This window comes from Giraffa tippelskirchi, chromosome 4, assembly GCF_054371585.1.
Source record: "Giraffa tippelskirchi isolate mGirTip1 chromosome 4, T2T-mGirTip1v1.2.pri, whole genome shotgun sequence".
NCBI classification, from domain to species: domain Eukaryota; kingdom Metazoa; phylum Chordata; class Mammalia; order Artiodactyla; family Giraffidae; genus Giraffa; species Giraffa tippelskirchi.
Window position 1 is genome coordinate 32,717,561 of NC_137278.1, and position 245,911 is coordinate 32,963,471.

Here is a 245,911-nt window from a genome sequence, read left to right on the forward strand (position 1 = left end):
GACATTAGATACAAAAAGAGGGCGAGAGAGGGGGTTGGACTAGGCCTTCCCCAACCACCACTGGTCACTTATTTTCTTGACTACCATTTTGGAGCACCATAGCCTACTCTTCACATTGGAACCCTTGGCTGTTGGAACCATGGACTCACAAAATCACATTTCAAAGGACTGTACAAGGCCAATGTGTCTTTGAGGAGTTCTCAAGCTGCTCTCTGGCTCCATTGAGAGCCCACTGTGCCTTCAAACCCTTCCATCTGCATCAAGGCTAACTCGGGCAGAGATTGGGGGGTTATCTGATCAAACACTTTCACACTAAAGAATGAATGAAATTATTGCTACCAGTACTATGGGGTCATGGGTGCATGCTAAGTCACTTCTTCAGTCATGCCTGACTCTTTGTGACCCTATGGACTGTAGCCCATCAGGCTTCTCTGTCCATGGGATTCTCCAGGCAAGAATACTGGAGTGGGTTGCCATGCCCTCCTCCAGGGAATCTTCCCGAACCAGGGATCAAACCCGCGTCTCCTGTCTCCTGCATTGGCAGACAGGTTCTTTACCACCAGCGCCACCTGGGAAGCCCACTGTGGGGTCGCTTGTACTTATTTCTTAGCCTCCAAAATAAAGCCTTAATGAAGGAATTTTAGGTAGAATGGGGAAACAGTTGGCTGCAGGGGAACTTTCACAGCTCTCCTGCAAATAAGGCACCCCATGACCTAAAGAAACGCCCAGAGCACTACAGTTAATGATGAAGTGATCTGTGAGTAAAAGTTCTACTGGGGCTTCTGAGCTAGATGGAAACACCATTGTCTGATTTGTGAAGGATGCTGAGTTGCTGGGATGGTACTGAGCCAAAATGTCTGTTTCCCCATAACATGGGAGCACACCAGAATGTGATTAAATACCAAAAATCCCTTGTGTAAGTGTTTGAATGAAAAATGGCATGGCCGCACATTTGGCAGACCATGTGCATGGTATCAGGCAGTTCATAGAGGAAAAAAACAAGATACAGGAAGACACTGGTCTCCTTTGTATGGAGTTGTGGAAAAACAAAAGACCACAGACTCAAACTTTAAAATAAGGCTTGGTCCTTTATAAGAATCTGCACTTGAGGAAACCTGAGCCAGCCAGCAGTCAAGCAACAGTCACCCTCAAATTCTTAACTCCAATTACAGGTTGACTTTTAGACACAGGTACAACCTAACACTAAGAATTGCCTTGCAGTTAGTGAAGGAGGAAGAGTCTCATGACACCTGAGGCAAAGAAGAAACCTCACAATTCACGGGGAGGGTAGACCTCATTGTCCTAAGTTAATAAAAGGCTATTTGATAGTTGCTAACAACACATTTGAAAGGGTTCTTAGTGCTTTTCCAGTAAAACATTAAAGGATCTAACATTTGTTGATACTTGATACATCTTACAAAGATGGAAGCTGAGTTCTTCACTTGCTTCCCTTCATATATTTACAAACCACACATTTATACCTAGAGGGATCTTGTCCAGATTTGCCCAAACAATCCTGTTTTAAGTCTGTTGCCCCCAGAATAATTCTTAACAGCGCCCTCCTTCACTTTCAAATATGTCTTGGTTTGGACAATAAATTGTGTGGTCACCTTACATATACCTATACATTAGGCTATTAAAATGCTTGTCATGAGTCAAATGTTTTTCCATCACCAAAAGATGGGGGACAGGGCAAGGAAAATGGGTCCTTTTTCATGAGTGAGGACTAGGGTTTTCTATGACAAGCCCTGAGGCTCCACACAGCCTTGGAGACCTTATGAGACCTCAGTGGCTATGGGTATAGCAGAGGGTGAAGGTTTGGGGCCACCTTCCTAAGCTTTTCAGTTTAGCTTATAGAATTTATTATTCCATTAAAGGCTGTAAGCCTACCAAATTTTATCATTTACTTTCAAGGGGGCTTTGATTCAATTCATAAACTTAAATACTTTACAATATTTTAAACTACATTTAAAATTCTACTTCCTTTCTAAGTACTTTTCCCAAGTATTAAATGATTATTACCAATTTAATATACTGATAAATATAGTGAGCTTAGAGGTTTATTAGGTATTTCTCTGCCAAGCATAAACATAGTAAGATTTCAACATAACTCATAAGTTTTAAGTTACACATTTTAAGTTAGTTCTGGGGCGCTCACTCTAATAAACCAAAATTTCCCTTACAAATACATAAACTACCAAATATGTGCAGATCCTCTCTTTTCTTGTTATTGAAGTATAGTTGATTTACAATGCTGTTTTAGTTTCAGGTGCACAGCACAATGATATATGAGTATCCAGACATCATCAAGACATTTCTAATGAACGGAACTAATGCTTCAAGAGTTAGCAAGAGAAAGGCACTAGCTGTGCAGAAAGAATTGGACATTGAATGTCCGTCACCTGGTTTGTCAACAAAATGCTAGAAGATGGAAGATCATGGAGTATGTTTTCTAACTTTTGAGGGAAAATAATTTCCAACCTAGAATTCTGCACCCAGTAAATCTGTCAACCAAGTATCTGTGAAAAGTCATTTTCAGTTCAGTTCAGTTCAGTTGCTCAGTCGTGTCTGACTCTTTGTGACCCTATGGACTGCAGCATGCCAGGCCTCCCTGTCCATCACCAACTCCCAGAGTTTACTCAAACTCATGTCCATTGAGTTAGTGATGCCATCCAACCATCTCACCCTCTGTTGCCCCCTTCTCCTGCCTTCGATCTTTCCCAGCATCAGAGTCTTTTCAAATGAGTCAGCTCTTCACATCACTTGGCCAAAGTATTGGAGTTTCAGCTTCAACATCAGTCCTTCCAATGAACACCCAGGATCGATCTCTTTTAGGATGGACTGGTTGGGTCTCCTTGCAGTCCAAGGGACTCTCAAGAGTCTTCTCCAACACTGCAGTTCAAAAGCATCAATTCTTCGGCGCTCAGCTTTCTTTATAGTCCAACTCTCACATCCATACATGACCACTGGAAAAACTACAGCCTTGACTAGACGGACCTTTGTTGGCAAAGTAATGTCTCTGCTTTTTAATATGCTGTCTGCTGCTGCTGCTGCTGCTAAGTTGCGTCAGTCGTGTCCAACTCTGTGCGACCCCATAGATAGCAGCCCACCAGGCTCCGCCATCCCTGGGATTCTCCAGGCAAGAATACTGGAGTGGGTTGCCACTTCCTCTTCCAGTGCATGAAAGTGAAAAGTGAAAGTGAAGTAGCTCAGTCGTGTCTGACTTCGAGACTTCATGGGCTGCAGCCTACCAGGCTCCGCCATCCATGTGGTTTCCCAGGCAAGAGTACTGGAGTTGGGTGCCATTGCCTTCTCCGAATATGCTGTCTAGGTTGGCCATAACTTTCCTTTCAAGAAGTACGAGTCTTTTAATTTCATGGCTGCAATCACCATCTGCAGTGATTTTGGAGCTGAAAAAAATAAAGTCTACCACGGTTTCCACTGTTTCTGCATCTATTTGCCATGAAGAGATGGGACCGGATGCCATGATCTTAGTTTTCTGAATGTTGAGCTTTAAGCCAACTTTTTCACTCTCCTCTTTCACTTTCATCAAGAGGCTCTTTAGTTCTTCTTCACTTTCTGCCTTAAGGGTGGTGTCATCTGCATATCTGAGGTTATTGATATTTCTTCCAGCAGTCTTGATTCCAGCTTGTGCTTCATCCAGCCCAGCATTTCTCATGATGTACTCTGCATATAAGCTAAATAAGTAGGGTGATAATATATAGCCTTGACATATTCCTTTTCCTATTTGGAACCAGCCTGTTGTTCCATGTCCAGTTCTAACTGTTGCTTCCTGACCTGCATACAGGTTTCTCAAGAGGCAGGTCAGGTGGTCTGGTATTCCCCTCTCTTTCAGAATTTTCCACAGTTGATTGTGATCCACACAGTCAAAGGCTTTGGCATAGTCAATAAAGCAGAAACAGATGTTTTTCTGGAACTCTCTTCGTTTTTGATGATCCAGCAGATGTTGGCAATTTGATCTCTGGTTTCTCTGCCTCTTCTAAAACCAGCTTGAACATCTGGAAGTTCATGGTTCACGAATTGTTGAAGCCTGGCTTGGAGAATTTTGAGCATTACTTTGTTAGTGTGTGAGATGAGTGCAGTTGTGCAGTAGTTTGAGCATTCTTTGGCATTGCCTTTCTTAGGCATTTTCAGACATGCAGGATTGAAAAATCTCACCATCTTTGTACCCTTTTTTTAGGAATCTATTTGAGAGTGTGTCCCAACATACTAGACTGCAAAAAAAAAAAAAAAAAAAAAAAGGAAAGACATGGGATAAAGGGAATAGGAGATTCAGCATAAGTAAGAGGATCAGGAATGGTGTAGAGGGAAACCCCTGGAAGAGAGCTGGGCAGCAGCCTGGAGGACAGTTGGTCCTGAGGAAGCAGTCCTGAGGAAATCCTGATCAGGAAGCTAGAAAAGCCATTGGAGAGACTTCCCTGGTGGTCCAGTGGCTAAGCCTACATGCTCCCAAGGCAGGAGGCCCAGGGTTTGATGACTGGCCAGGGAACTATATCCGACATGCCACAACCAAGATCCAGTGCAGCCAAATAAAATAAATAAATATTTTTTTTAAAAGAAAAGCCATTTGGTTCTTTATTTGCTCTTTTGTAATAATATGCTATAAATATTTAGCTGAAAGAGGTTCTCAAAACAACCAGATATATTGCCTTACTCTTGATAAAAGAGAACTGAAGAAGGAAAGATGATTTGCAAAAATGAATGAATCATGGATTCTCTGAGTTTAGGGATTCTTTACACACATCTAATTTAACCTCTGCAGAAATTTCTACCACATCTATGACAGATCATCTAGCCAAGGAACCAGGACATTTAGTCCAGGGACAGAGACCTACCTTCCCCAGGCATCCTCTCCTAGTCCCCCAGAGCTCTGTTTGTTCAGTATGACTTCCTTAAATGAAACTGAATTCTGTCTCTTGGCAACTCATGCCTTTTGCCCTAGCTCTTGCCTCTGGAGGCACAAAGAACAAATAGCCACCTCATTCATGTACCAGCTCTTTCTCTATGTGCACTTCAGCATGTGCTCCACCCTGCTCATGCACTCGTGTTTCCTCTAAGCCGGTAGTTCTCCAACTTCAGCTTTGCATCAAAATCACCTAAATGGGGACTTCCCTGGAGGTTCAGAGGCTAAGACTCCATGTTCCCAAAGCAGGAGGCCCAGGTTTGATCCTTGGTGGGGAAATTAGATCCCTCATGTTGCACCTAAGAGTTCGCATGCTGAAATAAAGGTCTAAGATCCCATGTGCCACAATTAAGACCCAGCACAGACAGATAAATAATTTTTTAAAACTAATCAAATTTTTAAAAAAGAATCACCTGGAGGACTTATTTAAATGCAGCCCACTGGACCCCACCCCCACAGCTTCTGACTCAGTAGGTCTGCTGTGGGGACAAAGAATTTGTCTTATAAGACCAAGACTCCCTGGAGACTGCAAGGAGGCAGAGGGCCCTGGAGAAGTGCAGCCCTAAGAAATTATCTCCTTTGGAGAGTGAGTGCCTTCAGTTCCCGGGTGGCCAGAGCAGCAGCCATACACTGAAAATGCCAGGAAGATATTTCTTACCCTGCCCCTTGCCACTGCTGGACTGACCTCCTCTTCTATCCTGTCTCTGCCTTGTTTGGCCTTTCTCTGCTTCCCAAGGTTCTGGGTCCAAGAGATGGCCCCTGGCCACAGTACTACCCATAAAGGCCTCCAGGTGGCGCTTTAAGCTTATCAGTGCCTGCTTCTTTGGTTTAAAGTGCCAAGGCTGGCCTAACGTAATACGCAGAGAATGTCTGTACATCATGCAAAATGCTGGGCTGGATGAAGTACAAGCTGGAATCAAGATTGCCAGGAAAAATATCAACAACCTCAGATATGCAGATGATACCACTCTAATGGTAGAAAGTGAAGAGGAGCTAAAGAGACTCTTGATGAGGGTGAAAGAGGAGAGTGAAAAAGCTGGCTTAAAACTCAACATTCAAAAAGCTAAGATCATGGCATTTCGTCCCATCACTTCATAGCAAATAGAAGGGGGAAAAGTACAAGCAGTGACAGATTTTATTTTCTTGGGCTCCAAAATCACTGCAGATGGTGACAGCTATTGGTCCTTGGAAGGAAAGCTATGACAAAACTAGACAGCGTATTAAAAAGCAGAGATATCACTTTGCTGACAAAGGTCCATATAGTCAAAGCTGTGGTTTTTCCAGTAGTCAAGTAGAGGTGTGAGAGTTGGATTATAAAGAAGGCTGAGCATCGAAGAATTGATACTTTTGAATTGTGGTGCTGAAGAAGACTCTTAAGAGTCCCTTGGACTGCAGGGAGAACAAACCAGTCATTCCTAAAGGAAATGAACCCTGAATATTCATTGGAAGTACTGATGATGAAGCTGAAGCTCCAATACTTTAGCCACCTGATGCGAAGAGCCAACTTATTGGAAAAGACCCTGATGCTGGGAAAGACAGAAGGAGAAAGGAGAAGGGAGCAGAAGAGGATGAGATGGTTGGATAGCATTACCAATTCAATGGACATGAATTTGAGCTCTGGGAGATAATGAAAGACAGGAGAGCCTGGATTGCTGCAGTCTATGGGGTCTCAAAGAGTCGGACATGACCTAGCAGCTGAACAACAACAAGAGACCTAAGAAAGGCCAATATGTCCACGTCACAGTGGCCTCAACCCCAGCGCCCAGAGCAGCCCAGGACTAGGTCAACCTTGAGTGTGAGTGAGGGGCCACAGCAGCCCTTCTGCTATCAGGAGAACCCCTGGGGAAGTTGTCCCTTTCAAAACCAATCTCAAGGTTTAGGTTAAAGTTGCAAGATTTAACAAGCAAAAATACAGGATGCTCAGTTAAATCTGAATTTCAGATAGCAAATCATTTTTAGAAATTTTGCGTATAGATATGTCTCAAATAGTGTCTGTGGCATACTTATACTGAAAAATTATTTGTTGTTTGTCTGAAATTCAAATTTAACTAGGCATCTTATATTCATCTGGCAAGACTAGGTTTACTTTCATGAGTTTTAGATTTTTTATGTAATGCAAGCTTATGGAGTATCTGCCAGGCATGTGTTAGATACAAAAATGAATCAAGTGCAGCTTCTGCATTTAGAGATTAATTTGAGGAAAATATATATTGATAAATAATTATAGTACAGTAGGCTTAGGAAGCATAGGATAATAGACGCTTGGATTTTGGTGCTGGCTTTAGTTCAAGCTGTGCTTCTGATGTTCACTAGCTGTATGATCTTAGGCAAGTTAGTTAACTTCTCTGGGTCTCTATTGTTTATTGTAAAAATAGAAATGATACCAACCTCAGGGGATGACCAGGGCAGTTATAGGAAATGGTACACATCTCATGCCTGGCTATAGTAGCAGCTAAATAAATGTTAATTTCCCCTTTATAAAAAAGAAATGCTGTGTGAGAGAGAGAGAGACAAATAAAAGTACCAGCAAAGAGCTTTACTTGTTTTGGAAAGTTCTTTCAAAGAATATAACACTTCTTTTTTTTTTTGGCTGCGCTGAGTCTTCGTTGCTGCGTGCAGGCTTTCTTTAGCTGCGGTGAACAGGGGCTACTCTCTAGTTGCGGTGCACGGACTTCTCATTGCGGTGGCTTCTTCTGTTGCAGATCGAGGTCTCTAGGGTGTGCGGGCTTCAGTAGATGTGGCACATGGGCTTAGTTGCTCGGAAGCACGTGGAATCCTGCCAGACCAGGGATCAAACTGGTATCCCCTGTATTGGCAGGCAGATTTTCAACCACTGGACTACCAGGGAAGTCCATACTTCACTTTTTATATAAAAATAATAACAGATACTGTTTACTGAATGCCCACAACATGGCAAGCACTGTACCAAGCACCTGATAAACAAGATCCCATCTAATCCTTATGTTAAGTCTCTGAGGTTTTTACTGTTATTATCCCTATTTTATAGATGAAGAAACTGAGTTAAATAGCTTGCTGTAGAGTTAGTGAGTGATAGATTTAGTTTCTCATCAACTCAAGTCCTTGTAGCTTCCAAAGCATGCCCTAATCTCTGTCTAACGCTGCCTTTCCATGACTCGGCCTTTGACATTTGAGGAGGGTATCTCTACAAGGAGAAGCCCTATTTGTGTCCATCGAGCTGCAGAAACAGTGGATGCAGATGCAAATGCTGGGGCAGACAAAAGAGCGAGTCCTGGGAGACACATGCAGTTCTATGTTCATTGCAGCACTATTTACAATAGCCAGGACATGGAAGCAATCTATTAATAAATGTCCATCAACAGAGGAATGGATAAAGAAAATGTAACACATACGTGTATATATACACACATATATGTATATGTGTGTATATATATATATATATACACACATATGGAATAGGAAATGGCAACCCACTCCACTATTCTTGCCTGGACAATTCCATCGACAGAGGACACTGGTGGGTTATAGTCCAAGGGACTGCAAAGAGTCAGACACAACTGAGTGCGCACACACACACACATTACTCAGCCATAGAAAAGAATGAAATAATGCCATTTGCAGCTATATGGATGGACCTAGAGATTATCGTACTGAGTGAAGTAAGTCAGACAGAGAAAGAGAAATATCATATGATATTGGTTATACGTGGAATCTAAAATATGACACAAATGAACTTATCTACAACACAGAAATAGAGTTACAGATAGAGACAACAAACTTATTGTAACCAGGGGTAAGTGAGGGAAGGGATAAATTGGGAGATTGGGATTGACATATACACATTACTACATACAAAACAGATAACTAATAAGGATCTACTGTATAGCATAGGGTACTCTACTCAATATTCTGTAGTGGTCTATATGGGAAAAGAATGGTCTATATGGGAAAAGAGTGGATATATGCATATGTATAACTGATTCACTTTGCTGTACACTTGAAAGTAACACAACGTTGTGAATCAACTACACTCCAATAAAAGAAAATTAAGAAAAACTGTTGGGGCCTGGAGGCCACCTCAAACTCATCCAAGTTAATCCAAGCCTTTATCACCCACCTGATCATCATGGTGGCATTTTCCACAAAAGCAGGGTGACATCTTGCAATCTAAGCCACTGGTCTAAAGGTGCTGTTTATTCTGGATACAGTGGGTCATTAATGTTCACAAGAGGTTTGTCTTAAGACCTTTGAAAATTCTAAATTTGTATATTTGACCTTATACGATGTAATAGGATATAACTGAGGGGGAGAATCAAATGAACTCTTGAACCGAATAAGAGTTTGGTTACTATTGATAGTTACCAATTATTGGGTATTTACTGTGTTTTGAGTACTGCCGAGCATTTTTCATATGTTATCTCATTTAACCATCACAACTACAGGTGAGAAAAACCATGGCCCAAGGTCATATCAAAAAGGAATTATTGGACCCAAGGCTTGTGCACCTCCAGCAGGGAGAAGGGTTAGATTTGCTCTCTAGATAAGGTCACAAGGTCACCTGCTTCAAGTCTTGTGATTAAAATTCATTCCTTAACAAAATTACACATTGCTTCCACAAGCCCCTTGTACATTTTAAAGCCATGTTAAGGGTTTCCTATATCTGGGCCTCAGTCCTATTTGAATGCCCTATTCCACTTTTGTGTGCTAAGTCGCTTCAGTCATGTCCGACTCTTTGCGACCCCATGGACTGTAGCCCACCAAGCTCCTCTGTCCCTGGGATTCTCCAGGCAAGAATACTGGAGTGGGTTGCCATTTCCTTCTCCAGGGGATCTTCCTGACCCAGAGATCAGAACCGCATCTCTTAACATCTCCTGCATTGGCAGGTGGGTTCTTTACCACTAGAGCCACCTAGGGAGTGAAAGTGAAAGTGGCTTAGTCGTGTCGTACTCTTTGTGACCCCATGGACTGTATAGTATACCTGGGAAGTATCAGAAGAAAAATGAACACTGTTGGTAACAGAGACCGGCATCACAGCTCCTCTCTGCTCCTACCTCACAACCAGGGCAGACCTGCAAGTGCCAATCTAAAATCTAGCTCCCCCACCAGCCAGAGTCAACCCACTCTCTCTGACTCCCTCCACCACCTGGCTTCCCCAGTCACCCTGGTCAAAGTACAAAAGGTCAAGTTGTTTTTCACTTGCTTGGCTGTTTTCAGTTCCATGTGAAGTGCTGAGAATACAAAGGTAAATAAGATATGGTCTCTGAGAGTGAGGACCTCCAGCAAGGAGATTGGTGAACAAGCATAATAACATAAGGTGATGAGGGGCCATGACAAAGAAAGTACCTGGTACCAAAAAGAACATATCAGTTGTCTGGAGGAGGTCCCTGACAGTGTCACAGAGGAGATGACACTACAGCTGGTCTTGGAGAATGAGTGGGACTTCACAGAATGAAGGGAAAGGGAGATTCCAAGTAGGATGACCCCCATAACACTGGCTTGGCTGTGAAACAGAATTGCTTTCTTGAACAACTACAAGTCCTTGCTCTTTGGGGCTGACATGTATGGGGGAAAGTAATGAGGTTGAGGGCACCAGAGGAGTGGAAAATGAAGTGGAAATGGTTAGTAGGGGCCAGATTATAATAGCGCTTCTCTACCATGTGAAAAAGTCTGAACTTTTATCTTTCAAGCCAGTGTTTCTCAAACTTTCCACTAACATACCCCATAAGGCAGTATGGAGAGCTCAGGCTTAGAGGTGTCTTGAGTTCAAACTCTCTTTAAACATCTTATCTTTAAAAGTATGTGATTCTTGCATTCTACTTCATCATATGTCTGTTTTTAAAATATTTTAAAATGTTGTCCCAAATCTGTAAATAAAATTTAAGCTTGAGGAAGACATAACTATGCTACAGCTCCTCGTTCTGTTTCTTTACAAGACTCCCCCATGCCCAGGAGTTGCTTCAGCCAGTTTGAGGAGGGCAGCCATAGGGATTTATGCAGAGGAGTTATGTTGGTAAGATTTCTCTTCTAGAAAGAGACTTCTAGCAGGGTGTTGAGGATGGAGCGAGGTGGGAGACACTAGAGGCATAAAGACCAGGTGGAGGCTCTGCAGTAACCCAAGTAAGAGATGGTAAAGGTGATGGAGATAATAATGGGAACAGAAATGAGAGTCATTTTTAAATGAAATCAGGGATGCCCTTGTACTTCAGAAGTTAAGACTTCATACTTCCATTGCAGGGGCGCAAGTTCGATACCTGGTCTGAAACTAAGATCCTACATGCAGTGCAGTGCAGCCAAAAAAGAATACACACACAAACACACACACATGTATATATATACCTGTGAAAGTGCTGCACTCAATATGTCAGCAAATTTGGAAAACTCAGCAGTGGCCACAAGACTAGAAAAGGTCAGTTTTCATTCCAATCCCAAAGAAAGGCAATGCCAAAGGATGCTCAAACTACCACACGATTGCACTCATCTCACACGCTAGTAAAGTAATGCTCAAAATTCTCCAAGCCAGGCTTCAGCAATACATGAACCATGAATTTCCAGATGTTCAAGCTGAGTTTAGAAAAGGCAGAGGAACCAGAGATCAAATTGCCAACATCCACTGGATCATCGAAAACACAAGAGAGTTCCAGAAAAACATCTGCTTCTGCTTTATTGACTATGCCAAAGCCTTTGACTGTGTGGATCACAATAAACTGAGGAAAATTCTGAAAGAGATGGGAATACCAGACCATCTGACCTGCCTCTTGAGAAATCTGTATGCAGGTCAGGAAGCAACAGTTAAAACTGGACATGGAACAACAGACTGGTTCCAAATAGGAAAAGGAGTACGTCAAGGCTGTATATTGTCACCCTGCTTATTTAACTTATATGCAGAGTACATCATGAGAAATGCTGGGCTGGAGGAAGCACAAGCTGGAATCAAGATTGCCAGGAGAAATATCAATAACCTCAGATATGCAGATGACACCACCCTTATGGAAGAAAGTGAAGAAGAACTAAAGAGCCTCTTGATGAAAGTGAAAGAGGAGAGTGAAAAAGTTGGCTTAAAGCTCAACATTCAGAAAACTAATATCATGGCATCCAGTCCCATCTCTTCATGGCAAATAGATGGAGAAACAGTGGAAACAGTGGCTGACTTTCTTTTGGGGGGCTCCAAAATCACTGCAGATGGTGATTGCAGCCATGAAATTAAAAGACTCTTATTCCTCGGAAGGAAAGTTATGACCAACCTAGACAGCACATTAAAAAGCAGAGACAATACTTGGTCAACAAAAGTCTGTCTAGTCAAGGCTATGGTTTTTCCAGTAGTCATGTATGGATGTGAGAGTTGGACTATAAAGAAAGCCGAGCACAGAATTGATGCTTTTGAACTGTGGTGTTGGAGAAGACTCTTGAGAGTCCCTTGGACTGCAAGGAGATCCAACCAGTCCATCCTAAAGGAGATCAGTCCTGGGTATTCATTGGAAGGACCGATGTTGAAGCTGAAACTCCAATACTTTGGCCACCTGATGCTAAGAGCTGACTCATTGGAAAAGACCCTGTTGCTGCGGAAGATTGAAGGCAGGAGGAGAAGGGGATGACAGAGGATGAAATGGTTGGATGGCATCACCGACTCAATGGACATGAGTTTGAGTAAACTCCGGGAGTTGCGATGGATAGGGAGGCCTAGCATGCTGCAGTCCATGGGGTCGCAAAGAATTGGACACAACTGAGCGACTGAACTGAACTGATATGTACATATATATAATAGAATTAATAATATTGCAAAATGGTTCTGGTGTAAGGAGTTGGGGAGAAGATGTGGGTTAAGACCACCCTCGGGTTTTTCTTGGATAGTGATCTCATTAACAATAATAGGGAATATAGGAAAGTTGGGTTTTTGAGGGAGGAAGGGTAAAGGAGAGTAACTTAAGCCCACTGAGTTTGAGATGCCTGTGGGACGCAGGGTTGGAGGTGTCTAGAAGGTAGTTACATATACAATTCTCACAGCTGGAGGAGCTGATAGGGATGGAGATACAAATTCAGAAGTCATGGGAATAGCTGAAGCCACTCAGGAAGTATGTATAGAGGAAGGAGAAAGGGAAATGAGATGGGAATTCCAAGGATGGTTAAGGGCAGATTTAGGGAGCAAGGAAGAATGGAAAAAGAAAAGAAATGTCAAAAAGTCAAGAGGACTCATGATGCCCTGGTGAATGGCCAATTCCAGGGCTGAGGGAGGGAAAGTACAAGATGAGCCTGGAACATCTTGTGCCCGAAAGCAAGGGAATGTTCAAAGAATGCTGGAGACAAATCCAAAGGATACAGGAGCCAACTTGAAGTTTCTTCCATTAGACAAATCTATGACAAATTCAACATCAAAACACATAAGAAGAAAGGATTGTAATCCACCAGGGGAAACAAGTCCCTGTCAACACTGATATAAATAAATAAATGGAAAAGGGTTTAAGCCCTAAACCAGAAACTGGCAACACGTGTCCATTGGATTTCAGAATCGCTGGGAACTAATAACTGCTGTGTGTGCCATCTGTTTTTCTCCTTTTTGAAATGATAATGTCCATAGCAATTATCCTATGTCTGTGCCACTAGTGTATGCTGGGGACATTAAGGCAGATGATGTTTCTCCTTACTTCACAGGTTTTCAGATCAAGGGGACTGGTACTCAAGGAGTGATACCAAGAACTGTACCTGAAGAGCCATACCCACACTGAGCCCTGAGTTAGATGATGAGACCCTGGACTTCAAGTTGGTGCTGTCATGGAATGAGACATAGGGGTCTTGAGGCAAGCGATGAGTGTATTTTGCATTGAGCGGGGTGTTAATTCTTGTCATCAGATGGTAGGGTGTGGCAGATTGCATTCTCCAAAGATGATTCAACAATATCTCTCATCCACATGCTCTTATTATGTGACTTGGACATTGTTTCCATTGAGAGGTAGGGTTTATGTTCCCTTTCTTTATTATTAGATAGATATAGTAGAAGTGATGTCTGAGGCTAGGTTATAAAAAGGGATGCAGCTTTTCTCTCACTATAGTATTCACCCTTGAAACCTATAGCTACCAAATGTGTAGTGAGAAAGCCGGCTCCGAGACAATATGGAGAGGGTTGTCTAGCCAGCCCCCGATGTTTAAGTTCCAGCCGCCATCTGGACTGTAACCACATGAGAAACCCTGAGCCAGAACCACCCCACTGAGCCCTTCCTGAATTCCCATCCCACACAAACAGATAATGAAACGGTTGTTGTTTTAAACTGCTAAATTAAAGTGATTTGTTTTTCAGCAATAGATAACTGGCACATTGTAAAAATGTGGAGAATCTGGTTGAAGGGTATACAGAAATTGTAGAATGGCCCTTTATCCCTTGTGTGATGAATGGGTGGGGTTACTAGAATCACAGTCTCTTCTCAGGATTACTCAGGGTCCTCTATACCACCCAAGTCCACACCTACAACCATAGAGATGAGCTGGAACTTCAGAATGGAGAAACAAAATAGACTGAGTCTGAAAATTTCCCCTTTGTCTTTGTGGCACCCAGACACCCTATAGATACAGGTAGGAACAGCTTCAAGTCTGCAACTCTGTGGCTAGGAAAAAGTTTTCTCTTTCTAGGACATTTTCCTGTCCTAATGCCCTGATTTGTCCTGGGAATTACCCTCTACAAGAAACCCTCTCCTTTCTGAGAATTGCCTTGGATGGGCGGAGACAGTCTTGACTCAGCATATGTTGTGTCTCTCTCTTTTACTACTCACTTTGTAGTCAGCTGCCTTCTCCTTCTCCCCTGAGAAAATGGACTTAGTCAGAGTGCTTTGACACTCACAGTCCTGGGGTGGAATCTCTGGGAGTTATACAGGGAGACTCGGAAAAGAATGCTTGCCTATGAATTGTTACTTCTGAGTCATTCAAAGAGAATGCAGCATGTCAACAAGCCCGGCAGAATCCAATGATGTTCACCAAGAGTGCTCAATTTCAGCCGGGTTAGGAATGGCAGAATATTAATGCATAAAGAGCTTGCACTGATTATAGAGGGTGATGAGAGTCATTGAGGAGGTCAGTACCGTGTGAGAAAAGTTATTTAGTGGAAACATTAGGGAGAGTGTAGAAGGGAGACCAGCTACAGGTGAGAAGTCAGGAAATAGAGAATGCCACAGTTTCAATTAATAGATGACTAGAGTTTTGGCACAAAGATGGAGAGCGAAGGGAGTAAGAGAGGAGTGTAATAGTAGCAGTAGAACTTAAAGATTGAATATGCGTAGGACTTCCCTGGTTGTCCAGTGGTTAAGATTCTGCCCTTTCACTGGAGGGGGCATGGGTTTGATTCCTAGTTAGGTAAGTTCTGCATGCTGCACAGTGTGGCCAAAACAAAAAAAAGACTAAATATGTGTAAAGATAAGGAAAATGTTGATGGAGACTCTGAGGCATTTCAGTTCAGTTCAGTCGCTCAGTCGTGTGACTCTTTGCGACCCCATGAACCGCAGTACGCCAGGCCTCCCTGTCCATCACCAACTCCCTGAGTCCACCCAAACCCATGTCCATCGAGTTGGTGATGCCATCCAGCCATCTCATCCTCTGCCATCCCCTTCTCCTCCTGCCCTCAATCTTTTCCAGCATCAGGGTCTTTTCCAATGAGTCAGCTCTTTGCATCAGGTGGCCACAGTATTGGAGTTTCAGCTGGTCAGAGAAAGTAAGAAAGAATTTTTTTTTAAGGTTTATAATCCTTTGATTCCTTTCACCCATTTATTTGGGGTCAAAGAAAATCTTTGAAGAAACTTTGAATAAAACCTTTGTCTTTACTTGATCCAATTCCATAAACACTTACTGTTTGTTTCACATTCAGTGCTAGATGCTGAGGGAGCAGGTGAATAAGACAGAATTCCTGCTCACAAGGGGCACATAGTCTGATTGAAGAGACACATGCAAATGAAGGTCAACACTTATAGTGTGTAATGAAAGGAGGTATTACAAAATGGGTACAGAGGTGACCTTAAGATACCCATGGGTGTCAGGGCTGAGGGAGGGAGACCCAGAAGTAATTTGCACAAAGAGAACCAAGCTGAGGAAATCACAAACAGGTGAGCATAGGGAGCCTGGGGCAGAGCACTGGAGGACAAGGATAGTAGGTGTGGACAGGAAGAAGGATTTAGAAGAACTGGAGAGATCCATAAAAACTGACCTAGAACAGGGAATTCAGAAACACCAATGAATATATCAAAGAGGAAGCTAGTTATGAGGGGGTAGAATCTAAGCCAGCTAGTAGGCAAGATGAAGAAACAGGAGTCATTTTTACAAATACATTGGGAGAGAGACAATAAGCTTGGTAAAAAAAACAAAAACAAACCTTGTATAGACGATTTTGTTAGCTCCATAAAAGTATTGACTTTCTGGTAAGAGACGGAAAGGAATGTTTAACACAAGTAAAGGAAAATTGAATTTGGATATTAGAGTAACACACTGCTATTGAAAAGCATAAACCAAGAGAGGAAAGAAAACCCAGCCTTAGCGCTCTCGTGTCGCTGAAAAAGAAGAAATATTCTCTTTCTCCTTTGCAGTAGCCGTGAGACAGATAAGAATCCGTCATCTGGCTACTATGGAATCACGTTTAAGTGCTTGTTCCTTCTGTCCTCAGTTAGGGAGGAGGAATTGTTACCCTGTTGCTAAGGAAAAAGGAAGGGGCTGTTCCCAGTTGCCATGGTGACAAGGTGAGCGCGTTCCCTCGATTCCGCCGTAAATTTATGAGACGGTGGCCTCTCCTTGTTGCTGTGGCAACTTAGAAGGACTGTTCTCGTCTCCCTCCACCCCCCCACCCCACCTCCCGTCGCCGTTGCTAAGACAAGGTGGAGGTACGGGCTCGCCTTCCCGCGCCAACCAGTTGCCTTGGAGACGGCGGGTGCCCTGGCCCCGCCCCGCTCGGACTGACAGCGGTGGCCGCATCGCGCCTGCGCAGTGCTCTCTTCCCCCGCAGTCTCTGTGCGTTGAAGCCGGAGACCGCGGCGGCCTCTACTAGGACCCTCCACCCCGGAGCCGCCGGCCGGAGCCGCAGCCTCAGCCGCAGCGCCCCCTCCCCAACCGCCTGCCCCCCTCCCCCGCCGCCTCTGCCGGAGCCACCTCGCGCACTGTGAGTCCGGGCCGAGGCGACCGACGCCGCGGGGCTGAGTCAGCGGGAGGCCCGGGCCCGGGCTGGGGGAGGGGAACCGAGCTGCCCCCTTCGCCTCCCGAACCGCGCCCCCGCGCCCCCCAACCGCATCTCCCCCACGCCCGCGCCTCCCTTCCTCCATCCCCCTCTCCCGGGCTCCCCGCGGCCTCGGCGGTCAGGCCTCCCCTTTTCTCCCTCCAGACCCACCTGGGGGGTTCTTCCCCACGAGATGCGGCGCTACCGCACCTCCGCTCTGGACAGATCCCCCCCACAAAAAAACTGCCTCCCGTTCGCCCTTGTCCCTTCTCCTTACTCCTCTTGGGCCTGACATCTCCGGCCTCCCCGGTTTTCCCCAGTGATATGCCAGAAAAAGAGTGACAAGGGAGAGAGCGAGGGCAGACTTGGGGGAGGGGACGTTGTGCCTGCCCAAACCTCGGGGCCTCAGGTATCCTACCCACACGCTCCTGCCCCGGCTGGCGTCGGGAGGCAGGCAGGTCTGGACAGTTCTCACTGGCTGCCGAGAGCGTGTGGGGCTTTCCGGCCCCATCACCGTGATCAGCTACTGTTCAGTGAACACCCGCCGGTGCACGGTGGCCTTCCAGTGGGCTGAGCTCTGGCTTTGGCGGGCGCGGTGGAGAGGGACTGGAGGGAGGGGGGAGAAAGGTTGCGTTTGGGAGCTGAAGTTCCTGCGCTTCCAGTGTGGTGTTGTGAATAAGCATCTTGCAGTACTCTTTAAAATGCTTTCCCCCACCTCACCAGCCCCCTCGCCCCCGCAGTACAACCCGGTGTAATAATGGGAGGTTTGGAAACAGGCCTGATATCCATAGCAAGTGCTTACTGTTTGTTTGTTGAAGGGTTGTAGCAGCACTTGATCTTTGATACCTGTAACTTCCAAGGGGTAACCAACTGGGTGAGTGTGAGTTTTCAGGTAACATGTGCAGAGCCGACAAGGGGGAAGAGAACTGAGGTTTCTCACTGGTATAGGTCTGAGGCTTGCACCCCCTGCTTGCTGCAGCTGTGAGTCTCTCTGGGGGCTGTCAACTGATAGGGGTTCTAGCATATTTGAACAATTCCCCGGGGTTATGTTTGCTACCCATCCACCTGCCCATCGTGCATTCCCTGATCTTGGAACAGAGGAGGAGCCCAGATTGTTTTCTTTTTCTAGGAGAAATAAGGCTGAAGTCGGAGTTGGTGCCCATAGCCAAAAGCTCTTAATCAACGTGCCTCAACTTGAAGGCTCCTAACTACTGTGTGTACCTCATTGCCAACTTCCTTTGATTCTTTTTTTTTTTTTTTTGGCTTTCAGATTTCAGTGTACTGTCAGAAACTATGTGTAAATATCAGCAAGTTAAATTGTAGAAGCAGCTCAGGTTTTATTGACTTTAGGCTCAAAAAGCGTAGATGGTTCGGTTCTAAAAATCATACCAAAGGACACACAGATGTGGAGTTTCTGGCTTGCAAACAGTGAGGAATAACAATTTAGCTCCTTGACTTTGCTCAATCATGGCCTATTGGCAGCCTCCTCAGAGCCACTCCCCACCCCCATGCCCATTAGATTAGTTTACAGTAGCAAGGACGGCTGTCGCCCTAGTTTTAAACATAGAGATGAAGTTCAGGAAGACTACTGCCCCCATGCAGCAGTGCAGTTTCTTCTGTTTCAAATGCCAGTCTGGGGTTTGGCGGGATGCACCTGCCTGTGGGCCGATGGGAACCATGGAGCCTGAGCGTTACATTCCTTCTGTGTGGTCCTCTCTCTGTCGCATAGCTCACCGAAATACCCGGGCAGGGCCGGAGCAGACAGCTGTGCTGGAGAGCTGCTCCTCCTGGGTTGAGTGTATTTTGGGAATCAGCGATATTTACTGGGGTGGAGGGTGGTGAACTAAGAAGCAAGAAAATGTGTCAAGGCTAGATAGATCAGGAGGGTGTGAGTAAAATGTTCCCTTTGCAGTTTGCTGTGGGATAGGACATTTTCAGAGCATCCCAGTGGTTTTTATATGGGTTAATTTGCCTTTGAAATCCATACCAGCATTTTATGAGATAATGATGGAATGCCTTTTAAATTGCTGCTGTTGGTAAACTAATACCTGTGTCTTATATGTTGCCTATTCAGTTGTCACTGAGTGTAATTGTTAGGATCAAGGAGAGGGACATGATTTGAACCAAATTAAACCTAAGTCTATGTGATCTGTGTTGTAGTTTTACAGCACTACATTTCCTTGATTCTAAGACATACTGGCAGTTTACCAGCAGCTTTTAGGTAAATTCATTTAACACTACCAGATCAAAATATATATGTTGAATTTAAGGTGCATCCTAATTTCAGGAACATTAAAATAGCCGGGAAGTGGCAAGACTTGAAGGAGGGATTTGCATGTCTTAGAACTGAGAATGATATTTAAAATATTCTTGGGTACGTGATAGTCCTGAGAATGCATGCATTGTGAGGAAGGATTTCCTTAAGTCCTTTCTGTAAGCCCACCTACTTTTTGAAATTATGTGTGTAAGATGATTGACTGGAGTTAGGCATGGCAGTTAGCTGTTGAACAGAGGAAAGTTCCTATATAGGAATCTAATGCAAGGCCTTCATATAGTGTCCTCCAGAAGCTGAGCCAACTAGCTGGCAGCAAACATCTTATGAGCTATACCTTAAATAGCCAAGTAAAATCTCTCAGAAGCTGAATAGAAAGTGTAATTTTTCTTAGCCAGAATCATCTGATTTGTTTACAGACACATTTGTAAAGATCCTAAGCAACATGCCCTCCTCCCATAGGACATTAGAAGTAGAGAGGACTTCAGATGATTCAGTATTCTCATTTCCAGATTTGACATGGGACACCAAGAGTTAGTGACTTGCCCAAAGTCACCCAACTAATGTAGAAAGTATGTGAAAACACTTTGTCAACTGTATACAGCATGCAAATTAATATTAGTAGTTATTAGTGGCTGAGTCAGGACTAGCACCCAGATTGCCAGTCTAGGGCTATTCTTCAATGCCATGTTACCTCATCCCTCATTTTTAATATTCCAGAGGGTTTTAATAAAAGTAATTTAGTAGTCTATAATTAGCCCTGTTGACAAGGGCTTGTTTTATTGTCTGAGATGCTGCAGAGCCAGGTGAAATTGAGTGTCACACTGTCTAATTAAGTATTTATTCTGGCCACCTTAAAAATAATCAGTTTTCCTCACGCATTTCCACTTCAAGAAAGTTTTTCCTCCCTTAAGTTTGCATCATTTAACATAAAGCAGATGCAAAGGTGGGTATCTGAAGTCGGCTCAGCTTCTTATCCATGAGGCTACTGCTGTATTCCAGGAAACGAGGTGGAGGGGGCTGAAAGGGGGCAGAGGGGAGGCACAAACTGGATTATCTTCCAGCTCCAGAATGTAACCTTCTGTGGTTCCTGGAAGCCGTAGAAATTTCTAGTCCCTGGCTTCCCTAGTGGCTCAGTGGTAAAGAACCCACCTCCCAATGCAGGAGATTCTGGTTTGATCCCTGGGTCGGGAAGATCCTCTAGAGAAGGAAATGGCAACTCACTCCAGTATTCTTGCCTGGAAAATCCCATGGACAGAGGAGCCTGGCAGGCTACAGTCCATGAGGTCACAAAGAGTTGGACATGATTTAGTGATTAAACACCATTCTTGAGAAAAGGAGATGGTCTCGCCTCTGGAAGCAGACAAACCTGAGTTCAAGTCCCAGGTCCACCACTTCCTGGCTGTGTGGCCTTGGGTGAGTTACAGAACCTGAGTGCCAGTGTTCTTACCTGCAAGCCTGAGATGATAACCATCTGTTTTATAGGGTGGTTGTGAGGATTAAATGAAGGGAAGTATGTAGAGTACCTGCTTAGTAAAGGATAGCAACCATCTGTATTACTAAAGTATAAAATAAAAAATAATGGTTTCAAAATTTTATCAGGACCCAAGTCCATCTTGGACCCTCAGTTGAGCAACCCCCATCTCCCAGCAGCCCTTTTGGTGTGTTTGACATGCACAGAGGGCTTTATCCTGTGAAGACCTGGCACTTGCAGTGTTATTTCAACTGCCAAAATAGCAGTATATGAACTGCCCCTTTGTCTCCATGTATTCAGCTGACCTGGTTATCTGAAAGGCTGGCAGGGTGGGAGCAATTGAGGAGGAGAGCACAGACTTGGTGTGTTTGTGTGTGTTGTGGGGGCGGTTAGTCCTCCGCTGGGGAGGCCAGTCTGGGGAGGGATCTTAATTTGAAATGGAAAAGCTGCTGAGCTGTCCCTCATGAGTACAGCTCACAGTGGCCTTCATTCAGTTCCTCTGCTCTTAGAGGCGTTGCTTTCATCAGTCTCTGTGCTCTGATCAGCTCTGCATCTGGGAGACATGGAGAGCCAGGGAGAGGAGCAATCCATCTTCGGAGGGAAACCTCCTTGCTAGTGAGGAGAGTAGAGAGGTCATTTGGGGTGGCACCAGTTCCAGGTAGAGTCGACCACATAATTAGGGAGCCAGGACAAGTCCTTCAGGTGGAGCACAAATGAACTTAAATTCCTAAAAAATCTCATTTGGAAAGAAAATACTCCTAAATAGGCATGTAAAGACTGAAAATTTAAACACAATAGTTTTTACCTCCAGAAAGTGGAATTTGAGAGTGAAGGAGTGAAAAGGAGACTCAAGGGAGAACTTCTCCTTTTTTCATATATAATTCTATCTATATGTGAATTCTCCTTTTTTCATGTATAATTCTATATGTGAATTGTTATAAGAAGCAGGTATGCTTTTGTATTGAGGGTGGGAGGAGAAAGGGGTGACAGAGGATGAGATGGTTGGGTGGCATCACCAACTCAATGGACGTGAGTTTGAGCAAACTGGGAGATAGTGGAGGATAGGGAAGGAAGCCTGGCATACTGCAGTCCATGGGGTTTCAAAGAGTCAGACACGACTTAGTGATTGAACAATGAACAACAAAATGCTTTTGTGATTTAATGAAGACCAATAGGGTTGGTAGTGGTTGTTTTCCAGTAATCACATTTTGGTGTACAAGAAGCAGATGCCTTTACTTGGAGCCGGCACTGCTTGGGGCAGATAGGGTTAGATTTCTTCCTTCCAACAGGCTGAGCTGCTTGTACCAAACCAGGGTCAGAAAGATCCACTGGAGAAGGGATAGGCTACCCACTCCAGTGTTCTTGGGCTTCCCTGGTGGCTCAGCTGGTAAAAAATCCGCCTGCAATGCAGGAAACCTGGGTTCAGTCCTTGAGTTGGGAAGATCCCCTGGAGAAGGGAAAGGCTACCTACTCCAGTATTCCATCCTGGGGAATTCCATGGACTGTATAGTCCATGGGGTCGCAGAGAGTCAGACATGACTGAGCGACTTTCACTTTCAGACTTGTAGGTGAACTCAGAACCTTCCAACTGCTTCCTGGCATCCCAGTTTTCATCACTGACCTCCTACCTCACTGCCTTTTCCTAGTCTTTTCATTCCCTTCTTGAGAATGATCCCTTCCTTCTCTTGAATGGTTGACGTAATCATTGCTATTCTAATATGCTAATTTAACTTTCAACTATTGATGAAAATGGCATCTGACTAGATGACCTTTATGAAAAATCCATGCCCCTTATATCCAGAGAAAAACATGATCTGAAAGCATGCTGCTGCTGCTGCTAAGTCACTTCAGTCGTGTCCGACTCTGTGCGACCCCATAGACGGAAGCCCACCAGGCTCCCCCATCCCTGGGAGTCTCCAGGCAAGAACACTGGAGTGGGTTGCCATTTCCTTCTCCAACATGAAAGTGAAAAGTGAAAGTGAAGTCGCTCAGTTGTGTCCGACTCTTAGCGACCCCATGGACTACAGCCTACCAGGCTCCTCCATCCATGGGATTTTCCAGGCAAGAATACTGGAGTGGGTTGCCATTGCATTCTCCGGATCTGAAAGGATACATGTACCCCAATGTTCACTGCAGCACTGTTTACAATAGCCAAGACATGGAAGCTACCTAAATGTCCATCAACAGAGGAATGGATAAAGATGTGGTACATTTCTACAATGGAATATTACTCAGTTATTAAAAAGAATGAAATAATACCACTTGCCACAATATGGATGGACCTAGAGATTGTCATACTGAGTGAAGTGAGTCAGATAGAGAAGGAGAAGTATTGTATGACATCTTTTATATGTGGAATCTAAAAACTGATACAAATGAACTTACTTACAAAACAGAAAGAGACTCACAGACTTAATATCTTTAACTTATGGTTGCCTATACACACTGCTATATTTAAAACAGACAACCAACAAGGACCTACTGCATAACACATGGAATTCTGCGCAATGTTACATGGCAGCCTGGATGGCAGGGGAGTTTGGAAGAGGATGGATACGTGTATATGTACGGCTGAGTCCCCTTGCTGTTCACCTGAAGCTATCACAACCTTGTTAATCAGCTATACCTCAATACAAAATAAAGTTTTTTTTTTTTAATTTTAAAAAAGGAAAATCCATGCCGCTTACTTAGCGTCAAGAGGGCTTGAAGTATAAAGGTGTGCCACTGAAATCCTGACGCCCTCTTTTACGGTAGCTGCATTTCAGATCAGATCTGGCCAATAGAGTACAACTTTCCACAGGAGTTTTTTAACCGCTTCTCCTAGGAATCACTGATAACTGACAGAATTATTAAATATTGTTGAGCTTTAATTTTCTCATAAGTTTCAGTCCTGTTTTCTAGCCAGATTTTCTGTTTATTATAGGAAGATGACACACCTATCATCAGACACGTGCTTTGACTTGCTTAACTCAGAGCTAGCATGGGTTGTGCTGAGTAATCCACATTCCATCACCCAACCTTCCCTTTGGCCAAGAGTACTGATTTGTGTGACAGTTGGCCAAGGATGGTTTTTCCACTGTGTAGAGTTGACTGGCCAATACTGGCCTCAGTCTAATATTTTGTTCTTACTAGCATCATGCCCTACCAACTTTGTTAAATGGGCGTAACATAACACTGGTGTTTTGAGCTTTGGACATGTCATTTGCCTGAAGTAAATAAAGATTTGGTCTATCTAAATGTTTTGACTCAATGTAAAATGATTTTTTTTTCCTGAAACTATTTCCTGTATATAGGAGATACATACCAGTTGTGTGATATGTTTAAAATAACTGAGCAAGAGCATGTCTTCAGATCTGCCCTGTCATTTTGACAGTATGTATCAAAAGCCTTAAAAGGAACATACGTTTAGATCAGAAATTGCTGTTCTAGGAATATTGAGAAAATCAGAGTTGTATATAAAAGTACCTATACAATGATTTTTATTAATGCAACATTATTCATTATAATCATTATTAACAATATCAAATAGTTAAAACAACCAAAAAGATCAACAATTAGGCATTTGGTCAGTTCACCCAGATAGAATACTTCACAGGCATTAAAAATCTCCTGGAATATTTATTGATATCAGATACTTTTGATATAATCAATGAAAAAAGGATGCAAAATTGTGTGTCCAGAATGATACCAATTTTACTTTAAAGGCTATGAAAAGGTAGTAGAAGGGCGTATGCCAAAACTATCAGTGATTATCTTTAAGTAACAGGAATACTTTTTTTCTGAGTGCTTTTCAGTGTTTTCCAAACTTTTCTGCATTAAGTATAACATTAAGCTATAACTTTTATACAAAATTTTTAAACCAATGATGTATAGATTCCATGTAGTAGAGCAATCTCTAAGAAAACCCTAAGGTATTTAATTTTTTACTGTTTTGTTTCACTGTGGTTGTGATTAAAGATAAACACTTCTCAAAGGTGTTCCTTTAGATGCTGCTTCATTCCTTCTTTGAGAGAGAGCGTGCCGGGAGTATGACTGTGTGGGTGTGTGACTTAAAACACAGCCTAGAAACTCCCAAGTCCAACCACCCAAATGAAATAGTTCCTCGTGACTCAAATAAGATGTAAAAAAAAAAAAAATTATAAAAAGATAATGTCTTACAAGATAGTCTTCTTTGCCTCTTAACTTTTGCTGTTTAAGCGTATCAGGTTTCAGTAAAACCCTGTACGGCACAGGGCTCCATTTGCGGGGGGCTTTTTCTCCCCAAACCTTTGCAGATTCTCTGGTGTTGCGGTTCCCCCATGGCTCAGGCGCCTGATTTGAGGCTTTCTCTCTTGCAAGAGTTAAACATGACTTAGCGACTAAATCACCACCACCACCACTCTTGTTTTGGTGGTTGTGTACCTATCTGAACTACCTGTTTTGAAAGACTGTGCCCAGGCCTCTGGCAGCCTCCTCTCTCCCTTTGCCCTTGGCCATATTCTGTTCTGCCATGGCCCTTTTTCTTCCAAGCGTGGAAAAGTTTGGGTGCCCGCCAGTGGCCACCTGACGACAGAAGCCATCAAGGGGATGGGCTGGGCAAGTCCCTGGAGCTGCTGTCCTCTTGCTCATTTTCCCATCCACACACAGACTGTGCATCGTCTAAATGGCCCATCCAGTGGGCCGATTGCTGTCCTCCACCCGCGGTGGTGTCTGCTCACCTCTGAGCACTGGGGAGCCTGGACGTAGACTTGAGGAACCATGTGACCTGTCACACAGTTCAGACTGTACTGTGACATAAAATGTTTTCTTAAGCAAGATCTGCTTCTTCCAAGTGGTTCTGACGCCCAAAACACCTGCCCCAGACGGGTGGAGGCCTGTCCTGCCCTAAGGAATTGTTAATGAGCAAGTCTTTGGGTATGGCTCGCTGGAGACGCTCCACAACCTAGAGAGAGTGATTGAGGAAGAAGCATTCATCTTCTCTTGAGGGTGTTATTGTCCTGGTCACCTTGTAATTTAAATGTTGTTTCCTAACTGGTAAGAAATGAAATCTTAGCTCCTCTGAGTCAGCAGGATCTTAGCTGAACTAATGTGTGTTGTGCCATGTGAAAGGGGCAGGCTTTGAACCACTGGATGAAATTAAATATCCCTTCCTGTATGAGGAGTATCTCCATTTAGGGAAATACGTACTGTGTAACTAGACCTTTCTGCAGCACCAGACTCTTGGCAGATGGCCATCAGCCCCTTCTCCCGTCCCTGTAGATTATTGCCACTTATCAGGGACTCAGGTTTAGTCTCTGATCTGTTCTGATTTTAGATGGTAGAGTTCACAGCTGAAAGCTCCCAGTTTGGGCATCCTATTAACACCTTTAAGTGACAGGACCACTGCTAAGTGCAGAGACGTGTTATGCTGGCCCTAAAATAGCAAGGTGCAGTGTTTTGAGACTTGATAAGACTTGTATTCCCCAGGAGGTATAGTTTCCAGGTTTATAGGTTATTCATATAAATTTGCATATTGTCATCTCAAGGGCTTATTCTAAGTGTACTCTCAACAAGTATACTTTCTGTTTTGCATTCTGAGTCATTATGGGGTGTAAAAGAAATGAGATTTGGCCCCTGTCCATGAGAGACTGCAGTCTGGTTTGGAAGATAAGGTGGATGTGTGGAATGACCAGTGTGCATGACAACACTGGACATCGGTAATACATCTGTGCTGCTTTGTTGGGTAAGACACGGTCTTTGCCCTTAAGGAACTCAGCTAACATTCTGGCGCGAGAATTGGACACAAATTTATATAGATCACTATAACACCAGGGGATGGAAACTCCAGCAGTGATGGGAAGGGGAGCTTTGGCAAGAGTAACCCTGAGCCTACAAGAGCCCTGGAAGGCTTCAGAGAGGGAGGCGCATCACCGCTGATGGGCGGGGTTGACAGAGGGTCCCGCCCACCGGAGGACAGATGAGTAAGAGAGTTCAGGCAAAAGAAATGAAAAGAACAAAGCGTTGTGTTAGTCACTAGCACTATAGAGTCTAAACTCAAAAAGGACTCTGAGAGGAAAACAATCATTGTGAACCAGAGAAATGGAAAAGACTTCACAGAGGAAGCAGAACCTGAGCTCGTCTTGAAGATGAGCAGGACACCAGAGAGGGCCTTCCGCGAGGTAAGGGGCCGTGTCCTGGAAGGACTGGCTGGCTGAGGAGCATAAGTAGGTCACCCTTATCAGATTGAGTCTGAGAATTTGGACAACATTGGTAACAGTCAGAAATTAGGAAGTTGGAGAGACGGTTTGAAGATAAGTTTTGGCTTAGGCACAGAAAGCTAAAGGTGACAATTGGTGACATCCAAGTGGAGTGATCCCAAAAGTCCAGAAACTGAGGGTGAGATTGGACGGAGCCATGGGTGTGAGAGTCAACAACACAGAAGCACCGGCTTCCCTGAAAAGGAGGGGAGGGGCGTCTCTCCAGGGTTCTTGGGTACAGACCACAAAGACCAGAGCTCCTGGTAGTACAGAGCTCCTGGTAGTAAGCTTTGAGAATTGTCCATAATGAGGGAAAAAGTGAAGCACTGTGGGAAGTAGGAGGCTTCAGCAGCAAAGGCAGAGCACTTCAGGGCTGCCGGTTCAGCTAGACTCAAGGCTTTATCCAGATGAAAATCATGGCAAGAGTGTTGTTCCAGTAAAACCCTGGAATTGGAAGCCAGGTTGGATAGGGTGAAGCGGGGACCTGGGTGTAGAGAAAATAGAGGCAATGAGTGGTCACCAGAGAGCAGCAGAGAAGGGGAGGAAAGCAGTGACCAGAAGCAGCAGGATCAAACTTTCTTTTGTTGTAACTGTATTCTTGATCAGCAAACAGATATAAAATTTTAGTCAGCATGTATTTTTTCTGTTTATATAATTTTTCTGTATTAAAGTATGCTTCATCTGTAGATTTCTCTGTATCAACATAAGCCATATATTTATCACTTCAAATGTGCCATTCCTTCTGTGGTATTCCATTACATTGATACCAAAATGTGCTTAACCATCAATCTATTACTGAGCAGTTGGGGTGCTTCCAACATTTTGCAAGTGTAAATATCTCTGCTCTGAACATCACTGTACAGATTACTGTTTTTCTTTTGTGGGCTATTTCTTCAGGGGTATATCCTATAAAGTAGAATTACTGAGGCAAAGCACACGAACAATGCTGGTTTTTTTTTTTAACTGAGATATAATTGACATAACAATGTTATATTGGCTTTGATGACTCAATATCGATGACTCAATATTTGTATATACCTCAAAATGATCACCACGATAAATCTAGTTAGCATCCATCACCACACATAGTTACAGATTTTTTGTTGTGCTCTTTTAAGATCTGCTCTCTTAGCAACTTTCAAATATACAATATAGTATTATTAACTATAGTCACCATACTGTCCATTATATTCCTCAGCACTTACTTATTTTAGAACTGGAAGTTTGTACCTTTTGACCACCTTCACCCAGTTCCCCATCCCCCACTCCCAATCTGGCAACCACCAGTCTGTTCTCTGTATCCAAGAGTTCAGTGCTTTTCAATTTCACATATAAGTAAGATAACACAGTATGTCTTTCTGTGTCCAGCTTGTTTCTCTTAGCGTTAACCCCTCAAGGTCGATCTGTGTTGTAAATGGCAAGATTCCTTTTCTTTTTTATGGATGAATAATACTCCCATTTGGGGAAGGAAATGGCAACCCACTCCAGTGTTCTTGCCTGGAGAATCCCAGGGACGGGGGAGCCTGGTGGGCTGCTGTCTGTGGGGTCGCACAGAGTCAGGCACTACTGAAGCGACTTAGCAACAGCAGCAGCAATATTCCCATTGTGTATGTATACATTTTCATTATCCATTCATCCACTGAATGGATACTTAGATTGCTTCCATGTTGTTGTTTCAATAGGCTTATTATACATTGTTCTCTATGGTGATCCGACTAACTTACAATCCAAGTAAGAGTTTGATATCAATTTAGAATGATTTCTGATAATAAGACCTCAGCGTGTTTGATGGTGGAAAGGAAAAGGGGTTATCTGAGGGGAAAAGTCTGATTTCTACTGCAAAAGGATTACCTAGCTAAGGCTCCAAACTCAAGATATTTATTGAAAATGGCTTTAGATGCAGTAAAAACATTTTAACATAAAAAAACAAAACCCAAGAGAGAAGGGGAGGAAACAGGAGTAATCTTGAGGACACCAGGGCAGGGGTAATTTTGTAGGAGAGGAAAGGGCTCCCTTCCTCTGCGACTGGTAGAAGAGAGTAGGGCTCTTTCTACCCCTGACTTGCAGAGTGTAGTCCAGGGGAGATGGCTGGAATTCCTGCTAATAAAAGACCTTTTGCTTAGTGAGGTAGAGCCAAGGCCACTTGCTGAGGTGGGGGTGAGGTCCTGAAGGTCTGAATTAACCACTGTGAGAAATGAGCCTGGGAGTTTGAGAGATGAATGAAAGTCTTGTTGTGCAAGGGTGGGGCCTGAGTTAGGCCCATGAATTCCTAATGGGCTAAGTCTCTGAACTCCTGTAGTCTAGAGAAGCAACAGTAACTAGAGCGGCATGAGGAAGGGGGCGACTTGGCATTCTCAGGGCAAGGTTTCTGGGGAGGCAGAGTTTGAGATGGCAGTGGATTAGCTGCCCCTGAGGTCAGAAGTGGAGGGAAGCACTGAAAATCGAAGACAGGCACTGGTTGTCAAAGGAATGAGGAGGAGAGTCATTACAGGCTCCAGTGAGAACACAAAAGGGGTGTGGAAAATGAGGGATGAGCAGGAGGGAGGTTACTGACAGAAGAAAATTTTAATTTTAAACTTTGTCAAAGGCTGTTTTTACTTTTATAGAAGTTTTAAGTTTTAGTGTTTTAAGTTTTACATTTAGATCTATGATCAATTTTGAGTTAATCTTTGTATATGATGCAATGTATAATCAGTTGCTGTTGCTGTTTTTTGCATAGAAGTATTCAAGTTTTCCAGCACCATTTGTAGCTCCTCACCATCCCATATGGGATCTTAGTTCTCCAACTAGGGATCAAACCCATGCCCCCTGCATTGGAAGGCAGAGTCTTAACCACTGGACTGCTGGGGAGGTCCCTATTTTTACTTTTACTTATTCACCTTTGTAGAGTGTTTGGTTTCTCTCTTTTTATTTGTTTATTTTTTTGTAGAGTGTGTTTGTTTTTTTCCCTTAACATGGACACATATTACCAGCAACATTTTTTTACCTAACTGAAATCTCTGGAGTGGATCTGTGCCTCCAGGGTGTGGCAGGATTATGCTGAGGTTGATGAAGGAGAAGTGAAGATGGTCAAGCATCACAGAGTCTGACTTGATAAGGTGCTAGCACCATGAGGTGTCTCTGCTTGTCAGCCATGGCTCGCGTGGTCACAGCTTGTCACTACAGAGTGGAGCGGCACCCAACCGCCAGTCCGTATCCACCCACACAGGTTTAGCATTTAAAACATGAGCAGGCCAACCTTCCCTAGGTTTGGCAGCCATATTTCTGATGTCCTGTTGTGTGGGCCTGGCTGTTTCCCACTCTGCCCAAGTGTCCTACTCAGCCATTCCTCTCTGACCTCTGTCCATGAAGATGCTTCCTCCAGGCAGAAGGCAACTTGCCAAGAACACGGTTTTGTGAGCAGGCTGTGGGTTCCACCTCAGCCTCACTCATCCCCTCCCAGGGTGCTTTGTGCAGTGTGCAAACTGTACACCTGTATATCACAGCCCTGTTTCTCTCTTGCCTGTTTTGAAACTTGGCCTAAGACCCTTGCCTCATCTGACCCCTCTTTCCTCTCATGTCCTCCTCAGCCATCCACTTTGACCCTGACTCTGCCTGACACCATTGGTTGTGGCCTGTCTGTCAGTTGCCAGACTCACGTTACCTTCATACTTCACCAGAAGCCCCTTGCACAGCTAACCATGCACAGCGATCACAAGGGCCAAGCAGAGGCCTGAGCAAGGTGGAAACACATGGAAGGTGGATGCCGGCATCAACACAGGGATGTGAAAACGCCCAGGCCGGTACCTTGTATCCTTTCCAGGACCTTCAGCTGAGTCTAAACCTTGCCTGAACATTCTGAAATATCAATAAGTGATGTTTCATTAAAGCCAGGACTAAGCAGCAGTATGGCTCCCAGCCAGTCCCTACCAGGAAGGAACGCACAGTGCAGGCCCCAAGCCAGGTGGGGTAGGCACCAAGGTGCACTGTTTTGTATGGAGAATTAAACAGGCTTTTTGTAAACCTGACCCCCCACTGTTGGTCTTCTCTTTCCTCCTAGTCAGCCTAGGTCTGAGCAATTCGCTCTTGGCTCTTCGTTAGTAAAATGCAGAGGAAAACTTGTTATGACTGAGAGGTGGCTGTACACTTGAGAACCGTGAGCTCGGAATCAGGAGACCAGGACTTTGAGTTATGTGACCTTGAACAAGGCACATCTCTTCCTTGACCCCCACTTTCCTTTTCTGTTAAGTGAGGAGTCTGCATATGCTGTTCCCTCTGTCCAGAACATTCTTTGTTGGCCTTTTTAGGCTGAGTCTCCGTAACCTCACCATGCCTTGGCCTAAACGGCAATCCCTCAAGGAAGTGTTCTGTGATCTCCAGCCCATCTCCACTCCAGTTTGGGGGCCCCATGACAGGGTTTTTCAAGTGGTGGATTTCAACCACTAACTGGTTGTGAGATCAACTTATTGGGTTGTAACTAGCATTTTCCAAATGAAAAGACCAGAAAATATCAGAGGGTATCACTCGTAGTAAGAATTGTTGGATGGAACTTATATTTTATTATCTGCGTCTGTGTGTGTGTGCGTTTGTATATATCAATATATTAGACTGAATGTAAAATGTATCTTTTATAAGAGGTGGAAAGTCTTTGCTTTCAAAACACCTTAATCATGTATGTTTTTTCTGCAGCACTTAATGTGATCATAATTACGCAGTTATTTGTGTGATTTCATTACTGCTGGGCTATTTCACTAGATAACAAGCTCCATGAGTCCAGGATCAAGACTGACTGATTCATCCTTGTAAGAACTGGAAATTGTTGAGGCCCAACAAATAGTTGCTGAATGAGTGGATTTCTGAGGAGTACTTTGTTGCTGTCGGTCCTCAGTTCTATGAGGCAGTTCTTAGAAGTGGTGGATTGTGGCTGCAGTAATAAACCAATTACCTTCATCACTGCTGGACAAGAGTGACAGAAAGAGTGGTTCTTGGGTCTCTCAGTCTCCATGTTGAGAAGGAGGGGCACCAGAAATCGAGAAGGCCAAGCTAGCTCCCCTGAGAGAGAGAAGGGAAGAGGAGGGGAAGAGGAGGACAGATACCAGCTTCTTCGGCAGCAAAGCCTCTCCTTCCAGTAACACAGAGATAGGATCTTCAGAGACTGAAATAACCGCATAGTCTGTGCTCACATAAAGACAATGGCCACTTGCCGAGTATAATAACCTCTCCCAGGGACCTATTTCCTACTCTCCTGGGTACAGGAGTCGCCCGGGGGTGCCTAGTGCCCTCAGGATAGACTCCAGAACTCCTTTTCTCCCTACAACACACCCACCCCACCCACCAACACTTCGGAGAACTGATCTTGAGGCATCTTTCTGCACCTGGCCATTCTCACAGGTAGAATGAGTACCCTGCACCTTCCCAGATGTGACAAGCCTCTGATTGTAGCCCAGAGGACTTCCCATGGCTTGGAAGCCTCCGTTAGCGAGACCTAGGCAGGCACTGCTTCTGCCCAGAGCTGTTCCAGGATGTGTGAAAGGTCATAATTCAAGAGGACTTTGCTTCTGAGGCCCGCTTGAGGGCGTTGGAAACCCAGTGATAACACAGGCCCTGTCTGGGGTGTTTAAGAAAGTCCAATTTGCTGCTTTATCTTCAGAGTTCATCATCTGAACTCAGATGGTTCTGGCAGCATCTAGTTGTGTGGAAATTATGTTACTTCCTGCCTGGAGCAGATGACCTCTTTGGGAAGGATGAGGGCATAATAACTAGTTATTTTAGAGTTCTCAGAACTCTTAGCTAAAACATCTTAATTTTGTTTTGACTGCACCGTACAGCATGTGGGATCTTAGTTCCCCAAGCAGGGTTTGAACCCATGCCTCCTGCAGTGGAAGCATGGAGTCTTAACCACTGGACAGCCAGGGAAGTCCCAAAGCATCTTAATTTATACACTGCCTTCAGCTTGGTTTTCTGGAATTGTCAGCCCCTCTAACAGCCTCTCCAAAGAGGCTGCCTATTGGCTTCTTCAGGAAGATTTCTCAGGTACTTGAACAGCACTTGGTAGTTGAGGGCACGAGGTGAGTTAAGAGAAATCACCAAGAAGCTTTTGACTTCAGGTCCTCTGGTCCTTTCCCCCTGTTGGACCTCTGGTCCTTTCCCCCTATTGGGCATTTAGGGCTTGGAAAAGTATTCTTCAAACAGCTACCGAATCCTGGCATTTCTCTGAAAAACACTCTTGAGACTTTTTGTATCACTTGGCTCACTCTCACTCTAATGATCTGTATATCCTAATTTTTATCCATGCATTAGCTTTTCCATGAATTAAAAAAATTATTCTAAAAACTCTAGCCCATATTTTAAGCAAAATTTCTAAGAATAATGTACATTTAATGCCTTTAGTGTATAGTAGTCATAGAAAAAATCCTTTCTTGGATAATAAATGTAAATCAAAATAGCCTTTAAAATATTTTAAAATTAAAACATTACAGAAATGCATAAAGTAGAAAGTGGAAGTCTTCTATAACCTTGTCCCCAGAGGAGAAACTGGTGCCACAATTTTGTTGAATATTCCAACATTTCTTTTCTACACACATACTAATGTATTACTTCTTTCTGAAAACATGGGATCCTACTATTTTTCATTTATTTTTAAAAATGGAAAAATATTGACAAAATTAAATGTGGTCATTAAAAGTGCTGTAATTCTGCCATTCAAACAGTAGTGGCATCAAGGGGTGGCCAAGGTAGTACTTTAGTACTGCCCTCTTGCAGAGCTGCCCCAGGTGGACCTATCATCCAAATACAACCGTATGCTGGTTCTGCAAACACAGTTTCAAGACGCTCTTCTGTCTCCCTCTTCCCACCAGATTACCAGCCCTTAAGCCATTCCACTCACAAAACCTGTTGCCACTACAGCTGTTTACTATGGTGAATGTATTGCCACCTTTCTTCCAGTTTTCAGCTACATTAAAATCGTATCCACTTACAAGGTTTCCAATAGTCATGTTCAAGAACCAGTGCAAGACACATGTGGGAAGCACTTTCCATTGTCCCAGCTAACATTGTATTTAGTTTTGTCCCCAGTAGCGCTGTTTCCAAGACACTGAAATAACATGTCAGGGAACTTTGTTTTGAATCCATCTCTGGAAGATGCTTTCATTATGCTAGTGGAGGAGATGAAACACAGGGCCAATGACTTGTTTAAGATCAGAATAAAACTCTGCCTGAGCTGGACCTACAGATGTCTAAATGTGTCGGGGTTACTGGTTGAATTGCCTAAATGCACTGAAACACTTGGAAAAGAGTAGAAGGGACATTCCCAGAATCTGCATTCTTCCTTCCCTAGCCTGCTTGTCAGCTGCTTAGTATCATTTAGATAGATGTGCTTCCACCCCAAGAGGGGTTAAGATATGTGCTATTGGAACTCTTTTCTTTCCTGTGGGAAAGGATGACAGCTCTTCCTCAGTCAGTCGGAATTCCACGTGGACCCTCCTCCCAGCTGCGATGTTTCACAGTATTCTAGTTCTGAGTTCTCTTCTGTACATCTCGTTTCTCCATGTTCTGACAGTGTGGATCTGAGTGAGTGAGACCTGTCATATAGAAGTAAGGTGCCAGAAGAAGACTCTAAAGAGGCCCAGTCCACCACCATAGACCAGAGCAATCTCCACAGAGTGGGAGAACAAGAGGGACTCTTCAGCTTAGAGAGTCCAAGTGGGAGGGAATACAGTCAGTCTGCATACTTATTTTCTATCGCTGCTGTAACAGTTACCATAAAGGTAGTTACTTAGAACTAAGTAAATCTGTTATCTTACAGTTCTAGGGGTCTGAAGTAGATACAGTGGGCAGAATGCTGACTCCCCAAAAGTCCTAATCCTCAGAATCTGTGAATATTACCTTATATGATCAAAGGTGTGATTAAGAATCTTGGGGCACTTGCCTGGTGGTCCAGTGGTTAAGAATCCACCTTGCAATGCAAGGGACGCTGGTTAGATCCCTGGTCTGAGAATGTCCCATATGGTGCAGGGCAGCTGAGCTCATGCGCCACAACTAAAGAACCTGTGCTCTGAAGCCGGGGAGCTACAACTACTGAAGCACCACCCCCCGCCCCCTAGACCTCATGCTCTGCAACAAGAGAAGCCACCACAATGAGAAGCCCGAGTACTGCAACTAGAGTAGCCCCCACTCATGGCAACTAGAGAAGAGCTCACCTGCAGCAGCAAAGACACAGCACAGCCAAAGATTAATTAATTAATTATTTTAAAAAAGAATCTTGGGAAGGGGTGCTTACCCTTGATTATCTGGCTGGGCCCTGGTAGAGTGATGTGGTCACAAGCCAAGGAAAGCCTGGAGCCATCAGAAACTAGAAAAGGCAAAGACAGGTTCCCCCTAGGGCCTTCGGAAGGAGTGCAGCCCTGCTGACATCTTGATTTTGGACTGCTGGCCTCTAGAACAGTAAGAAAACAAATTTGTGTTCTTTTAAGCTCTCCCGTACGTGACAGTTTGCTACAGCAGCCACAGGAAGCTAAAGTCATGGGTTAAAATCAAGGTGTTGGCAAGGCTCTGTTCCTTCTTGGAGGCTCCAGGAGAAAGATGCTGTCCTTGCCTTTCCGGCTTCTTGGGGCTGCCTGCCCCATGGCTTGTAGCCCTGTATCACTCTGACTTTGGCCGCCATCAACACATCTTCTCTCTGACCCCTCCCTTCCCCCTTATAAAGACCCTTGTGATAATGTTAGGGCTTGGATAATGCAGGCTGATCTTTCTTCCATCACAGAATCGTTAACTTAATGATATCTGCAAAGCCTTTTTTGCCATTTAAGGTATCATATTCACAAGTTCCAGGGATTAGGACAGGGACGTTTGGTGGGGGTTGCCGGGGGAGGGGGCATCTGCAAATCCTAAGGAGTGTGGATAGGAATGGTGGAACTGTTTACCACATCCCTGAGTGTTCAAATTAGATGCTATTCCCTGAAGTGAGAAATGCAATATCAAAGGAAACACTTTTTTTGCAGAGGTAAACATGGAATGTGTTACCCTCACATTTACAGATGAAAGAGATTCTTCTAGGCATATAATGGTAATAAATAGATAAATAGTTTTTTTTAAGATGGAGTATGAATGTGAGCTAGGCAAGGTGAAGTTCTCCCTTTAAGCTTTTGAGGTGATGAGAATGTATGTGTGTGGTGGGGGGGAGGGTCTCCTACAGCATTCGCCTTTGATGCTTATCAAGCCAGCTAGCTGAATGGGTCTGTAAGGGCATTTCATGCAGCCATCAGTCATAGAACTGTTGCTATGGAGACACAGCCTCTTGGAGATGAGCCAAAGGATGAGTCACCAGAAGTATACATGGTACTGGGTCTAGAGGTAATGGGGCAAGTGCGTTGTGCTGGCTTGGGGAGTTCAGCATACAGGGTGTGTGGGAGATGCTCCCAGAAGAGAAGGAAGTGGCTCAAGGGGTGTTGGTCAGAAGGGAGAGTGAGAAGCTGCAGATCACCATTTGAAGCATATTTTCATCTACACGTGTCAGAACTCCAGAGAGAGTGACCCAGTTGCTCCTGAAGGCAGATGGAATTACTTGAGTCAGTTTGAATCCACATCAAGACCATCAAAAGCCGAGTTCCCATTCTGCTCCTATCTGTCTCTCTGACTCTGGGAAATACTTATTTCTTCCTCAGAAGTAAATAAAACTTACTACTTGGAGAGGATGACAAATCGTTAATTATTAATGTTTACTTTCATATCTACAGATGAAAGGCTGAGTTCAAAGAAGCAGACTTAAAGGTGAGGGAAGATAATTAATTCTCAACGTTAACATTATCTACTAAAAAACGCTCAAGGCCCATTTTGAAAAAGGTTTTCATGGTTGAATATAAAGTTGGAGAATCTAAAAAGGAGATTTGACAACCAGTAAAGAGATCAGAGAAGAGTCTGTTAGGACAGCAATGTTTGTGTTCCTAACCACTCATTTCTAGGACAAAGCATTAAACAGAGGTGCCCTACATGCTGGTGAAACACGATGAAAAGTTATGGTGAGTGCCTCGGAACCTCGCCAAATAATTAAACGGGCTTAATTCTACTTCAGCTCCTCTCTTCACAACACAAAGGTCTGAGACTCCAATTAATGAAAATTTCACTTTAAAAAGAAGCAGCTTATTGGATCCATGCTCTAGTTTAGCACGTGAAGCTCAAGATAAGGGACAAAAAGGAACCCATCACTTAGGGCCACCTCTCTGTAGACCACTCGACTCTCACCTCTGAAGCAGGCAGACCTGCTGGGGGCCAGGCTGTGACCTCCAGTGCCATTGTTCCTGGTGTGTCTCTTGGTCCACTGGACTGAGCAGCACATAAAGAAACACTGCCCACTAAGCTCTGGAGGCTCTGGGCAGCTTCCACTTGGTTGCTATGAGGAGAGAAATGGCTTGTCTCTGCTGTGAGCTGGGTGCTATGCATGATGCTTTCCACACCCTGCCTCGATTAATGAGAAAAGTGATCCAAAATCCATAATTCAGGGGAAAGGACAATAATATCGTGAGCAGAACAAAAGGCAGGTTGAATTCTGTTCTCAGCTTCAGTGTTGACTCACCGTGATAGGAAAGTGAGGTTCCCAGTGCCTCTGTTTATCCTTCTATAAAATTAGGTTATTACCTGTTCCTATTGCCCAACCATGAGGTCAACATTGGGAATACTTTGAACTTCTCAGATGAAAGATGATATAAAACTACAAAGTGAAAAGTTGGTGAAGGAGAAGATGTGAGAAGACTGAGACTGAAATGGCCAAGTGAGAGCAAAGTGTAAGGATGCCAGGATTTTCCCACTAGGCAACCATGGAGCCTTTCTGGGCCTTCATCTGCCTTGCTTATCTTGCGAGGGATGGTGTGAATACACACTGTTGTAGAAGGGAAGGCAGACTAGCATCCTGGCAAGAGCAAAGACTAAGGGGTCACGAACCTATTGAGTCTCAATGTAGGAGACAGCACAGCTACAATTTTAAGAAATTCTCAAGATTATGATGCCAACCAAAGTTCAAAGAATACCATGTCCTCAGCAGACTGCTGAGGGTCCTCAAAAAAATGCTGCGTATTCCCACACCTCTCAGGCATGCTCAGGCAGCACCACCTGCTTCCTGCATCATAAGAATCGTCTCTTGGTTTTTCTTACCACAAAATGAACTCCAGCTTGCCTTTCAAGGCCAGATCACCCAAAACTTTTCCTAACCTTTTGAGAGAAATGAATGATTCTTAGGTACAAAAGGCTATGTAACCATGAGAGAATGAGGTGAATCTCTGTGCACTGCATGGAAAAGTAACCATGATATGTTTAAAGGGAAAAGAAGTCCCAGAATATTTATATTTTCTTTAAACAATGGAACAAATATGTGTATACCTAACTTCAATATCTATATTAAAAGATCTGAAGACTACACATATCTGATACCAGGCAACTTTACCTTTTTATTTTATACCCATGTATATTATTTGAATTTCAATAGCACTTTTTTTATTTTTTCAAATTCAATAATGATTAAACTGATTACCAAGAGAGTAATTGCTCAAAGGATCACCAGGGAAGAATACGTTGATGTTATAGCCCTTGTGCATGTCATCATTCTGTGGGGTCTTTCTCCACAACTCAGATGTGAGCTCCTTGGTGGCAGGGGCCTCATCCTATTCATCTGCCTGTCAGCAGTGCCCCGCACTGGCCCTGACACATGATGGCTGCACAGGATGTACTTACTGAATTTAAAAGATCAAAAACAGAGTCTGGGAAGGCTTGGTTGATCAGCAGCCCCAGGACCACACATGTGAGACTTGATGTCCTGTCTTTCACCACCACTACCAACCCACATATCCTTCCTTTGTGCCAGCTTCTTATAAGAAACTGGATGTGTATAGTTGTTTAATCTCATTATTTGTGGAAATCAGAAGCTTTTCTTAATTTTATAATTAAGAGAGAAGAATAAATGAGACATGTCCATATTCATATCTAAAAGCTACAGCAATACATTTTGTCCAGAAAGTGATTTTAAAGTCCTATTTTATGGAAAGCAGGACACTCATTCTCACTGAGTAATGTTCTCAGATTTTTTTTTAATACTAACCTGTTCTAGAAGTTATGGATGGATTGTTTGAGGGAAAGAGAAAACAGGTCACTCAAAAGACAGTGGCACTAGTTTTGAGCCATGCTTTAGAATTAAAAATACAAATGTGAGCCACTGCCCTTGCCCCCAAATTCATGTTGTAGTTTTAACACACTCTGCTATAATCACTTGGTGCATATGGGTATGATTCCCTGCCCAGTGACATGGTAGGTTGAGGATCAGCTGCTGAGCCCTCTGCCCCCTTCTCAGCCTTACCAACACTGATGCTTGCTAAGTTTAGGAAATAAGACAGTTCCAGTCTTTTATCCTACTAGTGCAGGCCCAGCTTGATCTTGGCCACTGGTTGGGTCTGAAAGTTCATGCTTAGCAGGAAAACCAGAACTATAACGGACACCTTAAGAACCATGTTCTCCTAAGTAGAGGGTGAGCTTCTCCCACAAGACAGAGACTTATTGAGAACACCGACTTTAAGGAATGCTTCCAGGATACCCCCCAGAATTTGGCTAGAGCCCTAATGTTTATAGGTAGGAGCTGTCCAACATTTCAGCAAACTTTTGCATCTGTTCACTTCTTTTTTTGTTTTGGGGGTTGTGTTTTTTTTTTTTTTTTTCTTGCTGTGCCACACAACTTGTGGGATCTTAGTTCCCTGGCTAGGGATTGAACCCAGGCCCTCAGCAGTGAAAGCTCAGCGTCCTAACCACTGGACCACCAGGAAATCCCCTGCATCTGCCCACTTTGAAAGAAATGTAGTGACAATCTCTTTTTACTGTTTTGTTTTGTACCCTGTTCTAAGGGAACTGACACAGTTTGGGATCTACCTCTCAGGTCCATAGATCTGATACTTTAAAGATCAGCTCTCCCATGCTATATAGCACAGGCAGCCCAGCCCAGTGCTCTGTGATGACCTAGAGAGGTGGGATGGGGGGAAGGGTGGGAGGAAGGCTCAAGAGGAAAGATGCATCTATGGCTGATTCGCACTGTTGTGTGGGAGAAACCCAACACAACATTGTAAAGCAATTGTCCTCCGATTATTAAAACAAATAAATAAAGATCAGCTCTCCTTAAGGTCACTGAGTCCCAAGAAAAGTGATTTATATTTACTTGCTCAGGCACATTTGTACCAGAAAGTAAATTTAATATAGCAAGGGATACACTTCTTCCCTATATCTTGATACCTTGAAAATCAGAAAAATAATGAGAGCTTGCTTTGTGAATGTGAAATCAGAGCAAGTACCATTGCACAATGTTAAGAAAAGATGTATCATCCACACTGTGGTCAAGCTTGATTAACTCTCCCCTCTCTTCCAGAAGAGAGACTGTCCTAGTGACCAGAATGCCAATGCTAACTAAACAAAATTCCACTCCTTGGATAATGTTGAAATTGCAGTAACATAGTTTTATTTTCCAGTCATCTTTTTTTCAGATTCCACAATAACCAGCCCTCTGTTTATAATTACCTTTACAACCAGATTCTACATGATGACATGTGGCAGTCTTTCTAAGTTTGTAACTTCTTTTGCATTGTTAAAGTGCTGCCTTGTGACCTCTAAGGAAATGTATTAGTCTTATTTACATATTTCCAAACCACACTATTCCTCATGATAGGTAATCCTATCTGTAACGTGCAGATACGTGTTAGCAGAGATCAGTAGATATTTTCTGTGAGGGCCAGGGAGTACGTATTTTACACTTTGTAAGGTGTACAGTTTCAGTCAAGACTATTGACTTCTGCTGTTGTAACATGGAAGCAGTCATAGACAATATATTAATATCAATGAGTGAGTGTGGTTGTCTTCCAATAAAGCTTTGTTTGAAAAAAAATAAAAAAAAGGAGCTCTAGCTCTTAAGTGCTGACCCCTGTTTATTAGTCATAATCACAGAGGGGGCAGTTTCTTGTCCTTTCTTGACTTTACTTCAGTCCTCTTTTATCATAAGTATTAATATGATGCTTAAGTCTTCAAAAGAGATTTTTACTCTCCCCTCAGAGGACCAGGAATCCTTAGAAAAATGACTTCTTCCAAGATGGAGGCATGAGAAGTGCAAGTTGAGCCTTGAGCATTTTTTACCACCAGGAAGTAAGGAACTTCTCCAAGAATGATGGGGGTGTGTCATAGAAGACAGAGAAGCCAGCTGAAGGGGGCTCCCAGTGGCCAATACCGTACTGGCACAGTTTGAGCCTCAGAATAAATGACAGTAATGTATCATAGCCCATTGAATAAAATAATCTATGAGTTTGTACTGATCTAAAGAGATAAATGAAAAATGAGGAGGAATGATGGGGTTAATGATGGTGTTAGGAGGAAAACAGGTTGAGGGGCAAATAAGAATCACTTGGGGAGCTTTTCCACATACCAAGCCTCTTTCTAGAGAGGGGTGTGTGTGTGTTGGAAAAGTTCTGTCTGTGAGACACTGCTGAGCTTTCCCTGTTTGGAGACCACTGATGTGTGGGCCGTATAGGACAGTGGGAACACAGCAGATGGAAGTGTTGTGTCTTGAGTATGCTTGGTCCACTCATGCCTGCCCATCATGTCTAGTCCTTCAGTTATCCTTATCAGAGGATAAGGATCCCAGACCAGGGATCGAACCTGAGTCTCCTGCATTGACAGGTGGATTCTTTACCACTGAACCACCAGGGAAGGCTCTCTTCCAGGTATTCCCTGGAATACCTATTTTCTGTTCCTCAGGTGAAGAGCTTAAAATGGAAACATTATAGGAAGTGGTCTCTGCTAGTTAGGGAAACTTCAGTCTCTATTTCTTATAGTTGCCCAAGGACCCCAGAGGCAGGAGCTCCAAACTGGGCTGGTGCTCACAATTCCACTCCACTCCTTCCCTCCTATTCTTTCTTAAGAGGATAGAGACCACATGCTGCAGAGCAACTAACCCCTGTACCACAACTATTGAGCCTGCATTCTAGAGCCCAGCAGCCACAACTACTGAAGCCTGCGCACCCTAGAGTCCCTGCTCCACAACAAGAGAAGCCACAGCAATGAGAAGCCCGGGCAGGCAAGTAGAGAGTAGCCCCCGCTCCCGGCAACTAGAGAAAACTAGAGAAAAGTGCACGCAGCAACAAAGACCCAGCATGGCCAAAATTAATAATTATTTTTTTAAAAAACACCTGGAAAAAAAGTAGTGAAGAATTAGTTCTTAACTTCCCAGTGAATTTTCAGGAAAAAAGTTCAAACCCTTCAGCAGATAAAGTTGTAAAGTGAGCATTTAAAACATTTTTATTCTTTTTTGAACAAGTATAGATATGTGGGGCCCAAGATGTATATTACATGATATGTGATCCCTGACTTCAAGGCACATATCTATTTGGAAAGATATTATAATATTTTACCATGAAACATTCGTTTCCACGTTGTCATTAATGTTCCCATTTCAGTTTAAATACATTTATCAATACTGCAGTTTGGAAGAAAAAAAATTAGTTTTTCCAACCTGCTAATCTTGTCAATTCTCAGTTCTTAAGCTAAACAACAATATAAAGGATAGATTGGTACCTTAAATGCTGTGTGGCAAGCCACAAGTCTGGTTTTTATGCTATAGAATACGCATAGGTGTGAAGGGCCCCTGGAGGTTTAGCAGGGGGTAGGAGCATTGAAGGGCTTTCCAAGTGGTGCTAGTGGTCAAGAACCTGCCTGCCAATGCAGGATATGTAAGAGATGTGGGTTCGATCCCTGGGTGGGGAAGGTCCCCTGGAGGAGGGCATGGCAAACCACTCTAGGATTCTTGCCTGGAGACTCCATGGACAAAGGAGCCTGCCGGGCTACAGTCCATAGGGTCGGAAAGAGTCGGACAAGGCTGAAGAGACTTACCACACATGGCACAGGGGTGATTAAAGCGATGTTTTTAGAAAGTTTGTCCTGCGTTGAGGGGTGAAAAAGTTTAAAGAAGACTAAAGGCAGGAATACCACCAAGTCACAAAGTCACAGTTTGGACAACGATGATGTCAGAGAGACAGGAAAGGATGAGATGGATGATAAAAAATAAACGGTTTGACAATTTGGCCAGAATGGGAGAGGCTGGATTGGATTCAAATACATGGCATTTTAGTGTATAACAGATTTAAACTATAAATTAGTTATAATATTTTACCATGAAACATTCGTTTCCACGTTGTCATTAATGTTCCCATTTCAGTTTAAATACATTTATCAATACTGCAGTTTGGAAGAAAAAAAATTAGTTTTTCCAACCTGCTAATCTTGTCAATTCTCAGTTCTTAAAAATACTCTGTGAGACTTTAATTTTTTAGATGCAGGTAACACATTTCTACTTACTTAGATGGAAGACTGATTTTACACTGATATTACTGTGTGAGTGTTTGTGCTTTATCCAGATAACAAAACAATCTTAAAAATGTACTTCAGTGATATCAGGCAAACATTTGCCAGGAGCATACTGTGAGTCAGATATTGGAAGGTTCTTGGGATCGAAATACATGGTTCCTGCTCAAGGAGCTCACTGCTGAACAAGGGCAAGAAGCCTGTAAGCAAATAAGTACAGGGCAGGGTCATGCGAAATATGACAGAAGTACAGGTTCAAGGCCATGCAGGCTCCTCGTGTCCTTGTTACACCATGGCAGGGGAGGGAGTGGAAAAAGAAACAAGGGAAGAGGAGAAAGGAGAGTGAAAACAGGGAGGGAGAAGAGCCAGAAAGAGCAGAGATAAGGAAAATAACTTACACTCTGTTACACTTTATACTGTACAAAGCACTTTTAGATAAGTCGTCTCATTTGATTCTGCCAAGAAGCTCAGGGGAGAGCAAGAAATGAGACGGGGTTGGGGATGGGAAGCAAGCCCCCCAGTGAAGAGGAGAGAAAGATGCATTGAAAGTGCTCGGAGCTCTCGTGCCCTCGTGGGCTGTCCCTGAGGATGGTGCCCTGCTGGTGGAGGTGGGCCTCAGCGAGCCTGGTTAGAACCCAATGGGGACCTTTCAAAACCAGAGAAACCAGCGAGAAAGGGCTAGAACCACCACTCCAGGAAGCCTGAACCAACCAGACAGTAATGCTATGCTAAGTCGCTTCAGTCGTGTCCGACTCTGTGCGACCCCATAGACGGCAGCTCACCAGGCTCTGCCGTCCCTAGGATTCTCCAGGCAAGAATACTGGAGTGGGTTGCCATTTCTTTCTCCAGTGCATGAAAGGGAAAAGTGAAAGTGAAGTCGCTCAGTCGTGTCCGACTCTTAGCGACCCCATGGACTGTAGCCTACCAGGCTCCTCTGTCCATGGGATTTTCCAGGCAAGAGTACTGGAGTGGGGTGCCATTGCCTTCTCCCCAGACAGTAATAGAAGCTGTAAAATGGTTATTTGGGCAGCTATTGTCAAAGACTTCTTGCTGCCTGACCACAAGTTTCTTCCATTACTTCTCTACCTTGTTGTTGTTTTTTTAATATATATTTTTTCAAGCTTTTTCCTTGCCACAGGAATTATCCATGTTTGTTGTAAAAAATTTAGAAAATCCAGATAAATCCAAAGAAGAAAATAAAAATCTCCTATAACCCCACAATCAGACAGAACCACAATTATTATTTAAGAATACACCCTCACGTTATTCTTCTATGCCTGTGGGTATATTTCTGCTCTGTAACACTTTCCCCTGATTTAATATATTGTAAACATCTTTCCATGTCTTTCAGTTGGGATTATGTTTGGGTACAGGTAACAGCAAATCCTAAACCAAACCAACAGTGGCTTAAATAAATAATAGGAATATGTCCCTCATATGACAAGAGTCTGAAAGTAGGAGGTCCAGGCTGGGAGAACAACTCAAGGATGTCATCAAGGACAGCCCAGCTCAGTAGCCTGTTGGCTGTTACCTCACATCTCAAGGTGGCTCTTAGTTGTAGGAGAGGCTGGGAAACAAGTGTTTCATTTTTGTGGCCTCTCTAGTGGAGAAAGGCGAGGGGAAAGGGTGTCAGGAGTGGGTGCTAAGTCAGCTAGCCAGCGAGCGATGCCAAAGAGTCACTACGTATTCTTTTACAGCATCATTGTCCTAAGCAGCTGCGTAGTGTAGATGTACCATGATTTGTTTAACAATTCATTGTTATTGATCATTTCACTTGTTTCCAGTTTTTCTTTATCATAAAAGCTTTATGTGCTGTGCTTAATCACTCTGTCATGTCCAACTCTCTTTGCAACCCCATGGACTTTGGCCCACCAGGCTCCTCTGTCCATGGGGATTCTCTAGGCAAGAATACTGGAGCGGGTTGCCATGCCCTCCTCCAGGGGATCTTCCCAACCCATGGATCGAACCCAGGTCTCCCACATTGCAGGCGGATTCTTTACTGTCTGAGCCACCAGAGAAGACCATAAAAGCTTTATGTATACCCATAATTATTGCTTTAGTGTCAAATTCCTTAATTCTATAAGTAGAATTAAGGTGGAAAACTATACAAAAAATGTGAAGGCTTTTAATACCATTTTTTGGCCAAATTGCCCTTCAAAGAGATTGTTCTCAATTCTACTCTCACCAACCATGTTTCATGGAATACAGTCCTCTGCACCCGCGACAGCAGGTTTTTGTTTGTCACTAAGCTGTTATCCTAGGACCATCACGTGGATTTAACTTTGCACTAGCCCTGACCAGACTGAAGCACCCACAGCCTCTGGGAGCCCAGAGCAGGCACGCTGAGAAGCTCAGCCAGCCCCTGCCCGGAGGTGTGGGTCTGCAGGGCTTCCTGTGCTTCCAGGTGACAGATGCAGGTCCCTGTCCTGACAAACCCTGCAGAGGACTTGTGATGTTGGGCACCTTTATTTTGAAAATCCTTTCTGCCACCGTGGAGTCGTCATTTGTCCCATCTTAGTTCTAAGTCAAGGCCATCCTGGCTTGCATGGGACTGAGCTGCTTCTGGGGTCTGGCCTCTTTTGAAACAGCCCTCCCCACACCCCCACATTGTGAGGTACCTCAGGTGAAGTGGCCTTCCAGACCTATTTCATCATCTGTAACAGAGAGAAGGCTGAGAAGACAGAATTGATAGATTCTGCCTGGTGGTGGTGGAGGGGGGATTTTAATCATATGAAGTTGCTTTGGGTACATGCTGCAGTTTCCTGGGGAGGCAGCCAGAAAAGTGACTTATCCCTGCACGTCCCTTCAAGATAGTTATTAACTAGTCAGCAGTTAGCCACTGCTTACAGCCCTCCCCCTCAAACAAGGAGTCATCTAGGGCTGAGAGAAGGATTCCTCTGGCCAGGTCATCTCTGTGCACACAGTAGGTGCTTCAGTACTCATACATGGAAGCAGAGATTCGTGTGTGAACAAATAAGTGACTGATGAACCCAAGTGAGTCTGTGCTCAGTGAGACCAGGCCCCACCACCACACTACCACCATCCAGACTAAGAGAAGGAAAACTCTAGAATCGTGATTCCAGGAAGGAAATGATAAGAATTCTATTTAGATGGTCCCATCACGACCTTACCTTGACCTCCAGAGAGGTGGCACGCAGAGTGTGAGAAGCACTGTCCCAAGGACACTGAGTTCTCTGAGTCCCTCTGAGGGCAAGCTACCATCAGTTATTACCACTATGAGGGAAAAGAAAGGAAGAGAATGTTTATGTGCACGTGACCTTTGGCGTTACAAGAATAGACAGCAACCCTGCCTCCGCTTGAGTGGCCAAAGTTTTGGTTCTTAAATCAAGATCCAGTTTTTCTCCTTCTTGAATTTTCCAGCAGTCTCTTTTTCCTAGAGCAGAAACCAATAGACCAAAATGACCTCGTTGAGAACAAGGCATGTAAAAGTAGAGCAGCAAAATTTGAAGAAATACTACAGTGAATCGAAGTATGTGGGAGAGAACATAATAGGGTTTCACTGGGGATAAGCCTGCCTACTGAGACACATGTATTTTCAGTGAGCTACAAACACCGTACAGCAAGAGGGATTTTCAGATTTAAAGGACACCCTGAAACCAAGTGGACAAAAGCCCCCACTCTTAGCCACTAGGGCTAATTTCCTTAAGAGAGCTGAGTAGGCAGGCCTTGCCACAGTCAAGAGAGTCTGCGGTAGACTTGATGTCTGATGAGTCCCGTGAAAGTGACTCATAACACCAACAGTTTGTCCAGATCTCACAAACACAGACAGAAATGTTTATGATAATTAGGTGAGCCCAGAGTGGGAGGCTGCTGAAGGGCTAATTTAACTCACAAAAGGCCTCTTCATGTTGAGATTCCCAAGGAAGGGACTTGCATACCAAGGACGTGATTAAGTTGTAAGTATGATAATTTCAGAAAAGTTGGGACATTCTAAATGGCCTATAATCAGAAGTAAAGAATTTACCTTCCTGGGATAAATCATGCCTGCATAATGAACTTTACTTTGACAAAACTGTAACTTCTCTTTAAAAACCTTATGCACTTTGAGACTTCCCTGGCAGTCCAGTGGTTAAGACTCTGTGCTTCCACTGCAGGGGGCCTGGGTTCAATCCCTGGTCAGAGAACTAAGACCCCGCATATCACAGGGGGCGGCCACACACACACACACACACAAAACACCTTATGCCCTTTCTGAAAGAAAACAATAGCTAGAATCAGTGGTAGAGCTTTTCTCTTCATTAGGATACAGCAAAAGGTCAACCACATCAAGAATCACAGGGAAATTTAAGATCCTTGAGGTTGTGTTTGGGGACTTGTGAAAAGTATGAATAGCCTCAGTAAATCTTTTAGGTATAACAGTCCATGTAAATTGTTGATTTTCCCAAAAAGAGGCAAACAAATATTGACTATTTTGACCTAAAGGAACACTAAAGAAGCAGAACATGAAGCTGTGACTGTAAAATATGGAACCTCAGGAGGCACTAGAGATAAAAGAAAGAGTATTTGATTCTGGTCAGGGAATGTCTATCATATTTATGACCCCAAGGTCGTGAGTAAATCTGTATCCCCACACAATGGGTATTATGATGACTTACTTGTTCAAGATATGATGAGTCCTTTCTCTATTATGCTTTTGACTATTTTAGTCTTTCCTCAGCTTCTGATTTAAGAAGATTTTGTGCAAGTTGGGTAGAAATTTAGACAGATCTTTCTGAACCTTAATGGATTCAGCTCCAATGATCCTGCAATCAATTGTATGTTTGAAGCTTTGTTCCCCTTTTGTTTTAAAGCTCCTCTCAATTTTGTTCAAATTAAAGGCTGCCTGAACTGCCACTGTGATCCCGAAGTATCCTTGCTGAAATCATGCATCTAGAAAGATGAGTTCACAGACTGGGGTTAAGGTATAAATGCATGTAAGAAGTAGGAGCCTGGCCTTGAGGGGCACAAACTTAGGTTTAAACTGAGACACACCCATAATTTTCGGAACAGTCAGTCCAAAGAGTTGCTTGTGTACTTGTGTCTTCTCAGCTCCTCCCCAGCCTATTGCCTAGGTCTCCCACCTACAAAACCCAGTCAGATTTGTAGTTCCAGAGGACAGAAAAGTTTGGAGTGATCTCTGTCAAAGCAGAAACCTGTTTACAGGTCAGGAAGCAACAGTTAGAACTAGACATGGAACAACAGACTGGTTCCAAATAGGAAAAGGAGTACGTCAAGGCTGTATATTGTCACCCTGCTTATTTAACTTATATGCAGAGTACATCATGAGAAACGCTGGGCTGGAGGAAGCACAAGCTGGAATCAAGATGGCCGGGAGAAATAGCAATAACCTCAGATATGCAGATGACACCACCCTTATGGCAGAAAGTGAAGAAGAACTAAAGAGCCTCTTGATGAAAGTGAAAAAGGAGAGTGAAAAAGTTGGCTTAAAGCTCAACATTCAGAAAACTAAGATCATGGCATCTGGTCCCATCATGGCAAATAGATGAGGAAACAGTGGAAACAGTGGCTGACTTTCTTTTGGGGGGCTCCAAAATCACTGCAGATGGTGATTGCAGCCATGAAATTAAAAGATGCTTACTCTTTGGAAGGAAAGTTATGACCAACCTAGATAGCATATTAAAAAGCAGAGACATTACTTTGCCAACAAAAGTCCGTCTAGTCAAGGCTATGGTTTTTCCAGTAGTCGTGTATGGATATGAGAGTTGGACTATAAAGAAAGCTGAGCACCGAAGAATTTATGCTTTTGAACTGTGGTGCTGGAGAAGACTCTTGAGAGTCCCTTGGACTGCAAGGAGATCCAACCAGTCCATCCTAAAGGAGATCAATCCTGGGTGTTCATTGGAAGGACTGATGTTGAAGCTGAAACTCCAATACTTTGGCCACCTGATGCAAAGAGCTGACTAATTTGAAAGGACCCTCTTGCTGGGGAAGATTGAAGGCAGGAGGAGAAGGGGACGACAGAGGATGAGATGGTTGGACGGCATCACCGACTCAATGGACATGGGTTTGGGTAAACTCTGGGAGTTGGTGATGGACAGGGAGGCCTGGCATGCTGCGGTTCATGGGATTGCAAAGAGTCAGACATGACTGAGTGACTGAACTGAACTGAACTGCCAAAGCTAGACTGTCATGAACAAAGCAAGAGAAGGCTGAGGAAGGTTCTCATAGGGTTTTTTTATAATCATCCAAAACTGGAAACAACCCAGATGTCCTTCAGTGGGTGAATGGATAAACTGTGGTGTGTCCACCCTTGCACCATTATTCAGCAATGTACTCGGACCATACTTTGCGATCCCATGGACTATACAGTCCATGGAATTCTCCCGGCCAGAATACTGCAGTGGGTAGCTATTCCCTTCTCCGGGGGTTCTTCCCAACCCAGGGATCAAACCTAGGTCTCCTGCATTACAGACAGATTCTTTACCAGCTGAGCCACCAGGGAAGCCCAGGAATACTGGAGTGGGTAACCTGTCCCTTCTCCAGCGGATCTTCCCGACCCAGGAATCGAACCAAGGTCTCTTGCATTGCAGGCGGATTCTTTACCAGCTGAGATACCAGGGAGGTCCCCATTTCTATAACATTCTTAAAATTACAGAATTATAGTGATAGAAAGCACACTCTGGTTGCCAGGGATCAGAGTAGGAGGAGGGCATAGCTATGAGGGGGTAGCATGAGGGAGTTTCTTTGAGGTTATGGAACAGTCTGTGTCCTCGGGACATGAATCTATACATGTGATAACATATCTTAGACTGTACAACAACAGCAGCAAAATAAGAGGGTGTGTAAAAGCTCACGAAATCCAAATAAGGCCTGTAACTCAGTAAATAATGTACCAACGTCAATTTCCTGGCCTTAACAATTGTTATGTAAGATGTTATTGGGGAAGCTGGACGAGGATACATGGGAATTCTTTGTCCTATTTTGCAGCTGTGAGTCTAAAATCATTTCAAAATAAAGAGTTGACAAAAATTTGGAGGGACACTTGATTTCTACAAGGAGCACTTGGAAATCTCTTCAGTTTTTGCCAGAAAAGATAATATAAGCTAACACCCCAAGAGTTATACGTTTAATGCAGTTTCTAAGCACTGTAATTTCATTTGCTGTATTTTTGATTTGGAAATGATGCTCAACTATTTTAACTATCGTAGTGTTAGGGATATTTTTGCATTGTTACAAATATCTTGTATACGTGGGGGGGGAAATCCCTTGATGAGCTTCTCCCAGGATGGAATAACTCCCAGTTCTCTTATGGAGCTCTTGCTTGTAGCTTCTACCACTAACCACATCCTCTTCTGCCTCCAGCACGCATTTTGGGGTAAACTATTCAAAATCCGCCCCCTCCTCTCAGTCTGTTCCTCTATAGTCTTGACTCTTGTTTCCTTGATAAGCTTCTTCTTCAAGACCCCACTCAAACTATGCTTTTTCTAGAAGCCTTCCCTGACCCAGACAGCAGAGTTACTCCAGCAGCATGCCCTTCCTGCATCTGGGGTTGTAGTGTAATGTGTCGCCCTTTGGTTATTTTGTCCACTTGTTTAGCTCCCAGACTAGTCTATGAAATCCTCAAGGACACAGAGTAGGTCCCCTTCCTTCCTGTAGGCCTCTTGCCAGGCTCAGTGCCTGGAGCACACACTCTACAAACGGTGATCAGTGAGTAAGTGAATCAGAGGCTCTGAAAAATCCTTAGTAACCCTGCTTTAATACGGTAATTTTCAAAACTAAAGCCCCAAGAGGGGTTTGGTTAACCACAGTTAAACAGAACAGTATATTCATATTTAAAACATTCTCCAAACGTTCAACTTAGTTAAGACTTTATTATATTGAATTTCTTGTTCATTCCCTCATTTCTTTCATGATACCATGTTGTAAAAACTTTAGAAAGACCATGAGATTGCACTCATGAGCCTCCTTAGACAGATGCAACCTAGAATTTAAGGATAGGACATGAATTTTCCAGATTTTACTGAAAGAAGCAAGGTATTCACCTTGCAAGCTCTCAGTCTCTATCAAGTCCACCTGCCCTGCCACTGCAGGCCCACCTGCCTTGGTGACAAACCCCTGATTTCTCTCGTCCACATCCTCTCAGGCAAATAATCTGGGGCTCCATAATTGTCTTCAGGTCGAGATTCAGTCCTCACACTCCAACACAACGACTCAGAGTTTCATCATTTCTCCTTGCACAATCTATTGACCACTTCTCCATCCAAGGTCTGGTAACTTCATTAAACAGGGCAGGTAACCTCCTCATCGAAACTGGTTGCTCCTTGGTGCCAGGGACACCACCTGCCTCTCCCATTTCCTCTCTTGATCGCATCCTGTAACATTCCTCTAAGATATGATCATCGGTCTCATGCTCAGTTTTCAAAGGAAAGTAATGGTAAACATGTTTCCCGTGTCCCAAACTTTCCATTTTCTCTTCACTTCTCTCTAACATCCTACCATGTTTAAAGTCTTAAATTTGGTGCCACTTTCCCCCAGAAGCCATTTAACTACTAAGGCCGCTCTCATCCTCTACACTCTCCTGGAGCACTTAAAGGCCAAATGCACTCACACAAGTTAGTGCTTCATATATTCTGGTTTGTGGAATCTTGTGCTGTTTTATGAGTTACTCTTATTTCTTCAACCAAACAAAGGCTCCTTGAGGAGAAGACCCATGACTTAAAATCATCCTGTGTCCTCATGGTACCTTGTGGAGGGATTAGCACGTTACAGAAATGGTCAATAAACCCTTGCAGAGTGAGCAATGCTGCAGTAGCTTGGAGAGAGAAATATAAAGTAGAAAACCTTTGACATTTCCTTTCCTTTCTCCTAATGCTCAGGAGCCGAAATCAGGGCAAGTCATCCTGCACTGTGCTGTGCTGTGCTCAGTTGCTCAGTCGTGTCCGACTCTTTGCAACCCTGTGGACTGTAGCCCACAAGGCTACTCTGTCCATGGGATTCCCCAGGCAAGAATACTGGAGTGGGTTGCCATGCCCTCCTCCAGGGGATCTTCTCAACCCAGGGATCGAACCCAGATCTCCCACATTGCAGGCGGATTCTTTACCGACCAGAGCAGCCCCATCCTGCACTAGCACTGTGCAAAATCAAGTCAGTCTTCCTGCCTCAGTGCCATGGTATGGGAGGAGCACAGGATTAGGGTGCAGATGGCCTGGGTTCATGGTCTGGCCTCGCCAGTGGTTGATCTTAAATCTGAGTGAGTCACTTGAACCCAGAGTCTTCATCTTCTCATATTTAAAACTGAGATAATAACTAAGGTTTTTTGGAGACAAATGCTGTATAATTCACAAGAGTGGCATTTGTAGTGGGAACATCAAGCACCATGGTAGATCAGGAGGGAAGCTCTTTGAAGGCGTACAGGCCTGAAGATACCCCTCACTGTACATCCTCATTGAGGCGGAATGACTGTTGCCTGTAGTGGGGGCAGTTAAAGTCTTGGGGATGTGAAGAATGAGAATCTTCACAAGAGGAAAAGACTCAGATGTTGAACGTTGCCAGGTTTGTTCTGAACATCGTCAGGTAGACCTGCTGGTGGAAAGGTCAGAGTATGAAATAAGCAGCCTGTCCAAAAGACAAGGAGATGCACATTGTTAGAACTTGGAGCTGAGGCTGCTGGCTGATGAACTCACAAGTGTAGGTGGTGTGCTACGTGAGGGGCAAGTTTTTCTCTAACACCACAAGGGTTGCTGGCCCAATGAGTGGAGTTTGATAATAATACTTGCTACAAAAGTATTTTTTTTAATAAAAGGCCAGGAAGTAAAACTGGTGGATTGGCTATGGTAGGGGAAGGGGAGAGGGGCTCTGAGAGCAGAGAAAGGCCTGGGCCTGGGCTGGAGGGAGAGTAGACTGAATGATTCATAGAATCCAGTTTCAGAGGAGGGGAGAACGTGCCGCTTGGCCAGATGACAACTGTCAGCCAGAGGAAACATCCTGTGAAAAGATTAAGTGACATGATTTGAATGTGCCCCCAAAGACCAGAGCTGCTTTTGAAGCATGAAAGATCAGGAAGGAGACAGCAAGCCTATTAGGGCTGCAGACACGAATGTTCTTTACCCCACATGTCCCAGCCGCTGCTGCAGCCCCCTCCCTCTCTACGTTCAGGCCGCAGGTGGGCTAGCATACCCCTCCCTGGAGGTGTGCACAGAGCTGGCCTGAGAGCCAGTCCCGACTGGGGCGTCCTCCCAACAGGTACCAAGTTCTGTTCTCAGAACCATCCCAGAGCCCTGCTCTGAGCAGTCTGGCAGCTATATGGGCTTCCTCCCCTGTGGCTCAGATGGTAAAGAATCTACCTGCAATGTGGAAGACCCAAGTTCGATCCCTGAGTCAGGAAGATCCCCTGGAGAAGGAAATGGCAATCCACTCCAGTATTCTTGCCTGGAGAATCCCATGGACAGAGGAGCCTGGCAGGCCACAGTCCATGGGGTCACAAAGAGTCGGACACGACTGAGGGACTGTCACTTCACTTCATTTCTCTTTTCCTTGTATCAGAGGAAGAGGTCTTTTTCAATCTCTTGCTGAGCATACAGGGGCTTCAGGCTGCATCTGGTTGTATGTGGCCAACAGGTGCAGCCTGTTTTCTCCTCTCCTGCTCCTTGTGGTCAACAGAAAGCAAATGTGGCCAGAAGAGTCGCTCCTCCCATACCATGGCACTGAGACAGGAAGACTGACTTGATTATGCACAGTGCTAGCGCAGGATTGGGCTGCTCTGGTCGATAAAGAATCCGCCTGCAATGTGGGAGACCTGGGTTCGATCCCTGGGTTGACCCTTTCTGAACCCACTTGCCATCTGAAACCCCACACTGCAGTTCAGCCACTCCCATTCATTCCTTCATCCAGCAGTGTTTATTGAACAGCTGCTGTGTCCAGGGCTCCAGGCTACTTCTAGTGAAGGAAAGAAATGGGCACCAGAGCGCCAGCATAGCTGCCGAAGAACCACAACCTGAAGCCACAGCTGCCCCTGCTCTCCCCCTGCTCAGGCACCTGATCAGAGCTCTGTGAGGAGTTTGCCAGGGTCCTGGGAAGAAGAACATGAATCAGACACATCGATCATCCTCTGCCTGTCATCAAGGTTGCTCAGCCCCCAAAGTGGGGAGATGATGAACATCTGGTTCCCAAAGGCGGGGTATCTCATTAAGCCCACAGCAATGCCATGCTCAAGAGAATCATCCTGACCCTTCAGACCTGAAAACTGAGGCTTGGATACTTCAAACTATCGTGTTGACCGAAGAGTTCATTTGGGTTTTTCGCAACACGTTACAGAAAACCAGTATGAACTTTTTTGGCCAACTCGATACTTGCTCAAAGTCTCATGGGCAGTGAGTGGCAGAGCCCATAGCCGAGCCATGTCTGCCATTCAACCTGGCTTCCCCACACCCCGCAGCTTCAGGAGTCTGCTGCTGGTAATCTTGCTCTGATGGCAGATCCCATCATGAAAGTTTTTTTGGCTTAAAAAGTTAAGTGTTTGTGGAACTTAAAGATCTTCAGTAGAGAACCATTTGAAAGAAAGGTTTGCCTTTCTACCTGCCCACTGACATGGACCCTACTAATAATGATTAACTTTAGCTAGTGAGGAGTTCTGTGTACTCCCCTCCTGTATTCCCATTAACCCTTTGAGTAATGACCAGATAGAGCAGTCTGGCTAGGACTCCCCAAAGGACACCTTCCCGGGACAGCAGCTGCAAGGGTAGAGCCCCATTATCCAGACCTAACTCTTTAGAATTCAGATCACAGTCAGCAGGGCGTGTTCAGAACTCCAGTGGCTGGGACCTCAGCAGGGTTCAGGATCTTAGGGAAGAGCTACATGACCTAAAAGTGCAATGAGAACAGAATCCTGGAGAAGCTCCAGTTCCTACCTGAGCCTGCATGGTCCAGATCCCTGTCCTGGATCTGCTGGAGTGGGCGTGTTCCCCAGCAGCCCTGGAACTACTCCACCTGCCCCATTTCTCCTTTTTAAATTCAGCTTCAGGAGGCTGAGCCTCCCCATGAGTCAGGTCCTGGGTTAACCATGAGAAGAAGGTGATTGGCTGGGTCTGCCAGGGCTTTGTGACCCGCTGGCAGGGCTCCTCCAGTCCCTCAGAACCCTGCCTCCCTGCCTGCATTTATTGCCTCCATGCAATCCCAGGATAACTTGGGTGTGTAACCCAGGGGGCAAGGGGTAACAATTTTTCAGACTTTCCAAACAGGTGACTTCAGCCCCCTGGGCCCGGGCAGGAAGGGGTAACCCGATGACAATGGGCATTGCCCCATGTCAGGAGCAGGAAACATTTTGTCAAACTCCTCCGAGTTCTCTCTACTCTGATCCCACAGCGTCTGTTCCAGTTTTCCTGACCGGTAGGATGGCATCTACAAAGCAGAATGTATGGGAAATCTGGAGTTGGGGAGGGATTGTGGTTAGAAGCCCCAGCTTCAGGTAGCCCAGATGGTTGTTCCCAGGTAGAAAGGGCAGAAAAAGGCACAATTCTGTGGTCTGTCTCCCTCCTAGACTGGCGTTCCAGGATCTTGGAGGCCTGAAGCTGGATGTGTGTTGGGCACTTGCTTCTCAAATATGTGACCTTGGATCTCAGTGTCTGCCCTAATAATGCTGATAATACTGACCAAGTGCTTACCGGGTGCCAGGCTCTGTCCAGCACTTTATACACATGACTCACTTAGTTCTTGAAACAACTCTGTGAAGTGGGGACTCTCATTGTCCCCATTTTATTGATGAGGAAACTGAGGCCCAAAGTCAAGCAACTAGGAAATGTTAGAGCCAGGATTTAAGCTCAAGTTGTGTGACTGGAGATCTGGTATTCTTAAAGCAACCATTTTGGAGCCTGCTGGAGGTAGATCCAACACCCCACTGCAGGGCTGAAAGACCCAGTGTGTCCCTCATAGCTGTGGGGAACAGAAGGAACTGGGAACTGCAAGGAGTTCTAGGGACCAAAGAATTAGAGAAGACTGAGCAGGTAACCCCTGGGTTATCTCCAAGACATATTTGTGCAAGGTAGAGCTCCACTGAAGACTTAAAAAGTCAAAGTTAGATTTAGGCCAGTGATAAGGTTATTAAACATTAGAATGTGAGCTTTCAGAGTTATGCAGTCTTATTTATGATTTAGGAATATAAATGCCTAGCTCTAAGTGCAGTCCTAGGGATCGATCTGGGAAGGAACTGGATGGTCTCTAGAAACTCTTTCCAGCCATGGGATGTTCAGATTTGGTCTTGATGACCATGTTGGAGGCCTCTGACTGCAGGATGACTGACAGCTCCACCTTTCCTGATGAGTGATAACTGTCTTTCCCATTACCAGTGACTGCATTGTGAACCTGATGGTCCTCGCATAGGAAATGATTTTGCACATCACCAGATTAAACCTCCTCAACTTTTGTTTCCCTTGACCCCAGTCCTGGTAGCAGGAGTCAAAACCCCGCAGAGCAGATTGTTCCCAAGGCTGTGTCCTCAGTCTTATTCTTGAATAGGGTTTCAGGCTGGACAGTGACATACTACAACCCAGTCAGCTGTTTCTCCTGACAGTCACCATGTGGTAGAGGCCAGGGTAGAAACACAGGGATGGGGGTGGAACAGTAGCCAGCTACTGTAGCCCTTGGAACAGAGCCTGCCTCCTCTAGGTGTTGCCTACCGTTCTCTTAGGGGAGGTGACCCAGCCCTTGGTTACAGGTGCATTCACTTTAAGAGTTGTCTCAGATTTTGTCTCAGCTGCAGTGGTGGGTAACTGGTCCACTTAGGGCAAGATACCTGGGTGGATGCTTTATATACCTTCACCCCCAGAAGCTAGTCTGGCTTGAGTCTAGGCCTGAGTCAACCCCCAGTACAAAAAGTCATTGGAAGTTGGATCCACTGATGCGTTTAACTTATGGCTCTGGGGAATTGGGGGGTTGGTTTAGTTGAGTCCAGAATCTTAGAGTTGACCCAATGCCCTAGCCAATTCCAGTTCGTTCAGTTCTTAGAGGGCACTTGGGTCAGGAACGAGGATTCCACCCAAGCCGCTGCCCTGATACCACCAGCTTTTGACACAACCAGGCTTCCTCTTTGAGGGACAGGGTCAAAATCAGGAGCTCTTCCTTATCTGAATTGAGCTATGGAGAGGGGAATTTAGGGATGGGAGAAACTTTTAAAGGGGTCTTTGCCCAGGACCTGGTGCCACCTGCTGGTCACAATTTAGCTGTATTTATAGGGCCAAATCTAGGAGAGGAGCATTAAAAGAAGGGCATCCTGCACCCCCACCCCCCACCCCATCCTGACAAGGAATAAGAGAACTAGGAGATGGGTTTCTTCATGACCCCCAGCAAGTGTGACTGGAGATCCTTGCAGAGAGCCCTGAGTGCCTTGGATGAGTCTTCCTGAGCCAAAATGAACCCCAGCTGGGCCAGAGGGTAGCATCACCTGAAAGAACCAGAGCCAGTCCTGAGTGGAGACAAGGCTCTATTCCACGTATCAGCTGCCCACCCATACCCACCCCACCCTGCCACCCTACTTCGTGTGACCCGCCCCCCCCCCAATATACAGCATGTGCTATTGCAGTGCGGGCCACGCAATGCATCAGATGAGGACTGTGGTTCTAATACCTGGTTGTATATCAGGAGTATATTTTAAACTATATAGACATAAAAGCTATGTGTGTGTGTTTGTGTGTGTGTGTGTGTGTGTGTGTATCACCAAATATATTACACAGTCAGCTCTCCATATTTGTTGGTTCCATACCCACAGATTCAACAACCACAAATGGAAAATATTTGAAAAAATTTTCAGGAAGTTCCAAAAAGTAAAACTTGAATTTGCCATGAAACAGCAACTACTTACATAGCATTTACCTTGTATGAGGTATTATATATAATCTAGAGATGATTATACAGTAGGATGTATACAGTAGGATGTACAGAGGTTATTTGTAAATACCATGTCATTTTGCATAAGGGACTTGAGCACCCATACATTTTGGTATCCACAGTGGTCCTGGGACAAATCTCCCATGGACACTGAGAGCCAACTATATCATATATGCATATTATATATGAATATGTACTACATTATGTATTGTTGTTGTTCAGTCACTGAGTCATGTCTGATTCTTTAAGACCCCATGGACTGTAGCCCACAAGACTCCTCTGTCCATAGGATTCTCCAGGCAAGAAAACTGGAGCAGGTCAGTTCAGTTCAGTTCAATCAGTTGTGTCCGACTCTGCAACCCTGTGGACTGTAGCACACCAGGCTTTCCTGTCCATCACCAAGTCCTGGAACTTGCTCAAACTCATATCTGTTGGGTTGGTGATGCCATCCAACCATCTTATCCTCTTATCCCCTTCTCCTCCTGCCTTTAATCTTTCTCAGCATCAGGGTATTTCCCAGTGAGTCAGTTCTTCGCATCAGGTGGCCAAAGTATTGGAGTTTCAGTTTCAGCATCAATCCTTCCAATGAATATTCAGGACTGAGTTCCTTCAGGATTGACTGGTTTGATCTCCTTGCAGTCGAAGGGACTCTCAAGAGTCTTCTCCAACACCACAGCTGAAAAGCGTCAATTCTTTGGTGCTCAGCTTTCTTTATAGTCCAACTCTCACATCCATACATGACTACTGGAAAAACCATAGCTTTGACTAGATGAACATTTGTCAGCAAAGTAATGTCTCTGCTTTTTATATGTTATCTAGTTTGGTAATAGCTTTTCTTCCAAGGAGCAAGCGTCTTTTAATTTCATGGCTGCAGTCACCATCTGCAGTGATTTTGGAGCCCAAGAAAATAAAGTTTGTCACTGTTTCCATTGTTTCCCCATCTATTTGCCATGCAGTGATGGGACCAGATACCATGATCTTCGTTTTTTGAATGTTGAGTTTTAAGCCAGCCTTTTCTCTCTCCTCTTTCACTTTCATCAAGAGGCTCTTTAGTTCTTCTTCACTTTCTGCCACAAGAGTGGTGTCATCTGCATATCTGAGGTTATGGATATTTCTCCCAGCAGTCTTGATTCCAGCTTGTGCTTCATCCAGCCTGGCATTTCACATGATGTACTCTGCATGTAAGTTAAATAAGCAGGGTGACTTATTTAACTTATATATTAACTGGAGTAGGTAACCATTCCTTTCTCCAGGGGATCTTCCCAACCCAAGGATAGAACCTGGGTCTCCTGCATTGCAGGGAGATTCTTTACCATTTTAGCCACATATATATAAATATAATTAATGTATATTTATATAGTGTATTTTATATAGTGTACTATATATATATTATATAATACTACACATGATATGGCTATATATAATAAAGAGATGCTTAGGAACCACAGGAAGGCTGCCCTCAGGTTGGAAGATCTTTGAAGCTCAAATGATTTCAGTCAAAAACTGGAGGACCAGTTTAGACAGGGACCAGTGCCTCTGCTTTTTTTCAGTAATCAGCACTTGAAAACCATACACAGTAAACAGGAAAAAAAATCCCTAAAGTGGCTCAGGAGCTCCCAGGACCAACCTAAGACCACACTGTGCCTCCCAAAACCACCCCTGACCAGCTCAGACTCTGCCTCAGGAGCCCAGGTCCAGAAGAGCCCTCCAGGCGTCATGAAGAAATGAGTCCCCAAGCCTGTGAGAAGCCTTGTCCCCTTTGCATTCAGGTCCTGCAGGCCTCTGCACACCTCCTCCTCCTGAAGGCCTGGCAGGGTCTAACCATTCATATTAGCGTCATTCAAATCCACTCTCCAGCTCTGCACACTCTCTCCTTCCTGTCCTCCTGGAGCACCTGCTTTTTCCACCACACTTTGGGGCATTTGGTTATATTGTTCTCCTGTATGTTGGTCTCCCCAGTAACACTGTAAACTCTTTGAGGCTGGGGCAAATCTGTCTGTTTCTCAGAGTTCCTAATGAAATACTCATCAATGCACTTGCCTTGACCCTCCCCACCTGCCTCCCCAGTCAGGTCTGGGACCCTCCCTACCTGCCTCCCTAGTCAAGTCTGGGACCCTCCCCACCTGCCTCCCCAGTCAAGTCTGGGACCTTCCCTACCTGCCTCCCTAATCAAGTCTGGTGTCCACACACTCCTGCCTTGCCTGCTGAGGTTACTTTAGGTGAGCTCCCTGGAAACCAAGAGGCACTCTCCCAACTCCAATCTCTGTAATTATTGTTCATTGAGAATTGATCTAGAACCCCAAAGTGAATGAAACAGCCTGGTCACTGAGGAGTTTACAGTCAGGTGGAAGGGACAGACACACAAGTAGTTTCAAGAGAATGGAATCAATGCCATGATTGAGTATGCTCAGGGTGAGAGAGAGACACAGAGCAGGGCCATGTCTCTCTGCACAGTGGCTCAGAGAACATTTCCTAGAGGAGCTGGAGCCCCAGCTAAGTCCTGAAGGTTGAGTTGGGGAGGGAGGGTCCAGGCCAGAAAGTGATATAAGAGGATTCAGAAAGGAGAAGGTGTCACTCAATCATTCAACAAATTTGCTCAATACCTTCCCTGTGACAGGCCTAGAAACACCACTCCTGGCTTTGAGGTGCTTACTGATGAGAGGGGCAGGCATTTCAACAAGTCCAGTGGTTAGTGCAGTGGTCAGATTACAGGGTAATTGTTCAGAACCACTGTGTAAGAGGATACTCAAGTGCAGTCAAAATTACCCTCGGAAATCTCTGCAACTGTCAGCTCCTGAGTCCTTGGAAGCTCCCAAGACAATAATTTTTGTTTCTCTTGGCTTTCCAGCCCTATCTTGGCCTTCCTTCCCCTAGGCAATGAAGGACAGTCTATTTTTAAAAGGAGGAAGGACTAGGAATATACAGGAGGGTTTCCTGATTTTTTTTTTCAAAAAATGTATTGAAATTAAATGTGCATCTAGTGAAGTTCCATTGTCTATACTTGGGTGGGGCTGTGGGGGAGCACAGCCTAGCAGATGCCAACTGAGCCTCCTCTTTAAAGCAGCTTCTCTAATTTGACTGTGCCTGTAGACCCTCTTGGTTGAATGCAGATTCTGACTCAGTAGATCGGGGGCAAAGCTCAAAAATAGGAATTTCTAACTTGAAATCTCTAACAAGCTGATGCCCACAGAGCACCAATGGTGCACCAGGGGCCACAGTTTGAGAGCCTCTAGAGCAGAGAATGAATGAACTGTGGGGGTGGGGACTGCATTCCAGGCAGAAGGTGAGTAGAGAGCTGCCCATGACTCCCAACCAGGAGATGAAAGAAGACAGGGCTGGAGAGGGAGGGCCCGTTGATGAGCTTGACAAGTGGTAGGAAGCAGGTCACGTTACAAGAACAGATGCCCTCTGGATGGGGAAGTGGGGTGGGTGGATTCTTTCTTCAGGGAGACACTTTGCATATTAAACCTAAACAATACTCTTCACTCTAGAAATATGTACTCTCCCAATTCTGGGAATATGCAGTCCTGTTTCCCCATTTCTGATAAAAGACCTAGTTACAAGAAAGTTTTCCCTTTTAACAGTGCCAGTCAGTAATAAACAGCAACCGACACTTGACCTCTGTGCCCCTCGGGGGGGGGGGCCCTGCGATGAGGGTGAGGACACACTCACACCCACTGGCCAGAGGGGGGCGCCTCTGCTCAGCTCCAGCTGGAGGTTTCTGCATGGGAACATGGACTCAGGGTTGCGAAAAGAAGCCAGAAATCCCAATTTGCTCGTGTGGAACATCCCAGCTTTAAAATCTTGAGTTCAGTTCTGTTCCAGAAAAATCTTGAGTACTAACTCAAAAATGTTTCCAACACTGTGAGTGCTAAACCGTTCAAGTCTGCAAGGCAAGTCCGGCCACTAGGTGTCTCGTTTGTGAGCTAGGGGTTGGAGAGACCAGGGCTGCTTTCCAAGAGTCTGAGTGCAGCATTGTCAGTGAGGGACTAGAGCAAGGGAGAGCCTGGAGGCTGATGGGCCCCCTAGGAGGCTCTTGCTCTCCTTGGCCAGAGAGAATGGATATGCAGAAACCCCAAGGCGGCAGGAGGTGGAGAAGAGCAGGCACATTGGAGGGCAGAGCTGCCTTGCTGAATGATGGACTTTGAGGATGAGGGAGAGGAGCTATCTGGACTGACCCCACAGGTTTCCAGCAAGGGTGATGGGGTGACTGGTGGTGACGTTCACTGGGATAACAAATACAGGAGCAGAACATATATTAAGGGAAGTTTCTGTTTAAGCGAAATTCAGGTGTCTGTGGATCCATCAGCAAGCCACAGGGATATAGAGTTTGAAGTCAGAGCAGATGTGAAGATGAGTCAGCTTTCTAGAACCCAAATCTGCTCAAGTACTATCTGCTTAAAATCCTCTAATGGCTTCCCTTGTTTAAACAGACTCTTCCTCATGGTAAACAAAGCCCTGCACAACCAGCCCCTTCCAGCCTCTTTGTACCACACACCAACATGAACACCATTCCCCCTGCCTGCTGAACAACTCAAGAGTCCCAGCAATAAGCCATAACTTTGTTCTTGCTAGTCCTGGGACCTGCACAGCCCTCCCACCCTGTCCGTCCATACATTCAGAAAATTCCTACCCCTTTCAGACTGTTCTGAAGTCTTCACTGACCCTGTCAAGCAGAAAAGGTCACTCCTTTCTTTGTGCCACCCCTGAACTCTGCTTGTCCTGCTCTTCCTGCCCCATCACTCCCTGCTCTGGACATCTGCCTGTCTGTAAACTCTTTGGAGGCAGAGACCACATCTGAATTCACCACTTCTTAGCGCAGGTCCATCGTATAGTGTGTGTGTGTATGTGTGTGTGTGTGCACGCATGCGCGCTCAGTCACGTCCAACTCTTTGCAACTCCATGGACTGCAGCATGCCAGGCTTCCCTGTCCTTCACTATCTCCCCGAGTTTGCTCAAACTCATGTCCATTGAGTCAATGATGTTATCTAACCATCTCATCCTCTGCCACCCCCTTCTCCTGTTGCCCTCAACCTTTCCCAGCATCAGGGTCTTTTCTGGTGAGTCGGCTCTTCACATCAGGTGGCCAAAATATTGGAACTTATGGGGTTGCAAAGAGTTGGACACAACTGAGCAACTGAGTAACAACAAAGTGGTGAAGAATCTGCCTGCCAATGCAGGAGACACAAGAGACGCAGGTTCAGTTCCTGGGCCCGAAAGATCCCGTAGAGTAGGGAATAACACCCTACTCCAGTATTCTTGCCTGGAAAATTCCACGGACAGTCAGACACAACGGAGCACACACACACACCCTGTATAGTATGTGTGTGTGCTCAGTCGTGTCTGACTCTGTGGCCGCATGGACTATAGCCTGCCAGGCTCCTCTGTCTGTAGGATTCTCCACACAAGAATACTAGAATGGGTTGCCATTCCCTTCTCCAGGAGATCTTATAGTATGTACTCACCAGATGTTCAAGAGTGAGTAGGTACCCCTTCTCCAGGAGGTAAGCTGCTAGTCTGGAGGAAGATGCTTCTTGTTTTTCCAGGGACCCTCCAGCCACTTCTCTCCTTTGAGCCCAAGAACAGCACAAGGCCCCCAGGGGCTGACCTTGCCTTTCCTCTTTCTTTGCAGCTGGGGCATGGCCGTCAATGTGTACTCCACATCCGTGACCAGTGAGAATCTGAGTCGTCATGATATGCTTGCGTGGGTCAATGATTCCCTGCACCTCAACTATACCAAGATAGAACAGCTCTGCTCAGGTTGGAGGCTGGGAAGGGAGAAGGGGGGTGCGGAGGGGAGGGCAGGGAAGGCGGGAGGCAGAACAGCCTCAGTGGGCATTGAGGATTAAGGAGATTAAGGAGACCTGCAGAGCCCTCAACCAGCCAAAGTTCTGGAGTTGAAGGAAGGAAATGGGGGTCTCCATGGGATGGAAAAAGTCCAAAGCAAAGAGCAGCAGAAGTACAGTGCAGGGGTGCAGGAGAGGCAAGCAGTGAACCAGAGCTCACCGGCACCAGGTCCAGCCACTCAGGAGGTCCCAGTCTCAGCTCTTCCAGTAGTGCAACCCTGGGCAAGTCACCACCCCTCTCTAGGTCTCAGTTTTCCAGTCCATAAATGGAGATGACATCAGCTGTATAAGTAGGGTTGCTGTTAGGACTGAATGCCATACATGTAGTGTTTGATATGGTGCATGCATGCTGAGTCGATTCAGTCATGTCCTACTCTTTGCAACGCTGTGGACTGTAGCCTGCCAGGCTCCTCTGTCCATGGGATTTTCCAGACAAGAATACTGGAGTGGGTTGCCATGCCCTCTTCCAGGGGATCTTTCCAACCCAGCAATCAAACCTGCATCTCCTGCGGCTCCTGCACTGCAGCCGGATTCCTTAACCCCTGAACCACCAGGGGAAGCCCGTGTTTGATATGGTGCTGGTACCTCATTGTATCATTATATAGTAATTGCTCCCATTCCTGGGAATTCTGGCTGAGCCTATCCTGCAAGTATTGGAGAAGGAAATGGCAGCCCACTCCAGTCTTCTTGCCTGGAGAATTCCATGGACAGAGGAGCCCAGTGGGCTGCAGTCCATGGGGTCACAGAGAGTTGGACATGACTGAGTGACTTTCACTTCACTATTCTGCAAGTATGACTGGCCCTGGCCCCAAAGAAAGAGAAGAGGAGATGGGGAGGTTCGGGGGAGTAGCCCTAGTAGACCCAGGAAAGTGAAAGCAAGCTGCCCGTTTCTCTGCAGGGGCAGCCTACTGCCAGTTCATGGACATGCTCTTCCCTGGCTGTGTGCACTTGAGGAAGGTGAAGTTCCAGGCCAAGCTAGAGCACGAATACATCCACAACTTCAAGGTGCTGCAAGCAGCTTTCAAGAAGATGGGTGTTGACAAAGTAGGTGCCTGCGCTCTGAGGGGCCCCGGAGGAGCTCTGTGACCCCAGGGAAGAAGATGGCCCACGGCAGGGGCCGCTGGGGTCCTTCCAGCTCTGATGCCACTCTCCACCCACTGCCTCTCCAGGGGGAGTGCTCCCCCGGCTCAAGGCTCAGTGGAAAACCCCACAACATTTGACACCCCATCCTGACCACATTCCCATCCCTTCCTCCTCTCTGGACCCTACACTTGAGCCTCTCAGTGTACTGCTCCTGTTAAGTTCCTCCTCTGTAGGGCCCAAGAAAAGTCTCTTGGCTCACTGCTGCCTCAATGGCCCAGAACCCTGGTTCCAGCAACCCCCACCCCACGTGCAGGGAGCAGCACCAAGGGACGTCTCCCCACGCACTTCTTCCTGTGCCAGGAGGAAAGGGCTGTCTCTGGACCCCGGGTGGGGGGTTCTGGAGCCTACCCATCGGCTCTGTTGGCACGGGATGGGGGGAGCCCCGGAGAAGGTGGGGCCACTGCAGCCCCGGGGCTGGCTTTCCTGACAGCAGCGGCCCTCCCTCAAAGGACGGCAGCTGTGCAGCAGCCGGAGGTTAAAGTTCTCTGCTTCTGTGGTCTATTTCAGATCATTCCTGTAGAGAAATTAGTGAAAGGAAAATTCCAAGATAATTTTGAGTTTATTCAGTGGTTTAAGAAATTCTTTGACGCAAACTATGATGGAAAGGATTACAACCCTCTGCTGGCGCGGCAGGGCCAGGACGTAGCACCACCTCCTAACCCAGGTGATCAGATCTTCAACAAATCCAAGAAACTCATTGGCACAGCAGGTAACGTGCCCGAGCTGGGGAGAGGGTGTGGGGGGCCGGGCCGGCGGGGCTCTACAGCCAGGAGCGCCCCCTGGGCCACCGGCCCGCCCGGCCCCCGCCAGGCTAAAGGAGACTGTTATCACGGAGTTCAGATGACGCCGCCTGCTGCCCACTTAGACCAGGGGGAGTCGCAGTGGGAGGAGAGCCCCTGGCACCAGCCCAGGTGGCCGCTGGTGGTGGGAGGCCCAAGCCACTTCTTCCTGCTACCCAAACTAACTCACTGACCTTGAGGTGATGGGGCAGCCCATGACACGGTTCCTGTGTCCAGGTCATCCTGGCCAAGGGCCTGGGGCCGGGACAAAGGATTCCTTCTGCCCTCTGCCCACCTGATTCCCCAGGGATGGGAGTTTGCCCAGCTGGACCAAATCTTCCCGCGTTTCCAGAATCTCACAGCCCCAAGTCCTCAAGAGACAATCTCTGGAAACGAGGCTTTGTCTGGGTTCTAGAAGAGAAGGGGAAAAGCAACAGGGCCTCAGGGAGACGAGAGGATTGGCCAGGGAAGAGGAGCAGCCCACCCGCGTCTGAACCCGTCATAGCAGAGCAGCTCCTCCATGTGCGCTGCTGCCCCCTGGGCCTGCCCCCACTCTCCTGCTTGCTTTGCATTAGAAGCTCTGTCCTGGGAGCTGCCTTTAGCTGGAAAATAAGTGGCCAAAGCATGACGGTGTGCGGGGGAGGAGCTGGGGTGCCCGAATCAGGCCCAGCAGAGGGCACCAAGCCCATCCTGAGGCCCGGGCAGCCCACAGGGGCAGGGGAAGGCTTCTGTGGTCTCCTGCAGTCTTGAGACTCTGAAGTCATCCCCAGGGAGGGTGGCTGTGGGCGGGGGCTTCTGTTAGGAAAGACCCAGCAAGAGCCAGACTTGAGGCCCTGTGCCCGCTGCTTTTCCTCAGGCCCCAGCTGTCAGTACAAGAGGCCCTCACCCCTCTAGCCCCACTCCCCAAATTTGCTGTCCCAGTTCCCCTCCTCTCCCCCCTCCCCACAACTTACACTTTCTTTAGCTCCCTGTCATCCCTGCTCTCCCAGGCTTGCCAGAGGGCTGCCCAGCTGCTGTGATGTCGCGTGTGGCCGTGGCTTGAGGCCTAGATGTAGAGCGGGAGAGGAGGGGAGGGCAAGAGTGCCTGCCTTTCGCATGGGCCTGCCCCGCCATCACACCAGGCTGTCTCGTGCCACGTCTGTGGGCTGTGGGTTCACGCAGCCCCATCTGACTTTCCTCCTCTGGACAGTTCCACAGAGGACGTCCCCCACAGGCCCCAAAAATATGCAGACCTCCGGCCGGCTGAGCAACGTGGCTCCCCCCTGTATCCTCCGGAAGAATCCTCCGTCAGCCCGAAATGGTGGCCACGAGACCGATGCCCAGATTCTTGAGCTCAACCAGCAGGTGAGTGGCATGCACATGGGCAGCTGAGAAAGCCAGGCCCCTGGGGTGTCAGGGCGGGAAGGGAGGCTGACGCCAGGGTCTCTGCTTGAACATCGCTTTCTCCCCCACCCGAGCAGCTATTGGATTTGAAGCTAACGGTGGATGGACTGGAGAAGGAACGTGACTTCTACTTCAGCAAACTTCGAGACATTGAGCTCATCTGCCAGGAACACGAAAGTGAGAACAGCCCCGTCATCTCGGGCATCATTGGCATCCTCTACGCCACCGAGGTGAGTCCTGCTGGGCACCTGATGGGCCTCCCCCATTCCCACCAGACCCTGAGGCCGGAAGGGGCCTTGGAGAGCATGGGCCAGTGAGGGCAGCCGGCTGGAGGCACCAGCTCAAAGTCCCACAGAGCATGCGCAGTGGCAGGGGGCCGGAACCCGGGCTGGAACCCAGGCCGGCTCCGAGCCACCTGCAGGAGTCCACAGCTTCGGCCTGCCTGCCTGGCTCAGCATCTCTCTCCCTTCCACCCTCTAGGAAGGATTTGCACCCCCTGAAGACGATGAGATTGAGGAACACCAACAGGAAGACCAGGACGAGTACTGAGGGCGGCCCCAGCCCTGGCTGACTGCACGGCTTCCGTGCCTCCCCACCCCGCTCCCACCCCCACATTATACTCCTTTCCTGACAGCCAGTCGGCCGGTGCTTTGTGTCAGTGCCGCGGCATTGGGGAGCCTGGCGAGCAGGGCCTGGGGGGACGGGGCAGGTGAGCAGGCGGAGGCCCCTCTTCCTGTGGCACAGGCCCAGTGGGCGGGACCCCTGCCCACTCCCCACCCCTATTTATTTCCGTTGTCTCTATGCTGTGTCAGCCAACACTCCCCAGGGTGCCGCGGCCACCCGCCCCAGCCAGCCACCCGCTCCCCTGACAGCCAGCAGCTGTATATTTGACAAAGTCATTGGTATATTTTTACTTACTGGATTTTCCTTGCACTTTACCTGTTCTTTCCCCAGGGCTGGCAGCACGGGCTCCGGGGCAGCGTGCCTGGCTTGGCTTCCCTTCCCCCGTTGCCAGGGCCGTGACTGGACTCACCAATTCTTATTTATTTTGTCTTTTGACTTCCCAGTAGTTGAGGGAAAGGCTGATGTCAGGAGAGGGATGGGGGACTGAGGAGGGGGTACCTAAGGCCCTGGTGGTCAGGGTGAGGGAGAGGAGCATGTGAGGAATGAAAACGACCTCCTGGCACCAGGCTCGCCTACCCTTGGCCCCCTGCCCCCAGCACCACAGCCCGGCACTGCCCTGAGGCTCCCAGCCACTCCCCTGCAGCTTGGTTCATACCACACAGACTCTGCCCGGACCTCCTGTACGTCTGCCTTTTCTCTGCCCGCCTCCCCAACCCCAGCCCTTCGGGCCACCCAGCCTGCATATGTGTTCACTTTTATTTAAATAAACTTGTGTGGTAAAAGTCCATACTATGTCTCCCTCAGCTGAGCCACAGCCTGGGACTCAGTGCTTTTCTCTGAGCGACCCCCTCCCCAGAGGTGATAGCCATGGAGCACAGCACCACGGCCACCCTCCTCAGGCCCAGAAACCATCACTGCCTTAGCCTCAGAGCCCAGCTCTGACCCAGCCCCCATCTCCCAACGCTGGTACCAGGGCTTTAAGGGAAGCCACGGAGGCCCGAACTCCCATTCCCTGAAGAGGAACAGAATTCAGGACCATGGCTGTGATAATGGGCAACCCAGTCAAGCAGCTGTGGGGTGGCAGGGGGGCCTGGCTGAGAGGTGCCTTGTTTCTGTCTCCTTTGGGCCAGTATGACCACGTACTGTCCGCCACCCTTGTCAAAGTCCACACACCCAACATCAGTGATCCATATGGGGACAAGGGCTCACGTGACAGAGCTGAGTGGGTTACAAAGAGCAAGGGCTCTAAGCACTGAAGCCCAGGAGGAAAGCAGTATGCAAGGGGTTCCTTCCACAGAACAGGCTCTCATGGGAGCCGGGAGCTGGAAACTCTGTCACATCATATTTGCACAGCCCTGCATTCCTGGTGCATGCCGGCCAAGGGCCATGATAACCAGTGTCCTGAAGGTCCAACAGGGACCAAGGGCACTTAGCTGAATGTGGGTACCAGGCCCGTTTAAACAGAGCCTTAGTTGGCCTTTAGAACAGCCCCTTATTTACTGGGGAAAGGACTGAGACCTACATATGACATGATTTGCTCAAGGTGGTAAAAACCTGGACTAGAATTGAGACCTCCTGACTCACTGTTCTGTGCTCATCCCCAAAGACCACACAGGTGTGACCTCCAGAACTTTCTTCTAGCTTCTGACCAGCCCTGGTAGATGTTTCCTTACCATCCTGAGTGTGCTCAAGACACTGCTGGGATGTTGTTTCTTCCATGGCCCTGCTCCAAGACCCTCCTTCCAGACCACCAGCACTTCTCCAGTGACTCCAGTTAGAAACCTGAAATAAGCAAACCATGTCTGTTCATTCCTCATTCACTTCACCTTCTCCATTTGACTCCCACTCCCACATACAGAGACTTCTGAATTTATTCTCCTTATTCTCCTGTGTTTCTCCTCCAAGTTCCTAGCCTGCTTTTATTTTTATGATTAAAATTATGGTTTTATCTTAGTGATTTTTAATTCTTACCATTATTAATTCTTCTGCCTAATTTTAAAGGCTATTCCAGGTAGATACAGTAAAAGGAGAAGGTAGTTTCTCTGTGATGCCCAGTGTTCATCTTCAGGCTGGGACCTCATCCTGCTGGTTAAGTGGGTGTGGTGGGCAGAATAACGCCTCCCTCCAAAGATGTCCACATTATAATCCCCAGAACCTGTGGATATGTTAGGTTATTAATACATGGCAAAGGGGAATTAAGGTGCAGATGGAATTAAATCGCTAATCTGCTGACTTTAAAATAAGGAGGGTATCCTGGATTATCCAGATGGGCCCAGTGTAATTGCCAAGAGTCCATAAAATTGGGACGGGCGGGGCAGGAGGTCAGAGTGATGCAATATGAGGAGGACTTGACCCATCGCTGCTGGCTTTGAAGATGGAAGGGAGACATGAGCGAAGGAATCTGGTCAGCCTCCAGAGGCTGGGAGAGGTAAGGAAACAGGTCCTCTCCTAGAGTCTCCACAAGGGACCACTGCCCTATGGATACCATATTTTACCCCAGTGAGACCGTGACAGACTTTCACCTTCAGAGCTATAAGACAAGAAGTTTGTGTTGTGTTAAGCCAGTAAGTTTGTGGCAATTTCTTATAGCAGCAATAGGAAACCAATATAGTAGGTCAACCTGCTTCAATGAGCTCACTATTCTGGTCCCCACACCAGACACCCACCCAACCTCTTTGACCCAGTCTTTTTTTTTTTTTAAACTTTTTAAAATTTTGTATTGGGGTATAGCCAATTAACAATGTTGTGATAGCTTCAGGTGAACAGCAAAGAAACTCAGCCATACATATACATGTATCCATTCTCCCCGAAACTCTCCTCCCATTCAGGCTGCCACATAACATTGAGCAGAGTTCCATGTGCTATACAGTAGGTTCTTTTTGGTTATCCATTTTAATTATAGCAGTGTGTACATGTCCACCCCAAACTTGACCCAGTCTTTTGATTCTTCCCTCTTACCCCATGGGTACCTGCCCAAGCCCACCCTTCATGGCTAGTGTCTAAGGTTGCTTTTTGAAGACCAAGGATGTAAAGCCACTGCCTCCTCTCCAAACTCTGGAACATTTAAGACAGTGAATTACAATTTTCTGCTTCGTCTGTCTCCCACACAGGTTTCTCAAGTTCCTCTCACGCAAGTGAGGTGTGTCCTCTAGCTCCCACGTACCACTGTGCTAAGTGCTTATCAGGTAGAGAAAGGGCTTAGGATATGCTATTGGATAAGTAAGTGAATGACTTCTATCCCCTAGGTACCAAGGTACAATAGATGACCTGCTGGACTATTCTAAGGAAAGACAGGAAATAAAGCCCCTCCCCACCCTTCTCTATATTTCTACCATGGAACACACCCCCTTCTTTGCCTCTATGGAAAGCCCTTTCTGTTTCTCTTCCAAAATCAGTGTCGCTTTTGTGACCATACATGGAACACAGAAGAGGAAGAACAAAGAGAAGACGGTGTCTGAGAAGAGCTAAACCAATTATGTGGAAAAAATTAATTGATCAGCTCAAATATGGTCCTGGGCAAAAGCACTTCATTTCAGACCCTTTGACCTGAGGCAAAGTCAGTGACAGTCAGGCCTGCAGGGGCTGGAGGGCAGGCAGAAGGAAGCAGCAAAAGGTGGTTATCCCCTACTTTCTGCTTCCAGCCCACCCCATCCTTTACCTGTCCCCACTTACCTTTCCAAAAGTAGGTATACCATTTTCCTACTGGCTTCCCACGATCTGCAAGACGAAGTCAAAATTTGACAGGCAAGGACCTTGGCATATGGGCTCAGGTCCCTTTCCAACCACATAACCTCCAAAATCCATGAAGCACTGTCACATTGAACTACTTCCAGTCTCCCAGATTTGCCCCGCTGTGTCCCACATTTGTAGGCCTTTGCTTACATCAAGTCCACACAGCTGGCCTGTTCTCTCCACTTGCCCTAATCCCCAACCATTGAATATTTGCCCATTCCTCAGGACACATTTCCAGTGTCATCTCCTCCAGGAAGCCTTCTCTAATCTCCTTTCTAAAGGAATTCATCACTCCCTAAACTATTCATCCTGTGGAAAGTTGGACTCTAGTTCTTACTATAAAGGCTTGCCTGGCCTGTCCCTCAGTATGGCAGGTATGAATCTCATAGTCAAATGTGGGAGTGTGCATGAAATAGTGAGCTTCCCATGTGGCACTAGTGGTAAAAGAACCATCCTGTCAATGCAGGAGACTTAAGAGATGCAGGTTTGATCCCTGGGTTGGGAAGATCCCCTGGAGGAGGGCAATTCACTCCAGTATTCTTGCCTGGAGAATCCCATGGACAGAGGAGCCTGGCAGGTTACAGTCCATAGGGTCACATGAAGTCAGAAAGGACTGAAAAAAACTTGGCATGGCAGGGCATCTGAAATAGCACATTTCCTTAATCATGATAAATAACTTCTAGTTCACCTTCACTCATGCTCCCCTGCCAGGATGCTTCCAGTTTTGAGGTCTCACGATATACAACAAGCATGGCCCAAGGGACCTCCAGAGATAGGGGATGTCTGAGCAGGTAACCTGCTTAAGTGGTTCCTCAGGTCTTCCATTCTTGATCGCTTCCCTGCCACACCTGGGACTTGGGACTGACTCCTGCGGAGGGAGTCTGAGCCTTTTCCTTCCCACTGCCTGCAAGGGGAAACCCAGCGCTGGCTGTCCTAGGGCTGCACACTTTTCTCTGCCTCCTTTCGAAGGACTCTCCGCTCTCCACTTCCTGCCCCACCACACCCCAAACACTGTCTCAAGGCGGGGAATCCTCAAGCTCCATCTCTCTTTCTTGTTCCTTCACAATAGCTTTTTTTTTTATAGCTAGTTAAACTTAAAGTTTAATCATTAGCAACAGAAAAACTAGCACTTTCCTGGAAGGAAGGGAGCATTTCACTTACAAACTCTCCCAGGAGCTGAGGAGAATTATTTTCATTCCGTCCTTCTTGCACAGCTAGAACAGAAAGAAAACCAGAAACAGTTAAATTTCCACCAAGTCACCCAATGCTTCCACGTTCAGTTCAGTTCAGTCGCTCAGTCGTGTCCGACTCTTTGCGACCCCATGAACCGCAGCACTCCAGGCCTCTTTGTCCATCACCAACTCCCGGAGTTCACCCAAACTCATGTCCATTGAGTCGGTGATGCCATCCAACCATCTCATCCTCTGTCGTCCCCTTCTCCTCCTGCCCTCAATCTTTCCCAGCATCAGGGTCTTTTCAAATGAGTCAGCTCTTCGCATCAGGTGGCCAAACTATTGGAGTTTCAGCTTCAACATCAGTCCTTCCAATGAACACCCAGGACTGATCTCCTTTAGGATGGACTGGTTGGCTCAATAAAAGTTGTCCGAAAGCAGTAGCGTCTCATCTCAACATCTTTTGCTTGGCTGTTTTTGTTTTTTTTTTTTCTGAGAAAGCCTCCTGATGCCGCGCCGACCCCTAGCGTGGAAGAACCCGGCAAACACCAACGACTACAAGTCCCAAGCTGCCTTGCGGGTGGCGTCACGCGCCGCGAAGCCCTGCGAGGAGACGTGGCAGAGCGCAGCGCGTCCGCACCGGACCGGAAAGCTCTGGGAGGCGGCCGTGGCGGGAGGGTTGGAGCCATGGCGGCCAAGACTGCGGGTGGGGTGCGCTGGGAGGTGGTGAAGAAGGCGCGGCGGCCTGGGGCCGGTGGCAGTGGTAAAGGCGGCGGAGGGGACCGCCGGGCGCTCGGGGAGGCGAACGGAGTGTGGAAGTACGACCTGACCCGTGAGTACCCACCCGGCCCGCCGCCCCCTGTAGCCCTTGCCCCGCCCCGGGTCTGCCCCCCACCTCCCCACGCCGGGTGGTAGCGAGCAGCTACTGGGGCCCAGAGGGTCCAAACACCCCTGGGCTCCTGAAGTCGCGAGCTTTCCTTCCGATCGGTACCTCCCAGTTCAGCCGGCGCTCCCCTCGCGTTTCTCTTGACCCTCACAAGAGGTAGACCGCGCGAGGGAGGTCGCCGTCCTCGCCACTCACATGAGTAAACTGAGGCCCAACGACGTTAGACGCCTTCCCCAGGATCACTTGTTAGAGGGAACCGGGATTCCGGTCTTCGGACGCTCAGCAGACAGCATACACTCCCTGCCAGCTGTTCCCGGACCCTATAGCCTGGCCTCGCCGGGCAGGTGTTCGAGAGCTGCGGAGAGGCAGTCTGGTTCATTATACACTGGGCCCCCGCCTTAAGTAACCAGCAGGTAGAGGGTGGGCGTGGGGACCCGGACGCTCATGAGGCCCGGCAGTGGGAGAAAAGGATCTACCACACACATCTCCACACCCATCAAGTATTATTCCAGGCGGTACCTGTTTCCTCAAAGCCTCCTGGAGGAGCAGAGAAAGCTTGCCACGTGTTGATTATAGAGTTGTCACATCAGAACCAAGAGGAACTGGGGTAGAACCAAGATGGGAAAACCGTGATTTAATAAAGAAATGCTTCATCTCTGAAAGAGCCCATGAACTCAGGAAACCAGGAGGGCTCCTTAAGCAGGATGCAAGAAGGGGCTTTGAGGCAGGCTCCTCCCTGGAGATTAATTAAGTGCCAGTGTGTGGGGAGGGACTACTGTTTCTGTGAGGCCGTCCTGATTCAGGGCCACCCCCCTTTGTCTGCCTGTCATTACCCCAGCTCCAATCCAGACGACAAGCACACTGTATGAGCGGGGCTTTGAGAAAATCATGAAGCGGCAGAATAAGGAGCAGGTTCCACCTCCTGCTGTGGAGCCTAAGAAACCGGGGAACAAGAAGCAGGCTAAGAAGGTGGCGACCCTCACCAACCAGAACCAGAAGCAGGGCCGCTTTCGCAGCCTGGAGGAGGCACTGAAAGCTGTGAGTGTGCCGAGACTTTAGGCAAGGGAAGAATGAGGACCTGAGGAGCAGAGAGGATGAAAGAAGTGGGACAGGGATGGGCTGCTGAGGGACCTGTGGGATGAGGGACACTGCTGACTGAGAGGAGGCCTTCAGGAAAGGATGGAAACCCAAAGGGATGCAGTGTCTGCACTTAGGATAGAAAGGGAATGAATTTATAGAGAACCATAGATTAGTGAGTGGAAAACCTTGAAAATCCAGAGATACACGGAAGGTTTAGAAAAACGGCTTGTGGTTCCTCCTGCCAAGGAAGGAGTGCTCTTTCACTTTCCATCTTGTCTTCTGTTTTTCCCCTTGAACATGTGAGGGGCCCAAGAGTATTAGTTCTTGAGATCAGCAGTTACAACTGTCCTGTTCTCTAGTTCCTGAAGATCTGGATGCAGCAAAAGTATGGCATTCCACATACTTGCATCGAAAAGCAGAAATCCTTTGTTTTTCCTGCCACCACCTAGTTCAACCATTTCCCCACCTCTACCCCATTACTCTACACCCGCAACTCACCATGAGGGGCCTGTGTTCCTGGCAGCTGGACCTGGCAGCTCTGCAGAAGGAACTGGACAAGAGCCAGAGCGTGTTCTCTGGGAACCCATCCGTGTGGTTGAAGGACCTGGCCAGCTATCTGAACTACAAGCTCCAAGTACCTCCAAGTGAACCCACACTTAGCCAGCATCCTCACGGTTAGTTCTCCAAACGAGTTGAAGAAAATTCTGAGAGGGCTGTATGTAAGCGCATTACTTAGTAACTGAGCCCCATGCCCCTCACTGCCCTGACTTACCTGGGTGATTTGAGCTGTCCTCAGATTAGCATGGCTTCAACGTTTCTGGGCCTCATTGAAATAGGGAGGATGCCGGCCACAGTACAGTGACCTTTTACTTCACTTAAAGTTCTCAGGGAGCAAAGCAGAGGCCTCAGAGCTAGCAGAGGCTTCTGGTGCTAGCTCTCACGTGAGGCCTATCGACCCCAGATTATCCGTACAGCCTGGTGAGCCGGGAGCTGCGTGGCATCATCCGAGGGCTACTGGCAAAGGCTGCGGGATCCCTGGAGCTCTTTTTTGACCACTGTCTATTCACCATGCTACAAGAACTGGATAAGACTCCAGGTGAGAGGGTCCCGTGAGAATTAGGCCAGTCCCATCTTGGGAACCTATCCCCTTTTTCGTGCTTCTAGAGTAACTGAAGAGGTTCTGTTTTAGCAGAGAAAACATGCTAATTCCAGCACTCTTGGAAAAGAAGGAGGATGCTAGGACTCCCTGGGCCTGGGTTCTGGGATCTCAGCTGTTAAAAGGGAGATTACAGGTTTGGGGTGCTGATTAGTATATGTGAGTCTGAGAATGTGTATCTCCAGGGGAGTCACTGCACGGTTACCGCATCTGTATCCAGGCCATTCTGCAAGACAAGCCCAAGATTGTCACCACGAACCTAGGCAAGGTGAGCTCAGGGTTGTGATGGGGCCATTGGGAGGCCAGGACTGGGGAGACTGGGCAGAATCGACTCTGTTGAACCCAATTAAGGGATGTGGGAGGTCCTGTAAGACGAGTAATAGCTAACGCTGTTAGCACTATGTACATACATATATGAGGTAGGTACCACTATTATTCCCATTTCGTAGATGAGAAGATTGAGCCACAGAAGGGGTCGATCACTTTGTAAAGTTGGTCAACTAGTAAGTGATAAGTGTGAGTGAAGACCATAGCCTGGTACCAGAGCCTGTGCTCTGAGTCACCCCACCACGTTAGCACACTGCTCCATTGTCCTCTCCCAGTTGAATTCTGTCTTCTTCCTTGGCTTTGGGGATGCTCCTGATGCTTTGCCCTTTCCCAACCTGCTGCCCTCACTGGTCTCCCCAGTTCCTGGAACTGCTGAGGTCCCACCAGAGCCGACCAGCCAAGTGTCTGACCATCATGTGGGCCCTGGGTCAAGCAGGTTTTACCAACCTCACCGAGGGACTAAGAGGTAAAAGAGATTTTGGAGCTGGAAGTTCCTCATTAGTGTCCCCAGTGGGTCCAGGCTTGAGCTTCCTCCCTGACTTTTGTCTCCACAGTGTGGCTGGGGATTATGCTACCTGTGTTGGGCATCAAGTCTCTGTCTCCCTTCGCCATTGCATACCTGGATCGGCTGCTCCTGTGAGTAATGGGGGTGAAGGGGAATAGCAGGCCTGGGGTGTTTTCAGGTGGCTATTGTAGCAAAATGGGATACTGTGATCCTGGTTTCCGTAGATGTGAAGAAGCATCAGGACCAGCTTCTCCCAAGTCAGAATGTGGTGATGAAGAAGGAAAGGGAAGGAGCCAGGAAGTGGGAGGGATGGAGTGGAGTTTATGCCCTTTTTCTTAGATGTTCTTAGCTGGGATCGTCGCCCGGGCAGGTGTTCCCCAACAAGCCTGTTTCTTTCCTCCCCCACAGGATGCACCCCAACCTCACTAAGGGCTTTGGCATGATTGGCCCCAAGGACCTCTTCCCACTTCTGGACTTTGCCTATATGCCCAACAACTCCTTGACTCCCAGGTAGGGCTTTCCCCGGGCACAATCTGCTGTGAAGGACCCCAGTAGAGGGTTAGGACACTACATCTGTCCCTTCACCTCCTGGCACCCTCAATCTGAGATTATCAACCCACACATTCACGGAATCATCGAACCCCTGGAATTACATGGGCCCTCAAGGGTGATTGGCTTGTGGGCATTTTCTGGGGAGGGGACCCATGACTCTGAGCAGATTTTCCAAGAAGTCTCTTGAGTCTAGAAAGATGCAGAACCATTACAAGGCCCTTCATGACCACCACCTTGGGCAGGGTGTGGATTTTGAGGCAGGCACAAGGGACACAGCACACAAAGCCAGTTAGAGTCTATGCTCAGCTCTCCTCTCAACCCCTTCCACAGCCTGCAGGAGAAGCTGTGTCAGCTGTATCCACGACTGAAGGTGCTGGCATTTGGGGCAAAGCCGGAATCCACGCTACATACCTACTTCCCCTCCTTCCTGTCCAGAGCCACCCCTGGCTGCCCTCCAGAGATGAAGAGAGAGGTGAGGAACTTTCTCCTTCCTGGGGTCTGTTGTGAAGTCCCTATCTACTGACAGGCCCTGCCACTGGGAGCCTGTTTTCTCCCATCCCTGCCCCCTCTCCCCAGCTTGGTCCCAACAGCCACCTGCTGGCTCCCTATGCTTCACCCTCAGAAGAATGGAGCTGAAGAGGCAGCCCGTTCAGATCTAACCAGTCTCTCATGGTCCCTTGCAGACAAGTGAATTTTGATCTCAGGAGCCCCATCCTTCCCTTTACAGCCTCTTGGAGATTTCGAGGGTATGGGCACAATTTCTCCACCCTTCAGTGTGGAGTGCTGCCTGGGGGGCCCCACTTGTGCTAACTAGGAGTGGGGGTTAGCTCTTAACACTCCCCACCATAGCCCGGGGCCCAGCAGTCTCTCCCTTCTATCTCCTGTGCAGCTCCTGAGAAGCCTGACTGAGTGCCTGATGGTGGACCCCCTCAGCACCAGCGTCTGGCGGCAGCTTTATCCCAAGCATCTGTCACAGTCCAGGCAGGTTGAAGGGTGGGGGTTTCCACACAGAGAAACCTTAATTCACTCTTCATGGTGTGTCCTGTCCGAAAGCAGAAGGGGGATGTTTGTCACTGTTGTTCAGGCTCATACCTGTGGGAGCTTTGCAGGGAAGCTTCCAGGAAGCCGCTCCTCTGTGGGGATGGGGGACAGGGCATGGAGGGTCTTTCATCCTGAAGGAGCTGGGGCCCCATGGAGGATGGGAGGGGCCAGGTGGGCCTCCTGATGGGAAAGGATTGTGCTTTCCCCACAGCCTGCTGCTGGAGCACCTGCTCAGGTCCTGGGAGCGGATTCCCAAGAAGGTGAGGAGCTGGGAAGACATAGCAGGCTGAGCCTCGTCTGGGTTCTGGGTTCGTACCCTCTGCCACTGGCCCCGCTTTCTGGGAAGATGCTCCATTAGCACTTCTGGCGTGGAATACGAAGCAGAATGGAAGCTCAGGGTTCCCTCCTGGGCTAAATCTTAACGTTCTCAGCCTCGACTTCTCTTACTCTGCAGACGCAGAAGTCATTGCAAGAAACCATTCAGTCCTTCAAGCTTACCAACCAGGATCTGCTGAGGAAGGGCAGCGGCAGCAGTCAGGATGTCGTCACCTGTGACTTGGCCTGCAAGGTGCCAGTGCCCAGCCCACTGCCTTCCCCTCCCACCACCACCCGCGCACTGTTCTCCTCGCGGTCTCCACACCCTGGGTTGGATCTATATAACATTCCTGCCCCACCTGCCGCTGGAGTCCCCACCACCTCTGGAATAGTGTGAGGGCTGGATCCTCTCTGTGGAAGGCCTAGCTTGAGGCCTGCCTTAGGAGGCCAGGGCCAGCCCCTCTCCCTTCTGACCACTGCTCCCTGCCCCTTCTCCTTCTAGAGTCTGTTGCAGCAGGCTCGGGGCTTCCGGCTGCCCTGGACACGGCTACTCCTGTTGGTGCTGGTCTTTGCCATAGGTTTCCTCTGCCATGACTTCCGGTCACACAGCTCTTTCCAGGGTAAGCAGGGATTGGCTGGCAAAGGAGATAGCCAGGGGCTTTTTGTGGGAACACAGAGCTGGATGTACCTCTCCCCGCCCCCACACACCCTCCAGAACAGACATTTTTCTGACAGATGTGTCTGTGCTTTGCATTGTAGAAATGCTTGCATATTCATGGTCTCATTTGAGTAGTGTTATCTTGTTTTTAACTTCTGAGGAAATTGAGGCTCAGAAAGATTTACCAAATAGCATAAGATCACAACTAGGAAATAGAAAGGCTGATCCTCAAACCTGAGGTTTCCTGATGCCCAAGTCCATGGCTCCCCCTGTCTGAACCCTTCTTGCTCCCTTGGCCTGCATCCCTCCCTCCACACGTGCTCCAGAGCAGACTGGAGCCGGCTCTGCGACCCCGTGAGCATGTCCAGTTCTGCCCCATCCCTCACTGGACCTGCTCTGGGGCCTGTAGTGTCTGCCTCCCCAGTCCCTGCCCACCGCTCACCTCCTCGCTCACCCAAGGCCCCGCTCTCCGCAGCCTCCCTTTCTGGCCGGCTGCTTCAGTCATCTGGTGTTTTGCCTGCTGGCCAACAAATATGCACCAAGATCTACTCCTATAGCCTGCAGGGCTACAGGTGAGACCTCCGGCGGCGGGGCGGTGAGACCTAGCAGGGAGAGGGAGGCATGGGAGAGAGAGGGCTTGCCTGTTCAGGGTGGAGATGGCATTGACAGTCAATGGGAAGCCACTGTGGTTTTCCTTTCCCAAGGCCTCCCTTGCCCCAGCTGTTCTTGGGCCAACCTGCTTCGGACACTCAAGACACCTTCTTCCTCCCCTGTGTCTCCCCTACAGCTGGCTGGAGAAGACATTGCCAGCCTGGGGCTCCCATCTGCTGACCATGGTGAGGCCTGGCTTGCAGCTGGCCTGGGCCCACACCAATGCCACCGTCAGCTTCCTTTCTGCCCACTGTGCCTCACAGCTTGCCTGGTTTGGTGACAGCCTCGCCAGCCTCTTCCAGAGGGTAAGCCAGAGACAAGGAGGTCAGAGAAGGCTGATCTTGCCGGATGGCTGTGTTCTTGGGAAGGTGCAGCCCCACATGGACTGCCTTCCTTGTCGCTCTGACTCGTCTTCTCCATGGTCCAGCTACAGACCCAGCTCCCTGACGCCCTGAACCAGCTGCTCCGTTCTCTGAGGGAACTGCTCCTGTTTCTTTACCACAGCATCCTGCTGCCCACATGGCACATGCTGCTTGAGGCCCTGGCCCAGATCCAGGAACACTGCCATGAGGCATGCAGGTGAGACCCTACCCTAGGGCTCCAGCAGGAGGCCTGTGGCCCCAGGCCGTTTCTCCAGGGACATAGCTCCTCTTTTGGTTTTCTTGCTCTGCCCTGCCCCCTGCGCATGCCTTGGGCACTTTGGGATCCGGGTTGTGAGTCTGAGCCACAGCTCTTTGACTTGACACAGCTGTACATCACAACTTCCCAACCCCCAAAATGTCTGCTTTCCTCCCAGAGGCGAGGTGACTTGGGACTGCATGAAGACACAGCTCAGTGAGGCTGCCCACTGGACCTGGCTCAGCCTACAGGACACCACAGTGACTTTCTTGGACTGGGCACTTGCCATGATATCCCAGCAGTAGGCCCTGCCTCCCTGGTTGCTGGGCTCTGTCTGGAGCAGACCATTGGAGACTGCTGGGGCAGAGTGGCAGTTCTGCAGGGGAGTCTTTGTTACTTGGTGCCTAAGTTCTGTCTCCTCAGCAAATGGTAGGCTGCCTCTGCCTCAGTTCTTCCGCTTTAGTGGCAGTGAGCTCAGAGGTATCTCAGCCTCTGACCCACGACTCCACTGACCACTGCTCTGCCCGACTGCACATGGCTCCCAGCCTCTGTCCTTGGGCCTGGTAGCCTCTCTTGTCTCTGCTCTTCACTTCCTTCTCTCTCATTCTTAAAGCCTCAAACAGCTCATCTTGAAAAGGTGTACTCCAGCAAGTGGCTTCTGCATTCTTCTGACAAATGATTCCTGCTCTCAGACCTTAACCACAGCAGAAAAAAGAAAGGGACTTCTAGAAGAATCTAGAAGAATGTAGCACTACAGTGGGCAGCAGCAGCTTTGTCTCTACCCACAGCCTGGGTGTGACTGTCTGTGGACATGGAGGCCTGGGTGGAGAGGCCTCTCACCTCAAAATGTTCAACTTAGGTCCTTCAAGGCCCCTCACTGCCCCTGCCATCATGGTCCTGCATCCTTGCTCTCTGTCACCCTTCAATGCTGGCAGGTCTCGACCTCAGTGTTCAGCCCTTCTCTGCTGCCCACCCCTGCCATCTATCTGGAGAGCAGAGCCCAGGTCGTCATGTGCCTCAGGCCCAGGAAACCTTCCAGCAACCTGTTGAGACAGGACACAGCATGTGGCTTGTGGGTATGCCCACTTGGTGGAATAAAGGACACAGATTTCATTTCAAGTTTTCCTCTGTGCCTCTTCATGCAGGAATTCCTACAGCTGTGGACAGGACGACAAAATGTGAGCTCCTGCACATTCTTTGGCCCTCTGCCCTCCCAAAGCTTGTAGCCTCTGGCCGTAGTTGAGCTTCTGGCAAGGAAAGCCTGCTTCCATCATTCTAAAGTTGGGCCTGTTAATGGTTCTAGACACTCTCCTTTCTCGCTTATCGTCTCACTTGTCTTTGTGATTCATGTCTCAAGATTGCCTTGGTAGCTTGAGGATTATATGCCTGGAAAAGTCGGGGATAGTGTCCTAGAGGAATTCTTGGCCAGCGATCAGAGGATGTCTCCTTCCTTGCTAGGACCTTCATTTATTAATTGGTTCATTTTACAGGCAGTGAGTGAAAGATTCAGAACTCCAAGAGACACATGAGTCAAGGGTTTATCACCCATGTCCCTTTTAATTTTTGACTTGAGACTATAATAAGTCAGCTAACTGCATAAGTTTTTCAGTTCTCACCTCAAGTTTCTTTCCTTGAGTGTTTAAAGAATATGAGCAGTACTAGAGGTGCACTGCCCACGTCAGCGTCCATGGGCTGAGTTCTGTTTCCATCACGAACACCTGAGATGACTAGCAAGGGTGATGGCCAGCTGCCACTTTCCCTTTCACAGGCAGCCCTGAGGTGCTGCCTCCATTTTTCAGCCCCAGGATTTTAAAGTAGCAAGCATAGCAAAATCCTGACACAAAGTGAGGTCATGAGGACAGTAACATCTCCCTTTCCTTGTTAGGATGTAACTTACCACACTGGGCAGAAGCCTGCTTTTGTAGTGGCAGTCAGCCATGACAATTTTTTCCCAGAAAAAAAACCCCACCTCACGAAGGGCCAAAGTGTAGGCCTGCTAGCAGGACTGTCCACAGGTCCCTAGACATGTTCCATTGCTTCAGTTCTTTACCTAAAACCAGTTACAGATGGGTTCAATTCTTAAGAGGAGTGAATCCTAGTTACTGGCCTGAATTCAAGGCAAATTGAAGAAAATGAGCTGGTGTGAGCTTGGGTTGGCACCAGTGCAGGGCCGGTAAAATGGTGACACTGCCCTACAATGACATCAAGTCCAACCAAGGCTGCCGGACTAGACTTTCAATCCAGCAACTCAGAGAATCCCACTTACAAGTGTTTCCTTGGCTTCTAACATGTACACTACTTTTACCTTATTGGATTCATCTAATTTCTAACATGTAATCCTGGGATGCAACATTTTTCTTTAACTCAGGTTAACTGGGTTCTCCACAGCTTCTCACAGGGACACTACTGACACCTCAATCGGCATTATTTGATAGATACCTGATTCTGGAATCCTCAGAATGTTTCCTCTATCCACTGCACCTGCCATCCATTAAAGCTAGATCAGACATGGAGATATTTCACTTTAGCACAACTCTACAGAAATCCTAGCCGAGCCAGTTAGCTGAACCAGTATAGACTGGTGGAGCACACGATACTGACAGGCGGGCAGTCACACGACTGGTGTTACTGGAAGTCGACTGACACCTTGAAGATCACTTCCAGACATTTTAACTTTACTTTTCACACACAGCTGGAGTTCTACAGATAACACATCAGGTAACTGAAGGGCAGTTTGTGTATTGTTATTTCTTACTAGCTTTAGTTACTAGTTCTTGTGTACGGACTTGCGTATTATATCTCAACACTTCTTTCTATTTTTCTAAGTCTCAATGCATACTTTTGGTTTCCTCTGGCTACTTGTACCCTGTCTACAGCTTCAGCTTTAGAGCAGGGTGGGTGGAGGGGGAGCCTGACTTACGTGGATAGATAATGTTGCTGGACTCATGCCTGTGGTGTTGCCAGCCTGTCCCCAAATGCCACCACTTTCAGAATGGAGCGTTTCCCACAGAGACAGGCATACCTGCTCCGCCCTATTCCAGAGTGACCCAGTTGTCAATTATACAGAAATTTCAATGGTTGGATGACCTCTGAGCATTTTAATATGTCTTATCTCTCCTGAAGGAGTTTGGATTTAAGTGAACACTTAAAGTGATGAATTCATTTTCTAATCATCTTCCTGGTTCTGCTCCCAAAAGGACCTGAGGGTACAAAGGACCTTGCTTTTCACTATCTGGTGTTCCATTCTTAACCAGTGGTTTCATTGGCCCAGACCTGAGGTATAAGAAGGAATTTTCACCATTCAGTGTATGAACAAATACTTATTGAATATTTTACCTATTAGAATTAGGAGTTGAGACATGTTGGATATGCCTCAGTATAATATTTTTACTATTTTAGTACACAAGTTATTAATTTTTAATAGATTTTCTTTTTTACAGCAGTTTTAAGTTCACATCAAAATTCAGCAAAAAGCACCATGTTGTTGCCCCTGCACTTCAGTTTCCCCCACTGTCAACATCAGTGAACCTATACTGACACATCACTATCACCTGAAGTCTGTAGTTTACCTTAATCATACTTTGTATGATTTAAATATTTTTAAATTTATTAAAATGTTACCTAATATGTGGGCTATCCTAGAGAATATTCCATGTGCACTTGAGAAGAATATGTATTCTGCTGTTGTTGGACGGAATGGTCTGGTTAGTAGGCTGGTCAAGGCCTCCGTTTCCTTATTGAGCTTATCTTAAACACATTATTGAAGAACTACAAATCAGTAAAAAAAGCGCTAAGCAACAATAAAAATATGGGTGAAAGATACTTTATAAAAGAAATGCAAATGAACAATAGACTTGGGGGGGAAAGTCCATTTCACTGCCCAAGAGATGCAAATTTAAAATAAGATACCACTTATTTTTGCTTATCCTGTTGACAATTTTTAAGTGATATACTCAGTGAATGCTATGATAGAAACTGGTATAATGTTTCTAGGAAGTAATTTAGTAACATTTGTCAAAAGCCTAGAAAATTTCGTATTACTTTACCAAGTAGTTCCACTCCTATAAATATATTCTAGAAAATAGAGAAGTCAACAGAAATGTGAACAAAGATTTACATATAACAACATTTATTGTAGCAGTATTAATCATGAAAATTTTGGATATAAACTGTCCAACAATAAGATGAATATTTCAATAAATTTTGGTAAAAAGCAGATGAGAAATGGCTAGTCAAATGGTGATTTAAAAAAACTTTAATGACATAGAAAATTGCTTATTATTAATTGAGTTCAACTTATTGAAACGTGGGCTACAATAAAAAATACAGAAAATAAATGTTGACAAGGATGTGGAGAAATTGGAACTCTCTTACATTGGTGGTGGGAATGTAAAATTGTTAACAGCTGTGGAAAACAGTTTGGCAGTTCCTCAAAGAGTTAAACATACAACTACCATAAAACTCAGCAATTCTATTCTTGAGTGTACCCAAGAGAAATGAAAACATACATCCACACAGAAACTTGTACACCAATGTTTGTAGCACTATTATTCATAAAAGCCAAACGGTGGGAAAAGACAAACAGAAGAATGGACAACCGAATGGAATATTATTTAGCCATGAAAGGGACAAAGTACCGATACTTGCTACAATTTCCACGAGTCTCAAAACATTATGAGTGAAAGAAATCAAGCACGAAAGGTCACATTTTATTATTTCTTTTATATGAAATTTCCAGAATAAGGTGAATCCGTGGAGACAGCCAATTAGTCGTTGCCGGGGGTGGGTGAAATGGAGATGGGAGTGCTTACTTTCATGGTTAAGGGGTGTTCTTCCAGAGTGAGAAAAAAAGTTTTTCAACTAGAGAGAGGTGATCATTTGCACAACATTACGAGTGTACTAAATATCACTGAATTGTTCATACTTTAAAATAGTTAATTGTATGTTATGTGAATTTCGCTCAAAAACAAAATAAAAGCCCCAAGCAACGTAATTAAAAACATTCTGCTTTCCGACCCCACCTTTCCGCAAGAAAGAGAGCGTGGTAAACACCTCTCCAAGAAAACCGCACCAATCTAACACTCTCCGACGCAACCGTAGGTAGCGTTTGCAGCGGCAGAATGAAGTTAAATCAATGGGAAGATGTTAACCTGCTTTGTGGATGCGCACAGACGTGAACCCCGGGGTGCGTTCGGTGACAACACAAACCTTGGATTTAAAGCTTAGCCTGAGCGACCCCACAAAATGTCGGAGTCGCCTGGGGCTTGAAACCCTCGCATAACCTGGATTCGCCCGGGGCGACTGTGACCGGAGTAGCTCAGGCGGTGGTCGCAGAGCAGGCATTAGAGACCGGGTCTCCCCGCACACCCAACCGGCTACACGGCAAAGCCGAGCCACACACACGAAATGGGTTCTAGGTGCGTTTCTTTGTTTTAAAACCCCGGGAGCTTCTGGTGGGCAAAGGATTGTGGGCTGGCACGCCAGGCCCTTGGAAGGAGACGCAGGTGTGAGGCCGGCAGGGGCGGGGGTCTGGGAGAGGCGAGCGGCCCGACTGCCCGCCCGGGCCGCGTCGGGCGTCGCTAAGCCCTCGGCTTCCCGCGCCTCCCGCCCCTGGGCCGCCCCGCTCGCCTCCAGCAGCTCCGTGGTTTGTATCTTTCTTGCTCTTAGGAGGAAGGGATCCCGACAAACATGGGTTAACTGACTGAATGAATGTCCTTCGTATCAGGAGGAAAGTAGGATTATATTGGCGCCCGCGGAGACAGCGGAGGGAAACGAGGAGCGGAAATAGCGAACGTAAGCCTTCGGCTTTGCAAACCCCGCCTGCGCCTGGCGAGAGCAGAGCAAGTGTGCATGCCGGCCAAGCTGGAGAAATCAGGAGCAGGAGTCAGGGTCGTGGGCCGGGTCTCTAAGCGTCCGCAGTCTTGTAGAAGCCACCGCGGGTGGAGGGTCGGGGGGTATCGTTTTGTAAAAAGCAAGGAAACGGCAGGGACCTGTGTGGTCCGTGTTTCCTTGGTCCAGGTTGGAAAGCGGGTCCTTTGGCAGCGTTCTTTGCTCGCATTTCTGTCTCCAGTTTCCTCTATTCTGTGCAGCCGGGAGAAGCTTCTTTAGAAGGTGGCGGCCAGGCATCCTCCAAGCTTTTGAGACCCTGGACTGCGGCCTTGGTAAGTATTAGAGGGACAGCGGCAGCAGCCACTAGTAGCGGGGCCTTCGATAGCTCAGTTGGTAGAGCGGAGGACTGTAGTGATGTGAGCAGTGGCAATCCTTAGGTCGCTGGTTCGATTCCGGCTCGAAGGACTTCGTGTGATCTTTTTAACCTGTCTCTCTTCCTCACAAGAGAAAAGCTTACCTAGAAACCCACTGAGTTTGCGCATTGCCGGTGTTCCTTGAAAGATATATGCGGTAAACACTCGAGGTACGGTTATGCTCTCTTGTGGATTACATGCAAAGGAGTGCTAATCTGTGCTTTTAAGTAAGGTTTATTATTGCTTATGTGTAATTATTATATGCTTGCTTTTAAAAATCCGGTCCGTGGTCCCACTGCACTCAGTGTGCTAAGCCAAATGAATTTCCCCAACCCTGGCGGGTACACTGGTCAGCGGACACCGCAGAACAACCTGTAAGGCAAAAGGAAAGCAGCCAAAAGCAGCTGGGGGATTAGCTCAAATGGTAGAGCGCTCGCTTAGCATGCGAGAGGTAGCGGGATCGATGCCCGCATCCTCCACTCGGTTTTTGCCCCATGCATTGGGAGAATTTCCCAACCGCGAGTGGCTGAACCTTGTGGGTGTTTTGTAATACACAAAGGAGTACGTTAGGCAATGATCAGCTTCACACGCGGTCCTTTTATTTTGCAGGTGAGTCTTTTCCAGGGTCCTTTTTGATCACCGTCTTTTTCTCCTCCCGGTAGCAAGGCCGTTAACCGTCTTCCGAGAAGACGCAGGTGGAATCCTCCCGCCCCGCCTGCAGGTCGAGCCCCCAAAACAGCACCGGCTCAGGTACCGGCTAAACGTGCGAGGGAACCCCGGTGTGCTGACCAATGGCAGCGCGCCTTACTGGGCGGGTAGCCAGCTGTGTCCGCGGCCAATAGGCGTGAGACTTCTTGTTTCCTGGCAGAGCGGGGTCCCGGCACCGCGGCGCTCAGGTTTTGTTTGGGTCCTGGGTGGAGGGCCCGGGTGCCGGGGCCCAGGTGGCGCCTCGCTAGCGGGAGAGGGAGTGGGATCACCAGCCCGGAGAGAGGTGAGGGGCTCTGCGTGGAGTGCGGGCCCCGGCCCCGCCCCCTTCTCAGCCCTCGGCGGCCCGTAGCCCCTCTGGAAGCCCACCCGGCTGGGCCACCCCGCCCCTCGCTCAGGCTGGCCCCGCCCCACCCCCACTCCTGTGGCCTCACCTCTGACCCCTCTGCCCTGCTTGTTAGCCTCCCTCGAGTCTGACTCCGCCCCGACTCATCCCAAGCCAACAAGCCGGGGCAAGCTCGGTCCTGGTGTGAGGGTCCTTTCGGAGACGTGGGTCGAGAAGCCATCCCCTGTCCCCAAGTAGGTCTCTATGGGCCACTTTTGTCCAGAGATGCTCAGAATACCCATTACTCACCCACAACCACCAGGATAGCTTTTCCAGGGGCCTCAGTGCTTACAGAATTGAGAGGGGGCGGGTGCAGAATAGACTCGTGCCCTTCGGGGGATTAAGCCGCGGTCTCCAGGTGAGCAGGTGGCTTCTGCCCAGTTAATTCTGGCTTGGCAAAGGCCACATGTCTAGTTTTCTTTCATAATTAATAGGTATGGGGTAGTAAAAAAAAAAGAAAAGAACCAGCCCTTCTAGGGCTCAGGGAGCGGCAGAATGCCAGGTCAGTACTTGTGAGAGCAGAGGAGTGGAGAGAGAACGCTGTTCATCTCAAGTTAGAAACTTGGTTTTCTCCCCCCTGCTCTTCTCCAGAGCAGGGAGCCAGTCGAGGAACCAGAGATCCAGAATGGCCCATCTTTCAAGCTGGCATTATGTTGGCTAGATTTGGGCAGTTGGACCTCTCTATCTAATCTCATCTTTGGGCTGCAAAGGAGCGTAGAGTCTAGTGTTTCCATACTTAAGTCATTGAGTATTTCATTTTGGAATAGCCACACTGTGGTAAAATAGGGTCCTTTGAGGTCAGTTACAACCCTTAGTATGGGGACAGAATATTGCTTACTCTTGGCCTTTGCTGGAAGGCCACATGTACCTTTTTTAAAGGGGAAGAGAGCCTCTTCTTATGGTACTCCGTTAGAGGAGCTCTCATTTACCCAGCGATACCCAAAGAACACGTTTTCATTTTCCTTCCCTCTCCTCCCTACCCCATGTTTTTCCCAGCTCTCAGGGCCTGAGTGGGGCAGGAGGATGCTTTCCCAGCCCCACCATGGAGCTGCGCTGTGGGGGATTGCTGTTCAGTTCTCGCTTTGATTCAGGGAACCTAGCCCATGTGGAGAAGGTGGAATCTGTGTCTAATGACGGGGAAGGAGTAGCGGGTGGGGCATCAGCCTCCACCAGCAATATTGCCTCTTTCCCTGACTATGAATTCAACGTGTGGACCCGACCGGACTGTGCTGAAACAGAATTTGAGAATGGGAACAGGTAAGAAGAAAGTAATGGAGGGTGGAAGAAGGAAGAGAGGCGGGCCCCGCGTCCCTGCTTCCGTTAGCCCTTTGAGAGTTCTTGCCAGCACACCACCCTTCCTCTCCCACCCCACCCCCTTCCTCATTCTCTACCCAGTAGCCCTTTCCCAGTTTGGCTTGCTTCAGTGCCCTCCCACCCCCCACCTCCCCACATAGCCCCTCTCCAACCCTCCTGTGTAGAATGATGTGTCTCTCCTACTCGGGCCCTCAGGTCATGGTTCTACTTCAGCGTCCGAGGAGGAACTCCAGGGAAACTCATCAAGATCAACATCATGAACATGAACAAGCAAAGCAAGCTGTATTCCCAGGGCATGGCTCCCTTTGTGCGTACACTGCCCACTCGGCCACGCTGGGAACGCATTCGAGACCGGCCCACCTTTGAGGTAAGCTTTCCATGAGGAGGAAAGACAGTCTTGGGTCCCTCTGGTGCCAGCTGGAGTCCAAGATAAGCCCCTGCCTCTGAAAGCCCAGAAGGAGCTGATTGTCACAGGGTGTCGCAGAGGGAGGGATGTTGGTAAAAGTGATGAGGGTGTGAGGTCAGCTCCTGGTGGTCAACCCAGTAGGCTCTTAGTTCTGACACCAATGGTGTGTTGCCCCTCCCTTTTCCTCCTCTGCTCCTCAGATGACAGAGACGCAGTTTGTGTTATCCTTTGTTCACCGTTTCGTGGAAGGCCGTGGGGCCACCACCTTCTTCGCCTTCTGCTACCCCTTCTCCTACAGTGACTGCCAGGATTTGCTAAATCAGCTAGACCAGCGCTTTCTGGAGAACAACCCTACCCATAGCAGGTGCCAACCCCATTCTTATTCCTGTCACACAGTCCTGGACTGCAGAGCACCTGCTACTCCTGGGACTTGCCCTCAGAGCCCTGACCCCAAACCTCATCTGTTCTTTCCTCTGTACAGCATGTGGGACTTTGGGTACCCCTGACAAATGTTTCTGTGTGACCTTGACTTTGGCATCCCACCACTCCACTCATCACCTGCCTACTTCAAGCCTCTTAATATCTCAGCTCCCATCAGTCACCAGAATTTAGCCAGCACTGCCACTGCTCAGCACACATTTGTTTTTTTCTGCCCCAAGAGAGGCCACCTCTCTGTGTCTATGCAAAGTAGTCTATCTTAGGGCACCATAAACTGGGGAATAAAACATTAACTTCATCCTTTCCTGTTCCCTGCATTCTGACAATGTAGACCCAACCCAAATCCTCAGGCTCATTTAACACTGTGAGGGACTAGAAGGCCCCAAAGGTTTGGGTGAAGGACCAGATCCTACAAATCCTGGGCTGGTGACTATGCCCACTGGTTGGTAGGACTTCAGGGACTTCTCTTGGCTTAATGACTTTTACACCCACAGCCCCCTGGATACCATCTATTACCACCGGGAGACGCTCTGCTATTCTCTGGATGGACTTCGTGTAGATCTACTGACGATCAGTTCCTGCCATGGGCTTCGAGAAGATCGAGAGCCTCGTCTAGAGCAGCTATTTCCTGATGCCAGCACCCCCCGACCATTCTGTTTCACAGGCAAGAGAGTGAGTAGAAATAGCATGAAGTTAGTACCCTGGCCTTGGCCCAGCCCTGGGCACCACTGGTAACTTGAGGCCATATTATCCCTCGGCCCCCGGGACACGACCTCAGCTTGCATTCTGAGGCAGATGTGACAGCTCCTACTCCAGTTGCAAACTCAACCAGCTGGAAATCCAATGGCTGTTTCTACCTCGTCCCACTGCCATCCCCACATGGTTACCCTGGAATATAGAGCAAATGACCTAATAATTGCTCTCCTCTTCACCTCAGATATTCTTCTTAAGCAGTAGGGTACACCCCGGGGAGACTCCATCTAGCTTTGTCTTCAACGGTTTTCTGGACTTCATCCTTCGACCTGACGACCCCCGGGCCCAAACCCTACGTCGCCTGTTTGTTTTTAAGCTGATTCCCATGTTGAACCCCGATGGGGTTGTCCGGGGTCACTACCGGTAAGAAGCGTGCCCAGCCATATGGATTGTTCCCAGTCCCTTCATAACCTGCATCTCAGTGGCAGCTGTTAGCCTCATATCTAGTGTCTGTGTTCCCAGTCCTCTTGCACCCTAACACAGGCAAATCCCTGTGATCATCCAGTGAGCCAAGAACAAATACAATCCCATCTAGTGGCACTTTCTAGGGGAGTAAAGCCAGCATATCCACAGGTCCATCTGGGTAGAGGGAGCTGTCTTTTAGATTTCTGTAGGAGGGATAACAGCTGACCAGGGAGAGGGCCAACGTCAGTTCTGTCTTTCCTGTTGCAGCTTCAGCCTCTCGTTTCATAAGTCAGTTTCCTTTCCATCTGCCATATGTCTCCTTCACTGGCCCAGCCCGCAAGCCCGTTTTGGTCCTTGTCTCCCTACAGCACAGACTCGCGTGGAGTGAATCTGAACCGTCAGTACCTGAAGCCTGATGCAGCCCTGCACCCGGCCATCTACGGGGCGAAAGCTGTGCTTCTCTACCACCACGTGCACTCCCGTCTGAACTCCCAGAGTCCCTCTGAGCACCAGCACAGTTCCCATCTCCCTCCTGAGGCTCCCCTCTCTGACCCTGAGAAAGCTAACAGTCTTCAAAACAGAGCTCACCTTGGGCACTTGTCCAGCGGAGATAAACCTGAGGCGTGGACACAGACTGAGGCAGCCGAGCAGAAGCCCAACAGCATGTGGATTATGCCACAGCAGTCAGCTGAGGTGGAGCAGCCGGCCCCTGATGCCATCCCCCCCAGAGAGAGTGGTGTTGCTTACTACGTGGACCTGCACGGACATGCTTCCAAAAGGGGCTGCTTCATGTATGGAAACAGCTTTAGTGACGAGAACACCCAGGTGGGATTCTGCAGAACATCATGTGAGTGTGGGGAGTGTTGCAAGTCAGGAGATGAAGGTCAGGCCATGAACGGAGGGAAGAGGGCCTTCTGGCAGGAAGGCCTGGGGCTTCCAAGAGGCAGCTTATTCTGAGCGAGTTCCAGGGGCCAAAGAAGGGGCAGCACCTCATTGTGTTACATAATGACCTCTGAAAGAAGGTCAAGCTACTAGCATCATAGTCTTTGTAGAGTTTGGAACACCAGGGGAGAAGGAGAATTTTATATTATCGGAGAGAAGAAGGGCTTAAAAAGAGGTAGAATCATACCTTCCCAGCACCTAGAAATATTGTCAAACATTCAGTGAGGATGTAAGCAACGCTGACTACTGCTGATGGTTCTGAAGGTGTCTGTATGCTGTGTGAAGGCACATGACCCCACACTAGGCATCTCTTCCTTGCCCCATCCTTTCTTTCTCTCTGTCTCTCCTTCTGAGTTGCCTTTTTCCTCACCCAAACAGGTGGAAAATATGCTGTATCCAAAGCTCATCTCCTTGAACTCAGCCCACTTTGACTTCCAGGGCTGCAATTTCTCAGAGAAGAACATGTATGCCCGAGACCGCAGAGATGGCCAGTCTAAAGAGGGAAGCGGCCGGGTTGCAATCTACAAAGCCTCAGGGATAATCCACAGGTTGGGTGGAAACTGAGATACAGTGGACGAAATAGCTGCCCAAAGAAAACAATAACCCAGTGTAGCGTGTGTGAGGGGCAGGGGATGGCTGAAGTCTTCCCAAAGGACAGATTCACAGTTTGTGTTGTTGTCTTTAGCCTGGGACACTACCTTTTGGGGGACCTTTCTTCTGTGATGAACTGCCAGGGTCAGTTGCTAGTTGCTGGGAATCAGCCTTTTCTATTTGTGCACACTGTACCCCAGCTGATTATCTCGTAGACCACCTAGTCTGTCCCCCATGGTTCTGTCCAGATTCTGTCTGATAAAGGTCTCCATGTCTTAGCTACACACTTGAATGCAACTACAACACTGGACGCTCAGTAAACAGCATCCCTGCCGCCTGCCATGACAATGGGCGTGCCAGCCCCCCTCCCCCGCCGGCCTTCCCCTCCAGATACACTGTGGAACTCTTTGAGCAGGTACGAATGCAGGGGATGAGTGGGGAAAGGGGAACCTCAAAGTCTGGAAAGGCCTTCACCTCTGCCACCTGACTCTCAGGTCCTCTGAGGCAAGGCTCACCAGTATCGCCGTCTCACCTCTCAACCATGGTGGTGGTTTTCCTCAGTTATAGGCACCAGGCCTCTGACTGTAAAGGTACCCAGGGGATGAATGGGCACTACTCTGACCCCGAGCTCTGCCATAGAGACTCTCCTAGCACAGCTGAGTCACATTCTTTGCCTGTGAGCTTATCTTCTCCCTTCTATTGGATTAGTTCCCTCGTGAGTTCAAAGCACCCCCTCCACAAAGGTCCTGATGATCCCGGTGTCCTGGGGCACATGAGAGGGACAGAAAGAACTGTGGGTTATAGAAGAGATCCCAGTGCCTTCTCCTGCTGGTAGAACTCCTGCCTGGGGCCATCCCGAAAGCCCACCTGCCCTTGCTCATAATGGACGAGGGCCCTAGACAGGCAGCAATTTAGGGGATAGCCCTCCTAAATCCTCTTTGCAGTAAACAGCCTGAGCACCCCAGTTGACAGAGTCATTGAGCAAACGTGAGGCCGGCCTCTCCTTCCCTTCCACTGGGCTGTGCACCCCAAGCCAACACAGCACCCATGTATGGAAACAGCTTCCTGGGTTGGAAGACCAAGCCACTGAGCCAAACCGGACTCCCCACAGGTGGGACGAGCTATGGCCATTGCAGCTCTGGACATGGCAGAGTGCAACCCATGGCCCCGAATCGTGCTGTCGGAGCACAGCAGCCTAACGAACCTCCGGGCCTGGATGCTGAAGCACGTGCGCAGCAGCCGAGGCCTGAGCACCACTGTGAACATGGGCGTCAGCAAGAAGAGATGCTCTCGAACTCCACCCAGAAGTAACAAGTAAGACGAGCAGCAGGGGGGGAGAGGCTGGGGCACTGGAACAGGGCTCTAGAGTGAAGGAATTTGTGTGATTCCAAACTTCCAAAAGAACCACATGGTGAATGTTTCCAGGGTGAATTCAGATTAGAAAGGTTAGTGCATTTTTTGGAGAATGGGATCCTCTTCCCATTTACATAGCACTACATACTTCCGAGATGTCGGAAAAGCAGGTTAGGGGATTCCCTGCTCCAGAGCCCTGCACAAAATCAAGTAGAACTAGGGTGGAGGTCCCCAGGGGTGGGTCTCACCTTCCCATGGTTATGAATGTCTGAGGGGCCCAAGGCAGCACCAGGGTGACAATGGGGACCTCACTGGGAGTTAAAAGCTGTCCAGGGCCAGCCCACATGGCTCTTAGTATATTCTCAGCAGGAACGTTCATGTGTGAACAAGGGCCCCCAGGCAGCCTGAGATGCCCCAGGTTAGATTCCTTATCTGTGGACACAGATTCCTCCCTGCCACCTCGGAATGAGTCCCTGAGCCTTTTCACCCCAGAGGTGACACTGTACTGGGCATCAGACCAGGGAGGACAATGCAAGACAACCTGGTCCAGGATTAACTGGTGTCTGCTTCTTGCAGCGGACTGCCTGTTTCCTGCTCTGAAAACACCTTGAGCCGTGCGCGAAGTTTTAGTACTGGCACAAGTGCTGGTGGTAGCAGCAGCAGCCAACAAAATTCTCCACAGATGAAGAACTCCCCCAGCTTTCCTTTTCATGGCAGCCGGCCTGCAGGGCTGCCAGGCCTGGGCTCTAGCACCCAAAAGGTCAGCCACCGGGTGCTGGGCCCCGTCAGAGGTAAGCTAGTCTGGGAGCCCCTGCAACAGGTGTTCGCTTGTTTGGGGCATTGCTGGGGGAAGTGAGAGCTTGAAGATGCACACTCAGCCTGGGACCAAGGGGTGAATCAATAAAATTAGTTTGTAGCAGAATCTGCAGCCTCTTCTGCGACCTTGGTGTTCCCTGCGGCACGAGCTCCAAATGGTACTGTGTGGCAGAGGCAGGAGTCCGGGGTCTTGGGTTTCATCAACTGCTGGGAGGCAGGAAGTGCCCAAGGAAGAATCACTGGCTAGAGCAGGGTCACACTGAGACATGGAGCCTCCACGTCAAGGACAGGGTCAGTCTGTCTTGGGAGCAGGAAGGATAAGGAGGTGTCCTCACAGTCAGTCACAGCACCATGCAGAGATGGTGAATCCTACCCAGGGTCTCTATGGCTGAACTTGTTCCTGGCTTCAAAGCCTGTTCAGAAAGTGTTAGAAGGATGCCAGCTTTTCCAAGGAAACATGGAACTACAGACAGCTTCTGTACTAGGCTCACAGTCCAGCCCCTTCCAGCGGTAGCCACAGTCCCTCAACTGTGCCCCTGGGTTTGGCCAATAAGACCCTGCTTGACCAGAAACAGGTGGGCCTTTAGGGAAAAAGAAGACGAAGGGACTTCAGAGCCATTCCTTGGGAGTGACCTGGACTGGAGTAGGGCGACTGTTGCAGTGCTATTCCTGGAAATAACACTAGATCAGAAATCAACATTGTATGTGGCTTCTGGGCTACAGCAGTCTGGCCAGAGTATAGAGGCTTATACACTAGATCTGAGCTTTGCTGGTCTTCAAGCTGCACTTGCCCTTGTCAGCACTTCCCAGCTGCTCAGCTTGCAACAAAGCTTTTGGTGCAGAGCAGAAACATGCCCTGGCGTCAGTGGCTGTGGAAATGACCGCTAATTAGAGCAACCACAGGAGAGAGCAGTGGTCCTCACCAGCTTTGACCAATAAGATGTTGTCTCTGGCAGACCCCATAGTTAACTCTGCTTAGGTTCCAAGCCCCACTCTGAGAGTCTGTCTTCACTGAGAAAGGACACTTTTGTACACTGTTTGAGTATTAAAGCAGTAATAATGCCTTATATTTAAACAGCATTAAACAGTGAACAAAATAGTACCGCATATTTATTTCATTTAATCCTTACAAGGACCCTGAAGATGGGTGGTATTTCCATTTTTCTGATGAGGAAGCTGAGGGTGCTGAAGGTTAACTGGTCCAAGGTTGCACAGCTATTAAGTGGCAGTTATTCAAACTTATGTCTTTTTGCATTCTGGCATACTTGAGTTTCCTATCTTAAATCTGGATATTTTTTCTTCTTTTAATTTCTCTTCCTCTTAACTCATAGAAGGAATATGAGCACCATAAATCTCCTTCCCTGACTACAAAAGGGAAACAGTAAAGAGCCTTTTCTAGGTCGCCACTGGAGGATTCTGGGCAGTTTTTAGTCAATATTTTATTAGCATCTTCCCTGCTCTATCCACCCCCCCACCCCAATGTAGAGTGCTGTATTAAGTTCCTTGAGTGAAATACATATATTCTGTTTTTTACTTCCCCCAAATAACTAATAGAAAATAGGCACAGTCAGTACAAATTCCTGGTGGACTGACTTGAAACTTCATAAGGGATACAGAGCTGTAAACACAGCAGAAAAGTGCACTGTAAGCAAGGAACACAGGGAGCCACTGCTGTGGATAAACACACGAGTAATCACCCAAAGGATGGTCAGTTGAGAAGTGGTTTTGAGGAATGGGTGTGGTTTATGGTTTAACAAGAACATTCCAGAGATGAGAGTGATACTCAGGACCAGAGCTATGTGTAGAGGACGACAAGCAGGCACACTAGCTGATTCGAAGAGCAAACCCTTCCCTATGGAAGTCAGGAAGAAAGGTGGGAGGAAGAAGCCAAAATGTGTTTAAAACAAAAGACTGTGCGTTAACAAGACACATGGCAGTGACTGTGTTTCTCACGATGGGAACAAAAGATCTGCTTAAGTGAGCTGTCTGTGAATTGTTTATATAGAAATCAGGCAGGGATGGGAGATGGGGTCCTTGTGGTAGTTTATACATGAGATGACAAGTGCCTGTACCAGGGTCTATGAAGGTATATAATAGAAACAAGTGGAGGGATTCAGTGGTGGTGGAAGAGAAAGACTAAGACAGCTTCATGGTTACAAGCTAAAGGAGTATTGTCATGATGACATTAAGACATTGTCTGAAGAAGAGTGCTGAGTTTATCTATTTTAGACATGCTTGGATATCACGGGCTAGCTATATGGAGATGTCCTACAGGTAGAAAAGGGCTTCCCTAGTGGCTCAGCTGGTAAAGAATCTGCCCGCAATGCAGGAGACCTGGGTTCAATCCCTGGGTTTGGAAGATCCCCTGGAGAAGGGAATGGCTACCCACTCCTGTATTCTGGCCTGCAGAACTCCATGGACTGTATAGTCCATGGGGTCGCAAAGAGTCGGACACAACTGTCTTTCACTTTCACAGGCAGAAAAAGGGCCAAACTGCAGAAAGGTGACATCAGGGTTGTATCTAAGAGTCCTCCACATACAGGTGCAGGTGAAACCAAGTGAGAAACTATATTCCCCCAGGTAAATGAGCTTAGAAGCAGAAAGAGAGCTGGTTTGAGGATCAGGACACCCTCTGGACTTGAATAAATATTTGTAAGAACAAGAAACTATCTCTGAATTCAAGGGGTCAGGAAGGTTCCTAATAATGCCAGACAGGAAGACTGTAAGGAGCTGAAAGAGCAGACCCAGGGATCTTGACTCCTGTGTTCTCCTGAGCATTTGCTGGTGTTCCAGTTTTTGCCACTTCCATCTCAAAGTCCCTGATAAGACTCCAGGATGGGAGACTGGCCTTGGCTTGGGATAGGGACCTCAGATGCATACTGTGGTACTGGACTTGGCATCTTCAACTCACCTTGGGAAAACTTCATTTTGTCCTGTGCTGTAGCTTTGTGACATCTGGTTCCACACACGTGGCTCCCGGGGCCTTGCCACGTCTAGGCATCCTTTATCTTCCAAGATAAGAAAACCATGAGCCTCATCTCTCTGAGATCTAACTAAAAAGCATCTGTAAATACACCTTCCAAATCCCCAAACTGGGATTGCTGAAGGTTTTTTTTTTACTTAAGAACTTATTTATAAGAAAATTCCCACTAATGCATAAAAATGATATCCCATGTAACCATAGGTTAGTTAATGGCAGTCCTTTATTGGCTAGAACAGAACATGAGGTTGGGCTATCCAGAAAACTTGGAAAAGATCTAGGTATCCCAGCCAGCAGCTCAAGGCAGGGCCTCAGGGAACTAACTAGTCTGGCTGGGCCTGTCCTCAGAGGCTGGGGGATGACATTTTAGAAGCCAAAAAGTAGCCAACTTGGGGTGAATAGAAATGTTGCGGGGGCAGGAGGCTGGAAGAGCCTGACTAGGCCTTGCCTCCCAGCACCCCCTGGCTGTAGTGCCAGAATCACTGGGGAATAGCTAATGTCATCGCTAAAGTGGGCAGTTTAGTGGTATGAAAGCAGATGCAGACAGAGGAGGACCTGCTGGGTAGAGGGCGGAGAATATACGAGCTCCTCCTCCTCTTGGCTATGCATTCATGAAAACAAGGCTGGGGGGTTGGGGCGCAGGTGGAGAGAGACACCAGCGAGGTGCCCAGGACACATGACTGAAGAGGCACTTGCTCTCAGGATCAGGCAAGGACCTGCTGCTACTGCTGCTGCTAAGTTGCTTCAGTCATGTCCGACTCTGTGCGACCCCATAGATGGCAGCCCACCAGGCTCCCCCGTCCCTGGGATTCTCCAGGCAAGAACACTGGAGTGGGTTGCCATTTCCTTCTCCAATGCGTGAAAGTGAAGTCGCTCAGTTGTGTCCGATTCTTAGCGACCCCGTGGACTGCAGCCCGCCAGGCTCCTCCATCCATGGGATTTTCCAGGCAAGAGTACTGCAGTGGGTTGCCATTGCCTTCTCCGGGCAAGGACCTGGACCTCCCTAAACTGCACCCGAGGTGCTTCCCTTCCAGCCTACAGAGCAGGCTACTGGTGTAAAGACCAGGCAAGGGCTTAAGAGTAAAGCAAGGAGCCTTCAGCCGTCAGCCTACCACGGCCACTCGAATCCATCCCAGCTCTGGCACTTAAAGCTGAGGTTACCAGAACTCTTTCCTGGCCTCCATGATGCCTTGTCTCAGCTGACTGGTAGCTTCTGGTGGAGCACTTCAAGGCCAATGATGAGTAGAAGTTCCTTTGAGAAGTGAGTCAAAGAACATAGGAAGCCTCCAGGCCTCCAGCTCCATCACCACTTTTACCTTTTCCCATGAAAACAAAAGTTTCATGTTAAATAGCTATATGCCCTCAGACTAAAACTTATCTGATGGCAGGAAATGTTTCCTAACACATCTGTTTATTCTCTATCACCTAGCAACACGCTTGGCACTTATTAAATGATTTCCAAATATTTGTTGAACAAATAAAAAGCAAAAAGCTGGGAAGTGAATGGAGGCTTGTCTGCCTATCCACCCATCAAAGGGCATAAATCAGGTCTGTGATCATCCTAGGGATCCAGTGATTCCTGAGTGCTACCTGGAGGGACAGTTCTAAAGATGTCTGGGGAAAGTGGGGATGATGCTGGACTTAGGCACAGGGTACACAACTGCTCCAGAATTGTGAGCCCTCAGAATATCCATTCTGACTCACACGATGGTGAGGTCAGTCTAGCTCTGCGTCTCGGGCCTCTGCCCAGGACTGACCCGCTGCTCCCAGATGGAACCTTGGGGCTGATGACCATGCTGCACCCTCTCAGAACCGGTCACAGATGCACAGCTGGTCCCATCACCACTTGCGCTCAGCCTTAAGCCGCCATTTCTGTAGTTTAGAACCAAGAAGAGTTGGAGCTCCTCCCTTTAATTCTTGTCACAATGAGACTGGGTAAGCTTGGATGACACCAGCGCCCAGAAGTCAAAACACGAGAAGCTGGGCTGTGTCCTTAAGCTGCCAAATTTACAGGCAGGCCCCACCACGTCTTAAGACAGGCTTTTAAGTGATGACCTGCTACCTTTAAATGCCTCCCATTTTTCACATCAGGCCTCTCTCCTAAACCAAACTTGTCTCCTATCTTGAAACTCTCTTTAGTGGCAGGCTTCCAGAGATGTATCCTTAATATCTTTCCCTTGATCCCTACATTTCACTTGGCATTTTTTGTATCATTTGCCCATTTTGCTTTGTATCTTCTTGAGTGTCACTCGGTTCCTTACTGGAACCTATAAACGTCCCAGAGGCCTTCACTCTCTTGCTTGCACCCTTTTATCCTTTCTTGGGTAGGTTGAAGCTTCATCCCCTAACATGGTTCCAACATCCTGTGTATAGATATTTCTCAGATCATCTATTTCCTGCTGTTTCTCCCTCTATCATAAAGTTCATTATTTGAAGTGACTTGAGTACACTGTCACATGACATCATCTTGACATCCCTGTTTTAACTGAAGCCATTACCAAGGTCTAGGCTCTGCAGTATCTCTGAGTCTTTGGTGGTGGATAATGTTTCAAGTTATTTGACTGTGGCCATGAGTCTCTGACTTTGGTTGTTTTGTTGGCATCGCTGAGCCAACTGTTACTAGCCCCGTAAGGCCTAGTTGTTTTTGACTCCTGTCTGTGGTCTTATACTCTAATTGGTACCCAGCATCTTGGCAAACTCCTCAAAGCTAGAGGAGCTTCCTTCTGAGATCTCTCCCTTTCTTCTCGTCCTTTTTCACACAAGTATCAGTTTTTTAAAATTTGGTTTGGGAACGTTCCCGAAGTACCCTTGTCACTGCTAGTGTAGTTAGACAAGATAAAACTCCTGTTACCTACTTCCTACTTTTTACATGAGGCTTTTTACATGTAACTCATGTTGCTTTGTCAGAAGTCAGCTGGCATCCTGTAACCAGCATCAAATTCAGCTCCACAGAAGTTAATGGCTCATTTGATTTGAGCATTTGGTGCTTGCTGTCCCCCTGTGATGAGGAGGGACCTGCCACGCCTGAGCACCTCCCTGCCCCTTCTCATCACCATCTACCCAACTGGGACCCCACCTTTCAGAATCTGTAGCAGTGAGGCTCTAGCCACAAAGAAGGGACCAAGAGAGCTGCCCCATAAAAGTATAACCATATGCCCTTAGACAGGGATTGTTGAGTCAGCTCATGGTCTGCAGTAGGTGTCTGCTATCCAGGCAAATAAAATGTTTAAGGTATTTGTTTTTCCAGGCAGTACTTTATAGGCCCTGAGATACACAGTGTTGGAAAAGACCAGGTCCCTACCCTCAAGAAACTCAAGTTTCAATTAGAATATTAGCTAACATTTATTGAGCGCTTACTATGTGCCAGGCACTGTTGTAAGTACTTTACACATACTAACATTTAGTTAAGGAGACAGAAACCATAAATAGTTACTTGCCGAGGGAACAAAGAACAATTAAAGAAAAGAGAACAATTAATTTTACTGTTAATGGTCAGGGAGGCTTCCCAGAGGTGACATTTCAGATGGGAGATATAAGATGCCCAGAGTTCACTGGAAGAAGAAACAGGCATTGCAAAGGAACAGCATAGCCAGTAGCCACAGAGGCTACAGCAGAGAATCAAGTCAGCATCCTACTGAGGGTGTGCAGACTGGACCCACAGTAGGTGGGGCTTTGAATGCCATGTTCAAACATTAGATTTTATCCTGTAAAAGACCTTCAGCATCTCCCCTTTGTCTGAGCCAAAATGATTTTTGATCAGGTCTGTATTTCAGAATAATAATTTCTGGCACCTGTGTGAAGGATGGATTACAAAAGGGAATAGACTCAAGCTGGGGAGGCCAGTGGGGAATATTTTTTTAAAAGCTTGGATGAGAGATAAAGATTATATCTGGACACTTGTTAATGGCAAAGGTGAATAAAGGGGGAATTCAAGAGAAGGCAGTGGGAGAACTGTCCAGGTTTGGATTAAATACAAATCTAAATGTGAAGGCGTTGAAAGATGAAACAAAAGTTTCTAGCAGATTTTTCACCAAGATAGGGAGAAGGAAAGGAAGCAAGGGGTCATGAGACACTGTTTGGGTCATGAGACACTGCTAGGTAGAAACAACCAGTAGACAATTAGAACTGCAGCTCAGGAAAAAAGGGCGAGAGGGAGACTTAGGAGTTTTGACCACACAGAGCAGGAGAGGATAAAATGGTGAGGGATATTGGCATTTAGGGGCAGGACAAGTAGTTGAAGAGGGGCATTTAGAGGGAAGAGAAAAAGCCAAGCTCAGTGACTTAAGAATGAACTGGTGTGAGTAAGCTAGTTAGCTACAGAGGTGAAGTAGGATGAGGGTTGGATGAACAAGGAGAGCTGGAGTAAGTTATTAGTTCTACCCATCTTAGATTTACTTCAGAAGAGGGATGCTGGTGTGATGACAAGCTGGAAAACAGGCATCTGCTGACAAGGGAAAGCCGGTGGGGCAGTGGAGTGACAATGCCTCCCTTATTTGCCCTTTTATCTGCTTGTGTCCCTTCCAATCAGAGCCCCGAAGCCAGGACAGGAGACGGCGGCAGCAGCCAATGACCCATCGCCCTACTTCAAGCAGCCTGGCCCCATCCCCAGCTCCTGCTAGTTCTAACCCAGCCTCTTCACACATGGGCCCCTGCCTACTGCCCAGATCACTCAGCGTATCAGGTTTGTACTCACTGCCACTGAAATCTGGGTTGGTCAACCTCCTTCCTTCCCTACCTCCCCGGGTGTAGGTGAGAGTCCTGACTAGGCTTGAAGAAACCCCTCCAGCTCTGCTGCCATGTGACCTGCACCTCCTTCTTGACTTCATGTTATGCAGGCCACTCCAGACCAGGGCCATCAGTTATCCTCCTGGATTATCCTAAATCCCTAAACTAACATTAATGCCCTTGTACAGGAAGCTGGAATTTAATGAATGTCTTTGTATAATAAAATAAGTTACCACTTACTGAGCGTTTACTATGTGGCAGGCACTGCTCTAAGCACATTATCTCATTTAATCTTATTTTTACAGTTGAGGAACCTGAGGACTTTTCCTACCTGCTATTTATTCACATTCCCTGACTCCAGGAGCTGGGCAACATTAGACAAAACTGAAGAATGAAAACAGTATAGGCCTTTTCACCTGTCATCACCACACATGTTATGGGATCATGTCATTCACATAGAGAGCCTAGACCATCTGCTTTCCTTTTAAGTTCTAGACTCAGCCATGTAATGGAGTGGATGGGAATGATTTCTAAGACTCCAGTCTGACATCTTCTGCCTCCCTCAGAACCTGCTACTCCCAACCTGTTAACTCTTCGGTGGTTAGCCCTGAATCCACTGGTCTTGGTGCTGCTTGATTCTTAAATGCTTACACACACAACTGGGATAATGCTAACAAATTCAAAGCAGCTCAGCTTGAGTGGGTTCTGAGTCAAGTTCCAAGTTGCCATTCCATCCCTTGGACCAGACTAGAGCATGTGGTGGTTCTGAACCAGGGGCAGTTTTGCATAACAGTGGACATTTGCCAATGTCGGGAGAAATTTTTTGGTTGTTACAGTGAGGAGGAGGCAGGAGAAGAAATGCCGTCTGCTGGGTTGAAGCCAGAGATGCTGCTAAACATCCTGAAACATACAAGGCAGCCCTTTACAACAAAGAATAATCCAGTCCAAAATGTCAACAGTGCCAGTATTGAGAAACCCGGATGGAAAGGAAGTTACCTCTTCTCCACGGCCCCATCCTGATCCCAGTTTCCTTTGTTCCCTAGGGAGCAGCTGCTCATTCCTGTCTTCAGGAGACAGGACAGAGGCCGTCATGGTGATTGGGAAAGGTCTGCTGGGGGCTGGACCTCGGAGCCCCTGTATTAGGACCCGACTGCAGGTAACATTTTGGGGTCTTCCCCAGCTCCCAGCTAACAACTCTGGCAGAGCCCAGCAAGGCGCTGTTCACCTGGGGAGCAGGAGGGAAAATGCCCAGCACTGCTTTACATCCTTGCCCCACAACCAGAGCAGAGAGCTGCTCTGATGCCTGAATGCCTGTCTGTCGAGTGCCTCCCATCCCCTTCAGCCAGGTCTCTTGCTTGCTTCCAATCCCAGCATCCCTGCCAGACATACCCTCACCTAAGCCTGCTGGCTTTGGCTTTGCCTGACCCTGCCCTTAGCTTCTCCTCTCTTTCTGCCCAGACCTGCCCGAGGAGACTTCCCGCCAGGAGGGGTCCCGGATTCCCCAGGTAACACATCTGGTTGCTGCTCCAGGACCAGCTGTGCCACCCACTCCACTTCAGTCCAGACCCCCATACTAGGCTGACTGAATGGGTACAGGCACAGGCTGCCTGGATGGGTGAAGCTTAAGCTGCTCTGGCAGGGGCTGAGGCAATGAAGGCTCTGAAGTAGACCTACTAATACTCCGACATCTTTCCACATCGTGCTTTTCTACTCCTCCAGATCTTGGCTGTGGTATAGCCATGAAGGTTAAATGATGGGTCCTTTCGCCTCCCCTAGGTTAAGTAAAGCTTGGAGTGTATAATCATAGACTGAACCTGAGTTTTCTAGCTATTATCCTGCCTGACCCTCTCAGCTAGGCATAGTGCCCAAGAACTCAAGGTCCCAGTACCCACGCTGACCCCTATACTACACTTGTACACATGGAAACTAGAAGGAAACCTAGAAGCAAAAAGAAGAATCATCCAGCCTCTTAGCCTCCCCCTGTCCACACAGGCTAGGCCCAGGTTGGCCCAGGGCTCACCGCCGACTTGCAGAGGGATGAGAGGCTCTTCAGGCCCCACATCCCCTATCCCCCGGACCAAGGAGAGCAGTGAGCCGGAGCCGGGACCCCGCTGCACACCACGGTGAGCACCAGCGTCCAGCCCCTCATTCCACCTCTTATTCCCATTTCTGCCATTCAGGACCATTTTCTTCCTCCCCTTCTCCCTTTGACCCCCTAAAGACTAAATGTACCTCCAGTAAGAATCCAGTCGCTGCATTTTTTCCATCATGCTCTCAGTCTTCACTCCAGCAGACAAGAGAACAACTTCCAGTTAGGGCCTCAGGCACTCCTATCAGACCACTGTGCAGTGCTCAACCTGCCTAGCCTCCCCCATCTTGTCTGTCTCACGTCCCAGCCCCTGGCTAAAAGACCAGAAGGGCAGAGTTTTCAACCCTGATTCCTCTCTTTTCTTTGTTGCAGGCTGCCTCAGACCGGGCCCCCACGGCCCCGCTCCGCCCCCGCCTTTTCTATTTCCTGTAGTCTGTCTGACTCCCAGTCTCGGATTTGTTATAGTGGGGGGCCCTTGGGCCAAACCGAGGTTTGTTTTGTCCCTAAATCTCCCCCACTCACTGTTTCTCCCCGTGTCTGATGCCCTGACCTTCAAGCCCAGGGTATGACCCCACAGTGGGGAACACAGTGACAAATGTGCTAGTCCCCTTTTTCAGCTGCTGATTCCATGTGACAACTCTATGTAACTTCTTAGAACACCCACCACACTGTTCTGAGACATTGCCAAGCATCACCTTGAGACAGGACAAAGCAGGGACCTGCCACCCCTTCCCTCCCTCCACAGCACAAGATTTTGGGACCACAAAAAAAAAAAATCTATATTTTTATATTGGGGGGAGGGAGTAGAAAAGAAAGTAGCCCCTATACTGGGCCCTATTCAGTGGCAGCTTCTTGTTCCATAGGGTTAAGGAAGACTTTGAGGAAATAAAAGTTGTTTGGAAAAATCCAGGTGTAGTTGCTTTGTATGTTGTGATGGGTAGAAGGGATGAAGTGAAGTGTGAAGGCCCCTCACACCCTCCATCTTGCCTCAGACTATGTCCTGGAACCCTAGAAAAGAGGGGGAAAGACCTGAGGTAAGGAAAATGCTGCAGCTTTCCTCTGAGGCTATCCTTCAGAATCAATTCCCATCCAGCCTGTTCCCCCTTTTCAGTTCTCACCCACTGTTACAGGTTGGTTTACAAGCCCTTCATACAACCTCCCCCCATCCCACTCTTATCTATGACTTAGGTCTATAGTAGCCACCCCCTACATAAGGGCCCTGTGCCCCTGAAATAGAATTCTCTATTTCTACAACCCCTCACAAAAAAATTATGCCTAAATAAAAACCTAACAACCTTGGAAAAGTTAGGACTATTTTAAGTGAAGAGCCCAAATCCTCATACTTGGATGGCATCCTCATTACTTTTATTCCTTAGGGTGTCAGTACCTCCTTGCACCCATACTGTCAACTTGGAAATCGGGAACCACATGAAGATGGGGACTGAATGGGTTGACAGTATCCACCCCGTTCTAGCAGGGAGCAGTTTAAGGGGGAAGGGGGCAGGGCACTCGCTACTTTGTGCGGATAAAGAGGCCCAGTTCTGGACTGTATCATGCCTGGCCCAACACGTTCCGATTTGAAGTCTCGAACCCTGCAGGCCCTGGCGCGGCCTCCCCGCTCACTCTCCAGGGGCTAGGCAATACAGCCCCGGACCGTTACCTGGGGCAGAGAAAGCGCCACTCTCATTCCTGCTTCTTGGGATTGTTGACGGCCACGTAGTGATAGAGAACGACAAGCAGGAAGAGCGACACGCCCAGCATGTTGGCGAAAATGGCGAGCTGCACGTCCGTGATCATGCTGAGGAGAAGAGGAGGGCCTGAGCCGCGGACCAGCGCACTCCTCGCCCAAACTAGGACCCGTCCTTGCCCGCCCCCCCCCCCCGGTCCAGCCACCGCCTATGGGTCGGTGATCGCGCCTGCGTGCCTCTTACCTGATCAGCTGGGCTCGGCTCCGACGAGGTCTGGGGACTAGCTTGAGGTAGGAAACCTGGACCGGAAGTTTGCAGCGCCAATTCGGCTCCAAACCAGGCATTTCCGGTTGTGAGGCCGGTAAGGGCTCTCTAGCCTCAGCGTCTCGCCTGCTCCCGCGGCGCGCTCGCGAGGGGCGGGGTCTTGGGCCGGGCCGAGGAGGGAGGGGTCGTCGTGTGGGTCGTGAGGCTGATGCGCGCTCCGGACGCCGCGCGACGCAGCTGACTGCAGCTGGCGCGTCCCCGAACGCGGTTAGCGGCCCTAGGGCAACCTCGCTGGAGCTAAGGAGTGGGCTAGAGTGAGGGTTCAGCGGCGGGGCCGGGCGAGGAGCTCGGCCTCAGCCTAGACGGTGCCCCCCCCCCCCGCCCCGGTCCCGGGCCCCCGCGCTGCTGCCCATCCTTCGCTTCCCGGCCCGGCCAGGTGCTTCCTTTGCGCCCTGCCCTCAGGGTCCCCTCCCTGGCCCGGGCGGCGGGGAGAGGGATGAGAGGCGGTGTAGAATGGGGACTGGAGTGGGGCGGCCGGGTCCCTCTCCTTGGCGCGCCAGCCTTTCTGCCCCACATGCGCCAAATAGAACGATCCTGCCTGTGATCTGACCGGTGCCTCCCTTAGTCGGTCTCCCTCCCTCCATCCCACCCCAAGAGGTGGGCGTCGGAAATAGGGCGGACCCTCCTGGGATCAAAACCCAAACCGTGGGACTTCGGCCAAGTGGGAAATCACCCCCCGGATGTCAGGGAGCGGGGAAAAGGAGGAAGGGCTGGGAGCGGCAAAAGGGGTCGTGTGAGTGGTAAGCAGAGTGGGCCTCCGAGGAGAAAAAAAGACGACAGTGGGTACATGTCCGAGGGTCTCTCGTGAGGGGAGAGGCAGCCTGGGGCTTTACAACCCTCTGCCCGGCCCAAACCTACTCCCCCTCACTTCTTGGTTTCCCTCAGCTTCACCATAAAAGGGAACGGCACTAAGCCAGGCTGGGGCCGGGGGCTGGGCTGTTGCTCTGGAGCTGTCAGGGGTAATGGAAGCCAGTTGCTTTGCGGTAGAGGGGGGCCAGGGCTCAGGGGACGCCTCTGGTTCTCTGAGCCAAAGAAAACTACAGGAGCTGCTATGGGGCTGAAACAGCTGGGTGAGGGGGCTGACTCGCTCCCTGTGTGCACAGTGAGCTGAGGGTACACTAGCCGGGAGTGGGATTCCCTGACTTGGGACCATCAGCAGTTTGTCCTCCATGCTCCAGCCCAGTGACTCCTAAACTCAATCTCTGCCTTTAGCGGTCTGTATTTCCCCGGCCTCCCCTACCTCATCACCCAGCCGCCACCCAGGATTTCCCAGAAGTTTCCTATTTAGAATCCCAAGCCCATGTTCCCTGCACATAACAAAGTGAAACCCCAGCTGTGTACTCACTCCCTCACGTGTCCCTCTGTGAGCAGTCTGTCCCCAGCTCTGCTCTGGGAGAATGAGGGTCTGGGTCTTAAGGGATTACACACATTATGCTTTGCATCTCCTGGAAATTTAAAGCAGATCCAAGTACAGCCAAACATTTAGATCTACTGTTGAAACAGAACTAGATCCTAGAAAGTACACTTTCTAGACTGTAAAGAACATGAGGGAAGACCTTGGAAGTGCTTCAGCTTCTGAAGGCTGTTCTAAAAACCAGCTGACCCGGGTGCAAAGTAAACTAGACTCTCAGAGCTGAAGGGGGCCTTCAAGGTCATTTTATGAGGCAGGAAACTGGAGCCCAGAAGGTAATTGATTTGACCAAGTTTCTACAAATGGCTAAAGACAGTGTCCCCTGATTCCTGCCCTTCTGTTCCATACTCCCTGTCAGATAGTGGACTCAATAGATTGGCCTAGGGTCATGGACAAGCGGAATAGGATTTGTTTTTTAGAATCATCCAGAAATGTCCTTCACCTCCCAGAACTTCCTGTGCCTAGTTCAGCGAGCCTTAATCAGCTTTGAATGGGTCACTTGGCCTAGTGCCTGGAGGAACTTTTTAACCAAGTTAAAAATGGTCTCCAGGGACTTCCCTGGTGGTCCAGTGGTTAAGATCCTGCCTGCCAGTGCAGGGGACACGGGTTCAATCCCTGGTCTGGTAAGATTTCACATGCTGCAGGTCAACTAAGCCTGCGTGCTGCAGTTACTGAGCCTGTGTGCTGCAACTACTGAAGCCCGCACACCTAGAACCCGTGCTCCACAACCTAAGAAGCCACCACAATGAGAAACCCTCACACCGCAACAAAGAGTAGCCCCTGCTCACTGCAACTAGAGAAAGCCCGAGTGCAGCAACAAAGATCCAGTGCAGCCAAAAATACAGAAATAAAATAAGAATGGTCTCTAGGTCTAAGCTGTGTGTACTAAGTCACTTTAGTCGTGTCCAACTCTTTGCGACGCTATGGACAGTAGCCCACCAGGCTCCTCTGTCCATGGGATTCTCCAGGCAAGAATACTGGAGTGGGTTGCCATGCCCTCCTCATCCCGACCCAGGGATCAAACCTACATCTCTTATGTCTCTTGCATTGGCAGGTGGGTTCTTTACCGCTAGCACCACCTGGGAAGCCCAGGACTAAGCTAGGAACTAACAAATCTTGAAAAAATCTTGGGTGAAAAAGCATGAGGGAAGTGAGTCAGGTAAAGCCTTATCCTGGGGGGAATTAGGGGAGAGAGAGGATTGGGGGGACAAAGAGTGGGGAACATGTGGAGCTTAGTCTCTGTAATTAATGTGACATTTTCAAGAAGTCATCATCAGGATTAGGCTCAGGAGTGAAAAAGCAACAAGACCTGGAAAAGGGGACTGGGTTCTGAGTCCAGGGAGGTCAGCTCCTAAATATGACACCTGTGGGAAGAGTTGGAAGGAAAAGTTAAATGTGTGTATTTGTGCCAGAGTAGACCTTTGCCTAAGAGTCCCCACAAGCGGGAATTCCCCTCTGGATTTGTATGACCCAAAGCCCAGTTCATATTATTCCCCCTTTTTTCCTCCCACTATTCAGCCTTCGGACAGAGGGCGGTAGCCATAAATTGCTCCTTACTGCCCGTGCCCCTGTTTGTCCTGGCCCCGATGTAGGAGCTCACCGCTGTCAGTGATGGTTGACTGAATGAATTAGTCCCCTGCTGTAGCCAAGATTTCCCACTGGCACTAGACCTTTGGCAATTTCCTATCTTGGAGTGGTTATAAAATAGACCTTGTCCTACTGCCCCAGGGATGCTTAGCCTTTTTTGGTCTCAAGAATTCTCTTGCTAGTCTCTGGAAATTTATGGCTGCCTATCAATACCACCGCTGCCGCCACTGCCTTCCCTGAAAACTTAGTCTCCAGTGCAGCCTGCTTGTCCAACACCTCAGGCCTCCCCAGTGAACCCAGAGCCACTGATTTCTTTGAGATCTCATAAACATTCATGTCAGTCCCTAGATTTTGGCACCTAATTACAGGACTAAATAAAATGCAACCTACTGCCATTATAGTACAAAGCCAGCATTTTTAACTTGACACACTTAAGATACAACAATTTTTTTAACTTGAGAGGTCAGACAAAGGAATGGGTGACAACTAGGTAGTGACAAGATGGTTGAGATGACTTCAGGTTGCCAGAGGCTGCTGAAGGGGAAGCAAGTTGGCTTCCTACCAGGGCCAGAGCCAGGGCCTAGAACTGATGTGGAGACCCGGGACAAAGCCACAGCCTTCTAGTGAAAGCGACTTTGAAATCAGGACCTTCCAAGACCATTTCTTTAAAGTCTCCCTAGGTTGGGGCCCCTCACCTCTAAGGAGCAGCCACAGATATCCATTTCTAATGGTTCCAGTGTTTGCTTTCACCATCACGTCTTTTTTGCAACATTTCTGCCACTCATCAGGATCATATTCTGGGCCATAGGACCCCAGGGGCACATCATTCAGAGGAGTCACATTGACATGGTGGCACTCATTATCATGTGTGTGCTAAGTCACTTCAGTTGTGTCTGACTCTTTGCAACCTCTTGGACTGTAGCCCACCAGGCTCCTTTGTCCATGAGATTCTCCAGACAAGACTATTGGAGAGTTGCTATGCCCTCCTCTAGGGGATCTTCTCCACCCACGGATCAAACAGTGTCTCTTATGTCTCTTGCATTGGCAGATGGGTTCTTTACCACCAGCACCACCTGGGAAGCCCTACTCATTCTCATAGTTTCCAACTATTGCCCTGCAAATGATTCTCAGAATCAAGACCCACTTTACTAACCATCTCCTTTGGATGTTTATTTCCAACAAGATGTGTTGTTGTTATTCAGTTGCCCAGTCATGTCTGACTCTTTGCGACCCCATGGACTGCAGCATTCCAGGCCTCCCTGCCCCTGACCCCCGGAGTTTGCTCAAGTTTATGTCCATTGCATCAGTGATGCTGTCCAACCATCTCATCCTCTGAAGCCCTCTTCTCCTTCTACCCTCAGTCTTTCCCAGCATCAGGGACTTTTCCAATGAGTTATCTGTTTGAATCAGATGACCAAAATACTGGAGCTTCAGCTTCAGCATCAGTCCTTCCATTGACTATTCAGGGTTGATCTCTCTTAAGATTGATTGGTTTGATCTCCTTGCTGCCCAAGGTACTTTCAGGAGTCTTCAACACCACAGTTCAAAGGCATCAATTCTTTGGTGTTCTGCCTTCATTACAGTCCAGCTCTCAAAACCATACATGACCACTGGGAAGACCATAGCCTGGTTACTCTCTTCTTAAACTTGGAGTGCCCAAACTAAGATCATCTTTCTGTCCTTCAAACCAGCTCCTCTTCTCAACTTTCCCATCCTGGCTCAAACCCTGGAATCTTCTCCCTTCATCTGGTCCCTCATTCCCCAGACACTCACCAAGCAGTCACAACCTGCTCTCCCAGGTTGGCATCACTTTGCAACGTAGAATTTGGAAGGGACCTGAGATGACAGACAGACAGCAGACCCCCAGTGGAGTCAGGGGATTCATTCTAAGTGATAACACTATTTAGAGGAGAAGCTGGAGCCAGCATTCTTGTGCTCTAACACCCGGTCCATTGCTCTTGCCGAGAATATCTTCTTTCTGTGTGTGTATTCACCCCCATACTAAAAACTTGTAACCCAACCTCTTAACCAGTCTTCTGAGCCTCTCTCTGATTTTTTCCACAATCAACTTTCTGACACAGAGAAGAGCTAACACTTATGTAGCATTTACCACATGTCAGGCACTATTCCAAATGCTTTACATGGATTAACTGAATCCTCACAAACCTAGGAAGAAGGGGAGTACTATTACTCCCATGTTACAGATGAGGAAACAGACAGACTGCTTTTGCCAACCTGAAATCTCTCCCCTCCCCTTGTCTCTGTGGTTCACTTTTCCCTTCAATATGGATCAGGTTCTCTTTCTTCCAACAGCTCTTCTCTGACTCCCCGCAGCAGTCAGCTGCGTTTTTCCTCCTCTTAACTGGAGCACAGCATTCATCTGTCTGGCCCCCTGGCCTTCTGTCTGTCCAGCCTGTGTTCGTTCTCTCTTGTGTCCTGTCCCCCAACAGGACCAGCTGCTCCTTACTGAGTCCTTCGTGGGCCTTTGCTCCCTGGGCACCTCGTCAGCACCCACTCTCGCCTGCTTTCGGTTTAGTACTTCTGCCTCTCTCTCCTAAGTGGCCCACCATGCAGGGTGACCTGGACAGAACCCAATGCTGAGGGCCAGATAGTGAGGGGGGCCAGCTGACAGATTAGGACATCTCACGAGGAGCCTACCGGACAGGCTGGTGGTTGAGTCAACTTCCTTGCCTGCCTCAGAGGCTATCAGACTTGGCTCCAGGGTAGGGAGTGACTTCCTTCAGGCTAAACAGATAGGGCCCAACTCATCTCCCTGCCTCCCCTCCCCCCACTCATGGCTTTCACCAAGACAAGCCTGACACCCATGTTCACTTGGCCTTTGGAGAATGAAGTCTTTCTCCTCTTGCCCATGTCCTCTCCATGCTTGACAGAAACTGCTCTCCGTTGCCGGACTCCTTTCTTCCTCTGGCTTCTCTGAATTTCCTGCCTGCCTCAGTGGAGTCCTTCTCCTTTTGCTCCCTGGTCCAGTAGCTTTTGCTCCTCCCCTCCTCTTTCCTGCCAAGCAACTGACCTGGGTACTATTTAGATTCTAATCTGAGCCATGCTCTTGACTTGCTGTGTTACCTTGGACAAGTTACTTTCCCACTCTGGGCCTCAATTGTCACATCTATCAAAGGAGGCAGCTGGACTAGATGGTGAGTGGCGGTTCTGCTGAGCCCCTGCAAGTTCATTCTCCCTTTTACGGCTCTCCTCTCCACCTCTCCTAGGTCTCCTCTCCCGGGGGGGCCCCTGCCCTGGCCCCGGGAGAGCTGTGGCTCCAGCTCCCGTTCCCTGTCTAAGCGACCAGCCCTGGGCCTCCTCCCCAGCTCTGGCCCCGGCTCCACTCCATGTGGCCTGTCTGAGAGGCTGGCCCCAAGCCCGGCGGCAACTCCACATTTCTCTGTTTTTCCTTTTTTTTTCTCTCTCTTTCCCGGAGTTAACAAGAAGCAGATGTGGCGCACGATGGTTGGAGAGGTGGGGGGAGGAAGGGGGAGGCTGGACCGCCAGCCAGACAGGGGGGGAAGGGAGGGGAGTGAGGGAGAGAGAGAGGCGGGAGGCCAGGGCCCGCCCCACAGCCACTCTTGCGCCTCTGAGCAGCCACAGGGGCAAAGCCCTGTCACCCCCAGGATCTGGTCACTGGGGAAAACCGACAGCAGAGACCAGAGGAGGGCCAGATGGAGCGAGGGGGTGGAGGCCCAGGAGGCAGCATCTGAGAGGGCCAAGGACCAGGCGCAGGAGGCCGGGGTGTTGGGGTGGGGGAGCACAGAGAACAAACTCCCCTCAGAAGTGGAGAAGAAGAGAGCGGAAGGAATCGAAGGAGGGACAGACAGGAGCCTGAGGAGGAAAGAGGAGGGGGAGAGGGGTCAGGCCAGGCAGCCAAGGAGGAGGCGTGTGGCTGGGGGCTGCCGGCAGGAAGCTGGGGACAGGACCTGCTGTCCCTCAGAGCAGCGGCATCCCCCCCACCCTCGCTCCAGGCAGAGGCGCCAGTGGTCAGGCCAGGATGTGCCTCTGAGGGCCACCGCGGAGCGCCCCCACCATGGCCCCTGGAACCCTCTGGAGCTGCTACCTCTGCTATCTGCTGACCACCGCCGTAGGGGCAGCCAGCTACCCTCCTCGCGGCTACAGCCTCTACACAGGGAGTGGCGGGGCCCTCAGCTCTGGGGGCACCCAGGCCCAGAGTGCCCCCCGACCTGCCAGCCGCCACAGGTAGGAGTCTGGGTCCCAGCCCAAGGCTGGAGGTAGGTGGGAGGGTGGGTGTCTTGGCCCTTGCCTCGGGTACGTTCTTCTGGGCTGTCCACACTAGGGCAGAGGAAGGGGGAAGAGGAAACCCATCCACCAGGTGGCTCTTCGCATGCCTGCCTTCCTTCAGGGCCCCTTGGAGTAGATAGGTACCCTCCCCACCCCCATCTAACCTCAGGGGGAACTACTTCCACGTTAGGTGCCCAGGGAAACTATCCTGAGAGCCACGGGCCAGGCCTTCCTGTCACTGCCAGCCCACACCAGCCTGGGAGTCTCGGCAGACGTCTCATCCCATGCTAGGGCTCCCTCATGCAGTAACCCATGCTTCCCACACCACTTGTCTGCTCCTTTCCTTTCTCCAGCGGACATGGACTGGAGGCCGGTGTGAACGGGGAGTGGGGCGGTGGCAAGAGTGTAGAACTGCGAGCCCCAGGGCAGGCAGGGCTCATCAATGGCTTCTTCTCTCCTTAACCCTGAGCTGGACCCCTGCCTGCTCCGACCACTCCCCTGAGGGGTGAGGAGAAGCTAAGGGATCACCAGGGAACCTGGCCAGCCAGCTCACGCAGGCCACGCCAAGCTGGGGGTTGAGACAGAAAGGGACATGAATGAATGCGTGAATTCAGACGCTCCCCAGGCACCCCAGCCATGAGGATCAACGAGGATCAACATCCCGTAGTTGTGGTTTCGCCTTCTGGGCCTCCTGTTCCCATCTTGAAAAGTCTTTATCACCTCCTACTACATGGGAAGGCGTGGGGGGTTGTGGAGGTGGGGGGAGCTGTCCCTGCCAAAGCCCTGGCTCCCCCTGGTCCCCAGAGGCCCTTCATCTTGTGACCCTCCCTCAGCCCCTCTGGTAGCCCCTAGGCCTCCCCACGGGATGTGCGTCTCTGGCCCTGGGACCCAGGTGGGGTTGTGCCTGCAGGAACTGGTGTGCCTATGTGGTGACCCGGACAGTGAGCTGTGTCCTTGAGGATGGAGTGGAGACCTTCGTCAAGCCCGACTACCAGCCATGTGGCTGGGGCCAGCCCCAGTGTTCCCGCAGCATCATGTGAGGATGAGTACTTGGTGGGGGCTGGGCTAGGGCCACCAACCTAGGGGGTTTGTACAGAGCAGGTAGCCAGGGGCAGGACCAAGGGCTTCGTTGAGAGCCATCTGAGGAGATGCTGAGGCAACTCTTTGGCTGGTGGGATACTGAGGGCAAACTCACTTGGACCACCCTGCCAGCCTTGGGAATGCGTCTTCTGGGCCTGGCCACATTCAAGGAGAGGAGTTCAAAGCTCCAGCACAGTACAAGGGGAGGAAGAATAGGGATTTGGCCTTCTGCCAACCGGCTGACAACTGTCAACTGAGCAAGGCCACATGCTGGTCAGTAAGGGGGACCCAGCCTGAGGGACAGACCTAGCCCACTAACAGCGGCCCATCTCTGAGGACAGGGGCCAGGATCACTGACAGTACAGGAGGAATAAGGGGCCTCCCTCTGCCTCTCCCAGGTACCGCAGCTTCCTCCGCCCTCGCTACCGAGTGGCCTACAAAACGGTGACAGATATGGAATGGAGGTGCTGCCAGGGGTATGGGGGCGATGACTGTGCAGAGGGCCCTGCCCCAGCGCTGGGCCCCGCACCCACCACACCGCGGCCTCGGGCCCAGCCCGCCCGCCCCAACCTCTCCGGCTCCAGGGCGGGCAGCCACCTGAGTGGACTGGGAGGGGAAGGTGAGTATGGGAGTTGCTGGGGAGAGGAATTGAGACAATGCTGGGGAAAAGCATGGGGCCAGGCTGCTACGGGGAGACCCCTGCTCCAGGACAGGGCTGGGGGCTGGGGGGGGAGTGTGGAGAACAGAAGATAGTTAATGAGATCCCTGAGGTTCCTTTCCACACTTGAGAGCGAGAGAGAGAGAGAGAGAGAGAGAGAGAGAGAATGTCTGTGTGTGGGGTGTGTGTATGTGTGTGTGAGTGTGTGAGAAGAGAAATTGAGTGAGACACAGAGAAAAGGAAGGCAGAGAAAGAGAATGTGCTCACACACGCCCACGTGTGGCCAAGATACTTCCTAGTTGGGAACAGCTGCGGGAGGAAGGGGGAATTCCTTGGAGAAGCTTGGTCCAAGGGGATAGACACTTGGGACTACAAGTCCTAGCATGCACTGCAGCTGACTACAGTTCCCAGGCACCCCAGTGGCCTCTAGAGACTGCAGGTCCCAGAATGCAGCAGTCCCCGTTGCCCAGCACTGCGGATGTGCTGTGTTGCCTGCCAGGGAGATAGCTGTGCTGTAATTATGGAAACAGGAACTGCTGGCTGACTCTTCCAACACCCAGCCAGATCCCCTGCAGCTTGCCTCAGAGTTGTGTTTGTTCCTGTGGTGTTGTGGAGAGGGGCCTCCCCACATTCACATTTCACTCACCCTGCGGAAGCGATGTATTGTCAGTTCCTTTTTTTCAGCTGGAGAAACAGTTTTCATAAAATTAGGAGGCATTCTGGATGATGGAACCATATTAAACTTGTAATCCATGGCCCAATTAATTAACCTCTCTGGTCCTCTAACTCCCAGTCTATCAAATGGGAAGAGCTAATGGGCTTCCCTGGTGGCTCATATGGTAAAGAATCTGCCTGCAACAATGAGGAACTGGGTTTGATTCCTGGTTTGGGAAGATTCCCTGGAGGAGGAAATGGCAACCCACTTCAGTATTCTTGCCTGGAGAATCCCATGCACAGAGTAGCCTGGCAAGCTATAGTCCATGGGGTCGCAAAGAGTTGGACATGACTGAGAGACTAAAACACACAATGGTATTTGTGCAATGCAGTTGTTGTAAAGGGGAAGGAGCCATGGTGTATATTTGACTTAGAGGCGTTCAGTGAATGGAGTTTCTATCTTTTCTTTTTTTGGGTTTTGTTTTGCTTTTTCTTTCCTTCCATCTTTTCTTGCCCAGGTCACCCAGCTAAGGAATAGCCAAATCAGCTAGGACCTCTGCCCTTTTGCTGGAGCTGGGGAGAGAAGGTCCCTAGGAGGTAGGCACTGAACTCTGCGGTCCAGCCGCTCAGCCTTATTCCTCCCCTTCTCTGCCAGGTCCTGGGGAGTCCGAGAAGGTCCAGCAGCTGGAAGAGCAGGTGCAGAGCCTGACAAAGGAGCTGCAGGGCCTTCGAGGTGTCCTGCAGGGACTGAGCGGGCGCCTGACCGAAGACGTCCAGAGGGCTGTGGAAACGGCCTTTAATGGGAGGCAGCAGCCGGCAGATGCAGCGGCCCGCCCGGGTGTGCACGAAACCCTCAATGAGATCCAGCAGCAGCTGCAACTCCTGGACAACCGTGTCTCCACCCACGACCAGGAGCTGGGCCATCTGAACAATCATCACAGCGGCGGCGGCAGCGGCAGGGCTCCGGACCCCACCCCGGCCCCTCCCGGCCACAGCGAGGAGCTGCTGCGGGAGCTGGAGCAGCGGCTGCAGGAGTCATGCTCCGTGTGCCTGGCAGGGCTGGATGGCTTTCGACGGCAGCAGCAGCAAGACAGAGAGCGGCTGCGAGCGCTGGAGAAGCTACTGGCCTCTGTGGAGGAGCGGCAGCGGCACCTCGCCGGGCAGGCCCTGGGCCGCTGGGCCCCTCAGGAATGCTGCCCTCCAGAGCTGGGCCGGCGACTGGCCGAGCTGGAGCGGAGGCTGGATGTTGTGGCTGGCTCGGTGACAGTGCTGAGTGGGCGGCGAGGCACCCACCTGGGAGGAGCATCTGGGCAGGGGGGCCACCCGCCAGGCTACACCAGCTTAGCATCCCGCCTCTCCCGCCTGGAGGACCGATTCAACTCCACCTTGGGCCCCTCCGAGGAACAGGAGGAGGGCTGGCTGGGGCGTCCTGGTGGGCTGGGCCACTGGCTGCCTGCTGCCCGCGGCAAACTAGAGAAGCTGGAGGGGTGGCTGGCCAATGTGAGCGGGGAGCTGGGGGGGCGGCTGAATCAGCTGGAAGAGCAGGTGGCAGGGGCAGTGCAGACATGTGGGCAGCTCTGCTCTGGGGCCCCCAGGGAGCAGGACTCCCAGGTCAGGGAGATCCTCAGTGCCTTGGAGCGCAGGGTGCTGGACGGTGAGGGGCAGCTGAGGCTGGTGGGCTCAGACCTGCACAAGCTGGGAGCAGCTGGGGAGGCCCAGCAGGCCACGCTGGAGCAACTGCAAGGGGCGGTGGGCCTGCTCCATGGTCGCGTTGATGCGCTGGCTGAGACGGCTGCAGAGTTCGCACTGCAGCTGAATCTCACAGCTGCACGACTGGGCCAACTGGAGGGGCTGCTGCAGGCCCGTGGGGAGGAGGGTTGTGGCGCTTGTGGAGGTGTCCAAGAGGAACTCGGCCGGCTGCGGGATGGTGTGGAGCGCTGCTCCTGCCCGCTGTTACCCCCTCGGGGCCCTGGGGCCGGCCCTGGGGTCGGGGGACCAAGCCGTGGGCCGCTGGATGGCTTCAGTGTGTTTGGGGGCAGCTCAGGCTCAGCCCTCCAGGCCCTGCAAGGAGAGCTCTCTGAGGTCATTCTCACCTTCAGCTCCCTCAATGACTCGCTGCATGAGCTGCAGACCACTGTGGAGGGCCAGGGTGCTGATCTGGCTGACCTGGGAGCCACCAAGGACCGCATCATCTCTGAGATCAATAGGCTGCAACAGGAGGCCACAGAGCATGCCGCAGAGAGTGAGGAGCGCTTCCGAGGCCTGGAGGAGGGACAGGCACAGGCCGGCCAGTGCCCCAGCCTAGAGGGGCGATTGGGCCGCCTGGAGGGAGTCTGTGAGCGGCTGGACACGGTGGCCGGGGGACTGCAGGGCCTGCGTGAAGGCCTTTCCAGACACGTGGCTGGGCTCTGGGCTGGCCTACGGGAAACCAACAGCACCAGCCAGACACAGGCAGCCTTGCTGGAGAAGCTGCTGGAGGGGCAGGCCAGCCAGGGCAAGCGGCTGGGTGCCCTTAATAGCTCCCTGCTGCTGCTGGAGGACCAGCTTCACCAGCTCAGCATGAAGGACCTCACCGGTGAGCGGGCGAGAGGAGGCACGGTGGGGAGGAGGATGTTTTTCAAGTCTTCTCTTTCTCCTCCCCTGACCCTACAACAGCCTAGCCTTAACCTCGTTTACTTCCTCTTTGCCCTGCTCTGCATGAATCGCATACCCACCGCTGTCCCAGGGCTTGGCTTGTCCACAAGAGATGACCCAAGGTCCCAGCTCCTCACCCTCCTTGATGGCTCAGACAGGCCTGTGGGTGGAGGTGGGATACTGCTCTGCCGCCTAGGTACCCAGTGTAGGCAGCGAGGGGCCCCATCACCCTGTCCCTGGATCTGCCACCTTCCCTGTCTTTTGGAAACTCATTTTTATGGCTCTCCTTCAACCTAGTGTTGTCACCGTAGGGCCTGCAGGTGAGGCTGGGCCGCCAGGGCCTCCTGGGATTCAGGGACCCCCTGGCCTCGCTGGGCCTCCAGGACCTCCAGGCAAGGATGGACAAAAGGGGCCCATGGGACCACCAGGTGAGTGGGCTGAGATCCTTGCTGCAGCCAGGGCTGCCACCCTCCTGGGCAGCCCTGGGCTTGACATTCTACTTTGAACTTGACAGAGAAGGGAGAAAATGGTGAGGAACTGGGGCTCCTACATGGATGACATTGACTAGGAAAGTAACTAGGAGATAGGACAGTCAGCGTGCTGGCCAGTTGACTGTGGGTGGCCTCCCTGCTGTGTTGAAGACTATGGCTGAGCCTACAAGGTTAAAGAGAATAGATCCCATCTGTCTCCCCCATTTCTGCTTTGGGGGTCTGCATAGCACCTGGCACAGTGGGAAAGCAGGTGTTTGCTGAGTGACTCAGCAAGAGCTGCCCTAGTTCTCACTGCTCCCTTTTCTCTCCCTACAGGTCCCCAAGGTGAACAGGGTAAGTTCCTCTCATTCAGTGCTGGAGGGAGGGGACCCGAACCAGGATTTGGAGGACAGAGGGCCTCAGGCAGCCCTGGGGGTGGAGACCGAGGAGTAGAATGGGGCTGCACTGAGCATCCACCCTGACACCCTCCCCCTACCCCAGGACCCGAGGGGGCACCAGCAGCCTCTGTGCCCCGGGTAGCCTTTTCAGCTGCCCTGAGCTTGCCCCGGTCTGAACCAGGCACAGTGCCCTTCGACAGAGTCCTGCTCAATGATGGGGGCTACTACGATCCAGAGACTGGTGAGCCTGGAAGTGGGCAGCTGGGCACTGGGGGGATTGGGGAGGCTGTGCGATGACATGTCCCCATTCTTGCCCTTTCAGACAAGCTGGATCCTTTCATTCTCTGATTTGGGGAGACCCTGTTCTCTCCTTCATTTATTCTTTCTCACCACAACTTGGGTTGAGGGGTGGGTGGGGAGAGGAAGAGCCTATCTTTCCACAGCTCTTTCTGGGGGCCTGCTATTGCCCAGGCACTGTCCTCAAGTGCTGGGGATGCCGAAATGAACAAAAACACCGACTTCCCTGCCGTCTGTGGAGCTCAGGTCCTGGTAGAAGAGAGGTAGAAAAGACCCAGAGGGTCCCTCCGTAGTACAGGAGTTCTGGAAGGGCTCCCGGACGCCTTCCCGGCCCTTGCCACCTGTCTCCCTCCTCACTGTCACTCTTGTCCCCAGGCGTGTTCACGGCGCCACTGGCCGGGCGCTACTTGCTGAGCGCGGTGCTGACAGGGTACCGGCACGAGAAGGTGGAGGCGGTGCTGTCCCGCTCCAACCTGGGCGTGGCCCGCATAGACTCCGGTGGCTACGAGCCTGAGGGCCTGGAGAATAAGCCGGTGGCCGAGAGCCAGCCCAGCCCGGGCGCCCTAGGCGTGTTCAGCCTCATCCTGCCGCTGCAGGTCGGGGACACGGTCTGCATCGACCTGGTCATGGGGCAGCTGGCGCACTCGGAGGAACCGCTCACCATTTTCAGCGGAGCCCTGCTCTACGGAGACCTGGAGCTCGAACAGGCGTAGACGGCGGGGTGGGGAAGCCGGGCGGGGGGGAGACCGGGTCCCACCCGCCCGAAGTGTCTATGCGGCCAAACAGCCAGCCAGGGGGCGGGCTCCCCGGGGTCTCGCCTGGGACGCGGCGCCGACCCCCGAGGAGCCGCAGCAGAGGCGCCCCGAGCCGAGCGGCGTCCTCCCCATGGTTGGAGTGCAGCGGGTCGGGGACTCTGGGGTCCCCTCGTCCAAACTGTTGGCCTGATCGCCGTCCCTGCAGGACCCGGACTGTTGAGGGGCCCATCCTGGCACCCTCTGCTCCCCCAACTGGCCTCCAGGCCGAGTCCCTCGGCTCCAGGGCTCTCTCGAGGGGGCTCCGGCCCCTACCGCCATACTAAACTATTCAGGAATAAAGACACTTGGTTTTTCTAAAAAAAAAAAAAAACAAAACAAAAACTAAACAAGCCGTCTGCTCTACTATGTGTTCATGGGTCGACAGGAGTACACAGGGGACGGGGTGAGGGAGCCCCCGACCAGGTTCGCGCCCTCAGCTCCGGCCGGGGTAGCTCGGCCCGCACCTGCTCTGGACGCGCGAGCGCGAAGCGCGTCCGCGGTTTAGAGCCCCAGCCAGGTCCTCCTCCTGGTCGCGCCCTTTCCGCCCGAGTCCGCCAGAGGGCGCCGGGACTCGAGACCTCGGGGCCGCTGGGCGGGGCTCCCGTCACGTGACCGCCGCGGCCCACCTTGTGTTCCCCGGCTGCTCCGCGGCAGAGGCGAGGCCTCGGCCTGGGATTGGCCCGACCTCGGGGGCGGGGCGGAGCAGCCGGGACAGCGCGAGCCGCGGCTGGGGATGCTTGCGGGTCAGGCCGCAGCTGCGAGGCCCGACTCAACCCCGCGGAGCTGGGGTCTGGAGAGAGATCAGCTGGTGCGGGAGCGGGCGGGGCACGGGATGCTCTTCTGCTGTACTTTCTCTTGGCCTTCAGGAGGTTGCCTAGCTACACTTTAGAGAGATGTGCATCAGCTCCGAGTCCGTTTGACAAGTGAGGAAACCGAGGGCAAGAAGTGGAAGACGTGGCCATCTCCTGGGCCACGCAGATTGCCAAGGAGAAGCCGGGTACCGAGACCTAGGGTTCTGCGCTCCCAGGTCCGCTGGAGTGGGTGGTCGTGGGGAGCAAGGGCCCGACTCCGTCCCCTGCACCCCAAGGCACCCCTTGCCGCCGCTGGAGGCTCCCTGGAGGAGGAGCTCCGAACGCGGAGGAGGAGCCAGACTCTGGGAGCCGGGACACCATTCACCCTGATAGGAGGCAGAACCAGGGAGGAACCCCGTCAGCCAGGTGGGCAGAAAGCTCCGGGAGCAGCCTCATGGAAGAGAAACAGATTCTGTGCGTGGGGCTAGTGGTGCTGGACATCATCAATGTGATGGACAAATACCCAGAGGAGGACACGGACAGCAGGTAGGGGCGCCCGGGTCCCTTGGTGACCCCAGGGGCAGCAGCAGCCCCGCGTTGTGCCAGGCGGCCAAGACTGCAGGGATTCGAAGCCTGGGCCCCGCAGCGACGCTGTGAGAGTCGCCTTGGGAGCCGGTGCCTCATGCCCTCTGCCCGGGACCTGGGGAAAGAATTGAGGCCTTTAGTATTAAGCCCCAGGCTTTGGATAGCATTATGTTCTCCACTTCCCATTTCCAACCCTGGGACCTGTCAGACACCATTATCCCCATTTTACCAAGTAGACTAAGCAGAGACCCTGAGAGACGCAGTGACTTAACCGAAGGGCACACAGCTAGGAAAGTGCAAAAGCAGTGCCTTCCTTTTTAACAAGACCCGTGCACGTGCCTATCACCAGCATTTACTTCTAATTTATTTACCACGTATAGATCTCATCTGTTTCTTTTAAACAGTGTTTTCGACGTAGTGTACAATAAGAAGTATGTGCAGTTAGACTGTTCAGAAACATTGAAAACCATAGTCTTTGAGCTTCATTGTAGCTCAGGGCTTGCTAGCACTGCAGGCAACTTTGGAGATGCTATGAGTTATGGTCCAGCTGGTTCATGAACCGTACAGACTTTTTCCTGGTGCTGAATTCCAAAAGCAGTTTACCAGAAGTCCTTTTTACAGTACTCAGTGAACAACATAGTGGAAAACACCCTTCTTGGTTGTCTGGTGGAAGTTGAAGAGTCACTTGTTGGTTTCTATATTTACTCTTGATAAGAACCGCACCATTATACTGTCATTCCAAGACACTCCAGTTCAGTGGAATCTGTGAATTTCTCTTGGGGTAATCTAGTGCTTAGAATCGGAGAAGGCGATGGCACCCCACTCCAGTACTCTTGCCTGGAAAATCCCATGGGCGGAGAAGCCTGGTAGGCTGCAGTCCATGGGGTCACGAAGAGTCGGACACGACTGAGTGACTTCACTTTCACTTTTCACTTTCATGCATTGGAGAAGGAAATGGCAACCCACTCCAGTGTTCTTGCCTGGAGACTCCCAGGGACGGGGGAGCCTGGTGGGCTGCCGTCTATGGGGTCGCACAGAGTCGGACACACTGAAGCGACTTAGCAGCAGCAGCAGTGCTTAGAATACAGAGAATTGCTTCTTGGCTCTCAGTTGTCTCAGCCAAGAACTGGATAAAAGGCGAGTTCAAGATTGAGCTTGGGAAGGCACTACAGTGCCAGTAACCATGAGGCTCACTGAGGGGAGAGCGCCAGGAGTTCTTCAGGCCTTGGGTCCATATAGTACTATCACAGGCATTATTACACGCTTTCCTCACAGCAGCCCACGGGAAGCATGTAAGGATCAGTCCCGTTCTCTCTTTATAGATGAGGAAGCTAAGGATTTGGAGAAATGAGACAGTTATTGTAAGGGGCCACATAGTTAATGAGTGGCAGAGCAGTAGTAAAACTCATGTGTCCTGATTCTAGGTCTCCAGCCCTCTACCCTCTCAGGTGCTCCCTGTTCCTTTGCTGCTGCCCATATTATGGAGGTGACCCTTTGCTTTGGGCTGCTTTGTTTGCCAGATGTTAGAGCCCCTGGCAAAGGCTGAAGGGACAATGGGGGCTGGACACAAGGGTGTGCTGCTGTATGGACCTCACCCACCTACCAAGGTCAAGCTGGCCCCAGGACTTGGTGCACAGTGAGGGGACAGGCTTACTCTCAGGAGAACAGTGAATTCTAGGGCTACAGTTTCTCCACGAACTGTGGGGGACCTCGGGGGAACCCAGAGTGCCTGCTCCACTAAAGCTGAGTCGCTTGCTTGTCAGGAGGCTGGGACCAGAGCCTACTAGTCCCCCCGATGGGGGGCCAGTTCTGAAGGTGGGCACTAAGTGAGGTGCCTCTCTAAAGAGACCCTTCCCATGTCCTCCACCTCCCCTGCCCTTCAGGGGGTGTCTCCCCATCCCCCAGACCCATGGTTCTGCTCCTCTGCAGAACAGTTTGCTTGTCTTCAGGGCCTCTCTCCCAGGCGCCCATCCCACCCAGCCCAGCTCCTGGACTCTGTTGTGCCTCCCAGATGGGCAGACCTGAGTGGGGACCCAGGCCTTCCTAGCGTCTCAGCCCCTCCTGTCCCAGGCTCTCTCCCTGGGCAGTGGAGAACTCTCAGGAGGTGCCTCCTGGAACTCTGCCAGACCCCTGAGGAATGGCCTGGCCTCTCAGAGTCCAAGCCTAAAGGGCCTTCCAGAAAGCATCTTCATGCTCAGCAGAGCGTTTCTGCACAGAAAGTTGGGCGTCTGTGTGACTTTGAAGGGTTTCCACAGAGTAAAGCTATAGCCCCATTCTCTGAAACCTCCTCAGGCTGGGACCCAGTTAAAAATACAAAGCATTTGGAGTGGTTTGGGGTCAGGAAACCTGAGTTCTGGTATCAGCATTGTCCTTAACAGTTGGTGTGACTCTGAGCAAGTCCAGTCCCTCCAGGCTTCTCCTCTCTTTGCAGCATGAAAATTTCTCTAAAGCTCATAGCTTGAATAATGTTGGATCCTTTACATATTAGTATCCTTCTTTCTCATGAGATCATGGCCCCCTTTTCCAAAGGCTAAAGGGAACTTCAATGTTAAGTTTTGTGTACAAATATACCTTAGTCAAAAATTCTACTTCATTTCTCTTAATTAGTGGTTCTTTGGTGCTTGTTCCCCTTATGGTAAACTACAGCAGTTATTATTGTTATCCTTTTTGAAACTGGAAGAACAGAAATAACAGCCTGCACTGTTTACCTCACAGTATTATTGGAACACAAATGAAAAATCATTCCAGTGCTTTGACAGTATGTGCATGAGTTATCATTTTTGTTTTTGATGATGACAGCCCATCAGGTGTATCCTGACTTAGTTTCCTTTTGTTAGATTTTCAGTAAAGATGGAGAAAAACAAAGGCAAATAAAAGGCAACTATGTGCTGGGATGGATGTGTTAACTAACCTTATTGTAGTAATCATTTCACAATACATACATATATCAAATCATCACTCTCTTCACCTTAAACTTACAGAATATTATATGTCAATTACATCTCAATAAAGCTGAAAAAAAAGAAAAACAAAGATGGAGAAACACTTGTCTTCACTCAACGATCTTTTTAACTTTTGACACGTAAAAGTTACCATGCAACCCCCCACCCCACCTTCTTAAATGATCACAGTGTTCAGGTTTGCTTCTTGTCTTAATCATTTTAGTCTAAGTTATTACTAAAGTGGGCTCTCCTAAGACAGGAGCAGCAGTAGATTTGCCACCTTTGGGAAGAAGCAGCTCTCAAGGAGGAGGCTTGATGGGAGGAGGGGGAAGGTGGGGAACTGGGTCACTGTTACAGAGGAGGAGGTAACCTAGAGTCAGTGAAACCCTCAAACTGTGATGACCCCAAGGGAGTGCTTTCCTGATGTCATAAGAATAGTGGGAGACAGATATTAATCACTGTGAGCTTGAATTTAGCCTGGGCTAGGGAACAGACCTGGTCCTCACCCAAGCCTCTTCCCTTCGCTGAGCCTAAGGCTGGCCTGGATGCTTTCTGAGGGGGACCTCCTGGCTTTTCCATTCTGGGGGCCCTACCCAGGGCTCAGTCTGCTGGAGCTGCAGGGACCCTCCTTGTGTTTTGCAGGTGCTTGTCCCAGAGATGGCAACGTGGAGGCAATGCATCCAACTCCTGCACTGTTCTCTCCCTGCTCGGAGCACCCTGCGCCTTCATGGGCTCACTGGCCCCTGGCCACGTTGCCGAGTGAGTGGTGGGAGCAGGAAAGGGTGGCCCTCAGGGTTGGGGGAGAAGGAAGCTTTGGCCCTGGGTGGACAGTCTCTGAGAAATGGTTTGTGACCTCCAGAAATGGGGGTGGGGGAGTGGAGGACCAGCATCCCAGACTCTCCCTGGTGTGGCTTATCTGCTGCTCAGTCATTAATGTTGCTCTTGTTAAGGTTTCATTTTCACAGCCTGTTTCCTTGGCCACTCCCTGGAGCCTGCTTCAGCTTCCCATCTTCTCCTTCCTTGCTTCCAACAGACTCTCTGCGGTGGATGTGACTTTGCCCTTCTCACGCCCCTTGTCCTGCCTGTGCTTGTGGCAGAGGGCAGTTAGGGACATGCTGTACCCACCCTCCCTCCGGGATGTCCTGCATCTGTGGTCCCAGGGTCCAGGCCCGCAGTTTCTTTCTTAACTGAGGGGGCAGGGCCAGTGTTTGTGTCCCTGTTGTTCACTGAAGCAGCGAGAGCTCCCTGCCCAAGGACACCCCGATGCCACGTGCTAAAACTGGGCCCAGACCCATGTTTCCATTGGCCAGAAGGCTGCCACCCATAGTGGCCCATGCACTTGCTCTGTGTTGGCTGCTGCAGGGACCCAAGAGCCCTTTGACCCCTGGCACTGTCGACTCAGCAAGCGCTTATCAGGAGGTGAGGCCCACACTTTGCCCACTGTGGGCACAGGGGCAGGCTGCCAGGTTGTTGGCCTATAAAGCACAGCCCTTTGAACACTGTTGGAGCCCAGCCCCAAGTTGCAGCCAGGTTCCCTTCCCTAGGAACTGCCATGGAGCAAATAATGGGGCTAGAGCCTGCCCTCTGGGGTGGGACAGAGGGACCCAGAGCCAACAGCCGCTCACTTGCCAACCCTCTTCAGCAGCTGTCTTCCCTTGCAGCTACCAGGCCTCTTGCTCTGAGTGGTGGGCCCAACTTTGAGTAGCAGTCATGCTGATAAGTGGGCCATTCCAAATTCTCCCCACATGCTCAACAAACACTGCATGAGCACCTACCATGTGCCTGGCACTGTGGGGACAAAAAGGTATTTGGCAAACCAAATCATATTTTCCATCTATGCAGTGGAAAAGTATTAGTCACTCCGTCATGTTCAACTCTTCAACTCCACCGATGGTAGTCCCTCAGGCTCCTCTGTCCATGGAATTCTCCAGGCAAGAATACTGGAATGAGTTGCCATGCCCTTCTCCAGGAGATCTTCCCCACCCAGGGATTGAACCCAGGTCTCCTGCATTGCAGGCAGATTCTTTACCATCTAAGCCACTGGGAAAGCTACTGTTTAAAGGATCCTTAAGCTGTAAGACAAAGAATGATGCCCTGATGTGATACCTTTATACCAATCTGTACTGTCCAGCTTTGGTGTTGCTGGAAGTGAGGTCCAGTCATAGTGAGCAAGGCCAGGATGGTGGCTGCACTACTGGGTGTAGTTGCCAGTTCCTGATGACAGGACCCTGCATTTCCAAAGAGCTGGGAGGGGCAGGTGGTCTCGTTTTGCTGGTGAAGTCTTCCTGAGGGGCTGCCCCCACAACTCATTCTGACCAGAGGGGATTCTGAGCAGGAGTCCTGGACCCATACTGAGGGGCCTCAGGCAGTGGGAGGGCTCACCATGCTGTGGAAGGCGAGGGCAGTGAGTGGGCCCCCCGACTCCCACCAAGGCAGCATCACGTCCTCGCTGGGCATCAGGAAGGCAGGTGTGGAATGAGAGGAATCACATGAGGATGGGAAGGACTTCCAAGAGAGGAGTACCAGGGGGATGGGCAAGCAGAGGGAACCAGGGGCCAAAGTTCAGTTCAGTCACTCAGTCGTGTCCAACTCTTTGCGACCCATGGACTGAAGCATGCCAGGCCTCCCTGTCCATCACCAACCCCCAGAGCCTACTCAACTCATGTCCATTGTGTTGGTGATACCATCCAACCATCTCATCCTCTGTCATCCCCTTCTCCTCCCACCTTCAATCTTTCCCAGCATCTGGTCTTTTCAAATGAGTCAGTTCTTCACATCATGTGGCCAAAGTATTGGAGTTTCAGCTTCAGCATCAGTCCTTCCAATGAATATTCAGGATTGATTTCCTTTAGGATGGACTGGTTGGATCTCCTTGCAGTCCAAGGGACTCTCAAGAGTCTTCTCCAACACCACAGCTGAAAAGCATCCATTCTTCGGCGCTCAGCTTTCTTTATATTCCAACTCACACATCCATACATGACTACTGGAAAAACCATAGCTTTGACTAGACAGTCCTTTGTCGGTAAAGTAACGTCTCCACTTTTTAATACGCTGTCTAGGTTGGTCATAGATTTTCTTCAAGGAGCAAGCGTCTTTTAATTTCATGGCTGCAGTCACCATCTGCGGTGATTTTGAGCCCCCCAAAATAAAGTCTCTCATGCTTCCATTGTTTCCCCATCTATTTGCCATGGAGTGATGGGACTGGATGCCGTGATCTTAGTTTTCTGAATGTTGAGTTTTAAGCCAACTTTTTCACTCTCCTCTTTCACTTTCATCAAGAGGCTCTTTAGTTCTTCACTTTCTGTGATAAGTGTGATGTCATCTGTGTAGTGTATTGTCATCTGTGTACACAACCCGGATTATTGATATTTCTCCTGGCAATCTTGATTCCAGCTTGTGCTCCATTCAGCCCAGCATTTTGCATGATGTACTCTCCGTATCAGTTAAATAACCAGGGTGACAATATATAGCCTTGATGTACTCCTTTTCCTATTTGGAACCAGTCTGTTGTTCCATGTCCAGTTCTAACTGTTTCTTCTTGACCTGCATACAGATTTCTCAGAGGCAGGTCAGGTGGTCTGATATTCCCATCTCTTTAAGAATTTTCCACAGTTTGTTGTGATCCACACAGTCAAAGGCTTTGGCGTAGTCGATAAAGCAGAAATAGATGTTTTTCTGGAACTCTCTTGCTTTTTTGATGATCCAGCGGATGTTGGCAATTTAACCTCTGGTTCCTCTGCCTTTTCTAAATTCAGCGTAAACATCTGAAAGTTCACGGTTCACTTATTGTTGAAGCCTGGTTTGAAGAATTTTGAGCATTACTTTGCTAGCGTGTGAGATGAGGGCAATCGTGTGGTAGTTTGAACATTCTTTGGCACTGCCTTTCTTTGGGATTGGAATGAAAACTGACCTTTTCCAGTCCTGTGGCCACTGCTGAGTTTTCCAGATTTCCTGGCTTATTGAGTGCAGCACTTTCACAGCATCATCTTTTAGGATTTGAAATAGCTCAACTGGAATTCCGGGGGACAAAGTATCACCTTGTAATTATTAATACTGCCTTGCCTTACATGGTGCAGGCCACAGTGCCCTCACCTGCTTGGTTCAAACAGGGTACATATCCTCAGTCCGAAAATCCACCCCATCTAGCGAAATCTTTCCCACTTGAATCAGACTGAAGGCCAGGGTCAGTCAGGACCTAAAAGAATGTCCGTGAGGATTTTCCTCCCTGAGCTCTGGCCATGCTGTCCCACCTCTCCTGCCCCTCCCAAGCCTGTGACGAACCCCAGTCCCTTCCTAGCCTCTCCGCTTGCACCCCAGGGTCCCTGGTGGCCCTGCCACCTACCATCTAATCCCCAAACCCCCACCGAACTGCACCTCCCCGGGTTACTCCGCCCTGGCAGTTTTGTCCTGGACGACCTTCGCCGCTATTCTGTGGACCTCCGCTACATGGTCTTTCAGACCACGGGCTCCGTCCCCATCTCCACAGTCATCATCAGCGAGGCCAGCGGTAGCCGCACCATCCTACACGCCTACAGGTTTGTACACTTGTCTGCACCCTTCCAGCTGCTGCCGCCATCACTCAGCCCCCAGAGCAGGACCCTCCTCTCCGAGGCCTGTGTGCTCCCCACTGGAAGCACCGCTCCCCACTGGAAGGTCTGGAAGGCCCAGGCCACTTGGAATCTCTAATCTGTGTCTCCTTGCCCTTCCCTTGGCTCGGGCTCCCCCCAACCAAGCTTCCTGGTGGCTGACTTCAGGCAGCGGGGTGTGGACGTGTCTCAGGTGGCCTGGCAGAGCAGCGGGGAGACCCCATGCTCTTGTTGCATCGTCAACAACTCCAATGGCTCCCGTACCATTGTACTCTACGACACGTAAGGCCCCCTGGCCTGGCCTGCCACAGCCCACCAATCAGCCTCCTCACTTGCCACACAGGCATCCCAGTTGCCTGACCTTCGTGGCCTCCCTCTTTATACCAGAAATTGTCCCTATGCCATACTGTTCAGTGATTTTGGAATTGTTTTCAATTAGGGGATAAGTGAGGTGGGAAGGGGTGAGCTTTGCTCTGCCTGGCCACTTGGCCTTGGTCAACACCAAGGAGGGGCAGGCAGACCTGTGCAAAATATAATTTATGATGTGATTCCTCCATAATTAGCCAATCAGAAGCCTGGGTGTGGGGGTGGGTAAGTCATTCTGAGGGCAGGGGGATGGGAGATGTGATTCAAACCATCTTGAGCCCTGAAGGGGGCATGCTGGAGTTTCCAGAGTTGCCAGCCTGCAGCATGGCACCAGGAGCTGGGGTTTGGGTATTCGAAAAAGATGAGCCACTCCCAAGGGTCCAGCATAATGAGGCTAGACCAAATGCCACATACCATCCACAGCCATTGCTGAAAGAGGGAAGAGGGACATTGGGTCAGCAGATAAGGGCCATCTGATGATTTGCTAACCTGGTGTGTGTGTGGGGAGGTCATTTTAGGGTCCCAGGCTGCCAGGGAGAGACTTATCTCTCCCAGATTCCCTCCTGAAAAATCTCAGAGGTTTAGTTTCCTGAGAACCTAGTGTGTTTGCCAGGTACTCTGTTAGGGCTGAGATGGCCCAAGCCCAACTGCCCTGGGGTTCCAGCTGACCCTACCACCCAGCATAACCACTGGGCCTGGGGGAGGGGCAGTCATTTTAGGACAAGAGTTGTAACCAGTGGCCCTGAGGTCTTTGTGTCCAAACGAATGAGTGGGTAGGCATACATGCTAGAGGCGATCTTCCCATTGGGCAACGCTTGGTCATCTGCCCACACTGAGCAACACTCTGTAGCAATTTTGATCAGGGACACAACATGGGTATTCACAGGAAGGGAGGGAGAGAAGCTCCAAGGAGAACTGTCTGTTGCCTACTGGCCTCGGTCCCGGCATATCCACACACGTTATCTCCAGCTGCAGCAGGCCTGTTAGGCTAGGGGTCGGCCCCATTTACCAATGGAGAAGCACCTCAGAAGGGACACAGGCAGTTAAATCGAGGGAGGATTCAGTGCAGAACAGGGAGGGGAGGACACTGGCTGTGTGTAGGTCTCTGGCTAAGGAAGATCAAGGCAGACCCTTCCCAGGTTTCCACACCTAAGTCAGCCAAAAATAAATTCATCCTCAAGCACCAACCTTGATCTCAGGATCATAACATGGAGCTGCTAAACTCAGGACAGTGGTGCTGACACTGGTGGGGCAACCAGAAGTGAGTAGGACCAGACCCGAGCTCTAGGAAGAATGGTGGTTGCCTTTGTAGTTTCCTGGGACACTGCATGCTGGGAGCTGTGTGGGCTGCTGGTGAGAGGAATTCTGGGAATCGTAGTCCCTGGCGCTCTTAGAGCATTTTGGGAGATGTGGTCTCCAAGGCATGTAGATTGGCTCCTTACTTGACACATGTGGTGGATGAATTTGTCTTTAGATAATATCACAGCCTCAAACACAGGAAGGGGCACCCTAGGAAACTGCTTCCAGTCCCCTGTCTGGATGGAGCTCAGTGCGGTAAGGAAGGAGTGGTCTCAAGTTTAGCCTGGAAGAGGGTCTGTTCTAGGGCTGAGCCTCTGAAGCATGTGCTATAGATCCAGCTTCCTGCCATGCTGCAGGCAGTACCAGGCATAGGGGCCCTAGCAACGAGTTAGAGATCCTGGCTCTGGCTGACCTCACCTTGTGCTTTCTCTGTCATGTGACTCAGGAACCTGCCAGATGTGTCCGCTAAAGACTTTGAGAAGGTTGAGCTGACCCGGTTCAAGTGGATCCACATTGAGGCAAGGCCTGCCCTACCTGTGTTTTGAGGGCCTCGACCTTCCAGCCCCTCCGCATGTTCTTCCTCCTTGGTTTTTGAACCATGGAGTTCCTTAGAGATAAATGAGCCCAGCACTGCCCAACCCATCCCCTCTCTGTCCTCATTTATGTTTTCAGGTGGGAAACTGAGGCCCAGAAAGATTCAGTGATGTACTCAAGATCACACAGCAGGATATAGGCACCAGAAGCAGGAGGCTCGCTCTAGGCAAAGTCTGGTGCTTTCTGTGTTACAGGCTGCCCCACCTCCTCCAGACTCAACCTCTGGCAGGAGCCAGGCCGTGGGAGACCTGATCTGTTAACTCTGGGGAAGGCAGGAATGAGAGGCCTCAGCCCAGCTCCCAAATAAAGGGAACTAGAGTCTTCATTCCAAGAGAAGTTTTGGAGTCTAGATGGAAGGAGATCTTGAGAAGTCCTGAGTTCTAGTCCTAGCTTTGTCATTTAATTTACTGTAGTCCTTAGGAAAGTCTCTCTCTTTTTTTGATCACACTATGTAGCATATGGGATCTTAATTCCCTGACTAGGGATTGAACCCATGCCCCTTGCATTAGGAGTGCTAAGTCTTAACCACTAGACTGCCAGGGAAGTCCCAGGAAAGTCTCTTTTATTCTTTAGTCTTCTCATCTGTGAAATTAGAGGGCTGGTTGATAAGGTTTCCAAGGTCCATAACAGCATTGGAATTCTGAGACTTAGGATGAGTTTCCAGCCCAGCAGCCCTGGCCCCTCTGCCCTCATCACCCATAGTTCCAGCAGGAAGGGAAGAATGAGCCTGGCTGGTCCTGAGCTGCCTGCCCTGCCCTGCTCTGCTCCAGGGCCGGAACGTGTCAGAGCAGGTGAAGATGCTGCAGCGGATAGAACAGCACAATGCCAGGCAGCCTCCAGAGAGCAGGATCCAGGTGTCTGTGGAGGTGGAGAAGCCACGCGAGGAGCTGTACCAGCTGTTTGGTTATGGAGATGTGGTAAGCGTCCCCTGCAGCACCCACCCCCCACCCCACACACTCCCCCCAGCTCCCAGCCACATCCAGCTTAATTTGGTTCTTAAATGGTGTCTGAGTATTCCCTTGTTCTGCCTTTCATACATGGTGATGTTGGCAGGTGGGGGCAAAGCAAAGAGACAGACTCCCTGCTTTGGGCTCTTGCACAGACCTCAAGAGTAGCCAAGAAGTAGAATTTCTCCACCCCAGGGGGCTCATGGGTATGTCCAGAGGGATTGGACAAGGCCAGAACAGCCAGCCACAGGGCCAGCCTCTCTTCAATGGGCCTCCTGTCTTTTCCTCTGTCAGATGACAGGATGGCACCATTCTCCAAGGTGCCCTCCAACTATGGGGTGGGAGCCACTAGGGGGCGAGGGAGGATGGGAAGGGGACTTGCCCATGTAAACTTGGAACATAAATGGAATCTGGGTGATAATCCTAGCACCATAGTGAAGCAGGTTGGGCCCTTGGCTGCACCTTAAAAAATGTGGATGCCTGAACCCCACCCTCATTTTTTTTTTTAATTTGGTTGATAGAGGTGGAGCCTAAAGTATCTTTTAATAAAACTCCTTGGTGATTCTAATGTGTAGCTGGTGTTAAGAAATCTCTAGAATCCCCAGCCCTTTGTTTTAAAGATGAAGAAATCAGACTTAGAGGGCACAGTTGTATGAGGAAAGCCAAACAAAACAAAAACCCTCTTGAGAGCCGTGATTTAACCCGCTCGTGGTAGAGTGCGCCCCAAGATGGCGCTCAAGACCCACCCTGAGTTTTCAATTGTGAGGAGCTTTGTTGATCTTAGAAAAAATATGCTGGGACTTTTGTGTCACAGCTTACATGGCTGCTTTCCAGCATATCTTGAGCGAGTGAGAAAACCTTTTGTGAGGTACAGCGGGACGCAACCTGAGGGCTTAGGCGGCCATGTTGGAGGAGCAGCGTTATAATATCAATGCTAGGCGGCTGGTGGTATGGGACAGCTCAGGCTAAGAGCTCAGATGACCCTCAGCCTCTCTTCCACTGCCCACAGGTGTTTGTCAGCAAAGATGTGGCCAAGCACTTCGGGTTCCGGTCAGCAGAGGAGGCCCTAAGGGGCCTGTATAGCCGCGTGAGGAAGGGGTGAGCTCGCAGAAGCCAGGCCGCGCCCCGGTACGGGTGTGAGGAGTGAGGGAGTCTGGCATCCAGGGTCTGCCCCGGGAGGGGACGAGGCTGGGACCAGGGCTGGGCTAACAGCTCACTGACAGGAGGCTGTCGCAGGGCCACACTGGTCTGTGCCTGGGCGGAGGAGGGCGCAGATGCGCTGGGCCCTGATGGACGGCTGCTCCATTCTGACGCTTTCCCACCGCCCCGCGTGGTGGACACTCTGGGGGCTGGAGACACCTTCAACGCAGCGGTCATCTTCAGCCTGTCCCAGAGTAAGTACCCCAGCAGGAGACACAGGGCTGGGGCCTGCCCCTGCCCCAAAGACCCGGCTGACCTGGCCACTTGTCCCTCTCTCCAGGGAAGAGCATGCAGGAGGCGCTGAGGTTCGGCTGCCAGGTGGCCGGCAAGAAGTGCGGTCTGCAGGGTTTTGATGGCATCGTATGAGTGCCCTGTGGCAGCGGGCACCGGCTCATACCCCGCCCCAGGCTGGCGTCACTGGCTCCTGTTGCCTTCTCCTCTGTGGCCAGCCTGGCATCTGGCTGCCCTACTCCCTGGGCCGATCCAGGCTGCGGGAGGGCTCCACCTGTGACCTGGTGTCTCACTTGGCAGAGTCGCAGAGCAAATAAATCTTCCCAGAGCCAGCTTCCTCCTGGCAGTCTGTGGGTCTTCAATGACTAAGCTGCTCTGGCTGGGGATTCCAGAGGTTTTGATCCAACAATCCTTCGCCCTCTTTTTCTCTATTCCCCAAATTCACCTCTTGTCCAGGCCTAGAGGAGGGCCTGTGGAGACTAGAGCAGCAGAAAGCGACCCAGGCTTGCCATGAGCTGTGCCCTTGCTGGAGGCCCAGGTCTTCCTGGTGAAGAGCAGCCACCAGTGTGGGTGTCAGTGCCCAGGAGGCAGGGATAGAGGGCTTGACTTGGAGGCTTCCTAGTGGGGGGGAGACTTAACCCCTTGCACCCCAGGGAGCCTTCCCAGTAACCACAAGCCATGAGACAAGCTCCTCTGGGCACTGGTGCTGTCACAAGACTCCAGTGGCCACAAGCATGTCCCCGTGGCTGAGCCAACCTGACAGGCCAGCAGGCGGGGAGCCTACTCTGTGGTTTGGTGGAGCCTCTGCAATCCAAAAATATCTCCCCAGTAACTTCCCCCAAGCCCCACCCTGGAAGTTGCCTTGGAGTCAAGATGGTGCCTTGGCCACAAATGTGACACAGGATACAGTGGTGCCTTCCCTGGGAGAGACCCAGACTGAAGGCATGTGGGAATCAGCAAGTGTCCATATGGGAGTTGGGGCAGCAGGGTGAAGCCACAGAATGTGATCAAAGGTATGGGTTTTAGGGTCAGACAGACCTGAATTCAAATCGGCCACTAATTAGCTACGTCACCTTAGGTACGGATTTCCCTGATAGCTCAGTTGGTAAAGAATCTGCCTGCAATGCGGTTCGATTCCTGGGTTGGGAAGATCCCCTGGAAAAGGGATAGGCTATCCACTTCAGTATTCTTGGGCTTCCCTTGTGGCTCAGCTGGTAAAGAATCCGCCCACAATGCGGGGGACCTGGGTTCAATCCCTGGGTTGGGAAGATCCCCTGGAGAAGGGAAAGGCTACCCACTCCAGTATTCTGGCCTGGAGAATCCCATGGACTGTATGGGGTCGTAAAGAGTAGGACACGACTGAGTGACTTTCACTTTCACCTTGGGTATGTTACTGAATTCCATCTTCCCCAATTTCCTCCTCTGTCAAATAGAGATCATTCCGCCTGGTCATACAATTATGGTGAGGATGAAATCACAATCTATAAAATGCCCAGCATGATGCCTGGTGTGCACTAGGCACTCTGTAAATGGCAGTTATTATTAATATTTTCAGGGGTGGGGAGCAGATACAGGGTGATGGAGCAGACCTGCCCTGAATACAGGAGGGTGCATCAGCGGTTGGGCCCTGGGGAGAGGCTGAGCTCCCTTCCCCGGTTGTCTGCAGCTGGCTGTGGCCTAGTGCTGAACTCTTCTGTCTCTCGTCTGGGAACACTGGGTAAACTGAATTCCTGCCCTCCCAAGAGGCCTGTCCAGTCCCTGACCCCTGAAGTCTGAGGCCAGGGCACACTGGGCCAGAGGATCAATGGCCCATGGAGATGGGTTCATTCAATTCTTTATTGGTCATCTGGGCCCTAAAGCTGCCCTTCAACTTAGGGTTTCCCTGAGCTGCACAGACTGAACTGAACTGCACAGAAAGACCTACCACCTACTGGGGCCAAGGAGGGGGCACAGAGGTGGTTGTTATCCTAATATACACACCCTACCCTTAGAGCTTATGTTCCAGCACTGAGACTTCTACTGGTACAAACCTGTACCCTCAAGGTTTACATCTCACTATTCTCCAGCTGAATAGCATGAACCTCAAGCTCATTTGGGGTGTTCTTAGACCCCAGTGTTTCTCCTAGAAGTTCTTCTGCTCTCCCTCCAGCGTCCCCAGTCTCTACCTGTCCTCCAACCTCCCCTCCAGGGCCTGGGGCTTCTCTTACAGCATCAGCCTGTCCCCCAGCCTCCTGTACAGGCTCCAGGAACTCCCTTCTGGCCTCTGCCTGTCCTCCAGCTGCTTCTCCAGGACTCAGGGCTTCATGTGCTTCTTGTCTTGATGGGCTTTTAGCCAACAGAGGCTGCATCCCAACATCTTGTGGCTCCAGAGGCTCTTTGGGCTCTGTGTGCCTCGGAGCCTCTCCAGGGAAGTTGACAAGTTCTGCAGGGGTCATAAGCCCATCCCCATTCAGGTCCTGAGTCTCCAGCACCTTGTCCACTACCAGGATCACCTGTGGAAGAGTCTGTAGTGACTGGAGATGCTCCCAGGAACCCTGACCCTCCCCACACACCCTGCATCCCTGCCATGCAGGCTCTGAGCCCTCCTTTTACAGGGGATTCACTAAAAAAAAGAAAAAGTCATGATGAGAAAAACAAAAGCAGACTTCCCTGGTGGCTCAGTGGTTAAGAATCCCCCTGCCAATGAAGGGGACATGGGTTCAAGCCTTGGTCCAGGAAGATTCCACATGCCTGGGGGTAACTAAGCCCACACACCACAACTACTGAAGCTTGTGCACCCTAGGCAGTGCTCTGCGACAAGAGAAGCCACCACAATGAGAAACCCAAAGACCACAACTGGAGAGTAGCCCCTACTTGCCACAACTAGAGAAAGCCCACCTGCAGCAATGAAGACCCAGTGAAGCCAAAAATAAATACATAAAATTAAAATAAAAAACTCCCAAAGCCCCAAGGAGCTGGGTCTTCTTCATGGAGAAGAAGAAGAGCTTACTGGGTTGGTGGTGGGAGAGTCAGAAGCTCCAGGGGCCAGAGCGGCTGTCAACATGGACAGCAGCTCCAGGCCATCCAGCTGTCCACTCTGGTCATAGTCGTGGAGAGCAAAGAGGTAGAGGAGAACTAAGGAAGAGAAGCTGGATCAGAAGAGGCATCAGGGATAGCTGGATGAGGCAGGAGTCACAGGATGGCCCGACCTCAGTCCCAGCTCTGGTTGCCCTGAGCCTCCCGTCCACTGGCCCCATCAGCCCAGCCCCTTACCCTGCTCCCGGCTCATATGCTCTGGCTCCTCTTCCATCCTCTCTAGTCCCTTTAGGTAGCTCTGTAGAAGTCTGGCAAAAAAGTGGAAAATCAGCCCTCTAGACACTGGTCTGCAGCCCCAGGCCTGGCCTCACCCCAGCCTACTCACCGAAGTTGCTCCTGGCCTGGCTCGAAGGGGTTGGGCAGAGGCAGATGCTGTGCTTCAGGGTCCATCCTGGAGAGGGAGGGAAGGACTGGCCTTGCAAAGAGCCTCCCCGAGGGCCCAGCCTCATAGCCTTCTACTCCCAAGCTCCTGATAGAGATCACCTCCCAGGCCCAAAAGGAGCTGCTTCTCCTGGTCCCCAAAAGCCTTGCGGGGAGCCTCAGAAGCATGACCTTACTCCCCAGGTTCTGATTTTGCAGATTCCTAGCTTAGATGTTAAGTGAAAATCCCAATAAAATATCTGGTTAGGTGGTGGCTAGAGGAGGCCACACCCAGTAGACACAAGGTGGAGCCCCAGGAAACCAGCACAGGGGCGCAGGACGATGTGGATTGTGGCAACTCTTCTGTGATATTGGTTGCTAAGGGACAGGTCTCTAGCTGAGCCCCGTGGTACTGCCCAGTTTTATATAGACCCAAGGTGCTCCATAACACAAAAGGGACTCTTTTCACCCCCAACGTTGAGGCATAGACGTTGGTTTTGGAGTTTCAATCTGCTCAAGGGTTTTTATAACGCTCAAGATTTTCTCTTAGCTCTGGACAGGGACCCCTGTTTGCCCAAGTCACTCCAGACGTGTGATGTCAGAGAACTGTCAGGAGCTGTTACAGCAACTTTTGTCACTGCTGCCAGCCCTTGCTGCTGCTTCTGTATCCATCCCCTGACCCCAGCCCACATAGCCCCTGCATAGTATTAATATACAAAACCTCGAAGAAGATACTCGAATAAAACAGAAATGATGTGCTAAGGATCTCTATTTTTTTGCAGCTTCCACTGTAAGAAGCTCCTGATAAGAGGACTGCAGCCCCTTCCCAAGCTCATAACCTCACACCTCATTGGAAACGAGCTCCCAGTTCCAAGTGAATCCAGAAAACAGGTGTCGATGCCCACTTTGCAGAGGACACTCCGACAAGCACAAGGCAGTGGTTGAGGTGGTAGGGATGACACAGAAGTCAAGGAACGTATGCCCACTTGCCCAGCTCCCAGAGGGGCCCACACCACACCCTCTGAGACTCCCCCTGCTCCCGGCCCACGGCCCTGCCCTCTGAACGCCATTACCTCATGGTGCCGTCCTTGGGAGCGGCCTGACTCAGGGGCAGCAGCAGCAGCAGTAACATTCTCATCATCACAGGTAACATCCTTCCTGTAACTGGAAGTAGGAACAGGAGGAGGGAAGCAGAGGGAAAGGGTCTGCCACAGAGCGGGGATCAATGGATTAGACAGCAATGCCTTGCTCTCTGCCTCTACCTGCCACCCAGGGAGGAGTGCACAGGGAGGAGCCACACAGGACATCAGCGATCCCCAATAAATCTTATTTCAGATCCAGCACATAAAGGGCATACTGCAGACCTGTGTTGGGAGAAGCCGAGCCGCAGACAGGAGCCTCTCCCTGCACCCCACTCCTCTTGCCCTGCCAGCCCTCAGAGAAGTGTGTGCCCAAGTCACTCCAGACACGTGATGTCAGAGAGCTGTCAGAAGCTGTTACAGCAACTTTTGTCACAGCTGCCAGCCCTCACTGCCACTCCTATCATCATCCACCCCCGCCCGCATACCCCTGCAGCGTATTAATGCACAAAACCTCGAGGAAGATACCCAAATAAAACACAAACGATAAGCTAATGATCCCTGTTTCACAGGTAACATTCACTGGTGGCAGGGAAGTGCTCAGAGAAGTGCAGTTTAAGCATGTCTGATTTAGTTCAGTCCAATTATTTTACAGGTGGAAACTAGTTCAGGAGGTAAAGAAAAAGGCTGAACTAGACATGCCAAGAGTGGGACTCCCCTGGTGGTCCCATAGCTAAGACTCTACGCTCCCAGTGCAGGGGGCCTGGGTTCAATCCCTGGTGGGGAACTAGATCCCATCAAGCCACAACTAAGAGTTTGCATCCTGAAATTAAAAGATCCCATATGCCTCAACGAAGACCTGGTGTAGCCAATTAAATAAATAAATATTTTTTTAAAAAGAAGTGCAGAGAGTCACAAAAAGCCTTAAATAGGAAGGGAAACAAATTGTTTGTTTGCATTTATTAAAAACTCACTGAAGAACAAATCAAAAGAAACTCAGACTCTTTGAAATAGGTCAACGCTCAGGTAGGGCTTGAAAACACAACAAATCAGGATCAATATAACAGTGGTCCCAAGAACTGCTATTTACTAAACACAGTTGGGGAAACCAGATCTCAGTCGAAGGGAAAAAAACAAAAACGTTCTTTTAGGCCTACATTGTGTAGGCCCATTGGCAGCACAATCAATTGATTAAATAAAAATAGTCAAATAGGGGATCAACCAAAGCACAGAGCAAGAAGCTTTCTCATTAGTCCCAGGATCGTGTACATATCATGTGAGTTTCTGAGGAAGCAGAAGCCCTCCAGAGCTGAGGCCTGAAACCTCAAACTCATCTCTAGGAAGACAAATCAACAGATGCTTGATGGTCTACAGCAGACAATTAGGAACCCTCTGAAATAGTACCCTATATTCTGGCTGGCATTGAATTTTCCTGGAGAAAGGAGCATAGCTTTCAGCAGATTCTCAAGGAGTTCTATGACCCTGACAAGGTTCAGAACCAAAGGAAGATATCATCTTCCTAAGAGATCTTCCTAGAGTTGGTGAGCATCTGGCCAACAGGTAGATGCTTGTATAGCTATTACACAAATAGAGCTGTCTTAAGCATGGAAGACCACATGTAGGTGAAGTTACTGAGAGTCATAGAAACTGTCCCCATTTCTCTATGCATAAGTTGGCCCCAAAAGATACAGTAAGTCTACATGGTTTGTTGGTGTGGCCAAGTAGATGCACAGCTGCCTTAAGGCTGTTCATGGAGACTCCCCTGGTGGCCCAGTAAAGAATCCATCTTCCAATGCAAAGGACGTGGTTTTAATCCCTGGTCCAGGAACTAAGACCCCACAAGCTGCGGGGCAACTAAGCTCACATGCCTCAACTACTGAGACCAAGCACAACAGAAGTTCCTTTGTGCTGCAGCCAAGACCCAATGTAACCAAAAATAAGTACATATATAGATTTTTTTTAAAAAATAAGAATGTTCATGAACTTTGGCTGGCAACATAGATCCTTGGACTTTAGTTGTTGTAGCTGGGAGAGAAGATAGGTCTTGGACCCATCCAAGGGAGACAGAACTGAGCTCTCTATACTGCTTGGGGACCTTTAGAGGTCCCGCCACAGGAAACATACCTCAGTGAAAGGATGGACTAGAAAAATATCCAGGCTTCCATGTCTAGGAGTATGAGAATAAACGTTCCAATGAAAGTAACCACAAAGCTAGATAAAGATAGAAAGTATATTTTTAAATACATTTAGTTGGCAAGAAAGTAACAAATACCCAGAGTATAAAGGCACAGTGGAAACAGTAATCCCTGGGGGAAAACTGTGCTTGAAGTAAATTTTTGCCTAGGGTATCTGCCCAACCAAGCCAACCGAATTTGAATTATCAGCTGAATGCTTCATGCAATAGCAGAGACCAGAGATAAAGAATGCTTGGGCCCATTCAATGTGAAGAGACTAATAGGAGATTCCTTACATATAGTTGTGATTCAAATAGCTATCCTCTCAAAATGTAACTTATACAAAAAAAAAGATTGATTCTTTTTTAAACACAATGAGTGAGTTACATAAATTAGACACAGATGATGTAAGAATTAGTGAACTGAAGAATAGATCTAAATAAATGGTCCAGAAATTCAAGAAAATTAGAGATACCAAAGGAACATTTCATGCAAAGATAGGCTCAATAAAAGACAGAAATGGTAGGGACCTAACAGAAGCAGAAGATATTAAGAAGAGGTGGAAGAATACACAGAAGAACTGTACAAAAAAGATCTTCATGGCCCAGATAATCACGATGGTGTGATCACTCACCTAGAGCCAGACATCCTGGAATGTGAAGTCAAGTGGGCCTTAGAAAGCATCACTACGAACAAAGCTAGTGGAGGTGATGGAATTCCAGTTGAGCTATTTCAAATCCTCAAAGGTGATGCCGTGAAAGTGCTGCACTCGATATGCCAGCAAATTTGGAAAACTCAGCAGTGGCCACAGGACTGGAAGAGGTCAGTTTTCATTCCAATCCCAAAGAAAGGCAATGCCAAAGAATGCTCAAACTACCGCACAATTGCACTCATCTCACATGCTAGTAAAGTAATGCTCAAAATTCTCCAAGCCAGGCTTCAGCAATATGTGAACCGTGAACTTCCAGATGTTCAAGCTGGTTTTAGAAAAGGCAGAGGAACCAGAGATCCAGTTGACAACATCCACTGGATCATCGAAAAAGCAAGAGAGTTCCAGAAAAACATCTATTTCTGCTTTATTGACTATGCCAAAGCCTTTGACTGTGTGGATCACAATAAACTATGGAAAATTCTGAAAGAGATGGGAATACCAGACCATCTGACCTGTCTCTTGAGAAACCTCTATGCAGGTCAGGAAGCAACAGTTAGAACTGGACATGGAACAACAGACTGGTTCCAAATAGGAAAAGGAGTACAACAAGGCTGTATATTGTCACCCTGCTTATTTAACTTATATGCAGAGTACATCATGAGAAACGCTGGGCTGGAAGAAACACAAGCTGGAATCAAGATTGCCGGGAGAAATATCAATAACCTCAGTTATGTGGATGATACCACCCTTATGGCAGAAAGTGAAGAAGAACTAAAGAGCCTCTTGATGAAAGTGAAAGAGGAGAGTGAAAACGTTGGCTTAAAGCTCAATGTTCAGAAGACTAAGATAATGGCATCTGGTCCCATCACTTCATGGGAAATGGATGGGGAAACAGTATCAGACTTTATTTTTGGGGGCTCCAAAATCACTGCTGATGGTGACTGCAGCCATGAAATTAAAAGACGCTTACTCCTTGGAAGGAAGGTTATGGCCAACCTAGATAGCATATTTAAAAGCAGAGACATTACTTTGCCAACCAAAGTCCATCTAGTCAAGGCTATGGTTTTTCCAGTGGTCATGTATGGATGTGAGAGTTGGACGGTGAAGAAAGCTGAGCACCGCAGAATTGACGCTTTTGAACTGTGGTGTTGGAGAAGACTCTTGAGAGTCCCTTGGACTGCAAGGAGAGCCAATCAATCCATCCTAAAAGAGATCAGTCCTGGGTGTTCATTGGAAGGACTGATGTTGAAGCTGAAACTCCAATACTTTGGCCACCTCATGCAAAGAGTTGACTCATTGGAAAAGACCCTAATGCTGGGTAGGATTGGGGGCAGGAGGAGAAGGGGACGACAGAGGATGAGATGGTTGGATGGCATCACCAACTCGATGGACATGGGTTTGGATAGACTCCGGGAGTTGGTGATGGACAGGGAGGCCTGGCGTGCTGCAATTCATGGCGTCGCAAAGAATGGACATGACTGAGCGACTAAACTGAACTGAAATGGTCCAGAGTACAGTTAATCGAGTCAAAGACATATAAAATATAAAACAAAGCACCATGGAGGAGATAATAGAGAAAATTGGATTAAAAACAGAATTTGAAGAAATAGTAGCTGAGATTATTCTACTATGTTGCAAAACACTAACACTCCCATCCAGGAAGCCTAATAATCCCAGGCAGATTAAATAAACAGAAATACACATCTAGAGTTGCTATTCTGAAAAAACAGAAAACCAAGAAAAAGAGAAGATCTCAAAAGTACTCAAAGAGAAAAGACAAATCACCTAAAAGGAAGAATAATTATACTGACAGCTGATTTCACAACGGCAACAGTGATGCTAGAACACAGTAATATAATATTTCAATGTGTCAAAAAAGGGGGGTGGGGGAAATTGCCATTCTAGATTTTTATTCTCAGCAAAATTATCTTTTAAGAATGAGATTAAACAAAAAATGTTTGATAAATTTTAGACAACAAATTAGAGAATTTACCACCAACAGTTCTCTATTAAAGGAAATTCTAAGAGATATAACTCAGGAAGAAGGAAAATGATCCCAGAAGGAACATTTGGAATCCAAGGGAAAAGGGTGAACAAAGAAATCAGAATGGGACTTCCCTTGTGGTACAGTGGATAGGAATTTGACTGCCAATGCAGGGGACACAGGTTCAATCCCTGGCCTGGGAAGATTCCACATGGAGCAGAGCAACTAAGCCTGTGAACCATAATTATTGAGCCAGCGTGCAGCAACTACTGAAGCTCATGCACCTAGACCCTGTGTTCCACAACGAGAGAAACCATCACAACAGGAAGCCAGTGCACTACAATGAAGAGTAGCCCTAGCTCGTGCAACGAGAGAAAGCCTGCTTGTAAAAATAGACCCAGTGCAACAACACACACACACACAAAATCAGAATGTGGGGAAATCTAATAAAGATTGTTAAACAATAATAATTATATTACTGTATGGAGCAAAAAAAAATGGTGTGAGCTACATTATTGGACAACATTAAGATGTAAGGTGAGGACAGTTGTTTGGGAAGAGAATGGACATAATGATCAACTGTTAATATGGATGTAAAAATTTTCTAATAACCACTAAAAGATAGAGATGAAATGTTTGATCTCAAACCAGCAGGAAAAAAAATTAATGGAATTTTTAAAAAAATCAATTCAAAGGAAGGCAGGAAAAGAGAAAAAAGAGAAGCTAAAAATTAATTAAATGATTAAAAAGGAAGACAAATAGAAAGCATAAAATAAGATAGTAAAATAGATCCAAGTATATCAGTAATCCTAATAAACATAAATTGTATAAACTCATCAGTTAAGAAATAGAGATTATCAAAATTACATAAAACAACATACAAATCACATGCAATTTTCAAGAGATTAAGAGATTAACACAGAAAAGTTGAAAGCAAAATGGTGGGAAAAGGATACATAAAGCAATACTAGAGAAAAGAAAACCAGCATAGCTTTATCAACATTAAAATAAATGGACCTTAAGGTGAAAAGCATTATTATAGATAAAAGCATGTCATTATACAATGCATGAAAATTTAATCCCCTAGGAAGGTATAATAATTCTGAACTTGTAGGTACCTAATAACATAGCCTAAAAACATCTAAAATGATAAACGGCATAACACTACACACCTATTGTTATTTAGTTGCTAAATTATGTCCAACTCTTTGTGACCCCCTGGACTATAGCCTGCCAGGCTCCACTGTCCATGATTTTCCCAAGCAAGTATACTGGAGTGGGTTACCATTTCCTCCTCCAGGGAATTTGTTCAAACACATAGAATGTACAACACCAAGAATGAACCCTATGGTTGACTGTGGACTTTGGATGATTATGCTGTGTCAGTTTAGGTTCTCAATTCATCATGTACCATTCTGGTGGGGCATAGTGATTGATAATGGACAAGGCTGTGCATGTGTAGGGAGTTATATGGGAAACTTCTCAGTTTTGCTATGAACCTAGAACTGCTCTAAAACAAAGTCTTTAGGAAAAAAAAACTGGCATAAACTCAATCAGAAAAATTGAATCTGCTATTATGGGGGAGAATTTAACATACATCAAACAGTATCTGAAAGATTAAATAGACTAAAAAGTAGTAAAAATGTAGACAGACAACAGGATAAACATTTACTAAACTTGAGCTAATGGACAAATAGAGAACCCAACTCCAGTCACTTAGCAAATGCATATTCTTCTAAACACATGTGGATTATTTATAAAAATTGAAAAGCAGAAGGCCAAAGAATGTGACTCAACAAGTATTAAAGAATCAGTCTCATACTGTTATGAGATTAAAAGCAGTTATATTAGAAATCAGTAACAAAAATGATGTAAAAAATCTCATTTAGGGAATTTTCTGGCAGTCCAGTGGTTAGAACTCTGGGCTTTCACTGCTGAGGGTCTGGGTTCAATCTCTGGTTGGGGAACTAAGATTCTGCAAGCTGCATAGTACAGCCAAAAAAAAAAAAAAAATTCTTACTTATATAAAAACTATAAAAGGCACACTTAAATATACATCAGAGAAAAATATCATAATGGAAATTTTTCAGTACTTAAAATCGAATATTATTGGAAACATTTACATCAAAGCAAGATACATAGCTAAAACAGTATTAGAGGGGAAATGAATTGACTTAAAAACTTATATTAAAAGAAAGGCTAAAAGCTAATGAGTTAAGCTTCCAACTCAAGAAGCTAGTAAAAGAAAATAAACCCAAAGAAATTAAAAGAAATGAAATAAAAAAAGATAAAAGAAATTTAAAATACAATAGAAAGGAGTGTGCGTCTATCTGTGTGTGCTAAGTCACTCCAGTCATGTTTGACTTTGCAACTCCATGGACTGGACTATATGTAGCCCGCCAGGCTCTTCTGTTCATGGGATTTTTCAGGCAAGAGTACTGGAGTGGACTGCCATTTCCTTCTACAGAGGATCTTCCAAAGCTAAACAACTGTGTTTCTTCAAAAGGAGTAATAAGTTAGAAAACCTCCAACAATTTTCGTTAAGAACAAGGAGAAAAGGCACAAATAAACAACATTAGGAATTAAAAGGAGACATAACTGTAGAAATAGAATAAAGTTGTAAACTTAGCAGATATAGCCATTTTCCTAGAAAAACTTAACATCAAAACTGACCTCAAAAGAAATAGCAAATTTTATTTTGTTTTTTTGCAAATTTTAAAAGTCCTACAACCCTTGAAGAAATTGAATTAGGGAGTATTAACCTATATTCTTTTAGGAGCTATAAACTATAAACTAAAGCTATAAACCTGAACAATTTCTAGAACAACCTGCCAATTAATTGCCATAAAACTCTGATCCAACAGTATCATCCTTAGATTACATAAGGAAGAACACAAATAGAAAAGAAATTATGAAGAGATATATAGCTATGCTATCAATAGTAGTCAAAGAACTGTAAACAACCTGAATATGTAACATTTAGACAGGCTAAGCAAATCATACTATGTGACAGAGCCATTAAAAATGGTAAATATTTCTAATTTGTTTTAAAGGAAAAAAATGGACAGATTTGAGTATATTAAAAGTATGCACTTCTGTATTATGAAAGAAACCATGAATCAAGTTCAGAAGACAAGTGATGAAGGACTGGAGAGAACAGGGTTCAAAGCTATTAGGGTTTTCAGGATGGTGCTGTTCACCACCACTCCCAGCAGGGGCTTTGAGACAGAAATCTCCATGGAAACCCCATGGAGACTGAGTGAAAATCCAAGAACTGCAGCATTATGTGAGGGTGAGGATTACAGAAAAGGCCCTGCCCACAGGGGGTTTGTGGTTAGGAAGCAATGGCTTAGTGAGGGTCTAGGTGAGTGGACAGGAGGGCTGCCTCACCCAATTCTTGGTACCCAGTGTGCTGCGGGTTTGAAGAGAGGAGGCTGAGGGCTCCAGGCTCTAAGGTGGAAATAGGGGCACAAAATGGTTGAAAGGGCCAGCTGGCCAGAAGAGGCCAAAAGGAGAATGACTGTAGGCATAGACTCTGGTCTGGATGCGGCAGAGGACGCCATGGGAAGCAGCAGCCCAAGTCAAGACCTTTGGTGACAAGGACCAAAGAGGTGAGCCTTCATAGGGAAGGCAAGTGTCAATATAAGTTTATAGAATAAGGGCTAGTTTTATTCAATTCTTATATTTATTGAGCACCTACTATATGGTAGGCACTAACTTGTAAGTAAGATTATAATATTAGGTAAAATTACTCATTCTTTTTTCTCCATAACACTTACATATTTATGTAAATAGGAAAAGATACAAATGTTAAACCGACAATTTAAGAGAAAAACAGAAACACAGAATCACTAAGGAATAGGGGAAGTTTGATGGTATGGGCCCTAACCTCAGGCTCGCCTAAGTTCAAATGCAGACTCTGCAACTCACCAACTGTGTGACTTCTGTGTTTTGGAAACTTGATCTGTAACATGAGGCTGACGAGATGTGGTTAAGTTTAGATAAGACAAGATGTGTAAAATGCAGCGCCTGGTGATATTATACAATAAGGCATTTTCATTCCAGAAGTTTTCCTGGACTGCTCTGCAGGGGCTTCACACATACCTAACATTCTGGTCTCCCCACCTGGATATCTTTAAATTGCTTTCTCCTCCCCATCTGTTTACTCTCAGGACCTGGGCCAACTGGAGGCACAGGAATAATTTAAATCCCCCAGAGCTGCCAAAACCTATTATCCAGGCTTAATGCATTATCACCACTAGGAGTTGCCTTTTAAAAGAGGACATTTGGAAACTACAAAGAATAACTGGTGGGAGCCATTCAGACATAAAGGAGAAGCACCCATCAGATCCCCCTAATCCAGTCACTCATTAGGCCAATGGTGCTAGTTTGAAAAACATGTCTACCCACAGTGAGGGAAGGGGAGGATGGGATGAGTTGGAAGAGTAGCATTGGCATATATACACTACCACAGCTAAAACAGATAGCTAGTGGGAAGCTGCTGTATAACACAGGGAGTTCTCAGCTCGATGCTCCGTGATGACCTAGAGAGGTGGGATGAGGGGGTAGAAGGGAGGTTCAAGAGGGACAGGATATATGTATATGTATGGCACAGCAGCAAAGAACCTGCCTGACAACGTAGGAGGTGCAGTTTCAATCCCTGGGTCGAGAAGATCCCCTAGAGAAGGAAATGGCAACCCACTCCAGTATTCTTGCCTGGAAAATCCCATGGACAGTAGAGCCTGGCGGGCTATAGTCCATGGAGTCGCAAAACTGTCAGTCACAACTTAGCAACTAAACAACAAATAGCTGATTCACTTCATTGTACAGCAGAAGCTAACACAACATTGTAAAGCCATTATACCCCAATAAAAATCAAGTAAAATACAGAAAAAAGGAAAGGGGGAAAAAAGAAGAACATATGTACCAAATCTTCCTTGCAAGAAATAGCTGAAGTCAAATTTGCCTTTCCTTGTATATGATCCGGACTTAGGAACTCACTTATAATGAATAGTGGAAATGATGCCACGTAATCTCCAACTCTGAGTCATAAAAGGCAACAGGGTTTATGCCTGGTTCTGGTTCTCTTTCTCTCCCTCTCTTGACATGCAGATACACCCTGAACCACTGTGGAAGAATTCTGCTGTGCTGAAAAGACCACGTGGAGGAAGCACATAAGGATAGGGATGCTTGAGAGGTCCTGGTTGTGATTCCTGCAGCTCCCAGCTGCTCACTTCCCACCCAAGGGCCAGGCAGGTGAGAGAGCAAAACTGCAGATGATTTCAAGCCCCAGCCTTCTAGCTGTCCCAGCCAACACTGCCAGAGCAGGACTGAACTTGTCTTCACAGTCCTGCCTGGAATGTACACTCACAGGCATAGTCAATGCTATTGTTTTCAGCCACTAAGCTTTGAGGCAATTTGTCAATTGTCATAATGATAGATTGGCTTCTTGGCAGTCACACAGGGCTCTGCTCTCAGAAGGGCCCTGGGCTTAGACTAAGGCTCTGCTGTCTCTGTCTTGAAATTCTCAATCTTTTCTTACACTGGGCCCTGAAAAGGATGACCTGGTCCTGAACCCTGCCCACATGAATTATTCTTATTCTCCTCCTCTTGGTCCTGTATATTTGTCACACGCAGGCAACTATTCAGCATGTGCAGTGGACAGGGCTATGGAACCAGCCAGACCTAGGTTCAGATCCCAGCTGCACCACAGACTGTCCCTGTGACCTTGGGTAGGTTAATTATCCTCAGTAAACTTATCTGCAGAATAGAGGTAATAATAATACTTACTTCACAGAGTTCCAGTGAATACTAAGTGGATAATGAATTACTCCTTGCACAAGGAGTCTCTTATTCTTGTCCCTGTCTCTGATAGCTTCTCATTTTAAAGAACCCTTCGTAGCCACATCAGCTTCCCTGGTGGCTCAGTCAGTAAAGCATCTGCCTGCAAGGCAAGAGACCCGGGTTCCGTCCCTGGGTCGGGAAGATCGACTAGAGAAGGAAATGGCAGCCCACTCCTATATTCTTGCTTGAATATTCCATGGACAAAGGAGCCTGGTGGGCTACAGTCCATGGGGTGGCAAGAGTCAGATTCGAATTAGTGACCAAACCAGCACCACACCCACATCAGAGTAATCTTTTGCTGGAACTCCACTGCTCCAAAACCTTCAGTGGCTCCCTATTTCTATTATAATTCAGTCTTCACCTGGACATTCAAGGCCTTCTCTGATCAGATATTGTGTTACCATTTTAGACTCATCTTCCAATTTTCTATCATCCTAACATTCTGCTTCAAACAGATGGATTCAGGAAATCTGTGGAAATACTTTTCACTTTCACCTTACAGTTCTTTTGCCCAAGCTGTTTCATCCCTTACCTGAAATATCCTGGACCTTCCTGACAACCTTAACACTCTGGTTGCAGTCCACTTCAGAAGCAAATAACTGCATGTGGGCTTTCAGTGTCATCTCAAATATTCTCCTGAGTCATGCTTCCAATTGTGACATTTTTAGTCCAGGTAACTCACCTTTATGATTTAAAGGAAGCCAGATTAAGGCATGCTTCCCTGGTGGCTCAGTCAGTATAGAATACACTTGTAATGCAGGTAGACTCAGGTTTGATCCCTGCATTGGGAAGATTCCCTGTTGAACGAATGGCAACCCACTCCAGTATCTTGCCTGGGATATCTCATGAACAGGGGAGCCTGATGGGCTACAGTCCATGGGGTCACAAAGAGTCGGACACGACTGAGTGACTAAACCACCAGCACCACCAGGCTAAGGCAGCTCAAGTAACATTTAATGAGGCTGGTGTAATGTGATTTCTTCACTCTTTCACATTTCTAACTATTTATTGAAGAGTTGTTTGCCATGTCCTTCTCCAGGGGATCTTCCCGACTCTGGGATCAAACCTGGGTCTCCTGCATTGTGGGCCGATTCTTTACCGTTTGAGCTACCTGGGAAGCCATTGTAAGCAACAGAAATAAAGCAGTTGTTGAAAACTGCCTGTCAAATAAATATGTTCCTAATCATTTTCTATAACTACAATGTGCTTAAACACAATTTACCCTAATGATCACAGAAAAGCCACCACAATTATTAGAGTTGTGATATAATCCAATAAAGTTATTTACAACACACACACACACACACTCACAATGACCCTCCAGTATTTGATTTCTTCAAGCCTCTGCATCAGTGCATGGGAGGAGAGCCTGGCCTTGGAGTTGGAACTCCAATCAAATCCAGTCTACCAGTACTACCAGTGTGATCTCTCGGCAGGTGTTGTGGGGCCTTCACTTTAAAAAATGAGGAGAGGGACTTCTCTTGCAGTCCAGTGGTTAAGACCTTGTGCTCCCACTGCAGGGGGCTTGGTTGCCGGGGATTCAGATTTGATCCCTCGTTGGGGAACTAATATCCCTCATGCCCCATGTGCGTGCTAAGTCACTTCAGTCATGTCCAACTCTGCCTGACTCTATGGACTGTGGCCTCCAGGCTCCTCTGTCCACGGGATTTCCCAGGCAAGAATACTGGAGTGGGTTGCCATGCCCTCCTCCAGGGGATCTTCCGCACCCAGGGATGGAACTGGTGTCTCTTAGGTCTCCTGCATTGGCAGGCAGGTTCTTCACCACTGGCCACCTGGGAAGCCCCTCATGCCCCATAGTGAGGCCTAAAAAACACAAACCAAGAAAAAAAGAATGAGGATAACGGTATCTATCTGGAAAGGGCTCGGGGAGAATGCATTGGAAAGTGTAGGTAGAGTGACTGGCAGTGAGTATTGCTCCCTGAGTATTTCAGAAACTCTAGGATGTGGGAGAGCCTTTTCATTACTTGACTTTCCACCTAATGCAAAACTACTTGCACAGCACCCTTGTCAATGGCCATCAGCCTCCACTGGACTTCCCAGGACAGGAGCCTGGCACCTCACAGGGCATCCATTCCATTTCCAGCTAATATTGTCGGAAGTTATTTGGAACTCAATCTTCTCCCTTAACTCCTCCCTCCAGAGCCGCCTGTGACTCTAGCACAACCCAACCCCCTCTCAAGAGAAGAGGCAATGGCTATACAGACCAAGAAGTCCCACACCTGAGAGCTGGGCTCCTCTGCTATTTCCATGAGGGTGATAACCCTCAGCTCCTCCTTCTCCTCCTCTGTCAAATGAGGATGAAACTCCTGCCAGCCTCCCCTCCCCCTGGGATTGTCAGAGCAAAGAATAAGACCAGAAGGGAAAAGCCTTTGAGGGAATGATGAACTTCACCCTCTCCATCCCCCACCCCACCCCACCACCGAGAAGGAGCTCAGGTCTCAGGTCTCCCTTTCCAGGCCCTCCCTCTACCTGCTCTCAGGGGTAACTTGGGAGAGGCGCCCAGAGGCGGGAACCGGCGCTCCTGCTGCATCCGAGCCGCAAGGGATGCGGAGGGACTGCGCCTTCAGCATCCGATCCGGAGCCAGGAGGCCGCCCCCGCCCGCAGTCCAGCCCCGTGGCACGCAGCATCGCCCCGCTGCCCGCGGCGGGGTCACAGGCCACCCCCCGGGCGGGGCTCGCACCCACCTGAGGCGGCGCCGGTCCGTCTGGGTCGTCGCTGGAGGCTGTGCGCCGCCGCCGCCGCTGCGCCTCGGCTCCCGCCGCCCGGCCCTCCCCCGGACCGCTCCACGTGGCCGCTCCACGTCGCCCTCCAGGCTGCGGCCGCCGCCCTGGCCCGGACAGAGTCCGGAGCGCCAGCGCCGTGGGCAGGATCCCCGCCCCGCCCTGCAGACCCTGGCCCACACCCGGCGAGAGTGTGTGGTGTGTGTATATGTGTGTGGGTGTGCGCGCGTGACAGATACAGACAACTAGAGAAGCAGAGCGGAGAAGGCAATAGCACCCCACTCCAGTACTCTTGCCTGGAAAATCCCATGGACGAAGGAGCCTGGTGGGCTGCAGTCCATGCGGTCGCGAAGAGTGGGACACGACTGAGCGACTTCACTTTCACTTTTCACTCTCATGCACCGGAGAAGGAAATGGCAACCCACTCCAGCGTTCTTGCCTGGAGACTCCCAGGGACGGGGGAGCCTGGTGGGCTGCCGTCTATGGGGTCGCACAGAGTCGGACACGACTGAAGCGACTTAGCCGCAGCAGCAGAGAGGCAGAGAGACAGATAATGAAGCTGATGTATATAAGAAGCACATTTAACTGGGAGGCCACTCCCTGCTGGGACCCAGATGTGTGTGACAAGACAGAAGGTATCTTAACTGTTAGCCTGTGGGACTGTGACTGTGTATGTAGCTGTGTGGATGAGGGGCTGGTGACACCGTAGGGAGGGGGTGTTACTTGTGGCCGTGTATCCAGTATGACAGTACTTGAGAGAGTTTGGCCAGTGCATGACTGACTGACTGGGTGTGTGACAGTACAGGATGTTAGTGGTGTGTCTGTTATCTGTGTGAACTCTTCCTGTTTGTGATGCTCAGGTGACACTTGCAACTGTCGGCTTCCAGTGAAGGTATCATTGTGTGACTGTGACTGCACATCCCTGAGAGGTTGCTCCATCTGAGCCATGGTGGGGGGAGGGGACCTGGGAAAGTACCATCTTAAGGGCGATGGTTTGCCAGTACAGTGATGCAGTGTGTGGTTGTAGCTTTGCAGTCAAATGGAGTATCCCCAGTTTTCTCACAGTGGCCAGTTCCTCCACTGAGGCTTCAGACTACTTACTCACTGGGTCAAGGCCTTTTTAGTGAATGACTTCTTATCTCCCTGGAATCTTCCACTTCTCCCTCTCCCAATCAGCTCCTTCTCATCAGCGTCCATGCAACAACAAACTCGCTCTCATCAAAGTCACCTGGTCCTCCTTCCTGTGGTGGACACTGCTGGACACTACCTCCTTTGGTGATGGTATCGTTGGTTTTGGCAACACCATTCCTCTCTCTCCAGTCGTTTCTTTTTAGTTTCTTCTTGTGTCATGGAGTTCCTCTGGGCTCTCTCCTCACTCCCCATCTGCTCATGTGTTCTTCCATTCACATAGCTTCTGTCACTATCTCTTCTGGGTTGAATTCTGTACCTCAAAAATTTGTATGTTAGAGTCCTAACCCCTAGTACCTCAGAATGTGACTGTATTTGGAAATAGGGTGGTTGCAGATATAATTAGTGAATATGGGGTCATACTGGAGTAGGTTGGGCCCCTAATCCAATATTTTTTTTCCAATAAAAAGTGGAAATTTGGGCACACATACACAGGCATGTGCGCATACAGACACACACTCTCTCTTCTCCCTCTCTCTCTCTCTCACACACACACACACAAACACACACAGGAAGAACAGCATGTGAAGATTCGGGCAGAAATTAGAGTGAAGCTTCTACATGTCAAGGAATGCTGGAGATTTCCAGGGAACCCCCAGAAGCTAGAAGAGAGGTGTGGAACAGAGTCTTCCTCATTGCTCTCAGAAGGAACCAATCCTTCTAGCACTTTGATCTTGGATTTCCAGTTTCCAGAACTATGAGACAATAAATTTCTGTTTTTCAAGATACCAGTTTGCAGGACTTTGTTATGGCAATCCTACAAGTTAATGTATCATCTGAATGCTGATAACTACCATATCTCAAATACAATCTCTGAGCCCCAGAACACTTCTGGAGCTGAACAGCCTACTGACTTGTGCCAGATTTTAAGTTTTAAAGGTGACTGAATGACAGCACAGAGAGGTCAATGCCAATGAAAGAGAAGTTTACAGTTTACAGTTCCCTTAGCAAGAAGAGGCACAGCTTACCAAACAGGACCACAGAGGAAAGCACCAGTGTAGGTCAGAGGCAGAAAGGAGCAACGGGAAGGCACAGGCCACAGCATATATTAAGCTAGAAAAGCAAGACAGGGCAGGGTGAACAGTTTAGGGTTGACTAGCTTGAAAAACTTCAGAGGGCTTTGGGGGCACAGAGGCTGTCCCTAGTTGATGAGTCCTTGGTCCTGGGTTGATTTAGGAAAGGGAAAATATTGGTTTGGTGTGTAAGAGTTGGATAAAGGAAGTGATTCAGAGTATGGCCTCTAGGAATTTTTTTTTTTTCAATCTTTTGGTGGCACCGTGTAGCATGTGGGATCATAGTTCCCCAACCAGGGATTAACCTCTTGCCCGTTGCAATGGAAACTTGGGAATCTTAACCACTGGGCCACCAGGGAAATCCCAGAGGATAGCCTCTGGATTGCAGGAAGGAGGTGAACAACTCTGGCTGTTAGTTTGGCCTTGTGATTAATTGATGCCAAATAGACAAATTCAGAATCTAAGAAATCTAAGAACAATTAGAACACCTATCAGCACCCCAGCCTCTATGTGTCTGAGTCAGAATACACCGTCTTCCTCCTCCAAACTTCCCCTCCCCCCATTTCCCTATCCCAGGGTCAAGTCCCATATGAATCCCTGAATCTACATAGTCAGAAAACTGGGGGTCGTTCATGATTCCTCCTTCTTCCCCCACCTCCAACCTACTACCAAGTCCTATCAATTCTGCCTCCTATCTTAATAATCTTCACTCCTCTCCTGAGCTTCCCCCAGGCCAGGCAGCCACGCTCCACGCCAAAGTTCTGTTAACAACCTCTAACCGGCCTCCTTCCATTCTCATTCTCCTTCAGTCCATTCTCCAGGTAGCCTGAATGTTTCTTCTAAAACGTAACTCGGATCTGTCACCCATGCATGCTAAGTCGCTTCAGTTGTGTCTAACTCTTTGTGACCCTAGACTGTAGCCTGCCAGGTTCCTCTGTCCATGGGATTCTGTCCATGGGAGTGGGTTACCATTTTCTTCTCCGGGGGATCTTCCCCACCCAGGGATTGAACCTGCGTCTCTTATGTCTCCTGCATTGGCAGGCAGGTTCTTTACCACTAGCACCACATGGGAAGCCCAATCATGTCACCCACTAAAACTCTTGGATGGCTTTCCTCCACCCTTAGGATAAGATCTAGCATCCTTTATGCAGCTGCCCACACCAGATTCCTGACCGTCTCATGTGCTCCAGCAACACCCAGCTTCTTTTGTTTCCTTTCAGAAGTCTCACATTCAGGCTTTTGTTTGTGCTGTTCCCCTCCTCCACCTTGCCTTGGAAACTCTTTTTTTTTTTTTTTTAATTTCACCTTAAATATACTGTCATTTAACATCTGGGTATGCTTTCTCAGATCCATGGAGTCTGGTCACCTTCCACAGGGCTCCCACGGCAGCTAGTACTTCCCTTATCTAGCACCATACCCTATTGCAGGGGTTCAACCCTGACTACACGTTAGAGTCTTCCAGAAAGCCTGTAAGTTATATTAATACCTAGGCTCCTCTCCAGACCAACCATATCAGGAGGTGGGGCCTGGGCACTTCTAGTGTTAGAAACTCACACATAATTCCAATCTGCAGTCAGGGTTGAGAGTCATTGTTCTAGTAGATTACTGACTTGTTTCCATATCCCAGTGAAGACAGGAATAGCATCCTAGTCGGCAGAGTGATGAGTAAATATCTACTTTACGTGTGGACAGCACAGAGTGACACTATGCGTGGCTTTAACCCATGTGAATGAGTCACCGTGTGAAACGCCACTCATTCAGTAGCTGAACCCTGACACCGTGTGTGTCACAGTGTGAATGTGTCCTAGTGCGAGGACCACTGTGAACAGCTGAACACTGGGACTGGAAGGATGTTACCACACGAGTGGCTGTGCCCTTTGTATGTGACTGATGAATGGCTGGGGGACTCTAGCCAGGCTGCCAGCCTCACCGCGCCGCCAGGGCAGGGTTTGAGGAAAAAGGAACCGGAGCTGCCCCACACTAAGATGGCGACTGCAGGCGAAGTCGCTAGTCCTCACAAGAGGCTGCATGGCCGGTGACGGTGAAGCGGAAGGAAGAGGCGCAGAGGCGAGAGACCAGGACCGCAAGCACTAAAGCCACTCGCGGGTCAGTCGGGTCAGCTCCGCGCAGAGTGGCCGGCGCAGCCCGCCCCACCTACTCGACGTCCTAGCACCGCCCCTCGCCACGCCCGCCGCCGGTGGGCGGGGCCCACATCCCCGAACCGCCAGGCGGAGGAGGCCGAACTTGCACTGGCCGTCCAATGGCGTGTAACGGGCGGGGCCCAGCGCGCACCTGCGGGCTCATTAATCGAAGTTCAAGCTCCGGATCCAGTCAAGAACTTGGAAATCGAAACTCAGCAACACAAGATGCTGAGCTCCTTCCAAAGCCCTCAGGGTGACACCTGGACAGAGTCCTTCTCTCTGCTTTTGGGACTTGGCGCTGCCCTCTACTTGGGCTACTACTGGACATGGGTGCCCCAGGTGGGTGCGGGTCCAGAGCTCTCGCTGGCGGGTTTGGGTTACTGGAGTTCAGGGGGCTACTTCCAATCGGGGCTCGAGCCCCTTGTGGGAGCTGGCTTGGTTGGCTGTCCAGGACCAGGTGAAATTTTGACGCCACAACCCCACCACCACTCCTGCCCTGCGCTCCAGCCAGGCTCAGCTTTGCTATTAACACCGAAAAGAGAGTTGATTCTTTGTCTGCCTAGATTCTCTGCACTCCCCGCGTACTCCCTAGACCCGCTGGGCCTCTCAGGCATCGGAAGGATGCTGTTGCTTATTATATGGATTCGCTTGCGGAAAGACGGGGTGGAAGGTATCCTGGGGTGACAGGGAGATACGCACACTGTGGTTTTCTTTTTAGGCAGTCTAGCTGACTTCCTCGTTAGCTGCACTGAATGAAGAAACCAGTCTGTGGGGTGGTAACTCCCAACATCACCCAGCCAGTAGGACCTTGCTTCTCTTAAGGACTGGCAGAGGTTCCTGCCTATCTCAGGACTAATGGATAACCCTAACTATCCTTGCTCATTGAGCCCTGTTTTAAGTTCTAGGCTCTCCATGTACAGTGTAATGGAAAAATCTGAAGAGGATGGTTTTAATGAACTTGGAGAGTTTATTCTCACTGAAATTTGCATATCCACCCAATCAAAATCTTTTAATTTTCATTAAACTCAAAGTAGCTGAGTCTATGGTGTCGCACAGAGTCAGACACGACTGAAGCGACTTAGCAGCAGCAGCAGCAGCAGCAGCAGCTGAGTCTAACAAGAAACCTATTGATTGAAGCCCTTTAAAAAGATCTATAGGGAAATTTAATGTTACCTAAATTTTCCTATATTTTCAGAGCTTTATACATCCTATGTATTGTTTATAAAATACTTCTGCCTTAATAAAAGCAATTTTAAAAATCCAAGCTTTACAATACCCTATAAACCTTACATGTCTGATTTGAAAAGTCATTTATTTCAGAAAAGAGTTGTCCTTAACTAAACACTTTGCTTTGCTTGCAACCAGCCACAGAGAAATCAGAGACCTCTACCACTATATACTACAAGCCCTTCTGTGAGTTCCAAATCCTGGTTAAAATCCAGGGCAAGTGTCATTCTGGAGGCTCTGAAGACATACTGTTCAGATTGTCCAGCTTGGCAATGGATTGGTATTGATTTGTCCACAGTGATTAATGGCATTTTATTCATTAATTCTCAGGGATAAGTCAGGAAACACTTTACTAGAGTTAAAATGAAACTCACATACATCAAACCTGTGATTTTATTAGCACTTTGTTCTACATCTCTGAGGTGATTGACCAAATATTTAATAGATTGATAACTCAAAATCTTGGCAACTAGAAGATAATATAGTAAATTAAGAGCCCAAGCTCTTGAGTCAGACAGACTTGGGTTTCAATTACCAGTTCTACCACTAACTAGCTTGGCACATTTTGTGAGCCTTGACACATATTCACATACGTTTCCACAGGGGGATCATAGGTAAGGTTTATAGGGTATTGTGAGGTATGGATTTTCAAAGCTATCTCAAACAGCTGTTGTGAAGGCTACAGGATATAATCAGGTACAGTGCTTAGCACAGTATCTGGCACATAAGGAGCACTCAACAAATCTTACTAGTATTAGAGACAATATATATTTTTTACATTTTTAAATTGAAGTATAGTTGATTTACTTTGTTGTCTTAGTTTCTGTTGTACAGAAAAGTGATTCAGTTATACTATGTATATATATATATATACATTCTTTTTTAAAATATTCTTTTCCATTATGGTTTATCATAGAATATTAATATAGTTCTCTGTGCTATCCAGTAGGATCTTGTTGTGTATCCATTCTATATATAAAAGCTTACATTTGCTAACCCAACCTCCCACTCCAACCCTCCCTCCGCCCCCTCCCCCTTGGTGACCACAAATTTGTTCTTTATGTCTATGAGTCTGTTTCTGTTTTGAAGATAGGTTTGTTTGTGTCATATTTTAGATTTCACTTATAAGTGATATCACGTGGTATTTATCTGATGTACTTCACTCAGTATGATAATCTGTAGTTGCATCCTTGTTGCTGCAAATGGCATTGTTTTATGGGTTTTTATGGCTTAGTAGTATTCTATTGTATATAGGTACCATATCTTTTTTTATCCATCTGTCAATGGACATTTAGTTTGTTTCTACATCTTGGCTATTATGAATAGTACTGCTATGAACATATGAACATAGAATATATCTTTTTGAATTAGAATTTTGTGTGGCTGTATGCCCAGGAGTGGAATTGCTGGATCATACAGTAATCCTAGATTTAGTTTTCTGTGGGACCTCCATACTGTTTTCCATAGTGGCTGTACCAACTTACATTCCCACCAACAGTGTAGGAGGGTTCCCTTTTTTCCACATCCTTGTCAGCATTTATTATTTATAGAGGTTTTAATGATGGTCATTTTGATTGGTAGTAGTTCACCATACCTCACTGTAGTTTTTATTTGCATTTCTCTATTAGACATGCTGAGCATCTTTTCATGTGCCTATTAGCTGTTTGCATTTCTTCTTTGGAGGCATGTCTATTTAGGTCTTCTGCCCATTTTTTGATTGGGTTATCTATTTTTGTTGTTGCTGAGTTGTATGAACTGTTTGTATATTTTGGAAATTAAGCCCTTGTAGGTTGCATTCTTTGCCAAATATTTTTTCTCATTCTATAGGTTGATTTCTCATTTTGTTTATGGTTTCCTTTGCTGTGCAAAAGGGTGTAAGCTTGATCAAGTCCTATTTGCTTATTTTTGTTTTTTTTCTATTGCCTTGGGTGACTGACCTGAGAAATATTGGTATGATTTATGCCAGAGAATGTTTTGCCTGATATCATTATTAATTCAACTTTGCCTTTTGCTTGCTGTGTGACTCTGGGCAAACAACTTAACATTTGTCATAGTTTCTTCACTTATAGTAAAGTTGGGTTTAGCCTAGTGCTAGCAAATAGCATATAGTGAATCACAGATGTTATTATTCCAGGGCTTAAGAACCAAGGTATGAGTCACAACAGTCATACTACCAACCTGGCCTCTCGAGTTCATCACTTACTTAGCTCCTTTCGACTACAAGAAGAGAGAGGAGTCTGGTCCTCAGGTCCCCTCAGGCCTGCAACAGAAATGCCATTTCTGTTTTTTGATACTGAGACCTTTTGTCTTTGTACAGCATACTCTCCGTTTACAAGCCTTCTATGTGACAAGGCCCTCTCATTTACTTGATGTGTATCCAGAAGAACCAAGCAGAGGGGTTGAAAGTTAGGGCTAAGCGCCCACTGACCTCATCTGCCCCCTCATCCTATCCCTGTTACCTTCCCCCTGGCTGGCAGAAAAGAAGAGAAAATCTGTTTACACTGGGACTATTCCTCCATTGGAGTACAGTCAACAGCAGGGGCTGTTAAGTAAGAAAACGATGTGTTGTGGTAAAAAGAAGCCCTTTAGCTGCAAGCACGCACAGTAAGGGATGGGAACATATGACAATGGAGTTCTAAAATCAGGAGCCAGTGTGGCCAGAGATGGTTTTGAGAGGAGAGTGTGGATAATTCAACTGCAAGGCAGAAGTCACAGGTTGAATGGTACTGCATTTCTTCAGCCTCTGCTCAGGACCCCAACCTTTCCTGCAGGAGATCAGCTGGGCAACTTATATTACCTGCTATCTCCAAAATGCATTTGGGGCATGGATAGGCTGAGTGTGGAAGTTGGTTAAGGGTCAGTTCTGGAGAGGTGACACTCTAGGTCTTGAGTTCCTGGGGCTCTAGTGGGACTCCAGATTGAGGTATGCTGGATTTCTCACCCCCAGGCTGGCCTCTGGGAAGAGGTCTCTCTGGTGTTGGGCACCTCACTGGCTTGGTGCAAATATCAGGGGAGTGAGGCCGATGGTGTTGTGTGGTTACAGAGGCCACAGCTGGTGACTGGGTCCCGATTTCTGGCCTTCCTGGAGCAACACTGTCCAGTCACTCTGGAGACTTTCTATCCTACGCTCTGGTGTTTTGAGGGGCGGCTACAAACCATCTTCAGAGTCTTACTGCAGTCCCGGCCGGTAGTCCCTTACTCAAGGTAAGAGGAGCAGATGGGGGTGAACAGGAAGCTGCAAGTATAAGGAAATCTTTATAGGGAATAAAATTATTTGGCTGCATCAGACCTTAATTGCAGCACTCGGGGTCTTTTGTTGCGGCACATGAACTCTCCAGTTGTGCCAGGCAAGCTCAGGTTGTGGCCTGCAGGCTCCAGAGTACATGGGCTTCAGTAGTTGCGGCACGGAGGCTTAGTTTCTTCATGATATGTGGGATCTTAGTTCCCCGACCAGGGATCAAATCCATGTCCTCTGCACTGGAAGGTGGATTCTTAACCACTGGGCCACCAATGAAGTCCCTCATCTACCTCTTTTAAAATGGAAGTAGCCTTCACTCCATCTACCTCAGTGTGCTGAGGGTAACCAGGGTGGCTATATGGAAGGGCTTATGTACAACCATGAGGTAATTTAATATTCAATCTTTTATGTCCCCATTATACCTTGTTATGACCTTCAGGTTTTGCACAATATGTGCCTTCAAATGATGAGAAATTGTGGGAGTTGCTTGGGGAGGGAGAGGAAGGTGTAAAATCTTTTGAGGTACATGCAGTTCCTAATCCTAATAGAATCTTTGTGTGCCCTTTTCTCTAAAACCACAGTGAAGTTCTCAAAACCCCAGATGGAGGCCAGCTCCTCCTAGACTGGGCCAGCCAGTCTAACAGTCAGTACCCCGACCCTAGCACCCAGCCCACTGTATTACTGCTTCCTGGCATCACAGGCAGTAGTCAGGAGACATATACCTTGCATCTAGTTGATCAAGCTTTGAAGGATGGCTACAGGTAAGGATGGGAACAACCCAGAGGAATTGGGTGATGTCTGATAACTTGTAATTGTGTGTGTGTGGTGGGGTGGGATGGGGGCAGTGTCAATTCAGACCCTGCTAGCTCTGGGGAGAAGGTGCCATATGAAGGGTACCTTATGACTGAGGTCTTTCTGAAAGCTACCAAGAGGGGAGAAGAGCCTGTAGGGAGAGTCTGGCTAACATGTACCTGTGTGTGCCACAGGGCTGTTGTATTTAATAACCGGGGCTGCCGCGGGGAAGAACTGCTGGTGAGTACCCTCCTTCCTCTAGCGGTCCTTCACTCCACTCCCTTCAGATATCCTGGGTCCTGCACCTCTACCTACCTGTCTTCCATTTCTTGAGTCCTTTCATTTTTCTGCCTTCTGGCCAAGGCCCCCCTCTCTACCCAATGATCCGGTTTGCCTCAGACCCATAGGGCCTTCTGTGCCAGCAACACTGAAGATCTGGTGACAGTCATCAACCACATAAAGAGTCGCTACCCCCAAGCCCCACTGCTGGCTGTGGGCATCTCTCTTGGAGGGTAAAGACTGCCTCACTAACCCAAAGACCCGGTCTTCCTTCTCCCCTTCCCTCCTCCACATCCTCTCCCCCTCTCCAGTCCTGACTCCCCATTGCAAACCCTTCTTTCACGGCCCGGTCCAACCCTGCAGGATATTAGTGCTGAATCACCTGGCTCGGACGGGACGGGCAGCAGGCCTGGTGGCAGCACTGACTCTGTCTGCATGCTGGGATTCCTTTGAGACCACCCGCTCCCTGGAGACCCCCCTGAACTCACTGCTCTTCAATCACCGCCTCACTGCTGGGCTCTGTCAAGTCGTGAACCGGTAGGGTCCTGATGAGTGGCAAAGGGCAGAGAACAGGGTAGGAGGGCACACACGTCAGGTCCTCTTGGTGCTTGGGTCAGCTCTGTATGTGTACTTTTCTCCCTCGAGATAAGACTGAGGGTGGCTCCGGGTCGGGTTCGGGTGCAGAGCCAAACCTCTATTCTTTTGCAGAAACAGAAAGGTGATGGAAAACGTGGTGAATGTCGACTTTGTCCTACAGGTGTAGTCTTCCAGCTCTCCCCTCTCTGCCCCGTATTGTTCTTCCCACATCTTATTCCCTGTCCTCATCCTAGCCTATCCCGCCTTCCACCACCTGCAGGCCCGCACCATCCGCCAATTTGATGAGCGCTACACAGCTGTGGTCTTTGGCTATCAAGACTGTGCTGCCTATTACCGAGCAGCCAGTCCAAGAACCAAAGTCAATGCCATCCAGATCCCTGTGCTCTGTCTCAACGCGGCTGACGACCCTTTCTCCCCTGTCGATGGTGAGCATCAGGGATCCAGATGCTTTAGGCCCCAGGGGAAATGGGCCGTGTGTGAGGTGCAAGAACACCTGGACTCTCAGCAGAGGCCAGGGCTCCTAACCTTCTCTCCGACTCCCCTCGCCCCAGCCCTTCCCTTACAGGCTGCCCAACACTCTCTCCACGTCGCACTGCTAGTCACGGCCCGGGGCGGCCACATTGGCTTCCTGGAAGGACTGCTTCCCTGGCAGCACTGCTACATGAGCCGCCTCCTGCATCAGTATGCCAAAGCCATCTTCCAGCACCCGGCGGAGTTGCCAGGCCCCAGGTCACCCACCCCTTCAGAGGCAGGCAAGAGCTGACAAGAGCCTCAGTTCAGTCTTCCCTTGTTTATTAAATATCAACTTTTCCTGCCAAGTGAGCTGAAGTTCCTTTTCCCTTTCCTCAAGGCTAGGGCAGACTCTCCAAGAACTTACTGCATATGGCCTGGTGGCCTTGGAGCTACCCAGGGGAACCCAGAGATTACTGCCTGGATCTTCATTCTGCTCCTTCCTTCCCTAATAGCAAGTTCCAGGCCAGTGCAGGCCCCCAGCAAATTCCAGGGGCTCATGTGAAGAGCAACTGGCCACAAGGCTGTGGGGTACGAGGAGAAAATGACTGTTTCTGCAGGAAGGACAGCACAGCAGTGCCTCCAAGTTCCTAGGCATCTTCACATATTTCTGGACAAAAAGTTCAAGCTCAACTCTGGAGCCCCTGGTAGACAGAGGGAAGGAGGCAAGTGGTATGGCCTGGCCCTCAGACACCACTGTCCTGGGCGGATCCACAGATGATGAACTCAAGGTTCCCAGGACTCCGGGTCGCACAGGGCCAGAGCTAGGCTTTAACTGGGAAGGGCAGGCACTGCCCATCAGTCTTATCCATGGCAACCTCAGCTGTGGACCCAGGTGGAGTGAGCAGTGTGGTCCAGGCCTCTGTTCTGGTCTAGAAGGTGGCAGTGTCCAGGCCCCTGGTTCCCTGGGAGCAGGGAGGCTAAAGAAAACCTGGAAAGGCACTCTGGAGCAGCAGGATGGTCATAACAATAAGCCCAACACACAGCAGCAGCAGCAGCCACACAGGAGCACTTCCTGCAGGAGGGAGAAGGGAAGAACTCAGAAGGCAAAGGGGTGGCATTGCAGCCTGGAGAACAGAACCATTCAAGGAGGGGACAGATGACTATAGACAAGCATTCTATTCTCCAGGGGGCAAGTTTCTGCTCCAGCTAAAGGGGGAGTGGTACCCCCACCCCACCTCAAGGACTCACGTCGTGAGGGCAGCAGGTGCAGCTGGCAACGACTATCCACAGCCACAGAGAACAGAGCAGTTTCATGGGACCCAAGGAGCTCTGGACCACGACCTTTCTCAGGCAGAAAGGCCACATCTGTCACCACAATGCCATGGGCCTCCTTCACATAGTACAGACGCTGCGGACAAGAGGAAAGCTAGTGAGAGAAAGCCCAGTTGGGAAGAGTCCTTCTGGAAAACACACCCTCTGCCCCCAGACTTTCCCTCTACAGGCTGGGCCTGACACCTTCGTGCACACTCAGTGAAGAAGGAGGCCTAGAATCTCTACCCTAGAGAGCCCTCAGGGCTGTGCCCAGGTCCATCCATTACCTGGAGCGAGAAAGCTATGTAGATGGCAACAGAGCCAGTGACTGTGCCCAGGCCCAGAAAAGTGCCCGATTCACTGCAACAAACAAAAAAAACGCTCACTGTCCTGGAGTCCTGTGCAGCAGCAACAGCCCCCAGGGACATGGGCAGCATGTCTCCCAGAGCTGCCCTGGGCACCCTCACACCCAGCCAAGCCACCGCTGTCTCACACCTGACACTAAGGCAGGAGATGACTTCATGGCCACAGGGCCTGGTCCGAAGGGGCAGGAACGTGGAGCCATCCCAGGCTGTGAGGTAGCAGGGTGGGGGCTGGCGCAGACGCTTGTGGGGAATCTGCACCGTGAAGAGTCGCAGACTGGCAGGCTGGTCCGGAACCTGCCCAAACCTGGGGGCCGGGTGAGAGGCTGTTCAGCTCCCGGGGCCTGCCCAGCCCTCCTCAGAGGTCTGTGCCCTCCTGCACCCTGGTCAGGTCTGGGGTAACACCCGACAAGGCTCTCATCCCCTCCCCACCAGCTTCCCCCCAGCCTTTTCCCACTCCCCCACCACATCTAGGCTGTGCCTCTTTCAGCCACCCTCTGGGGTCTTCACACCTGCAGGCCTGGTAGCGATAAGGCGTGTTAGAAAACGTGGGTCCGTTCTCTTGCCAGTGCAGCTGTGTCACCAGCTGATCCTTCTGCCACACGGAGGCCTTAAGGTCCCAGCCCACAGTTACCAACTAGTCAGGGATCAAGATTCCAAGGATGGACAGTTAGGGGGATCCACTTACTGGACAAGCAGCATAATCACCTACTTTCTCCACCCTCTCACCTCCTCACCTTGCCATCAGGCCCCAGAGCTAGGTCTTCAATCTCCCCTTCGTGGGCTTTGAACTCCAGAACCTTCTCTAAGGTGGGTACCTGCAGCCAAACCACCACCACAGTCAGCCTAGGTACCTGGCAAGAGTGCAAATGATACCCACTCCTCTTCTCTACTAATGGCCACTCGGTGCAGGCTTTACTCACAAGTTTCCCAGGACCCAGGTTCAGTTTCTCACAATTCCGGCCTTGCCGTTAGTGACACTCATCCTCTACCTCCCCAAACCACACCTTCCAGACACGAACGCAGCCATCTGTCCCTCCGGTGGCAAGCAAGGTATTATCATGGTTGAAGCACACAACTTTCTGCAGTGGATCACGGCTGAAGTCTGTCTGCACTTGGTGCAAATTCTCTACACTGAATTCCACCCGCTCCTGGTGGGTTTCAGCACCAGACTTCTTCTCTGCTGGGGCTGCCCCTTTCCTTTGTCGAGGCCCCTGCTCCTTGGAACCTGCAACACAAACAGCCTGCCAGGTTCCAGGCTTCTAGAGTAAGTCCTACTGGCCCTTTCCAGTGGTGAACATCAGCTTCTCTCTTGCTACCATAATCCCACCTCCAGCCCCACTTCTTCAGAGACCAAGATGAGCAAGAGTTCACTCATTTAACCCTTTGCCCAAAGCTAGCGGGGAGGCTCTCACCTTCCTTCTCTGTCTTATTTTTGCCCTTCTGCTGATGTATCTGGAAGCGCAGGAGCTGACAGTGGGCATCCTGCCCTGCAGCAAGGATGTTACCAGCCAGTGCCAAGTTCATGGTGGCCCGTGCCTCTGTGTCATGAGAGTGTAGTAAAGAGGCGCTGAGGCGCCCATTAATCTGCTCCAGCTGCAGAAAGTGCTGTGGGAGAGGGAATCAGGACAAGCAAGGTTCAGAGAGCACCTCAAGGGCAAACTTACATCCTGTAGTCTGAAGCCCCACCCCTCTGCTACCTGCATTTTCTAGTTTAAAGACTTTTTCCAAACTTTTTCTTTTTTGAGCCTCACTCATGTGTACTGGTCTTCGCTGGTGGTTCAGACGGTAAAGAATCTACTGCAATGCAGGAGACTCAGGTTCGATCCCTGGGTTGGGAAGATCCCCTGGAGAAGGGAATGGCTACCCACTCCAGTATTCTTGCCTGAAGAATTCCATGGAAAGAGAAGCCTGTCGGTCTACAGTCCATGGGGTAGCAGAGTCGGACACGACTGAGCGACTATCACTTTCACTTTTTTTTCACTTTCTTGCGTACAGCAAGCAAGGCTGGGATTATCATATCTAGTTTGCAGAACAACACGATAACTCTCAAAAGAGTGAAGAATCCTAGCTTGTATTTCACGCTCGCTGCTACCAGTGAGCAGACAGACAAGTCTCATGTAGCCTCCCCAAGAAAGCCAGGTTAACGACCCCTGGAGTTGATTCCTGAGATCGAATTGAAGCGTTCCTGCCTAGGCAGTGCTGTGTGCAGTTTTCACTTTACCTTAGGAGCCTCTCAATTCACCAGTAAGTGGTTCAAGACAAATTCGCGCCGGGACGCCCGGCACGCCGCGGTTCCCACCGGGGAGGGGCAGGGTCCGAAGCGGGGGTGCGGCCCAATCCCAGACCTCCGGGAATCGCCCCCAGCCCGCGGTGCGACCCGGCCCCAGCGGGCCTGTATACTCACCACGCCATTCTTTATGCCGGTCTTGGCGGCACCTCCTCCGCCCGCAGCGATGAGCAGCCCCGCGCTGGGGTCGACCCGAAGCGCGTACAACGGGAACGGGGCCCGGTACAGCTCTGGCGTCCGGCGCCGACCCATCCCGCTAGCCACACGCTTCACTGTCAGTGCCGAGGTCCCCGAGACATGCCGCGCCCGGCCTTCGACTGCTGTCCCGGCCGCTGTGGACCTTGGTCCAGTCGTTGCCGGGAGGACTCCAGACCTTTCTCACACCCGCCGAGCTGCCGAAACTCTAACCACACCGTAACTATCCCTAACACTGCCCGGGGCCGTCTAACCCGGTCTCGCAGACGCGCAGCGCGCAGGCGCACCGAGCCCGCGCTCCTCGCGCAGGCGCAGAGCCGCTGAAACGCGTCAGCACTAGCCGGCCTCGGGCTGGCGGAACCCGGGTGTGTGAATTCCGTTCTCCGCTTTCAGATGACCGCAGACTGCGCCATCTTTTTGCGGGGCGGTGGAGACGGGCGGCCGCTTCACGGAAACGTCTGGCTCGGGGCGGGGGCAGGCTAAAAGATTAAGGGAGGTTAATAAGCCTTCAATAAATCCTCGGATCAGGGCTGTCCACACTTCAAGAGTGACATGCAGACTCATCAAGCGTAGCCCTTACGTTTACCCTCCCCCGAGACAAAGTGATTTATCCAAGGCCACACTCCTGGCTCTCTTGCCTCTTAAACGGAGGCAGCGTGGACTTGAAAAGAAACTTGGCTTCAAAAACCGATGCCACCGCTTCGTAGTATGAGGAAACTACTATTTACAATGAACACCAATCCTCTGAAGTTTGCAGAGGTGGGAGCTGGCCATTCTCGACGCTCCACACCTGCTCCAGGCACCTCAGGGTTCGTGGGTAGATAGGCAACTTGGCCCCCAGGCAGTTGAAGGTCTCTGCCTAGCACCCCATCCTCCTGAGAGGGTCCTTAGGTTTTTGATCTCCATCCAATGTGGGGATTCCCTGTTGTTCTGCAGTGAACCCTAAGCTTGCCCTTCCTTCAAGGAAACACCTCCTGCTGCTCCCCTGGCAACATCAGCATGAATCTTTGTTAATCTGAGGTGCAACCAGAGGAACGGGCCCAGTGGCTTCATCTCTGGGGATGCCATTAACTGTCTCACCAAATTGAGTTAAATGTGTGAAGGGCCTGGCAGAGCCCTCTGCACCTCTGAGTTGCTCAGGTCTTGTGGGTCCCTTGACCTCTTCAGATATACCGCATGCACTCTCCTTGACCATTCTGTTAACTTTGACTCTCCTGCATCCCTTGTTGGGTTCTGGTCACCCTGAAGGTACAGCCACCCACAGTATCTGCTCAGCAAGACACAAACACAAGTTTTGCAGGGCCAGGCGTTTGTTTTTTTTTTTTTTTAATTGGATACACAGAAGGCTGAGTGGGGCCTCAGATGCCCTTGGTCCTCTTCAGCCAGGAGAAAGCAGACTCCACAAGGGGCTCCCAGGGTTCAGGACTGGAGAACACACCTGACCTCCAGCCAGCCAGCCCTTCAGAGTATCTCGGGGGCTCCCTGAGGTCTGGGGCCGGGCAGGGCTGGTGGGATTCAGAGGAGGTGCTCCAGGGAGCCTCCGTGGCTCTGGAACTAGAGTGGTGACTTTTGGGGAATGGGCCCTGGAGAGGCAGGTCTCTTTGGGGCAGAGGAAGGCCTGGGCTTCAAGTGGACCGTAGCCTGTTTTGGTGCCTGAGTTAGAGACCCTGAATGGCGCGTGGAGTTTAGTGACTGGCGGCCTACAGACCTGAGGCTCCCGTTCTGGGAGAGGATGCCTGGGCCTAGATCTGCCTGGGCCAGAGTTGCTGGGGCTTGAGCTGCCTGGGCTTGACACCCACTGGCCTGAGCAGCCTTGGCCTGAGGCCCTGCTTCCTCCGGCCTTCTTTTTGGCAGCATATGGAGGGCCTTGGCCTGGCCCTGAGGCAGGCGGAGGCCAAAGCCAATGCCCATGCGGAGCGGTCCGGATTCCTTGCCCTGGGCACAGGGCAGCAGCTGGGGGAAAGCAAGCAGTGTGGGTCCATTCCTGTACCTGGGGATGGGGCAAGAGGGGGTGCGGAGCCGGAGACACACCAGGCATATAGGGTACTCCACGACCGGGGCCTTGTCGGTTTGGCCTAGCCACAGGCGCTGCAAAAGCAGTAGCTGCAGGTCGTGGGCGATACGGCGGTGCCCCAGACGGAGCACCAGGGCCTGGGCCAGGGCTCCTGGGTCCCTGAACTCTGCAGGGTCCTTCCCGCTTGCCACGCATACCCCCTCCACCCCAGGGGACTTGGTGCTCCTGTACTGATGCGAGTGCCATGCCTGGTTGTTAGAGTGGACCCCACGAGAAGGTGGGCTGGGGCTAGGGGACGTGAGAGTGGAGGTAGGTAGATCTTCGAGGTGGAAAGGCGACTGGCAAGGTGAGCTGGGGAAAGAGGAGTTCTGTGGCTGAGAGGGTGAGGAGGAGTGAGTGAGGGTAGCAGAGGGGTATAGCCGGAGGGAAGGTGAGGAAGAATGGGGAGGGGAGAGAGAGAGGCAATTCTGATAAAAGAAAGTGGGGGAATTTGAGAGAGAAGAGTAGGGATGTAGGACAAAGTCCGAATTTGAGTCAGAAGAGTAGAGATGGGAGCCCGAAGAGTGGCACCGTGGGGGAGGAGAGCAAGATGGCTGGGTGGAGCGGAGTGATTGTTGGCGAGGCTGAGGTTGTAGGTTATAGGAAAGGGAGTCCACAGTTTGTGAGGGGCCCTGAGGGGGCCGCCCAGGGGACGCTGTGTTCCGTAGCAGCACCTGGGCCTTGTTTGGAGGCAACATTGCCTTGAATCCGGAAGGGACTGGGGCGTCAAGACCAGAGATGAGAGACCTGGCAGACGCAGGACCAGTATCTCTGAAGCCTGAAGTGGCTGAGAAATCAAAACCTTCTGTGCACAGAATGTGGCTCCAACCCCGTGTTGGTATGGCTGTTGGTGGCGTGTGAAGGAGCCACCCAGCCCTGGAGCACCAAGTTCTCTGAGTGTTCGGCCAGGAGCTTGGCTCTAAGTGTGGTCTCTCACTTCTTTGCAGCCAGCCATTGATGAGGGGTGGAGGGCACGGAGGATCTGAACTGCCTCTTGGGAGCTGAGGGGCAGCAACAGTTATCTGGGTAGGCCAGGGAGGAAGACACAGCCCATAGGATCTGTAGAGAAAGAAACAGAGCCCGTGACACAGGGAGACTGGGTCCATTTCTGGCTCTGTACTGTGTACAGGCTGGTTCGCCACGATGCTAAATCCACATCACCTCTGGGGTCAGAAGAGCTGGCAAAAAGCTCCAGAGAAGGTGAGAATGGAGGAGGAGAGGAGAGGCAAGGGAGGGTAGGGTGGAGAGGATGGAGTTAGAGGAGGGGAATTAGGAGATGGAGACTGAGATGGAACTAGGAATTGAGGGTGTTCTGGTCCTGGGAACTCTTACCAATAAAAGTTCCTCTGGGCTGTTTCTCAAGGCGCTTTAGCGATAAGGGGACCTGGGAGAGAGGGAAATACAGTCAACAAATGGTGAATATGCCCCTCTCTGCCCCCAGAGACTGTCACCCTAAACTCACTCTGACTCAAATTTTGGTCTGAGTCTTGCCCTTAGTCCTCCTTCAGCCAGGAGGAGGTCTTCTATTACGGGTTTTCGTTCTCTTAAATCCAAATCACAGATTCTGCAAGCATCCTGGTTTCGCGGCACTCTGATGGCCCTAATCCCTGTCTTCCCTAACGCTGATGTCCTCTAACTCAGCCTGGCCCCAACCCAGATGGCTTTTCACACTCAGTAGCAGCAGTGGGGCCAGCTGGTGAAAGCCTCTGGGAGACGGAGACTGTGTCTAAGGGGCAGCGTTGCCGCCCCCCTTGGGAGCTGGGAACCCCATTTCCTGGAGCAGTTCTCCCTGGCACCTAGTGCCTATGTCACAAAGGCCGGGTGCTGACATCATAGGCTCTCCTCATGGAGGGTCTAGTACCTTCTCTCAGAGATCATTCGAAAGCTGGCTCTTGATGAAACTGAAGCAAGCATGATTCTTTGGGGCATTCAGTCTCTCCTTCTGGGCCTAGCCCCCACCTCTGCTCTCTGCCCTTGTACTTTACAGCTCCCAACACCTCCTCCAGCCAGGGTTCTCCCCAACTGTACAGCCTCTCTGGGCTGGGTGCTCCCTTCAACTTCCTGTTTTCCTTTGCTTTCTGACCGTGGTTCATGGTCCACACCTTTCCCCCCTTGGATATGCTTATATGTTTGCTTTTTTTTAAAAAAATCTGTTGTGTTTTATAATTTTTAGCTTTATCGAAGTATAATTCATAAATAAAATTATAATACATTTTAAGTGTATATAGTAATATTTGATACACCATGAAAGGAATTCTCCCAACTGTTAATGAATACGTCCTTTACCTCATATATTTACATCCACATTTGGTGGGGAGATGAGAACATTTAAATGCTACTCTCTTTGGATATGCTTATATGGGTTTTTGTTTGTTTGTTTGCTTTTTCTGTTGTGAAATTTTTAGGCCATGCCACATGGCATGTGGGATCTCAGTTCCCCAACCAGAGATCAAACCCATGTCCTCTGCATTGGAAGCATGAAGTCTTAACCACTGGACTGCCAGGGCCGTTCTGCTTATATGCTTTTACATCTATTTTCTTAATGGCTTTACCGAGATATAATTCACACATCATACAATTCACTCATTTAAAGTGTGTGATTTATTGTTTTTTCATTATACTCACAGGGTTGTGCAACTATCACCACAATCTAATTTTAGACCATTTTTATATCCCCCCCAAAGAAATTTCATACCCACAGTCACTCATTCCTCCCTCCCCCTAGTTCCTTAAATCTACTTTCTGTTTCTATGGATTTGCATATTTTAGGCATTTTATACAAGTAGAATCATACAATATGTGGCCTTTTGTGTCTGACTTCTTTCACTTGGCATTATGAGGTTTTCAAGATTTCTATATGTTGTAGAGTGTACCGTTACTTTATTCCTTTTCATCGCCAAATAATATTTTATTATATGGAAATGCCACATTTTGTTTTCCATTCAGTTTTGTTGGTTTTACTTTTTTTGTCAACTATGAGCAAGGCTGCTATGAACATTCTTGTTCAAGTTTGTATGGACGTATGTTTTCATTGATCTTGAGTAGATACCAATGAATAGAATTGCTGAATCACATGATAAGTCTATTTAACATTTTGAGAAGCTGCCCAACTATCTTCCAAATTAGTTGTACCATTTTCGAATCCCACCAGCAAGGTACAATGCTTCCAAGTTTTCCTATCCTCACCAACACATGCTATTGTCTGTCTTTTTTATTTTAGCAATCCTAGTGGGTGTGAAGTAGTATAATATTAGGATTTTGATTTACGTTTCACTAATGACTAATGATGGTGAGCATTTTTTATGTGCTTATTGACTAGTTGTTTATCTTCTTAGAAGAAATATCTATTCAAATCTTTGACCCTTATTTTAATTAGGTTTTTTTGTGTTCTTATTGTTGAATCTTTAGTGTTCTTAAGGGAATGGATACCCATTCTAGTATTCTTGCTTGGAGAATTCCATGGTCAGAGGAGCCTGGCGGGCTACAGTCCAAAGGGTTGCAAAGAGTCAGACATGACTGAGCGACTAACACTTTTATATATTTTGGATAAAGAAGTCTCTTATCTGGATACACAAGTCTATCATCAGATACACGATTTGCAAATATTTTCTTCTGTTCTCTGGATAATCTTTTTAATTTATTGATTGACTCCTTTGATTCATGAAGTCTTTTACATTAGAGTCCAATTTACCTATTTTTTTCTTTTCTTGCTTCCTTTTGGTATCTTATCTAAGACGTTGCCTAACTCAGGGTCACAAAGATTTATTGTTTTCTTCCAAGACTTTTGTAGATTTACCTGTTAAATTTAGATCTATGATCCACTTTGAGTTAATTTTTGTGTGTGTTGCGAGGTAGGGGCCCAACTTCATTCTTTGGCATATGCCAAAGAATTGTCCCAACACTGTTGAAAAGTCTATTCTTTCTCCACTGAATTGTCTTAGTATCCTTGTCAAAAATCTGTTGACCATTGTTCCAGTTTCCTGTCGTTCCTGTAACAAGTTACCTCATGCTTAGCTTCTTAAAACAACAGAAATATATTATCTCACAGTCCTACAGATTAGAAGTCCAACATGAGTCTGACTGGGCTAAAGTCAAGATGTTGGCAGGGCTGTATTCCTTTCTGGAGGCTCTCAGGGAAGCCCATTTCTTGTTTCTTCTTCCAGCTTCTACAGGTTGCCCAAATTCCCTGTCCTCTTCAAAGCCAGCACCATTGTATCTCCATGACCATTCTTTATACATATATATAATTTTATTTATTTATTTATTTATTTTTGGCTCTACTGGGTCTTTGTGGGCGAGGACTTTTCTCTAGTTGCAGTGAGCAGGGGCTGCTCTCTAGTTGTGTGGGCTTCTCATTGCAGTGGCTTATTTTGTTATGGAGCACAGGCTCTAGGGAGTAAGGGTTTCAGTAGCTGCGGCACGTGGGCTCAGTAGTTGCAGCTCCTGGGCTCTAGAGCACAAGCTCAATAATTGTGGTGAACAGGCTTAGTTGCTCCATGGCATGTGGGATCTTCCTGGACCAGGGATGGAACCTGTGTCTCCTGCATTGGTTGGCAGATTCTTTACCACTGAGCCACCAGGGAAGCCCTCCATGACCCTTCTTCTGACTCTGAACTCCTCCGTATCTCTTTTCAATGTATAACTACCCATGTGATTCCATTGGGCCCAGCTGGATAATCCAGGATAATCTATTTTAAAGTAGGCAGATTAGCAATCTTAATTTCCCCTTCCCAGGTAACCTAACATTTGCACTGGTTACAGGGATTAAAAAACGGACCTTTGGGGAAGGCATTACCTTACCTGCCCAAATCTTGACCACTTGCCTTGCTAGAATCTGCAGAACAACATTGAATAGAAGTGATGAGAACAGATATCCTTTTCTTCTTCCTGATCTTATGGAGAGTCTTCTTTTTTATTCTTAGTCAGTCAAGATAAAGTTTTGCTGATTTTGTTGTTCTTTTTAAAGAACCATTTTTTTTTTCATTTTCTCCATTATTTTTCTATTTCATTTGCTTTTGTTCTGATCTTTATTATGTCTTTTCTTCTACTTGCTTTGAGCTTAGTTTGTTCTTCCCTTTCTGGTTTCCTAAAATGTGATTAGATCATTGGTTTGAGATTTTTCTTCTTTTTAAAATGTAGCCATTTACAGCTATAAACTCTCCCTTTTTCCCACTGCTTTAGCTGCATCCCATAAGTTTTAGTGTGTTGTTTTTTTGTTTTCATTAATGTCAAAATAATTTCTACTTTTGCTTGCAATTTCTTCTTTGACTTACTGATAATTTAGAAGTATGTTGTTTAATTTCTACATATTTGTGGATTTCCTAGATTTTTTCTATTATTGATTTCTATTCCATTGTGGTTGGAGAACATACTTTGTAGGATTTTATTTATTTATTTATTTTAAATGAAACAAAGATGAATATTTTTAATGATAAAAGGTATAATTCACAAAGAAGATAGACATCATAAACCATTAGACACCTAACAATAAAGAAACAAAGATACATAAAGCAAAAAATCAGAAGAAATATAAGGGGAAAAAAACATATAATCATACATAGACATATTAATATTTCTCTAAGAATATTTTATCAAGTGCAGAAAAATAGGAATAGCATCTTTAATGGTGTCATTAGTAATTTAAATAGATTTATATTTGATTTATACTCATCTTATATCCTACACAAATCTATTTAAAATTTTGTATCTCATACATTGTTATTAGATGTCCATAGGACATTTAGAAAAGCTGGCAAAAAGATAAACACTACAAAATTTCAAAAAGTAGAGTTCTTTTTTGTGTATATGATTCAGTTATACATATACACATATATTATTTTTGAAATTATTTCCATTATAGGTTATTACAGGGTATTGATTATAGTTCCCTGTGCTATACAGTAAACCTTTGTTGCTTTTTGCATATATAGTTTTGGATTTTTTTTTTTTTGGTTTTAAATCCACTATTATCACTCAAGTTCCACATTATTATTACCTAGTAGTAATTAAATTAATGTGATCATCTGTAACCTAACAAAACCTCTGAATGAAGTTTCTCTCTTCTCCTTTTTTTTCCTCCTGTGCAATTCCAAGCAAATGTGTAGTGTGCCGTATTGATTTCCAGTCTCTTTAAACTCCTTCAAGTCTGTGCTATTAAACTGAGACAACTGCATCAAGATAGAGTCTATCATAGGATTCCCTGAAGCACAGAATGAAGAGGAGACTTAGCAAACAGGACCCGGCAAGGCACCGGTTGAACCAAGACAACTCTGTGTGATAAAATGTGAGAAAAAACAAAATACTCCCATGAATGTATTATTTAAGTGACAACTCCACAAGTAATTCCTTCTGGAACTGGGTAGACAGTTTCCACAAAAAGCTCAAAAAACGTAGGTATACTGATATTCAGGAACACTCCCAGGAGAATACAGGAGGTGTACATTGTCACTGCTAGTGTTGGAGGGTCTCCTGAGGAGGTGGGGTTGGCAGTGGCTTGCCGTGGGGACCGGGGCACTGGCAGCAGCCTACTTTGTCGGATTTTTATCTTTTTAAATCTACAGAGGCTAATTTTGTGCCCTAACATATGTTCTGTTCTGGAGAATGTTCCATGAACACTTTGGAATACTGTTTATCTGTTGTTGAGTGTTCTTTAAACACTCAACATGCCTGTTGAGTGTTAAATTTTTTTATTGACTGTTAGGTTTATTTAGTTTATTGTGTTGCTCAAGTCTTCTATATCCTTATTGATTTTTCTGCCTAATTGGCTAATGCTGCTGTTTAGTCACTAAGTTGTGTCTGACTCTTTAGTGACCCCATGGACTATAGCCTGCCAGGCTCCTCTGTCCATGGGATTTCCCAGGTAAGAATACTGGAATGGGCTGCCATTTCCTTCTCCAGGAGATCTTCCTGACTCAAGGATCAAACCTGCGTCTCCTGCTTGGCAGGTGGATACTTGACCACTGAGCCACCTGGGAAGCTCAATTGTTGAATACTGTAAATTTAAGATAGATTGATAGACCAGGCATGAGCTTTTCCATGAATTCGTCCATGAAAGGAGGGACTGCAATCTTCAATGAGGTTCTCAGGATCCTCTCCCTCTCAGAAGCAAGCCTTCTTTAGAGAGTTGCCTTCCAGAAGTGGCATATATATTGTGTCATCAAGGAGGGCAGTTATATCTGAACTCTCTCTCTTTCCAGGATAAGAAATGAGCTCTTGACCCTGCCAACTGAAACACACAACCTGAGGTAAGTGCCAGAATGCCAATTTATAAATTTACCCTAAAAAAGTAGCTCACATGGACAGGAGATAATTCGCATATTCTCCCTCTATAGTCTATTTGGGAAGTCAAAAAGTAATCAGAATCCACATAATTAATTTATCATGAGAAATCATAGTTGCAGGGATTGACATACTGCTTTCAACATCACCAATTCTCTCAAATCATGTAGGCAGAACTGCCTAGGGGTCAGAAAGAGGCTTGATGCATGGTCTCAGAACCAGGAAAGTTGGGCAAGCTAATAAATACATCGATTGCCTGATAACACCAAGCTAAGAGGTTGGTTTCATTTATCTCAACAGAAATACTTAAAGTCTGTTGAGCAAAGCATTATCTTTTCTGGCCAGTGGTGGCATGAGCGTTATCAGATTTGTCTCTATGATTCTTCTTTTCTTGCTCTTCCAAAGCTGATCGATATATTCTCTCAAACTAGCTGCTGTGGAGACTTGCCAAGTGGGAACTGTAATTTGCACTCCTGTGTTCTGACCCACTGTGAGTTGGTTTTGTAGTTCAGCAGCATGATTTGCCTTATCCTCGAGTGCTTGTTTGTATCTAAGTATAGTCTTTAGTTACTTACATAAAATGTCCCACATTACTCTTTTTGTGTATGCTCATTTCAGTTATTTACATTTAAAAATTTTTTTACAATGTTGTGTTGGTTTTTTTGCCACACAACAATGCAAATCAGCCATAATCATACATTCATCCCTTCCCTCCTAGCCTCTCTCCCCTCCCCCCATCCCATCCCTCCAAGTCATCACAGAGCACCAGACTGGGCTCCCTGTGCTACATAGCACATTGCTCTTATTTCCTGCTTTGTAAATGAGTTTTCTAGCCTAGGAATTGTAATTATCCCCTTATATATTGATTTCAACAAGATTTTGACAGTACTGTGGTGAAAATACCTGAACCAGCCAATTGAACCAAAGGCTTGTTTGCCTTTTAGCTTTTCTTGTTCTTTAAAGTAAATGAACAATGCACAGATAAATTCCATTATTAAAAAATCCAAACAATGCATACATATACAGAGTAAAGTTTAAAAGTTGACCTTGATACTCTTTCTATTTTTACTCTCTCCAGGAATGTCCAGTGTTTGTCCTCTATTTTTGGATATATCTAATATTTGAGTTTATCAATTATAATTCAATGTCTCTGCTTATGTATCTCTAATCTATCATTTTATGAAAGAGATGTGTTAAGTTCGGTTCAGTTCAGTTCAGTCGCTCAGTTGTGTCCAGCTCTTTGTGACCCCATGGACTGCAGCACGCCAGGCCTCCCTGTCCATCACCAACTCTTTCTTGAAGCTTGTTCAGACTCATGTCCATTGAGTCAGTGATGCTATTCAACCATCTCATCCTCTGTTGTCCCCTTCTCCTCCTGCCTTCAATCTTCCCCAGCATCAGGGTCTTTTCCAGTGAGTTGGTTCTTCACATCAGGTGGCCAAAGTATTGGAGTTTCAGCTTCAGCATCAGTCCTTCCAATGAATATTCAGGACTTATTTGCTTTAGGATTGACTGGTTTGATCTCCTTGCAGTCCAAGGGACTCTCAAGAGTCTTCTCCAACACCACAGTTCAAAAGCATCAATTCTTCAGTGCTCAGCCTTCTTTATGGTCCAGTTCTCACATCCATACTTGACTACTAGAAAAACCATAGCTTTGACTAGATGGACCTTTGTTGGCAAAGTAATGTCTCTGCTTTTTAATACGCTGTCTAGGTTGGTCATAGCTTTTCTTCCAAGGAGCAAGTGTCTTTTAATTTCATGGTTGCAGTCACCATCTGCAGTGATTTTGGAGCCCAAGAAAATAAAGTCTGTCATGGTTTCCTTGTTTCCCTATCTATTTGCAATGAAGTGATGGGACTGGATGCCATGATCTTCTTTTTTTGAATGTTGAACTTTAAACCAGCTTTTTCACTCTCCTCTTCCACTTTTATCAAGAAACTCTTTAGTTTCTCTTCACTTTCTGCCATAAGGGTGGTGTTATCTGCATATCTGAGGTTATTGATATTTCTCCCGGCAATTTTGATTCCAGCTTGTGCTTCATCCAGCCCAGAATTTCTCATGAGATGTATTAAAATCATCTATAATTTTTGATTTATATATTTCTCCTTGCATTTCTGTCAGTTGTTGCTTTATGTATTTTTGAGGCTGTGTTATTAGGTGCGAAGCTATGTTTACGATGATTAAGTCTTCTTGTTCTATTGTTCCTCTTATCATTTAGCAAATCACAGTGAACTTTCAAGACAAACCAACCCAGCTTTCTTCTCCAGAAGTTGGAAAATGAACACTAGGGCAAAATGGAAGAAATCAGAAGGGAGAAAAATAAAAATAAGGCTAAAAATTAGTGAAATGGAGACTTTAAAAAAATAGGGATTCGCATTCATTAGGATGGCAGTTATAAAACAAAACAAGACAGAAAATAAGTGTTGCAGAGGACGTGGAGAAATTAGAACTCTTGTGCACTGCTGGTGGTAATGTAAAATGATGCAGCTACTATAAAAACAGTATGGGTGTTCCACAAAATATTAAAAATAGAATTATCGTATGATCCAGCAAGTTCACTTCTGGGTAAATACCTACCCCCCAAAATCAAAAGCAGGATCTCAAAGAGATACTAGTACACTAATGTTCATAGCAGCATTATTCACAATAGCCCAAAGGTGGAAATAACCCAATGTCCATTGACACATAAATGGATAAACAAAATGTGATAAATGCATACAATGGAATATTGTTTCACAAAAGGACAAATATTGCATGATTCTACTCATATGAGGGACTCAGAGTAGCCAGATTCTCAGAGACAGAAAGTTCAGAGGTGTTGAGAGTGGGAGAAATGGGGAATTATTGTTTAATAAGTATGGAATTTCAGTTTTGCAATATGAAAAATGCTCTGGGGATGGATGGCAATGATTGCACAACAAAGTGAATATACTTATTGCCACTGAACTGTATACTTAAAAATAATTAAAGTGGTACATTTTATAATAATTTTTAAAATACAGAATATTAAAAAAAACCAACAAAGGCTGATCTTTGAGCAGGTTGATAATCTAAGCATATTTCTGGCAACACGGATCAAGAACACAAAAAAGAGTTGTGTGCAGGAATTCCCTGGAGTCCGGTGGCTAGGAACCCACACTTCCACTGCAGAGGGCTTGGGTTCAATACCTGGTTGGGGACCTAAGATCCCACATGCTGAGTGGCACCAAGAAAAAAAAGAGTTGGGTGCAAATAAAATACAAAACAAAAATAAATGGGAAAATATCTAGAGACATAAGATTGAAAAAGAATAAAAGTGCGTTTTCCCTTTGGACTGGAAGGAGTCACACTTCCAGGTCATTTCTATAGCACTTGAGGCACTGAGAGAAATATGAGTGACTGTTCCAGAAAGAGAGGGAGAAGGCTACTCTTCTTGTCCCTTCGCACCCCTGGCCATGCAGATAGATTCTGAGCTTACTGAGTACTTCTTTCTCAGTTCAGTTCAGTCACTCAGTCGTGTCCGACTCTTTGAGACCCCATGTTTTGCAGCATGCCAGGCCTCTCTGTCCATCACCAACTCCCGGAGTCTACCCAAACCCATGTCCATCGAGTCAGTGATGCCATCCAACCGTCTCATCCTCTGTTGTCCACTTCTCCTCCTGCCCCCAATCCTACCCAGCATTAGGGTCTTTTCCAATGAGTCAACCCTTCGCATGAGATGGCCAAAGTATTGGAGTTTCAGCTTCAACATCAGTCCTTCCAAAAACACCGAGGATTGATCTCCTTTAGGATGGATTGATTGGATCTTCTTGCAGTCCAAGGGATTCTCAAGAGTCTCCTCCAACACCACAGTTCAAAAGCATCAATTCTGCGGTGCTCAGCTTTCTTCACCATCCAACTCTCACATCCATACATGATCACTGGAAAAACCATAGCCTTGACTAGACGGACTTTTGTTGGCAAAGCAATGTCTCTGCTTTTAAATATGCTATCCAGGTTGGCCATAACCTTCCTTCCAAGGAGTAAGCGTCTTTTAATTTCATGGCTGCAATCACCATCAGCAGTGATTTTGGAGCCCAAAAAAATAAAGTCTGACACTGTTTCCACTGTTTCCCCATCTATTTCCCATGAAGTGATGGGACCAGATGCCATGATCTTAGTCTTCTGAACATTGAGCTTTAAGCCAATGTTTTCACTCTTCTCTTTCACTTTCATCAAGAGGCTCTTTAGTTCTTCTTCACTTTCTGTCATAAGGGTGGTGTCATCTGCATATCTGAGGTTATTGATATTTCTCCTGGCAATCTTGATTCCAGCTTGTGTTTCTTCCAGCCCAGCGTTTCTCATGATGTACTCTGCATATAAGTTAAATAAGCAGGGTGACAATATACAGCCTTGACGTACTCCTTTTCCTATTTGGAACCAGTCTGTTGTTCCATGTCCAGTTCTAACTGTTGCTTCCTGACCTGCATACAGGTTTCTCAAGAGGCAGGTCAGGCGGTCTGGTATTCCCATCTCTTTCAGAATTTTCCATAGTTTATTGTGATCCACACAGTCAAAGGCTTTGGCAGAGTCGATAAAGCAGAAATAGATGTTTTTCTGGAACTCTCTTGCATTTTCGATGATCCATCGGATGTTGGCAATTTGATCTCTGGTTCCTCTGCCTTTTCTAAAACCAGCTGGAACATCTGGAAGTTCACGGTTCACGTATTGCTGAAGCCTGGCTTGGAGAATTTTGAGCATTACTTTAGTAGCATGTGAGATGAGTGCAATTGTGTGGTAGTTTCAGCATTCTTTGGCATTGCCTTTCTTTGGGATTGGAATGAAAACTGACCTTTTCCAGTCCTGTGGCCACTGCTGAGTTTTCTAAATTTGCTGGCATATTGAGTGCAGCACTTTCACATCATCATCTTTCAGGATTTGAGATAGCTCAACTGGAATTCCATCACCTCCACTAGCTTTGTTTGTAGTGATGCTTTCTAAGGCCCACTTGACTTCACATTCCAGGATGTCTGGCTCTAGGTGAGCGATCACACCATCGTGATTATCTGAGTCTTGAAGATCTTTTTTGTACAGTTCTTCTGTGTATTCTTGCCACCTCTTCTTAATATCTTCTGCTTCTGTTAGGTCCATACCATTTCTGTCCTTTATCGAGCCTATCTTTGCATGAAATGTTCCTTTGGTATCTCTAATTTTCTTGAAGAGATCTCTAGTCTTTCCCAATCTGTTGTTTTCCTCTATTTCTTCACATTGATCACTGAGGAAGGCTTTCTTATCTCTCCTTGCTATTCTTTGGAACTCTGCATTCAGATGGGAATATCTTTCCTTTTCTCCTTTGCTTTTCGCTTCTCTTCTCTTCCCAGCTATCTGTAAGACCTCCTCAGACAGCATTTTGCTTCTTTGCATTTCTTTTCCATGGGGATTGTCTTGATCCCTGTCTCCTGTACAATGTCACGAACCTCTGTCCATAGTTCATCGGGCACTCTGTCTATCAGATCTAGTCCCTTAAATCTATTTGTCACTTCTACTGTATACTCATAAGGGATTTGATCTAGGTCATACCTGAATGGTCTAGTGGTTTTCCCTACTTTCTTCAATTTAAGTCTGAATTTGGCAATAAGCAGTTCATGATCTGAGCCACAGTCTGCTCCCAGTCTTGTTTTTGCTGACTGTATAGAGCTTCTCCATCTTTGGCTGCAAAGAATATAATCAATCTGATTTCGGTTTTGACCATCTGGTGATGTCCACATGTAGAGTCTTCTCTTGTGTTGTTGGAAGAGGGTGTTTGCTATTACCAGTGCGTTCTCTTGGCAAAGCTCTATTAGCCTTTGCCCTGCTTCATTCTGTACTCCAAGGCCAAATTTGCCTGTTATGCCAGGTGTTTGTTGACTTCCTACTTTTGCATTCCAGTCCCCTATAATGAAGAAGGACATGGCAAACCACTTCAGTATTCTTTCCTTGAGAACCCCATGAACAGTATGAAAAGGCAAAAAGATAGGACACTGAAAGATGAACTCCCCAAGTCGGTAAGTGCCCAATATGCTACTGGAGATCAGTGGAGAAATAACTCCAGAAAGAATGATGGGGTGGAGCCAAAGCAAAAACGATACCCAGTTGTGGATGTGACTGGTGATAGAAGCAAAGTCCGATGCTGTAAAGAGCAATATTGCATAGGAACCTGGAATGTTAGGTCCATGAATCAAGGCAAATTGGAAGTGGTCAAACAGGAGATGGCAAGAGTGAAAGTCGACATTCTAGGAATCAGCGAACTAAGATGGACTAGAATGGGTGAACTTAACTCAGATCACCATTATATCTACTACTGTGGGCAAGAATCCCTTAGAAGAAATGGAGCAGCCATCATGGTCAACAAAAGAGTCCGAAAGGCAGTACTTGGATGCAATCTCAAAAACGATAGAATGATCTCTGTTCGTTTCCAAGGCAAACCATTGAATATCACAGTAATCCAAGTCTATGCCCCAACCAGTAACGCCGAAGAAGCTGAAGTTGAACGGTTCTATGAAGACCTACAAGACCTTCTAGAACTAACACCCCCCCCCCAAAAAAAGATGTCCTTCTTTCTCAAAGGGACCTCAAATATGAATAGTATTCAAGAGGTCATTGTTCCAGGTGTAGATGACAACTCCTGGGAGGTGGAGGTCAAGTTCTTGGCTGAAAATGATCCTACTCTATCTATATCCACTTCCTCTCCACATCTCTGTAGACAGAGCCAGTCCCAATGTGAACTGTGAAGGGGCTTCGTCCTCAGCCTGAAATAGTGGGGGCTGGTGGTGCTGTGCTGAAACAAAGCCCAGGAGAAGGAGAATCTGTCATCAGTACTAGAGGCCAAGATAGGAGCCATTAGGCCCAACTTCCATTAGTTAGACCAGTTCCTGGGACCCTACCTGTTTCCTACTCAAGAAACAGATGTCCCAGACCAACTTCAAAAGAGAACACTGACTTCCTTGGGGGCTCAGTGATGAAGAATCCACCTCCCAATGCAGGAGACACAGGTTCAACCCCTGATCCAGGAAGATTCCACGTGCTGCAGAGCAAATAAGCCCTGTGCCACAACTATTAAGCCTGTGCTCTGGAGCCTACACCCCGCCGCAAGAGAGGCCACCACAATGAGATGCTCACACACAGCAGCTAGAGAGTAGCTCCCACTCGTGGCAACAAGAGAAAAGCCAGTGCAGCAATGAAGATCCAGCACAGCCAAAAATAAATAAGTAAATTAAATTACAAAATACTTTAAAAAAGAGAGAGAGAACGCATGGCAGAAGCTGTGCCTTCACCCATCATCTGTCTGTGTTCTCCATGAAGCCCATTTGTACCAATGTGGCAGAACCTGCCCTGCCATATCCATGGCCTGGCTGTTAGGGACAAAGCCCAAGACTGGGACAAAGCTGTACTTCCCAGGACTTTCCACACAGGTGCATGCAGGTAGTCCCATACCAGCAGAGATAGCCAGGCACGGCATGGACCTGAGTTGTGTCCTGTAGATGAGTCTCAGACCTCAGAACCATAGCTGCCTTCAAGACAAGCTTGCAGAGGCTCAGTCTGCCTGCTCTGCAGCCTGATAGGAAACTTGTGCAAGCTACTGGAGCAATAGAAACGTCCCCTGGACTTTTGACCCGGGAAACACCACCCCTGTACATCAGGCTTACCCTGTCTTTGTTCACCTTCTGGGGCTTTGTGGACACTGTTTTTCATTGTGTAAGTTTTCCTTTCCTTTCTAGCATCCCTGCTGAGGATGCAAATCTGAGAAGTGAAAGTCTTGAGGTGAGTTGAAAGTCTTGAGTCCTGAGGTGAAAGTCTGAGAAGTCCCAGGTTAAACTGTCCATGACTTGGCAGTCCTGAGGACTGAGCATATGGGTAGAAGAGCTCCTTGAGAGTGTAGGAATGCACTTGGGCACAAGGAGATCTCTTTCCACGTGGCTGCAGGTGTAGTTTTAATTTTTTTTTTTCTTTCCTCTCTGTGTCCTGACTCAGAAAAGTTGGAGCCAGAGCTCCTTCCTTCCCTGATAGGTAAGTTCCTCCAGAAGAAGAGAGATCATACCATTTACCATCTGCCAAGGGCTTTCATGGGTACCCTTAAAAGTCTGGCTTTAGCGTTGACCTGATTACATTTCAGATGGGCTCTGGATGGAAGCTTCTGGGAGAGGCCTGCCTTAGCCACACCCAAATGCCTTCTGAGAAAGACAATATTGAACTGAAAGTCTGAAAATACTTGCTACTCATTCTATGGGCCACTCCTCATCTCACGGACGGTTAGATTTGGAATGCCCAATTTATCTGTTTATGGCGGTGGAGTTCTCTGTAGGCAGCTTTTCAAAACAGGGCTGAGGGTCTTGAGATGAGTATCCCACTGATTCTTAGCTCATCACTTGAAGGTTGGCATCTGATAACTTCAGAGTAACTACACGTATAACACAAGAAAGTTCTGTTATGTCTGAAAAGTATGCAGTTATTGGTTTTTCCATCCAAATGCCATTCTTCTGTCCTGAGGGCACAGTGAACAGATCTGTCAAGATTAGTATGACCTTTGACCCCAAAGAGGATTGCCACAGTAGTTTCTGATGACCCTTAGTTTCAATAGCAGAGAGGTTCTTGTATAAGGCAGGGTTCTTATGCCCCTGAGAACGTGTATATCTCTCAGGTAAAGCATAGAAATGTTTCATATCAGTCTCATCTTGCGAGCCCTGCACAGGATGGTCAGCCTGTTGGAGTTGTTGGAACTTTGGGTTTTTCCCATTTTCTGAGCCAGGTGTTGCTCTTAGACAGTCAAACTGCCTAGTTGGGATCTTATTGTACATAGTGATCTACAGCTAGGTTTTGACACTTCACTGTGTATTGTGGAGAGTTTTTTCAGGTCACTATACACAGGTTTGCTTCTTATTACTGCATATCATTCCACAGTATGAATATACCTAAATCAATGTCATCACCTCTTTACTGATGGACATTCAAGTCAGTATTACTTCACCTCTGTTTTCCTTTCTCTCTGGTTGGCTGAATATCTGTCTCCCTGTATAACCTCCTTTGTTTCTCTGTCCTCTCTGTACTTTCCCTTTACTTATTCTGTCTCTGCTGGCATTTAAGATTGGGGGATAAGGGACTTGCAGTGATTCTGCTGCAGGGAGGGGTGGTAGCTCAAGGTCAGGTAGGGGTGACTCTGGCAGGCTGGCTATTCCTTCAGCCTGTCCTCTCCTAACCAGCTGTATGGAGGATTTGAGGCAGCTCAGCAAACAACCTGGTCCTTGCCTTCAAAGACCTCGAGTCTTACAGGGAAACAGACATGTGAGTGATCCACCCAAGGCAGAGCAACATAGGGTGAGGGGCAGCATTCCAAGTCTCACTTGACTTCCTGGGCTTTCATCACCTCCATCACTTGCTCAGTGTTTGACATTGCGCAAGGTATTTCACCTCCGAATACCTCAGTGTTCCCTTCTGTAAAGTGATGATATAAGAGTCTTTTTTCTTAAATGGTTGATCTGAGAAATAAGATAATATGTGTGAAGTACTTACCACAGTGCTTGGCATGTACTGATCTAGAACAGTGAACTGTTAGGAAGCTAACCACGGTGTGGCTGTGCATAGAATGGGGTACCAATCAAACAGGGAGACGTGGGCTCTGGGTTCGGTGGGGTTGAAATCCTTTGGGCGTAACCCAAAGGATGAGCAGCTTTTCCCCTGGCAGAGCTGGAGGGAGGTATTCCAGGGGGACAAAGAGATAAGAGTTACAGAACTGAGTTGGAAAGAGGAGGCATTCTTGGGGTAGGGGGAGGAGGACCTATGGCCAGAAGGTCATGCTCACAGGCAAAGGCGAGGGAAGGTCCTCTCAGGGACGTGCACAGCCAGGCTTCTGGCACTGGGAAGGGAGTTCAATGCCCTTCCATGGACTTGAGCCCCAAAGCTGAAGCTGCAGGTCTATCCCAGGACCACCAGTGGGGTCAGGCAGGGCTCCGGGAAGGGTGCTCCCTTCCCACCGTCCTCCTGCCTTGTTTGGCAGGGGCCTCCGCCCAGGGCTTGGCCACTCCCTGCATCCAGCACCCCCACCCCTCAGCCAGTTGGGAGGCAGTCAGGAGGCTTTTTGCGGGGGCTGTGCCGGGTGGGCGGTTTTCCCAGAGCAAGGAGCTGAGCAGGACTGAGTTGGCGCCAGCTCCCTCAGATATAGACGTTGCTGGCTGGATGACCAGCCTGCCCTGCTAGCGAGAGCCCAAGGGCTCCCTTGGGCACTGTGTCCCGGAGCTGGGGGCTGCAGCACCACACATCAGGGGTGTGGCATGTCACAGAGGGAGGCCAGAGGGGCACGGGCCATGCCAGGACTGGGGCAGAGCCCGGCCAAGGCCACGCCGAGGTTGTTAGCAGGCACTGAGAGGAAGAGGAGCCGCCTGAGCAGGAGAGGGCAGGACCTGTGGGAAGAGTCCAGCTGGAGCAACCAAAGATGGAACCGAACAGCCCCGAACCCTCGAGGAGCCAGGGCCAGGAGCTTGGCTCGGGGTCGGGTAAGAAAGTCGGGGTCTGAAGAGGGAGCTGGGGGAGGCAGGCATGGGAGGTGCTGCAATGTCATCTCTGATGGCAGAGTCTCGTTCATGGTTACTGTCCTGCCCAAGAGAGGGGCCAACTGGTCAACTTCCACTCCAGAGCGCCATGCTTGGGTAGTTGGGACAAGTCAGAATTGGCCTTCACCAGAGGGTGGCTGACTTCTCTTGAGGAAACTGAGACCCAGAGGACTGAGGTGTTTCCCAAGGCCCCAGAGCAGCTGTCAGCAGCAAGGCCAGTGGGCTTTGCTGTCCTTTCCTCTTAACCACAGCCGCATCCTCATCTTACAACCTGGCTGGGCCGAGGGTCAGCCCTACAGAGCAGGGCAGGGTTGTGCGCTCCCTGTGGACCCAGGGCGGCCAGGACTCGCAGTTCTGAGCCCAGGTGAGGTCTTCTCTCCATTTCCTCCACTGTAAAGTGGGGCTGGGTCGAGAGCAGACAAAGAGGGGACGAGGCCCTTGGATCTCTGCCGATTGGCTTGCTACTCCTCTGGCAGGAGACCTTGCCCTAGGATACACTTAGCACCCAGGGGCGATGGGGGTCTGGTCAGACCCACTCACTGGGGTCCTCTGTACAGAGCGAGGCCAGTCCTGAGAATGCCGCGCGGGAGCGGAGCCGGGTGAGGACGTTGCGCCAGGCCTTCCTGGCTCTGCAGGCCACCCTGCCAGCCGTGCCGCCCGACACCAAGCTGTCCAAGTTGGACGTGCTGGTGCTGGCCACCAGCTACATAGCGCACCTCACCCGCACGCTTGGACAAGAGATGCCCGGCCCCTCCTGGCCGCCTTTCCTGCGTGGACTCCGCTACTTGCACCCTCTCAAGGTAGGTCGCAGGCCCGGGGCCTTGGGGAAGGGGGTTTGGGATGGGGAACCCTGGACTCAGGCTCCATCCCTTGGGCAAAGCTGATATTGGGACCAGCTGCTTTCTGTTCTCTCAGAGGGAGAGAAGCTGAGGTAGGCTCCTGGGACTGGGCTGACCCTCTGTTTCTCATGGGATGCAGTGGGGGTGATGATTAGAAATGACTCCATGAGAATGTGATTCCTCCAAGGGGAGGGAAATTCTTAAGAGGCCCCAAGACTCTGGGGCACTTAGTGGTCGAGGAGCGAAGTGGGCAGTTTCCAGGGCTGGGGCCTGGGGAGGAAAACACACTTTAGAGAGATTCCTAGATTCCAGGGCCTTCATCCCACCATACAGGGCCTTGTTGTCCTCTGGACTTCTGTCTCAGGAGGGGTTGGTCTAAGAAAACATCACTTTGGAAGCTACCCGGCTGGGTAGGGGACCAGCAGGGGCTGGGAAATCAGGGAGGAGGGCGTACTGCATGCAGAACTTACCAGGCTGCCACCTACCTTTCCCGAACTTCTATTTTATTATACGTAAAAAGGAAGCTAATGTGAGTCTGACTTCGCTTCCAGGGAATGGAATGAGATCATGAAGGAAAAGTATGATTAATAATAATAATCATTGCAATAACAGTTAACATTGTGTTAACATTATGTTAAGTTATTCCAGGAGCTGGACTAAGGGCTTTAGAGCATTTTCATCTTTTAATCCACACAAGAACCAAATGAAGGGTTTTTTTTCTATTTTAATTGAGAATTACTTTACAGACAAGGAAAACAAAGCTTAGGGAGGTTAAGTGTCTGAATGCTGTTTGAACCCTAGAGTGTCTGACTTTAGACCCCGGGCTCATAGCCACTAGGCAGGCCGCGGGGGTGGAGGTGGGGGTGGGGGGTGCAGAGTAAGTTGCCGATTGCAGAGTGTAACTGTGATAAAGGGTCATCTTTGCCCTCTGAGGATAGCAACTTTATTTTTATGGGTGATACTTGTCACCGTCTCTCTCCCTTAAACATCATAGTTCTGAAATGTCTTGAGACTTAAGATATTTTTCTTTGATGTAAATACAGCTAAAATGCAAGAATTTGAAACAAAAAGGGGTCACTCTGAAATGCCAGTGGTGCCACCTGGTGCAGAGTCCCCGGGTGGCACAGTCATTCCTTAGCTGTAAGATGGCAGCAAGGGGAGGCAGTTGCATGAAGTGGGTGATGGATAAATATGTTGAAGAATGAATACATGACAGCCCGGCTAGGGCTGGAACCCTGGCAGCCTGGTGGGGTAGGGTAGCTACCCAGGAGCAGGGGCCCTCAACCACTGGGTTGGAGGGCTGTCAAGAGGAGGGCAGATCTTAGGGCAGAGTCTACCTGGCATTTTCTGGGACTGCCCACGTGCCTGCTGGAAGGACGGATGGGTCTGAGAGGCCTGCTGCTTTTAGAGGGAGTGGGCAGCACTGATGTGTGCGGCCATAGGCACTTGGGCAGGCGCTGGGTGAGAGAAGGGGCCAGGACTGTTCAGTGTCAGGAGGAGCCTCTCCCTGCCCCATTCGGCCGCCCTCCCCACCACCCAGCCCCTGGCGGCTGCCCACCTCCCTCCCCACCATGGTGGGGGAGGTTTCCTCTTGTGGCCATTGCTGTCCTCAGACAGCTCCTCCTGTGCCTCTCAGCCAGGCTCAGGTGGTCGGGAGAAGGTGTGAGACCAGGAGTGGTAGTGAGCCCAGGACCACCATCACGGTGCAGTCATGGTGGTGGGAGGGGGGTGGTCCCAGGGAGGGAGGCTAGGGAAGGCCTTGTTTTGGGTGCCAAGGGCTACAAGGGGCTTTGCTAGTGAGTTTGACTCTCGTGCCCTCCCTGTGTCTTGCAGAAGTGGCCGATGCGATCTCGTCTCTACGCCGGAGGCCTGGGGTGCTCTGGCCTTGACTCCACCACAGCCTCCAACTCGGGCCAAAGAACAAAGGAGGCAGAGGCCGGGCCCCAGGTCTCTGGAGAGGCAGATGCCCATCTTCCCACCAGGCCACTGTCACCAGCAACCGGTGACAAGTGATCGTCACAGTCGCCCCCTTCTCCTGGACTGCGACTCAAGCCTTGGGACCTGGATTCTCTGCCAGGCTTCACCTGTCTTCATTCTGCCTCTCACCCGTCGGATCTGATTCAGCCTCGGCTCCAGGTCCCAGCAGAGCAGTGGGAACCTCTGTGATGAGAGTGCTCAGGAGGACCAGGAGCAGATAGAGCCTCAGCTTGCCACCCATGGGTGACGCCCCAGGGGCTCCCTTGTGGCAGTTACAAGGGGAGTGGGAGAGGAAAGGGTTTGATTGAGTTGGAAGTTAAATTCGTGCACTGTCCCTTGCTTTTCTCCCCTGAGGTTCCCACAAACCCTGGGAGATTGCAAGACAGCAGGCACAGAGGTAGCAGCTGAGGCTGAGGTAGCGGCCAAGGCTGGCAGAGGCTGCAGGGGCTGATGGGAAGACCAGGGGCCAGACTGGCTCTTGGCAGCTGTGAGTGTAAACAGAGCTGGGCTGGGGTCATATAGACAGAGGGGACACTGAAGAAGGGAATGCTTTGCTATTTGCACTGCAAGATGCTCACCCGACATCAGAGGCAGGGAGGAATTTAAGAGTCTCGTATCTGCAACACGGTCTCTCCAGCTGCCCCTCATCACTACATTTTCTCCCTCTCTGGGCCCTGCAGCCTTCCACTCTTTTCTTGATATGAGTTATATTTACAGGTTAAGCCAGAAAGCTTACATTGCTTACATTCCAGGATGCAGAGAAATCTGTACATGGTCCTAGCTGCCTGGTTTAAAATTTCATCCCAACACCTTAAGGCCTTATGTATGAAGATTCAATTACATCCTTGAAGGACCTTAGAAGGAGAATGTGTATCTTTTCCAGGGGATAATAATGACAGTCTGCCATTGTATTAGACACCTAACCTCCAAGACAAACAAGATAGGCCCCGGGTTCACTGGGTTCCTTCCATGATTTTGGCTGAAAGCCTCACTGGCTCACGAGTTATTTCCACAGTCTGTCTTCGAATGAGCTCTCTCAGGCCAGCTCCTCCCCACAGGCACTACCCTCCCAGGCTCTCCCCCTGTCCTGCCATGGAGTGCCAGAAATCAGATAGTGCTTTGATGGAACTTATCTCTGGCCCTGTAGAAGTTGTTTGAGGAAAGATCACAGAGTCTACACATACAGAAAGGAACTTTCCAGATCAGGTGTGGCTTCAGATCAGACACCTAAAGCCCAGACAGAGAAGGAAGCACCTTTTTGTTAAACTTCAATGCCTCTGAGTGGAAAGGCAGGGACCAGGCCAACTAGAGTCCCAAAAGGGATGGATAGCCTTAGACAGAAGCCACCGTTGCCACCATGAGAGCAAATGAGATTCTGGCTGGCTGGGAGCGTCCAGGGGCCTGAGCTCTGGTGTGAGGAGCGGCTTTTCCTCCACAGGGCTGGCTAGGACAGCGGGAGAAAGGGGGCTGAGGGAGTGACTCAGCAGACTGGGGCGGAGGCAGGAAAGGAGACACAGAACGTCCCAGCCGAGGCTGCGTGAAATGTGGGAGAGCAGCTGGACCGGGGCTGGGAGCCATGGGGAGAAGGCCTCGGCCAAGGCCAGACTCGTAAATCTCCCGAATCTCCGCTGAGGGGCCCGGAGAGCTTGTGCAAAGCCGCTTCTGGGCAGCTGGACGGGGCCAGGCAGGGCAGAGACCAGGTGTGGGTGGGCACGAGCACAGCGTTCTTCACAAGACCATAAAAGTCCAGCTTGAGTGTTCTATTTTTAAAGCCAAATAGCAGTATCTTCCTTGTTGAGTTTGAGCATGGTCGGAAGAGGAACAGATGAATTTCTTCATGAGCTGGTAGCACACCATCTCTCTGGGGATGAAGCTGGGAAAGCTGGCTTTGAGGGTGTGTTGGGTCCCTGCCCCCCACCACCCGCCATAGCATGGGGCTTCTTCTGCTAACTCGGGGTTTGGAGCTTGCTCCATCCACCCAGTTCACATCCAGCCTTTGCTTTGTAATGTCACATCCTTTGAGGGCAGAAGGATCACATTACCCTGGTAGAAAAGACAAGGAGGGCCAGAGAAGGATGCAGCTGGTGGGAGCTGGGGAGTGCAAGTGCCATCATGAGGAGTTGCTAAATCTGCCTCGGGATCTTTCCAGGCAAAGCTGCTTTCCTTAATGCTCTAGACAGGCCCTGTGGGCTCCAAAAGCCTTCTCCAGTCAGAGAGCACCCAGCACAGCCCAGACCAGGAAGCAAGAGTGCAAGAGGGCAGGCATTGCCAAGGAAAGGACCAGGGGATAAATAGGAATAACCAGAAGAGATGTCAGGTTGGAGGCTTTGACCCATAAATGAACCAGAACCAAGAGTAGGCTCTTTTTCCTCTGTAGCAGAGAAAGAAAAATACTCTCTCACTGGGAGACCCTGGGGGTAGGGGTATGTGGGAAAAAAGCTCCAAAAGGAAACAGGAGCCCAGAGGACAAAATGACACTCAGGTGTCCTGGATTGGGAGTGAGAAGGATGCTGGTTCACTGAGGGGTCTTTTACCTCCTGCCCCATCCCCAGGTGCCCACTCACCATAGGGGTGGCCAGGATGGCTTCCCTGGGGCCCGATGTGTGATGTGCCTGTGCTTTCTGAGGGGCAACACAGTTAGAGAGCAGAGGCTTAGATGTGCTTTGGGAAAAGCAGAGCTGGCCAAGGGATACCTAAATATTAAGGTGGAGACTGTGGATTTCACTAAACTGAGAACTAAGTGATTAGAAACAGAGAAACCTAGTCTTGTCTGAGAAATTCCCTTTCTCTTCCTCTGGACGGAGCCGGGCGAGGATGAGTCAGACGGCCCTGATGGATGAGATGCATGTCCTCTCCCTTGTGTGGCCTAAGCCCTAAACCCAGGGCCCCTGCAAGTTTGGTATTCAAGAGCAGGGGTTGGCAATCTATGGTCTGCAAACCAAATGCAGCCCCAGATTTTGTGCTAAGTCACTTCAGTCATGTCTGATTCTTTGCAACCCCATGGACTGTAGCCTGCCAGACTCCTCTGTCCATGGGATTATCCAGGCAAGAATACTGGAGTGGGTTGCCATTCCCTCCTCCAGGGGATCTTCGGGGATCTTCCCAACCCAGGGATTGAACCTGAGTCTCCTGTGTCTCCTGCATTGGCAGGCGCCATCTGGGAAGCCCGGATTTTGTAAATAAGTTATTGGAAAACAGATACACCTATTTGTTTACATACAATCTATAGCTACTTTCCTGATACAATGGCAGGGTTGAATAGCTGCCACAGACAGAGAAGCCCAAAATATTTAGAGTTCCTGTGAAGGAACTCTAGCCCTTTATAGAAAAATTTTGCTCTTGATCACAGATATGCAAAGTGTTGGTCTAGGAACACTGGGGGTCCCTGAGACTCATTCTGTGCTCTAAGTGGCCAAAATTATTTTCATAATACAAGATGCGATTTGCCTTTTTTCACTCCTAGTCTCTCATGAGTATAATGGAGTTTTCCAGAAGCCAAACGACATGGGATATTGCAACAGCAGATTGAATGTAGAAGCAGATAGGAGAATCCAGCTCTTAATTACAATAGACATTAAAGATTTTTGCAAAAATGTAAAACAATGCCCCTCTTCTCACTAAATATTTTCCAATATGGAATGTAATTATTTTTCATAAAAATGTTATGTATAGTCACATATAGTGGATTAATTGATGTTATTTTTAAATAAAAAATTAAGTCTATTTTAATTTCTAATATGATAAATATCAACAGAAATTACCCACAGCAAAAGCTTCTCAGAGTCCTACATTTTAAAGAATGTAAAGGGATCCTAAGACCAAAAATTCTTAGAATCTCTGCTCTAGAATAGATTGGCAATGGTCAACAAAAGCTCTCACCTCATCCCCTAACCCTGTATGTGACAACTCTACCCTCTGCCTGGGGCAGACACAGTGATTCAGTCCTGGCCTTCGAGACAAGGGGCTTGAGGTAATGGGGGGAAGGGTGTGCCTGGCAGAATGTGGACAGAGGGTCCCGAGTCAGATCACAGTGAGGTCTCCTGGAGGATGAAGATGGGGCTGGTCCCCAGCTGGGCAGGGCCTTCCTCAGGCACAGCCATGGCCTCCTGGTCTCTGCTGCCTCTCAGCATCCCATTGTTCATCTTCTCTGGAAACATAGTGGCTTCCAAGGAGAGGTCCTGGGGAACGCGGGCAAAGGGTAGGGTGAACGTGAGACGAAGGGGAGGTGAAGGAACCTCCCTTTCCTCTTGCAGGAAGGGTGACTCTGCTGTGATCCCGGCTAGAAAGGGGACCGGCGACGGGCAGCGGGGGAGAAGAGGAGGAGCAGGCCTGGGGTGAGCATGAGGGTGGGAGGAGGGAGAGGACAGGCCAGCAGCTGTGGCCTCTCGGGGCCAAGACCCTTCTGCCCACCAAGCCCCCGCTTCCCTGTGGGAAGGAGGCGGCAGCTGCTGCCAGACCATCCAGGCTCAGGCAGATCATCAGAGAATGGGGGCTGGAGGAGAAAGAAAAGTGGGGGACAGAAACCAGAAGGCCCGGCAGTAGTCTGAGAGAGAAGGGAGGGGCGATCTGACAACAGAGGAGCTACCTGGCTGCGGGCTCTGCAAGGAAGGGCAAGGAGTTTCGGCAACACGGGGTAAATGGTCCGAGGGTCCACGGTCCGGCCCCGCATGCCCCCTGAAGGCAAAGTGCTCCTAAGGCTCCTAGTGTATAACCAGGGCACTTCCCAGAGCCATCCACTTTCACTGTTCTGAGCGCGCAGCCCCTGCCCACCTCCTAGAGCTCCGCCAAGAAGCCTGACTGTTCCAGAATACCCAGGAGCCCAGAAGTCCCTGTGCCCTCATTCCATACCCCCATCACCACTTCACAGACTACCTGGCCCCCTGATTCCTCCAGACTTGTGGCCAAGCGTAGATCCCCACGCCCTGGGCAGAAGTGGCTTCCAGAAGAACTACATGGTTCCAGCTTTGATGATGAGAAACCCCAGGAGTGAATATTTATCTCCTTGTGATTGAGCCTGGGTTTCCTACTCTTCCCACCCCCAGATTGGCTGCTGGTGGCTCTTCCCCTCTCTGGGGGCTCTGCCTATCCAGCCTCAGTTTGGGAGAGGAGCCCCCTCCCCAAATACAACACAGCTAGGGTACAGCAGCTGAGCACAGAAACAAAGGACAGGGACCATCTCAACTTCCCAGGGCAGGAGCAGCAGGATTAAGTGTTGCCCACAGGGGATGCTGGAAAGATGGGGGAGAAACCAGCAGCCACTGGCGAGATCATGAGGACAGAGCGGAAACTAGGACCATTGAATTAGCTGAGAAGCTATGAAGGGGAAAAGCTATGAGAAGCTGGGTGTTTTTTAGCCTGTAAGAAAAGAACAAATTATCAGATTAGGAACACTCCTCCACATTAAGGAGACTGGAAGGAGAAAAATAAGTTGAGTAAATCAGGCTGGCCTAAATACCAGCAGGTCTATCAAGGTTTCAGTGGGTCAGAACCTCTGGGTTGCATCCAAGTTGGATGAAAATAGGTTCTGTATCACACATCCCAGAAACCACCGCTGACTGCATGGTGGCAAGCAGAGTCTTGGAGAAAATATAGGTACTCTCTCTTCAGATGCAAACTTTGAATAGGGCTTAGAGAGGGAGTCATGTGAATATAAAACTGTCAAGATGTGCTGTGCTCTGAGAATAAGGGTAGTAGCATAAAGCAGAAGCTGAAGCAGAGCTCAGCTCTAATCCCCAAAGTGTGGGTTTGTGCCAAGCCTGCAGGAAGGGCTACGTCTCACCACAAAAGGCCATTGGCCCTGACGCTGGGAGGGCAGCCAGATGTGGCAAGTGCTGGTCAGCAAAGCTCCTCTTTCTTCACCCACCAGGGCTGGTTTAATGTGCCTCAAACATGTGGTGATACTTCACCAACTGGCCAAGGAGTTTCCTTCTTGACCAGTCTTACCAGGTGCCTGTTGGCAACAACACGCTGCCAACATCATTTCCCTGGACAGAAGGAGAGACCAAGGCAGACCTGTTTTGCTCTCAGAAAGTTGTCATAAACTATGTCAGTAACCCAGACAGGCAGGCCTCTCGTATGTTCCTACAAAGATGAATATTTCCTGGTGCCTTTGAAAGGTGGAACTCTACATGAGATTTTAAAAAGTGTTACTAAAAAATTGTGAAATCCTAGGTTGTATTTTGATGACTAACAGGGCCCAAAGTTAACAGCTTTTTATGGGGCTCCTGTTACATGTGAGCCATGGGGTGGGCGTTGGGCGAGAAGACTGGATAGCCCTTTTTGAAAGGCAGCGGCACTTTTAGAAGAGAACTTTATATTGCAAATCCTCTTAAGAAACCAACTGTAAAAACACTACCAGTGAAGTGATGGGATATGTTATTAACACCAAGCTTATTTAAGACCTAGAATGAAAAGCAGCTGGTCTTCTGCATATTGAAAGAAGCCAAAAAAAAAGAAGCCAGAGCCATCCATAGCCTCCCAGGAACAGTAAAAATCCTGTTGGTCCCCCTAAAGCTCTTTTAGGAAGGAGAAAAATGTCTTTTCCGGCTTAAGGAGACACAAAGATTGGCTGGGCTTTCTGCCCACCACCTTTACTAGAGGATTTTTTTTCTTTAAAGCATTTCAAGGATGATCTTTGTATAAAGCCAGAACTGGAATTGTTCAGAATCCACCCGCTGGCTTCTTTACCAGAACTTCTCCACTTAAATTTACATACCAAGACAGGAATCTCATCTATTTTAAACAACTCCAAGCTCTTTGTAAATTGAAAAATTGTGAAAGAAGATGGCTCTGACCTTGACAGGAGGGTATTATTTGGGTTGATCGGTTCTTCCATAGCTTTTAGTGTTTTTCCCAACTTAATATGGTCCTGGATGATCATCTCATTACCTGATGGAATAATTGCTATTCTAAGGGAGCTTTCATTTGATTTGTTCTCAGTTATGGCAACCACACATTTACAGAAGGAATTTCTCCTGAGATACCCTAAGTGAACATGAAGAAACACATCAGGAGAGAGAAAACTTGGGCTTGTAAAAAAATCCTTAACTGACTGCTGAAAAAGAAATTATATGCTTTATGGGACTCCTGCATGAGTGCCATATTTTCTAAGAAACATTCAGTTCAGTTCAGTTCAGTCTCTTAGTCGTGTCTGACTCTTGGCCACCCCACGAATCGCAGCATGCCAGGCCTCCCTGTCCATCACCAACTCCCGGAGTTTACCCAAACTCATGTCCATCGAGTTGGTGATGCCATCCAGCCATCTCATCCTCTGTCGTCCCCTTTTCCTCCTGCTCCCAATACTTCCCAGCATCAGAGTCTTTTCCATTGAGTCAACTCTTTGCATGAGGTAGCCAAAGTATTGGAGTTTCAGTTTCAACATCAGTCCTTCCAATGAACACCCAGGACTGATCTCCTTTAGGATGGACTGGTTGGATCTCCTTGCAGTCCAAGGGACTCTCAAGAGTCTTCTCCAACACCACAGTTCAAAAACATCAATTCTTCGGCCCTCAGCTTTCTTCACAGTCCAACTCTCACATCCATACATGACTACTGGAAAAACCATAGCCTTGACTATACAGACCTTTGTTAGCAAAGTAATGTCTCTGCTTTTTAATATGCTATCTAGGTTGGTCATAACTTTCCTTCCAAGGAGTAAGCATCTTTTAATTTCATGGCTGCAATCACCATCTGCATTGATTTTGGAGCCCTCAAAAATAGAGTCTGACACTGTTTCCACTGTTTCTCTATCTATTTCCCATGAAGTGATGGGACCAGATGCCATGATCTTAGTTTTCTGAATGTTAAGTTTTAAGCCAACTTTTTCACTCTCTTCTTTCACCTTCATCAAGAGGCTCTTTAGTTCTTCTTCACTTTCTGCCATAAGGGTGGTGTCATCCGCATATCTGAGGTTATTGATATTTCTCCCGGCAATCTTGATTCCAGCTTGTGTTTCTTCCAGCCCAGCGTTTCTCATGATGTACTCTGCATATAAGTTACATAAGCAGGGTGACAATATACAGCCTTGACGTACTCCTTTTCCTATTTGGAACCAGTCTGTTGTTCCATGTCCAGTTCTAACTGTTGCTTCCTGACCTGCATACAGGTTTCTCAAGAGGCAGGTCAGGCGGTCTGGTATTCCCATCTCTTTCAGAATTTTCCACAGTTTATTGTGATCCACACAGTCAAAGGCTTTGGCATAGTCAGTAAAGCAGAAATAGATGTTTTTCTGGTACTCTCTTGCATTTTCGATGATCCATCAGATGTTGGCAATTTGATCTCTGGTTCCTCTGCCTTTTCTAAAACCAGCTTGAACATCTGGAAGTTCACAGTTCACATATTGCTGAAGCCTCACTTGGAGAATTTTGAGCATTACTTTAGTAGCATGTGAGATGAGTGCAATTGTGTGGTAGTTTCAGCATTCTTTGGCATTGCCTTTCTTTGGGATTGGAATGAAAACTGACCTTTTCCAGTCCTGTGGCCACTGCTGAGTTTTCCAAATTTGCTGGCATATTGAGTGCAGCACTTTCACAGCATCATCTTTCAGGATTTGAAATAGCTCAACTGGAATTCCATCACCTCCACTAGCTTTGTTTGTAGTGATGCTTTCTAAGGCCCACTTGACTTCACATTCCAGGATGTCTGGCTCTAGGTGAATGATCACACCATCGTGATTATCTGGGTCGTGAAGATCTTTTTTGTACAGCTCTTCTGTGTATTCTTGCCACCTCTTCTTAACATCTGCTGCTTCTATTAGGTCCCAAACATTTCTGCCCTTTATCGAGGCCATCTTTGCATGAAATGTTCCCATGGTATCTCTAATTTTCTTGAAGTGATCTTTAGTCTTTCCCATTCTGTTGTTTTCCTCTATTTCTTTGCATTGATTGCTGAGGAAGGCTTTCTTATCTCTCCTTGCTATTCTTTGGAACTCTTCATTCAAATGGGAATATCTTTCCTTTTCTCCTTTGCTTTTCACTTCTCTTCTTTTCACAGCTATTTGTAAGGCCTCCTCAGACAGCCATTTTGCTTTTTTGCATTTCCTTTTTTTGGGGATGGTCTTGATCCCTGTCTCCTGTACAATGTTACGCGCCTCCATCCATAGTTCATCAGGCACTCTGTCTATCAGATCTAGTCCCTTAAATCTATTTCTCACTTCCACTGTATAATCATAAGGGATTTGATTTAGATCCTACCTGAATTATCTAGTGGTTTTCTCCACTTTCTTCAATTTCAGTCTGAATTTGGCAATAAGGAGTTCATGATCCAAACCACAGTCAGCTCCCAGTCTTGTTTTTGCTGACTGTATAGAGCTTCTCCATCTTTGGCTGCAAAGAACATAATCAATCTGATTTCGGTGTTGGCCATCTGATGATGTCCATGTGTAGAGTCTTCTCTTGTGTTGTTGGAAGAGGGTGTTTGCTATGACTGAGAAACATTATTGGACTTCTATTTCTGACATTATGGTAGACTAATGTGCAAGAAATTCCTTCTGGTACAGAACACTCAAAATGATGGATAAAAATTTTTAAATGTTTAAAAATGCATTGCTGGGCTGGTGCCGGAGTCCAGCTCCAGCAGGTCCAGGGGTTCCCTCAGGATGGACGGCGTTGGCGATGCGAATGAGAAGACACAGCGAGTCTCAGCATTTCCAAGTGTCTCCCAAGTGTCTTCCAACTTTATTATTTTTAAGACAGCTTTTATATTTTTTGTGGTACATAGAAACAAATGTAAAGTATAGAGTCATACCAATTCAGCTTAAGGGACATACCAATTCAGCTTAATGGGTATATCTTAACGGGCCTATCAAGTTAGCTCAATGGGCCAGCAGCTTCGACCCTCATCGAAGCCATTTGCATGTCTTTAGTTACAAAAAAGCCTCATTTTGTTTACTTCATCTTCTGGCCTGGTGGCCTGCTAACACCTTGTGACTCTCTATTGATAAAGGTTGATCAATCAGAACACTTTTGTATAGGGCAGATCAGGAAAGAATTCATCAACAGGAAGTTTCAAGGTAAAACCTGTTTTTGGTAATTTACTCTACACCTTGAGCTTAATAGAAAAGAATGTAGTTCCATAAAGTCATAGAACAGTAAGCTGAAGTCCAGCTTTAAGTAAGAATCATCAGTTAAATCAACAATTGTCTTATTATTTGTATTAAAGCTAAACTTCTATTTATATAAATCCCTAACTATTATGCTTTCATTATATAGGTTAAATATGTTAAGAGTAAAAACATAGTAAGTAAATATAGATTAAGTAACAGTTTCACAAAGCAATATTTTTTGTATTTCCTAACAAGCCTTTTTTCCTGTGAAGGGTTTTTGTGCCCATGGGGGCTTTCTGTGCGGAGGCTCTCAATGCTGTTTTTTTACTAGGGAGCAGTTATGCACATTAGCTCCAAAGGCACAGGTACATTTATTAAACAAACCAATATGTTAGCAAAAGGAATTTAGATCAGCATACTCTATATCCCAAATAATTTTATTTAGGGTGCTACCATTCAGGGGCCTTGTTGATATGAGGTTTCAGAATGATCTTTTTTAGAAGGGAATCAGGAAAGGCCTTTTACCTAAGTCATAGAAAATAAGAAGAGGTTTATTATAGTAAACATCAGAAAGACAGATATCTTTAAGGTGAGCGCTGAGGCAGCCTTCCGAGAATCCCTGAGGCCTGAGAAGCCTTGCTCAAATCAGTCCTCTTTCTCATGACCCTGTCATGAGTGGGGATCTCGTGAGCTGGCTCCCGGCAGGCTGGCAGAAAAGTGAGGGAAAGGAATAAGAAAGTATAAAACCAAAATTGGTAGGCCAGCACTGAAGCCAGGGTAGCCCTAGTGGTATATGCAGGTTCCTGGTTTTAAGAAGCCAAATCTGGGGACAAGAGACAAAAACCCAGCATCCATACAAAGTGTGAAGTTCGATCAAGGACTCTGTGACCAACCTGGGATCCCCAAATGCCAACATCCTTTGTGAGTAAAAGTGAGATGAGAATACTTGCCCAAATAGGTCTGGACTTGGGGTGGAGGTGGGGGAGGGAGTCTCCCACAGATTTCCAAACCCTTAAAATTTAGGGGGAGAAGCCCAAAAGCCCCCTATTTTAAGTGATTTCAATTTAGAAGTATTTCTAAGCACAAGAAAGTACAATTCTTTTCTGGAAGAACATACGAAAATCAGGCTTTGAAGGAGTTCCATGGATAAAAACTTGAGCTCATAGCAAACAATTATAAAAATCAGAAGGAAACATGGAGCCATAAGCAGTGAGAGCAGAAACCCTGAACTTGCAAGTGGTAGGACCACACTTGCAATGACCACAGATATTGTAAGATTTAGGTACAGAATACACATTAAATATGTTTACTTTATGTAGAAAGAAATAAAGAGTATTTTGAAAAGACAAAGCAGGAACAAGAGGCCGTCAAACATGACCAGGCAGAACTGGAGGAAAACACAGAATTTCTAGAAATTAAAAATATAATATTTTAATTGGAAATCCGGTAGATGATTTAAAACTGCTGAAAACAGAACTAATAGGAACAGATCTGAAGAAATTACTAGAATTCAGTACATATGGACAAAGAGAAAACAGAGAAAAGAAGAATATCAGAGAATATTTTCATCACTTTAGAATAAGAATGTCCTTTAAAAAGACACAAACAGCACTAACTCTAAAGGAAAAATTGATGCATTATGCTACATGAAATTAGGAACATCTATTTGTCATAAGATGCCATTGAGAGAGTGAAAAAGGCAAGTTCACAGACTGGGAGAGAATATTTGCAATATATAGGATTAGAAGAATTGTATCAAGAACTTTTACTTTAAAATCCTGTAGTACAATAAGAAAAAGACTGACTACCCAATTGTAAATGGTCTAGAGATGATCGGAAACCTTTCTAAAGAGGATACCCAAGTGATTGAAGATGTTTACCCTCAATAGTAATTAGAAACATGCAAACTGAAATCATAATGAGATACCACTACACATTTGCCAGAATGGTTAATACCTGTGTCCAGCAAGTACACACCTAGGTATATACCCCAAAAATACGAGTGCACAAAGGACATCAAAACTGTACAAGAATGCTCATAGCAGGGATTTCCCTGGTGGTCCAGTGGCTAAGATGTCATGCTCTCAATGCAGGGGGCCCAGGTCCAGTCCCTGGTTGGGGGATGCAACTAAGAGTTTGCATGCTGTGATTAAAGATCCTGCATGCCACAGCTAAGACCTAGCACAACAAAATAAATGAATAGGAAAATTTTTTTTTTAAAAAAGAATGCTCATAGCAGCATTATTTGTGATAGTCCCACATTGGAAACTTGTATTCCTTTCTTAACAGCTGCTGAGGCTGTTAAGAGTCCTGCAAACCAGCTGTCACCTTGTTAGGTTCTACCAGTAGGGAGTGCTAGAGGAAACCTGCGAGGCAGGAAGAGAAAAAAGGGATTTGCTTCTTAGAGTTTGCTTCCCTCCCCTGAGTGTCATGGCGGCAACCGAAGTTTGGGTTTGTAGCCACCACCCCCAACCCCCCACCCCACCCCTGCCTGACTGTACCTGGACTCCTTCCTCTCAGGTCTGAGTTCCTCCACCTCCTCTAGGCTTCTGGATTCCTGGAACTCCCACCTCTCGCCTTTGTTAACCACCACCCATCTGAGAGCTTCCTCCTGTTGCCACATCTATGTTTCCTAGACTCTTTGCTTTGGCCTTTGCAGTCCTTATAACAAGTTCCCTCTATTAAAAAGAACTGGTATGGGGACTCCCCTGGTGGCCCAGTGGCTAAGGCTCCATGCTCCCAATGCCAGGGACCCAGGGTCTGATCCCTGGTCAGGGAAGTAGATTCCACATGCTGCAACTAAGACTCAACACAAAGAAATAAATAAAAACAAATATTATTTTTAAAGCGGTATGGTTTTTATGTTCCTGACTAGATCCTGAATGATACTACAGCCAAGTTTCAACTCTTTTTGGCAAGTTTCAGTTCCGACTTTCCTCCTGACCAGGAATGCATTGAACTCCTCTTTTAAACAGGGAAGCTGAGGGCCGTGACAAGTTTCACAGATTCTCAGAGCCTCGCTTGTTGGTTGTCGATGGCAACAGAAATCACTCAGAGCCAAAGAGCAGAGCGTCTTGGATGTCCACCTGTATGACTGCCTGCCAGGAGGAAAGGGAAGTTCACATCAATGCTGTGAACATTCTCTAACTGCGTGTTTTTATCTCCTGTGAGTGTACATGAGAAATGGTCTTTCCCAAAGTCTTCACCACCTTCCTCCGACGTTGCTGAGGAAACTGGGTTTGACAGCATCAGACTCCAGACCCTCCCTGCTGTTACTATGGCCACCACTGTGTACTCGCATGTTTAATAACGTCATTGTACAGGCTGATTCTTTAACCAGATTGTAAACATGTGTGCAGAGCTTGCCCAGCAAACAAACAAGAAAGTTGTGTAATTTGTGAGCAAAATAATGTGAGTTGAGACCTTGATGGGCCATTTTCTTTCAGCATTTTTCCCCTAGCAGGCTTATACCAAACAGTAAGAATTATCATGAAGTCACTCCACCCTCTGTTCCCCCCACAATAACCTCATAGTATATAATTTTCCCAACCCATTTAAGTACACATCGCCATAGTTCTCACCATTTAAATCTGTGTCTAAGTAAAACAAGTTGCTTATTCAAAAAATCCATTTTTATTTACACTTTCAGCCAGAATATTCCCGTGAGATTTTCCTGTTCCATACAATCTAAATGACAGTCCTTTGGTTCTGCCCAGAGGTGTTATCCAACATCTTGGAATCTTAGCTCCTAACCTCCTCAAGTGCAATTTCCTGGGACTCCCCTAGTGGTCCAGTGGTAAAGAGTCTGACTTCTAATGCAGGGGACACAGATTCCATCCCTAGTTTGGGAAGATTCCACATGCCGGAGAGCAACTAAGCTCATGTGTCATAACTACCTAGCTTGAGTTCTAAAGATTGTGACTGGCAAAAAGAGAAGCCACCACATTGAGAAGTCCACACACCATAACAAAGAGTAGCCCCATCTCGCCACAACTAGAGAAAGCCCTCGCACAGCAAGGAAGATCCAGCACAGTCAAAAATAAATAAATAAAATTAAAGTCCCTAAAAATAAACCACCTCTGCACTTCCACTGCAGGGGGCAGTTTCCATCCTTGGTAGGGGAACTTCAACAGTACATGAACTGTGAACTTCCAGATGTTCAAGCTGGATTTAGAAAAGGCAGAGGAACCAGAGATCAAATTGCCAACATCTGCTGGATCATCAAAAAAGCAAGAGAGTTCCAGAAATACATCTACTTCTGCTTTATTGACTATGCCAAAGCCTTTGACTGGGTGGATCACAACAAACTGTGGAAAATTCTGAAAGAGATGGGAATACCAGACCACCTGACCTGTCTCTTGAGAAACCTGTATGCAGGTCAGGAAGCAACAGTTAGAACTGGACATGGAACAACAGACTGGTTCCAAATCAGGGAAGGAGTATGTGTCAAGGCTGTATATTGTCACCCTACTTATTTAACTTATATGCAGAGTACATCATGAGAAATGCTGGACTGGATGAAGCACAAGCTGGAATCAAGATTGCCAGGAGAAATATCAATAACCTCAGATATGTAGATGACACCACACTTATGGCAGAAAGTGAAGAAGAACTAAAGAGCCTTTTGATGAAAGTGAAAGAGGAGAGTGAAAAAGTTGGCTTAAAACTCAACATTCAGAAAACTAAGATCATGGCATCTGGTCCCATCACTTCATGGGAAATAGATGGGGAAACAGTGGAAACAGTGGCTGACTTTATTTTGGGGGGCTCCAAAATCACTGCAGATGGTGACTGCAGCCATGAAATTAAAAGATGCTTACTCCTTGGAAGAAAAGTTATGACCAACCTAGACAGCATATTAAAAAGCAGAGACATTACTTTGCCAACAAAGGTCTGTCTAGTCAGAGCTATGGTTTTTCCAATAGTCATGTGTGGATGTGAGAGTTGGACTATAAAGAAAGCTGAGCGCCGAAGAATGGATGCTTTTGAACTGTGGTATTGGAGAAGACTCTTGAGAGTCCCTTGGAGAGTAAGGAGATTCAACCAGTCCATCCTAAAGGAAATCAATCCTGAATATTCATTGGAAGGACTAATGCTGAAGCTGAAACTCCAATACTTTGGCTACCTAATGGGAAGAACTGACTCCTTTGAAAAGATCCTGATGCTGGGAAAGATTGAAGATGGGAGGAGAAGGGGACAACAAAATGGTTGGATGGCATCACTGACTCAATGGACATGAGTTTGAGTAAACTCCGGGAGTTGGTGATGGACAGGGAGGCCTGGCGTGTTGCAGTCCATGGGGTTGCAAAGAGTCAGATGTGACTGAGCGACTGAACTGAACTGATTTCTTCAATCTTATTGAGACCTCTGATTTTTTTTTTACCACCTTCTGTTTTACTAACCATCTTCCCTTTACTATCCTTACTTCCTCTTCATTCATCTCATAGTCTATGTTCATTATTATAATCGCTCCCTTGCTGCTACCCTTCTCCCTTTCTCCCTCCCTCTCCACTGGTTTTGCCTGACAGCATCCTGACCCCGTACTAACTTCCCACTCCAGGCCTTGCTTGAATAAGGGGCTGGAAATGAAACCACAACTGTGCTCCCTGGCCTCCCTTGAAATTCTCACCATAAATTTCAAATGGGCACTCAGCCCTGCAGCAACCTTCCCACATATGTTTCCCTTCCCACATCCTAACACATTGATTTCCCACTTTTTTTTTTTATCGAGGCCTCTCAGCTTGCCTTCACGACATACTCATGAGAAAATAAGAGCAGTCAAGCAGGAACTCCTCCATCATCATACCCTCGACCACACCTCCCACTTTCCCAGCTCAGCCCACGCTCACGATGGATGAAGCGTGTCCTCTATATAGGCCTGAATCCCACCCCTTCTTGCCCTTCTGGAGGGCCTCACTCTTTAAAGTATTCCCTCTGTTTCCTTCTGCATCCTTGGCTTTTTTTTCTCACCGCTGGATCATTTCTTCCATTTTTATCAGCCTACAAATACTCTCTAGTATAGCACCTCCCGCTAAAACACCCTTCCTTGACCCTATATCCCCATCTGCTACCACATTTCTCTGCCCCACCTCAGAGCAACACTTTTTCAAAGTTCTCTCCGTTGTCCTTCTTCACTCACTTGCTCCACCGAGGTGTTCATCTCTACTTCTAAAATTGCTCCCCTTTTGCCAAATGCGATGTTCATTTCTATGACCTTATCTTGGATTTTGTTTTGTTTTTAGCATCATTTGACCCTTTAGAAAACCCTGTCTTCTTGAAGGGTTCTCTAGATTCCTTAACCAGCTGTTCCTTCTCAGTCTTCTTCCTGGCTCTTCCTCTTCCATTCTAATTATAAATATAAAAGTAGCATGGATTTGGGGGGGAATGGATACATGTGTATGTATGACTGAGTTCCTTTACTGGCCACCTGCAACTATCACAACGCTGTTCATCGGCTATACTCCAACACAAAATAAAAAGGTTTTTTAAAAGTAGTATGGATAAAAGTAGCAAGGCAAAAGTCATTATAAGTAAATCAGAAGGCAAATGACAAACTGAACAAGAGTATTTAATAGTTCAGGTCATGGGTGTAGTGAAAATATCAGTAATATTCATAGAGCTCCTAGAAATTATTAAGAAAAGACCAACAAGCCAATAGAAAAATGGAAAAAATATAAACTGATCTCTGAAAAGGGAATCAAGCACCCTTTAATATACAAAGAGACAGACACAATCATTACTAACAAAAAGAAATAAAGATTAAAGCTACAGTGAAATACCATTTTCAACCATCATACTAATAAAAATCCAAAAGTTTGATAATATGCTCTATGGAAAAACATATGTCATCTATTGTAACATTAATGTGAAAAGATCTGAGACAGAAATAAATGAAGAAAAAGTACAAAATAGTATATATTTATGCTCCTAGAACATATATGGTTTCTGTTTGTATTTACGTAAGGAAACACACACACACATACCAATGAAAAGCAGTTACTTATTGAAGGGGGAACTGGAGTGGATGGGGATAAGGTGGGAGTGAGTCTTTTGTTTGGGGGGGTGGGTGGCGGCTGCACTGTGAAACATGCAGGTTTTAGTTCCCTGACTAGGGATTGCACGGTCCTAACTACTGGACCACAAGGACATTCTCAATAGTGAGTCTTTTAAGGCTATGCATTTTTAAGTTATTTCGCTTTTGAATCATATGAATATATTATTTATTTTTTAAAAAAAGAAATAAAAAACTGGTCCAAAGTGTGTCTTAGTGCAATTTTTCTATGCATTGTGTTAGTCGCTTAGTCGTGTCCAACTCTTTGGGATCCCATGGACTGTAACTGGCCAGGCTCCTCTGTCTATGGAATTCTCCAGGCAAGAATACTGGAGTGGGGAGCCATTCCCTTTTCCAGGGGATCTTCCCAACCCAGGGATCGAAGCTGGGTCTCCTGAATTGCAGGCAGATTCTTTACTGTCTGAGCCACCAGGGAAGCCCATTTATTTTTTAAAAAGAGAAACAAAGAACAGTGGTCCAGAGTATGTCTGGTGAAATTTTTCTATGCGTTAGCTTAAGGAACACAAACACATGTCTTTCATCTTCAGAGGGAGTTAGGACATTATTATAAGCAAGCTGTGTGGATCTGAGCTGTACTTCAGTCCATAACCATTCCAAGATGATCATAATGGCTTGAAATGACATTTACTATGACAAGCAAGAGCATCACCAGGCTTATGTTAATCTATTTGAATACACTGGATCTATGACTTGCCTATGTACAGACTCAAATTTTTACCAGGGCACCAGTTAACTTTTATCTGCTTCAATTACTACCTTCACCAAAAGCACTGGCATTCCTTGGATAATTTAGTTGCTAGAAAGAAAGTGTTCAAACCAAACACCCCAATAATAACTAATGTCATTAGTCATTAGAGAAATACCTGTAGACATCACTTCACATCTACTTAGGATGACCATAATTAAAAAAACAAAAAAACAACACAGAAGATGACAAATGTTGGCAAGAAAGTGGGGAAATTGAAACCCTCATATGCTACTGGTGGGAATGTAAAATGGTGTAGCCACTGTGAAAAAGAATTTGGGGATTCCTCAAAAAGTTAAACAGAATTACCAAATAACCCAACAGTTCCACTCTTGGTATGTACCCAAAAGAAATGGAAACAAGTGTTATTTATTTGGCTGCACCAGGTCTTAGTTGAAGCAAGCAGGATCTTTTTTTTTTTTTTTTCAGTTGTAGCACGTGGAATCTAATTCCCTGATCAAGGGTGGAACTCAGGCCCCCTGCACCCCCTGCTTTGGGAGCACAGAGTCTTAGCTACTGGATCAACAGGGAAGCTCCTGAAACAAGTGTTTAAATAAAAACTTATACAGAGGACTTCCCTGGTGGTCCAGTAGTTAAGAATTTGCCTTGCAATGCAAGAGACATGCATTCAATCCCTGGTCCAGGAAGATTCCACAAGCTGCAGAACAACAAAGCCCATGCACCACAACTACTGAACCTGCACTCTAGGACCCCCCCTCTCCAACAAGAAAAGCTACCGCAGGGAGAAGCCCATGCACTGCAATGAAGAGTAGCCCTGGCTCACCCCAACTAGAGAAAGCCCACACCCAGCAACAAAGACCCAGCACAACCATCCATAAATAAACTAATTTTTAAAAAAAAGCTCCAAAGAAGAAATACAGATGGCTAACAAACACATGAAAAGATGCTCAACATCACTCATTATTAGAGAAATGCAAATCAAAACCACAATGAGGTATCATTTCACACCAGTCAGAATGGCTGCTATCCAAAAGTCTACAAGCAATAAATGCTGGAGAGGGTGTGGAGAAAAGGGCACCCTCTTACACTGTTGGTGGGAATGCAAACTAGTACAGCCACTATGGAGAACAGTGTGGAGATTCCTTAAAAAACTGGGAATAGAACTGCCATATGACCCAGCAATCCCACTGCTGGGCATATACACCGAGGAAACCAGAATTGAAAGAGACGCGTGTACCCCAATGTTCATCGCAGCACTGTTTACAATAGCCAGGACATGGAAGCGACCTAGATGTCCATCAGCAGACGAATGGATAAGGAAGCTGTGGTACATATACACAATGGAATATTACTCAGCCATTAAAAAAAATACATTTGAATCGGTTCTACTGAGATGGATGAAACTGGAGCCCATTATACAGAGTGAAGTAAGCCAGAAAGAAAAACAACAATACAGTATACTAATGCATATATATGGAATTTGAAAGATGGCAACGATAACCCTATATGCGAGACAGAATAAGAGACACAGATGCATAGAACAATTTTATGGACTCTGAGGGAGAAGGTGAGGGTGGGACGTTCTGGGAGAATAGCATTGAAACATGTATATTATCATATGTGAAACAGAACACCATTCCATGTTCGATGCATGAGACAAGGGCTCAGGGCCGGGGCAATGGGATGACCCAGAGGGATGGGATGGGGAGGGAGGTGGGTGGGGGGTCCAGGAAGGGGAACACATGTAAACCCATGGCTGATTCACGTCAATGTATGGCAAAAACTATTACAATATTGTAAAGTAATTAGCCCCCAACTAAAATAAATAAATTTATAAAAAATAAATAAATAAATAAATAAATAAAAGCTTATACAGGAGCATTCATAACATCCCTATTCATATGAGCCCCAAAGTGGAAACAACCCACATATCTACCAAATGATGAGTGGATAAACAAAATGTGGTATATCTACACAATGGAATGTTCTTTGGCAGTAAGAAGGAATGAGGCACTGGTACGTGCTACAATACAAATGAAGTTTGAAAACATTAAGTGAAAGAAGACACAAAAACCACATACTGTTTGATATCATTTTTACGCTGTCAACATTAATCACCGAGAAATCTTAGAGAAAATAGAGACCACTTCATCACCCAGAAGCTATGTTGACTATGTGTTGACTGGATGAGCTGTGCAGACCTACATTCAAGAAAAAGATTTTGTTGTGAAATTTTTACCTGTTTTCCTGTTCAATAGCTTCTTGTTCTTTTCGTGTAATCATAAAAAATGTCTTTCACTGCTACTTGTTAGAACTTTCTTGTAGACATTAGGCCTCCCAAAATTTTGTATTATATCACTTGTAATCAATCTCCTAGACTTGCTGATGAATTGTCTTGTAAAATAGCAGTCAGGGGAAATTCCCTGGCAGTCCAGTGATTAGGGCTCCTCACTTTTACAAGCTTCGAAGTGTGCCCCCACCCAAAAACAAAACAAAACACCACTAGGTCTTGGATCTATACCTCAGCCACGTAAGTTTCTGGATTTTCTTGTTTGCCAGAAAGGTGTGTAGTTTTATTTACTCTTGCCAAAAAATGATTAATATAATCACTGATAAAGCATATTTGTTGTCTTAAAATGGTGTGTTGGTCTTTGGGGATCTGTAATGACCTCATTCAGGCTCTGAGCTGATCTTAGACCACCTAGCCCCTAGACATCTTGTTATGTGAGAAAATGACTGTCCTTAGGGCTGTTCTGTACTTTTATTTTCTTGTGATGTATTGAATATTTGTTTGAAGGGGACTCATGAACAAACTCTCAATAGGGGAACACTTTCATATTTGTTTCTATTGCCCCCTAGTCACAGAAGTATAAAATAAAAGGTGGTAAGAATGTGATCAAGATACAAGGATTCTTATTTGAATGTTGGATGTGATACCAAAGGTCAATTTTGTCAGCTTAAAAGACTCTGTGTTTAACTACTGCTCAGTTTGGGAAGCTGAACCAAGCAAAAATAGTCATGCAACAGAGCAACATCAGATAAGATAACAGGCCAATTATTATTTATGATAAAGACAGAATATCACTTTTTAAAGTTTTCAAATGCACGCTTATGGCTACTAAGTTCTATATGGCCAATTGCAAAAAATATTTTGTGTGTCTGTATCCTGTCATGGGGATTCCCTGGTGGCTCAGTGGTAAAGATCCCACATGCCAATGCAAGAGACGTAGGTTTGATCCCCGGTTCAGGAAGATCACCTGGAGAAGTAAATAGCAACCCACTTCAGTATTCTTGCCTAGGAAATCCCATGGACAGTAGAGTTTGGAGGGCTATAGTCCATGGGGTTGCAAAGAGCCAGACACAACTTAGCAACTACACAACAACAACAATCCTGTCATGACCTCTTATTTTAGAGAAAAACTGATTGGCAGATTTTTTTTTTACATCAATAGGGTGATTAAAGAGTCTCTAAAGTGCCAGAAAAAAATAATATGGTGCAATGGCTGTTTGGCAGCCCCTGTACAGGATGTTACAACACATTTCCCAAACATTCTGTTGGTGGGAATCCTCCTGGCAATACAGAAGGACAGTGAGTTTGTTTCATGAGAAATGTGTGAACACAGTGGTTGTGGATGACCTGAGAGGCAGAGCAGAGGGTGCAGATTAAAATGAAATGCTGTCACTAGACATTCATAGCAACAGAATTTGGCATCCTTCTCACCATTCACAATGAGCTATGACGGGCAAGAGAAGTCACACGATTCTTCAATTTGTGATGTGGATATCCCTCAGAAGAGAGAGCTGGAAAAGTAGCTCTGATTTTGTCTATGAACTGACACAAGACTCAGGCTCACCCCCAAGCTGTTCATAAGCAAGACGCACCTAGAGAAGCAGGCAAAGCATTAAGAATGGAACTATAACCTATATATATAAATACACATCCAAGTCCCAGACCAACCCCAGAGTAGGACATGAACAGGCAGATCCACACAGTACCGCAAAGTCTTTGAAAGCTGAACTGATGTGGAAATTACTTTCTGTAGGAGGTGAGCCAGAACTTGCGGTCTGAATCTCATTGGATCGGTTGCTTGTTAAAACAACAACAGAATAATCAGCATTATTCAGAGAATTTACTAGGACCGAGAACCTCACTTCTAGGTGTTTACCCAAGTGAAATAAAAACCTTTGTTGACAAAAAACTGAAAAACCTCTACACCAATGTTTACAGCGGAACGTGGGACCAACTCAACACATCGTGGCACATTTATCAAACAGATGGCAAGTTAGCAATTAAAAGGAAAGAAGTATTGATACTACAACAACACAGATGACTTTGAAATGTATTGTGCTAAATGAAAGAAGCGAGGTTCAAAAGAGTGCATAATTCCGTTTAAGTAAAACCCTGAAGGAATTCCTTGGTGGTCTAGTGGCTAAGATTCTGCACTCCCAATGCAGGGGGGTAGGTTTGATTCCTGGTCAAGGAACTAGATCCCGCATGCCGCAACTAAGAGTTACATGCCACAACCAAAAAAAATCCTGCATGCCACAGTGAAGATAGAAGATCTCCTGTGTCCCAACTAAGACTAGTGCAACCAAATAAAAATAAATAAATATTTTTTTTAAACTGAAAAAGGCAAAAATAGAGAGATGGGGAACCACTCTATTGGTTGCACTTTGATTCCTGACCCTTTCCTGTGTTCTGCTGAGCCAACTGATTTCTCTTTATTGGTGCCCTCCACTACCCCTCAGTGCCTGCAGCTCTCTTTTCACCAGCTCCCTTCCATTTAAGTCTCTCCAACTTGCTACATCAGTTATCAATCATCCATCGGCTTTCATTTTGCAATATTATGTTGACATCTCTTAACTCCTGTCGTCATTTCTCCTTTCTCTTTAACCTTACGGGTTTATGGTCTTTTTTTTTTTTTTTTTACTGTTATTACAGTGGGGATTTAGGAAGAAACAGATAAAACATATTCAATCTTTCATGTTTACCCAAGCTCTCCTTTAATCAAGTCTACAACATAGATGTAGTTTAGGAAAAGGATACTACTTTTTTCATGAAAAAAAAACATGTTTACACATAAGAAGTTTATTTCTGGCCAACCTCAGAAAATTTAGGTGTTTACCAGACATGCTCCCGGTAAGTATCTCCAGGCAAGCCGTTTTGGGTTTTTGTTTCCCAGGAGAGACACTTTAAAAGCATTGTCACATGGTTTCCAGTCTGATAGCCAGAATTTCTGAGCTGCCTGGGTTGTGGGCCAGAGTTCACAGGGGTCTGACAAACCAGTGATCTCACACAGGGCTGTGGGAGCCTGGAGCTGCTAATAGTGTTAAGCTGGTGACTTGCAGAGGAGTTGTGGGTCTGTGTATGTCTTTGAGCAAGCCTTCCAGTAGTCACACTTGTAATCAGGACCCAGAAATGCCTTTTCATTACAGACATCATAATCACCCCCTGGCATAAAAGCATAAAAATAGTGTTGAATTGGCACTAACTCCCATAGGAAATATTCTTGTTCTCTCACATCATTTCTACGGCACCTTGATCTTCAGTCCCAAGTGGTCTTTGAAAAGGCAGTGATACTCGTCTTCCACACACTAAACTCCAGGGTTCCAGGAAGCAACAGGGCTGCTGTGTCCTCTTCTTTAGATACCACAGCAACGCTGAAGAACACTGGGTGGTTGGTGACTTCTAAAACTTTCGCTCTAGTGTAGTGAAAGTCACTCAGACGTGTCTGACTCTTTGCGACCCCATGGACTATATAGTCCATGGAATTCTCCAGGCCAGAATACTGGAGTGGGTAGCCTTTCCCTTCTCCAGGGGATCTTCCCAACCCAGGAATCAAACCCAGGTCTCCCACATTGCAGGCAGATTCTTTACCAGCTAAGTCACCAGGGAAGCCCCCAAATACTTTGGCTCATACAAGTATAAATTACAGATGGTAACTTGCCCTACACACATATTATCTTTAACAAATCTGTCAGTTTGTCTGACCATGCCATCTGACCCTGAAATTTGGGGTTTTATTCTATAATATTATAAAGCTATAATTTTAGATGTCCCCTGCCTCCCCACCCCCCACCCCTCCCCCCAACACACACACGAAAACCCTGGGCTGCATAAATCAGGATTTTCTTCTGGCTGGGGGGAGGGTGTATTTTACTGATGGTATGTGACAAGGTAGAGCTCTCTGGCACCCCCCACCCCCTTCTTGAGGGAGTCTGGGGTGGAAACTGTATCAGTTCAGGGAGATTCACATTGTGTTGAGAGATAGGATCAGGCCAAGGGCACCCCAGCAGCTGAGACCCTCTCTCTCCCTCTTGTTCTCTCACTGGGGATGCCGGCCCAGGTCCACCACCCTGTTGCTATAGGCAAATTCATTGTCCTACTGGGAAATGAGCTTGACCACGTGGTCACTGAGGGCAATGCCAACCCCAGCTTTGAAAGTGGTTGTTGGGAATTCCCTGGCAGTTCAACGGTTAGAACTCCATATTTCCACTGCATGGGGCACTGGTTCCATCTCTGATCTGGGAGCAAAGATCCCACGGACCAAGTGGTGCAGCAAAAAAACAAACAAACAACAAACCTCATGGGTGTAACTGTTAAAGTCACAGGAGACAACCTGGTCTCCAGCACAGCCAATGGGTCACCATGACTGTACTCCTCCCATTGTACATGCAGATCTGGATTGTAAACTGTGAACACCCCTTGTATCAAAAACTTATGTCATTGGGCTTAGACCTCCAGTGGGTGGAACAGTCCTCCAGAATTTCCTGAAAGACCATCTCCCAGGTTATAATCCTCACATTGGTTTGAATACAATTTTCCATTTCTTTCTTAGATCAACTATAGATTAATTTTAGGGGTGACATTAGCATGGCTAGAGGGCAGGATTATCAGCGATACCCATCAGAGGACCCCTGGCATGCATGCATGCAAAGTTGTTTCAGTCGTGTCCAACTCTTTGTGATCCTATGGACTGTAGCCAGCCCATCTACTCTGTCCATGGGATTCTCCAGGCAAGAATACTGGAGTGGGTTGCCATGCCCTCCTCCAGGGGATCTTCCCAACCCAGGGATCAAACCTATGTCTCTTATGTCTCCTGCTTTGGCAGGTGGGTTCTTTACCACCAGCGCCACATGGGAAGTGAGGACTCTTGGAGTCCACCCCAAACTGGAGCTTGGTACCAAGGCCCATTGAGCCCCACTACCTCTCAGTACTCCTCAGGTGTTCCAATGAGTTCTCCTGATATCTGGATCTCACTGTTTTTAAGTGATGATCCTAACAAAATGTTATTCAAGCTGTTTTCACTTATGACGTTAAGACTTTAACGGGCAGCAGTACATGTCTTTAGAGGATTTGAGCAGTAGGCTTAGGGAAAACAGAAGTGGCTGGATTTTTGTTAAATATGACTTAAAAAAAAAGTCAGTATCTGGTCTGAACAAATCATTTGCTAGTGAAATGAGACAAATTTTCAGCTCTGAAGAGCAAGGGACATTTGCTTCTTGTGGCCACAAGGTGTCCTCGGTGACTGAGAATCTAGCAGAAATAGCTGAGGATCAGCCCTCAGGACTGCAGTGGCCCTTCAGGGGAGCCCCACTGAAACCGTTAAGGAGATACCAGTACATCAGTCCTTTGATATCCTTGTGGTGGCCACCCAGTCCTTTGAGGAATTAAAGCCAGTCCTTGTTTTACAAGTCTAATCTTTACAGGATCAGAGGTGTGGCTTCAGAAACAATTCCAAGTCCAGCAATCTTTGTACCACTCCCCAAACCTCCCTTATTTATCTAAGAGGCAAGTAAAAACTTCTGGCCTTCAGGGAACAAAAGTTCCTCCAAGGAGGAATTTGCTTGTCTCCTCTTTTTTCTTGTATTTCTGACTATTTATACAAGCACTTAATTTCCTTTAAGTCAATTACGTAGATCTCTGTGTACGCTCTTTGCAACCTGTGGACTGTAGCCACCAGGCTCCTCTGTCCATGGAATTTTCCAGGCAAGAATACTGGAGCAGGTTGCCATTTCCTACTCCAGGGGATCTTCCTGTTCCAGGGATCGAACTCAAGTCTCCTGCATTGGCAGGTGGATTCTCCACCACTGAGCCATTGGGAACCCCCCTTATCTAGGCCATCTTTTTAAAAATGCAGATTTCAGAACTATAATTTATTGAAAGAAAAAACAAAAAGGGGATAGGTAATTTGGAACTTGACTTGTCAAGGGCTAATACAAATCTTAAACGTCTTCTCCATAAATACTAGTAAAAAGGATTTAGTCTTTGAAACAGATGACCTTGATTTGTTCTATCAGGCAGAAACCCAGTTTGAATTGCATCTCTTTTGTAACATCTGGATTTTGTATTACCATACCTGAATCATAGCTGAAATTTTGAAATGAGAACTGTGGGGTCTCTGTCTGTTTTTGTGTTTGTATGCATCTATATGTGTGTGTGTGTGGTAGATGTGTGACATTGTCAAAACTGGTTTGTAAAAGAGCTCTATGTAATTGACTTAAAGGAAATTAAGTGCTTATATAAATATTCAGAAACACAAAAGAAACTAACCCAAATGAATTCCAGGATTACATGATTTAGGATTAATTTTTAATGAATGAAAACACACTTAAGTTTACTGGTTTAATTAACTAAATTAAATGTAAATGCGATAAAGAATTTTTTAGGTGAACTCTTTAGGAATAATTATGCTTTACAGTGTGCCTACTCAAAAACAGTTCCCACTGAGCTGGGTAAGAAATTAAAAAATTAAAGAAAACCTGATGGCTTCATAAAACTTAACAGAAGTTAAGATCAAGAATCAGTTACATAGGATTGAGTGAACTATTGAATATGGTTGTAATCTGGGGCGGTGTAGGGGATGTTGAAGTATTGCTGGTTTTTAATCTGTGATTTCCAGATATAAAAAGCCCTCCCCCTCAAGCTAATTATGACTTACAGCAATTTGGTAAACTACACCTTTGTAAGTAGAATTGAGACATTTTTTTCTTTTCTTTCTATCTGCTCCCTCCAGGAACTGGAGACACAGATTTGCAGGCTTATCAATTGAATGAGCTTCCTTTGTAGCTCAGCTGGTAAAGAATCTGCCTGCATTGTGGGAGACCTGAGTTCCATCCCTGGGTTGGGAAGATCTCCTAGAGAAGGGAAAGGCTACCTACTCCAGTATTCTGGCCTGCAGAATTCCATGGACTGTATAGTCCATGGGGTCTCAAAGAATCAGACATGACTGAGCGACTTTCACACTATCAGATGAACAAGGAAAGCCACTTCCTGCCAGTTGCAAGAATTTCAAGATATTTTGGGACCTGGAGAAGAGAGGAATCTACCCAAATCCATAGATACTTCAGGCTGAATCTGATGGCAGCCCTTGGTGTGGCTTTCCTAGCCTTGAGACATCTTCTGAAAGTTCAATTTGAGATTCCTTATAGAAAGGTCCCAGCATAGCCAATTTTTAAAAGCCTAAAGGATCAATTACACTTATGTAAATAATCAGGCCAACTTTACTGAAGTCAGAATTGTTTTTCAGACAAATTAGTCTTAATTTGGCTATATTTGACAGAAGTGAGGGTAACTTTAAAGAGAAAACCATATGTTTTAGTGAATATTGAAAGTTCTAGTGTTGTCTTTGAGGTTTTTTAATTTTACTGCCTGAAGCTCAGTTCCCCAATGACTCCTTATTGCTCTTACATTATTGGAAAGTTTAATTGGATTATTAAAAGGACATTCTAACTTTGTCTCTGAAGTTTATCACAGTAATCTATCTCTGGATGAAGAGCAAATATCCCATGACCTACAACTAGGAGATTATGTATAATAACACATCAGATAAAGGACTCTTTAGAGTCATGTTGGAAGGGGCCGTATCAGTTCTGCTCTCCTAGTTCAGTTCAGTTCAGTCGCTCAGTCGTGTCCGACTCTTTGCGGCCCCATGGACTGCAGCACACCAGGCCTCCCTGTCCATCACCAACTCCTGGAGTTTACTCAAACTCATGTCCATTGAGTTGGTGATGCCATGCAACCATCTCATCCTCTGTCGTCCCCTTCTCCTGCCTTCAATCTTTCCCAGCATCAGGGTCTTTTCAAATGAGTCAAGTCTTCCCATCAGGTGGCCAAAGTATTGGAGTTACAGCTTCAGCATCAGTCCTTCCAATGAACACTAAGGACTGATCTCCTTTAGGATGGACTGGTTGGATCTCCTTGCAGTCCAAGGGATTCTCAAGAGTCTTCTCCAACACCACAGTTCAAAAGCATCAGTTCTTCGGTGCTCAGCTTTCTTTGTAGTCCAACTCTCACATCCATACATGACTACTGGAAAAACCATAGCCTTGACTAGATGAACCTTTGTTGGCAAAGTAATGTCTCTGCTTTTTAATACGCTGTCTAGGTTGGTCATAACTTTCCTTCCAAGGAGTAAGCGTCTTTTAATTTCATGGCTGCAGTCACCATCTGAAGTGATTTTGGAGCCCAAAAAAATAAAGTCAGCCACTGTTTCCACTGTTTCCCCATCTATCTGCCACGAAATGATGGGACTGGATGCCATGATCTTCGTTTTCTAAATGTTGAGCTTTAAGCCAACTTTTTCACTCTCCTCTTTCTAAGTGAGCTGCAACTCCTGTTTCTGATACCGGACTACAGCTAAGATTGATCTCAGGGAGGCAGCAGTGAATGGTGGTGTGAAGTGAGATCTTAATTCCCTGCCCAGGAACTGAATTTGGGTAGCCTGGATGAAAACCAGGAATCCTAGCCCACCAGACCAGCAAGGGCTAGAGGCTAGAAGCTATTTTACCCTAGATCTTTCAGTTTAGTTCAGTCACTCAGTCAAGTGTAATTTTTTGTGATCCCACGGACTGCAGCACACCGGGCTTCCTTCCCTGTCCATCACCAACTCCCGGAGCTTACTCAAACTCATACCTATCATGTTGGTGATGCCGTCCAACCATTTCATCCTCTGTCATCCCCTTCTCTTCCTGCCTTCAACCTTTCCCAGCATCAGGGTCTTTTCTAATGAGTCAGCTCTTTGCATCAGGTGGCCAAAGTATTGAAGCTTCAGCATCACCATCAGTCCTTTCCTTCCAATGAATATTCATAAGTTATTTGCCCCCAGTGAAAAATGCATTTCTCATGGAGGCAAAAACTGTAAATGCAGGCACAAAGTTTATTATTAGAGACAATAGCACAACGAGTGGGAGAGCACACAGAGAAACTGTTTAGCTAAGATAGAAGCAAGGGCATACTCAGAGAGAAAGGGTGTGGGCTTCCCCCCTAGTGAGGAGGAGCGCAGAAAAGAGGCAGTTAAATCATTTACATAGGGCAGTTCTTCTGGGTCTGTTTCTTCCCTTTGGACAATTATCTTGTTTCTTTTTCCACACTTGACCTACCCTAGGGCCCTCTCCAACATGCATGTGCTACTTTCTTCCAAGATGGATTCCAGCCCAGAGGCCTATGGGATCACATATTAGTATCACAAATTATGGGGTGATACCTCCTCCTTTTCAACCCCCAAGGAGACTTCCCACTCACATGGAACATCTCCCTTGTCCAAAGAATGGGAAATATATGACCTCCTGATCCTTTACTCAGACAAGGGTTAGCCCCTCTCTGGTCCTGCCACAACTGTTGTCTTAAAGTGTTCACAAGAGACAAAGCCTGGCTATTTACCTTGTTTCCATTGTTACTTTCCATTTTGGGGAACAAACAAGAGGCTGGTTGTAAATATCTAACCTGGGACTCACCTATCCCCTGTTTCAGGAAATGAAAACAGGAGGCTAGTTGTAAGTGTTTGCCCTAAGCCCATCTTTTTCTTGCCCCCCAAAACAGGCGGCCAGTTATAAATGCCTAGCCTGAGACCCATCTATCTCCTACCTCAAGACCACCACTACAGAGCAGGACAAGAAGGAGACATCTGAAGTAGACAGCTGATCTAAGGTTCTAAACCAGACCTAATTACTTTGACAATTACCCACACTTTTGCTAATGAATTGAATATGTTTCTTCTTTGGACTCTATTATATGCTAGTTTCAAAAATCAATCCAGGGACTTCCCTGGCGGTCCAGTGGTTAAGACTCTGCTTTCCAATGCAGGGGACACAAGTTCAACCCCTGGTTGGGGAACTAAGATCCCATATGCCCCGGGGCAACAAAGCCCATGTGCTGCAACTACTGAACCTCCACACCACTACTAGAGAAGCCTGCATGCTGCGGCAAAGACCCAGCACAGCAAAAAAAAAAAAAAAAAAAAAAAATCAATCTAATTGCCAAGATTCCTTTCTCCTCTTCGAGGCTCGAATTGTATGGCCCTTAGACATTTTATCAGAGAAGGCAATGGCAACCCACTCCAGTACTCTTGCCTGGAAAATCCCATGGACGGAGGAGCCTGGTAGACTGCCGTCTATGGGGTCGCACACAGTCGGACACGACTGAAGCGACTTAGCAGCAGCAGCAGCAGCAGACATTTTCTTTTAGAAGAAAGAAACTCTAGTGCTGTGCAAACTACACCAGTATCATTAAGTGGAACCCTCTTACCTGGTCAATTAAGGACACCTGTTCTGAACCTGACCAAAAATACCTGCTTTTGACTAGATGTCAAATATTGGCCCACAGTGGATTTATGGAACATGTTTATGAGTCTCCTGCATTGCAGGTGGATTCTTTACTGCTGAGCCACCAGGGAAGTCCCATATTAGATATGCAGCTGTATAAATATAGATATGCTGGCTCTTCTCAGGTTGTCTCCTAAGCAATGCAAGGCCACCTATGCGTAGCCTTGGAATCAGCCTCTGCCAATCTGCCTTTCATGTAAGCATTCTGGTTCTATCAGTTTTCCAATGGTATGATCATTTGGCTGTGATATTTATTCCTTCAATTGGAACAAAAGATGTCATTACATAGAGAGTTTAACAAAATTTACTCAGCAAGCCTTGAAAAATACAAATAAAGCCAGCTGCTTGCTCAGTGTAGAAGTCTCCATGATGACAAGGGCTTCCCTTGTGGTTCATCTGGTAAAGAATCTGCCGGCAATGCTGGATATCTGGGTTTGATCCCTGGGTTGGGAAGATCCCCTGGAGAAGGGAAAGGCTACCCACTCCAGTATTCTAGCCTGGAGAATTCCAAGGACTGTATAGTCCATGGGGTTGCAAAGAGTCGGACACGACTGAGTGACTTTCACGTCACGTGATGACAAAAGTGGTCTGACAGAATCACACGGCTCTTAATACTTCAACTGCTTCCCAAGGGGGAACTTGAGCTATAATATGTACTGAATGTTGGGGTTTTATTCCTGATGTGTCTTCTGTTGTAACTGATCTAATGACACATATGAAGAACTCAAATTTCTGCTATGAATGACCCTCTTCACAGTTTAAGGGAAATACTAGGAAAATGATCTGGTTTAGGAGGATCTTGGCTTTAACCTTTAGTGATGACATTGTCACTCCTATTGACAATTTTGATTATAATTTGTGTAATTAAAACTTAAAAAGTGATAGTTTCCTGCCTTTTGTATCATCTACTCCTACTAAGATAATATCTGAACAATTTGAAGCTATCAATCACATCTGTAGTTCTCTATGGGCTTCCCAGGCAGCACTAGTGGTAAAGAACCTGCCTGCCAATGCAAGAGACATAAGAAACGTGGGTTAAATCCCTGGGTGGGGAAAATCTCCTGGAGGAGGGCATGGAAACCACTCTAGTATTTTTGCCTGGAGAATCCCATGGACAGAGGACCCTGGGGGGCTACAGTTCATGGGGTAGCAGTGTCGGACATGACTGAAGCCACTTAGCACAGCACACAGCACATAGTTCTCTACAGATTAATGAACATGTGCAATGCACATGCAAGGTAAAATTGGCGTGAATCCTATTGGACAGTTTGGAATTGACTGTCAGTCCTTGCCAGATATCTTACTAGTACAGCCCTCTAAAAGGAAAGCAAGAACTGGGTGATTTAAGACCAAACATCAAGGAATATGATGGACCCAGAATAGGTAAGCAACCACCATTTGAACCCAATGGATCAAATATTTGATCAGCTAATGCTTTCTATCAAAAAGTTAATAATTAAAAAGGGGGAGGAAATATTGTCTCCCAGGTTAGAATCCTTCAGTTCAGTTCAGTTCAGTCACTCAGTCGTGTCCGACTCTTTGTGACCCCATGAACAGCAGCATGCCAGGCCTCCCTGTCCATCACCAACTCCTGGAGTCTACCCAAACCCATGTCCATTGAGTCGGTGATGCCCTCTACCCATCTCATCCTCTGTCGTCCCCTTCTCCTCCTGCCCCCAATCTTTCCCAGCATCAAGGTCTTTTCAAATGAGTCAACTCTTCTCATGAGGTGGCCAAAGTATTGGCATTTCAGCTTCAACATCAGTCCTTCCAATGAACACGCAGGACTGATCTCCTTTAGGATGGACTGGTTGGATCTCCTTGCAGTCCAAGGGATTCTCAAGAGTCTTCTCCAACACCACAGTTCAAAAGCATAAATTCTTCAGCGCTCAGCTTTCTTTATAGTCCAATTCTCACATCCATACATGACCACTGGAAAAACCATAGCATTGACTAGATGGACCTTTGTTGGCAAAGTAATGTCTCTGCTTTTTAATATGCTGTCTAGGTTGGCCATAACTTTTCTTCCAAAGAGTAAGCATCTTTTAATTTCTTGGCTGCAATCACCATCTGCAGTGATTTTGGAGCCCCTCAAAATAAAGTCAGCCACTGTTTCCACTGTTTCCCCATCTATTTGTCATGAAGTGATGGGACCGGATGCCATGATCTTAGTTTTCTGAATGTTGAGCTTTAAGCTAACTTTTTCACTCTCCTCTTTCACTTTCATCAAAAGGCTCTTTAGTTCTTCTTCACTTTCTGCCATAAGGGTGGTGTTATCTGCATATCTGAGGTTATTAATATTTCTCCTGGCAATTTGATTCCAGCTTGTGCTTCTTCCAGCCTAGTGTTTCTCATGATGTACTCTGCATATAAGTTAAAAATAAGTAGGGTGACAATATACAGCCTTGACATACTCCTTTTCCTATTTGGAACCAGTCTGTTGTTCCATGTCCAGTTCTAACTGTTGCTTCCTGACCTGCACACAGGTTTCTCAAGAGGCAGGTCAGGTGGTCTGGTATTCCCATCTCTTTCAGAATTTTCCACAGTTTATTGTGATCCACACAGTCAAAGGCTTTGGCATAGTCAATAAAGCAGAAATAGATGTTTTGCTGGAACTCTCTTGCTTTTCCGATGATCCAGCGGATGTTGGCAATTTGACCTCTGGTTCCTCTGCCTTTTCTAAAACCAGTTTGAACATCTAGAAGTTCACGGTTCATGTATTGTTGAAGCCTGGCTTGGAGAATTTTAAGCATTACTTTACTAGCGTGTGAGATGAGTGCAATTGTGCGGTAGTTTCAGCATCCTTTGGCATTGCCTTTCTTTGGGATTGGAATGAAAACTGACCTTTTCCAGTCCTGTGGCCACTGCTGAGTTTTCCAGATTTGCTGGCATATTGAGTGCAGCACTTTCACAGCATCATCTTTCAGGATTTGAAATAGCTCAACTGGAATTCCATCACCTCCACTAGCTTTGTTCATAGTGATGCTTCCTAAGGCCCACTTGACTTCACATTCCAGGATGTCTGGCTCTAGGTGAATGATCACACCATCGTGATTATCTGGGTTGTGAAGATCTTTTTTGTACAATTCTTCTGTGTATTCTTGCCATTGCTTCTTAATATCTTCTGCTTCTGTTAGGTCCCTACCATTTCTGTCCTTTATCGAGCCCATCTTTGCATGAAGTGTTCCCTTGGTATCTCTAATTTTCTTGAAGAGATCTCTAGTCTTTCCCATTCTATTGTTTTCCTCTATTTCTTTGCATTGATTGCTGAGGAAGGCTTTCTTATCTCTCCTTGCTATTCTTTGGAACTCTGCATTCAAACGGGTATATCTTTCCTTTTCTCCTTTGCTTTTCGCTTCACGTGTCTTCACAGCTATTTGTAAGGCCTCCTCAAACAGCCGTTTTGCTTTTTTGCATTTCTTTTTCTTGGGGATGGTCTTAATCCCTGTCTCCTGTACAGTGTCATGAACCTCCATCCATAGTTCATCAGGCACTCTGTCTATCAGATCTAGTCCCTTAAATCTATTTCTCACTTCCACTGAATAATCATAAGGGATTTGATTTAGGTCATACCTGAATGATCTAGTGGTTTTCTCCACTTTCTTCAATTTCAGTCTGAATTTGGCAATAAGGAGTTCATGATCCAAACCACAGTCAGCTCCCGGTCTTGTCTTTGCTGACTGTATAGAGCTTCTCCATCTTTGGCTGCAAAGAATATAATCAATATGATTTCGGTGTCGACCATCTGGTGATGTCCATGTGTAGAGTCTTCTCTTGTGTTGTTGTTGGAAGAGGGTGTTTGCTATGACCAGTGCGTTCTCTTGGTAAAACTCTATTAGCCTTTTCCCTGCTTCATTCTGTACTCCAAGGCCAGATTTTCCTGTTATTCCAGGTGTTTCTTAATTTCCTACTTTTGCATTCCTGTTCTCTATAATGAAAAGGACATCTTTTTTGGGTGTTAGTTCTAGAAGGTCTTGTAGGTCTTCATAGAACCATTCAACTTCAGCTTCTTCAGCATTACTGGTCGGGGCATAGACTTGGATTACCGTGATATTGAATGGTTTGTTTTGGAAATGAACAGAGATCATTCTGTCGTTTTTGAGATTGCATCCTAGTACTGCATTTTGGACTCTTTCGTTGACCATGATGGCTACTCCATTTCTTCTAAGGGATTCCTGCCCATAGTAGTAGATATAATGGTCATCTGAGTTAAATTCACCCATTCCAGTCCATCTTAGTTCGCTGATTCCTAGAATGTCGATGTTCATTCTTGTCATCTCCTGTTTGACCACTTCCAATTTGCCTTGATTCATGGACCTAAATTCCAGGTTCCTATGCAATATTGCTCTTTAAAGCATTGGACCTTGCTTCTATCACCAGTCACATCCACAACTGGATGTTGTTTTTGCTTTGGCTCCATCCCTTCATTCTTTCTGTAGTTATTTCTCCACTGATCTCCAGTAGCATATTGGGCACATATCAACCTGGGGTGTTCCTCTTTCAGTGTCCTATCCTTTTGCCTTTTCATACTGTTCATGGGGTTCTCAAGGCAAGAATACTGAAGTGGGTTGCCATTCCCTTCTCCGTGGACCACATTCTGTCAGATCCCTCCACCATGACCTGTCTGTCTTGGGTGGCCCCACACGGCATGGCTTAGTTTCACTGAGTTAGACAAGGCTGTGGTCCATGTGATCAGATTGGCTGGTTGTCTGTGATTGTAGTTTCAGTCTGTCTGCCCTCTGATCCCCACTCTCAGTGCCTACTGTCTTACTGGGGTTTCTCTTACCTTGGACGTGGGGTCTCCCTTTGCGGCTCAAAGAATCTTTAAGTTGGCTCAAATTTTTCCATTTCTTTCTTAGATCAACTACTGTAGTGTTGACTACTAGTAGTCAACACTACTTTTAGGCACTAGCCTTTTCTTCTTGCTAATAGAACTCTGATTTTGTTAATCTTGCAACGGGCTCAGGAAAGATGGGATTATCACCCAGTCTGGTTGCCAGATTCAGCAAATAAAAAGATAGGACATTCAGTTAAAAGTTAATTTCAGACAAACAACCAATAAGCAATCCAGTCCCCATGTTCTGAAGATGAACTGTGATTGGTTAAACCAAACATGGCAGTCCCTTTCCCCATCCAGTGATTGGTCTGGATGGGCATATAAGAGAGTTTGACCAATTGCCTTGAGGAAAAGTCTGGGGACTTCTGGGAAAGATTTTCCTCCCTGATTATAAACAGAGAAAGAGAGGAAATGTGGGAAGTCCTTCATGTTTCCTGCCTTCCGTAATCTCCTGTGAAGGAGATGTGGTGCTGGGGACAGCAGCAGTTATTTTGTCACTGTGGAGGAACAGTCATGAGAAAGCCGGAAAGACTGAGCCAGAGCTCTGATATTGTTGAACTTCTGAATCAGGCAGCTCTGGAATTTTTTTCTTCAGACTTCTTGTTTTGTAAAATAATGAATGTCCTCACTGTTCAAGCCTCATTTAGTTGGGCATTTCTGTGTATGCTGCTGTTAGCATCCTAGATGATTCAGCTGAAATTGTTTCGAATCTCACTTAGCAGGGGTTAAATGGTGGTTCTTAGATAGATCCAGAACTCAGTTTAAGAACTGTATTCCACCCGGGTAAAGTTATTTTATTGTAAGATCTACTGGCCTAGTAGAATCACATGGGTCTTTCTCAAATTCTCACACCTTCAAGAATCACAGAAAACCTCCCAACAGACTTTATTTATAGAAGGTGGGTGGGAGACAGTGATTGTCACCTCCTGGATGGAGTATTTTTATTAACAGTTCTCCATATGCTCGATGTCACTGACAGCTTCAGAGAGCTGTACTGGCTATAGGGGGAAGTGCCAGCCAGTCAGGCCAATTTTGTGAGACAGACAGACATTGTGTGACAGGCACTTCACACCTACAATTGTAGGTGTGAAACGGACAACCTTTAGCTCAAAAGAATTTGGCATGGGTGATCCTGAGATGTTGTTGGCATCTGTGCTATCACTTTTCATCACAATGTGGATATTATGCCTTGTTTGTTGGTTTTAGTTCTAAACACTCTAAAATGAAGAAAAATTCTCAAGTGTTTAGAAGCCACATTTTTATGTATGGCAAATATTTTTTATTAAAAACAATGCACATGTCATCTATAGACTTCAAACCAATAAGTCTCCCATCCTAGTCTCCTTTTTTCATTATCTGGAAGCAACCATTATTATATCTCTCTTTTGTATACACGGACCATTATACAAATATGTACTTTTTAAATACAAATGGTAGAATATAATACCTATTAATTATATCTTGGAGATCCTCCTGTGTCAATACTTTTGAAACTACATTATTCTGTTCAAAAGATGCAGATGATAAACAAACAAACAAAAAGAGATACAGAGGAGTCTAATGCATGGATGTATCATAACATGTTAGTGACTCTCCTGTTGATAGATGTTACAATGACATTTGTCATGTTTTCTAGTTGGCTGGCTCCTTTGGAACGCTTCTCATGTTGGAGGAAAAACTCACTATCCTGTCTCCTTGGAAGCTCTAACGACCAGTAGCACCCAGGCCAGTCTCCAAATTAGAAGTGAAGCCAGAAGCAAATGTGCTTTGGGCGGGACATCCATGTTGTGTCCAGGGTGCAGACTTATAGCCTTATAGCTTTGGCAGCAGTAGGAGTTACAGAGCAAATTCCTGACGCAGAAGAGACATTGGTGGCACTGGTATGAATGACGTTGCAATTGTAGCCTAGTTCCGAGTGGCAACATAAATCGCAGCACCATGTTCTTGGTCACAACACAATGTTCTGGACCTTTTCCTCATCAGACTGTTTCTAAACGTGGTTTGTGGCTTTATTTCTTGAGATTTAACATCAAGTCTATTCTCTAGCCCTCCCAACAATTATTTTTATAATAAATGACTTTCTACTCATCAGCCAGAATCCCTTCTACTTGTGACCAAGAACCCAGTTTGGGACATTTCGTTTTCCTTCCAATCTGTTATCTTTTAGGGAAAGAAAACTTTAATGACAACTCTTCATATACATCTTTGTGCCTGTGTGGGGATAAATCTGTGGCATAACATTCTAAAAATGGCATTAGTCTGAGAGAAAATATTTGCAAAAGACACATATGATAAAGACTGTTAACCAAAATATACAAAGAACTGTTAAAACTCAACAATAAGAAAATGACCTGGTTGAAAAATAAGCCAAAAACCTTGATACACCTCACCAAAGAAGATGGCCAATAAGCATATGAAAAGATGCTCCACATAATATATCATCAAGGAAATGAAAATTAAAACATTACACACCTATTAGAATGTCCAGAATCCAAAACACTGATAACATCAAATGCTGATGAGAATACAGAGTAACAGGAACTCATTCATTGCTGGTGGGAATGCAAAATGGTACAGCTAGAAGACAGGTTAGCAGTTTCTTACAAAACTAAATATACTCTTACCATACAATCTAGCAATTACATGCCTTAGTATGTAATCAACTAGGCTGAAAACTTATGTTTACACAAAAACCTGCACATGGATATTTATAGAAGCTTTATTCATAATTGCCAAAACTTGGAAGCAACCAACATGCCCTTCAGTAAGTGGATGGAGAAATAAACTCTGGTATATTCAACCAATGGAATATTATTCAGTGATAAAAAGAAATGAAGTATCAAGCCATGAAAAGATATGAAGGACCCTTCAAAGCATATTGCTAAGTGAAAGAGACCAATCTGAAAAGGCAACATAGTGTCTGATTCCAACTATATGACATTGTTGAAAAGATAAAATTACAGAGTCAGTAAAAAGATCAGTGATTGCCAGTGGCTCGGGGGAGGAAGGGACGAATGGGGGAGCTCAGGGGGTCTTAGGGAGGTGAAACTATTCTATACAATACAGTAATAGTAGACACAGTCATCATATATTTGTCAAAGCCCATAGAATGTACAACACATAGAGTGAATCCCAATGTTAGCTATAGACTTTAGTTAATCATCAATTACAACATATGTACCACATTAATATAAGATGTAAATAGTAGCGGATATGGTGTGCTCAGGAGAGGGGTATGTGGGAAATCCCTGTGTTTTCAAAAAAAATTTTTTTTGTAAACCTGAAAATAGTCTAAGTAAAATATTAAAACCCCCTACAATGAAAAACATTTTACACACACTAGAATAAAAAAGATGGACAATACTATCGACAGAGGAATGGATAAAGAAGATGTGGTACATATATGCAATGGAATACAACCCAGTCACACAGAAGGATGAAATGCCATTGCAGCAATGTAGAGGGACCTAGAGATTCTCATACTGAGTGAAATAAGTCAGACAGAGAAAGGGAAATATCATTTATATGCAGTAAAAATAAATGATACAAATGAACTTATTTACAAAATACAGACTCACAGACTTATTAGAGAATGAATTTATAGTTGCCAGGGTGATGGTAGGTGGCGGGTCAAGGATGAGGGAAGGGATACTTACGGAGTTTAAGATTAACATATACACTGCTATATTTAAAATGAATAACCAACAAAGACCTACTATACAGCACAGGGAACTCTGTTCAATGTTATGTAGCAGCCTGGGTGAGAGGGGAGTTTGAGGGAGAATGGATACATGTGTATGTATGGCTGAAGTCGCTCTGCTATGTGCCTGAAACTGTCACAACATTGTTAATCAGCTATACTTCAATATAAAATGAAAAGTTTATTTTTAAAAAAAGATGGAGAATAGTAAGAAATAGGAACTCTCATACATTTCTGGTAGGAATGTAAAATTTGCAGCCACTTTGGGAAACAGTCTGGTAATCATTTAAAAGGTTACACACAGAATTATCATATTACTCAGCAATTCCACTCCTAGGTGTACAATCAAGAGAGATGGAAATATTTATCCACATAAAAGTTAACACATGGATGTTGATTGCAACATTATTCATAGCAGCCAAAAAGAGGAAACAATGCCAATGTTTACCAACTGATGAATGGATAAACAAAATGAACACAATGAAATATTCACGTTCATGCTCAGTAGCTTTGTAGTGTCTGACTCTTTGCAACCCCATGGACGATAGCTTGCCAGGCTCCTCCATTCATAGGACTTTCCCGGCAAGAATACTGGAGTGGGTTGCCATTACCTCCTCCAGAATGAAATATTATTCAACAATAAAAAGTCATAAAGTACTGATAGATGCTATAATATGGATGAATCTTAAAAACATGGTAAGTGAAAGAAGGCAGTTACAAAGGGTCACATATTTGTTGATTCCATTGATGTGAAATGTTTAGAACAGGCAAATCCATAGAATCAGAAAATAGACCCCACCCCTACAGTGTCACTGGCGACCTCTAGGGAGCACCCCTGCCCGTCCCGGCCAGGGTGTGTCAGCAGAGGAAAGTCTGCCCTTCCCGGGGTGTCCACAGGGGCTCTGACATCTGACAACATGGTGATTGTATATAATTACAACCAGTATCAAGTACAGCTGACAAATACAGGTTTTTGAAAAAAACAGAGCTGATAACTGGTAATTATACAACCCCACCAGTAGGAGCTAGGTTACTAGCTCTGAAATTTTAATGAATTTTGGCCATTGGTCAGTATGTTTTGCAGAGTAAATAGAGTAAATAGAGGGTATTTCTCAGTCACTGAGGTAGTTAAGTAAACTAGGTAGGATTACCAGTGCACTTCTGTTTGGAAATATTATAAGTTAAATAGGCTCTTTGCATCTAACCTGAAGTTATAGCGTTTACCCAAAGACTGAGAGCAGAACTCACTGTAAACACCATCAACACTTTGGATATCGAGAACCTCTTGTGGACAATTCAGAGTGATGGCTCCTTGGAGATGCCTGTCAGAATCAAACGACAGAAAATCACAAAGGAGACTGCATGGAAAGCCACTCGAATCTGGTACTTACATCACCCTGGAAAATACTTTTTTATGCTATTGTCATCCAGAACAATCAAGTTAATCTATAAATTCATTGCAACCGCAGTCAAATCTTAACAGGACTTTTAAATTGGAATTTAAGAATTCTGATTCTCTTCTGAAAGATAAAGTATTCAATGACAGTCAAAAAAATCTGAAAAAGATTATTACATGGGAATTTGCCCTTAAAATACATGAAAACATAAATATAAAAATACATAAAGCTGGGGCTTCCCTGGTGGCCCAGTGGTAAAGAATCTGCCTGCAAATGTAGGAGACATGGGTTTGATCTCTGGTCTGGGAAGATCCCACATGCCATAGAGCAACTAAGCCCATGTGTCACAACCACTGAAGCCCACACACCCTAGAGAAGCCACCACAATGAGAAGCCTGCACACCACAACTAGAGAGTTGCCCCTGCTCATCACAACTAGAGAAAAGCCTGTGCAGCAATAAAGTCCCAGCACAGTCAAAAATTAATAAAAAAATAAAATTATTTTTTAAAATACATAAAGCTATATTAATATTTTAGAAATAGATTTAGCAATATAAAACTAAAGGAATAAAAATAGATCAATGGAACAGAATAAAATGCAGACACAGATCTATATGGAGCTAACAATACAGGCAACGTTTAAAATCTATGAAGAAAGGGTGGCTTTTTTTCTGTAAATCATGTGACATAATTGGCTATCCACTGAAGGAAAAATAGTTTTAGATTGAACCTCCTGGCCCATCACATCAAACACAGATGGCCCAAGTAGTTACACATTTGTGGCAGAGATGAGGGCAGGTTAAAATATTTTAAAGGATCTTAAACTATATTTTTAATAATATTGGGTTGGAGAAAGCCTTCCTAAACAAAATACAAAACCCAGAAGCCATAAAAAACTGCAAGATTTGTCCTCACAAAATAGAAAACTTCTGTTAAAAGAAATGCTATAATAAAAGTTGGAAGAAATGAGAAAAATGTAGGAGAAAAAAATTGTTGCTTTGAATGACTATCCAGAAAATATACAGAATTCTGACAACAATAATTTAAACCAGCAGAGGATATGACCAGGAATTTCATAGAAAAATGCAAATCAAAGAAGAAGAAAGAGGAGGAAGAAGAGAGGGAGAACAAGGGGGAGGAAGAGAAGAGAAAAGAAAGAAAGAAGAAAAAGAGCTCAAACTCAACAGCAAACAACAAAAACAAATTAAATGAGATGTATTTGCCCATCAGATTGTTCAAGATTTAAAAGTTTGCTTACAGCCAGTTTTTGCTATGTAATGCTCAAGTTGCAGTAAGCTTCTAAATGGTTTATAATTTCCAATAAAATTTGTATTTAACACAGGTGGTTTTTAGAAGTATTTTTAAACTTCCAGATGTACAGGTTTTTAAAAAAATATTTTAGAGCTGGTAATGCATGAATTGTTCAAAATCAAAATGTGTAAAAAGTGCCAAAAGATGAAAGGAAAGGCTCCCCTTCCAGCTCAGTCTCCTTATCATTTCAGCCCCTCTCACAGCCTTCATTGTTGTTAGTTGCCTCCATACCTTTCCAGCAATAGTCTGTGTGTCTATCAATGCAAGCATTAATTAATTAAGACAAGTATTAATGTATTCTTTTCCTCCTCATTTATCCTACAAAAGTGGCATATTATGTATTATGTATTATTTTGCATCTTGCTTTTCTTCTTAAGAATATATTGAAAATGAGAGCTATGTCTATGACTCTCATACATCAGAGTTTTTAATTATTGAGAAATATACCTAGAGCATATAAGATATATTTGCAATGTTTAGAGTAAATCTTTAAGATATTCCCACACAGTAAGGAACTAGAATACAGCTGGTATTTGCAAAGGCCCTCCCTGATCACATCATCCACCTGTTTCCCTCTCTCCTGGCTTTGGGGGTTAATCATTTCCTTGCTTTTCTTTATGATTTTACCACCTTTGTGAAAGAAAAAAGTGAAAGTGAAGTCGCTCAGTCATGTCCGACTCTTTGCGACACCGTGGACTGTAGCCTACCAGGCTCCTCCATCCATGGGATTCTCCAGGCAAGAATACTGGAGTGGGTTGCCATTTCCTTCTCCAGAGGATCTTCCCAACCCAGGGATCGAATCTAGGGATCGAACCCGGGTCCACATTGTAGGCAGACACTTTAACCTCTGAGCCACCGGGGGAAGCTTACCACCTTTGTATGGGTCCAAAAACAATGGAACTTTTGTTTTTTTCTGCTTTGAACTTTGACAAATGAAAATACAGCATTTTCTTCTGTGACTTTCCTTTTTTTTTTTTAATCAACACTAGCTTGTTAATGTATGTGGTTGTGGCTAATTTTTTGTCGTTGCTGTAAAACATTCCTGTATGAATGTAACACTAGTTTTTATGAACTTTTAGTCTTCAGTTTGAGGTTACTGTGTTGCTGTGAAAGTTCTCTTTTGTCTCCTGGTTTAGAGCAACAATTCTCAAAGTGTGGTCTGTGAACCCCTAGGGGTCCCAGGGACCTTATCAAGGAGTCACTGAAGTTAAAGTTATATTCTTCTATGATAATATTAAGATGTAATGTGCCCTTTCATCTTATTTCTAGCTTCCTTTGCTGTGCAAAGCTTTTAAGTTTAATTAGTTCCCATTTGTTTATTTTTGCTTTTATTTTTATTACTCTAGGAGGTGGGTCAAAGAGGATCTTGCTGTGATTTACGTCAAAGAGTGTTCTACTTATGTTTTCTTCTAAAAGTTTTATATTGTCTCACCTTACATTTAGGTCTTTAATCCATTTTGAGTTTATTTTTGTGTGTGGTGTTAGGAAGTGTTCTAATTTCATTCTTTTACATGTAGCTGTCCAGATTTCAAAGCACCACTTATTGAAGGTACAGTCTTTTCTCCATTGTATATTCTTGCCTCCTTTGTCAGAGAAAACTTAAAAGCTTTTGCTCAGCAAAGGAAACTATAAACAAGATGAAAAGACAACCTTCAGAATGGGAGAAAATAATTGCAAATGAAGCAACTGACAAAGGATTAATCTCCAAAATATACAAGCAGTTCATGAAGCTCAATATCAGAAAAACAAACAACCCAACCAAAAAATGCTTGGAAGATCTAAATAGATATTCCTCCAAAGAAGACATACAAATGGTCAACAAACATATGAAAAGATGCTCAACATCGCTCATTATTACAGAAATGCAAATTAAAACTACAATGAGGTATCACCACATACCAGTCAGAATGGTCATCATCAAAAAATCTACAATCAATAAATGCTGGAGAAGTTGTGGAGAAAAGGGAACCCTCTTGCACTGTTGGCAGGAATGTATATTTATACAGCCACTATGGGGATTTCTTGGTTTTTTTTGCTGACTGTATAGAGCTTCTCCATCTTCGGCTGCAAAGAATATAATCAATCTGATTTCGATGTTGACCGTCTGGTGATATCCATGTGTAGAGTCTTCTCTTGTGTTGTTGGAAGAGGGTGTTTGCTATGACCAGTGCATTCTCTTGACAAAACTCTATTAGCCTTTGCCCTGCTTCATTCTGTACTCCAAGGCCAAATTTGCCTGTTATTCCAGGTGTTTCTTGACTTCTTACTTTTGCATTTCAGTCCCCTATAATGAAAAGGACATCTTTTGGGGGTGTTAGTTCTAGAAGGTCTTGTAGGTCTTCACAGAACTGTTACTGGTCGGGGCATAGACTTGGATTACCTTGATATTGAATGGTTTGCTTTGGAAACGAACAGAGATCATTCTGTTGTTTTTGAGATTGCATCCAAGTACTGCATTTTGGAAGGACTGATGTTGAAGCTGAAACTCCAATACTTTGGCCACCTCATGTGAAGAGTTGACTCATTGGAAAAGACCCTAATGCTGGGTAGGATTGGGGGCAGGAGGAGAAGGAGATGACAGAGGATGAGATGGTTGGATGGCATCCACCGATCATCGACGGAAATGTGTTTGGATAAACTCCGGGAGTTGGTGATGGACAGGGAGGCCTGACGTGCTGCGATTCATGGGGTCACAAAGAGTCGGACACGACTGAGCGACTGAACTGAACTGCATTTCGGACTCTTTTGTTGTCCATGATGGCTACTCCATTTCTTCTGAGGGATTCCTGCCCACAGTAGTAGATATAATGGTCATCTGAGTTAAATTCACCCATTCCTGTCCATCTTAGTTTGCTGATTCCTAGAATGTCGATGTTCACTCTTGCCATCTCCTGTTTGACCACTTCCAATTTGCCTTGATTCATGGACCTAATATTCCAGGTTCCTATGCAATATTGCTCTTTACAGAATTGGACCTTGCTTCTATCACCAGTCACATCCACAATTGGGTATTGTTTTTGCTTTGGCTCCATCCCTTCATTCTTTCTGTAGTTATTTCTCCACTGATCTCCAGTAGCATATTGGGCACATACCGACCTGGGGAGTTTCTCTTTCAGTGTCCTATCATTTTGCCTTTTCATACTATTCATGGGGTTCTCAAGGCAAGAATACTGAAATGGGTTGCAATTCCCTTCTCCAGTGGACCACATTCTGTCAGACCTCTCCATGACCTGTCCGTCTTGGGTGGCCCCACACAGCTTGGCTTAGTTTCATTGAGTTAGACAAGGCTGTGGTCCATGTGATCAGATTGGCTAGTTTTCTGTGATTATGGTTTCTGTGTGTCTGCCCTCTGATGCCCTCTCGCAACACCTACCATCTTACTTGGGTTTCTCTTACCTTGGACATGGGGTATCTCTTCACGGCTGCTCCAGCAAAGCACAGCCACTGCTCCTTACCTTGAACGAGGGGTATGTAGCTCAGATCATGAACTCCTTATTGCCAAATTCAGAGTTAAATTGAAGAAAGTAGGGAAAACCACTAGACCATTCAGATATGACCTAAATCAAATCCCTTATGATTATACAGTGGAAGTGAGAAATAGATTAAAGGGACTAGATCTGATAGACAGAGTGCCTGATGAACTATGGACGGAGGTTTGTGACATTGTACAGGAGACAGGGATCAAGATCATCCCCATGGAAAAGAAATGCAAAAAAGCAAAATGGCTGTCTGAGGAGGCCTTACAAATAGCTGGGAAGAGAAGAGAAGTGAAAAGCAACGGAGAAAAGGAAAAATATTCCCATTTGAATGAAGAGTTCCAAAGAATAGCAAGGAGAGATAAGAAAGCCTTCCTCAGCAATCAATGTGAAGAAATAGAGGAAAACAACAGAATGAGAAAAACTAGAGATCTCTTCAAGAAAACTAGAGATACCAAGGGTACATTTCATGCAAAGATGGGCTCAATAAAGGACAGAAATGGTAGGGACCTAACAGAAGCAGAAGATGTTAAGAAGAGGTGGCAAGAATACACAGAAGAACTGTACAAAAAAAGATCTTTATGACCCAGATAATCACGATAGTATGATCCCTCACCTAGAGCCAGACATCCTGGAATGTGAAGTCAAGTGGGCCTTAGAAAGCATCACTACGAACAAAGCTAGTGGAGGTGATGGAATTCCAGTTGAGCTATTTCAAATCCTGAAAGATGACGCTGTGAAAGTGATGCACTCAATATGCCAGCAAATCTGGAAAACTCAGCAGTGGCCACAGGACTGGAAAAGGTCAGTTTTCATTCTAATCCCAAAGAAAGGCAATGCCAAAGAATGCTGAAACTACCACACAATTGCACTCATCTCACACACTAGTAAATTAATGTTCAAAATTCTCCAAGCCAGGCTTCAACAATATGTGAACCGTGAACTTTCAGATGTTTAAGCTGAATTTAGAAAAGGCAGAGGAACCAGAGATCAAATTGCCAACATCCGCTGGAACATCGAAAAAGCAAGAGAGTTCCAGAAAAACATCTATTTCTGCTTTATCGACCATGCCAAAGCCTTTCACTGTGGTGGGTCACAATAAACTGTGGAAAATTCTGAAAGAGATGGGAATACCAGACCACCTGACCTGCCTCTTGAGAAACCTGTATGCAGTTCAGGAAGCAACAGTTAGAACTGGACATGGAACAACAGACTGGTTCCAAATAGGAAAAGGAGTACGTCAAGGCTATATATTATCACCATGCTTATTTAACTTATATGCAGAGTACATCATGAGAAATGCTGGGCTGGAAGAAGCACAAGCTGGAATCAAGATTGCTGGGAGAAATACCAATAACCTCAGATATGCAGATGACACCACCCTTATGGCAGAAATTGAAGAGGAACTAAAAAGCCTCTTGATGGAAGTGAAATAGGAAAGTGAAAAAGTTGGCTTAAAGCTCAACATTCAGAAAACTAAGATCATGGCATCCAGTCCCATCACCTCATGGCAAATAGATGGGGAAACAGTGGAAACAGTGTCAGACTTTATTTGGGGGGGCTCCAAAATCACTGCAGATGGTAATTGCAGCCATGAAATTAAAAGACGCTTACTCCTTGGAAGGAAAGTTATGACCACCTAGAATATTAAAGAGCATATAAAAGAGCAGAGACATTGCTTTGCCAACAAAGGTCCTTCTAGTCAAGGCTATGGTTTTTCCAGTGGTCATGTATGGATATGAGAGTTGGACTATAAAGAAAGCTGAGCGTTGAAGAATTGATGTTTTTGAACTGTGGTGTTGGAGAAGACTCTTGAGAGTCCCTTGGACTGCAAGGAGATCCAACCAGTCCATCCTAAAGGAGATCAGTCCTGGGTGTTCATTGAAAGGACTGATGTTGAAGCTGAAACTCCAATACTTTGGCCACCTCATGCGAAGAGTTGCAAAATAAACGCAATCCTGATGCAGGAAGAGACCCTGATGCTGGCAAGGATTGGGGGCAGGAGGAGAAGGGGACGACAGAGGATGAGATGGCTGGATGGCATCACTGACTCGATGGACCTGAGTTTGGGTGGACTCCGGGAGTTGGTGATGGACAGGGAGGCCTGGCATGCTGAGATTCATGGGGTCGCAAAGAGTCGGACAGGACTGAGGGACTGAATTGAACTGATGATTACACAACAAACAACTCAGTTTCAAGTCTGTACTAAGGATTATATAACAACAATGTATCCTGCTTGAGGACAGTTTCTCCTTCCTGAAAACCTTCTGGCTAATTCTGTTATCTTAAAATGTAAATTATGGGAGATGGTCTAGTAAGATTTTTCAACTGTAAGCAATCTATATGATCAAATTCATCACTCTTTTCCTTTGTTTTGAGATTTTGTGTGACTGCTGACTACAACATTAATTCAAAGATAAAATGAAGTTGTAATAGTGGGCATGCTTATCTTGTTCCTGATGTCAAAGAGAGAGCTTTCAACATTTTATCACTAAGTTTTTTTCCTGTTTTCCCCCCCTTTTTTGTAAATTAATGTATTTGTTTTAATTGGAGGCTAATTACTTTACGATATTGTAGTGGTTTTGAAGAAGGAATTCATAGGGCCTGGACTCCATCTTAGGCCTGTTTGCGCTAATCATGTTCGGCCACCTCTCTAATGGACTCTGAACTCTGTGCTTAGTGCCTGTGGAAACGACAATAGAAAGTTTTTTCTGTAACCTCGGGCTTATTGATTATTGACTGTTTGGAATGTAACCTCGGGCTTATTGATTATTGATTGTTTGAACACATAACACATGAATGATAGGGTTATTGTGATTGTATTTACCTTTCCTTTGTTTATGTAAGTCACAAGGAAATTGGGTGGTGGGTTCAGACATGTACACATGGGGTATAAAAGATTTTCACAAATGCTGGTCGGGGTCCTTGGCTAAGAGGAGACTCTGCCTTGGGCCCGCTGGTGTAATAAACTGCACTTCATTATCTGCATTGTCCTCCTGAGTGAGCTTGTTTCCTGGAATGCGTGGCTATAACATTTGGTGCATTGGCCGGGAAACTCCTCACTTTGAGGAGACAGGTCTCGTTTGAGGCCACCCAGAGGCTTTGTAGCTTGAATCTCCTAGAGGTGGGAAGGCGCCTCGCCCCTCTGGAAGAACTCGGCCTTTCAACGCCCGGTTTCTTCGCTTTGGCAGGTAGTGAACGGCAGCAAGGGAACTGAGCGCTCAGATGTGGAGAAACCCACCCAGTAGGGTGGAAGAGGGGGCCTGATCACCCCCCTGGGAGGGACCAGAAGGGAGACACATAGGAAACTGGTTTAGGTTGGCGACAATAGCTACTCGGCACGCGGGTCGACGGCCGTGCCAGGGATAAAGAAAGGGAACTTAGGGTTTAAGAAAGCCAGTTAGGAGGTGTGTCCACCCCGTCTTAGGGAACATGCCGAACGGTCGCCACAGGGTTTTAAAAAGGAGATATTGAATTCCGTGTGCTCGTATTCTGCCCTCCCCCAGGAGGTACCCATCTGCTGTGTGACCCATCATCTCCCCTACCAGTGGAAACAGGTAGATTGGCTTCTCGGGAAGGCCCTGGGACAGGGAAATCCAGAGGTAAGAAAATGGGAGGAAGCGGATCTAAGGCCACTGTATTGGAGAATATGATTAAGAATTTTAAGAAAGGGTTCGATGGAGACTATGAAAAGAAAATGACACCAGGCCGGCTCCGTACCCTTTGTGAAGTCGAATGGCCTTCCATGGGAGTTGGCTGGGCACCAGAGGGAACTATGGACTTAAATCTCATAAAGGCAGTCTATGCTATAGTTACGGGAAAGCCTGGACACCCCGATCAGTTCCCGTACATAGACTCTTGGCTGGGAATAGCCCAAGACCCCCCCAAATGGGCCTGTTTTTATGCTCATGGCGGGGAAGGAAAAATCTTGATGGCCCAAAAGATAACCAAGGATGAGGAGGAAATTTTACAGGACCCTGAAAGAGATGAACTTCCCCCACCGCTGTATTGGATGATGGTCCTGCCAACTAGTATCACCGCGGCTGCCGGAGGCCCAACCAGAGGAACCAGCCCAAGACCAGTAAGCCTCCCGGACTCCTCAGCGGTCCCAACAGCTCCACAGGTTGTAGAGCCGCCCACTCGGCAGGCTCCAGCCTCAGCTGGAGGGACAATGAGCCCACCGGGCTCTACTACCCCGGATGCTGCCTCTACATTCCCTAAACTCTACCCTCCACTCCCGGTAAGTACTCCCGGACAAGGGGGAGGAACCACTGGAATTAAACAAAGGCTCCGTTCTGCCAAAGAGCCAGAGGGAAGAATAAGGCACAAGACTGCTAGATCAATCTAGAAAAGAGGTAATTCTGAGGCTCCCCACGCCTAAGACTCGGCAACAAGTCAGGGAGTTCCTAGGAGCCACTGGATTCTGCAGGGTTTGGATTCCAAGGTATTCTCAAATAGCCCAACCCCTATTTGAGCTCCTGACAGGGCCTGAAGAAAATCCAGTAAGTTGGACTGAGAAACAGCAAAAAGCTTTTGAGGAGCTAAGACTAGCAATCATCTCTGTCCCCGCCTTGGGATTGCCAGACCTCACCAAACCATTCACCTTATATGTGACCGAGAAAGATAAAACAGCCATGGGGGTTTTGACTCAAACCTTGGGAATGTGGGACAGGCTGATAGTTTACCTTTCAAAGCGACTTGATAACGTTGCCACCGGCTGGCCTAGCTGTCTGTGGGCAGTAGCAGCGGTCGCCTTACTGGTACATGAAGCCACAAAATTAACTTTCGGTCAGGACCTGATCGTAAAGGTCCCACATGAAGTCAACACCCTCCTTCGAGGAGATCCCCACAAATCGCTGTCCAATTCCCGGATTATTCAATACCAGGGACTGCTATGTGAAAACCCCAACCTCCGTATCGAGGCTTGCCAGGGTTTAAACCCGGCAACGCTTCTCCCAACAGGAGAAGGTGGACCCACTCACAATTGCAAGGAAGTCTTAGAGGAGGTCTATGCTAGCCATCCAGACCTCTGAGACAGGCCAACTTCAAATCCTGACTGGACTCTATACTGATGGCACCAGCCTGGTAAAGCTAGGATAGCGAATGTCAGGCTATGCTGTAGTCACAGAGAGGACTGTTATCGAGGCCGGCTCCTTACCACAACACTGGTCAGCCCAACAAGCTGAATTATGGGCCTTAGTCCGGACACTGAAATTGTCAAAGGGTAAGAAGGTGAACGTCTACACCGACTCCCGGCATGCTTTTGCTACGCTCTGCGTACATGGGGCGCTATACCGGGAGAGAGGCCTTCTAACAGCCAATAGAAAGGACATTAAGAATAAGGAGGAGATCCTGACTCTGCTAGACGTTGTCTGGAGTCCCACGGAGGTAGCAGTCATGCACTGCCGTGGGCACCAGAAGGAAGACACCCCACAGGCTCGAGGGAACAGGCTGGCTGACGAGACCGCCAGACGAGCAGCTGAGGACAAAAAAGAATCCGGGGAAATCCCCATGAGAACTTTTGTCCTAGCTGAGCTACCCGAGCTGGCCCTAGACTCCCCAACATACACTGAGGCTCAAAACCAACTAGCTGAAGCAGAGGGAGCCACCAAGACCGAAAAATGATGGTGGGAACTACCGGATGAATGGAATCCCAGAATTGCAACGCCTGCTCTCAGATTAACGCCGCTCCAGGGTGCAGACCAAAACCTCCAGGTATCCAATTAAAAGGTACTCTTCCTTTTAAACATCTGGAAGTGGACTTCACTGAGATGAAACCATATCGCCATTTTCGCTACCTGTTGATCCTGGTATGTACAATCTCGGGCTGGGTGAAGGCCTTCCCCACCCAAACTGAGAGAGCATCAGAAGTAGCTCGGAGCCTGCTTAGGGAAATAGTTCCCCGATTTGGATTCCCCACCAGCATAGGATCAGATAACGGCCCAGCCTTCATATCAGATCTGATACAACAAGTAAGTAAAGCTATGAATATAAAATGGAAGTTACACACCGCCTACCGGCCTCAGAGCTCCGGAATGGTAGAACGAACTAACCGGACACTAAAGGAGACACTTTCTAAAAGGATTATGGAAACTGACTATTCCTGGTTAGATTTACTTCCCATGGCCTTGCTCAAGCTCAGGATGACCCCACGGTCCCACGGCTACTCTCCCTATGAAATTGTGTATGGGAGGCCTCCTCCCATAATAAGACAGGTAACAACTGATATACTTCAGGTAAGGGGAGACGGGATATCACAGCAGATGGAACAACTAGATAAGGTAATTAATCAAGTAACTAAGTTTGTGCAAGAAAGAATACCGTTCCCCTTGGGGGAGCAGATGCATGAGTTTATACCAGGGGACCAGGTATGGGTGAAAGACTGGAAACATGACTCACTGGCCCCCCGATGGAAAGGTCCTTAAACTGTTGTTTTAACCACCCCTACCACAGTTAAAGTTGCAGGCATTGTCCCTTGGATCCATCACACCAGAGCAAAGAAGGCATACCACGCTGACCCGGAAGACGCCGAGTTGACCACCCAGAAAGACCCCACCGCCCACGGGAAACCAAGATCATTCTGAAGAGGAAGAAGAAAACGAGGTCCCAGACGAGGCCTCTCTAGGATGGAGCTGGGTAAACGACTCCTGCTACTCGGCCTCACCAACACAGTTCTGAACCTGACCACTGTTCTTGCACAGGACAACGTCTTCATCTGATGGGCACATTCCTACGCGGACTTCCACAACTCCTCCGACTGTTGGGTATGTGGGGCTATGCCCTTGTCAGTTACGGACAGACTCCCCTGGTGGGTGTCGCCACTTCGTTATGGAGACTTTATACCACCGTGCTCCTTCTTGAAACAACAAAAGGGAACTTTCCTTTCTCTCACCAATCATAACCTTTCTTTGCTCTCCTGGTGTAAAAAAAAAAGCCATCAATGGGCCAGGGACATGGGGTTACATTTAATATGAACACTAGTCTTATGGAGGTAACAAGAGCTTATACTTCATATATGAAAAAAAAAAAAGAGAAGGGCTCCCTTACAAGGGGGACAGGCCTCCCGGTACCTTGAGCAATACTACCAGGTCTGGGATGAATATTTCTGGATGACTCCTGAGAAAGGACAGTTGATTGCTCCCGCTACTATTTGCTGGGAACAAAAAAACCCCACAAAGTTGGATTTGGAGACCGCCACCTAGACCCAAAAGAATTAAAATATATGGGTTATTTGTCTCCTGAACAATGTAAACAAATCATAGAAGTTACCTATCACCCCAATCAGTCGGTTCAGTGGCCCAGTTCCGACTGGAAATATAATCCTGGAATCCTTTGGGTAGCCCCCAACGGGACCCAGTGGCTTTGTGGGCTTAACTTATGGCCATGGTTACCAGTTGGCTGGGTAGGGTGTTACACACAGGGATTTGCTTTCGCCCATGGCAGTATTAAGCCTAGCCTACACCAACCTCCAGTATACCTGCCCTATCTGCACGAAAGATGGACAAGATCTGTGTTCCAATGATATGACTATCTTGCTGCTTTGTTTGTACCCTCTGTAGGGACAATGGATATCATGATTAAGGTGGAGGCCTTAACTAACTTCACTAGACAGGCCCTCTTAGACAGTACAAAAGCCATTCAAGCCTTGAACAAAAAACAAATTCAGATGAGGAAGGCAGTAATTCAAAATAGGATGGCATTAGACATACTCACCACAGCAGCCCAGGGAGGGACTTGTGCCATAATTAAAGTCGAATGTTGTGTATACATCCCTGACCTGTCTAAAAATGTATCTGCTGCCTTGGAAGATATGCAAAATCAAGTGAAAGCCATGTCTGATGAAAATATTCCCTTTTGGACTTCGGTTCTGTCCTGGGTAAAGGGAGATTGGTGGAAAACTATTGTTACTGTTGTCATAATAGTTCTAATCATACTGCTTTGTGGGCCTGCTTCTTACAATGTCTTGTGAACTTTGTAACCCAGAGGTTGATAGCATTCTCTCAGGTGGGTGGCCAGAGGGCTAAAGTACAATATATCTCAATGAATGATGCTCGTTTCGATAACTAGGAGCATCAAGAGGGGGGAATGAAGAAGGAATTCATAGGGCCTGGACTCCATCTTAGGCCTGTTTGTGCTAATCATGTTCGGCCACCTCTCTAATGGACTCTGAACTCTGTGCTTAGTGCCTGTGGAAACGACAATAGAAGGTTTTTTCTGTAACCTCGGGCTTATTGATTATTGATTGTTTGAACACATAACACATGAATGATAGGGTTATTGTGATTGTATTTAGCTTTCCTTTGTTTATGTAAGTCACAAGGAAATTGGGTGGTGGGTTCAGACACGTACACATGGGGTATAAAAGATTTTCACAAATGCTGGTCGGGGTCCTTGGCTAAGAGGAGACTCTGCCTTGGGCCCGCCGGTGTAATAAAGTGCACTTCACTATCTGCATCGTCCTTCTGAGTGAGCTTGTTTCCCGGAATGCGTGGCTACAACAGTTTTTGCCATACATTGACATGAATCAACCATGGGTGTACATGTGTCCCCATCCTGAACCTCCCCCCACCTCCCTCCCCATCCCAACCCTCAGGGTCATCACACTGCCCCAGCCCTGAGCACCCTATCTCATGCATGGAACCTGGACTGGTGATCTATTTCACATATGGTAATACATATGTTTCAATGCTATTCTCTCAAATCATCCCACCCTCGCCTTCTCCCACAAAGTCCAAAAGTCTGTTCTTTACATCTGTGTCTCTTTTGCTGTCTCGCATATAGGGTCACCATTACCATCTTTCTAAATTCCATATATATGCATTAAAATACTGTATTGGTGTTTTTCTTTCTGACTTACTTCACTCTGTATAATAGGCTCCAGTTTCATCCACCTCATTAGAACTGATTCAAATGCATTCTTTTTAATAGCTGAGTAATATTCCATTGTGTATACGTACCACAGCTTTCTTATCCTGTTTCCCTTTTTTTAAAAAAATGGATTACAGTTAAAAGAATGAATTGAATTATTTTATCTTTAACTTTGATTATAGTTTTTAACATTTTGTTGTAGTTTTTTTTTTTTACATGCTGTGTTGCTCAGTCATCTCCAACTCTTTGCGACCCCATGGACTATAGCCCGCAGGCTCCTCTGTCCATGGGATTCTCCAGGCAAGAATACTGGAGTGGGTTGCCATGCCCTCCTCCAGGGGATCTTCCCAACTCAGGGATCAAACCCAGGTCTCTCACATTGCAGGCGGATTCTTTACCACCAGGGAAGTCCCCCCACCCCCACTTTTTTTTTTCATAGATATCCTTAATCAGGTTGGGGAAGTCCTTCTAGTACTAAATTTTCTTATAAATGAAGGTTGATCTTTTAAACACCTTTCCTGTATGTTGTGAGATTTTTGCTTTAATCTGTTGATGGTAAAGTGAAAAGTGTTAGTTGCTCAGTCGTGTCCTACTCTTTGTGACCCCATGGACCGTAGCCTGCCAGGCTTCTCTGTCCATGGGGTTTTCCAGGCAAGAATACTAGATGGGTTGCCAATCCTCTCTCCAGGGGATCTTCTCCAGGGGATCTTCCTGACCCAGAGATTGAACCCAGGTCTCCCACATTGCAGGCAGATTCTTTATCATCTGAGCCACTACATTATTTGAGTTTCTGTAGTTAAACCAACCTCTCATTTCTAAGATTAAACTCAATTGGTAATGATATATTATCTTTTTTACATACACAGCTGAGTTCAATTCATTAATATTTTATGATTTTACATCTATGTGAGTAGTTGTGACCTATACTTCTCCTTTCTTATGCTGTCTCTATAGAGTTTGGTATTAGACTGATGTTATTATAAAAGACACATTTTAAATCTCATACTTTTTTTTGGATTTGCAATCTACTTTTTTAAAGCTTTTATTTTGTATTGGAGTATAGCCAATTAACAAGCAATGTCGTGATAGTTTCAGGTGAACAGCAAAGGGACTCAGCCATACACATACAAAAATCTCATACTTTAAATGCTTGTTGCTGGTAAATAGAAAATGCATTCAGGAGGCTTCCCTCTCCTTCTATATCCTGGAACCATTTATGTAAATTTAGAATTATTTATTCCTTGAAAGATTAGTAAAACTCAACAGCGAAGCAGTGTGATTCCTGGATTTTTCTTACGATTAGATGCTTTTATTACTTCTGTTTCTATTTCTTTAATGGGAATAAGATTATTTAGATATTTTATTGTCACCTGAGTCTGTGGTAAGTGATATTTTTCTGGTTATTTGTCCATTTTATTTAAAGTTTCACATTTATTGGCCTAAAGTTCATAATAGCTTCTATTATTTTATTAATAATGCTATAATGTCTGTAATATGTAGTACCTTTTTATATTTCTGAAATTATTTGTACCTTTCCAATTGTCTTGATCATATTTTCCAGAGTTAATGAGTTTTATTATTCTTTTCAAAGT

General features: G+C 47.1%; 11 protein-coding genes, 4 long non-coding RNA genes and 3 other non-coding genes across 102 annotated transcripts; 10 read left to right on the forward strand and 8 right to left on the reverse strand.

Annotated features, from left to right (window-relative positions):
* Nucleotides 1-16,867: 16,867 nt before the first annotated feature.
* On the forward strand, nucleotides 16,868-68,789 carry MAPRE3 (microtubule associated protein RP/EB family member 3). Of its 13 annotated transcripts, none has more exons than XM_081484077.1 (8): nucleotides 16,868-17,024; nucleotides 30,609-30,982; nucleotides 63,860-63,987; nucleotides 64,972-65,117; nucleotides 65,724-65,925; nucleotides 67,185-67,339; nucleotides 67,456-67,608; nucleotides 67,859-68,789. In XM_081484077.1, the coding sequence occupies exons 2-8, from the start codon at nucleotides 30,927-30,929 to the stop codon at nucleotides 67,925-67,927; spliced, it is 909 nt and encodes a 302-aa protein (XP_081340203.1). In that variant the 5' UTR covers nucleotides 16,868-17,024; nucleotides 30,609-30,926; the 3' UTR covers nucleotides 67,928-68,789. The 13 variants fall into 13 exon arrangements, with proteins under 13 accessions (XP_081340203.1, XP_081340204.1, XP_081340205.1 ...); XM_081484078.1 differs by having other exon boundaries at nucleotides 30,609-30,817; XM_081484079.1 differs by having other exon boundaries at nucleotides 30,609-30,817; nucleotides 65,724-65,880.
* Nucleotides 20,930-24,971, reverse strand: LOC145503789 (uncharacterized). Its single transcript, XR_014051772.1, has 2 exons — nucleotides 22,847-24,971; nucleotides 20,930-22,326 (listed from the first exon to the last, which is right to left on the reverse strand). It is a non-coding gene; the product is annotated as an uncharacterized LOC145503789 (long non-coding RNA).
* On the reverse strand, nucleotides 44,512-55,361 carry LOC145503788 (uncharacterized). Its single transcript, XR_014051771.1, has 2 exons — nucleotides 55,257-55,361; nucleotides 44,512-46,623 (listed from the first exon to the last, which is right to left on the reverse strand). It is a non-coding gene; the product is annotated as an uncharacterized LOC145503788 (long non-coding RNA).
* LOC145504079 (small nucleolar RNA SNORA62/SNORA6 family) lies at nucleotides 52,984-53,133 on the forward strand. Its single transcript, XR_014052061.1, has one exon. It is a non-coding gene; the product is annotated as a small nucleolar RNA SNORA62/SNORA6 family (small nucleolar RNA).
* LOC145503787 (uncharacterized) lies at nucleotides 64,234-73,465 on the reverse strand. Its single transcript, XR_014051770.1, has 8 exons — nucleotides 72,896-73,465; nucleotides 71,675-71,719; nucleotides 69,974-70,157; nucleotides 69,676-69,784; nucleotides 68,318-68,508; nucleotides 66,949-67,538; nucleotides 65,565-66,406; nucleotides 64,234-64,355 (listed from the first exon to the last, which is right to left on the reverse strand). It is a non-coding gene; the product is annotated as an uncharacterized LOC145503787 (long non-coding RNA).
* An 82-nt stretch (nucleotides 73,466-73,547) lies between these two features.
* Nucleotides 73,548-81,814, forward strand: TMEM214 (transmembrane protein 214). 3 transcript variants are annotated; one of them, XM_081484075.1, is made up of 17 exons: nucleotides 73,548-73,738; nucleotides 74,631-74,830; nucleotides 75,396-75,546; nucleotides 75,834-75,968; nucleotides 76,214-76,296; nucleotides 76,716-76,821; nucleotides 76,910-76,991; nucleotides 77,269-77,370; nucleotides 77,743-77,884; nucleotides 78,302-78,393; nucleotides 78,665-78,713; nucleotides 78,908-79,021; nucleotides 79,271-79,388; nucleotides 79,902-79,998; nucleotides 80,214-80,382; nucleotides 80,505-80,656; nucleotides 80,874-81,814. In XM_081484075.1, the coding sequence occupies exons 1-17, from the start codon at nucleotides 73,594-73,596 to the stop codon at nucleotides 80,998-81,000; spliced, it is 2,064 nt and encodes a 687-aa protein (XP_081340201.1). In that variant the 5' UTR covers nucleotides 73,548-73,593; the 3' UTR covers nucleotides 81,001-81,814. The 3 variants fall into 3 exon arrangements, with proteins under 3 accessions (XP_081340201.1, XP_081340200.1, XP_081340202.1); XM_081484074.1 differs by having other exon boundaries at nucleotides 81,309-81,814; XM_081484076.1 differs by lacking the exon at nucleotides 75,834-75,968.
* A 3,968-nt stretch (nucleotides 81,815-85,782) lies between these two features.
* Nucleotides 85,783-105,744, forward strand: AGBL5 (AGBL carboxypeptidase 5). Of its 50 annotated transcripts, none has more exons than XR_014051751.1 (20): nucleotides 85,783-86,112; nucleotides 86,363-86,488; nucleotides 86,714-86,856; nucleotides 87,030-87,107; nucleotides 87,600-87,687; nucleotides 89,024-89,284; nucleotides 89,537-89,708; nucleotides 89,948-90,111; nucleotides 90,680-90,857; nucleotides 91,123-91,301; nucleotides 91,712-92,168; nucleotides 92,664-92,833; nucleotides 93,156-93,291; nucleotides 93,988-94,190; nucleotides 94,806-95,020; nucleotides 102,554-102,706; nucleotides 103,794-103,906; nucleotides 104,209-104,255; nucleotides 104,743-104,873; nucleotides 105,212-105,744. XR_014051751.1 is itself a non-coding variant. In XM_081484052.1 (19 exons), exons 6-19 carry the CDS (start codon nucleotides 89,070-89,072, stop codon nucleotides 105,378-105,380), a joined length of 2,655 nt encoding a protein of 884 aa, XP_081340178.1. In that variant the 5' UTR covers nucleotides 85,783-86,112; nucleotides 86,363-86,488; nucleotides 86,714-86,856; nucleotides 87,030-87,107; nucleotides 87,600-87,687; nucleotides 89,024-89,069; the 3' UTR covers nucleotides 105,381-105,744. The 50 variants fall into 50 exon arrangements, 29 of the variants coding, with proteins under 29 accessions (XP_081340178.1, XP_081340179.1, XP_081340180.1 ...); XR_014051754.1 differs by having other exon boundaries at nucleotides 86,766-86,856; XR_014051755.1 differs by having other exon boundaries at nucleotides 86,785-86,856.
* On the forward strand, nucleotides 86,900-86,989 carry TRNAY-GUA (transfer RNA tyrosine (anticodon GUA)). Its single transcript is given in 2 exon segments — nucleotides 86,900-86,936; nucleotides 86,954-86,989. It is a non-coding gene; the product is annotated as a tRNA-Tyr (tRNA).
* On the forward strand, nucleotides 87,344-87,416 carry TRNAA-AGC (transfer RNA alanine (anticodon AGC)). The gene has a single exon. It is a non-coding gene; the product is annotated as a tRNA-Ala (tRNA).
* On the reverse strand, nucleotides 101,349-105,015 carry LOC145503790 (uncharacterized). The gene is made up of 2 exons (XR_014051773.1): nucleotides 103,747-105,015; nucleotides 101,349-103,650 (listed from the first exon to the last, which is right to left on the reverse strand). It is a non-coding gene; the product is annotated as an uncharacterized LOC145503790 (long non-coding RNA).
* On the reverse strand, nucleotides 105,592-107,227 carry OST4 (oligosaccharyltransferase complex subunit 4, non-catalytic). Its single transcript, XM_081484092.1, has 3 exons — nucleotides 106,771-107,227; nucleotides 106,500-106,637; nucleotides 105,592-105,847 (listed from the first exon to the last, which is right to left on the reverse strand). The coding sequence occupies exons 1-2, from the start codon at nucleotides 106,869-106,871 to the stop codon at nucleotides 106,523-106,525; spliced, it is 216 nt and encodes a 71-aa protein (XP_081340218.1). The 5' UTR covers nucleotides 106,872-107,227; the 3' UTR covers nucleotides 105,592-105,847; nucleotides 106,500-106,522.
* Nucleotides 107,228-113,420: 6,193 nt separating this feature from the next.
* On the forward strand, nucleotides 113,421-121,429 carry EMILIN1 (elastin microfibril interfacer 1). 2 transcript variants are annotated; one of them, XM_081484093.1, is made up of 8 exons: nucleotides 113,421-114,055; nucleotides 115,008-115,133; nucleotides 115,576-115,796; nucleotides 117,145-119,064; nucleotides 119,435-119,551; nucleotides 119,930-119,947; nucleotides 120,095-120,232; nucleotides 120,664-121,429. In XM_081484093.1, the coding sequence occupies exons 1-8, from the start codon at nucleotides 113,886-113,888 to the stop codon at nucleotides 120,999-121,001; spliced, it is 3,048 nt and encodes a 1,015-aa protein (XP_081340219.1). In that variant the 5' UTR covers nucleotides 113,421-113,885; the 3' UTR covers nucleotides 121,002-121,429. The 2 variants fall into 2 exon arrangements, 1 of the variants encoding a protein (XP_081340219.1); XR_014051774.1 differs by lacking the exon at nucleotides 119,930-119,947 and having other exon boundaries at nucleotides 119,435-119,555.
* A 361-nt stretch (nucleotides 121,430-121,790) lies between these two features.
* KHK (ketohexokinase) lies at nucleotides 121,791-139,692 on the forward strand. Of its 11 annotated transcripts, none has more exons than XR_014051775.1 (9): nucleotides 121,791-122,419; nucleotides 126,043-126,159; nucleotides 129,801-129,935; nucleotides 132,097-132,169; nucleotides 133,016-133,162; nucleotides 134,202-134,290; nucleotides 134,429-134,586; nucleotides 138,841-139,204; nucleotides 139,394-139,692. XR_014051775.1 is itself a non-coding variant. In XM_081484114.1 (8 exons), exons 3-8 carry the CDS (start codon nucleotides 129,604-129,606, stop codon nucleotides 134,756-134,758), a joined length of 885 nt encoding a protein of 294 aa, XP_081340240.1. In that variant the 5' UTR covers nucleotides 121,791-122,419; nucleotides 126,043-126,159; nucleotides 126,434-129,603; the 3' UTR covers nucleotides 134,759-134,960. The 11 variants fall into 11 exon arrangements, 9 of the variants coding, with proteins under 9 accessions (XP_081340240.1, XP_081340241.1, XP_081340238.1 ...); XR_014051776.1 differs by having other exon boundaries at nucleotides 138,841-138,949; XM_081484114.1 differs by lacking the exons at nucleotides 138,841-139,204; nucleotides 139,394-139,692 and adding an exon at nucleotides 134,673-134,960 and having other exon boundaries at nucleotides 126,434-129,935.
* CGREF1 (cell growth regulator with EF-hand domain 1) lies at nucleotides 122,801-156,905 on the reverse strand. 8 transcript variants are annotated; one of them, XM_081484103.1, is made up of 8 exons: nucleotides 152,830-152,929; nucleotides 151,103-151,615; nucleotides 150,324-150,473; nucleotides 139,132-139,222; nucleotides 138,024-138,089; nucleotides 137,876-137,946; nucleotides 137,613-137,737; nucleotides 133,828-137,115 (listed from the first exon to the last, which is right to left on the reverse strand). In XM_081484103.1, exons 3-8 carry the CDS (start codon nucleotides 150,412-150,414, stop codon nucleotides 136,669-136,671), a joined length of 891 nt encoding a protein of 296 aa, XP_081340229.1. In that variant the 5' UTR covers nucleotides 150,415-150,473; nucleotides 151,103-151,615; nucleotides 152,830-152,929; the 3' UTR covers nucleotides 133,828-136,668. The 8 variants fall into 8 exon arrangements, with proteins under 8 accessions (XP_081340228.1, XP_081340229.1, XP_081340233.1 ...); XM_081484102.1 differs by lacking the exons at nucleotides 150,324-150,473; nucleotides 151,103-151,615 and adding an exon at nucleotides 122,801-123,789 and having other exon boundaries at nucleotides 136,831-137,115; nucleotides 152,498-152,929; XM_081484107.1 differs by lacking the exons at nucleotides 150,324-150,473; nucleotides 151,103-151,615; nucleotides 152,830-152,929 and adding an exon at nucleotides 156,289-156,905.
* A 158-nt stretch (nucleotides 156,906-157,063) lies between these two features.
* ABHD1 (abhydrolase domain containing 1) lies at nucleotides 157,064-163,826 on the forward strand. The gene is made up of 9 exons (XM_081484099.1): nucleotides 157,064-157,214; nucleotides 161,146-161,306; nucleotides 161,922-162,101; nucleotides 162,327-162,372; nucleotides 162,532-162,644; nucleotides 162,775-162,948; nucleotides 163,120-163,168; nucleotides 163,268-163,433; nucleotides 163,560-163,826. Exons 1-9 carry the CDS (start codon nucleotides 157,101-157,103, stop codon nucleotides 163,769-163,771), a joined length of 1,215 nt encoding a protein of 404 aa, XP_081340225.1. The 5' UTR covers nucleotides 157,064-157,100; the 3' UTR covers nucleotides 163,772-163,826.
* On the reverse strand, nucleotides 163,784-167,907 carry PREB (prolactin regulatory element binding). Of its 4 annotated transcripts, XM_081484094.1 has the most exons (9): nucleotides 167,542-167,907; nucleotides 166,550-166,742; nucleotides 166,142-166,362; nucleotides 165,872-165,952; nucleotides 165,647-165,771; nucleotides 165,268-165,441; nucleotides 165,060-165,132; nucleotides 164,710-164,869; nucleotides 163,784-164,533 (listed from the first exon to the last, which is right to left on the reverse strand). In XM_081484094.1, the coding sequence occupies exons 1-9, from the start codon at nucleotides 167,674-167,676 to the stop codon at nucleotides 164,439-164,441; spliced, it is 1,257 nt and encodes a 418-aa protein (XP_081340220.1). In that variant the 5' UTR covers nucleotides 167,677-167,907; the 3' UTR covers nucleotides 163,784-164,438. The 4 variants fall into 4 exon arrangements, with proteins under 4 accessions (XP_081340220.1, XP_081340221.1, XP_081340223.1 ...); XM_081484095.1 differs by lacking the exon at nucleotides 165,268-165,441; XM_081484097.1 differs by lacking the exon at nucleotides 164,710-164,869.
* Nucleotides 167,908-168,911: 1,004 nt separating this feature from the next.
* Nucleotides 168,912-171,453, reverse strand: PRR30 (proline rich 30). Its single transcript, XM_081484100.1, has 3 exons — nucleotides 171,135-171,453; nucleotides 171,005-171,056; nucleotides 168,912-170,731 (listed from the first exon to the last, which is right to left on the reverse strand). Exon 3 carries the CDS (start codon nucleotides 170,368-170,370, stop codon nucleotides 169,174-169,176), a length of 1,197 nt encoding a protein of 398 aa, XP_081340226.1. The 5' UTR covers nucleotides 170,371-170,731; nucleotides 171,005-171,056; nucleotides 171,135-171,453; the 3' UTR covers nucleotides 168,912-169,173.
* Nucleotides 171,454-186,775: 15,322 nt separating this feature from the next.
* TCF23 (transcription factor 23) lies at nucleotides 186,776-194,030 on the forward strand. Its single transcript, XM_081484120.1, has 3 exons — nucleotides 186,776-187,434; nucleotides 188,049-188,291; nucleotides 190,164-194,030. Exons 1-3 carry the CDS (start codon nucleotides 187,213-187,215, stop codon nucleotides 190,341-190,343), a joined length of 645 nt encoding a protein of 214 aa, XP_081340246.1. The 5' UTR covers nucleotides 186,776-187,212; the 3' UTR covers nucleotides 190,344-194,030.
* The last annotated feature ends 51,881 nt before the right edge of the window (nucleotides 194,031-245,911 follow it).

What these genes read in the sequence shown, in the direction of transcription:
- MAPRE3 (XM_081484077.1), top strand. Translation starts at nt 30,927, where the DNA reads ATGGCTCCCAGCCAGTCCCTACCAGGAAGGAACGCACAGTGCAGGCCC. An exon ending in GATAGAACAGCTCTGCTCAG is followed by an intron (nt 63,988 to 64,971) that starts GTTGGAGGCTGG and finishes GTTTCTCTGCAG; the next exon opens with GGGCAGCCTACTGCCAGTTC. An exon ending in GCATCCTCTACGCCACCGAG is followed by an intron (nt 67,609 to 67,858) that starts GTGAGTCCTGCT and finishes TCCACCCTCTAG; the next exon opens with GAAGGATTTGCACCCCCTGA.
- TMEM214 (XM_081484074.1), top strand. Translation starts at nt 73,594, where the DNA reads ATGGCGGCCAAGACTGCGGGTGGGGTGCGCTGGGAGGTGGTGAAGAAG. An exon ending in CTCCAGAGATGAAGAGAGAG is followed by an intron (nt 77,885 to 78,301) that starts GTGAGGAACTTT and finishes TCTCCTGTGCAG; the next exon opens with CTCCTGAGAAGCCTGACTGA. An exon ending in TATAGCCTGCAGGGCTACAG is followed by an intron (nt 79,999 to 80,213) that starts GTGAGACCTCCG and finishes TCTCCCCTACAG; the next exon opens with CTGGCTGGAGAAGACATTGC.
- AGBL5 (XM_081484044.1), top strand. Translation starts at nt 89,070, where the DNA reads ATGGAGCTGCGCTGTGGGGGATTGCTGTTCAGTTCTCGCTTTGATTCA. An exon ending in CTGTGGAACTCTTTGAGCAG is followed by an intron (nt 93,292 to 93,987) that starts GTACGAATGCAG and finishes GACTCCCCACAG; the next exon opens with GTGGGACGAGCTATGGCCAT. An exon ending in GTATTAGGACCCGACTGCAG is followed by an intron (nt 103,907 to 104,186) that starts GTAACATTTTGG and finishes CCCTGCCCTTAG; the next exon opens with CTTCTCCTCTCTTTCTGCCC.
- OST4 (XM_081484092.1), bottom strand. Translation starts at nt 106,871, where the DNA reads ATGCCTGGTTTGGAGCCGAATTGGCGCTGCAAACTTCCGGTCCAGGTT. An exon ending in AGCCGAGCCCAGCTGATCAG is followed by an intron (nt 106,638 to 106,770) that starts GTAAGAGGCACG and finishes TCTTCTCCTCAG; the next exon opens with CATGATCACGGACGTGCAGC.
- EMILIN1 (XM_081484093.1), top strand. Translation starts at nt 113,886, where the DNA reads ATGGCCCCTGGAACCCTCTGGAGCTGCTACCTCTGCTATCTGCTGACC. An exon ending in GAGTGGACTGGGAGGGGAAG is followed by an intron (nt 115,797 to 117,144) that starts GTGAGTATGGGA and finishes CTTCTCTGCCAG; the next exon opens with GTCCTGGGGAGTCCGAGAAG. An exon ending in CAGCATGAAGGACCTCACCG is followed by an intron (nt 119,065 to 119,434) that starts GTGAGCGGGCGA and finishes TTGTCACCGTAG; the next exon opens with GGCCTGCAGGTGAGGCTGGG.
- KHK (XM_081484110.1), top strand. Translation starts at nt 122,328, where the DNA reads ATGGAAGAGAAACAGATTCTGTGCGTGGGGCTAGTGGTGCTGGACATC. An exon ending in GAGGAGGACACGGACAGCAG is followed by an intron (nt 122,420 to 126,042) that starts GTAGGGGCGCCC and finishes TGTGTTTTGCAG; the next exon opens with GTGCTTGTCCCAGAGATGGC. An exon ending in ACCATCCTACACGCCTACAG is followed by an intron (nt 129,936 to 132,096) that starts GTTTGTACACTT and finishes CATGTGACTCAG; the next exon opens with GAACCTGCCAGATGTGTCCG.
- CGREF1 (XM_081484101.1), bottom strand. Translation starts at nt 152,843, where the DNA reads ATGGGATTTTCCAGGCAAGAGTACTGGAGTGGGGTGCTATTGCCTTCT. An exon ending in ACGGACCGGCGCCGCCTCAG is followed by an intron (nt 139,223 to 152,497) that starts GTGGGTGCGAGC and finishes TCCTACTTCCAG; the next exon opens with TTACAGGAAGGATGTTACCT. An exon ending in CCAGGCCAGGAGCAACTTCG is followed by an intron (nt 137,947 to 138,023) that starts GTGAGTAGGCTG and finishes CTTTTTTGCCAG; the next exon opens with ACTTCTACAGAGCTACCTAA.
- ABHD1 (XM_081484099.1), top strand. Translation starts at nt 157,101, where the DNA reads ATGCTGAGCTCCTTCCAAAGCCCTCAGGGTGACACCTGGACAGAGTCC. An exon ending in GCTTTGAAGGATGGCTACAG is followed by an intron (nt 162,102 to 162,326) that starts GTAAGGATGGGA and finishes TGTGTGCCACAG; the next exon opens with GGCTGTTGTATTTAATAACC. An exon ending in GCCGCGGGGAAGAACTGCTG is followed by an intron (nt 162,373 to 162,531) that starts GTGAGTACCCTC and finishes GGTTTGCCTCAG; the next exon opens with ACCCATAGGGCCTTCTGTGC.
- PREB (XM_081484094.1), bottom strand. Translation starts at nt 167,676, where the DNA reads ATGGGTCGGCGCCGGACGCCAGAGCTGTACCGGGCCCCGTTCCCGTTG. An exon ending in AAATAAGACAGAGAAGGAAG is followed by an intron (nt 166,363 to 166,549) that starts GTGAGAGCCTCC and finishes TTTGTGTTGCAG; the next exon opens with GTTCCAAGGAGCAGGGGCCT. An exon ending in ACATAGCTTTCTCGCTCCAG is followed by an intron (nt 164,870 to 165,059) that starts GTAATGGATGGA and finishes TCTTGTCCGCAG; the next exon opens with CGTCTGTACTATGTGAAGGA.
- PRR30 (XM_081484100.1), bottom strand. Translation starts at nt 170,370, where the DNA reads ATGTTGCCTCCAAACAAGGCCCAGGTGCTGCTACGGAACACAGCGTCC.
- TCF23 (XM_081484120.1), top strand. Translation starts at nt 187,213, where the DNA reads ATGTCACAGAGGGAGGCCAGAGGGGCACGGGCCATGCCAGGACTGGGG. An exon ending in GGAGCTTGGCTCGGGGTCGG is followed by an intron (nt 187,435 to 188,048) that starts GTAAGAAAGTCG and finishes TCCTCTGTACAG; the next exon opens with AGCGAGGCCAGTCCTGAGAA. An exon ending in GCTACTTGCACCCTCTCAAG is followed by an intron (nt 188,292 to 190,163) that starts GTAGGTCGCAGG and finishes TGTGTCTTGCAG; the next exon opens with AAGTGGCCGATGCGATCTCG.